General features: G+C 69.8%; 126 non-coding genes across 126 annotated transcripts; all 126 read left to right on the forward strand.

Moving 5' to 3' along the window:
- The first annotated feature begins 1,706 nt into the window (after positions 1-1,706).
- LOC132650363 (5S ribosomal RNA) lies at positions 1,707-1,825 on the forward strand. Its single transcript, XR_009588726.1, has one exon. It is a non-coding gene; the product is annotated as a 5S ribosomal RNA (ribosomal RNA).
- Positions 1,826-3,621: 1,796 nt separating this feature from the next.
- On the forward strand, positions 3,622-3,740 carry LOC132650432 (5S ribosomal RNA). Its single transcript, XR_009588795.1, has one exon. It is a non-coding gene; the product is annotated as a 5S ribosomal RNA (ribosomal RNA).
- A 1,779-nt stretch (positions 3,741-5,519) lies between these two features.
- Positions 5,520-5,638, forward strand: LOC132650451 (5S ribosomal RNA). The gene has a single exon (XR_009588813.1). It is a non-coding gene; the product is annotated as a 5S ribosomal RNA (ribosomal RNA).
- Positions 5,639-7,435: 1,797 nt separating this feature from the next.
- On the forward strand, positions 7,436-7,554 carry LOC132650462 (5S ribosomal RNA). The gene has a single exon (XR_009588824.1). It is a non-coding gene; the product is annotated as a 5S ribosomal RNA (ribosomal RNA).
- Positions 7,555-9,357: 1,803 nt separating this feature from the next.
- Positions 9,358-9,476, forward strand: LOC132650473 (5S ribosomal RNA). Its single transcript, XR_009588835.1, has one exon. It is a non-coding gene; the product is annotated as a 5S ribosomal RNA (ribosomal RNA).
- Positions 9,477-11,255: 1,779 nt separating this feature from the next.
- LOC132650484 (5S ribosomal RNA) lies at positions 11,256-11,374 on the forward strand. Its single transcript, XR_009588846.1, has one exon. It is a non-coding gene; the product is annotated as a 5S ribosomal RNA (ribosomal RNA).
- Positions 11,375-13,145: 1,771 nt separating this feature from the next.
- On the forward strand, positions 13,146-13,264 carry LOC132650369 (5S ribosomal RNA). The gene has a single exon (XR_009588732.1). It is a non-coding gene; the product is annotated as a 5S ribosomal RNA (ribosomal RNA).
- A 1,801-nt stretch (positions 13,265-15,065) lies between these two features.
- LOC132650380 (5S ribosomal RNA) lies at positions 15,066-15,184 on the forward strand. The gene has a single exon (XR_009588743.1). It is a non-coding gene; the product is annotated as a 5S ribosomal RNA (ribosomal RNA).
- Positions 15,185-16,989: 1,805 nt separating this feature from the next.
- On the forward strand, positions 16,990-17,108 carry LOC132650434 (5S ribosomal RNA). The gene has a single exon (XR_009588796.1). It is a non-coding gene; the product is annotated as a 5S ribosomal RNA (ribosomal RNA).
- A 1,779-nt stretch (positions 17,109-18,887) lies between these two features.
- On the forward strand, positions 18,888-19,006 carry LOC132650435 (5S ribosomal RNA). Its single transcript, XR_009588797.1, has one exon. It is a non-coding gene; the product is annotated as a 5S ribosomal RNA (ribosomal RNA).
- Positions 19,007-20,810: 1,804 nt separating this feature from the next.
- Positions 20,811-20,929, forward strand: LOC132650441 (5S ribosomal RNA). The gene has a single exon (XR_009588803.1). It is a non-coding gene; the product is annotated as a 5S ribosomal RNA (ribosomal RNA).
- Positions 20,930-22,732: 1,803 nt separating this feature from the next.
- LOC132650391 (5S ribosomal RNA) lies at positions 22,733-22,851 on the forward strand. The gene has a single exon (XR_009588754.1). It is a non-coding gene; the product is annotated as a 5S ribosomal RNA (ribosomal RNA).
- A 1,794-nt stretch (positions 22,852-24,645) lies between these two features.
- On the forward strand, positions 24,646-24,764 carry LOC132650402 (5S ribosomal RNA). Its single transcript, XR_009588765.1, has one exon. It is a non-coding gene; the product is annotated as a 5S ribosomal RNA (ribosomal RNA).
- Positions 24,765-26,548: 1,784 nt separating this feature from the next.
- On the forward strand, positions 26,549-26,667 carry LOC132650442 (5S ribosomal RNA). Its single transcript, XR_009588804.1, has one exon. It is a non-coding gene; the product is annotated as a 5S ribosomal RNA (ribosomal RNA).
- Positions 26,668-28,446: 1,779 nt separating this feature from the next.
- LOC132650413 (5S ribosomal RNA) lies at positions 28,447-28,565 on the forward strand. Its single transcript, XR_009588776.1, has one exon. It is a non-coding gene; the product is annotated as a 5S ribosomal RNA (ribosomal RNA).
- A 1,770-nt stretch (positions 28,566-30,335) lies between these two features.
- On the forward strand, positions 30,336-30,454 carry LOC132650424 (5S ribosomal RNA). Its single transcript, XR_009588787.1, has one exon. It is a non-coding gene; the product is annotated as a 5S ribosomal RNA (ribosomal RNA).
- A 1,772-nt stretch (positions 30,455-32,226) lies between these two features.
- On the forward strand, positions 32,227-32,345 carry LOC132650437 (5S ribosomal RNA). The gene has a single exon (XR_009588799.1). It is a non-coding gene; the product is annotated as a 5S ribosomal RNA (ribosomal RNA).
- A 1,789-nt stretch (positions 32,346-34,134) lies between these two features.
- On the forward strand, positions 34,135-34,253 carry LOC132650443 (5S ribosomal RNA). The gene has a single exon (XR_009588805.1). It is a non-coding gene; the product is annotated as a 5S ribosomal RNA (ribosomal RNA).
- Positions 34,254-36,031: 1,778 nt separating this feature from the next.
- On the forward strand, positions 36,032-36,150 carry LOC132650436 (5S ribosomal RNA). The gene has a single exon (XR_009588798.1). It is a non-coding gene; the product is annotated as a 5S ribosomal RNA (ribosomal RNA).
- Positions 36,151-37,914: 1,764 nt separating this feature from the next.
- Positions 37,915-38,033, forward strand: LOC132650447 (5S ribosomal RNA). Its single transcript, XR_009588809.1, has one exon. It is a non-coding gene; the product is annotated as a 5S ribosomal RNA (ribosomal RNA).
- Positions 38,034-39,823: 1,790 nt separating this feature from the next.
- Positions 39,824-39,942, forward strand: LOC132650449 (5S ribosomal RNA). The gene has a single exon (XR_009588811.1). It is a non-coding gene; the product is annotated as a 5S ribosomal RNA (ribosomal RNA).
- A 1,806-nt stretch (positions 39,943-41,748) lies between these two features.
- Positions 41,749-41,867, forward strand: LOC132650450 (5S ribosomal RNA). The gene has a single exon (XR_009588812.1). It is a non-coding gene; the product is annotated as a 5S ribosomal RNA (ribosomal RNA).
- A 1,794-nt stretch (positions 41,868-43,661) lies between these two features.
- LOC132650452 (5S ribosomal RNA) lies at positions 43,662-43,780 on the forward strand. The gene has a single exon (XR_009588814.1). It is a non-coding gene; the product is annotated as a 5S ribosomal RNA (ribosomal RNA).
- A 1,794-nt stretch (positions 43,781-45,574) lies between these two features.
- On the forward strand, positions 45,575-45,693 carry LOC132650453 (5S ribosomal RNA). Its single transcript, XR_009588815.1, has one exon. It is a non-coding gene; the product is annotated as a 5S ribosomal RNA (ribosomal RNA).
- Positions 45,694-47,468: 1,775 nt separating this feature from the next.
- Positions 47,469-47,587, forward strand: LOC132650454 (5S ribosomal RNA). Its single transcript, XR_009588816.1, has one exon. It is a non-coding gene; the product is annotated as a 5S ribosomal RNA (ribosomal RNA).
- A 1,775-nt stretch (positions 47,588-49,362) lies between these two features.
- On the forward strand, positions 49,363-49,481 carry LOC132650455 (5S ribosomal RNA). Its single transcript, XR_009588817.1, has one exon. It is a non-coding gene; the product is annotated as a 5S ribosomal RNA (ribosomal RNA).
- Positions 49,482-51,276: 1,795 nt separating this feature from the next.
- LOC132650427 (5S ribosomal RNA) lies at positions 51,277-51,395 on the forward strand. The gene has a single exon (XR_009588790.1). It is a non-coding gene; the product is annotated as a 5S ribosomal RNA (ribosomal RNA).
- Positions 51,396-53,187: 1,792 nt separating this feature from the next.
- Positions 53,188-53,306, forward strand: LOC132650456 (5S ribosomal RNA). Its single transcript, XR_009588818.1, has one exon. It is a non-coding gene; the product is annotated as a 5S ribosomal RNA (ribosomal RNA).
- A 1,787-nt stretch (positions 53,307-55,093) lies between these two features.
- LOC132650457 (5S ribosomal RNA) lies at positions 55,094-55,212 on the forward strand. Its single transcript, XR_009588819.1, has one exon. It is a non-coding gene; the product is annotated as a 5S ribosomal RNA (ribosomal RNA).
- Positions 55,213-56,974: 1,762 nt separating this feature from the next.
- Positions 56,975-57,093, forward strand: LOC132650458 (5S ribosomal RNA). Its single transcript, XR_009588820.1, has one exon. It is a non-coding gene; the product is annotated as a 5S ribosomal RNA (ribosomal RNA).
- A 1,792-nt stretch (positions 57,094-58,885) lies between these two features.
- Positions 58,886-59,004, forward strand: LOC132650459 (5S ribosomal RNA). Its single transcript, XR_009588821.1, has one exon. It is a non-coding gene; the product is annotated as a 5S ribosomal RNA (ribosomal RNA).
- Positions 59,005-60,789: 1,785 nt separating this feature from the next.
- On the forward strand, positions 60,790-60,908 carry LOC132650460 (5S ribosomal RNA). The gene has a single exon (XR_009588822.1). It is a non-coding gene; the product is annotated as a 5S ribosomal RNA (ribosomal RNA).
- A 1,795-nt stretch (positions 60,909-62,703) lies between these two features.
- Positions 62,704-62,822, forward strand: LOC132650438 (5S ribosomal RNA). The gene has a single exon (XR_009588800.1). It is a non-coding gene; the product is annotated as a 5S ribosomal RNA (ribosomal RNA).
- A 1,795-nt stretch (positions 62,823-64,617) lies between these two features.
- Positions 64,618-64,736, forward strand: LOC132650439 (5S ribosomal RNA). Its single transcript, XR_009588801.1, has one exon. It is a non-coding gene; the product is annotated as a 5S ribosomal RNA (ribosomal RNA).
- Positions 64,737-66,512: 1,776 nt separating this feature from the next.
- On the forward strand, positions 66,513-66,631 carry LOC132650440 (5S ribosomal RNA). The gene has a single exon (XR_009588802.1). It is a non-coding gene; the product is annotated as a 5S ribosomal RNA (ribosomal RNA).
- A 1,772-nt stretch (positions 66,632-68,403) lies between these two features.
- LOC132650461 (5S ribosomal RNA) lies at positions 68,404-68,522 on the forward strand. The gene has a single exon (XR_009588823.1). It is a non-coding gene; the product is annotated as a 5S ribosomal RNA (ribosomal RNA).
- A 1,777-nt stretch (positions 68,523-70,299) lies between these two features.
- On the forward strand, positions 70,300-70,418 carry LOC132650463 (5S ribosomal RNA). Its single transcript, XR_009588825.1, has one exon. It is a non-coding gene; the product is annotated as a 5S ribosomal RNA (ribosomal RNA).
- Positions 70,419-72,198: 1,780 nt separating this feature from the next.
- LOC132650444 (5S ribosomal RNA) lies at positions 72,199-72,317 on the forward strand. The gene has a single exon (XR_009588806.1). It is a non-coding gene; the product is annotated as a 5S ribosomal RNA (ribosomal RNA).
- Positions 72,318-74,106: 1,789 nt separating this feature from the next.
- LOC132650464 (5S ribosomal RNA) lies at positions 74,107-74,225 on the forward strand. The gene has a single exon (XR_009588826.1). It is a non-coding gene; the product is annotated as a 5S ribosomal RNA (ribosomal RNA).
- A 1,790-nt stretch (positions 74,226-76,015) lies between these two features.
- LOC132650445 (5S ribosomal RNA) lies at positions 76,016-76,134 on the forward strand. The gene has a single exon (XR_009588807.1). It is a non-coding gene; the product is annotated as a 5S ribosomal RNA (ribosomal RNA).
- Positions 76,135-77,941: 1,807 nt separating this feature from the next.
- Positions 77,942-78,060, forward strand: LOC132650446 (5S ribosomal RNA). Its single transcript, XR_009588808.1, has one exon. It is a non-coding gene; the product is annotated as a 5S ribosomal RNA (ribosomal RNA).
- Positions 78,061-79,841: 1,781 nt separating this feature from the next.
- Positions 79,842-79,960, forward strand: LOC132650465 (5S ribosomal RNA). The gene has a single exon (XR_009588827.1). It is a non-coding gene; the product is annotated as a 5S ribosomal RNA (ribosomal RNA).
- A 1,781-nt stretch (positions 79,961-81,741) lies between these two features.
- On the forward strand, positions 81,742-81,860 carry LOC132650466 (5S ribosomal RNA). Its single transcript, XR_009588828.1, has one exon. It is a non-coding gene; the product is annotated as a 5S ribosomal RNA (ribosomal RNA).
- Positions 81,861-83,637: 1,777 nt separating this feature from the next.
- On the forward strand, positions 83,638-83,756 carry LOC132650467 (5S ribosomal RNA). The gene has a single exon (XR_009588829.1). It is a non-coding gene; the product is annotated as a 5S ribosomal RNA (ribosomal RNA).
- A 1,776-nt stretch (positions 83,757-85,532) lies between these two features.
- Positions 85,533-85,651, forward strand: LOC132650468 (5S ribosomal RNA). The gene has a single exon (XR_009588830.1). It is a non-coding gene; the product is annotated as a 5S ribosomal RNA (ribosomal RNA).
- Positions 85,652-87,438: 1,787 nt separating this feature from the next.
- LOC132650469 (5S ribosomal RNA) lies at positions 87,439-87,557 on the forward strand. Its single transcript, XR_009588831.1, has one exon. It is a non-coding gene; the product is annotated as a 5S ribosomal RNA (ribosomal RNA).
- Positions 87,558-89,329: 1,772 nt separating this feature from the next.
- Positions 89,330-89,448, forward strand: LOC132650470 (5S ribosomal RNA). The gene has a single exon (XR_009588832.1). It is a non-coding gene; the product is annotated as a 5S ribosomal RNA (ribosomal RNA).
- A 1,799-nt stretch (positions 89,449-91,247) lies between these two features.
- LOC132650448 (5S ribosomal RNA) lies at positions 91,248-91,366 on the forward strand. Its single transcript, XR_009588810.1, has one exon. It is a non-coding gene; the product is annotated as a 5S ribosomal RNA (ribosomal RNA).
- Positions 91,367-93,143: 1,777 nt separating this feature from the next.
- Positions 93,144-93,262, forward strand: LOC132650471 (5S ribosomal RNA). The gene has a single exon (XR_009588833.1). It is a non-coding gene; the product is annotated as a 5S ribosomal RNA (ribosomal RNA).
- Positions 93,263-95,042: 1,780 nt separating this feature from the next.
- LOC132650472 (5S ribosomal RNA) lies at positions 95,043-95,161 on the forward strand. Its single transcript, XR_009588834.1, has one exon. It is a non-coding gene; the product is annotated as a 5S ribosomal RNA (ribosomal RNA).
- Positions 95,162-96,954: 1,793 nt separating this feature from the next.
- Positions 96,955-97,073, forward strand: LOC132650474 (5S ribosomal RNA). The gene has a single exon (XR_009588836.1). It is a non-coding gene; the product is annotated as a 5S ribosomal RNA (ribosomal RNA).
- A 1,804-nt stretch (positions 97,074-98,877) lies between these two features.
- Positions 98,878-98,996, forward strand: LOC132650475 (5S ribosomal RNA). The gene has a single exon (XR_009588837.1). It is a non-coding gene; the product is annotated as a 5S ribosomal RNA (ribosomal RNA).
- Positions 98,997-100,795: 1,799 nt separating this feature from the next.
- On the forward strand, positions 100,796-100,914 carry LOC132650476 (5S ribosomal RNA). The gene has a single exon (XR_009588838.1). It is a non-coding gene; the product is annotated as a 5S ribosomal RNA (ribosomal RNA).
- A 1,781-nt stretch (positions 100,915-102,695) lies between these two features.
- Positions 102,696-102,814, forward strand: LOC132650477 (5S ribosomal RNA). The gene has a single exon (XR_009588839.1). It is a non-coding gene; the product is annotated as a 5S ribosomal RNA (ribosomal RNA).
- A 1,789-nt stretch (positions 102,815-104,603) lies between these two features.
- LOC132650478 (5S ribosomal RNA) lies at positions 104,604-104,722 on the forward strand. Its single transcript, XR_009588840.1, has one exon. It is a non-coding gene; the product is annotated as a 5S ribosomal RNA (ribosomal RNA).
- Positions 104,723-106,531: 1,809 nt separating this feature from the next.
- Positions 106,532-106,650, forward strand: LOC132650479 (5S ribosomal RNA). Its single transcript, XR_009588841.1, has one exon. It is a non-coding gene; the product is annotated as a 5S ribosomal RNA (ribosomal RNA).
- A 1,779-nt stretch (positions 106,651-108,429) lies between these two features.
- LOC132650480 (5S ribosomal RNA) lies at positions 108,430-108,548 on the forward strand. Its single transcript, XR_009588842.1, has one exon. It is a non-coding gene; the product is annotated as a 5S ribosomal RNA (ribosomal RNA).
- Positions 108,549-110,321: 1,773 nt separating this feature from the next.
- LOC132650481 (5S ribosomal RNA) lies at positions 110,322-110,440 on the forward strand. The gene has a single exon (XR_009588843.1). It is a non-coding gene; the product is annotated as a 5S ribosomal RNA (ribosomal RNA).
- Positions 110,441-112,234: 1,794 nt separating this feature from the next.
- LOC132650482 (5S ribosomal RNA) lies at positions 112,235-112,353 on the forward strand. Its single transcript, XR_009588844.1, has one exon. It is a non-coding gene; the product is annotated as a 5S ribosomal RNA (ribosomal RNA).
- A 1,779-nt stretch (positions 112,354-114,132) lies between these two features.
- Positions 114,133-114,251, forward strand: LOC132650483 (5S ribosomal RNA). The gene has a single exon (XR_009588845.1). It is a non-coding gene; the product is annotated as a 5S ribosomal RNA (ribosomal RNA).
- A 1,811-nt stretch (positions 114,252-116,062) lies between these two features.
- Positions 116,063-116,181, forward strand: LOC132650485 (5S ribosomal RNA). Its single transcript, XR_009588847.1, has one exon. It is a non-coding gene; the product is annotated as a 5S ribosomal RNA (ribosomal RNA).
- Positions 116,182-117,990: 1,809 nt separating this feature from the next.
- Positions 117,991-118,109, forward strand: LOC132650486 (5S ribosomal RNA). Its single transcript, XR_009588848.1, has one exon. It is a non-coding gene; the product is annotated as a 5S ribosomal RNA (ribosomal RNA).
- Positions 118,110-119,909: 1,800 nt separating this feature from the next.
- On the forward strand, positions 119,910-120,028 carry LOC132650487 (5S ribosomal RNA). The gene has a single exon (XR_009588849.1). It is a non-coding gene; the product is annotated as a 5S ribosomal RNA (ribosomal RNA).
- A 1,772-nt stretch (positions 120,029-121,800) lies between these two features.
- On the forward strand, positions 121,801-121,919 carry LOC132650488 (5S ribosomal RNA). The gene has a single exon (XR_009588850.1). It is a non-coding gene; the product is annotated as a 5S ribosomal RNA (ribosomal RNA).
- A 1,809-nt stretch (positions 121,920-123,728) lies between these two features.
- LOC132650489 (5S ribosomal RNA) lies at positions 123,729-123,847 on the forward strand. Its single transcript, XR_009588851.1, has one exon. It is a non-coding gene; the product is annotated as a 5S ribosomal RNA (ribosomal RNA).
- A 1,784-nt stretch (positions 123,848-125,631) lies between these two features.
- LOC132650364 (5S ribosomal RNA) lies at positions 125,632-125,750 on the forward strand. The gene has a single exon (XR_009588727.1). It is a non-coding gene; the product is annotated as a 5S ribosomal RNA (ribosomal RNA).
- Positions 125,751-127,560: 1,810 nt separating this feature from the next.
- LOC132650365 (5S ribosomal RNA) lies at positions 127,561-127,679 on the forward strand. The gene has a single exon (XR_009588728.1). It is a non-coding gene; the product is annotated as a 5S ribosomal RNA (ribosomal RNA).
- A 1,784-nt stretch (positions 127,680-129,463) lies between these two features.
- Positions 129,464-129,582, forward strand: LOC132650366 (5S ribosomal RNA). The gene has a single exon (XR_009588729.1). It is a non-coding gene; the product is annotated as a 5S ribosomal RNA (ribosomal RNA).
- A 1,809-nt stretch (positions 129,583-131,391) lies between these two features.
- On the forward strand, positions 131,392-131,510 carry LOC132650367 (5S ribosomal RNA). The gene has a single exon (XR_009588730.1). It is a non-coding gene; the product is annotated as a 5S ribosomal RNA (ribosomal RNA).
- A 1,777-nt stretch (positions 131,511-133,287) lies between these two features.
- Positions 133,288-133,406, forward strand: LOC132650368 (5S ribosomal RNA). The gene has a single exon (XR_009588731.1). It is a non-coding gene; the product is annotated as a 5S ribosomal RNA (ribosomal RNA).
- Positions 133,407-135,196: 1,790 nt separating this feature from the next.
- Positions 135,197-135,315, forward strand: LOC132650370 (5S ribosomal RNA). The gene has a single exon (XR_009588733.1). It is a non-coding gene; the product is annotated as a 5S ribosomal RNA (ribosomal RNA).
- Positions 135,316-137,082: 1,767 nt separating this feature from the next.
- On the forward strand, positions 137,083-137,201 carry LOC132650371 (5S ribosomal RNA). Its single transcript, XR_009588734.1, has one exon. It is a non-coding gene; the product is annotated as a 5S ribosomal RNA (ribosomal RNA).
- A 1,787-nt stretch (positions 137,202-138,988) lies between these two features.
- Positions 138,989-139,107, forward strand: LOC132650372 (5S ribosomal RNA). Its single transcript, XR_009588735.1, has one exon. It is a non-coding gene; the product is annotated as a 5S ribosomal RNA (ribosomal RNA).
- A 1,759-nt stretch (positions 139,108-140,866) lies between these two features.
- LOC132650373 (5S ribosomal RNA) lies at positions 140,867-140,985 on the forward strand. The gene has a single exon (XR_009588736.1). It is a non-coding gene; the product is annotated as a 5S ribosomal RNA (ribosomal RNA).
- A 1,756-nt stretch (positions 140,986-142,741) lies between these two features.
- Positions 142,742-142,860, forward strand: LOC132650374 (5S ribosomal RNA). The gene has a single exon (XR_009588737.1). It is a non-coding gene; the product is annotated as a 5S ribosomal RNA (ribosomal RNA).
- Positions 142,861-144,616: 1,756 nt separating this feature from the next.
- On the forward strand, positions 144,617-144,735 carry LOC132650375 (5S ribosomal RNA). Its single transcript, XR_009588738.1, has one exon. It is a non-coding gene; the product is annotated as a 5S ribosomal RNA (ribosomal RNA).
- A 1,759-nt stretch (positions 144,736-146,494) lies between these two features.
- LOC132650376 (5S ribosomal RNA) lies at positions 146,495-146,613 on the forward strand. Its single transcript, XR_009588739.1, has one exon. It is a non-coding gene; the product is annotated as a 5S ribosomal RNA (ribosomal RNA).
- Positions 146,614-148,405: 1,792 nt separating this feature from the next.
- On the forward strand, positions 148,406-148,524 carry LOC132650377 (5S ribosomal RNA). The gene has a single exon (XR_009588740.1). It is a non-coding gene; the product is annotated as a 5S ribosomal RNA (ribosomal RNA).
- Positions 148,525-150,287: 1,763 nt separating this feature from the next.
- LOC132650378 (5S ribosomal RNA) lies at positions 150,288-150,406 on the forward strand. Its single transcript, XR_009588741.1, has one exon. It is a non-coding gene; the product is annotated as a 5S ribosomal RNA (ribosomal RNA).
- Positions 150,407-152,189: 1,783 nt separating this feature from the next.
- On the forward strand, positions 152,190-152,308 carry LOC132650379 (5S ribosomal RNA). The gene has a single exon (XR_009588742.1). It is a non-coding gene; the product is annotated as a 5S ribosomal RNA (ribosomal RNA).
- Positions 152,309-154,073: 1,765 nt separating this feature from the next.
- On the forward strand, positions 154,074-154,192 carry LOC132650381 (5S ribosomal RNA). The gene has a single exon (XR_009588744.1). It is a non-coding gene; the product is annotated as a 5S ribosomal RNA (ribosomal RNA).
- Positions 154,193-155,955: 1,763 nt separating this feature from the next.
- On the forward strand, positions 155,956-156,074 carry LOC132650429 (5S ribosomal RNA). The gene has a single exon (XR_009588792.1). It is a non-coding gene; the product is annotated as a 5S ribosomal RNA (ribosomal RNA).
- Positions 156,075-157,863: 1,789 nt separating this feature from the next.
- LOC132650382 (5S ribosomal RNA) lies at positions 157,864-157,982 on the forward strand. The gene has a single exon (XR_009588745.1). It is a non-coding gene; the product is annotated as a 5S ribosomal RNA (ribosomal RNA).
- A 1,783-nt stretch (positions 157,983-159,765) lies between these two features.
- Positions 159,766-159,884, forward strand: LOC132650383 (5S ribosomal RNA). The gene has a single exon (XR_009588746.1). It is a non-coding gene; the product is annotated as a 5S ribosomal RNA (ribosomal RNA).
- A 1,761-nt stretch (positions 159,885-161,645) lies between these two features.
- On the forward strand, positions 161,646-161,764 carry LOC132650384 (5S ribosomal RNA). Its single transcript, XR_009588747.1, has one exon. It is a non-coding gene; the product is annotated as a 5S ribosomal RNA (ribosomal RNA).
- Positions 161,765-163,535: 1,771 nt separating this feature from the next.
- Positions 163,536-163,654, forward strand: LOC132650430 (5S ribosomal RNA). Its single transcript, XR_009588793.1, has one exon. It is a non-coding gene; the product is annotated as a 5S ribosomal RNA (ribosomal RNA).
- A 1,774-nt stretch (positions 163,655-165,428) lies between these two features.
- On the forward strand, positions 165,429-165,547 carry LOC132650431 (5S ribosomal RNA). Its single transcript, XR_009588794.1, has one exon. It is a non-coding gene; the product is annotated as a 5S ribosomal RNA (ribosomal RNA).
- Positions 165,548-167,321: 1,774 nt separating this feature from the next.
- LOC132650385 (5S ribosomal RNA) lies at positions 167,322-167,440 on the forward strand. The gene has a single exon (XR_009588748.1). It is a non-coding gene; the product is annotated as a 5S ribosomal RNA (ribosomal RNA).
- A 1,764-nt stretch (positions 167,441-169,204) lies between these two features.
- LOC132650386 (5S ribosomal RNA) lies at positions 169,205-169,323 on the forward strand. Its single transcript, XR_009588749.1, has one exon. It is a non-coding gene; the product is annotated as a 5S ribosomal RNA (ribosomal RNA).
- A 1,770-nt stretch (positions 169,324-171,093) lies between these two features.
- LOC132650387 (5S ribosomal RNA) lies at positions 171,094-171,212 on the forward strand. The gene has a single exon (XR_009588750.1). It is a non-coding gene; the product is annotated as a 5S ribosomal RNA (ribosomal RNA).
- A 1,767-nt stretch (positions 171,213-172,979) lies between these two features.
- LOC132650388 (5S ribosomal RNA) lies at positions 172,980-173,098 on the forward strand. Its single transcript, XR_009588751.1, has one exon. It is a non-coding gene; the product is annotated as a 5S ribosomal RNA (ribosomal RNA).
- A 1,793-nt stretch (positions 173,099-174,891) lies between these two features.
- LOC132650389 (5S ribosomal RNA) lies at positions 174,892-175,010 on the forward strand. Its single transcript, XR_009588752.1, has one exon. It is a non-coding gene; the product is annotated as a 5S ribosomal RNA (ribosomal RNA).
- Positions 175,011-176,776: 1,766 nt separating this feature from the next.
- Positions 176,777-176,895, forward strand: LOC132650390 (5S ribosomal RNA). The gene has a single exon (XR_009588753.1). It is a non-coding gene; the product is annotated as a 5S ribosomal RNA (ribosomal RNA).
- A 1,798-nt stretch (positions 176,896-178,693) lies between these two features.
- On the forward strand, positions 178,694-178,812 carry LOC132650392 (5S ribosomal RNA). The gene has a single exon (XR_009588755.1). It is a non-coding gene; the product is annotated as a 5S ribosomal RNA (ribosomal RNA).
- Positions 178,813-180,579: 1,767 nt separating this feature from the next.
- LOC132650393 (5S ribosomal RNA) lies at positions 180,580-180,698 on the forward strand. Its single transcript, XR_009588756.1, has one exon. It is a non-coding gene; the product is annotated as a 5S ribosomal RNA (ribosomal RNA).
- Positions 180,699-182,500: 1,802 nt separating this feature from the next.
- On the forward strand, positions 182,501-182,619 carry LOC132650394 (5S ribosomal RNA). The gene has a single exon (XR_009588757.1). It is a non-coding gene; the product is annotated as a 5S ribosomal RNA (ribosomal RNA).
- A 1,764-nt stretch (positions 182,620-184,383) lies between these two features.
- Positions 184,384-184,502, forward strand: LOC132650395 (5S ribosomal RNA). Its single transcript, XR_009588758.1, has one exon. It is a non-coding gene; the product is annotated as a 5S ribosomal RNA (ribosomal RNA).
- A 1,798-nt stretch (positions 184,503-186,300) lies between these two features.
- Positions 186,301-186,419, forward strand: LOC132650396 (5S ribosomal RNA). The gene has a single exon (XR_009588759.1). It is a non-coding gene; the product is annotated as a 5S ribosomal RNA (ribosomal RNA).
- Positions 186,420-188,217: 1,798 nt separating this feature from the next.
- On the forward strand, positions 188,218-188,336 carry LOC132650397 (5S ribosomal RNA). Its single transcript, XR_009588760.1, has one exon. It is a non-coding gene; the product is annotated as a 5S ribosomal RNA (ribosomal RNA).
- A 1,767-nt stretch (positions 188,337-190,103) lies between these two features.
- Positions 190,104-190,222, forward strand: LOC132650398 (5S ribosomal RNA). The gene has a single exon (XR_009588761.1). It is a non-coding gene; the product is annotated as a 5S ribosomal RNA (ribosomal RNA).
- Positions 190,223-192,044: 1,822 nt separating this feature from the next.
- Positions 192,045-192,163, forward strand: LOC132650399 (5S ribosomal RNA). The gene has a single exon (XR_009588762.1). It is a non-coding gene; the product is annotated as a 5S ribosomal RNA (ribosomal RNA).
- Positions 192,164-193,922: 1,759 nt separating this feature from the next.
- LOC132650400 (5S ribosomal RNA) lies at positions 193,923-194,041 on the forward strand. Its single transcript, XR_009588763.1, has one exon. It is a non-coding gene; the product is annotated as a 5S ribosomal RNA (ribosomal RNA).
- Positions 194,042-195,799: 1,758 nt separating this feature from the next.
- Positions 195,800-195,918, forward strand: LOC132650401 (5S ribosomal RNA). The gene has a single exon (XR_009588764.1). It is a non-coding gene; the product is annotated as a 5S ribosomal RNA (ribosomal RNA).
- A 1,793-nt stretch (positions 195,919-197,711) lies between these two features.
- LOC132650403 (5S ribosomal RNA) lies at positions 197,712-197,830 on the forward strand. The gene has a single exon (XR_009588766.1). It is a non-coding gene; the product is annotated as a 5S ribosomal RNA (ribosomal RNA).
- Positions 197,831-199,607: 1,777 nt separating this feature from the next.
- Positions 199,608-199,726, forward strand: LOC132650404 (5S ribosomal RNA). Its single transcript, XR_009588767.1, has one exon. It is a non-coding gene; the product is annotated as a 5S ribosomal RNA (ribosomal RNA).
- A 1,794-nt stretch (positions 199,727-201,520) lies between these two features.
- On the forward strand, positions 201,521-201,639 carry LOC132650405 (5S ribosomal RNA). The gene has a single exon (XR_009588768.1). It is a non-coding gene; the product is annotated as a 5S ribosomal RNA (ribosomal RNA).
- A 1,800-nt stretch (positions 201,640-203,439) lies between these two features.
- LOC132650406 (5S ribosomal RNA) lies at positions 203,440-203,558 on the forward strand. The gene has a single exon (XR_009588769.1). It is a non-coding gene; the product is annotated as a 5S ribosomal RNA (ribosomal RNA).
- A 1,794-nt stretch (positions 203,559-205,352) lies between these two features.
- LOC132650407 (5S ribosomal RNA) lies at positions 205,353-205,471 on the forward strand. The gene has a single exon (XR_009588770.1). It is a non-coding gene; the product is annotated as a 5S ribosomal RNA (ribosomal RNA).
- A 1,755-nt stretch (positions 205,472-207,226) lies between these two features.
- On the forward strand, positions 207,227-207,345 carry LOC132650408 (5S ribosomal RNA). The gene has a single exon (XR_009588771.1). It is a non-coding gene; the product is annotated as a 5S ribosomal RNA (ribosomal RNA).
- A 1,759-nt stretch (positions 207,346-209,104) lies between these two features.
- Positions 209,105-209,223, forward strand: LOC132650409 (5S ribosomal RNA). Its single transcript, XR_009588772.1, has one exon. It is a non-coding gene; the product is annotated as a 5S ribosomal RNA (ribosomal RNA).
- A 1,790-nt stretch (positions 209,224-211,013) lies between these two features.
- Positions 211,014-211,132, forward strand: LOC132650410 (5S ribosomal RNA). The gene has a single exon (XR_009588773.1). It is a non-coding gene; the product is annotated as a 5S ribosomal RNA (ribosomal RNA).
- A 1,801-nt stretch (positions 211,133-212,933) lies between these two features.
- Positions 212,934-213,052, forward strand: LOC132650428 (5S ribosomal RNA). The gene has a single exon (XR_009588791.1). It is a non-coding gene; the product is annotated as a 5S ribosomal RNA (ribosomal RNA).
- Positions 213,053-214,853: 1,801 nt separating this feature from the next.
- On the forward strand, positions 214,854-214,972 carry LOC132650411 (5S ribosomal RNA). Its single transcript, XR_009588774.1, has one exon. It is a non-coding gene; the product is annotated as a 5S ribosomal RNA (ribosomal RNA).
- A 1,779-nt stretch (positions 214,973-216,751) lies between these two features.
- On the forward strand, positions 216,752-216,870 carry LOC132650412 (5S ribosomal RNA). The gene has a single exon (XR_009588775.1). It is a non-coding gene; the product is annotated as a 5S ribosomal RNA (ribosomal RNA).
- Positions 216,871-218,602: 1,732 nt separating this feature from the next.
- On the forward strand, positions 218,603-218,721 carry LOC132650414 (5S ribosomal RNA). The gene has a single exon (XR_009588777.1). It is a non-coding gene; the product is annotated as a 5S ribosomal RNA (ribosomal RNA).
- A 1,736-nt stretch (positions 218,722-220,457) lies between these two features.
- LOC132650415 (5S ribosomal RNA) lies at positions 220,458-220,576 on the forward strand. Its single transcript, XR_009588778.1, has one exon. It is a non-coding gene; the product is annotated as a 5S ribosomal RNA (ribosomal RNA).
- Positions 220,577-222,384: 1,808 nt separating this feature from the next.
- LOC132650416 (5S ribosomal RNA) lies at positions 222,385-222,503 on the forward strand. Its single transcript, XR_009588779.1, has one exon. It is a non-coding gene; the product is annotated as a 5S ribosomal RNA (ribosomal RNA).
- A 1,811-nt stretch (positions 222,504-224,314) lies between these two features.
- LOC132650417 (5S ribosomal RNA) lies at positions 224,315-224,433 on the forward strand. Its single transcript, XR_009588780.1, has one exon. It is a non-coding gene; the product is annotated as a 5S ribosomal RNA (ribosomal RNA).
- Positions 224,434-226,220: 1,787 nt separating this feature from the next.
- On the forward strand, positions 226,221-226,339 carry LOC132650418 (5S ribosomal RNA). The gene has a single exon (XR_009588781.1). It is a non-coding gene; the product is annotated as a 5S ribosomal RNA (ribosomal RNA).
- Positions 226,340-228,107: 1,768 nt separating this feature from the next.
- LOC132650419 (5S ribosomal RNA) lies at positions 228,108-228,226 on the forward strand. The gene has a single exon (XR_009588782.1). It is a non-coding gene; the product is annotated as a 5S ribosomal RNA (ribosomal RNA).
- Positions 228,227-229,989: 1,763 nt separating this feature from the next.
- LOC132650420 (5S ribosomal RNA) lies at positions 229,990-230,108 on the forward strand. Its single transcript, XR_009588783.1, has one exon. It is a non-coding gene; the product is annotated as a 5S ribosomal RNA (ribosomal RNA).
- A 1,797-nt stretch (positions 230,109-231,905) lies between these two features.
- LOC132650421 (5S ribosomal RNA) lies at positions 231,906-232,024 on the forward strand. Its single transcript, XR_009588784.1, has one exon. It is a non-coding gene; the product is annotated as a 5S ribosomal RNA (ribosomal RNA).
- A 1,797-nt stretch (positions 232,025-233,821) lies between these two features.
- On the forward strand, positions 233,822-233,940 carry LOC132650422 (5S ribosomal RNA). Its single transcript, XR_009588785.1, has one exon. It is a non-coding gene; the product is annotated as a 5S ribosomal RNA (ribosomal RNA).
- Positions 233,941-235,707: 1,767 nt separating this feature from the next.
- On the forward strand, positions 235,708-235,826 carry LOC132650423 (5S ribosomal RNA). The gene has a single exon (XR_009588786.1). It is a non-coding gene; the product is annotated as a 5S ribosomal RNA (ribosomal RNA).
- Positions 235,827-237,648: 1,822 nt separating this feature from the next.
- Positions 237,649-237,767, forward strand: LOC132650425 (5S ribosomal RNA). The gene has a single exon (XR_009588788.1). It is a non-coding gene; the product is annotated as a 5S ribosomal RNA (ribosomal RNA).
- A 1,759-nt stretch (positions 237,768-239,526) lies between these two features.
- Positions 239,527-239,645, forward strand: LOC132650426 (5S ribosomal RNA). The gene has a single exon (XR_009588789.1). It is a non-coding gene; the product is annotated as a 5S ribosomal RNA (ribosomal RNA).
- Positions 239,646-241,111: the final 1,466 nt, after the last annotated feature.

Here is a 241,111-nt window from a genome sequence, read left to right on the forward strand (position 1 = left end):
GGCGGGGCCACGCCCAGGGCCACCCCCACGCCACCCCACCCCACCCCCCGCCAAGCCAAGGGGCGCCCCCGTCCGCCCTGGCTGCGGGCTGGCCCGGCGGAGCCAGCCAGCCAGCCAGCCAGCCCTCGGGCTGGACCCCGCACCGGGGATAGGGGGTGGCCCCAGGGCGGGGATCCCAGGACCTCAGTGGAGGGGCCGCGGGGGAGGCCGTCTTGACTCGCGTGGAGCCTTCGAACCCCACATCCTGGGCTGGTGGCGGAGCTCTGCAGAGTCCGTCAGTCCGGGCGGCTGTGTCCACGCTGCCCAACCAGAGTCTCCTCCTCCTCGTCCTCCTCCTCCTGCCTGGTGGGTCGGTGGGTGTGGGTTTTGGTGTGTGTGGGTGTGGGTGTGGGTGTGGGTGGGTGGGTGGGTGGGTGGCTGGGTGGGTGGGGACCTCAGCGGTTCACGGAGGAGGCAGTGTCTGAACTAGAGGAGGGAGGAGTTGGATGGACGGCTGGCTGGATGGATGATAGATGAATGATGGATGAGTGGATGGTGGATGGATGGATGGATGGATGGATGGATGGATGGATGATGGAAGAATGGATGGATGGATGGGTGGATGGATGGATGGATAGATGATGATTTGTGGATGGGTTGATGGATGGAAGGATGGACTGATGATGGAAGAATGGCTGGATGGGTGGATGGATGATGGCTGGCTGGCTGGCTGGCGGCTGGCTGGCAGCACGCTTGTGGCAGTGGGCTGGGAGGGGAGGGACCACAGAGCCGGAAGAGCGGGCCCTCAAGTTCCCAAGAGAGAAGGAGCCTGAGCGGGGCCGCCAAGCACAGCCAGTGTCCCCTGCAACTGGACTCGAGCCTTGGGACGTCGGGCTGGACACGTCCTGAGGGGACGATTAGGAGGAGGAGGAGGAGGAGGAGGAGGAGTTGGAGACAGTTCCCCCGGGGTGAGGGAGGGATGCCGGGCGGGCACCCAAATCCGGCAAGGGCCCCGGGAGAGCACGGGCAGGGCGGCGTGTACCCGGGTTCGTCCGGGAGGATGACCCAGGCCAGCCAGCCTCCTCGCCCTCGCCCACCGTGGCACGTCCCCCGCCGGCCAGTGAGCGGTAGCCACTCGCTGAAGGCAGGGAAAGCGGCAGCAAGGGCGGGGCGGGGCGGGGCGGGGCGGGGCCTGTAACCCACGAGTGACCCCAGCGCCCCGATGGGCAGATGCCCAAGGCGACCCCCCCACGCCTTGTCCAGCGGGGATCCAGAGAGAGGCCCACGGCTCAGACCGAGGAGGGCTCTCTCGGGCTCCGAGGCAGGGAGGGGCCTGCCTGGCCCCCGACCCAGGTGGGGCGAGTCGGGGTCCAGTGCCAAGCCCTGCCCTGGACGGCGCGGCGGGCGGCCCCGAGGCGAGGCGTCGGCGAGAGCCAAGGAGCCCTGGAGGCCCCGGCCGGGGGGTGCGGGGTGGGGGGGTGGGGTGTGGCGGGGGCAAGGCTGGCCCCTGAGCAGAGCCGAGCAGGTTCTAGGTCGCGCGCCCTCCGGCCGCCCGGCCCGTGGGCCCTGGTCCGTGCTGCGGGAGCGGGGAGGGGCTCGGGGAGGGCCCAGGGGCGGCCGGGGGGTGGGCTGGGCTCGGCTGGGCTCGGCTGTCGTCGGGGGCGGGCCGGGGAGCGCGGCCGCAGGCGCGGAGCAGGCTCTTGGGCGGCGCGGAGACGGGCTCGTGCGTCTACGGCCATACCACCCTGAACGCGCCCGATCTCGTCTGATCTCGGAAGCTAAGCAGGGTCGGGCCTGGTTAGTACTTGGATGGGAGACCGCCTGGGAATACCGGGTGCTGTAGGCTTTTTTTTTTCTGGCAGGAAGGAGCCTGTTTTCCAAAGGGGCTTTGCGTCGGCTTCTGCAAAGCTCTGTGGCCCGGGCCGGGCGGGGCCACGCCCAGGGCCACCCCCACGCCACCCCACCCCACCCCCCGCCAAGCCAAGGGGCGCCCCCGTCCGCCCTGGCTGCGGGCTGGCCCGGCGGAGCCAGCCAGCCAGCCCTCGGGCTGGACCCCGCACCGGGGATAGGGGGTGGCCCCAGGGCGGGGATCCCAGGACCTCAGTGGAGGGGCCGCGGGGGAGGCCGTCTTGACTCGCGTGGAGCCTTCGAACCCCACATCCTGGGCTGGTGGCGGAGCTCTGCAGAGTCCGTCAGTCCGGGCGGCTGTGTCCACGCTGCCCAACCAGAGTCTCCTCCTCCTCGTCCTCCTCCTCCTGCCTGGTGGGTCGGTGGGTGTGGGTTTTGGTGTGTGTGGGTGTGGGTGTGGGTGGGTGGGTGGGTGGGTGGCTGGGTGGGTGGGGACCTCAGCGGTTCACGGAGGAGGCAGTGTCTGAACTAGAGGAGGGAGGAGTTGGATGGACGGCTGGCTGGATGGATGATAGATGAATGATGGATGAGTGGATGGTGGATGGATGGATGGATGGATGGATGGATGGATGGATGGATGATGGAAGAATGGATGGATGGGTGGATGGATGGATGGATAGATGATTTGTGGATGGGTTGATGGATGGAAGGATGGACTGATGATGGAAGAATGGCTGGATGGGTGGATGGATGATGGCTGGCTGGCTGGCTGGCGGCTGGCTGGCAGCACGCTTGTGGCAGTGGGCTGGGAGGGGAGGGACCACAGAGCCGGAAGAGCGGGCCCTCAAGTTCCCAAGAGAGAAGGAGCCTGAGCGGGGCCGCCAAGCACAGCCAGTGTCCCCTGCAACTGGACTCGAGCCTTGGGACGTCGGGCTGGACACGTCCTGAGGGGACGATTAGGAGGAGGAGGAGGAGGAGGAGGAGGAGGAGGAGGAGGAGGAGGAGGAGGAGGAGTTGGAGACAGTTCCCCCGGGGTGAGGGAGGGATGCCGGGCGGGCACCCAAATCCGGCAAGGGCCCCGGGAGAGCACGGGCAGGGCGGCGTGTACCCGGGTTCGTCCGGGAGGATGACCCAGGCCAGCCAGCCTCCTCGCCCTCGCCCACCGTGGCACGTCCCCCGCCGGCCAGTGAGCGGTAGCCACTCGCTGAAGGCAGGGAAAGCGGCAGCAAGGGCGGGGCGGGGCGGGGCGGGGCGGGGCCTGTAACCCACGAGTGACCCCAGCGCCCCGATGGGCAGATGCCCAAGGCGACCCCCCCACGCCTTGTCCAGCGGGGATCCAGAGAGAGGCCCACGGCTCAGACCGAGGAGGGCTCTCTCGGGCTCCGAGGCAGGGAGGGGCCTGCCTGGCCCCCGACCCAGGTGGGGCGAGTCGGGGTCCAGTGCCAAGCCCTGCCCTGGACGGCGCGGCGGGCGGCCCCGAGGCGAGGCGTCGGCGAGAGCCAAGGAGCCCTGGAGGCCCCGGCCGGGGGGGTGCGGGGTGGGGGAGTGGGGTGTGGCGGGGGCAAGGCTGGCCCCTGAGCAGAGCCGAGCAGGTTCTAGGTCGCGCGCCCTCCGGCCGCCCGGCCCGTGGGCCCTGGTCCGTGCTGCGGGAGCGGGGAGGGGCTCGGGGAGGGCCCAGGGGCGGCCGGGGGGTGGGCTGGGCTCGGCTGGGCTCGGCTGTCGTCGGGGGCGGGCCGGGGAGCGCGGCCGCAGGCGCGGAGCAGGCTCTTGGGCGGCGCGGAGACGGGCTCGTGCGTGTACGGCCATACCACCCTGAACGCGCCCGATCTCGTCTGATCTCGGAAGCTAAGCAGGGTCGGGCCTGGTTAGTACTTGGATGGGAGACCGCCTGGGAATACCGGGTGCTGTAGGCTTTTTTTTTTCTGGCAGGAAGGAGCCTGTTTTCCAAAGGGGCTTTGCGTCGGCTTCTGCAAAGCTCTGTGGCCCGGGCCGGGCGGGGCCACGCCCAGGGCCACCCCCACGCCACCCCACCCCACCCCCCGCCAAGCCAAGGGGCGCCCCCGTCCGCCCTGGCTGCGGGCTGGCCCGGCGGAGCCAGCCAGCCAGCCAGCCAGCCCTCGGGCTGGACCCCGCACCGGGGATAGGGGGTGGCCCCAGGGCGGGGATCCCAGGACCTCAGTGGAGGGGCCGCGGGGGAGGCCGTCTTGACTCGCGTGGAGCCTTCGAACCCCACATCCTGGGCTGGTGGCGGAGCTCTGCAGAGTCCGTCAGTCCGGGCGGCTGTGTCCACGCTGCCCAACCAGAGTCTCCTCCTCCTCGTCCTCCTCCTCCTGCCTGGTGGGTCGGTGGGTGTGGGTTTTGGTGTGTGTGGGTGTGGGTGTGGGTGTGGGTGGGTGGGTGGGTGGGTGGCTGGGTGGGTGGGGACCTCAGCGGTTCACGGAGGAGGCAGTGTCTGAACTAGAGGAGGGAGGAGTTGGATGGACGGCTGGCTGGATGGATGATAGATGAATGATGGATGAGTGGATGGTGGATGGATGGATGGATGGATGGATGGATGGATGGATGATGGAAGAATGGATGGATGGGTGGATGGATGGATGGATAGATGATTTGTGGATGGGTTGATGGATGGAAGGATGGACTGATGATGGAAGAATGGCTGGATGGGTGGATGGATGATGGCTGGCTGGCTGGCTGGCGGCTGGCTGGCAGCACGCTTGTGGCAGTGGGCTGGGAGGGGAGGGACCACAGAGCCGGAAGAGCGGGCCCTCAAGTTCCCAAGAGAGAAGGAGCCTGAGCGGGGCCGCCAAGCACAGCCAGTGTCCCCTGCAACTGGACTCGAGCCTTGGGACGTCGGGCTGGACACGTCCTGAGGGGACGATTAGGAGGAGGAGGAGGAGGAGGAGGAGGAGTTGGAGACAGTTCCCCCGGGGTGAGGGAGGGATGCCGGGCGGGCACCCAAATCCGGCAAGGGCCCCGGGAGAGCACGGGCAGGGCGGCGTGTACCCGGGTTCGTCCGGGAGGATGACCCAGGCCAGCCAGCCTCCTCGCCCTCGCCCACCGTGGCACGTCCCCCGCCGGCCAGTGAGCGGTAGCCACTCGCTGAAGGCAGGGAAAGCGGCAGCAAGGGCGGGGCGGGGCGGGGCGGGGCGGGGCCTGTAACCCACGAGTGACCCCAGCGCCCCGATGGGCAGATGCCCAAGGCGACCCCCCCACGCCTTGTCCAGCGGGGATCCAGAGAGAGGCCCACGGCTCAGACCGAGGAGGGCTCTCTCGGGCTCCGAGGCAGGGAGGGGCCTGCCTGGCCCCCGACCCAGGTGGGGCGAGTCGGGGTCCAGTGCCAAGCCCTGCCCTGGACGGCGCGGCGGGCGGCCCCGAGGCGAGGCGTCGGCGAGAGCCAAGGAGCCCTGGAGGCCCCGGCCGGGGGGTGCGGGGTGGGGGAGTGGGGTGTGGCGGGGGCAAGGCTGGCCCCTGAGCAGAGCCGAGCAGGTTCTAGGTCGCGCGCCCTCCGGCCGCCCGGCCCGTGGGCCCTGGTCCGTGCTGCGGGAGCGGGGAGGGGCTCGGGGAGGGCCCAGGGGCGGCCGGGGGGTGGGCTGGGCTCGGCTGGGCTCGGCTGTCGTCGGGGGGCGGGCCGGGGAGCGCGGCCGCAGGCGCGGAGCAGGCTCTTGGGCGGCGCGGAGACGGGCTCGTGCGTCTACGGCCATACCACCCTGAACGCGCCCGATCTCGTCTGATCTCGGAAGCTAAGCAGGGTCGGGCCTGGTTAGTACTTGGATGGGAGACCGCCTGGGAATACCGGGTGCTGTAGGCTTTTTTTTTCTGGCAGGAAGGAGCCTGTTTTCCAAAGGGGCTTTGCGTCGGCTTCTGCAAAGCTCTGTGGCCCGGGCCGGGCGGGGCCACGCCCAGGGCCACCCCCACGCCACCCCACCCCACCCCCCGCCAAGCCAAGGGGCGCCCCCGTCCGCCCTGGCTGCGGGCTGGCCCGGCGGAGCCAGCCAGCCAGCCCTCGGGCTGGACCCCGCACCGGGGATAGGGGGTGGCCCCAGGGCGGGGATCCCAGGACCTCAGTGGAGGGGCCGCGGGGGAGGCCGTCTTGACTCGCGTGGAGCCTTCGAACCCCACATCCTGGGCTGGTGGCGGAGCTCTGCAGAGTCCGTCAGTCCGGGCGGCTGTGTCCACGCTGCCCAACCAGAGTCTCCTCCTCCTCGTCCTCCTCCTCCTGCCTGGTGGGTCGGTGGGTGTGGGTTTTGGTGTGTGTGGGTGTGGGTGTGGGTGGGTGGGTGGGTGGGTGGCTGGGTGGGTGGGGACCTCAGCGGTTCACGGAGGAGGCAGTGTCTGAACTAGAGGAGGGAGGAGTTGGATGGACGGCTGGCTGGATGGATGATAGATGAATGATGGATGAGTGGATGGTGGATGGATGGATGGATGGATGGATGGATGGATGGATGGATGATGGAAGAATGGATGGATGGGTGGATGGATGGATGGATAGATGATTTGTGGATGGGTTGATGGATGGAAGGATGGACTGATGATGGAAGAATGGCTGGATGGGTGGATGGATGATGGCTGGCTGGCTGGCTGGCGGCTGGCTGGCAGCACGCTTGTGGCAGTGGGCTGGGAGGGGAGGGACCACAGAGCCGGAAGAGCGGGCCCTCAAGTTCCCAAGAGAGAAGGAGCCTGAGCGGGGCCGCCAAGCACAGCCAGTGTCCCCTGCAACTGGACTCGAGCCTTGGGACGTCGGGCTGGACACGTCCTGAGGGGACGATTAGGAGGAGGAGGAGGAGGAGGAGGAGGAGGAGGAGGAGGAGGAGGAGGAGGAGGAGTTGGAGACAGTTCCCCCGGGGTGAGGGAGGGATGCCGGGCGGGCACCCAAATCCGGCAAGGGCCCCGGGAGAGCACGGGCAGGGCGGCGTGTACCCGGGTTCGTCCGGGAGGATGACCCAGGCCAGCCAGCCTCCTCGCCCTCGCCCACCGTGGCACGTCCCCCGCCGGCCAGTGAGCGGTAGCCACTCGCTGAAGGCAGGGAAAGCGGCAGCAAGGGCGGGGCGGGGCGGGGCGGGGCGGGGCCTGTAACCCACGAGTGACCCCAGCGCCCCGATGGGCAGATGCCCAAGGCGACCCCCCCACGCCTTGTCCAGCGGGGATCCAGAGAGAGGCCCACGGCTCAGACCGAGGAGGGCTCTCTCGGGCTCCGAGGCAGGGAGGGGCCTGCCTGGCCCCCGACCCAGGTGGGGCGAGTCGGGGTCCAGTGCCAAGCCCTGCCCTGGACGGCGCGGCGGGCGGCCCCGAGGCGAGGCGTCGGCGAGAGCCAAGGAGCCCTGGAGGCCCCGGCCGGGGGGTGCGGGGTGGGGGAGTGGGGGTGTGGCGGGGGGCAAGGCTGGCCCCTGAGCAGAGCCGAGCAGGTTCTAGGTCGCGCGCCCTCCGGCCGCCCGGCCCGTGGGCCCTGGTCCGTGCTGCGGGAGCGGGGAGGGGCTCGGGGAGGGCCCAGGGGCGGCCGGGGGGTGGGCTGGGCTCGGCTGGGCTCGGCTGTCGTCGGGGGCGGGCCGGGGGAGCGCGGCCGCAGGCGCGGAGCAGGCTCTTGGGCGGCGCGGAGACGGGCTCGTGCGTCTACGGCCATACCACCCTGAACGCGCCCGATCTCGTCTGATCTCGGAAGCTAAGCAGGGTCGGGCCTGGTTAGTACTTGGATGGGAGACCGCCTGGGAATACCGGGTGCTGTAGGCTTTTTTTTTCTGGCAGGAAGGAGCCTGTTTTCCAAAGGGGCTTTGCGTCGGCTTCTGCAAAGCTCTGTGGCCCGGGCCGGGCGGGGCCACGCCCAGGGCCACCCCCACGCCACCCCACCCCACCCCCCGCCAAGCCAAGGGGCGCCCCCGTCCGCCCTGGCTGCGGGCTGGCCCGGCGGAGCCAGCCAGCCAGCCCTCGGGCTGGACCCCGCACCGGGGATAGGGGGGTGGCCCCAGGGCGGGGATCCCAGGACCTCAGTGGAGGGGCCGCGGGGGGAGGCCGTCTTGACTCGCGTGGAGCCTTCGAACCCCACATCCTGGGCTGGTGGCGGAGCTCTGCAGAGTCCGTCAGTCCGGGCGGCTGTGTCCACGCTGCCCAACCAGAGTCTCCTCCTCCTCGTCCTCCTCCTCCTGCCTGGTGGGTCGGTGGGTGTGGGTTTTGGTGTGTGTGGGTGTGGGTGTGGGTGGGTGGGTGGGTGGGTGGCTGGGTGGGTGGGGACCTCAGCGGTTCACGGAGGAGGCAGTGTCTGAACTAGAGGAGGGAGGAGTTGGATGGACGGCTGGCTGGATGGATGATAGATGAATGATGGATGAGTGGATGGTGGATGGATGGATGGATGGATGGATGGATGGATGGATGGATGATGGAAGAATGGATGGATGGGTGGATGGATGGATGGATAGATGATTTGTGGATGGGTTGATGGATGGAAGGATGGACTGATGATGGAAGAATGGCTGGATGGGTGGATGGATGATGGCTGGCTGGCTGGCTGGCGGCTGGCTGGCAGCACGCTTGTGGCAGTGGGCTGGGAGGGGAGGGACCACAGAGCCGGAAGAGCGGGCCCTCAAGTTCCCAAGAGAGAAGGAGCCTGAGCGGGGCCGCCAAGCACAGCCAGTGTCCCCTGCAACTGGACTCGAGCCTTGGGACGTCGGGCTGGACACGTCCTGAGGGGACGATTAGGAGGAGGAGGAGGAGGAGGAGGAGGAGGAGGAGGAGGAGGAGGAGGAGGAGGAGTTGGAGACAGTTCCCCCGGGGTGAGGGAGGGATGCCGGGCGGGCACCCAAATCCGGCAAGGGCCCCGGGAGAGCACGGGCAGGGCGGCGTGTACCCGGGTTCGTCCGGGAGGATGACCCAGGCCAGCCAGCCTCCTCGCCCTCGCCCACCGTGGCACGTCCCCCGCCGGCCAGTGAGCGGTAGCCACTCGCTGAAGGCAGGGAAAGCGGCAGCAAGGGCGGGGCGGGGCGGGGCGGGGCGGGGGCCTGTAACCCACGAGTGACCCCAGCGCCCCGATGGGCAGATGCCCAAGGCGACCCCCCCACGCCTTGTCCAGCGGGGATCCAGAGAGAGGCCCACGGCTCAGACCGAGGAGGGCTCTCTCGGGCTCCGAGGCAGGGGAGGGGCCTGCCTGGCCCCCGACCCAGGTGGGGCGAGTCGGGGTCCAGTGCCAAGCCCTGCCCTGGACGGCGCGGCGGGCGGCCCCGAGGCGAGGCGTCGGCGAGAGCCAAGGAGCCCTGGAGGCCCCGGCCGGGGGGTGCGGGGTGGGGGGAGTGGGGGTGTGGCGGGGGGCAAGGCTGGCCCCTGAGCAGAGCCGAGCAGGTTCTAGGTCGCGCGCCCTCCGGCCGCCCGGCCCGTGGGCCCTGGTCCGTGCTGCGGGAGCGGGGAGGGGCTCGGGGAGGGCCCAGGGGCGGCCGGGGGGTGGGCTGGGCTCGGCTGGGCTCGGCTGTCGTCGGGGGCGGGGCCGGGGGAGCGCGGCCGCAGGCGCGGAGCAGGCTCTTGGGCGGCGCGGAGACGGGCTCGTGCGTCTACGGCCATACCACCCTGAACGCGCCCGATCTCGTCTGATCTCGGAAGCTAAGCAGGGTCGGGCCTGGTTAGTACTTGGATGGGAGACCGCCTGGGAATACCGGGTGCTGTAGGCTTTTTTTTTCTGGCAGGAAGGAGCCTGTTTTCCAAAGGGGCTTTGCGTCGGCTTCTGCAAAGCTCTGTGGCCCGGGCCGGGCGGGGCCACGCCCAGGGCCACCCCCACGCCACCCCACCCCACCCCCCGCCAAGCCAAGGGGCGCCCCCGTCCGCCCTGGCTGCGGGCTGGCCCGGCGGAGCCAGCCAGCCAGCCCTCGGGCTGGACCCCGCACCGGGGATAGGGGGTGGCCCCAGGGCGGGGATCCCAGGACCTCAGTGGAGGGGCCGCGGGGGAGGCCGTCTTGACTCGCGTGGAGCCTTCGAACCCCACATCCTGGGCTGGTGGCGGAGCTCTGCAGAGTCCGTCAGTCCGGGCGGCTGTGTCCACGCTGCCCAACCAGAGTCTCCTCCTCCTCGTCCTCCTCCTCCTGCCTGGTGGGTCGGTGGGTGTGGGTTTTGGTGTGTGTGGGTGTGGGTGTGGGTGGGGTGGGTGGGTGGGTGGCTGGGTGGGTGGGGACCTCAGCGGTTCACGGAGGAGGCAGTGTCTGAACTAGAGGAGGGAGGAGTTGGATGGACGGCTGGCTGGATGGATGATAGATGAATGATGGATGAGTGGATGGTGGATGGATGGATGGATGGATGGATGGATGATGGAAGAATGGATGGATGGGTGGATGGATGGATGGATGGATGGATAGATGATTTGTGGATGGGTTGATGGATGGAAGGATGGACTGATGATGGAAGAATGGCTGGATGGGTGGATGGATGATGGCTGGCTGGCTGGCTGGCGGCTGGCTGGCAGCACGCTTGTGGCAGTGGGCTGGGAGGGGAGGGACCACAGAGCCGGAAGAGCGGGCCCTCAAGTTCCCAAGAGAGAAGGAGCCTGAGCGGGGCCGCCAAGCACAGCCAGTGTCCCCTGCAACTGGACTCGAGCCTTGGGACGTCGGGCTGGACACGTCCTGAGGGGACGATTAGGAGGAGGAGGAGGAGGAGGAGGAGGAGGAGGAGGAGGAGTTGGAGACAGTTCCCCCGGGGTGAGGGAGGGATGCCGGGCGGGCACCCAAATCCGGCAAGGGCCCCGGGAGAGCACGGGCAGGGCGGCGTGTACCCGGGTTCGTCCGGGAGGATGACCCAGGCCAGCCAGCCTCCTCGCCCTCGCCCACCGTGGCACGTCCCCCGCCGGCCAGTGAGCGGTAGCCACTCGCTGAAGGCAGGGAAAGCGGCAGCAAGGGCGGGGCGGGGCGGGGCGGGGCGGGGCCTGTAACCCACGAGTGACCCCAGCGCCCCGATGGGCAGATGCCCAAGGCGACCCCCCCACGCCTTGTCCAGCGGGGATCCAGAGAGAGGCCCACGGCTCAGACCGAGGAGGGCTCTCTCGGGCTCCGAGGCAGGGAGGGGCCTGCCTGGCCCCCGACCCAGGTGGGGCGAGTCGGGGTCCAGTGCCAAGCCCTGCCCTGGACGGCGCGGCGGGCGGCCCCGAGGCGAGGCGTCGGCGAGAGCCAAGGAGCCCTGGAGGCCCCGGCCGGGGGGGTGCGGGGTGGGGGAGTGGGGTGTGGCGGGGGCAAGGCTGGCCCCTGAGCAGAGCCGAGCAGGTTCTAGGTCGCGCGCCCTCCGGCCGCCCGGCCCGTGGGCCCTGGTCCGTGCTGCGGGAGCGGGGAGGGGCTCGGGGAGGGCCCAGGGGCGGCCGGGGGGGTGGGCTGGGCTCGGCTGGGCTCGGCTGTCGTCGGGGGGCGGGCCGGGGAGCGCGGCCGCAGGCGCGGAGCAGGCTCTTGGGCGGCGCGGAGACGGGCTCGTGCGTCTACGGCCATACCACCCTGAACGCGCCCGATCTCGTCTGATCTCGGAAGCTAAGCAGGGTCGGGCCTGGTTAGTACTTGGATGGGAGACCGCCTGGGAATACCGGGTGCTGTAGGCTTTTTTTTTCTGGCAGGAAGGAGCCTGTTTTCCAAAGGGGCTTTGCGTCGGCTTCTGCAAAGCTCTGTGGCCCGGGCCGGGCGGGGCCACGCCCAGGGCCACCCCCCACGCCACCCCACCCCACCCCCCGCCAAGCCAAGGGGCGCCCCCGTCCGCCCTGGCTGCGGGCTGGCCCGGCGGAGCCAGCCAGCCAGCCCTCGGGCTGGACCCCGCACCGGGGATAGGGGGTGGCCCCAGGGCGGGGATCCCAGGACCTCAGTGGAGGGGCCGCGGGGGAGGCCGTCTTGACTCGCGTGGAGCCTTCGAACCCCACATCCTGGGCTGGTGGCGGAGCTCTGCAGAGTCCGTCAGTCCGGGCGGCTGTGTCCACGCTGCCCAACCAGAGTCTCCTCCTCCTCGTCCTCCTCCTCCTGCCTGGTGGGTCGGTGGGTGTGGGTTTTGGTGTGTGTGGGTGTGGGTGTGGGTGGGTGGGTGGGTGGGTGGCTGGGTGGGTGGGGACCTCAGCGGTTCACGGAGGAGGCAGTGTCTGAACTAGAGGAGGGAGGAGTTGGATGGACGGCTGGCTGGATGGATGATAGATGAATGATGGATGAGTGGATGGTGGATGGATGGATGGATGGATGGATGGATGGATGGATGGATGATGGAAGAATGGATGGATGGGTGGATGGATGGATGGATAGATGATTTGTGGATGGGTTGATGGATGGAAGGATGGACTGATGATGGAAGAATGGCTGGATGGGTGGATGGATGATGGCTGGCTGGCTGGCTGGCGGCTGGCTGGCAGCACGCTTGTGGCAGTGGGCTGGGAGGGGAGGGACCACAGAGCCGGAAGAGCGGGCCCTCAAGTTCCCAAGAGAGAAGGAGCCTGAGCGGGGCCGCCAAGCACAGCCAGTGTCCCCTGCAACTGGACTCGAGCCTTGGGACGTCGGGCTGGACACGTCCTGAGGGGACGATTAGGAGGAGGAGGAGGAGGAGGAGGAGGAGTTGGAGACAGTTCCCCCGGGGTGAGGGAGGGATGCCGGGCGGGCACCCAAATCCGGCAAGGGCCCCGGGAGAGCACGGGCAGGGCGGCGTGTACCCGGGTTCGTCCGGGAGGATGACCCAGGCCAGCCAGCCCTCCTCGCCCTCGCCCACCGTGGCACGTCCCCCGCCGGCCAGTGAGCGGTAGCCACTCGCTGAAGGCAGGGAAAGCGGCAGCAAGGGCGGGGCGGGGCGGGGCGGGGCGGGGCCTGTAACCCACGAGTGACCCCAGCGCCCCGATGGGCAGATGCCCAAGGCGACCCCCCCACGCCTTGTCCAGCGGGGATCCAGAGAGAGGCCCACGGCTCAGACCGAGGAGGGCTCTCTCGGGCTCCGAGGCAGGGAGGGGCCTGCCTGGCCCCCGACCCAGGTGGGGCGAGTCGGGGTCCAGTGCCAAGCCCTGCCCTGGACGGCGCGGCGGGCGGCCCCGAGGCGAGGCGTCGGCGAGAGCCAAGGAGCCCTGGAGGCCCCGGCCGGGGGGGTGCGGGGTGGGGGAGTGGGGGTGTGGCGGGGGCAAGGCTGGCCCCTGAGCAGAGCCGAGCAGGTTCTAGGTCGCGCGCCCTCCGGCCGCCCGGCCCGTGGGCCCTGGTCCGTGCTGCGGGAGCGGGGAGGGGCTCGGGGAGGGCCCAGGGGCGGCCGGGGGGTGGGCTGGGCTCGGCTGGGCTCGGCTGTCGTCGGGGGCGGGCCGGGGAGCGCGGCCGCAGGCGCGGAGCAGGCTCTTGGGCGGCGCGGAGACGGGCTCGTGCGTCTACGGCCATACCACCCTGAACGCGCCCGATCTCGTCTGATCTCGGAAGCTAAGCAGGGTCGGGCCTGGTTAGTACTTGGATGGGAGACCGCCTGGGAATACCGGGTGCTGTAGGCTTTTTTTTTCTGGCAGGAAGGAGCCTGTTTTCCAAAGGGGCTTTGCGTCGGCTTCTGCAAAGCTCTGTGGCCCGGGCCGGGCGGGGCCACGCCCAGGGCCACCCCCACGCCACCCCACCCCACCCCCCGCCAAGCCAAGGGGCGCCCCCGTCCGCCCTGGCTGCGGGCTGGCCCGGCGGAGCCAGCCAGCCAGCCCTCGGGCTGGACCCCGCACCGGGGATAGGGGGGTGGCCCCAGGGCGGGGATCCCAGGACCTCAGTGGAGGGGCCGCGGGGGAGGCCGTCTTGACTCGCGTGGAGCCTTCGAACCCCACATCCTGGGCTGGTGGCGGAGCTCTGCAGAGTCCGTCAGTCCGGGCGGCTGTGTCCACGCTGCCCAACCAGAGTCTCCTCCTCCTCGTCCTCCTCCTCCTGCCTGGTGGGTCGGTGGGTGTGGGTTTTGGTGTGTGTGGGTGTGGGGTGTGGGTGGGTGGGTGGGTGGGTGGCTGGGTGGGTGGGGACCTCAGCGGTTCACGGAGGAGGCAGTGTCTGAACTAGAGGAGGGAGGAGTTGGATGGACGGCTGGCTGGATGGATGATAGATGAATGATGGATGAGTGGATGGTGGATGGATGGATGGATGGATGGATGGATGGATGGATGGATGATGGAAGAATGGATGGATGGGTGGATGGATGGATGGATAGATGATTTGTGGATGGGTTGATGGATGGAAGGATGGACTGATGATGGAAGAATGGCTGGATGGGTGGATGGATGATGGCTGGCTGGCTGGCTGGCGGCTGGCTGGCAGCACGCTTGTGGCAGTGGGCTGGGAGGGGAGGGACCACAGAGCCGGAAGAGCGGGCCCTCAAGTTCCCAAGAGAGAAGGAGCCTGAGCGGGGCCGCCAAGCACAGCCAGTGTCCCCTGCAACTGGACTCGAGCCTTGGGACGTCGGGCTGGACACGTCCTGAGGGGACGATTAGGAGGAGGAGGAGGAGGAGGAGGAGGAGGAGGAGGAGGAGGAGGAGGAGGAGGAGTTGGAGACAGTTCCCCCGGGGTGAGGGAGGGATGCCGGGCGGGCACCCAAATCCGGCAAGGGCCCCGGGAGAGCACGGGCAGGGCGGCGTGTACCCGGGTTCGTCCGGGGAGGATGACCCAGGCCAGCCAGCCTCCTCGCCCTCGCCCACCGTGGCACGTCCCCCGCCGGCCAGTGAGCGGTAGCCACTCGCTGAAGGCAGGGAAAGCGGCAGCAAGGGCGGGGCGGGGCGGGGCGGGGCGGGGCCTGTAACCCACGAGTGACCCCAGCGCCCCGATGGGCAGATGCCCAAGGCGACCCCCCCCACGCCTTGTCCAGCGGGGATCCAGAGAGAGGCCCACGGCTCAGACCGAGGAGGGCTCTCTCGGGCTCCGAGGCAGGGAGGGGCCTGCCTGGCCCCCGACCCAGGTGGGGCGAGTCGGGGTCCAGTGCCAAGCCCTGCCCTGGACGGCGCGGCGGGCGGCCCCGAGGCGAGGCGTCGGCGAGAGCCAAGGAGCCCTGGAGGCCCCGGCCGGGGGGTGCGGGGTGGGGGGAGTGGGGTGTGGCGGGGGCAAGGCTGGCCCCTGAGCAGAGCCGAGCAGGTTCTAGGTCGCGCGCCCCTCCGGCCGCCCGGCCCGTGGGCCCTGGTCCGTGCTGCGGGAGCGGGGAGGGGGCTCGGGGAGGGCCCAGGGGCGGCCGGGGGGTGGGCTGGGCTCGGCTGGGCTCGGCTGTCGTCGGGGGCGGGCCGGGGAGCGCGGCCGCAGGCGCGGAGCAGGCTCTTGGGCGGCGCGGAGACGGGCTCGTGCGTCTACGGCCATACCACCCTGAACGCGCCCGATCTCGTCTGATCTCGGAAGCTAAGCAGGGTCGGGCCTGGTTAGTACTTGGATGGGAGACCGCCTGGGAATACCGGGTGCTGTAGGCTTTTTTTTTCTGGCAGGAAGGAGCCTGTTTTCCAAAGGGGCTTTGCGTCGGCTTCTGCAAAGCTCTGTGGCCCGGGCCGGGCGGGGCCACGCCCAGGGCCACCCCCACGCCACCCCACCCCACCCCCCGCCAAGCCAAGGGGCGCCCCCGTCCGCCCTGGCTGCGGGCTGGCCCGGCGGAGCCAGCCAGCCAGCCCTCGGGCTGGACCCCGCACCGGGGATAGGGGGTGGCCCCAGGGCGGGGATCCCAGGACCTCAGTGGAGGGGCCGCGGGGGAGGCCGTCTTGACTCGCGTGGAGCCTTCGAACCCCACATCCTGGGCTGGTGGCGGAGCTCTGCAGAGTCCGTCAGTCCGGGCGGCTGTGTCCACGCTGCCCAACCAGAGTCTCCTCCTCCTCGTCCTCCTCCTCCTGCCTGGTGGGTCGGTGGGTGTGGGTTTTGGTGTGTGTGGGTGTGGGTGTGGGTGGGTGGGTGGGTGGGTGGCTGGGTGGGTGGGGACCTCAGCGGTTCACGGAGGAGGCAGTGTCTGAACTAGAGGAGGGAGGAGTTGGATGGACGGCTGGCTGGATGGATGATAGATGAATGATGGATGAGTGGATGGTGGATGGATGGATGGATGGATGGATGGATGGATGGATGGATGGATGATGGAAGAATGGATGGATGGGTGGATGGATGGATGGATAGATGATTTGTGGATGGGTTGATGGATGGAAGGATGGACTGATGATGGAAGAATGGCTGGATGGGTGGATGGATGATGGCTGGCTGGCTGGCTGGCGGCTGGCTGGCAGCACGCTTGTGGCAGTGGGCTGGGAGGGGAGGGACCACAGAGCCGGAAGAGCGGGCCCTCAAGTTCCCAAGAGAGAAGGAGCCTGAGCGGGGCCGCCAAGCACAGCCAGTGTCCCCTGCAACTGGACTCGAGCCTTGGGACGTCGGGCTGGACACGTCCTGAGGGGACGATTAGGAGGAGGAGGAGGAGGAGGAGGAGGAGGAGGAGGAGGAGGAGGAGGAGGAGGAGGAGTTGGAGACAGTTCCCCCGGGGTGAGGGAGGGATGCCGGGCGGGCACCCAAATCCGGCAAGGGCCCCGGGAGAGCACGGGCAGGGCGGCGTGTACCCGGGTTCGTCCGGGAGGATGACCCAGGCCAGCCAGCCTCCTCGCCCTCGCCCACCGTGGCACGTCCCCCGCCGGCCAGTGAGCGGTAGCCACTCGCTGAAGGCAGGGAAAGCGGCAGCAAGGGCGGGGCGGGGCGGGGCGGGGCGGGGCCTGTAACCCACGAGTGACCCCAGCGCCCCGATGGGCAGATGCCCAAGGCGACCCCCCCCACGCCTTGTCCAGCGGGGATCCAGAGAGAGGCCCACGGCTCAGACCGAGGAGGGCTCTCTCGGGCTCCGAGGCAGGGAGGGGCCTGCCTGGCCCCCGACCCAGGTGGGGCGAGTCGGGGTCCAGTGCCAAGCCCTGCCCTGGACGGCGCGGCGGGCGGCCCCGAGGCGAGGCGTCGGCGAGAGCCAAGGAGCCCTGGAGGCCCCGGCCGGGGGGGTGCGGGGGTGGGGGAGTGGGGTGTGGCGGGGGCAAGGCTGGCCCCTGAGCAGAGCCGAGCAGGTTCTAGGTCGCGCGCCCTCCGGCCGCCCGGCCCGTGGGCCCTGGTCCGTGCTGCGGGAGCGGGGAGGGGCTCGGGGAGGGCCCAGGGGCGGCCGGGGGGTGGGCTGGGCTCGGCTGGGCTCGGCTGTCGTCGGGGGGCGGGCCGGGGAGCGCGGCCGCAGGCGCGGAGCAGGCTCTTGGGCGGCGCGGAGACGGGCTCGTGCGTGTACGGCCATACCACCCTGAACGCGCCCGATCTCGTCTGATCTCGGAAGCTAAGCAGGGTCGGGCCTGGTTAGTACTTGGATGGGAGACCGCCTGGGAATACCGGGTGCTGTAGGCTTTTTTTTTCTGGCAGGAAGGAGCCTGTTTTCCAAAGGGGCTTTGCGTCGGCTTCTGCAAAGCTCTGTGGCCCGGGCCGGGCGGGGCCACGCCCAGGGCCACCCCCACGCCACCCCACCCCACCCCCCGCCAAGCCAAGGGGCGCCCCCGTCCGCCCTGGCTGCGGGCTGGCCCGGCGGAGCCAGCCAGCCAGCCCTCGGGCTGGACCCCGCACCGGGGATAGGGGGGTGGCCCCAGGGCGGGGATCCCAGGACCTCAGTGGAGGGGGCCGCGGGGGAGGCCGTCTTGACTCGCGTGGAGCCTTCGAACCCCACATCCTGGGCTGGTGGCGGAGCTCTGCAGAGTCCGTCAGTCCGGGCGGCTGTGTCCACGCTGCCCAACCAGAGTCTCCTCCTCCTCGTCCTCCTCCTCCTGCCTGGTGGGTCGGTGGGTGTGGGTTTTGGTGTGTGTGGGTGTGGGTGTGGGTGGGTGGGTGGGTGGGTGGCTGGGTGGGTGGGGACCTCAGCGGTTCACGGAGGAGGCAGTGTCTGAACTAGAGGAGGGAGGAGTTGGATGGACGGCTGGCTGGATGGATGATAGATGAATGATGGATGAGTGGATGGTGGATGGATGGATGGATGGATGGATGGATGATGGAAGAATGGATGGATGGGTGGATGGATGGATGGATGGATGGATAGATGATTTGTGGATGGGTTGATGGATGGAAGGATGGACTGATGATGGAAGAATGGCTGGATGGGTGGATGGATGATGGCTGGCTGGCTGGCTGGCGGCTGGCTGGCAGCACGCTTGTGGCAGTGGGCTGGGAGGGGAGGGACCACAGAGCCGGAAGAGCGGGCCCTCAAGTTCCCAAGAGAGAAGGAGCCTGAGCGGGGCCGCCAAGCACAGCCAGTGTCCCCTGCAACTGGACTCGAGCCTTGGGACGTCGGGCTGGACACGTCCTGAGGGGACGATTAGGAGGAGGAGGAGGAGGAGGAGGAGGAGGAGGAGGAGGAGTTGGAGACAGTTCCCCCGGGGTGAGGGAGGGATGCCGGGCGGGCACCCAAATCCGGCAAGGGCCCCGGGAGAGCACGGGCAGGGCGGCGTGTACCCGGGTTCGTCCGGGAGGATGACCCAGGCCAGCCAGCCTCCTCGCCCTCGCCCACCGTGGCACGTCCCCCGCCGGCCAGTGAGCGGTAGCCACTCGCTGAAGGCAGGGAAAGCGGCAGCAAGGGCGGGGCGGGGCGGGGCGGGGCGGGGCCTGTAACCCACGAGTGACCCCAGCGCCCCGATGGGCAGATGCCCAAGGCGACCCCCCCACGCCTTGTCCAGCGGGGATCCAGAGAGAGGCCCACGGCTCAGACCGAGGAGGGCTCTCTCGGGCTCCGAGGCAGGGAGGGGCCTGCCTGGCCCCCGACCCAGGTGGGGCGAGTCGGGGTCCAGTGCCAAGCCCTGCCCTGGACGGCGCGGCGGGCGGCCCCGAGGCGAGGCGTCGGCGAGAGCCAAGGAGCCCTGGAGGCCCCGGCCGGGGGGGTGCGGGGTGGGGGAGTGGGGGTGTGGCGGGGGCAAGGCTGGCCCCTGAGCAGAGCCGAGCAGGTTCTAGGTCGCGCGCCCTCCGGCCGCCCGGCCCGTGGGCCCTGGTCCGTGCTGCGGGAGCGGGGAGGGGCTCGGGGAGGGCCCAGGGGCGGCCGGGGGGTGGGCTGGGCTCGGCTGGGCTCGGCTGTCGTCGGGGGCGGGCCGGGGAGCGCGGCCGCAGGCGCGGAGCAGGCTCTTGGGCGGCGCGGAGACGGGCTCGTGCGTGTACGGCCATACCACCCTGAACGCGCCCGATCTCGTCTGATCTCGGAAGCTAAGCAGGGTCGGGCCTGGTTAGTACTTGGATGGGAGACCGCCTGGGAATACCGGGTGCTGTAGGCTTTTTTTTTCTGGCAGGAAGGAGCCTGTTTTCCAAAGGGGCTTTGCGTCGGCTTCTGCAAAGCTCTGTGGCCCGGGCCGGGCGGGGCCACGCCCAGGGCCACCCCCACGCCACCCCACCCCACCCCCCGCCAAGCCAAGGGGCGCCCCCGTCCGCCCTGGCTGCGGGCTGGCCCGGCGGAGCCAGCCAGCCAGCCCTCGGGCTGGACCCCGCACCGGGGATAGGGGGTGGCCCCAGGGCGGGGATCCCAGGACCTCAGTGGAGGGGCCGCGGGGGAGGCCGTCTTGACTCGCGTGGAGCCTTCGAACCCCACATCCTGGGCTGGTGGCGGAGCTCTGCAGAGTCCGTCAGTCCGGGCGGCTGTGTCCACGCTGCCCAACCAGAGTCTCCTCCTCCTCGTCCTCCTCCTCCTGCCTGGTGGGTCGGTGGGTGTGGGTTTTGGTGTGTGTGGGTGTGGGTGTGGGTGGGTGGGTGGGTGGGTGGCTGGGTGGGTGGGGACCTCAGCGGTTCACGGAGGAGGCAGTGTCTGAACTAGAGGAGGGAGGAGTTGGATGGACGGCTGGCTGGATGGATGATAGATGAATGATGGATGAGTGGATGGTGGATGGATGGATGGATGGATGGATGGATGGATGGATGGATGGATGGATGATGGAAGAATGGATGGATGGGTGGATGGATGGATGGATAGATGATTTGTGGATGGGTTGATGGATGGAAGGATGGACTGATGATGGAAGAATGGCTGGATGGGTGGATGGATGATGGCTGGCTGGCTGGCTGGCGGCTGGCTGGCAGCACGCTTGTGGCAGTGGGCTGGGAGGGGAGGGACCACAGAGCCGGAAGAGCGGGCCCTCAAGTTCCCAAGAGAGAAGGAGCCTGAGCGGGGCCGCCAAGCACAGCCAGTGTCCCCTGCAACTGGACTCGAGCCTTGGGACGTCGGGCTGGACACGTCCTGAGGGGACGATTAGGAGGAGGAGGAGGAGGAGGAGGAGGAGGAGGAGGAGGAGGAGGAGGAGGAGGAGTTGGAGACAGTTCCCCCGGGGTGAGGGAGGGATGCCGGGCGGGCACCCAAATCCGGCAAGGGCCCCGGGAGAGCACGGGCAGGGCGGCGTGTACCCGGGTTCGTCCGGGAGGATGACCCAGGCCAGCCAGCCTCCTCGCCCTCGCCCACCGTGGCACGTCCCCCGCCGGCCAGTGAGCGGTAGCCACTCGCTGAAGGCAGGGAAAGCGGCAGCAAGGGCGGGGCGGGGGCGGGGCGGGGCGGGGCCTGTAACCCACGAGTGACCCCAGCGCCCCGATGGGCAGATGCCCAAGGCGACCCCCCCACGCCTTGTCCAGCGGGGATCCAGAGAGAGGCCCACGGCTCAGACCGAGGAGGGCTCTCTCGGGCTCCGAGGCAGGGAGGGGCCTGCCTGGCCCCCGACCCAGGTGGGGCGAGTCGGGGTCCAGTGCCAAGCCCTGCCCTGGACGGCGCGGCGGGCGGCCCCGAGGCGAGGCGTCGGCGAGAGCCAAGGAGCCCTGGAGGCCCCGGCCGGGGGGTGCGGGGTGGGGGAGTGGGGGTGTGGCGGGGGCAAGGCTGGCCCCTGAGCAGAGCCGAGCAGGTTCTAGGTCGCGCGCCCTCCGGCCGCCCGGCCCGTGGGCCCTGGTCCGTGCTGCGGGAGCGGGGAGGGGCTCGGGGAGGGCCCAGGGGCGGCCGGGGGGTGGGCTGGGCTCGGCTGGGCTCGGCTGTCGTCGGGGGCGGGCCGGGGAGCGCGGCCGCAGGCGCGGAGCAGGCTCTTGGGCGGCGCGGAGACGGGCTCGTGCGTGTACGGCCATACCACCCTGAACGCGACCGATCTCGTCTGATCTCGGAAGCTAAGCAGGGTCGGGCCTGGTTAGTACTTGGATGGGAGACCGCCTGGGAATACCGGGTGCTGTAGGCTTTTTTTTTCTGGCAGGAAGGAGCCTGTTTTCCAAAGGGGCTTTGCGTCGGCTTCTGCAAAGCTCTGTGGCCCGGGCCGGGCGGGGCCACGCCCAGGGCCACCCCCACGCCACCCCACCCCACCCCCCGCCAAGCCAAGGGGCGCCCCCGTCCGCCCTGGCTGCGGGCTGGCCCGGCGGAGCCAGCCAGCCAGCCAGCCAGCCCTCGGGCTGGACCCCGCACCGGGGATAGGGGGTGGCCCCAGGGCGGGGATCCCAGGACCTCAGTGGAGGGGCCGCGGGGGAGGCCGTCTTGACTCGCGTGGAGCCTTCGAACCCCACATCCTGGGCTGGTGGCGGAGCTCTGCAGAGTCCGTCAGTCCGGGCGGCTGTGTCCACGCTGCCCAACCAGAGTCTCCTCCTCCTCGTCCTCCTCCTCCTGCCTGGTGGGTCGGTGGGTGTGGGTTTTGGTGTGTGTGGGTGTGGGTGTGGGTGTGGGTGGGTGGGTGGGTGGGTGGCTGGGTGGGTGGGGACCTCAGCGGTTCACGGAGGAGGCAGTGTCTGAACTAGAGGAGGGAGGAGTTGGATGGACGGCTGGCTGGATGGATGATAGATGAATGATGGATGAGTGGATGGTGGATGGATGGATGGATGGATGGATGGATGGATGATGGAAGAATGGATGGATGGGTGGATGGATGGATGGATAGATGATTTGTGGATGGGTTGATGGATGGAAGGATGGACTGATGATGGAAGAATGGCTGGATGGGTGGATGGATGATGGCTGGCTGGCTGGCTGGCGGCTGGCTGGCAGCACGCTTGTGGCAGTGGGCTGGGAGGGGAGGGACCACAGAGCCGGAAGAGCGGGCCCTCAAGTTCCCAAGAGAGAAGGAGCCTGAGCGGGGCCGCCAAGCACAGCCAGTGTCCCCTGCAACTGGACTCGAGCCTTGGGACGTCGGGCTGGACACGTCCTGAGGGGACGATTAGGAGGAGGAGGAGGAGGAGGAGGAGGAGGAGGAGGAGGAGGAGGAGGAGGAGGAGTTGTTGGAGACAGTTCCCCCGGGGTGAGGGAGGGATGCCGGGCGGGCACCCAAATCCGGCAAGGGCCCCGGGAGAGCACGGGCAGGGCGGCGTGTACCCGGGTTCGTCCGGGAGGATGACCCAGGCCAGCCAGCCTCCTCGCCCTCGCCCACCGTGGCACGTCCCCCGCCGGCCAGTGAGCGGTAGCCACTCGCTGAAGGCAGGGAAAGCGGCAGCAAGGGCGGGGCGGGGCGGGGCGGGGCGGGGCCTGTAACCCACGAGTGACCCCAGCGCCCCGATGGGCAGATGCCCAAGGCGACCCCCCCACGCCTTGTCCAGCGGGGATCCAGAGAGAGGCCCACGGCTCAGACCGAGGAGGGCTCTCTCGGGCTCCGAGGCAGGGAGGGGCCTGCCTGGCCCCCGACCCAGGTGGGGCGAGTCGGGGTCCAGTGCCAAGCCCTGCCCTGGACGGCGCGGCGGGCGGCCCCGAGGCGAGGCGTCGGCGAGAGCCAAGGAGCCCTGGAGGCCCCGGCCGGGGGGTGCGGGGTGGGGGAGTGGGGTGTGGCGGGGGCAAGGCTGGCCCCTGAGCAGAGCCGAGCAGGTTCTAGGTCGCGCGCCCTCCGGCCGCCCGGCCCGTGGGCCCTGGTCCGTGCTGCGGGAGCGGGGAGGGGCTCGGGGAGGGCCCAGGGGCGGCCGGGGGGTGGGCTGGGCTCGGCTGGGCTCGGCTGTCGTCGGGGGCGGGCCGGGGAGCGCGGCCGCAGGCGCGGAGCAGGCTCTTGGGCGGCGCGGAGACGGGCTCGTGCGTCTACGGCCATACCACCCTGAACGCGCCCGATCTCGTCTGATCTCGGAAGCTAAGCAGGGTCGGGCCTGGTTAGTACTTGGATGGGAGACCGCCTGGGAATACCGGGTGCTGTAGGCTTTTTTTTTCTGGCAGGAAGGAGCCTGTTTTCCAAAGGGGCTTTGCGTCGGCTTCTGCAAAGCTCTGTGGCCCGGGCCGGGCGGGGCCACGCCCAGGGCCACCCCCACGCCACCCCACCCCACCCCCCGCCAAGCCAAGGGGCGCCCCCGTCCGCCCTGGCTGCGGGCTGGCCCGGCGGAGCCAGCCAGCCAGCCCTCGGGCTGGACCCCGCACCGGGGATAGGGGGTGGCCCCAGGGCGGGGATCCCAGGACCTCAGTGGAGGGGCCGCGGGGGAGGCCGTCTTGACTCGCGTGGAGCCTTCGAACCCCACATCCTGGGCTGGTGGCGGAGCTCTGCAGAGTCCGTCAGTCCGGGCGGCTGTGTCCACGCTGCCCAACCAGAGTCTCCTCCTCCTCGTCCTCCTCCTCCTGCCTGGTGGGTCGGTGGGTGTGGGTTTTGGTGTGTGTGGGTGTGGGTGTGGGTGGGTGGGTGGGTGGGTGGCTGGGTGGGTGGGGACCTCAGCGGTTCACGGAGGAGGCAGTGTCTGAACTAGAGGAGGGAGGAGTTGGATGGACGGCTGGCTGGATGGATGATAGATGAATGATGGATGAGTGGATGGTGGATGGATGGATGGATGGATGGATGGATGGATGGATGATGGAAGAATGGATGGATGGGTGGATGGATGGATGGATAGATGATTTGTGGATGGGTTGATGGATGGAAGGATGGACTGATGATGGAAGAATGGCTGGATGGGTGGATGGATGATGGCTGGCTGGCTGGCTGGCGGCTGGCTGGCAGCACGCTTGTGGCAGTGGGCTGGGAGGGGAGGGACCACAGAGCCGGAAGAGCGGGCCCTCAAGTTCCCAAGAGAGAAGGAGCCTGAGCGGGGCCGCCAAGCACAGCCAGTGTCCCCTGCAACTGGACTCGAGCCTTGGGACGTCGGGCTGGACACGTCCTGAGGGGACGATTAGGAGGAGGAGGAGGAGGAGGAGGAGGAGGAGGAGGAGGAGGAGGAGGAGGAGGAGTTGTTGGAGACAGTTCCCCCGGGGTGAGGGAGGGATGCCGGGCGGGCACCCAAATCCGGCAAGGGCCCCGGGAGAGCACGGGCAGGGCGGCGTGTACCCGGGTTCGTCCGGGAGGATGACCCAGGCCAGCCAGCCTCCTCGCCCTCGCCCACCGTGGCACGTCCCCCGCCGGCCAGTGAGCGGTAGCCACTCGCTGAAGGCAGGGAAAGCGGCAGCAAGGGCGGGGCGGGGCGGGGCGGGGCGGGGCCTGTAACCCACGAGTGACCCCAGCGCCCCGATGGGCAGATGCCCAAGGCGACCCCCCCCACGCCTTGTCCAGCGGGGATCCAGAGAGAGGCCCACGGCTCAGACCGAGGAGGGCTCTCTCGGGCTCCGAGGCAGGGAGGGGCCTGCCTGGCCCCCGACCCAGGTGGGGCGAGTCGGGGTCCAGTGCCAAGCCCTGCCCTGGACGGCGCGGCGGGCGGCCCCGAGGCGAGGCGTCGGCGAGAGCCAAGGAGCCCTGGAGGCCCCGGCCGGGGGGTGCGGGGTGGGGGAGTGGGGTGTGGCGGGGGCAAGGCTGGCCCCTGAGCAGAGCCGAGCAGGTTCTAGGTCGCGCGCCCTCCGGCCGCCCGGCCCGTGGGCCCTGGTCCGTGCTGCGGGAGCGGGGAGGGGCTCGGGGAGGGCCCAGGGGCGGCCGGGGGGTGGGCTGGGCTCGGCTGGGCTCGGCTGTCGTCGGGGGCGGGCCGGGGAGCGCGGCCGCAGGCGCGGAGCAGGCTCTTGGGCGGCGCGGAGACGGGCTCGTGCGTCTACGGCCATACCACCCTGAACGCGCCCGATCTCGTCTGATCTCGGAAGCTAAGCAGGGTCGGGCCTGGTTAGTACTTGGATGGGAGACCGCCTGGGAATACCGGGTGCTGTAGGCTTTTTTTTTCTGGCAGGAAGGAGCCTGTTTTCCAAAGGGGCTTTGCGTCGGCTTCTGCAAAGCTCTGTGGCCCGGGCCGGGCGGGGCCACGCCCAGGGCCACCCCCACGCCACCCCACCCCACCCCCCGCCAAGCCAAGGGGCGCCCCCGTCCGCCCTGGCTGCGGGCTGGCCCGGCGGAGCCAGCCAGCCAGCCCTCGGGCTGGACCCCGCACCGGGGATAGGGGGTGGCCCCAGGGCGGGGATCCCAGGACCTCAGTGGAGGGGCCGCGGGGGAGGCCGTCTTGACTCGCGTGGAGCCTTCGAACCCCACATCCTGGGCTGGTGGCGGAGCTCTGCAGAGTCCGTCAGTCCGGGCGGCTGTGTCCACGCTGCCCAACCAGAGTCTCCTCCTCCTCGTCCTCCTCCTCCTGCCTGGTGGGTCGGTGGGTGTGGGTTTTGGTGTGTGTGGGTGTGGGTGTGGGTGGGTGGGTGGGTGGGTGGCTGGGTGGGTGGGGACCTCAGCGGTTCACGGAGGAGGCAGTGTCTGAACTAGAGGAGGGAGGAGTTGGATGGACGGCTGGCTGGATGGATGATAGATGAATGATGGATGAGTGGATGGTGGATGGATGGATGGATGGATGGATGGATGGATGGATGATGGAAGAATGGATGGATGGGTGGATGGATGGATGGATAGATGATTTGTGGATGGGTTGATGGATGGAAGGATGGACTGATGATGGAAGAATGGCTGGATGGGTGGATGGATGATGGCTGGCTGGCTGGCTGGCGGCTGGCTGGCAGCACGCTTGTGGCAGTGGGCTGGGAGGGGAGGGACCACAGAGCCGGAAGAGCGGGCCCTCAAGTTCCCAAGAGAGAAGGAGCCTGAGCGGGGCCGCCAAGCACAGCCAGTGTCCCCTGCAACTGGACTCGAGCCTTGGGACGTCGGGCTGGACACGTCCTGAGGGGACGATTAGGAGGAGGAGGAGGAGGAGGAGGAGGAGGAGGAGGAGGAGGAGGAGGAGTTGGAGACAGTTCCCCCGGGGTGAGGGAGGGATGCCGGGCGGGCACCCAAATCCGGCAAGGGCCCCGGGAGAGCACGGGCAGGGCGGCGTGTACCCGGGTTCGTCCGGGAGGATGACCCAGGCCAGCCAGCCTCCTCGCCCTCGCCCACCGTGGCACGTCCCCCGCCGGCCAGTGAGCGGTAGCCACTCGCTGAAGGCAGGGAAAGCGGCAGCAAGGGCGGGGCGGGGCGGGGCGGGGCGGGGCCTGTAACCCACGAGTGACCCCAGCGCCCCGATGGGCAGATGCCCAAGGCGACCCCCCCACGCCTTGTCCAGCGGGGATCCAGAGAGAGGCCCACGGCTCAGACCGAGGAGGGCTCTCTCGGGCTCCGAGGCAGGGAGGGGCCTGCCTGGCCCCCGACCCAGGTGGGGCGAGTCGGGGTCCAGTGCCAAGCCCTGCCCTGGACGGCGCGGCGGGCGGCCCCGAGGCGAGGCGTCGGCGAGAGCCAAGGAGCCCTGGAGGCCCCGGCCGGGGGGTGCGGGGTGGGGGAGTGGGGTGTGGCGGGGGCAAGGCTGGCCCCTGAGCAGAGCCGAGCAGGTTCTAGGTCGCGCGCCCTCCGGCCGCCCGGCCCGTGGGCCCTGGTCCGTGCTGCGGGAGCGGGGAGGGGCTCGGGGAGGGCCCAGGGGCGGCCGGGGGGTGGGCTGGGCTCGGCTGGGCTCGGCTGTCGTCGGGGGCGGGCCGGGGAGCGCGGCCGCAGGCGCGGAGCAGGCTCTTGGGCGGCGCGGAGACGGGCTCGTGCGTGTACGGCCATACCACCCTGAACGCGACCGATCTCGTCTGATCTCGGAAGCTAAGCAGGGTCGGGCCTGGTTAGTACTTGGATGGGAGACCGCCTGGGAATACCGGGTGCTGTAGGCTTTTTTTTTCTGGCAGGAAGGAGCCTGTTTTCCAAAGGGGCTTTGCGTCGGCTTCTGCAAAGCTCTGTGGCCCGGGCCGGGCGGGGCCACGCCCAGGGCCACCCCCACGCCACCCCACCCCACCCCCCGCCAAGCCAAGGGGCGCCCCCGTCCGCCCTGGCTGCGGGCTGGCCCGGCGGAGCCAGCCAGCCAGCCAGCCAGCCCTCGGGCTGGACCCCGCACCGGGGATAGGGGGTGGCCCCAGGGCGGGGATCCCAGGACCTCAGTGGAGGGGCCGCGGGGGAGGCCGTCTTGACTCGCGTGGAGCCTTCGAACCCCACATCCTGGGCTGGTGGCGGAGCTCTGCAGAGTCCGTCAGTCCGGGCGGCTGTGTCCACGCTGCCCAACCAGAGTCTCCTCCTCCTCGTCCTCCTCCTCCTGCCTGGTGGGTCGGTGGGTGTGGGTTTTGGTGTGTGTGGGTGTGGGTGTGGGTGTGGGTGGGTGGGTGGGTGGGTGGCTGGGTGGGTGGGGACCTCAGCGGTTCACGGAGGAGGCAGTGTCTGAACTAGAGGAGGGAGGAGTTGGATGGACGGCTGGCTGGATGGATGATAGATGAATGATGGATGAGTGGATGGTGGATGGATGGATGGATGGATGGATGGATGGATGGATGATGGAAGAATGGATGGATGGGTGGATGGATGGATGGATAGATGATTTGTGGATGGGTTGATGGATGGAAGGATGGACTGATGATGGAAGAATGGCTGGATGGGTGGATGGATGATGGCTGGCTGGCTGGCTGGCGGCTGGCTGGCAGCACGCTTGTGGCAGTGGGCTGGGAGGGGAGGGACCACAGAGCCGGAAGAGCGGGCCCTCAAGTTCCCAAGAGAGAAGGAGCCTGAGCGGGGCCGCCAAGCACAGCCAGTGTCCCCTGCAACTGGACTCGAGCCTTGGGACGTCGGGCTGGACACGTCCTGAGGGGACGATTAGGAGGAGGAGGAGGAGGAGGAGGAGGAGTTGGAGACAGTTCCCCCGGGGTGAGGGAGGGATGCCGGGCGGGCACCCAAATCCGGCAAGGGCCCCGGGAGAGCACGGGCAGGGCGGCGTGTACCCGGGTTCGTCCGGGAGGATGACCCAGGCCAGCCAGCCTCCTCGCCCTCGCCCACCGTGGCACGTCCCCCGCCGGCCAGTGAGCGGTAGCCACTCGCTGAAGGCAGGGAAAGCGGCAGCAAGGGCGGGGCGGGGCGGGGCGGGGCGGGGCCTGTAACCCACGAGTGACCCCAGCGCCCCGATGGGCAGATGCCCAAGGCGACCCCCCCACGCCTTGTCCAGCGGGGATCCAGAGAGAGGCCCACGGCTCAGACCGAGGAGGGCTCTCTCGGGCTCCGAGGCAGGGAGGGGCCTGCCTGGCCCCCGACCCAGGTGGGGCGAGTCGGGGTCCAGTGCCAAGCCCTGCCCTGGACGGCGCGGCGGGCGGCCCCGAGGCGAGGCGTCGGCGAGAGCCAAGGAGCCCTGGAGGCCCCGGCCGGGGGGTGCGGGGTGGGGGAGTGGGGGTGTGGCGGGGGCAAGGCTGGCCCCTGAGCAGAGCCGAGCAGGTTCTAGGTCGCGCGCCCTCCGGCCGCCCGGCCCGTGGGCCCTGGTCCGTGCTGCGGGAGCGGGGAGGGGCTCGGGGAGGGCCCAGGGGCGGCCGGGGGGGTGGGCTGGGCTCGGCTGGGCTCGGCTGTCGTCGGGGGCGGGCCGGGGAGCGCGGCCGCAGGCGCGGAGCAGGCTCTTGGGCGGCGCGGAGACGGGCTCGTGCGTCTACGGCCATACCACCCTGAACGCGCCCGATCTCGTCTGATCTCGGAAGCTAAGCAGGGTCGGGCCTGGTTAGTACTTGGATGGGAGACCGCCTGGGAATACCGGGTGCTGTAGGCTTTTTTTTTCTGGCAGGAAGGAGCCTGTTTTCCAAAGGGGCTTTGCGTCGGCTTCTGCAAAGCTCTGTGGCCCGGGCCGGGCGGGGCCACGCCCAGGGCCACCCCCACGCCACCCCACCCCACCCCCCGCCAAGCCAAGGGGCGCCCCCGTCCGCCCTGGCTGCGGGCTGGCCCGGCGGAGCCAGCCAGCCAGCCCTCGGGCTGGACCCCGCACCGGGGATAGGGGGTGGCCCCAGGGCGGGGATCCCAGGACCTCAGTGGAGGGGCCGCGGGGGAGGCCGTCTTGACTCGCGTGGAGCCTTCGAACCCCACATCCTGGGCTGGTGGCGGAGCTCTGCAGAGTCCGTCAGTCCGGGCGGCTGTGTCCACGCTGCCCAACCAGAGTCTCCTCCTCCTCGTCCTCCTCCTCCTGCCTGGTGGGTCGGTGGGTGTGGGTTTTGGTGTGTGTGGGTGTGGGTGTGGGTGTGGGTGGGTGGGTGGGTGGGTGGCTGGGTGGGTGGGGACCTCAGCGGTTCACGGAGGAGGCAGTGTCTGAACTAGAGGAGGGAGGAGTTGGATGGACGGCTGGCTGGATGGATGATAGATGAATGATGGATGAGTGGATGGTGGATGGATGGATGGATGGATGGATGGATGGATGGATGATGGAAGAATGGATGGATGGGTGGATGGATGGATGGATAGATGATTTGTGGATGGGTTGATGGATGGAAGGATGGACTGATGATGGAAGAATGGCTGGATGGGTGGATGGATGATGGCTGGCTGGCTGGCTGGCGGCTGGCTGGCAGCACGCTTGTGGCAGTGGGCTGGGAGGGGAGGGACCACAGAGCCGGAAGAGCGGGCCCTCAAGTTCCCAAGAGAGAAGGAGCCTGAGCGGGGCCGCCAAGCACAGCCAGTGTCCCCTGCAACTGGACTCGAGCCTTGGGACGTCGGGCTGGACACGTCCTGAGGGGACGATTAGGAGGAGGAGGAGGAGGAGGAGGAGGAGTTGGAGACAGTTCCCCCGGGGTGAGGGAGGGATGCCGGGCGGGCACCCAAATCCGGCAAGGGCCCCGGGAGAGCACGGGCAGGGCGGCGTGTACCCGGGTTCGTCCGGGAGGATGACCCAGGCCAGCCAGCCTCCTCGCCCTCGCCCACCGTGGCACGTCCCCCGCCGGCCAGTGAGCGGTAGCCACTCGCTGAAGGCAGGGAAAGCGGCAGCAAGGGCGGGGCGGGGCGGGGCGGGGCGGGGCCTGTAACCCACGAGTGACCCCAGCGCCCCGATGGGCAGATGCCCAAGGCGACCCCCCCACGCCTTGTCCAGCGGGGATCCAGAGAGAGGCCCACGGCTCAGACCGAGGAGGGCTCTCTCGGGCTCCGAGGCAGGGAGGGGCCTGCCTGGCCCCCGACCCAGGTGGGGCGAGTCGGGGTCCAGTGCCAAGCCCTGCCCTGGACGGCGCGGCGGGCGGCCCCGAGGCGAGGCGTCGGCGAGAGCCAAGGAGCCCTGGAGGCCCCGGCCGGGGGGTGCGGGGTGGGGGAGTGGGGGTGTGGCGGGGGCAAGGCTGGCCCCTGAGCAGAGCCGAGCAGGTTCTAGGTCGCGCGCCCTCCGGCCGCCCGGCCCGTGGGCCCTGGTCCGTGCTGCGGGAGCGGGGAGGGGCTCGGGGAGGGCCCAGGGGCGGCCGGGGGGTGGGCTGGGCTCGGCTGGGCTCGGCTGTCGTCGGGGGCGGGCCGGGGAGCGCGGCCGCAGGCGCGGAGCAGGCTCTTGGGCGGCGCGGAGACGGGCTCGTGCGTCTACGGCCATACCACCCTGAACGCGCCCGATCTCGTCTGATCTCGGAAGCTAAGCAGGGTCGGGCCTGGTTAGTACTTGGATGGGAGACCGCCTGGGAATACCGGGTGCTGTAGGCTTTTTTTTTCTGGCAGGAAGGAGCCTGTTTTCCAAAGGGGCTTTGCGTCGGCTTCTGCAAAGCTCTGTGGCCCGGGCCGGGCGGGGCCACGCCCAGGGCCACCCCCACGCCACCCCACCCCACCCCCCGCCAAGCCAAGGGGCGCCCCCGTCCGCCCTGGCTGCGGGCTGGCCCGGCGGAGCCAGCCAGCCAGCCAGCCAGCCCTCGGGCTGGACCCCGCACCGGGGATAGGGGGTGGCCCCAGGGCGGGGATCCCAGGACCTCAGTGGAGGGGCCGCGGGGGAGGCCGTCTTGACTCGCGTGGAGCCTTCGAACCCCACATCCTGGGCTGGTGGCGGAGCTCTGCAGAGTCCGTCAGTCCGGGCGGCTGTGTCCACGCTGCCCAACCAGAGTCTCCTCCTCCTCGTCCTCCTCCTCCTGCCTGGTGGGTCGGTGGGTGTGGGTTTTGGTGTGTGTGGGTGTGGGTGTGGGTGGGTGGGTGGGTGGGTGGCTGGGTGGGTGGGGACCTCAGCGGTTCACGGAGGAGGCAGTGTCTGAACTAGAGGAGGGAGGAGTTGGATGGACGGCTGGCTGGATGGATGATAGATGAATGATGGATGAGTGGATGGTGGATGGATGGATGGATGGATGGATGGATGGATGGATGATGGAAGAATGGATGGATGGGTGGATGGATGGATGGATAGATGATTTGTGGATGGGTTGATGGATGGAAGGATGGACTGATGATGGAAGAATGGCTGGATGGGTGGATGGATGATGGCTGGCTGGCTGGCTGGCGGCTGGCTGGCAGCACGCTTGTGGCAGTGGGCTGGGAGGGGAGGGACCACAGAGCCGGAAGAGCGGGCCCTCAAGTTCCCAAGAGAGAAGGAGCCTGAGCGGGGCCGCCAAGCACAGCCAGTGTCCCCTGCAACTGGACTCGAGCCTTGGGACGTCGGGCTGGACACGTCCTGAGGGGACGATTAGGAGGAGGAGGAGGAGGAGGAGGAGGAGTTGGAGACAGTTCCCCCGGGGTGAGGGAGGGATGCCGGGCGGGCACCCAAATCCGGCAAGGGCCCCGGGAGAGCACGGGCAGGGCGGCGTGTACCCGGGTTCGTCCGGGAGGATGACCCAGGCCAGCCAGCCTCCTCGCCCTCGCCCACCGTGGCACGTCCCCCGCCGGCCAGTGAGCGGTAGCCACTCGCTGAAGGCAGGGAAAGCGGCAGCAAGGGCGGGGCGGGGCGGGGCGGGGCGGGGCCTGTAACCCACGAGTGACCCCAGCGCCCCGATGGGCAGATGCCCAAGGCGACCCCCCCACGCCTTGTCCAGCGGGGATCCAGAGAGAGGCCCACGGCTCAGACCGAGGAGGGCTCTCTCGGGCTCCGAGGCAGGGAGGGGCCTGCCTGGCCCCCGACCCAGGTGGGGGCGAGTCGGGGTCCAGTGCCAAGCCCTGCCCTGGACGGCGCGGCGGGCGGCCCCGAGGCGAGGCGTCGGCGAGAGCCAAGGAGCCCTGGAGGCCCCGGCCGGGGGGTGCGGGGTGGGGGAGTGGGGTGTGGCGGGGGCAAGGCTGGCCCCTGAGCAGAGCCGAGCAGGTTCTAGGTCGCGCGCCCTCCGGCCGCCCGGCCCGTGGGCCCTGGTCCGTGCTGCGGGAGCGGGGAGGGGCTCGGGGAGGGCCCAGGGGCGGCCGGGGGGTGGGCTGGGCTCGGCTGGGCTCGGCTGTCGTCGGGGGCGGGCCGGGGAGCGCGGCCGCAGGCGCGGAGCAGGCTCTTGGGCGGCGCGGAGACGGGCTCGTGCGTGTACGGCCATACCACCCTGAACGCGCCCGATCTCGTCTGATCTCGGAAGCTAAGCAGGGTCGGGCCTGGTTAGTACTTGGATGGGAGACCGCCTGGGAATACCGGGTGCTGTAGGCTTTTTTTTTCTGGCAGGAAGGAGCCTGTTTTCCAAAGGGGCTTTGCGTCGGCTTCTGCAAAGCTCTGTGGCCCGGGCCGGGCGGGGCCACGCCCAGGGCCACCCCCACGCCACCCCACCCCACCCCCCGCCAAGCCAAGGGGCGCCCCCGTCCGCCCTGGCTGCGGGCTGGCCCGGCGGAGCCAGCCAGCCAGCCCTCGGGCTGGACCCCGCACCGGGGATAGGGGGTGGCCCCAGGGCGGGGATCCCAGGACCTCAGTGGAGGGGCCGCGGGGGAGGCCGTCTTGACTCGCGTGGAGCCTTCGAACCCCACATCCTGGGCTGGTGGCGGAGCTCTGCAGAGTCCGTCAGTCCGGGCGGCTGTGTCCACGCTGCCCAACCAGAGTCTCCTCCTCCTCGTCCTCCTCCTCCTGCCTGGTGGGTCGGTGGGTGTGGGTTTTGGTGTGTGTGGGTGTGGGTGTGGGTGGGTGGGTGGGTGGGTGGCTGGGTGGGTGGGGACCTCAGCGGTTCACGGAGGAGGCAGTGTCTGAACTAGAGGAGGGAGGAGTTGGATGGACGGCTGGCTGGATGGATGATAGATGAATGATGGATGAGTGGATGGTGGATGGATGGATGGATGGATGGATGGATGGATGGATGATGGAAGAATGGATGGATGGGTGGATGGATGGATGGATAGATGATTTGTGGATGGGTTGATGGATGGAAGGATGGACTGATGATGGAAGAATGGCTGGATGGGTGGATGGATGATGGCTGGCTGGCTGGCTGGCGGCTGGCTGGCAGCACGCTTGTGGCAGTGGGCTGGGAGGGGAGGGACCACAGAGCCGGAAGAGCGGGCCCTCAAGTTCCCAAGAGAGAAGGAGCCTGAGCGGGGCCGCCAAGCACAGCCAGTGTCCCCTGCAACTGGACTCGAGCCTTGGGACGTCGGGCTGGACACGTCCTGAGGGGACGATTAGGAGGAGGAGGAGGAGGAGGAGGAGGAGGAGGAGGAGGAGGAGGAGGAGGAGTTGGAGACAGTTCCCCCGGGGTGAGGGAGGGATGCCGGGCGGGCACCCAAATCCGGCAAGGGCCCCGGGAGAGCACGGGCAGGGCGGCGTGTACCCGGGTTCGTCCGGGAGGATGACCCAGGCCAGCCAGCCTCCTCGCCCTCGCCCACCGTGGCACGTCCCCCGCCGGCCAGTGAGCGGTAGCCACTCGCTGAAGGCAGGGAAAGCGGCAGCAAGGGCGGGGCGGGGCGGGGCGGGGCGGGGCCTGTAACCCACGAGTGACCCCAGCGCCCCGATGGGCAGATGCCCAAGGCGACCCCCCCACGCCTTGTCCAGCGGGGATCCAGAGAGAGGCCCACGGCTCAGACCGAGGAGGGCTCTCTCGGGCTCCGAGGCAGGGAGGGGCCTGCCTGGCCCCCGACCCAGGTGGGGCGAGTCGGGGTCCAGTGCCAAGCCCTGCCCTGGACGGCGCGGCGGGCGGCCCCGAGGCGAGGCGTCGGCGAGAGCCAAGGAGCCCTGGAGGCCCCGGCCGGGGGGTGCGGGGTGGGGGAGTGGGGTGTGGCGGGGGGCAAGGCTGGCCCCTGAGCAGAGCCGAGCAGGTTCTAGGTCGCGCGCCCTCCGGCCGCCCGGCCCGTGGGCCCTGGTCCGTGCTGCGGGAGCGGGGAGGGGCTCGGGGAGGGCCCAGGGGCGGCCGGGGGGTGGGCTGGGCTCGGCTGGGCTCGGCTGTCGTCGGGGGCGGGCCGGGGGAGCGCGGCCGCAGGCGCGGAGCAGGCTCTTGGGCGGCGCGGAGACGGGCTCGTGCGTGTACGGCCATACCACCCTGAACGCGACCGATCTCGTCTGATCTCGGAAGCTAAGCAGGGTCGGGCCTGGTTAGTACTTGGATGGGAGACCGCCTGGGAATACCGGGTGCTGTAGGCTTTTTTTTTCTGGCAGGAAGGAGCCTGTTTTCCAAAGGGGCTTTGCGTCGGCTTCTGCAAAGCTCTGTGGCCCGGGCCGGGCGGGGCCACGCCCAGGGCCACCCCCACGCCACCCCACCCCACCCCCCGCCAAGCCAAGGGGCGCCCCCGTCCGCCCTGGCTGCGGGCTGGCCCGGCGGAGCCAGCCAGCCAGCCAGCCAGCCCTCGGGCTGGACCCCGCACCGGGGATAGGGGGGTGGCCCCAGGGCGGGGATCCCAGGACCTCAGTGGAGGGGCCGCGGGGGAGGCCGTCTTGACTCGCGTGGAGCCTTCGAACCCCACATCCTGGGCTGGTGGCGGAGCTCTGCAGAGTCCGTCAGTCCGGGCGGCTGTGTCCACGCTGCCCAACCAGAGTCTCCTCCTCCTCGTCCTCCTCCTCCTGCCTGGTGGGTCGGTGGGTGTGGGTTTTGGTGTGTGTGGGTGTGGGTGTGGGTGTGGGTGGGTGGGTGGGTGGGTGGCTGGGTGGGTGGGGACCTCAGCGGTTCACGGAGGAGGCAGTGTCTGAACTAGAGGAGGGAGGAGTTGGATGGACGGCTGGCTGGATGGATGATAGATGAATGATGGATGAGTGGATGGTGGATGGATGGATGGATGGATGGATGGATGGATGGATGATGGAAGAATGGATGGATGGGTGGATGGATGGATGGATAGATGATTTGTGGATGGGTTGATGGATGGAAGGATGGACTGATGATGGAAGAATGGCTGGATGGGTGGATGGATGATGGCTGGCTGGCTGGCTGGCGGCTGGCTGGCAGCACGCTTGTGGCAGTGGGCTGGGAGGGGAGGGACCACAGAGCCGGAAGAGCGGGCCCTCAAGTTCCCAAGAGAGAAGGAGCCTGAGCGGGGCCGCCAAGCACAGCCAGTGTCCCCTGCAACTGGACTCGAGCCTTGGGACGTCGGGCTGGACACGTCCTGAGGGGACGATTAGGAGGAGGAGGAGGAGGAGGAGGAGGAGTTGGAGACAGTTCCCCCGGGGTGAGGGAGGGATGCCGGGCGGGCACCCAAATCCGGCAAGGGCCCCGGGAGAGCACGGGCAGGGCGGCGTGTACCCGGGTTCGTCCGGGAGGATGACCCAGGCCAGCCAGCCTCCTCGCCCTCGCCCACCGTGGCACGTCCCCCGCCGGCCAGTGAGCGGTAGCCACTCGCTGAAGGCAGGGAAAGCGGCAGCAAGGGCGGGGCGGGGCGGGGCGGGGCGGGGCCTGTAACCCACGAGTGACCCCAGCGCCCCGATGGGCAGATGCCCAAGGCGACCCCCCCACGCCTTGTCCAGCGGGGATCCAGAGAGAGGCCCACGGCTCAGACCGAGGAGGGCTCTCTCGGGCTCCGAGGCAGGGAGGGGCCTGCCTGGCCCCCGACCCAGGTGGGGCGAGTCGGGGTCCAGTGCCAAGCCCTGCCCTGGACGGCGCGGCGGGCGGCCCCGAGGCGAGGCGTCGGCGAGAGCCAAGGAGCCCTGGAGGCCCCGGCCGGGGGGTGCGGGGTGGGGGAGTGGGGTGTGGCGGGGGCAAGGCTGGCCCCTGAGCAGAGCCGAGCAGGTTCTAGGTCGCGCGCCCTCCGGCCGCCCGGCCCGTGGGCCCTGGTCCGTGCTGCGGGAGCGGGGAGGGGCTCGGGGAGGGCCCAGGGGCGGCCGGGGGGTGGGCTGGGCTCGGCTGGGCTCGGCTGTCGTCGGGGGCGGGCCGGGGAGCGCGGCCGCAGGCGCGGAGCAGGCTCTTGGGCGGCGCGGAGACGGGCTCGTGCGTCTACGGCCATACCACCCTGAACGCGCCCGATCTCGTCTGATCTCGGAAGCTAAGCAGGGTCGGGCCTGGTTAGTACTTGGATGGGAGACCGCCTGGGAATACCGGGTGCTGTAGGCTTTTTTTTTCTGGCAGGAAGGAGCCTGTTTTCCAAAGGGGCTTTGCGTCGGCTTCTGCAAAGCTCTGTGGCCCGGGCCGGGCGGGGCCACGCCCAGGGCCACCCCCACGCCACCCCACCCCACCCCCCGCCAAGCCAAGGGGCGCCCCCGTCCGCCCTGGCTGCGGGCTGGCCCGGCGGAGCCAGCCAGCCAGCCCTCGGGCTGGACCCCGCACCGGGGATAGGGGGTGGCCCCAGGGCGGGGATCCCAGGACCTCAGTGGAGGGGCCGCGGGGGAGGCCGTCTTGACTCGCGTGGAGCCTTCGAACCCCACATCCTGGGCTGGTGGCGGAGCTCTGCAGAGTCCGTCAGTCCGGGCGGCTGTGTCCACGCTGCCCAACCAGAGTCTCCTCCTCCTCGTCCTCCTCCTCCTGCCTGGTGGGTCGGTGGGTGTGGGTTTTGGTGTGTGTGGGTGTGGGTGTGGGTGGGTGGGTGGGTGGGTGGCTGGGTGGGTGGGGACCTCAGCGGTTCACGGAGGAGGCAGTGTCTGAACTAGAGGAGGGAGGAGTTGGATGGACGGCTGGCTGGATGGATGATAGATGAATGATGGATGAGTGGATGGTGGATGGATGGATGGATGGATGGATGGATGGATGGATGATGGAAGAATGGATGGATGGGTGGATGGATGGATGGATAGATGATTTGTGGATGGGTTGATGGATGGAAGGATGGACTGATGATGGAAGAATGGCTGGATGGGTGGATGGATGATGGCTGGCTGGCTGGCTGGCGGCTGGCTGGCAGCACGCTTGTGGCAGTGGGCTGGGAGGGGAGGGACCACAGAGCCGGAAGAGCGGGCCCTCAAGTTCCCAAGAGAGAAGGAGCCTGAGCGGGGCCGCCAAGCACAGCCAGTGTCCCCTGCAACTGGACTCGAGCCTTGGGACGTCGGGCTGGACACGTCCTGAGGGGACGATTAGGAGGAGGAGGAGGAGGAGGAGGAGGAGTTGGAGACAGTTCCCCCGGGGTGAGGGAGGGATGCCGGGCGGGCACCCAAATCCGGCAAGGGCCCCGGGAGAGCACGGGCAGGGCGGCGTGTACCCGGGTTCGTCCGGGAGGATGACCCAGGCCAGCCAGCCTCCTCGCCCTCGCCCACCGTGGCACGTCCCCCGCCGGCCAGTGAGCGGTAGCCACTCGCTGAAGGCAGGGAAAGCGGCAGCAAGGGCGGGGCGGGGCGGGGCGGGGCGGGGCCTGTAACCCACGAGTGACCCCAGCGCCCCGATGGGCAGATGCCCAAGGCGACCCCCCCCACGCCTTGTCCAGCGGGGATCCAGAGAGAGGCCCACGGCTCAGACCGAGGAGGGCTCTCTCGGGCTCCGAGGCAGGGAGGGGCCTGCCTGGCCCCCGACCCAGGTGGGGCGAGTCGGGGTCCAGTGCCAAGCCCTGCCCTGGACGGCGCGGCGGGCGGCCCCGAGGCGAGGCGTCGGCGAGAGCCAAGGAGCCCTGGAGGCCCCGGCCGGGGGGTGCGGGGTGGGGGAGTGGGGTGTGGCGGGGGCAAGGCTGGCCCCTGAGCAGAGCCGAGCAGGTTCTAGGTCGCGCGCCCTCCGGCCGCCCGGCCCGTGGGCCCTGGTCCGTGCTGCGGGAGCGGGGAGGGGCTCGGGGAGGGCCCAGGGGCGGCCGGGGGGTGGGCTGGGCTCGGCTGGGCTCGGCTGTCGTCGGGGGCGGGCCGGGGAGCGCGGCCGCAGGCGCGGAGCAGGCTCTTGGGCGGCGCGGAGACGGGCTCGTGCGTCTACGGCCATACCACCCTGAACGCGCCCGATCTCGTCTGATCTCGGAAGCTAAGCAGGGTCGGGCCTGGTTAGTACTTGGATGGGAGACCGCCTGGGAATACCGGGTGCTGTAGGCTTTTTTTTTCTGGCAGGAAGGAGCCTGTTTTCCAAAGGGGCTTTGCGTCGGCTTCTGCAAAGCTCTGTGGCCCGGGCCGGGCGGGGCCACGCCCAGGGCCACCCCCACGCCACCCCACCCCACCCCCCGCCAAGCCAAGGGGCGCCCCCGTCCGCCCTGGCTGCGGGCTGGCCCGGCGGAGCCAGCCAGCCAGCCCTCGGGCTGGACCCCGCACCGGGGATAGGGGGTGGCCCCAGGGCGGGGATCCCAGGACCTCAGTGGAGGGGCCGCGGGGGAGGCCGTCTTGACTCGCGTGGAGCCTTCGAACCCCACATCCTGGGCTGGTGGCGGAGCTCTGCAGAGTCCGTCAGTCCGGGCGGCTGTGTCCACGCTGCCCAACCAGAGTCTCCTCCTCCTCGTCCTCCTCCTCCTGCCTGGTGGGTCGGTGGGTGTGGGTTTTGGTGTGTGTGGGTGTGGGTGTGGGTGGGTGGGTGGGTGGGTGGCTGGGTGGGTGGGGACCTCAGCGGTTCACGGAGGAGGCAGTGTCTGAACTAGAGGAGGGAGGAGTTGGATGGACGGCTGGCTGGATGGATGATAGATGAATGATGGATGAGTGGATGGTGGATGGATGGATGGATGGATGGATGGATGGATGGATGATGGAAGAATGGATGGATGGGTGGATGGATGGATGGATAGATGATTTGTGGATGGGTTGATGGATGGAAGGATGGACTGATGATGGAAGAATGGCTGGATGGGTGGATGGATGATGGCTGGCTGGCTGGCTGGCGGCTGGCTGGCAGCACGCTTGTGGCAGTGGGCTGGGAGGGGAGGGACCACAGAGCCGGAAGAGCGGGCCCTCAAGTTCCCAAGAGAGAAGGAGCCTGAGCGGGGCCGCCAAGCACAGCCAGTGTCCCCTGCAACTGGACTCGAGCCTTGGGACGTCGGGCTGGACACGTCCTGAGGGGACGATTAGGAGGAGGAGGAGGAGGAGGAGGAGGAGGAGGAGGAGGAGGAGGAGGAGGAGGAGTTGGAGACAGTTCCCCCGGGGTGAGGGAGGGATGCCGGGCGGGCACCCAAATCCGGCAAGGGCCCCGGGAGAGCACGGGCAGGGCGGCGTGTACCCGGGTTCGTCCGGGAGGATGACCCAGGCCAGCCAGCCTCCTCGCCCTCGCCCACCGTGGCACGTCCCCCGCCGGCCAGTGAGCGGTAGCCACTCGCTGAAGGCAGGGAAAGCGGCAGCAAGGGCGGGGCGGGGCGGGGCGGGGCGGGGCCTGTAACCCACGAGTGACCCCAGCGCCCCGATGGGCAGATGCCCAAGGCGACCCCCCCACGCCTTGTCCAGCGGGGATCCAGAGAGAGGCCCACGGCTCAGACCGAGGAGGGCTCTCTCGGGCTCCGAGGCAGGGAGGGGCCTGCCTGGCCCCCGACCCAGGTGGGGCGAGTCGGGGTCCAGTGCCAAGCCCTGCCCTGGACGGCGCGGCGGGCGGCCCCGAGGCGAGGCGTCGGCGAGAGCCAAGGAGCCCTGGAGGCCCCGGCCGGGGGGTGCGGGGTGGGGGAGTGGGGTGTGGCGGGGGCAAGGCTGGCCCCTGAGCAGAGCCGAGCAGGTTCTAGGTCGCGCGCCCTCCGGCCGCCCGGCCCGTGGGCCCTGGTCCGTGCTGCGGGAGCGGGGAGGGGCTCGGGGAGGGCCCAGGGGCGGCCGGGGGGTGGGCTGGGCTCGGCTGGGCTCGGCTGTCGTCGGGGGCGGGCCGGGGAGCGCGGCCGCAGGCGCGGAGCAGGCTCTTGGGCGGCGCGGAGACGGGCTCGTGCGTCTACGGCCATACCACCCTGAACGCGCCCGATCTCGTCTGATCTCGGAAGCTAAGCAGGGTCGGGCCTGGTTAGTACTTGGATGGGAGACCGCCTGGGAATACCGGGTGCTGTAGGCTTTTTTTTTCTGGCAGGAAGGAGCCTGTTTTCCAAAGGGGCTTTGCGTCGGCTTCTGCAAAGCTCTGTGGCCCGGGCCGGGCGGGGCCACGCCCAGGGCCACCCCCACGCCACCCCACCCCACCCCCCGCCAAGCCAAGGGGCGCCCCCGTCCGCCCTGGCTGCGGGCTGGCCCGGCGGAGCCAGCCAGCCAGCCAGCCAGCCCTCGGGCTGGACCCCGCACCGGGGATAGGGGGTGGCCCCAGGGCGGGGATCCCAGGACCTCAGTGGAGGGGCCGCGGGGGAGGCCGTCTTGACTCGCGTGGAGCCTTCGAACCCCACATCCTGGGCTGGTGGCGGAGCTCTGCAGAGTCCGTCAGTCCGGGCGGCTGTGTCCACGCTGCCCAACCAGAGTCTCCTCCTCCTCGTCCTCCTCCTCCTGCCTGGTGGGTCGGTGGGTGTGGGTTTTGGTGTGTGTGGGTGTGGGTGTGGGTGTGGGTGGGTGGGTGGGTGGGTGGCTGGGTGGGTGGGGACCTCAGCGGTTCACGGAGGAGGCAGTGTCTGAACTAGAGGAGGGAGGAGTTGGATGGACGGCTGGCTGGATGGATGATAGATGAATGATGGATGAGTGGATGGTGGATGGATGGATGGATGGATGGATGGATGGATGGATGGATGATGGAAGAATGGATGGATGGGTGGATGGATGGATGGATAGATGATTTGTGGATGGGTTGATGGATGGAAGGATGGACTGATGATGGAAGAATGGCTGGATGGGTGGATGGATGATGGCTGGCTGGCTGGCTGGCGGCTGGCTGGCAGCACGCTTGTGGCAGTGGGCTGGGAGGGGAGGGACCACAGAGCCGGAAGAGCGGGCCCTCAAGTTCCCAAGAGAGAAGGAGCCTGAGCGGGGCCGCCAAGCACAGCCAGTGTCCCCTGCAACTGGACTCGAGCCTTGGGACGTCGGGCTGGACACGTCCTGAGGGGACGATTAGGAGGAGGAGGAGGAGGAGGAGGAGGAGGAGGAGGAGGAGGAGGAGGAGGAGTTGGAGACAGTTCCCCCGGGGTGAGGGAGGGATGCCGGGCGGGCACCCAAATCCGGCAAGGGCCCCGGGAGAGCACGGGCAGGGCGGCGTGTACCCGGGTTCGTCCGGGAGGATGACCCAGGCCAGCCAGCCTCCTCGCCCTCGCCCACCGTGGCACGTCCCCCGCCGGCCAGTGAGCGGTAGCCACTCGCTGAAGGCAGGGAAAGCGGCAGCAAGGGCGGGGCGGGGCGGGGCGGGGCGGGGCCTGTAACCCACGAGTGACCCCAGCGCCCCGATGGGCAGATGCCCAAGGCGACCCCCCCACGCCTTGTCCAGCGGGGATCCAGAGAGAGGCCCACGGCTCAGACCGAGGAGGGCTCTCTCGGGCTCCGAGGCAGGGAGGGGCCTGCCTGGCCCCCGACCCAGGTGGGGCGAGTCGGGGTCCAGTGCCAAGCCCTGCCCTGGACGGCGCGGCGGGCGGCCCCGAGGCGAGGCGTCGGCGAGAGCCAAGGAGCCCTGGAGGCCCCGGCCGGGGGGGTGCGGGGTGGGGGAGTGGGGTGTGGCGGGGGCAAGGCTGGCCCCTGAGCAGAGCCGAGCAGGTTCTAGGTCGCGCGCCCTCCGGCCGCCCGGCCCGTGGGCCCTGGTCCGTGCTGCGGGAGCGGGGAGGGGCTCGGGGAGGGCCCAGGGGCGGCCGGGGGGTGGGCTGGGCTCGGCTGGGCTCGGCTGTCGTCGGGGGCGGGCCGGGGAGCGCGGCCGCAGGCGCGGAGCAGGCTCTTGGGCGGCGCGGAGACGGGCTCGTGCGTCTACGGCCATACCACCCTGAACGCGCCCGATCTCGTCTGATCTCGGAAGCTAAGCAGGGTCGGGCCTGGTTAGTACTTGGATGGGAGACCGCCTGGGAATACCGGGTGCTGTAGGCTTTTTTTTTCTGGCAGGAAGGAGCCTGTTTTCCAAAGGGGCTTTGCGTCGGCTTCTGCAAAGCTCTGTGGCCCGGGCCGGGCGGGGCCACGCCCAGGGCCACCCCCACGCCACCCCACCCCACCCCCCGCCAAGCCAAGGGGCGCCCCCGTCCGCCCTGGCTGCGGGCTGGCCCGGCGGAGCCAGCCAGCCAGCCCTCGGGCTGGACCCCGCACCGGGGATAGGGGGTGGCCCCAGGGCGGGGATCCCAGGACCTCAGTGGAGGGGCCGCGGGGGAGGCCGTCTTGACTCGCGTGGAGCCTTCGAACCCCACATCCTGGGCTGGTGGCGGAGCTCTGCAGAGTCCGTCAGTCCGGGCGGCTGTGTCCACGCTGCCCAACCAGAGTCTCCTCCTCCTCGTCCTCCTCCTCCTGCCTGGTGGGTCGGTGGGTGTGGGTTTTGGTGTGTGTGGGTGTGGGTGTGGGTGGGTGGGTGGGTGGGTGGCTGGGTGGGTGGGGACCTCAGCGGTTCACGGAGGAGGCAGTGTCTGAACTAGAGGAGGGAGGAGTTGGATGGACGGCTGGCTGGATGGATGATAGATGAATGATGGATGAGTGGATGGTGGATGGATGGATGGATGGATGGATGGATGGATGGATGATGGAAGAATGGATGGATGGGTGGATGGATGGATGGATAGATGATTTGTGGATGGGTTGATGGATGGAAGGATGGACTGATGATGGAAGAATGGCTGGATGGGTGGATGGATGATGGCTGGCTGGCTGGCTGGCGGCTGGCTGGCAGCACGCTTGTGGCAGTGGGCTGGGAGGGGAGGGACCACAGAGCCGGAAGAGCGGGCCCTCAAGTTCCCAAGAGAGAAGGAGCCTGAGCGGGGCCGCCAAGCACAGCCAGTGTCCCCTGCAACTGGACTCGAGCCTTGGGACGTCGGGCTGGACACGTCCTGAGGGGACGATTAGGAGGAGGAGGAGGAGGAGGAGGAGGAGGAGGAGGAGGAGGAGGAGGAGGAGGAGGAGTTGGAGACAGTTCCCCCGGGGTGAGGGAGGGATGCCGGGCGGGCACCCAAATCCGGCAAGGGCCCCGGGAGAGCACGGGCAGGGCGGCGTGTACCCGGGTTCGTCCGGGAGGATGACCCAGGCCAGCCAGCCTCCTCGCCCTCGCCCACCGTGGCACGTCCCCCGCCGGCCAGTGAGCGGTAGCCACTCGCTGAAGGCAGGGAAAGCGGCAGCAAGGGCGGGGCGGGGCGGGGCGGGGCGGGGCCTGTAACCCACGAGTGACCCCAGCGCCCCGATGGGCAGATGCCCAAGGCGACCCCCCCACGCCTTGTCCAGCGGGGATCCAGAGAGAGGCCCACGGCTCAGACCGAGGAGGGCTCTCTCGGGCTCCGAGGCAGGGAGGGGCCTGCCTGGCCCCCGACCCAGGTGGGGCGAGTCGGGGTCCAGTGCCAAGCCCTGCCCTGGACGGCGCGGCGGGCGGCCCCGAGGCGAGGCGTCGGCGAGAGCCAAGGAGCCCTGGAGGCCCCGGCCGGGGGGTGCGGGGTGGGGGGAGTGGGGTGTGGCGGGGGCAAGGCTGGCCCCTGAGCAGAGCCGAGCAGGTTCTAGGTCGCGCGCCCTCCGGCCGCCCGGCCCGTGGGCCCTGGTCCGTGCTGCGGGAGCGGGGAGGGGCTCGGGGAGGGCCCAGGGGCGGCCGGGGGGTGGGCTGGGCTCGGCTGGGCTCGGCTGTCGTCGGGGGCGGGCCGGGGAGCGCGGCCGCAGGCGCGGAGCAGGCTCTTGGGCGGCGCGGAGACGGGCTCGTGCGTCTACGGCCATACCACCCTGAACGCGCCCGATCTCGTCTGATCTCGGAAGCTAAGCAGGGTCGGGCCTGGTTAGTACTTGGATGGGAGACCGCCTGGGAATACCGGGTGCTGTAGGCTTTTTTTTTCTGGCAGGAAGGAGCCTGTTTTCCAAAGGGGCTTTGCGTCGGCTTCTGCAAAGCTCTGTGGCCCGGGCCGGGCGGGGCCACGCCCAGGGCCACCCCCCACGCCACCCCACCCCACCCCCCGCCAAGCCAAGGGGCGCCCCCGTCCGCCCTGGCTGCGGGCTGGCCCGGCGGAGCCAGCCAGCCAGCCCTCGGGCTGGACCCCGCACCGGGGATAGGGGGTGGCCCCAGGGCGGGGATCCCAGGACCTCAGTGGAGGGGCCGCGGGGGAGGCCGTCTTGACTCGCGTGGAGCCTTCGAACCCCACATCCTGCGCTGGTGGCGGAGCTCTGCAGAGTCCGTCAGTCCGGGCGGCTGTGTCCACGCTGCCCAACCAGAGTCTCCTCCTCCTCGTCCTCCTCCTCCTGCCTGGTGGGTCGGTGGGTGTGGGTTTTGGTGTGTGTGGGTGTGGGTGTGGGTGGGTGGGTGGGTGGGTGGCTGGGTGGGTGGGGACCTCAGCGGTTCACGGAGGAGGCAGTGTCTGAACTAGAGGAGGGAGGAGTTGGATGGACGGCTGGCTGGATGGATGATAGATGAATGATGGATGAGTGGATGGTGGATGGATGGATGGATGGATGGATGGATGGATGGATGATGGAAGAATGGATGGATGGGTGGATGGATGGATGGATAGATGATTTGTGGATGGGTTGATGGATGGAAGGATGGACTGATGATGGAAGAATGGCTGGATGGGTGGATGGATGATGGCTGGCTGGCTGGCTGGCGGCTGGCTGGCAGCACGCTTGTGGCAGTGGGCTGGGAGGGGAGGGACCACAGAGCCGGAAGAGCGGGCCCTCAAGTTCCCAAGAGAGAAGGAGCCTGAGCGGGGCCGCCAAGCACAGCCAGTGTCCCCTGCAACTGGACTCGAGCCTTGGGACGTCGGGCTGGACACGTCCTGAGGGGACGATTAGGAGGAGGAGGAGGAGGAGGAGGAGGAGGAGGAGGAGGAGGAGGAGGAGGAGGAGTTGTTGGAGACAGTTCCCCCGGGGTGAGGGAGGGATGCCGGGCGGGCACCCAAATCCGGCAAGGGCCCCGGGAGAGCACGGGCAGGGCGGCGTGTACCCGGGTTCGTCCGGGAGGATGACCCAGGCCAGCCAGCCTCCTCGCCCTCGCCCACCGTGGCACGTCCCCCGCCGGCCAGTGAGCGGTAGCCACTCGCTGAAGGCAGGGAAAGCGGCAGCAAGGGCGGGGCGGGGCGGGGCGGGGCGGGGCCTGTAACCCACGAGTGACCCCAGCGCCCCGATGGGCAGATGCCCAAGGCGACCCCCCCACGCCTTGTCCAGCGGGGATCCAGAGAGAGGCCCACGGCTCAGACCGAGGAGGGCTCTCTCGGGCTCCGAGGCAGGGAGGGGCCTGCCTGGCCCCCGACCCAGGTGGGGCGAGTCGGGGTCCAGTGCCAAGCCCTGCCCTGGACGGCGCGGCGGGCGGCCCCGAGGCGAGGCGTCGGCGAGAGCCAAGGAGCCCTGGAGGCCCCGGCCGGGGGGTGCGGGGTGGGGGAGTGGGGTGTGGCGGGGGCAAGGCTGGCCCCTGAGCAGAGCCGAGCAGGTTCTAGGTCGCGCGCCCTCCGGCCGCCCGGCCCGTGGGCCCTGGTCCGTGCTGCGGGAGCGGGGAGGGGCTCGGGGAGGGCCCAGGGGCGGCCGGGGGGTGGGCTGGGCTCGGCTGGGCTCGGCTGTCGTCGGGGGCGGGCCGGGGAGCGCGGCCGCAGGCGCGGAGCAGGCTCTTGGGCGGCGCGGAGACGGGCTCGTGCGTCTACGGCCATACCACCCTGAACGCGCCCGATCTCGTCTGATCTCGGAAGCTAAGCAGGGTCGGGCCTGGTTAGTACTTGGATGGGAGACCGCCTGGGAATACCGGGTGCTGTAGGCTTTTTTTTTCTGGCAGGAAGGAGCCTGTTTTCCAAAGGGGCTTTGCGTCGGCTTCTGCAAAGCTCTGTGGCCCGGGCCGGGCGGGGCCACGCCCAGGGCCACCCCCACGCCACCCCACCCCACCCCCCGCCAAGCCAAGGGGCGCCCCCGTCCGCCCTGGCTGCGGGCTGGCCCGGCGGAGCCAGCCAGCCAGCCCTCGGGCTGGACCCCGCACCGGGGATAGGGGGTGGCCCCAGGGCGGGGATCCCAGGACCTCAGTGGAGGGGCCGCGGGGGAGGCCGTCTTGACTCGCGTGGAGCCTTCGAACCCCACATCCTGGGCTGGTGGCGGAGCTCTGCAGAGTCCGTCAGTCCGGGCGGCTGTGTCCACGCTGCCCAACCAGAGTCTCCTCCTCCTCGTCCTCCTCCTCCTGCCTGGTGGGTCGGTGGGTGTGGGTTTTGGTGTGTGTGGGTGTGGGTGTGGGTGGGTGGGTGGGTGGGTGGCTGGGTGGGTGGGGACCTCAGCGGTTCACGGAGGAGGCAGTGTCTGAACTAGAGGAGGGAGGAGTTGGATGGACGGCTGGCTGGATTGATGATAGATGAATGATGGATGAGTGGATGGTGGATGGATGGATGGATGGATGGATGGATGATGGAAGAATGGATGGATGGGTGGATGGATGGATGGATGGATGGATAGATGATTTGTGGATGGGTTGATGGATGGAAGGATGGACTGATGATGGAAGAATGGCTGGATGGGTGGATGGATGATGGCTGGCTGGCTGGCTGGCGGCTGGCTGGCAGCACGCTTGTGGCAGTGGGCTGGGAGGGGAGGGACCACAGAGCCGGAAGAGCGGGCCCTCAAGTTCCCAAGAGAGAAGGAGCCTGAGCGGGGCCGCCAAGCACAGCCAGTGTCCCCTGCAACTGGACTCGAGCCTTGGGACGTCGGGCTGGACACGTCCTGAGGGGACGATTAGGAGGAGGAGGAGGAGGAGGAGGAGGAGGAGGAGGAGGAGTTGGAGACAGTTCCCCCGGGGTGAGGGAGGGATGCCGGGCGGGCACCCAAATCCGGCAAGGGCCCCGGGAGAGCACGGGCAGGGCGGCGTGTACCCGGGTTCGTCCGGGAGGATGACCCAGGCCAGCCAGCCTCCTCGCCCTCGCCCACCGTGGCACGTCCCCCGCCGGCCAGTGAGCGGTAGCCACTCGCTGAAGGCAGGGAAAGCGGCAGCAAGGGCGGGGCGGGGCGGGGCGGGGCGGGGCCTGTAACCCACGAGTGACCCCAGCGCCCCGATGGGCAGATGCCCAAGGCGACCCCCCCACGCCTTGTCCAGCGGGGATCCAGAGAGAGGCCCACGGCTCAGACCGAGGAGGGCTCTCTCGGGCTCCGAGGCAGGGAGGGGCCTGCCTGGCCCCCGACCCAGGTGGGGCGAGTCGGGGTCCAGTGCCAAGCCCTGCCCTGGACGGCGCGGCGGGCGGCCCCGAGGCGAGGCGTCGGCGAGAGCCAAGGAGCCCTGGAGGCCCCGGCCGGGGGGTGCGGGGTGGGGGAGTGGGGTGTGGCGGGGGCAAGGCTGGCCCCTGAGCAGAGCCGAGCAGGTTCTAGGTCGCGCGCCCTCCGGCCGCCCGGCCCGTGGGCCCTGGTCCGTGCTGCGGGAGCGGGGAGGGGCTCGGGGAGGGCCCAGGGGCGGCCGGGGGGTGGGCTGGGCTCGGCTGGGCTCGGCTGTCGTCGGGGGCGGGCCGGGGAGCGCGGCCGCAGGCGCGGAGCAGGCTCTTGGGCGGCGCGGAGACGGGCTCGTGCGTCTACGGCCATACCACCCTGAACGCGCCCGATCTCGTCTGATCTCGGAAGCTAAGCAGGGTCGGGCCTGGTTAGTACTTGGATGGGAGACCGCCTGGGAATACCGGGTGCTGTAGGCTTTTTTTTTCTGGCAGGAAGGAGCCTGTTTTCCAAAGGGGCTTTGCGTCGGCTTCTGCAAAGCTCTGTGGCCCGGGCCGGGCGGGGCCACGCCCAGGGCCACCCCCACGCCACCCCACCCCACCCCCCGCCAAGCCAAGGGGCGCCCCCGTCCGCCCTGGCTGCGGGCTGGCCCGGCGGAGCCAGCCAGCCAGCCCTCGGGCTGGACCCCGCACCGGGGATAGGGGGTGGCCCCAGGGCGGGGATCCCAGGACCTCAGTGGAGGGGCCGCGGGGGAGGCCGTCTTGACTCGCGTGGAGCCTTCGAACCCCACATCCTGGGCTGGTGGCGGAGCTCTGCAGAGTCCGTCAGTCCGGGCGGCTGTGTCCACGCTGCCCAACCAGAGTCTCCTCCTCCTCGTCCTCCTCCTCCTGCCTGGTGGGTCGGTGGGTGTGGGTTTTGGTGTGTGTGGGTGTGGGTGTGGGTGGGTGGGTGGGTGGGTGGCTGGGTGGGTGGGGACCTCAGCGGTTCACGGAGGAGGCAGTGTCTGAACTAGAGGAGGGAGGAGTTGGATGGACGGCTGGCTGGATGGATGATAGATGAATGATGGATGAGTGGATGGTGGATGGATGGATGGATGGATGGATGGATGATGGAAGAATGGATGGATGGGTGGATGGATGGATGGATGGATGGATAGATGATTTGTGGATGGGTTGATGGATGGAAGGATGGACTGATGATGGAAGAATGGCTGGATGGGTGGATGGATGATGGCTGGCTGGCTGGCTGGCGGCTGGCTGGCAGCACGCTTGTGGCAGTGGGCTGGGAGGGGAGGGACCACAGAGCCGGAAGAGCGGGCCCTCAAGTTCCCAAGAGAGAAGGAGCCTGAGCGGGGCCGCCAAGCACAGCCAGTGTCCCCTGCAACTGGACTCGAGCCTTGGGACGTCGGGCTGGACACGTCCTGAGGGGACGATTAGGAGGAGGAGGAGGAGGAGGAGGAGGAGGAGGAGGAGGAGTTGGAGACAGTTCCCCCGGGGTGAGGGAGGGATGCCGGGCGGGCACCCAAATCCGGCAAGGGCCCCGGGAGAGCACGGGCAGGGCGGCGTGTACCCGGGTTCGTCCGGGAGGATGACCCAGGCCAGCCAGCCTCCTCGCCCTCGCCCACCGTGGCACGTCCCCCGCCGGCCAGTGAGCGGTAGCCACTCGCTGAAGGCAGGGAAAGCGGCAGCAAGGGCGGGGCGGGGCGGGGCGGGGCGGGGCCTGTAACCCACGAGTGACCCCAGCGCCCCGATGGGCAGATGCCCAAGGCGACCCCCCCACGCCTTGTCCAGCGGGGATCCAGAGAGAGGCCCACGGCTCAGACCCAGGAGGGCTCTCTCGGGCTCCGAGGCAGGGAGGGGCCTGCCTGGCCCCCGACCCAGGTGGGGCGAGTCGGGGTCCAGTGCCAAGCCCTGCCCTGGACGGCGCGGCGGGCGGCCCCGAGGCGAGGCGTCGGCGAGAGCCAAGGAGCCCTGGAGGCCCCGGCCGGGGGGTGCGGGGTGGGGGAGTGGGGTGTGGCGGGGGCAAGGCTGGCCCCTGAGCAGAGCCGAGCAGGTTCTAGGTCGCGCGCCCTCCGGCCGCCCGGCCCGTGGGCCCTGGTCCGTGCTGCGGGAGCGGGGAGGGGCTCGGGGAGGGCCCAGGGGCGGCCGGGGGGTGGGCTGGGCTCGGCTGGGCTCGGCTGTCGTCGGGGGCGGGCCGGGGAGCGCGGCCGCAGGCGCGGAGCAGGCTCTTGGGCGGCGCGGAGACGGGCTCGTGCGTCTACGGCCATACCACCCTGAACGCGCCCGATCTCGTCTGATCTCGGAAGCTAAGCAGGGTCGGGCCTGGTTAGTACTTGGATGGGAGACCGCCTGGGAATACCGGGTGCTGTAGGCTTTTTTTTTCTGGCAGGAAGGAGCCTGTTTTCCAAAGGGGCTTTGCGTCGGCTTCTGCAAAGCTCTGTGGCCCGGGCCGGGCGGGGCCACGCCCAGGGCCACCCCCACGCCACCCCACCCCACCCCCCGCCAAGCCAAGGGGCGCCCCCGTCCGCCCTGGCTGCGGGCTGGCCCGGCGGAGCCAGCCAGCCAGCCCTCGGGCTGGACCCCGCACCGGGGATAGGGGGTGGCCCCAGGGCGGGGATCCCAGGACCTCAGTGGAGGGGCCGCGGGGGAGGCCGTCTTGACTCGCGTGGAGCCTTCGAACCCCACATCCTGGGCTGGTGGCGGAGCTCTGCAGAGTCCGTCAGTCCGGGCGGCTGTGTCCACGCTGCCCAACCAGAGTCTCCTCCTCCTCGTCCTCCTCCTCCTGCCTGGTGGGTCGGTGGGTGTGGGTTTTGGTGTGTGTGGGTGTGGGTGTGGGTGGGTGGGTGGGTGGGTGGCTGGGTGGGTGGGGACCTCAGCGGTTCACGGAGGAGGCAGTGTCTGAACTAGAGGAGGGAGGAGTTGGATGGACGGCTGGCTGGATGGATGATAGATGAATGATGGATGAGTGGATGGTGGATGGATGGATGGATGGATGGATGGATGGATGGATGGATGGATGATGGAAGAATGGATGGATGGGTGGATGGATGGATGGATAGATGATTTGTGGATGGGTTGATGGATGGAAGGATGGACTGATGATGGAAGAATGGCTGGATGGGTGGATGGATGATGGCTGGCTGGCTGGCTGGCGGCTGGCTGGCAGCACGCTTGTGGCAGTGGGCTGGGAGGGGAGGGACCACAGAGCCGGAAGAGCGGGCCCTCAAGTTCCCAAGAGAGAAGGAGCCTGAGCGGGGCCGCCAAGCACAGCCAGTGTCCCCTGCAACTGGACTCGAGCCTTGGGACGTCGGGCTGGACACGTCCTGAGGGGACGATTAGGAGGAGGAGGAGGAGGAGGAGGAGGAGGAGGAGGAGGAGGAGGAGGAGGAGTTGGAGACAGTTCCCCCGGGGTGAGGGAGGGATGCCGGGCGGGCACCCAAATCCGGCAAGGGCCCCGGGAGAGCACGGGCAGGGCGGCGTGTACCCGGGTTCGTCCGGGAGGATGACCCAGGCCAGCCAGCCTCCTCGCCCTCGCCCACCGTGGCACGTCCCCCGCCGGCCAGTGAGCGGTAGCCACTCGCTGAAGGCAGGGAAAGCGGCAGCAAGGGCGGGGCGGGGCGGGGCGGGGCGGGGCCTGTAACCCACGAGTGACCCCAGCGCCCCGATGGGCAGATGCCCAAGGCGACCCCCCCACGCCTTGTCCAGCGGGGATCCAGAGAGAGGCCCACGGCTCAGACCGAGGAGGGCTCTCTCGGGCTCCGAGGCAGGGAGGGGCCTGCCTGGCCCCCGACCCAGGTGGGGCGAGTCGGGGTCCAGTGCCAAGCCCTGCCCTGGACGGCGCGGCGGGCGGCCCCGAGGCGAGGCGTCGGCGAGAGCCAAGGAGCCCTGGAGGCCCCGGCCGGGGGGTGCGGGGTGGGGGAGTGGGGTGTGGCGGGGGCAAGGCTGGCCCCTGAGCAGAGCCGAGCAGGTTCTAGGTCGCGCGCCCTCCGGCCGCCCGGCCCGTGGGCCCTGGTCCGTGCTGCGGGAGCGGGGAGGGGCTCGGGGAGGGCCCAGGGGCGGCCGGGGGGTGGGCTGGGCTCGGCTGGGCTCGGCTGTCGTCGGGGGCGGGCCGGGGAGCGCGGCCGCAGGCGCGGAGCAGGCTCTTGGGCGGCGCGGAGACGGGCTCGTGCGTCTACGGCCATACCACCCTGAACGCTCCCGATCTCGTCTGATCTCGGAAGCTAAGCAGGGTCGGGCCTGGTTAGTACTTGGATGGGAGACCGCCTGGGAATACCGGGTGCTGTAGGCTTTTTTTTTCTGGCAGGAAGGAGCCTGTTTTCCAAAGGGGCTTTGCGTCGGCTTCTGCAAAGCTCTGTGGCCCGGGCCGGGCGGGGCCACGCCCAGGGCCACCCCCACGCCACCCCACCCCACCCCCCGCCAAGCCAAGGGGCGCCCCCGTCCGCCCTGGCTGCGGGCTGGCCCGGCGGAGCCAGCCAGCCAGCCCTCGGGCTGGACCCCGCACCGGGGATAGGGGGTGGCCCCAGGGCGGGGATCCCAGGACCTCAGTGGAGGGGCCGCGGGGGAGGCCGTCTTGACTCGCGTGGAGCCTTCGAACCCCACATCCTGGGCTGGTGGCGGAGCTCTGCAGAGTCCGTCAGTCCGGGCGGCTGTGTCCACGCTGCCCAACCAGAGTCTCCTCCTCCTCGTCCTCCTCCTCCTGCCTGGTGGGTCGGTGGGTGTGGGTTTTGGTGTGTGTGGGTGTGGGTGTGGGTGGGTGGGTGGGTGGGTGGCTGGGTGGGTGGGGACCTCAGCGGTTCACGGAGGAGGCAGTGTCTGAACTAGAGGAGGGAGGAGTTGGATGGACGGCTGGCTGGATGGATGATAGATGAATGATGGATGAGTGGATGGTGGATGGATGGATGGATGGATGGATGGATGGATGGATGGATGATGGAAGAATGGATGGATGGGTGGATGGATGGATGGATAGATGATTTGTGGATGGGTTGATGGATGGAAGGATGGACTGATGATGGAAGAATGGCTGGATGGGTGGATGGATGATGGCTGGCTGGCTGGCTGGCGGCTGGCTGGCAGCACGCTTGTGGCAGTGGGCTGGGAGGGGAGGGACCACAGAGCCGGAAGAGCGGGCCCTCAAGTTCCCAAGAGAGAAGGAGCCTGAGCGGGGCCGCCAAGCACAGCCAGTGTCCCCTGCAACTGGACTCGAGCCTTGGGACGTCGGGCTGGACACGTCCTGAGGGGACGATTAGGAGGAGGAGGAGGAGGAGGAGGAGGAGGAGGAGGAGGAGGAGGAGGAGGAGTTGGAGACAGTTCCCCCGGGGTGAGGGAGGGATGCCGGGCGGGCACCCAAATCCGGCAAGGGCCCCGGGAGAGCACGGGCAGGGCGGCGTGTACCCGGGTTCGTCCGGGAGGATGACCCAGGCCAGCCAGCCTCCTCGCCCTCGCCCACCGTGGCACGTCCCCCGCCGGCCAGTGAGCGGTAGCCACTCGCTGAAGGCAGGGAAAGCGGCAGCAAGGGCGGGGCGGGGCGGGGCGGGGCGGGGCCTGTAACCCACGAGTGACCCCAGCGCCCCGATGGGCAGATGCCCAAGGCGACCCCCCCACGCCTTGTCCAGCGGGGATCCAGAGAGAGGCCCACGGCTCAGACCCAGGAGGGCTCTCTCGGGCTCCGAGGCAGGGAGGGGCCTGCCTGGCCCCCGACCCAGGTGGGGCGAGTCGGGGTCCAGTGCCAAGCCCTGCCCTGGACGGCGCGGCGGGCGGCCCCGAGGCGAGGCGTCGGCGAGAGCCAAGGAGCCCTGGAGGCCCCGGCCGGGGGGTGCGGGGTGGGGGAGTGGGGTGTGGCGGGGGCAAGGCTGGCCCCTGAGCAGAGCCGAGCAGGTTCTAGGTCGCGCGCCCTCCGGCCGCCCGGCCCGTGGGCCCTGGTCCGTGCTGCGGGAGCGGGGAGGGGCTCGGGGAGGGCCCAGGGGCGGCCGGGGGGGTGGGCTGGGCTCGGCTGGGCTCGGCTGTCGTCGGGGGCGGGCCGGGGAGCGCGGCCGCAGGCGCGGAGCAGGCTCTTGGGCGGCGCGGAGACGGGCTCGTGCGTCTACGGCCATACCACCCTGAACGCGCCCGATCTCGTCTGATCTCGGAAGCTAAGCAGGGTCGGGCCTGGTTAGTACTTGGATGGGAGACCGCCTGGGAATACCGGGTGCTGTAGGCTTTTTTTTTCTGGCAGGAAGGAGCCTGTTTTCCAAAGGGGCTTTGCGTCGGCTTCTGCAAAGCTCTGTGGCCCGGGCCGGGCGGGGCCACGCCCAGGGCCACCCCCACGCCACCCCACCCCACCCCCCGCCAAGCCAAGGGGCGCCCCCGTCCGCCCTGGCTGCGGGCTGGCCCGGCGGAGCCAGCCAGCCAGCCCTCGGGCTGGACCCCGCACCGGGGATAGGGGGTGGCCCCAGGGCGGGGATCCCAGGACCTCAGTGGAGGGGCCGCGGGGGAGGCCGTCTTGACTCGCGTGGAGCCTTCGAACCCCACATCCTGGGCTGGTGGCGGAGCTCTGCAGAGTCCGTCAGTCCGGGCGGCTGTGTCCACGCTGCCCAACCAGAGTCTCCTCCTCCTCGTCCTCCTCCTCCTGCCTGGTGGGTCGGTGGGTGTGGGTTTTGGTGTGTGTGGGTGTGGGTGTGGGTGGGTGGGTGGGTGGGTGGCTGGGTGGGTGGGGACCTCAGCGGTTCACGGAGGAGGCAGTGTCTGAACTAGAGGAGGGAGGAGTTGGATGGACGGCTGGCTGGATGGATGATAGATGAATGATGGATGAGTGGATGGTGGATGGATGGATGGATGGATGGATGGATGGATGGATGATGGAAGAATGGATGGATGGGTGGATGGATGGATGGATAGATGATTTGTGGATGGGTTGATGGATGGAAGGATGGACTGATGATGGAAGAATGGCTGGATGGGTGGATGGATGATGGCTGGCTGGCTGGCTGGCGGCTGGCTGGCAGCACGCTTGTGGCAGTGGGCTGGGAGGGGAGGGACCACAGAGCCGGAAGAGCGGGCCCTCAAGTTCCCAAGAGAGAAGGAGCCTGAGCGGGGCCGCCAAGCACAGCCAGTGTCCCCTGCAACTGGACTCGAGCCTTGGGACGTCGGGCTGGACACGTCCTGAGGGGACGATTAGGAGGAGGAGGAGGAGGAGGAGGAGGAGGAGGAGGAGGAGGAGGAGGAGGAGTTGGAGACAGTTCCCCCGGGGTGAGGGAGGGATGCCGGGCGGGCACCCAAATCCGGCAAGGGCCCCGGGAGAGCACGGGCAGGGCGGCGTGTACCCGGGTTCGTCCGGGAGGATGACCCAGGCCAGCCAGCCTCCTCGCCCTCGCCCACCGTGGCACGTCCCCCGCCGGCCAGTGAGCGGTAGCCACTCGCTGAAGGCAGGGAAAGCGGCAGCAAGGGCGGGGCGGGGCGGGGCGGGGCGGGGCCTGTAACCCACGAGTGACCCCAGCGCCCCGATGGGCAGATGCCCAAGGCGACCCCCCCACGCCTTGTCCAGCGGGGATCCAGAGAGAGGCCCACGGCTCAGACCGAGGAGGGCTCTCTCGGGCTCCGAGGCAGGGAGGGGCCTGCCTGGCCCCCGACCCAGGTGGGGCGAGTCGGGGTCCAGTGCCAAGCCCTGCCCTGGACGGCGCGGCGGGCGGCCCCGAGGCGAGGCGTCGGCGAGAGCCAAGGAGCCCTGGAGGCCCCGGCCGGGGGGTGCGGGGTGGGGGAGTGGGGTGTGGCGGGGGCAAGGCTGGCCCCTGAGCAGAGCCGAGCAGGTTCTAGGTCGCGCGCCCTCCGGCCGCCCGGCCCGTGGGCCCTGGTCCGTGCTGCGGGAGCGGGGAGGGGCTCGGGGAGGGCCCAGGGGCGGCCGGGGGGTGGGCTGGGCTCGGCTGGGCTCGGCTGTCGTCGGGGGCGGGCCGGGGAGCGCGGCCGCAGGCGCGGAGCAGGCTCTTGGGCGGCGCGGAGACGGGCTCGTGCGTCTACGGCCATACCACCCTGAACGCGCCCGATCTCGTCTGATCTCGGAAGCTAAGCAGGGTCGGGCCTGGTTAGTACTTGGATGGGAGACCGCCTGGGAATACCGGGTGCTGTAGGCTTTTTTTTTCTGGCAGGAAGGAGCCTGTTTTCCAAAGGGGCTTTGCGTCGGCTTCTGCAAAGCTCTGTGGCCCGGGCCGGGCGGGCCACGCCCAGGGCCACCCCCACGCCACCCCACCCCACCCCCCGCCAAGCCAAGGGGCGCCCCCGTCCGCCCTGGCTGCGGGCTGGCCCGGCGGAGCCAGCCAGCCAGCCCTCGGGCTGGACCCCGCACCGGGGATAGGGGGTGGCCCCAGGGCGGGGATCCCAGGACCTCAGTGGAGGGGCCGCGGGGGAGGCCGTCTTGACTCGCGTGGAGCCTTCGAACCCCACATCCTGGGCTGGTGGCGGAGCTCTGCAGAGTCCGTCAGTCCGGGCGGCTGTGTCCACGCTGCCCAACCAGAGTCTCCTCCTCCTCGTCCTCCTCCTCCTGCCTGGTGGGTCGGTGGGTGTGGGTTTTGGTGTGTGTGGGTGTGGGTGTGGGTGGGTGGGTGGGTGGGTGGCTGGGTGGGTGGGGACCTCAGCGGTTCACGGAGGAGGCAGTGTCTGAACTAGAGGAGGGAGGAGTTGGATGGACGGCTGGCTGGATGGATGATAGATGAATGATGGATGAGTGGATGGTGGATGGATGGATGGATGGATGGATGGATGGATGGATGATGGAAGAATGGATGGATGGGTGGATGGATGGATGGATAGATGATTTGTGGATGGGTTGATGGATGGAAGGATGGACTGATGATGGAAGAATGGCTGGATGGGTGGATGGATGATGGCTGGCTGGCTGGCTGGCGGCTGGCTGGCAGCACGCTTGTGGCAGTGGGCTGGGAGGGGAGGGACCACAGAGCCGGAAGAGCGGGCCCTCAAGTTCCCAAGAGAGAAGGAGCCTGAGCGGGGCCGCCAAGCACAGCCAGTGTCCCCTGCAACTGGACTCGAGCCTTGGGACGTCGGGCTGGACACGTCCTGAGGGGACGATTAGGAGGAGGAGGAGGAGGAGGAGGAGGAGTTGGAGACAGTTCCCCCGGGGTGAGGGAGGGATGCCGGGCGGGCACCCAAATCCGGCAAGGGCCCCGGGAGAGCACGGGCAGGGCGGCGTGTACCCGGGTTCGTCCGGGAGGATGACCCAGGCCAGCCAGCCTCCTCGCCCTCGCCCACCGTGGCACGTCCCCCGCCGGCCAGTGAGCGGTAGCCACTCGCTGAAGGCAGGGAAAGCGGCAGCAAGGGCGGGGCGGGGCGGGGCGGGGCGGGGCCTGTAACCCACGAGTGACCCCAGCGCCCCGATGGGCAGATGCCCAAGGCGACCCCCCCACGCCTTGTCCAGCGGGGATCCAGAGAGAGGCCCACGGCTCAGACCGAGGAGGGCTCTCTCGGGCTCCGAGGCAGGGAGGGGCCTGCCTGGCCCCCGACCCAGGTGGGGCGAGTCGGGGTCCAGTGCCAAGCCCTGCCCTGGACGGCGCGGCGGGCGGCCCCGAGGCGAGGCGTCGGCGAGAGCCAAGGAGCCCTGGAGGCCCCGGCCGGGGGGTGCGGGGTGGGGGAGTGGGGTGTGGCGGGGGCAAGGCTGGCCCCTGAGCAGAGCCGAGCAGGTTCTAGGTCGCGCGCCCTCCGGCCGCCCGGCCCGTGGGCCCTGGTCCGTGCTGCGGGAGCGGGGAGGGGCTCGGGGAGGGCCCAGGGGCGGCCGGGGGGTGGGCTGGGCTCGGCTGGGCTCGGCTGTCGTCGGGGGCGGGCCGGGGAGCGCGGCCGCAGGCGCGGAGCAGGCTCTTGGGCGGCGCGGAGACGGGCTCGTGCGTCTACGGCCATACCACCCTGAACGCGCCCGATCTCGTCTGATCTCGGAAGCTAAGCAGGGTCGGGCCTGGTTAGTACTTGGATGGGAGACCGCCTGGGAATACCGGGTGCTGTAGGCTTTTTTTTTCTGGCAGGAAGGAGCCTGTTTTCCAAAGGGGCTTTGCGTCGGCTTCTGCAAAGCTCTGTGGCCCGGGCCGGGCGGGGCCACGCCCAGGGCCACCCCCACGCCACCCCACCCCACCCCCCGCCAAGCCAAGGGGCGCCCCCGTCCGCCCTGGCTGCGGGCTGGCCCGGCGGAGCCAGCCAGCCAGCCCTCGGGCTGGACCCCGCACCGGGGATAGGGGGTGGCCCCAGGGCGGGGATCCCAGGACCTCAGTGGAGGGGCCGCGGGGGAGGCCGTCTTGACTCGCGTGGAGCCTTCGAACCCCACATCCTGGGCTGGTGGCGGAGCTCTGCAGAGTCCGTCAGTCCGGGCGGCTGTGTCCACGCTGCCCAACCAGAGTCTCCTCCTCCTCGTCCTCCTCCTCCTGCCTGGTGGGTCGGTGGGTGTGGGTTTTGGTGTGTGTGGGTGTGGGTGTGGGTGGGTGGGTGGGTGGGTGGCTGGGTGGGTGGGGACCTCAGCGGTTCACGGAGGAGGCAGTGTCTGAACTAGAGGAGGGAGGAGTTGGATGGACGGCTGGCTGGATGGATGATAGATGAATGATGGATGAGTGGATGGTGGATGGATGGATGGATGGATGGATGGATGGATGGATGGATGATGGAAGAATGGATGGATGGGTGGATGGATGGATGGATAGATGATTTGTGGATGGGTTGATGGATGGAAGGATGGACTGATGATGGAAGAATGGCTGGATGGGTGGATGGATGATGGCTGGCTGGCTGGCTGGCGGCTGGCTGGCAGCACGCTTGTGGCAGTGGGCTGGGAGGGGAGGGACCACAGAGCCGGAAGAGCGGGCCCTCAAGTTCCCAAGAGAGAAGGAGCCTGAGCGGGGCCGCCAAGCACAGCCAGTGTCCCCTGCAACTGGACTCGAGCCTTGGGACGTCGGGCTGGACACGTCCTGAGGGGACGATTAGGAGGAGGAGGAGGAGGAGGAGGAGGAGGAGGAGGAGGAGGAGGAGGAGGAGTTGGAGACAGTTCCCCCGGGGTGAGGGAGGGATGCCGGGCGGGCACCCAAATCCGGCAAGGGCCCCGGGAGAGCACGGGCAGGGCGGCGTGTACCCGGGTTCGTCCGGGAGGATGACCCAGGCCAGCCAGCCTCCTCGCCCTCGCCCACCGTGGCACGTCCCCCGCCGGCCAGTGAGCGGTAGCCACTCGCTGAAGGCAGGGAAAGCGGCAGCAAGGGCGGGGCGGGGCGGGGCGGGGCGGGGCCTGTAACCCACGAGTGACCCCAGCGCCCCGATGGGCAGATGCCCAAGGCGACCCCCCCCACGCCTTGTCCAGCGGGGATCCAGAGAGAGGCCCACGGCTCAGACCGAGGAGGGCTCTCTCGGGCTCCGAGGCAGGGAGGGGCCTGCCTGGCCCCCGACCCAGGTGGGGCGAGTCGGGGTCCAGTGCCAAGCCCTGCCCTGGACGGCGCGGCGGGCGGCCCCGAGGCGAGGCGTCGGCGAGAGCCAAGGAGCCCTGGAGGCCCCGGCCGGGGGGTGCGGGGTGGGGGAGTGGGGTGTGGCGGGGGCAAGGCTGGCCCCTGAGCAGAGCCGAGCAGGTTCTAGGTCGCGCGCCCTCCGGCCGCCCGGCCCGTGGGCCCTGGTCCGTGCTGCGGGAGCGGGGAGGGGCTCGGGGAGGGCCCAGGGGCGGCCGGGGGGTGGGCTGGGCTCGGCTGGGCTCGGCTGTCGTCGGGGGCGGGCCGGGGAGCGCGGCCGCAGGCGCGGAGCAGGCTCTTGGGCGGCGCGGAGACGGGCTCGTGCGTCTACGGCCATACCACCCTGAACGCGCCCGATCTCGTCTGATCTCGGAAGCTAAGCAGGGTCGGGCCTGGTTAGTACTTGGATGGGAGACCGCCTGGGAATACCGGGTGCTGTAGGCTTTTTTTTTCTGGCAGGAAGGAGCCTGTTTTCCAAAGGGGCTTTGCGTCGGCTTCTGCAAAGCTCTGTGGCCCGGGCCGGGCGGGGCCACGCCCAGGGCCACCCCCACGCCACCCCACCCCACCCCCCGCCAAGCCAAGGGGCGCCCCCGTCCGCCCTGGCTGCGGGCTGGCCCGGCGGAGCCAGCCAGCCAGCCAGCCAGCCCTCGGGCTGGACCCCGCACCGGGGATAGGGGGTGGCCCCAGGGCGGGGATCCCAGGACCTCAGTGGAGGGGCCGCGGGGGAGGCCGTCTTGACTCGCGTGGAGCCTTCGAACCCCACATCCTGGGCTGGTGGCGGAGCTCTGCAGAGTCCGTCAGTCCGGGCGGCTGTGTCCACGCTGCCCAACCAGAGTCTCCTCCTCCTCGTCCTCCTCCTCCTGCCTGGTGGGTCGGTGGGTGTGGGTTTTGGTGTGTGTGGGTGTGGGTGTGGGTGTGGGTGGGTGGGTGGGTGGGTGGCTGGGTGGGTGGGGACCTCAGCGGTTCACGGAGGAGGCAGTGTCTGAACTAGAGGAGGGAGGAGTTGGATGGACGGCTGGCTGGATGGATGATAGATGAATGATGGATGAGTGGATGGTGGATGGATGGATGGATGGATGGATGGATGGATGGATGGATGGATGATGGAAGAATGGATGGATGGGTGGATGGATGGATGGATAGATGATTTGTGGATGGGTTGATGGATGGAAGGATGGACTGATGATGGAAGAATGGCTGGATGGGTGGATGGATGATGGCTGGCTGGCTGGCTGGCGGCTGGCTGGCAGCACGCTTGTGGCAGTGGGCTGGGAGGGGAGGGACCACAGAGCCGGAAGAGCGGGCCCTCAAGTTCCCAAGAGAGAAGGAGCCTGAGCGGGGCCGCCAAGCACAGCCAGTGTCCCCTGCAACTGGACTCGAGCCTTGGGACGTCGGGCTGGACACGTCCTGAGGGGACGATTAGGAGGAGGAGGAGGAGGAGGAGGAGGAGTTGGAGACAGTTCCCCCGGGGTGAGGGAGGGATGCCGGGCGGGCACCCAAATCCGGCAAGGGCCCCGGGAGAGCACGGGCAGGGCGGCGTGTACCCGGGTTCGTCCGGGAGGATGACCCAGGCCAGCCAGCCTCCTCGCCCTCGCCCACCGTGGCACGTCCCCCGCCGGCCAGTGAGCGGTAGCCACTCGCTGAAGGCAGGGAAAGCGGCAGCAAGGGCGGGGCGGGGCGGGGCGGGGCGGGGCCTGTAACCCACGAGTGACCCCAGCGCCCCGATGGGCAGATGCCCAAGGCGACCCCCCCACGCCTTGTCCAGCGGGGATCCAGAGAGAGGCCCACGGCTCAGACCGAGGAGGGCTCTCTCGGGCTCCGAGGCAGGGAGGGGCCTGCCTGGCCCCCGACCCAGGTGGGGCGAGTCGGGGTCCAGTGCCAAGCCCTGCCCTGGACGGCGCGGCGGGCGGCCCCGAGGCGAGGCGTCGGCGAGAGCCAAGGAGCCCTGGAGGCCCCGGCCGGGGGGTGCGGGGTGGGGGAGTGGGGTGTGGCGGGGGCAAGGCTGGCCCCTGAGCAGAGCCGAGCAGGTTCTAGGTCGCGCGCCCTCCGGCCGCCCGGCCCGTGGGCCCTGGTCCGTGCTGCGGGAGCGGGGAGGGGCTCGGGGAGGGCCCAGGGGCGGCCGGGGGGTGGGCTGGGCTCGGCTGGGCTCGGCTGTCGTCGGGGGCGGGCCGGGGAGCGCGGCCGCAGGCGCGGAGCAGGCTCTTGGGCGGCGCGGAGACGGGCTCGTGCGTCTACGGCCATACCACCCTGAACGCGCCCGATCTCGTCTGATCTCGGAAGCTAAGCAGGGTCGGGCCTGGTTAGTACTTGGATGGGAGACCGCCTGGGAATACCGGGTGCTGTAGGCTTTTTTTTTCTGGCAGGAAGGAGCCTGTTTTCCAAAGGGGCTTTGCGTCGGCTTCTGCAAAGCTCTGTGGCCCGGGCCGGGCGGGGCCACGCCCAGGGCCACCCCCACGCCACCCCACCCCACCCCCCGCCAAGCCAAGGGGCGCCCCCGTCCGCCCTGGCTGCGGGCTGGCCCGGCGGAGCCAGCCAGCCAGCCCTCGGGCTGGACCCCGCACCGGGGATAGGGGGTGGCCCCAGGGCGGGGATCCCAGGACCTCAGTGGAGGGGCCGCGGGGGAGGCCGTCTTGACTCGCGTGGAGCCTTCGAACCCCACATCCTGGGCTGGTGGCGGAGCTCTGCAGAGTCCGTCAGTCCGGGCGGCTGTGTCCACGCTGCCCAACCAGAGTCTCCTCCTCCTCGTCCTCCTCCTCCTGCCTGGTGGGTCGGTGGGTGTGGGTTTTGGTGTGTGTGGGTGTGGGTGTGGGTGGGTGGGTGGGTGGGTGGCTGGGTGGGTGGGGACCTCAGCGGTTCACGGAGGAGGCAGTGTCTGAACTAGAGGAGGGAGGAGTTGGATGGACGGCTGGCTGGATGGATGATAGATGAATGATGGATGAGTGGATGGTGGATGGATGGATGGATGGATGGATGGATGGATGGATGGATGATGGAAGAATGGATGGATGGGTGGATGGATGGATGGATAGATGATTTGTGGATGGGTTGATGGATGGAAGGATGGACTGATGATGGAAGAATGGCTGGATGGGTGGATGGATGATGGCTGGCTGGCTGGCTGGCGGCTGGCTGGCAGCACGCTTGTGGCAGTGGGCTGGGAGGGGAGGGACCACAGAGCCGGAAGAGCGGGCCCTCAAGTTCCCAAGAGAGAAGGAGCCTGAGCGGGGCCGCCAAGCACAGCCAGTGTCCCCTGCAACTGGACTCGAGCCTTGGGACGTCGGGCTGGACACGTCCTGAGGGGACGATTAGGAGGAGGAGGAGGAGGAGGAGGAGGAGGAGGAGGAGGAGGAGGAGGAGGAGGAGTTGGAGACAGTTCCCCCGGGGTGAGGGAGGGATGCCGGGCGGGCACCCAAATCCGGCAAGGGCCCCGGGAGAGCACGGGCAGGGCGGCGTGTACCCGGGTTCGTCCGGGAGGATGACCCAGGCCAGCCAGCCTCCTCGCCCTCGCCCACCGTGGCACGTCCCCCGCCGGCCAGTGAGCGGTAGCCACTCGCTGAAGGCAGGGAAAGCGGCAGCAAGGGCGGGGCGGGGCGGGGCGGGGCGGGGCCTGTAACCCACGAGTGACCCCAGCGCCCCGATGGGCAGATGCCCAAGGCGACCCCCCCACGCCTTGTCCAGCGGGGATCCAGAGAGAGGCCCACGGCTCAGACCGAGGAGGGCTCTCTCGGGCTCCGAGGCAGGGAGGGGCCTGCCTGGCCCCCGACCCAGGTGGGGCGAGTCGGGGTCCAGTGCCAAGCCCTGCCCTGGACGGCGCGGCGGGCGGCCCCGAGGCGAGGCGTCGGCGAGAGCCAAGGAGCCCTGGAGGCCCCGGCCGGGGGGTGCGGGGTGGGGGAGTGGGGTGTGGCGGGGGGCAAGGCTGGCCCCTGAGCAGAGCCGAGCAGGTTCTAGGTCGCGCGCCCTCCGGCCGCCCGGCCCGTGGGCCCTGGTCCGTGCTGCGGGAGCGGGGAGGGGCTCGGGGAGGGCCCAGGGGCGGCCGGGGGGTGGGCTGGGCTCGGCTGGGCTCGGCTGTCGTCGGGGGCGGGCCGGGGAGCGCGGCCGCAGGCGCGGAGCAGGCTCTTGGGCGGCGCGGAGACGGGCTCGTGCGTGTACGGCCATACCACCCTGAACGCGCCCGATCTCGTCTGATCTCGGAAGCTAAGCAGGGTCGGGCCTGGTTAGTACTTGGATGGGAGACCGCCTGGGAATACCGGGTGCTGTAGGCTTTTTTTTTCTGGCAGGAAGGAGCCTGTTTTCCAAAGGGGCTTTGCGTCGGCTTCTGCAAAGCTCTGTGGCCCGGGCCGGGCGGGGCCACGCCCAGGGCCACCCCCACGCCACCCCACCCCACCCCCCGCCAAGCCAAGGGGCGCCCCCGTCCGCCCTGGCTGCGGGCTGGCCCGGCGGAGCCAGCCAGCCAGCCCTCGGGCTGGACCCCGCACCGGGGATAGGGGGTGGCCCCAGGGCGGGGATCCCAGGACCTCAGTGGAGGGGCCGCGGGGGAGGCCGTCTTGACTCGCGTGGAGCCTTCGAACCCCACATCCTGGGCTGGTGGCGGAGCTCTGCAGAGTCCGTCAGTCCGGGCGGCTGTGTCCACGCTGCCCAACCAGAGTCTCCTCCTCCTCGTCCTCCTCCTCCTGCCTGGTGGGTCGGTGGGTGTGGGTTTTGGTGTGTGTGGGTGTGGGTGTGGGTGGGTGGGTGGGTGGGTGGCTGGGTGGGTGGGGACCTCAGCGGTTCACGGAGGAGGCAGTGTCTGAACTAGAGGAGGGAGGAGTTGGATGGACGGCTGGCTGGATGGATGATAGATGAATGATGGATGAGTGGATGGTGGATGGATGGATGGATGGATGGATGGATGGATGGATGGATGATGGAAGAATGGATGGATGGGTGGATGGATGGATGGATAGATGATTTGTGGATGGGTTGATGGATGGAAGGATGGACTGATGATGGAAGAATGGCTGGATGGGTGGATGGATGATGGCTGGCTGGCTGGCTGGCGGCTGGCTGGCAGCACGCTTGTGGCAGTGGGCTGGGAGGGGAGGGACCACAGAGCCGGAAGAGCGGGCCCTCAAGTTCCCAAGAGAGAAGGAGCCTGAGCGGGGCCGCCAAGCACAGCCAGTGTCCCCTGCAACTGGACTCGAGCCTTGGGACGTCGGGCTGGACACGTCCTGAGGGGACGATTAGGAGGAGGAGGAGGAGGAGGAGGAGGAGGAGGAGGAGGAGGAGGAGGAGGAGGAGTTGGAGACAGTTCCCCCGGGGTGAGGGAGGGATGCCGGGCGGGCACCCAAATCCGGCAAGGGCCCCGGGAGAGCACGGGCAGGGCGGCGTGTACCCGGGTTCGTCCGGGAGGATGACCCAGGCCAGCCAGCCTCCTCGCCCTCGCCCACCGTGGCACGTCCCCCGCCGGCCAGTGAGCGGTAGCCACTCGCTGAAGGCAGGGAAAGCGGCAGCAAGGGCGGGGCGGGGCGGGGCGGGGCGGGGCCTGTAACCCACGAGTGACCCCAGCGCCCCGATGGGCAGATGCCCAAGGCGACCCCCCCCACGCCTTGTCCAGCGGGGATCCAGAGAGAGGCCCACGGCTCAGACCGAGGAGGGCTCTCTCGGGCTCCGAGGCAGGGAGGGGCCTGCCTGGCCCCCGACCCAGGTGGGGCGAGTCGGGGTCCAGTGCCAAGCCCTGCCCTGGACGGCGCGGCGGGCGGCCCCGAGGCGAGGCGTCGGCGAGAGCCAAGGAGCCCTGGAGGCCCCGGCCGGGGGGTGCGGGGTGGGGGAGTGGGGTGTGGCGGGGGCAAGGCTGGCCCCTGAGCAGAGCCGAGCAGGTTCTAGGTCGCGCGCCCTCCGGCCGCCCGGCCCGTGGGCCCTGGTCCGTGCTGCGGGAGCGGGGAGGGGCTCGGGGAGGGCCCAGGGGCGGCCGGGGGGTGGGCTGGGCTCGGCTGGGCTCGGCTGTCGTCGGGGGCGGGCCGGGGAGCGCGGCCGCAGGCGCGGAGCAGGCTCTTGGGCGGCGCGGAGACGGGCTCGTGCGTGTACGGCCATACCACCCTGAACGCGCCCGATCTCGTCTGATCTCGGAAGCTAAGCAGGGTCGGGCCTGGTTAGTACTTGGATGGGAGACCGCCTGGGAATACCGGGTGCTGTAGGCTTTTTTTTTCTGGCAGGAAGGAGCCTGTTTTCCAAAGGGGCTTTGCGTCGGCTTCTGCAAAGCTCTGTGGCCCGGGCCGGGCGGGGCCACGCCCAGGGCCACCCCCACGCCACCCCACCCCACCCCCCGCCAAGCCAAGGGGCGCCCCCGTCCGCCCTGGCTGCGGGCTGGCCCGGCGGAGCCAGCCAGCCAGCCCTCGGGCTGGACCCCGCACCGGGGATAGGGGGTGGCCCCAGGGCGGGGATCCCAGGACCTCAGTGGAGGGGCCGCGGGGGAGGCCGTCTTGACTCGCGTGGAGCCTTCGAACCCCACATCCTGGGCTGGTGGCGGAGCTCTGCAGAGTCCGTCAGTCCGGGCGGCTGTGTCCACGCTGCCCAACCAGAGTCTCCTCCTCCTCGTCCTCCTCCTCCTGCCTGGTGGGTCGGTGGGTGTGGGTTTTGGTGTGTGTGGGTGTGGGTGTGGGTGGGTGGGTGGGTGGGTGGCTGGGTGGGTGGGGACCTCAGCGGTTCACGGAGGAGGCAGTGTCTGAACTAGAGGAGGGAGGAGTTGGATGGACGGCTGGCTGGATGGATGATAGATGAATGATGGATGAGTGGATGGTGGATGGATGGATGGATGGATGGATGGATGATGGAAGAATGGATGGATGGGTGGATGGATGGATGGATGGATGGATAGATGATTTGTGGATGGGTTGATGGATGGAAGGATGGACTGATGATGGAAGAATGGCTGGATGGGTGGATGGATGATGGCTGGCTGGCTGGCTGGCGGCTGGCTGGCAGCACGCTTGTGGCAGTGGGCTGGGAGGGGAGGGACCACAGAGCCGGAAGAGCGGGCCCTCAAGTTCCCAAGAGAGAAGGAGCCTGAGCGGGGCCGCCAAGCACAGCCAGTGTCCCCTGCAACTGGACTCGAGCCTTGGGACGTCGGGCTGGACACGTCCTGAGGGGACGATTAGGAGGAGGAGGAGGAGGAGGAGGAGGAGGAGGAGGAGGAGTTGGAGACAGTTCCCCCGGGGTGAGGGAGGGATGCCGGGCGGGCACCCAAATCCGGCAAGGGCCCCGGGAGAGCACGGGCAGGGCGGCGTGTACCCGGGTTCGTCCGGGAGGATGACCCAGGCCAGCCAGCCTCCTCGCCCTCGCCCACCGTGGCACGTCCCCCGCCGGCCAGTGAGCGGTAGCCACTCGCTGAAGGCAGGGAAAGCGGCAGCAAGGGCGGGGCGGGGCGGGGCGGGGCGGGGCCTGTAACCCACGAGTGACCCCAGCGCCCCGATGGGCAGATGCCCAAGGCGACCCCCCCACGCCTTGTCCAGCGGGGATCCAGAGAGAGGCCCACGGCTCAGACCGAGGAGGGCTCTCTCGGGCTCCGAGGCAGGGAGGGGCCTGCCTGGCCCCCGACCCAGGTGGGGCGAGTCGGGGTCCAGTGCCAAGCCCTGCCCTGGACGGCGCGGCGGGCGGCCCCGAGGCGAGGCGTCGGCGAGAGCCAAGGAGCCCTGGAGGCCCCGGCCGGGGGGTGCGGGGTGGGGGAGTGGGGTGTGGCGGGGGCAAGGCTGGCCCCTGAGCAGAGCCGAGCAGGTTCTAGGTCGCGCGCCCTCCGGCCGCCCGGCCCGTGGGCCCTGGTCCGTGCTGCGGGAGCGGGGAGGGGCTCGGGGAGGGCCCAGGGGCGGCCGGGGGGGTGGGCTGGGCTCGGCTGGGCTCGGCTGTCGTCGGGGGCGGGCCGGGGAGCGCGGCCGCAGGCGCGGAGCAGGCTCTTGGGCGGCGCGGAGACGGGCTCGTGCGTGTACGGCCATACCACCCTGAACGCGCCCGATCTCGTCTGATCTCGGAAGCTAAGCAGGGTCGGGCCTGGTTAGTACTTGGATGGGAGACCGCCTGGGAATACCGGGTGCTGTAGGCTTTTTTTTTCTGGCAGGAAGGAGCCTGTTTTCCAAAGGGGCTTTGCGTCGGCTTCTGCAAAGCTCTGTGGCCCGGGCCGGGCGGGGCCACGCCCAGGGCCACCCCCACGCCACCCCACCCCACCCCCCGCCAAGCCAAGGGGCGCCCCCGTCCGCCCTGGCTGCGGGCTGGCCCGGCGGAGCCAGCCAGCCAGCCCTCGGGCTGGACCCCGCACCGGGGATAGGGGGTGGCCCCAGGGCGGGGATCCCAGGACCTCAGTGGAGGGGCCGCGGGGGAGGCCGTCTTGACTCGCGTGGAGCCTTCGAACCCCACATCCTGGGCTGGTGGCGGAGCTCTGCAGAGTCCGTCAGTCCGGGCGGCTGTGTCCACGCTGCCCAACCAGAGTCTCCTCCTCCTCGTCCTCCTCCTCCTGCCTGGTGGGTCGGTGGGTGTGGGTTTTGGTGTGTGTGGGTGTGGGTGTGGGTGGGTGGGTGGGTGGGTGGCTGGGTGGGTGGGGACCTCAGCGGTTCACGGAGGAGGCAGTGTCTGAACTAGAGGAGGGAGGAGTTGGATGGACGGCTGGCTGGATGGATGATAGATGAATGATGGATGAGTGGATGGTGGATGGATGGATGGATGGATGGATGGATGGATGGATGGATGGATGATGGAAGAATGGATGGATGGGTGGATGGATGGATGGATAGATGATTTGTGGATGGGTTGATGGATGGAAGGATGGACTGATGATGGAAGAATGGCTGGATGGGTGGATGGATGATGGCTGGCTGGCTGGCTGGCGGCTGGCTGGCAGCACGCTTGTGGCAGTGGGCTGGGAGGGGAGGGACCACAGAGCCGGAAGAGCGGGCCCTCAAGTTCCCAAGAGAGAAGGAGCCTGAGCGGGGCCGCCAAGCACAGCCAGTGTCCCCTGCAACTGGACTCGAGCCTTGGGACGTCGGGCTGGACACGTCCTGAGGGGACGATTAGGAGGAGGAGGAGGAGGAGGAGGAGGAGTTGGAGACAGTTCCCCCCGGGGTGAGGGAGGGATGCCGGGCGGGCACCCAAATCCGGCAAGGGCCCCGGGAGAGCACGGGCAGGGCGGCGTGTACCCGGGTTCGTCCGGGAGGATGACCCAGGCCAGCCAGCCTCCTCGCCCTCGCCCACCGTGGCACGTCCCCCGCCGGCCAGTGAGCGGTAGCCACTCGCTGAAGGCAGGGAAAGCGGCAGCAAGGGCGGGGCGGGGCGGGGCGGGGCGGGGCCTGTAACCCACGAGTGACCCCAGCGCCCCGATGGGCAGATGCCCAAGGCGACCCCCCCACGCCTTGTCCAGCGGGGATCCAGAGAGAGGCCCACGGCTCAGACCGAGGAGGGCTCTCTCGGGCTCCGAGGCAGGGAGGGGCCTGCCTGGCCCCCGACCCAGGTGGGGCGAGTCGGGGTCCAGTGCCAAGCCCTGCCCTGGACGGCGCGGCGGGCGGCCCCGAGGCGAGGCGTCGGCGAGAGCCAAGGAGCCCTGGAGGCCCCGGCCGGGGGGTGCGGGGTGGGGGAGTGGGGTGTGGCGGGGGCAAGGCTGGCCCCTGAGCAGAGCCGAGCAGGTTCTAGGTCGCGCGCCCTCCGGCCGCCCGGCCCGTGGGCCCTGGTCCGTGCTGCGGGAGCGGGGAGGGGCTCGGGGAGGGCCCAGGGGCGGCCGGGGGGTGGGCTGGGCTCGGCTGGGCTCGGCTGTCGTCGGGGGCGGGCCGGGGAGCGCGGCCGCAGGCGCGGAGCAGGCTCTTGGGCGGCGCGGAGACGGGCTCGTGCGTCTACGGCCATACCACCCTGAACGCGCCCGATCTCGTCTGATCTCGGAAGCTAAGCAGGGTCGGGCCTGGTTAGTACTTGGATGGGAGACCGCCTGGGAATACCGGGTGCTGTAGGCTTTTTTTTTCTGGCAGGAAGGAGCCTGTTTTCCAAAGGGGCTTTGCGTCGGCTTCTGCAAAGCTCTGTGGCCCGGGCCGGGCGGGGCCACGCCCAGGGCCACCCCCACGCCACCCCACCCCACCCCCCGCCAAGCCAAGGGGCGCCCCCGTCCGCCCTGGCTGCGGGCTGGCCCGGCGGAGCCAGCCAGCCAGCCCTCGGGCTGGACCCCGCACCGGGGATAGGGGGTGGCCCCAGGGCGGGGATCCCAGGACCTCAGTGGAGGGGCCGCGGGGGAGGCCGTCTTGACTCGCGTGGAGCCTTCGAACCCCACATCCTGGGCTGGTGGCGGAGCTCTGCAGAGTCCGTCAGTCCGGGCGGCTGTGTCCACGCTGCCCAACCAGAGTCTCCTCCTCCTCGTCCTCCTCCTCCTGCCTGGTGGGTCGGTGGGTGTGGGTTTTGGTGTGTGTGGGTGTGGGTGTGGGTGGGTGGGTGGGTGGGTGGCTGGGTGGGTGGGGACCTCAGCGGTTCACGGAGGAGGCAGTGTCTGAACTAGAGGAGGGAGGAGTTGGATGGACGGCTGGCTGGATGGATGATAGATGAATGATGGATGAGTGGATGGTGGATGGATGGATGGATGGATGGATGGATGATGGAAGAATGGATGGATGGGTGGATGGATGGATGGATGGATGGATAGATGATTTGTGGATGGGTTGATGGATGGAAGGATGGACTGATGATGGAAGAATGGCTGGATGGGTGGATGGATGATGGCTGGCTGGCTGGCTGGCGGCTGGCTGGCAGCACGCTTGTGGCAGTGGGCTGGGAGGGGAGGGACCACAGAGCCGGAAGAGCGGGCCCTCAAGTTCCCAAGAGAGAAGGAGCCTGAGCGGGGCCGCCAAGCACAGCCAGTGTCCCCTGCAACTGGACTCGAGCCTTGGGACGTCGGGCTGGACACGTCCTGAGGGGACGATTAGGAGGAGGAGGAGGAGGAGGAGGAGGAGGAGGAGGAGGAGTTGGAGACAGTTCCCCCGGGGTGAGGGAGGGATGCCGGGCGGGCACCCAAATCCGGCAAGGGCCCCGGGAGAGCACGGGCAGGGCGGCGTGTACCCGGGTTCGTCCGGGAGGATGACCCAGGCCAGCCAGCCTCCTCGCCCTCGCCCACCGTGGCACGTCCCCCGCCGGCCAGTGAGCGGTAGCCACTCGCTGAAGGCAGGGAAAGCGGCAGCAAGGGCGGGGCGGGGCGGGGCGGGGCGGGGCCTGTAACCCACGAGTGACCCCAGCGCCCCGATGGGCAGATGCCCAAGGCGACCCCCCCCACGCCTTGTCCAGCGGGGATCCAGAGAGAGGCCCACGGCTCAGACCGAGGAGGGCTCTCTCGGGCTCCGAGGCAGGGAGGGGCCTGCCTGGCCCCCGACCCAGGTGGGGCGAGTCGGGGTCCAGTGCCAAGCCCTGCCCTGGACGGCGCGGCGGGCGGCCCCGAGGCGAGGCGTCGGCGAGAGCCAAGGAGCCCTGGAGGCCCCGGCCGGGGGGTGCGGGGGTGGGGGAGTGGGGTGTGGCGGGGGCAAGGCTGGCCCCTGAGCAGAGCCGAGCAGGTTCTAGGTCGCGCGCCCTCCGGCCGCCCGGCCCGTGGGCCCTGGTCCGTGCTGCGGGAGCGGGGAGGGGCTCGGGGAGGGCCCAGGGGCGGCCGGGGGGTGGGCTGGGCTCGGCTGGGCTCGGCTGTCGTCGGGGGCGGGCCGGGGAGCGCGGCCGCAGGCGCGGAGCAGGCTCTTGGGCGGCGCGGAGACGGGCTCGTGCGTCTACGGCCATACCACCCTGAACGCGCCCGATCTCGTCTGATCTCGGAAGCTAAGCAGGGTCGGGCCTGGTTAGTACTTGGATGGGAGACCGCCTGGGAATACCGGGTGCTGTAGGCTTTTTTTTTCTGGCAGGAAGGAGCCTGTTTTCCAAAGGGGCTTTGCGTCGGCTTCTGCAAAGCTCTGTGGCCCGGGCCGGGCGGGGCCACGCCCAGGGCCACCCCCACGCCACCCCACCCCACCCCCCGCCAAGCCAAGGGGCGCCCCCGTCCGCCCTGGCTGCGGGCTGGCCCGGCGGAGCCAGCCAGCCAGCCCTCGGGCTGGACCCCGCACCGGGGATAGGGGGTGGCCCCAGGGCGGGGATCCCAGGACCTCAGTGGAGGGGCCGCGGGGGAGGCCGTCTTGACTCGCGTGGAGCCTTCGAACCCCACATCCTGGGCTGGTGGCGGAGCTCTGCAGAGTCCGTCAGTCCGGGCGGCTGTGTCCACGCTGCCCAACCAGAGTCTCCTCCTCCTCGTCCTCCTCCTCCTGCCTGGTGGGTCGGTGGGTGTGGGTTTTGGTGTGTGTGGGTGTGGGTGTGGGTGGGTGGGTGGGTGGGTGGCTGGGTGGGTGGGGACCTCAGCGGTTCACGGAGGAGGCAGTGTCTGAACTAGAGGAGGGAGGAGTTGGATGGACGGCTGGCTGGATGGATGATAGATGAATGATGGATGAGTGGATGGTGGATGGATGGATGGATGGATGGATGGATGGATGGATGGATGATGGAAGAATGGATGGATGGGTGGATGGATGGATGGATAGATGATTTGTGGATGGGTTGATGGATGGAAGGATGGACTGATGATGGAAGAATGGCTGGATGGGTGGATGGATGATGGCTGGCTGGCTGGCTGGCGGCTGGCTGGCAGCACGCTTGTGGCAGTGGGCTGGGAGGGGAGGGACCACAGAGCCGGAAGAGCGGGCCCTCAAGTTCCCAAGAGAGAAGGAGCCTGAGCGGGGCCGCCAAGCACAGCCAGTGTCCCCTGCAACTGGACTCGAGCCTTGGGACGTCGGGCTGGACACGTCCTGAGGGGACGATTAGGAGGAGGAGGAGGAGGAGGAGGAGGAGGAGGAGGAGGAGTTGGAGACAGTTCCCCCCGGGGTGAGGGAGGGATGCCGGGCGGGCACCCAAATCCGGCAAGGGCCCCGGGAGAGCACGGGCAGGGCGGCGTGTACCCGGGTTCGTCCGGGAGGATGACCCAGGCCAGCCAGCCTCCTCGCCCTCGCCCACCGTGGCACGTCCCCCGCCGGCCAGTGAGCGGTAGCCACTCGCTGAAGGCAGGGAAAGCGGCAGCAAGGGCGGGGCGGGGCGGGGCGGGGCGGGGCCTGTAACCCACGAGTGACCCCAGCGCCCCGATGGGCAGATGCCCAAGGCGACCCCCCCACGCCTTGTCCAGCGGGGATCCAGAGAGAGGCCCACGGCTCAGACCGAGGAGGGCTCTCTCGGGCTCCGAGGCAGGGAGGGGCCTGCCTGGCCCCCGACCCAGGTGGGGCGAGTCGGGGTCCAGTGCCAAGCCCTGCCCTGGACGGCGCGGCGGGCGGCCCCGAGGCGAGGCGTCGGCGAGAGCCAAGGAGCCCTGGAGGCCCCGGCCGGGGGGTGCGGGGTGGGGGAGTGGGGTGTGGCGGGGGCAAGGCTGGCCCCTGAGCAGAGCCGAGCAGGTTCTAGGTCGCGCGCCCTCCGGCCGCCCGGCCCGTGGGCCCTGGTCCGTGCTGCGGGAGCGGGGAGGGGCTCGGGGAGGGCCCAGGGGCGGCCGGGGGGTGGGCTGGGCTCGGCTGGGCTCGGCTGTCGTCGGGGGCGGGCCGGGGAGCGCGGCCGCAGGCGCGGAGCAGGCTCTTGGGCGGCGCGGAGACGGGCTCGTGCGTGTACGGCCATACCACCCTGAACGCGACCGATCTCGTCTGATCTCGGAAGCTAAGCAGGGTCGGGCCTGGTTAGTACTTGGATGGGAGACCGCCTGGGAATACCGGGTGCTGTAGGCTTTTTTTTTCTGGCAGGAAGGAGCCTGTTTTCCAAAGGGGCTTTGCGTCGGCTTCTGCAAAGCTCTGTGGCCCGGGCCGGGCGGGGCCACGCCCAGGGCCACCCCCACGCCACCCCACCCCACCCCCCGCCAAGCCAAGGGGCGCCCCCGTCCGCCCTGGCTGCGGGCTGGCCCGGCGGAGCCAGCCAGCCAGCCAGCCAGCCCTCGGGCTGGACCCCGCACCGGGGATAGGGGGTGGCCCCAGGGCGGGGATCCCAGGACCTCAGTGGAGGGGCCGCGGGGGAGGCCGTCTTGACTCGCGTGGAGCCTTCGAACCCCACATCCTGGGCTGGTGGCGGAGCTCTGCAGAGTCCGTCAGTCCGGGCGGCTGTGTCCACGCTGCCCAACCAGAGTCTCCTCCTCCTCGTCCTCCTCCTCCTGCCTGGTGGGTCGGTGGGTGTGGGTTTTGGTGTGTGTGGGTGTGGGTGTGGGTGTGGGTGGGTGGGTGGGTGGGTGGCTGGGTGGGTGGGGACCTCAGCGGTTCACGGAGGAGGCAGTGTCTGAACTAGAGGAGGGAGGAGTTGGATGGACGGCTGGCTGGATGGATGATAGATGAATGATGGATGAGTGGATGGTGGATGGATGGATGGATGGATGGATGGATGGATGGATGATGGAAGAATGGATGGATGGGTGGATGGATGGATGGATAGATGATTTGTGGATGGGTTGATGGATGGAAGGATGGACTGATGATGGAAGAATGGCTGGATGGGTGGATGGATGATGGCTGGCTGGCTGGCTGGCGGCTGGCTGGCAGCACGCTTGTGGCAGTGGGCTGGGAGGGGAGGGACCACAGAGCCGGAAGAGCGGGCCCTCAAGTTCCCAAGAGAGAAGGAGCCTGAGCGGGGCCGCCAAGCACAGCCAGTGTCCCCTGCAACTGGACTCGAGCCTTGGGACGTCGGGCTGGACACGTCCTGAGGGGACGATTAGGAGGAGGAGGAGGAGGAGGAGGAGGAGGAGGAGGAGGAGTTGGAGACAGTTCCCCCGGGGTGAGGGAGGGATGCCGGGCGGGCACCCAAATCCGGCAAGGGCCCCGGGAGAGCACGGGCAGGGCGGCGTGTACCCGGGTTCGTCCGGGAGGATGACCCAGGCCAGCCAGCCTCCTCGCCCTCGCCCACCGTGGCACGTCCCCCGCCGGCCAGTGAGCGGTAGCCACTCGCTGAAGGCAGGGAAAGCGGCAGCAAGGGCGGGGCGGGGCGGGGCGGGGCGGGGCCTGTAACCCACGAGTGACCCCAGCGCCCCGATGGGCAGATGCCCAAGGCGACCCCCCCACGCCTTGTCCAGCGGGGATCCAGAGAGAGGCCCACGGCTCAGACCGAGGAGGGCTCTCTCGGGCTCCGAGGCAGGGAGGGGCCTGCCTGGCCCCCGACCCAGGTGGGGCGAGTCGGGGTCCAGTGCCAAGCCCTGCCCTGGACGGCGCGGCGGGCGGCCCCGAGGCGAGGCGTCGGCGAGAGCCAAGGAGCCCTGGAGGCCCCGGCCGGGGGGTGCGGGGTGGGGGAGTGGGGTGTGGCGGGGGCAAGGCTGGCCCCTGAGCAGAGCCGAGCAGGTTCTAGGTCGCGCGCCCTCCGGCCGCCCGGCCCGTGGGCCCTGGTCCGTGCTGCGGGAGCGGGGAGGGGCTCGGGGAGGGCCCAGGGGCGGCCGGGGGGTGGGCTGGGCTCGGCTGGGCTCGGCTGTCGTCGGGGGCGGGCCGGGGAGCGCGGCCGCAGGCGCGGAGCAGGCTCTTGGGCGGCGCGGAGACGGGCTCGTGCGTCTACGGCCATACCACCCTGAACGCGCCCGATCTCGTCTGATCTCGGAAGCTAAGCAGGGTCGGGCCTGGTTAGTACTTGGATGGGAGACCGCCTGGGAATACCGGGTGCTGTAGGCTTTTTTTTTCTGGCAGGAAGGAGCCTGTTTTCCAAAGGGGCTTTGCGTCGGCTTCTGCAAAGCTCTGTGGCCCGGGCCGGGCGGGGCCACGCCCAGGGCCACCCCCACGCCACCCCACCCCACCCCCCGCCAAGCCAAGGGGCGCCCCCGTCCGCCCTGGCTGCGGGCTGGCCCGGCGGAGCCAGCCAGCCAGCCCTCGGGCTGGACCCCGCACCGGGGATAGGGGGTGGCCCCAGGGCGGGGATCCCAGGACCTCAGTGGAGGGGCCGCGGGGGAGGCCGTCTTGACTCGCGTGGAGCCTTCGAACCCCACATCCTGGGCTGGTGGCGGAGCTCTGCAGAGTCCGTCAGTCCGGGCGGCTGTGTCCACGCTGCCCAACCAGAGTCTCCTCCTCCTCGTCCTCCTCCTCCTGCCTGGTGGGTCGGTGGGTGTGGGTTTTGGTGTGTGTGGGTGTGGGTGTGGGTGGGTGGGTGGGTGGGTGGCTGGGTGGGTGGGGACCTCAGCGGTTCACGGAGGAGGCAGTGTCTGAACTAGAGGAGGGAGGAGTTGGATGGACGGCTGGCTGGATGGATGATAGATGAATGATGGATGAGTGGATGGTGGATGGATGGATGGATGGATGGATGGATGGATGGATGATGGAAGAATGGATGGATGGGTGGATGGATGGATGGATAGATGATTTGTGGATGGGTTGATGGATGGAAGGATGGACTGATGATGGAAGAATGGCTGGATGGGTGGATGGATGATGGCTGGCTGGCTGGCTGGCGGCTGGCTGGCAGCACGCTTGTGGCAGTGGGCTGGGAGGGGAGGGACCACAGAGCCGGAAGAGCGGGCCCTCAAGTTCCCAAGAGAGAAGGAGCCTGAGCGGGGCCGCCAAGCACAGCCAGTGTCCCCTGCAACTGGACTCGAGCCTTGGGACGTCGGGCTGGACACGTCCTGAGGGGACGATTAGGAGGAGGAGGAGGAGGAGGAGGAGGAGGAGGAGGAGGAGGAGGAGGAGGAGTTGGAGACAGTTCCCCCGGGGTGAGGGAGGGATGCCGGGCGGGCACCCAAATCCGGCAAGGGCCCCGGGGAGAGCACGGGCAGGGCGGCGTGTACCCGGGTTCGTCCGGGAGGATGACCCAGGCCAGCCAGCCTCCTCGCCCTCGCCCACCGTGGCACGTCCCCCCGCCGGCCAGTGAGCGGTAGCCACTCGCTGAAGGCAGGGAAAGCGGCAGCAAGGGCGGGGCGGGGCGGGGCGGGGCGGGGCCTGTAACCCACGAGTGACCCCAGCGCCCCGATGGGCAGATGCCCAAGGCGACCCCCCCACGCCTTGTCCAGCGGGGATCCAGAGAGAGGCCCACGGCTCAGACCGAGGAGGGCTCTCTCGGGCTCCGAGGCAGGGAGGGGCCTGCCTGGCCCCCGACCCAGGTGGGGCGAGTCGGGGTCCAGTGCCAAGCCCTGCCCTGGACGGCGCGGCGGGCGGCCCCGAGGCGAGGCGTCGGCGAGAGCCAAGGAGCCCTGGAGGCCCCGGCCGGGGGGTGCGGGGTGGGGGAGTGGGGTGTGGCGGGGGCAAGGCTGGCCCCTGAGCAGAGCCGAGCAGGTTCTAGGTCGCGCGCCCTCCGGCCGCCCGGCCCGTGGGCCCTGGTCCGTGCTGCGGGAGCGGGGAGGGGCTCGGGGAGGGCCCAGGGGCGGCCGGGGGGGTGGGCTGGGCTCGGCTGGGCTCGGCTGTCGTCGGGGGCGGGCCGGGGAGCGCGGCCGCAGGCGCGGAGCAGGCTCTTGGGCGGCGCGGAGACGGGCTCGTGCGTGTACGGCCATACCACCCTGAACGCGACCGATCTCGTCTGATCTCGGAAGCTAAGCAGGGTCGGGCCTGGTTAGTACTTGGATGGGAGACCGCCTGGGAATACCGGGTGCTGTAGGCTTTTTTTTTCTGGCAGGAAGGAGCCTGTTTTCCAAAGGGGCTTTGCGTCGGCTTCTGCAAAGCTCTGTGGCCCGGGCCGGGCGGGGCCACGCCCAGGGCCACCCCCACGCCACCCCACCCCACCCCCCGCCAAGCCAAGGGGCGCCCCCGTCCGCCCTGGCTGCGGGCTGGCCCGGCGGAGCCAGCCAGCCAGCCAGCCAGCCCTCGGGCTGGACCCCGCACCGGGGATAGGGGGTGGCCCCAGGGCGGGGATCCCAGGACCTCAGTGGAGGGGCCGCGGGGGAGGCCGTCTTGACTCGCGTGGAGCCTTCGAACCCCACATCCTGGGCTGGTGGCGGAGCTCTGCAGAGTCCGTCAGTCCGGGCGGCTGTGTCCACGCTGCCCAACCAGAGTCTCCTCCTCCTCGTCCTCCTCCTCCTGCCTGGTGGGTCGGTGGGTGTGGGTTTTGGTGTGTGTGGGTGTGGGTGTGGGTGTGGGTGGGTGGGTGGGTGGGTGGCTGGGTGGGTGGGGACCTCAGCGGTTCACGGAGGAGGCAGTGTCTGAACTAGAGGAGGGAGGAGTTGGATGGACGGCTGGCTGGATGGATGATAGATGAATGATGGATGAGTGGATGGTGGATGGATGGATGGATGGATGGATGGATGGATGGATGGATGATGGAAGAATGGATGGATGGGTGGATGGATGGATGGATAGATGATTTGTGGATGGGTTGATGGATGGAAGGATGGACTGATGATGGAAGAATGGCTGGATGGGTGGATGGATGATGGCTGGCTGGCTGGCTGGCGGCTGGCTGGCAGCACGCTTGTGGCAGTGGGCTGGGAGGGGAGGGACCACAGAGCCGGAAGAGCGGGCCCTCAAGTTCCCAAGAGAGAAGGAGCCTGAGCGGGGCCGCCAAGCACAGCCAGTGTCCCCTGCAACTGGACTCGAGCCTTGGGACGTCGGGCTGGACACGTCCTGAGGGGACGATTAGGAGGAGGAGGAGGAGGAGGAGGAGGAGGAGGAGGAGGAGGAGGAGGAGGAGTTGGAGACAGTTCCCCCGGGGTGAGGGAGGGATGCCGGGCGGGCACCCAAATCCGGCAAGGGCCCCGGGAGAGCACGGGCAGGGCGGCGTGTACCCGGGTTCGTCCGGGAGGATGACCCAGGCCAGCCAGCCTCCTCGCCCTCGCCCACCGTGGCACGTCCCCCGCCGGCCAGTGAGCGGTAGCCACTCGCTGAAGGCAGGGAAAGCGGCAGCAAGGGCGGGGCGGGGCGGGGCGGGGCGGGGCCTGTAACCCACGAGTGACCCCAGCGCCCCGATGGGCAGATGCCCAAGGCGACCCCCCCACGCCTTGTCCAGCGGGGATCCAGAGAGAGGCCCACGGCTCAGACCGAGGAGGGCTCTCTCGGGCTCCGAGGCAGGGAGGGGCCTGCCTGGCCCCCGACCCAGGTGGGGCGAGTCGGGGTCCAGTGCCAAGCCCTGCCCTGGACGGCGCGGCGGGCGGCCCCGAGGCGAGGCGTCGGCGAGAGCCAAGGAGCCCTGGAGGCCCCGGCCGGGGGGTGCGGGATGGGGGAGTGGGGTGTGGCGGGGGCAAGGCTGGCCCCTGAGCAGAGCCGAGCAGGTTCTAGGTCGCGCGCCCTCCGGCCGCCCGGCCCGTGGGCCCTGGTCCGTGCTGCGGGAGCGGGGAGGGGCTCGGGGAGGGCCCAGGGGCGGCCGGGGGGTGGGCTGGGCTCGGCTGGGCTCGGCTGTCGTCGGGGGGCGGGCCGGGGGAGCGCGGCCGCAGGCGCGGAGCAGGCTCTTGGGCGGCGCGGAGACGGGCTCGTGCGTGTACGGCCATACCACCCTGAACGCGACCGATCTCGTCTGATCTCGGAAGCTAAGCAGGGTCGGGCCTGGTTAGTACTTGGATGGGAGACCGCCTGGGAATACCGGGTGCTGTAGGCTTTTTTTTTCTGGCAGGAAGGAGCCTGTTTTCCAAAGGGGCTTTGCGTCGGCTTCTGCAAAGCTCTGTGGCCCGGGCCGGGCGGGGCCACGCCCAGGGCCACCCCCACGCCACCCCACCCCACCCCCCGCCAAGCCAAGGGGCGCCCCCGTCCGCCCTGGCTGCGGGCTGGCCCGGCGGAGCCAGCCAGCCAGCCAGCCAGCCCTCGGGCTGGACCCCGCACCGGGGATAGGGGGTGGCCCCAGGGCGGGGATCCCAGGACCTCAGTGGAGGGGCCGCGGGGGAGGCCGTCTTGACTCGCGTGGAGCCTTCGAACCCCACATCCTGGGCTGGTGGCGGAGCTCTGCAGAGTCCGTCAGTCCGGGCGGCTGTGTCCACGCTGCCCAACCAGAGTCTCCTCCTCCTCGTCCTCCTCCTCCTGCCTGGTGGGTCGGTGGGTGTGGGTTTTGGTGTGTGTGGGTGTGGGTGTGGGTGTGGGTGGGTGGGTGGGTGGGTGGCTGGGTGGGTGGGGACCTCAGCGGTTCACGGAGGAGGCAGTGTCTGAACTAGAGGAGGGAGGAGTTGGATGGAGGGCTGGCTGGATGGATGATAGATGAATGATGGATGAGTGGATGGTGGATGGATGGATGGATGGATGGATGGATGGATGGATGGATGATGGAAGAATGGATGGATGGGTGGATGGATGGATGGATAGATGATTTGTGGATGGGTTGATGGATGGAAGGATGGACTGATGATGGAAGAATGGCTGGATGGGTGGATGGATGATGGCTGGCTGGCTGGCTGGCGGCTGGCTGGCAGCACGCTTGTGGCAGTGGGCTGGGAGGGGAGGGACCACAGAGCCGGAAGAGCGGGCCCTCAAGTTCCCAAGAGAGAAGGAGCCTGAGCGGGGCCGCCAAGCACAGCCAGTGTCCCCTGCAACTGGACTCGAGCCTTGGGACGTCGGGCTGGACACGTCCTGAGGGGACGATTAGGAGGAGGAGGAGGAGGAGGAGGAGGAGTTGGAGACAGTTCCCCCGGGGTGAGGGAGGGATGCCGGGCGGGCACCCAAATCCGGCAAGGGCCCCGGGAGAGCACGGGCAGGGCGGCGTGTACCCGGGTTCGTCCGGGAGGATGACCCAGGCCAGCCAGCCTCCTCGCCCTCGCCCACCGTGGCACGTCCCCCGCCGGCCAGTGAGCGGTAGCCACTCGCTGAAGGCAGGGAAAGCGGCAGCAAGGGCGGGGCGGGGCGGGGCGGGGCGGGGCCTGTAACCCACGAGTGACCCCAGCGCCCCGATGGGCAGATGCCCAAGGCGACCCCCCCACGCCTTGTCCAGCGGGGATCCAGAGAGAGGCCCACGGCTCAGACCGAGGAGGGCTCTCTCGGGCTCCGAGGCAGGGAGGGGCCTGCCTGGCCCCCGACCCAGGTGGGGCGAGTCGGGGTCCAGTGCCAAGCCCTGCCCTGGACGGCGCGGCGGGCGGCCCCGAGGCGAGGCGTCGGCGAGAGCCAAGGAGCCCTGGAGGCCCCGGCCGGGGGGTGCGGGGTGGGGGAGTGGGGTGTGGCGGGGGCAAGGCTGGCCCCTGAGCAGAGCCGAGCAGGTTCTAGGTCGCGCGCCCTCCGGCCGCCCGGCCCGTGGGCCCTGGTCCGTGCTGCGGGAGCGGGGAGGGGCTCGGGGAGGGCCCAGGGGCGGCCGGGGGGTGGGCTGGGCTCGGCTGGGCTCGGCTGTCGTCGGGGGCGGGCCGGGGAGCGCGGCCGCAGGCGCGGAGCAGGCTCTTGGGCGGCGCGGAGACGGGCTCGTGCGTCTACGGCCATACCACCCTGAACGCGCCCGATCTCGTCTGATCTCGGAAGCTAAGCAGGGTCGGGCCTGGTTAGTACTTGGATGGGAGACCGCCTGGGAATACCGGGTGCTGTAGGCTTTTTTTTTCTGGCAGGAAGGAGCCTGTTTTCCAAAGGGGCTTTGCGTCGGCTTCTGCAAAGCTCTGTGGCCCGGGCCGGGCGGGGCCACGCCCAGGGCCACCCCCACGCCACCCCACCCCACCCCCCGCCAAGCCAAGGGGCGCCCCCGTCCGCCCTGGCTGCGGGCTGGCCCGGCGGAGCCAGCCAGCCAGCCAGCCAGCCCTCGGGCTGGACCCCGCACCGGGGATAGGGGGTGGCCCCAGGGCGGGGATCCCAGGACCTCAGTGGAGGGGCCGCGGGGGAGGCCGTCTTGACTCGCGTGGAGCCTTCGAACCCCACATCCTGGGCTGGTGGCGGAGCTCTGCAGAGTCCGTCAGTCCGGGCGGCTGTGTCCACGCTGCCCAACCAGAGTCTCCTCCTCCTCGTCCTCCTCCTCCTGCCTGGTGGGTCGGTGGGTGTGGGTTTTGGTGTGTGTGGGTGTGGGTGTGGGTGTGGGTGGGTGGGTGGGTGGGTGGCTGGGTGGGTGGGGACCTCAGCGGTTCACGGAGGAGGCAGTGTCTGAACTAGAGGAGGGAGGAGTTGGATGGACGGCTGGCTGGATGGATGATAGATGAATGATGGATGAGTGGATGGTGGATGGATGGATGGATGGATGGATGGATGGATGGATGGATGATGGAAGAATGGATGGATGGGTGGATGGATGGATGGATAGATGATTTGTGGATGGGTTGATGGATGGAAGGATGGACTGATGATGGAAGAATGGCTGGATGGGTGGATGGATGATGGCTGGCTGGCTGGCTGGCGGCTGGCTGGCAGCACGCTTGTGGCAGTGGGCTGGGAGGGGAGGGACCACAGAGCCGGAAGAGCGGGCCCTCAAGTTCCCAAGAGAGAAGGAGCCTGAGCGGGGCCGCCAAGCACAGCCAGTGTCCCCTGCAACTGGACTCGAGCCTTGGGACGTCGGGCTGGACACGTCCTGAGGGGACGATTAGGAGGAGGAGGAGGAGGAGGAGGAGGAGTTGGAGACAGTTCCCCCGGGGTGAGGGAGGGATGCCGGGCGGGCACCCAAATCCGGCAAGGGCCCCGGGAGAGCACGGGCAGGGCGGCGTGTACCCGGGTTCGTCCGGGAGGATGACCCAGGCCAGCCAGCCTCCTCGCCCTCGCCCACCGTGGCACGTCCCCCGCCGGCCAGTGAGCGGTAGCCACTCGCTGAAGGCAGGGAAAGCGGCAGCAAGGGCGGGGCGGGGCGGGGCGGGGCGGGGCCTGTAACCCACGAGTGACCCCAGCGCCCCGATGGGCAGATGCCCAAGGCGACCCCCCCACGCCTTGTCCAGCGGGGATCCAGAGAGAGGCCCACGGCTCAGACCGAGGAGGGCTCTCTCGGGCTCCGAGGCAGGGAGGGGCCTGCCTGGCCCCCGACCCAGGTGGGGCGAGTCGGGGTCCAGTGCCAAGCCCTGCCCTGGACGGCGCGGCGGGCGGCCCCGAGGCGAGGCGTCGGCGAGAGCCAAGGAGCCCTGGAGGCCCCGGCCGGGGGGTGCGGGGTGGGGGAGTGGGGTGTGGCGGGGGCAAGGCTGGCCCCTGAGCAGAGCCGAGCAGGTTCTAGGTCGCGCGCCCTCCGGCCGCCCGGCCCGTGGGCCCTGGTCCGTGCTGCGGGAGCGGGGAGGGGCTCGGGGAGGGCCCAGGGGCGGCCGGGGGGTGGGCTGGGCTCGGCTGGGCTCGGCTGTCGTCGGGGGCGGGCCGGGGAGCGCGGCCGCAGGCGCGGAGCAGGCTCTTGGGCGGCGCGGAGACGGGCTCGTGCGTCTACGGCCATACCACCCTGAACGCGCCCGATCTCGTCTGATCTCGGAAGCTAAGCAGGGTCGGGCCTGGTTAGTACTTGGATGGGAGACCGCCTGGGAATACCGGGTGCTGTAGGCTTTTTTTTTCTGGCAGGAAGGAGCCTGTTTTCCAAAGGGGCTTTGCGTCGGCTTCTGCAAAGCTCTGTGGCCCGGGCCGGGCGGGGCCACGCCCAGGGCCACCCCCACGCCACCCCACCCCACCCCCCGCCAAGCCAAGGGGCGCCCCCGTCCGCCCTGGCTGCGGGCTGGCCCGGCGGAGCCAGCCAGCCAGCCCTCGGGCTGGACCCCGCACCGGGGATAGGGGGTGGCCCCAGGGCGGGGATCCCAGGACCTCAGTGGAGGGGCCGCGGGGGAGGCCGTCTTGACTCGCGTGGAGCCTTCGAACCCCACATCCTGGGCTGGTGGCGGAGCTCTGCAGAGTCCGTCAGTCCGGGCGGCTGTGTCCACGCTGCCCAACCAGAGTCTCCTCCTCCTCGTCCTCCTCCTCCTGCCTGGTGGGTCGGTGGGTGTGGGTTTTGGTGTGTGTGGGTGTGGGTGTGGGTGGGTGGGTGGGTGGGTGGCTGGGTGGGTGGGGACCTCAGCGGTTCACGGAGGAGGCAGTGTCTGAACTAGAGGAGGGAGGAGTTGGATGGACGGCTGGCTGGATGGATGATAGATGAATGATGGATGAGTGGATGGTGGATGGATGGATGGATGGATGGATGGATGGATGGATGGATGATGGAAGAATGGATGGATGGGTGGATGGATGGATGGATAGATGATTTGTGGATGGGTTGATGGATGGAAGGATGGACTGATGATGGAAGAATGGCTGGATGGGTGGATGGATGATGGCTGGCTGGCTGGCTGGCGGCTGGCTGGCAGCACGCTTGTGGCAGTGGGCTGGGAGGGGAGGGACCACAGAGCCGGAAGAGCGGGCCCTCAAGTTCCCAAGAGAGAAGGAGCCTGAGCGGGGCCGCCAAGCACAGCCAGTGTCCCCTGCAACTGGACTCGAGCCTTGGGACGTCGGGCTGGACACGTCCTGAGGGGACGATTAGGAGGAGGAGGAGGAGGAGGAGGAGGAGTTGGAGACAGTTCCCCCGGGGTGAGGGAGGGATGCCGGGCGGGCACCCAAATCCGGCAAGGGCCCCGGGAGAGCACGGGCAGGGCGGCGTGTACCCGGGTTCGTCCGGGAGGATGACCCAGGCCAGCCAGCCTCCTCGCCCTCGCCCACCGTGGCACGTCCCCCGCCGGCCAGTGAGCGGTAGCCACTCGCTGAAGGCAGGGAAAGCGGCAGCAAGGGCGGGGCGGGGCGGGGCGGGGCGGGGCGGGGCGGGGCCTGTAACCCACGAGTGACCCCAGCGCCCCGATGGGCAGATGCCCAAGGCGACCCCCCCACGCCTTGTCCAGCGGGGATCCAGAGAGAGGCCCACGGCTCAGACCGAGGAGGGCTCTCTCGGGCTCCGAGGCAGGGAGGGGCCTGCCTGGCCCCCGACCCAGGTGGGGCGAGTCGGGGTCCAGTGCCAAGCCCTGCCCTGGACGGCGCGGCGGGCGGCCCCGAGGCGAGGCGTCGGCGAGAGCCAAGGAGCCCTGGAGGCCCCGGCCGGGGGGTGCGGGGTGGGGGAGTGGGGTGTGGCGGGGGCAAGGCTGGCCCCTGAGCAGAGCCGAGCAGGTTCTAGGTCGCGCGCCCTCCGGCCGCCCGGCCCGTGGGCCCTGGTCCGTGCTGCGGGAGCGGGGAGGGGCTCGGGGAGGGCCCAGGGGCGGCCGGGGGGTGGGCTGGGCTCGGCTGGGCTCGGCTGTCGTCGGGGGCGGGCCGGGGAGCGCGGCCGCAGGCGCGGAGCAGGCTCTTGGGCGGCGCGGAGACGGGCTCGTGCGTCTACGGCCATACCACCCTGAACGCGCCCGATCTCGTCTGATCTCGGAAGCTAAGCAGGGTCGGGCCTGGTTAGTACTTGGATGGGAGACCGCCTGGGAATACCGGGTGCTGTAGGCTTTTTTTTTCTGGCAGGAAGGAGCCTGTTTTCCAAAGGGGCTTTGCGTCGGCTTCTGCAAAGCTCTGTGGCCCGGGCCGGGCGGGGCCACGCCCAGGGCCACCCCCACGCCACCCCACCCCACCCCCCGCCAAGCCAAGGGGCGCCCCCGTCCGCCCTGGCTGCGGGCTGGCCCGGCGGAGCCAGCCAGCCAGCCCTCGGGCTGGACCCCGCACCGGGGATAGGGGGTGGCCCCAGGGCGGGGATCCCAGGACCTCAGTGGAGGGGCCGCGGGGGAGGCCGTCTTGACTCGCGTGGAGCCTTCGAACCCCACATCCTGGGCTGGTGGCGGAGCTCTGCAGAGTCCGTCAGTCCGGGCGGCTGTGTCCACGCTGCCCAACCAGAGTCTCCTCCTCCTCGTCCTCCTCCTCCTGCCTGGTGGGTCGGTGGGTGTGGGTTTTGGTGTGTGTGGGTGTGGGTGTGGGTGGGTGGGTGGGTGGGTGGCTGGGTGGGTGGGGACCTCAGCGGTTCACGGAGGAGGCAGTGTCTGAACTAGAGGAGGGAGGAGTTGGATGGACGGCTGGCTGGCTGGATGATAGATGAATGATGGATGAGTGGATGGTGGATGGATGGATGGATGGATGGATGGATGATGGAAGAATGGATGGATGGGTGGATGGATGGATGGATGGATGGATAGATGATTTGTGGATGGGTTGATGGATGGAAGGATGGACTGATGATGGAAGAATGGCTGGATGGGTGGATGGATGATGGCTGGCTGGCTGGCTGGCGGCTGGCTGGCAGCACGCTTGTGGCAGTGGGCTGGGAGGGGAGGGACCACAGAGCCGGAAGAGCGGGCCCTCAAGTTCCCAAGAGAGAAGGAGCCTGAGCGGGGCCGCCAAGCACAGCCAGTGTCCCCTGCAACTGGACTCGAGCCTTGGGACGTCGGGCTGGACACGTCCTGAGGGGACGATTAGGAGGAGGAGGAGGAGGAGGAGGAGGAGGAGGAGGAGGAGTTGGAGACAGTTCCCCCGGGGTGAGGGAGGGATGCCGGGCGGGCACCCAAATCCGGCAAGGGCCCCGGGAGAGCACGGGCAGGGCGGCGTGTACCCGGGTTCGTCCGGGAGGATGACCCAGGCCAGCCAGCCTCCTCGCCCTCGCCCACCGTGGCACGTCCCCCGCCGGCCAGTGAGCGGTAGCCACTCGCTGAAGGCAGGGAAAGCGGCAGCAAGGGCGGGGCGGGGCGGGGCGGGGCGGGGCCTGTAACCCACGAGTGACCCCAGCGCCCCGATGGGCAGATGCCCAAGGCGACCCCCCCCACGCCTTGTCCAGCGGGGATCCAGAGAGAGGCCCACGGCTCAGACCGAGGAGGGCTCTCTCGGGCTCCGAGGCAGGGAGGGGCCTGCCTGGCCCCCGACCCAGGTGGGGCGAGTCGGGGTCCAGTGCCAAGCCCTGCCCTGGACGGCGCGGCGGGCGGCCCCGAGGCGAGGCGTCGGCGAGAGCCAAGGAGCCCTGGAGGCCCCGGCCGGGGGGTGCGGGGTGGGGGAGTGGGGTGTGGCGGGGGCAAGGCTGGCCCCTGAGCAGAGCCGAGCAGGTTCTAGGTCGCGCGCCCTCCGGCCGCCCGGCCCGTGGGCCCTGGTCCGTGCTGCGGGAGCGGGGAGGGGCTCGGGGAGGGCCCAGGGGCGGCCGGGGGGTGGGCTGGGCTCGGCTGGGCTCGGCTGTCGTCGGGGGCGGGCCGGGGAGCGCGGCCGCAGGCGCGGAGCAGGCTCTTGGGCGGCGCGGAGACGGGCTCGTGCGTCTACGGCCATACCACCCTGAACGCGCCCGATCTCGTCTGATCTCGGAAGCTAAGCAGGGTCGGGCCTGGTTAGTACTTGGATGGGAGACCGCCTGGGAATACCGGGTGCTGTAGGCTTTTTTTTTCTGGCAGGAAGGAGCCTGTTTTCCAAAGGGGCTTTGCGTCGGCTTCTGCAAAGCTCTGTGGCCCGGGCCGGGCGGGGCCACGCCCAGGGCCACCCCCACGCCACCCCACCCCACCCCCCGCCAAGCCAAGGGGCGCCCCCGTCCGCCCTGGCTGCGGGCTGGCCCGGCGGAGCCAGCCAGCCAGCCCTCGGGCTGGACCCCGCACCGGGGATAGGGGGTGGCCCCAGGGCGGGGATCCCAGGACCTCAGTGGAGGGGCCGCGGGGGAGGCCGTCTTGACTCGCGTGGAGCCTTCGAACCCCACATCCTGGGCTGGTGGCGGAGCTCTGCAGAGTCCGTCAGTCCGGGCGGCTGTGTCCACGCTGCCCAACCAGAGTCTCCTCCTCCTCGTCCTCCTCCTCCTGCCTGGTGGGTCGGTGGGTGTGGGTTTTGGTGTGTGTGGGTGTGGGTGTGGGTGGGTGGGTGGGTGGGTGGCTGGGTGGGTGGGGACCTCAGCGGTTCACGGAGGAGGCAGTGTCTGAACTAGAGGAGGGAGGAGTTGGATGGACGGCTGGCTGGATGGATGATAGATGAATGATGGATGAGTGGATGGTGGATGGATGGATGGATGGATGGATGGATGGATGGATGATGGAAGAATGGATGGATGGGTGGATGGATGGATGGATAGATGATTTGTGGATGGGTTGATGGATGGAAGGATGGACTGATGATGGAAGAATGGCTGGATGGGTGGATGGATGATGGCTGGCTGGCTGGCTGGCGGCTGGCTGGCAGCACGCTTGTGGCAGTGGGCTGGGAGGGGAGGGACCACAGAGCCGGAAGAGCGGGCCCTCAAGTTCCCAAGAGAGAAGGAGCCTGAGCGGGGCCGCCAAGCACAGCCAGTGTCCCCTGCAACTGGACTCGAGCCTTGGGACGTCGGGCTGGACACGTCCTGAGGGGACGATTAGGAGGAGGAGGAGGAGGAGGAGGAGGAGGAGGAGGAGGAGGAGGAGGAGGAGTTGGAGACAGTTCCCCCGGGGTGAGGGAGGGATGCCGGGCGGGCACCCAAATCCGGCAAGGGCCCCGGGAGAGCACGGGCAGGGCGGCGTGTACCCGGGTTCGTCCGGGAGGATGACCCAGGCCAGCCAGCCTCCTCGCCCTCGCCCACCGTGGCACGTCCCCCGCCGGCCAGTGAGCGGTAGCCACTCGCTGAAGGCAGGGAAAGCGGCAGCAAGGGCGGGGCGGGGCGGGGCGGGGCGGGGCCTGTAACCCACGAGTGACCCCAGCGCCCCGATGGGCAGATGCCCAAGGCGACCCCCCCACGCCTTGTCCAGCGGGGATCCAGAGAGAGGCCCACGGCTCAGACCGAGGAGGGCTCTCTCGGGCTCCGAGGCAGGGAGGGGCCTGCCTGGCCCCCGACCCAGGTGGGGCGAGTCGGGGTCCAGTGCCAAGCCCTGCCCTGGACGGCGCGGCGGGCGGCCCCGAGGCGAGGCGTCGGCGAGAGCCAAGGAGCCCTGGAGGCCCCGGCCGGGGGGTGCGGGGTGGGGGAGTGGGGTGTGGCGGGGGCAAGGCTGGCCCCTGAGCAGAGCCGAGCAGGTTCTAGGTCGCGCGCCCTCCGGCCGTCCGGCCCGTGGGCCCTGGTCCGTGCTGCGGGAGCGGGGAGGGGCTCGGGGAGGGCCCAGGGGCGGCCGGGGGGTGGGCTGGGCTCGGCTGGGCTCGGCTGTCGTCGGGGGCGGGCCGGGGAGCGCGGCCGCAGGCGCGGAGCAGGCTCTTGGGCGGCGCGGAGACGGGCTCGTGCGTCTACGGCCATACCACCCTGAACGCGCCCGATCTCGTCTGATCTCGGAAGCTAAGCAGGGTCGGGCCTGGTTAGTACTTGGATGGGAGACCGCCTGGGAATACCGGGTGCTGTAGGCTTTTTTTTTCTGGCAGGAAGGAGCCTGTTTTCCAAAGGGGCTTTGCGTCGGCTTCTGCAAAGCTCTGTGGCCCGGGCCGGGCGGGGCCACGCCCAGGGCCACCCCCACGCCACCCCACCCCACCCCCCGCCAAGCCAAGGGGCGCCCCCGTCCGCCCTGGCTGCGGGCTGGCCCGGCGGAGCCAGCCAGCCAGCCCTCGGGCTGGACCCCGCACCGGGGATAGGGGGTGGCCCCAGGGCGGGGATCCCAGGACCTCAGTGGAGGGGCCGCGGGGGAGGCCGTCTTGACTCGCGTGGAGCCTTCGAACCCCACATCCTGGGCTGGTGGCGGAGCTCTGCAGAGTCCGTCAGTCCGGGCGGCTGTGTCCACGCTGCCCAACCAGAGTCTCCTCCTCCTCGTCCTCCTCCTCCTGCCTGGTGGGTCGGTGGGTGTGGGTTTTGGTGTGTGTGGGTGTGGGTGTGGGTGGGTGGGTGGGTGGGTGGCTGGGTGGGTGGGGACCTCAGCGGTTCACGGAGGAGGCAGTGTCTGAACTAGAGGAGGGAGGAGTTGGATGGACGGCTGGCTGGATGGATGATAGATGAATGATGGATGAGTGGATGGTGGATGGATGGATGGATGGATGGATGATGGAAGAATGGATGGATGGGTGGATGGATGGATGGATGGATGGATAGATGATTTGTGGATGGGTTGATGGATGGAAGGATGGACTGATGATGGAAGAATGGCTGGATGGGTGGATGGATGATGGCTGGCTGGCTGGCTGGCGGCTGGCTGGCAGCACGCTTGTGGCAGTGGGCTGGGAGGGGAGGGACCACAGAGCCGGAAGAGCGGGCCCTCAAGTTCCCAAGAGAGAAGGAGCCTGAGCGGGGCCGCCAAGCACAGCCAGTGTCCCCTGCAACTGGACTCGAGCCTTGGGACGTCGGGCTGGACACGTCCTGAGGGGACGATTAGGAGGAGGAGGAGGAGGAGGAGGAGGAGGAGGAGGAGGAGTTGGAGACAGTTCCCCCGGGGTGAGGGAGGGATGCCGGGCGGGCACCCAAATCCGGCAAGGGCCCCGGGAGAGCACGGGCAGGGCGGCGTGTACCCGGGTTCGTCCGGGAGGATGACCCAGGCCAGCCAGCCTCCTCGCCCTCGCCCACCGTGGCACGTCCCCCGCCGGCCAGTGAGCGGTAGCCACTCGCTGAAGGCAGGGAAAGCGGCAGCAAGGGCGGGGCGGGGCGGGGCGGGGCGGGGCCTGTAACCCACGAGTGACCCCAGCGCCCCGATGGGCAGATGCCCAAGGCGACCCCCCCCACGCCTTGTCCAGCGGGGATCCAGAGAGAGGCCCACGGCTCAGACCGAGGAGGGCTCTCTCGGGCTCCGAGGCAGGGAGGGGCCTGCCTGGCCCCCGACCCAGGTGGGGCGAGTCGGGGTCCAGTGCCAAGCCCTGCCCTGGACGGCGCGGCGGGCGGCCCCGAGGCGAGGCGTCGGCGAGAGCCAAGGAGCCCTGGAGGCCCCGGCCGGGGGGTGCGGGGTGGGGGAGTGGGGTGTGGCGGGGGCAAGGCTGGCCCCTGAGCAGAGCCGAGCAGGTTCTAGGTCGCGCGCCCTCCGGCCGCCCGGCCCGTGGGCCCTGGTCCGTGCTGCGGGAGCGGGGAGGGGCTCGGGGAGGGCCCAGGGGCGGCCGGGGGGTGGGCTGGGCTCGGCTGGGCTCGGCTGTCGTCGGGGGCGGGCCGGGGAGCGCGGCCGCAGGCGCGGAGCAGGCTCTTGGGCGGCGCGGAGACGGGCTCGTGCGTCTACGGCCATACCACCCTGAACGCGCCCGATCTCGTCTGATCTCGGAAGCTAAGCAGGGTCGGGCCTGGTTAGTACTTGGATGGGAGACCGCCTGGGAATACCGGGTGCTGTAGGCTTTTTTTTTCTGGCAGGAAGGAGCCTGTTTTCCAAAGGGGCTTTGCGTCGGCTTCTGCAAAGCTCTGTGGCCCGGGCCGGGCGGGGCCACGCCCAGGGCCACCCCCACGCCACCCCACCCCACCCCCCGCCAAGCCAAGGGGCGCCCCCGTCCGCCCTGGCTGCGGGCTGGCCCGGCGGAGCCAGCCAGCCAGCCCTCGGGCTGGACCCCGCACCGGGGATAGGGGGTGGCCCCAGGGCGGGGATCCCAGGACCTCAGTGGAGGGGCCGCGGGGGAGGCCGTCTTGACTCGCGTGGAGCCTTCGAACCCCACATCCTGGGCTGGTGGCGGAGCTCTGCAGAGTCCGTCAGTCCGGGCGGCTGTGTCCACGCTGCCCAACCAGAGTCTCCTCCTCCTCGTCCTCCTCCTCCTGCCTGGTGGGTCGGTGGGTGTGGGTTTTGGTGTGTGTGGGTGTGGGTGTGGGTGGGTGGGTGGGTGGGTGGCTGGGTGGGTGGGGACCTCAGCGGTTCACGGAGGAGGCAGTGTCTGAACTAGAGGAGGGAGGAGTTGGATGGACGGCTGGCTGGATGGATGATAGATGAATGATGGATGAGTGGATGGTGGATGGATGGATGGATGGATGGATGGATGGATGGATGGATGGATGATGGAAGAATGGATGGATGGGTGGATGGATGGATGGATAGATGATTTGTGGATGGGTTGATGGATGGAAGGATGGACTGATGATGGAAGAATGGCTGGATGGGTGGATGGATGATGGCTGGCTGGCTGGCTGGCGGCTGGCTGGCAGCACGCTTGTGGCAGTGGGCTGGGAGGGGAGGGACCACAGAGCCGGAAGAGCGGGCCCTCAAGTTCCCAAGAGAGAAGGAGCCTGAGCGGGGCCGCCAAGCACAGCCAGTGTCCCCTGCAACTGGACTCGAGCCTTGGGACGTCGGGCTGGACACGTCCTGAGGGGACGATTAGGAGGAGGAGGAGGAGGAGGAGGAGGAGGAGGAGGAGGAGGAGGAGGAGGAGGAGTTGGAGACAGTTCCCCCGGGGTGAGGGAGGGATGCCGGGCGGGCACCCAAATCCGGCAAGGGCCCCGGGAGAGCACGGGCAGGGCGGCGTGTACCCGGGTTCGTCCGGGAGGATGACCCAGGCCAGCCAGCCTCCTCGCCCTCGCCCACCGTGGCACGTCCCCCGCCGGCCAGTGAGCGGTAGCCACTCGCTGAAGGCAGGGAAAGCGGCAGCAAGGGCGGGGCGGGGCGGGGCGGGGCGGGGCCTGTAACCCACGAGTGACCCCAGCGCCCCGATGGGCAGATGCCCAAGGCGACCCCCCCCACGCCTTGTCCAGCGGGGATCCAGAGAGAGGCCCACGGCTCAGACCGAGGAGGGCTCTCTCGGGCTCCGAGGCAGGGAGGGGCCTGCCTGGCCCCCGACCCAGGTGGGGCGAGTCGGGGTCCAGTGCCAAGCCCTGCCCTGGACGGCGCGGCGGGCGGCCCCGAGGCGAGGCGTCGGCGAGAGCCAAGGAGCCCTGGAGGCCCCGGCCGGGGGGTGCGGGGTGGGGGAGTGGGGTGTGGCGGGGGCAAGGCTGGCCCCTGAGCAGAGCCGAGCAGGTTCTAGGTCGCGCGCCCTCCGGCCGCCCGGCCCGTGGGCCCTGGTCCGTGCTGCGGGAGCGGGGAGGGGCTCGGGGAGGGCCCAGGGGCGGCCGGGGGGTGGGCTGGGCTCGGCTGGGCTCGGCTGTCGTCGGGGGCGGGCCGGGGAGCGCGGCCGCAGGCGCGGAGCAGGCTCTTGGGCGGCGCGGAGACGGGCTCGTGCGTGTACGGCCATACCACCCTGAACGCGACCGATCTCGTCTGATCTCGGAAGCTAAGCAGGGTCGGGCCTGGTTAGTACTTGGATGGGAGACCGCCTGGGAATACCGGGTGCTGTAGGCTTTTTTTTTCTGGCAGGAAGGAGCCTGTTTTCCAAAGGGGCTTTGCGTCGGCTTCTGCAAAGCTCTGTGGCCCGGGCCGGGCGGGGCCACGCCCAGGGCCACCCCCACGCCACCCCACCCCACCCCCCGCCAAGCCAAGGGGCGCCCCCGTCCGCCCTGGCTGCGGGCTGGCCCGGCGGAGCCAGCCAGCCAGCCAGCCAGCCCTCGGGCTGGACCCCGCACCGGGGATAGGGGGTGGCCCCAGGGCGGGGATCCCAGGACCTCAGTGGAGGGGCCGCGGGGGAGGCCGTCTTGACTCGCGTGGAGCCTTCGAACCCCACATCCTGGGCTGGTGGCGGAGCTCTGCAGAGTCCGTCAGTCCGGGCGGCTGTGTCCACGCTGCCCAACCAGAGTCTCCTCCTCCTCGTCCTCCTCCTCCTGCCTGGTGGGTCGGTGGGTGTGGGTTTTGGTGTGTGTGGGTGTGGGTGTGGGTGTGGGTGGGTGGGTGGGTGGGTGGCTGGGTGGGTGGGGACCTCAGCGGTTCACGGAGGAGGCAGTGTCTGAACTAGAGGAGGGAGGAGTTGGATGGACGGCTGGCTGGATGGATGATAGATGAATGATGGATGAGTGGATGGTGGATGGATGGATGGATGGATGGATGGATGGATGGATGATGGAAGAATGGATGGATGGGTGGATGGATGGATGGATAGATGATTTGTGGATGGGTTGATGGATGGAAGGATGGACTGATGATGGAAGAATGGCTGGATGGGTGGATGGATGATGGCTGGCTGGCTGGCTGGCGGCTGGCTGGCAGCACGCTTGTGGCAGTGGGCTGGGAGGGGAGGGACCACAGAGCCGGAAGAGCGGGCCCTCAAGTTCCCAAGAGAGAAGGAGCCTGAGCGGGGCCGCCAAGCACAGCCAGTGTCCCCTGCAACTGGACTCGAGCCTTGGGACGTCGGGCTGGACACGTCCTGAGGGGACGATTAGGAGGAGGAGGAGGAGGAGGAGGAGGAGTTGGAGACAGTTCCCCCGGGGTGAGGGAGGGATGCCGGGCGGGCACCCAAATCCGGCAAGGGCCCCGGGAGAGCACGGGCAGGGCGGCGTGTACCCGGGTTCGTCCGGGAGGATGACCCAGGCCAGCCAGCCTCCTCGCCCTCGCCCACCGTGGCACGTCCCCCGCCGGCCAGTGAGCGGTAGCCACTCGCTGAAGGCAGGGAAAGCGGCAGCAAGGGCGGGGCGGGGCGGGGCGGGGCGGGGCCTGTAACCCACGAGTGACCCCAGCGCCCCGATGGGCAGATGCCCAAGGCGACCCCCCCACGCCTTGTCCAGCGGGGATCCAGAGAGAGGCCCACGGCTCAGACCGAGGAGGGCTCTCTCGGGCTCCGAGGCAGGGAGGGGCCTGCCTGGCCCCCGACCCAGGTGGGGCGAGTCGGGGTCCAGTGCCAAGCCCTGCCCTGGACGGCGCGGCGGGCGGCCCCGAGGCGAGGCGTCGGCGAGAGCCAAGGAGCCCTGGAGGCCCCGGCCGGGGGGTGCGGGGTGGGGGAGTGGGGTGTGGCGGGGGCAAGGCTGGCCCCTGAGCAGAGCCGAGCAGGTTCTAGGTCGCGCGCCCTCCGGCCGCCCGGCCCGTGGGCCCTGGTCCGTGCTGCGGGAGCGGGGAGGGGCTCGGGGAGGGCCCAGGGGCGGCCGGGGGGTGGGCTGGGCTCGGCTGGGCTCGGCTGTCGTCGGGGGCGGGCCGGGGAGCGCGGCCGCAGGCGCGGAGCAGGCTCTTGGGCGGCGCGGAGACGGGCTCGTGCGTCTACGGCCATACCACCCTGAACGCGCCCGATCTCGTCTGATCTCGGAAGCTAAGCAGGGTCGGGCCTGGTTAGTACTTGGATGGGAGACCGCCTGGGAATACCGGGTGCTGTAGGCTTTTTTTTTCTGGCAGGAAGGAGCCTGTTTTCCAAAGGGGCTTTGCGTCGGCTTCTGCAAAGCTCTGTGGCCCGGGCCGGGCGGGGCCACGCCCAGGGCCACCCCCACGCCACCCCACCCCACCCCCCCGCCAAGCCAAGGGGCGCCCCCGTCCGCCCTGGCTGCGGGCTGGCCCGGCGGAGCCAGCCAGCCAGCCCTCGGGCTGGACCCCGCACCGGGGATAGGGGGTGGCCCCAGGGCGGGGATCCCAGGACCTCAGTGGAGGGGCCGCGGGGGAGGCCGTCTTGACTCGCGTGGAGTCTTCGAACCCCACATCCTGGGCTGGTGGCGGAGCTCTGCAGAGTCCGTCAGTCCGGGCGGCTGTGTCCACGCTGCCCAACCAGAGTCTCCTCCTCCTCGTCCTCCTCCTCCTGCCTGGTGGGTCGGTGGGTGTGGGTTTTGGTGTGTGTGGGTGTGGGTGTGGGTGTGGGTGGGTGGGTGGGTGGCTGGGTGGGTGGGGACCTCAGCGGTTCACGGAGGAGGCAGTGTCTGAACTAGAGGAGGGAGGAGTTGGATGGACGGCTGGCTGGATGGATGATAGATGAATGATGGATGAGTGGATGGTGGATGGATGGATGGATGGATGGATGGATGATGGAAGAATGGATGGATGGGTGGATGGATGGATGGATGGATGGATAGATGATTTGTGGATGGGTTGATGGATGGAAGGATGGACTGATGATGGAAGAATGGCTGGATGGGTGGATGGATGATGGCTGGCTGGCTGGCTGGCGGCTGGCTGGCAGCACGCTTGTGGCAGTGGGCTGGGAGGGGAGGGACCACAGAGCCGGAAGAGCGGGCCCTCAAGTTCCCAAGAGAGAAGGAGCCTGAGCGGGGCCGCCAAGCACAGCCAGTGTCCCCTGCAACTGGACTCGAGCCTTGGGACGTCGGGCTGGACACGTCCTGAGGGGACGATTAGGAGGAGGAGGAGGAGGAGGAGGAGGAGGAGGAGGAGGAGTTGGAGACAGTTCCCCCGGGGTGAGGGAGGGATGCCGGGCGGGCACCCAAATCCGGCAAGGGCCCCGGGAGAGCACGGGCAGGGCGGCGTGTACCCGGGTTCGTCCGGGAGGATGACCCAGGCCAGCCAGCCTCCTCGCCCTCGCCCACCGTGGCACGTCCCCCGCCGGCCAGTGAGCGGTAGCCACTCGCTGAAGGCAGGGAAAGCGGCAGCAAGGGCGGGGCGGGGCGGGGCGGGGCGGGGCCTGTAACCCACGAGTGACCCCAGCGCCCCGATGGGCAGATGCCCAAGGCGACCCCCCCACGCCTTGTCCAGCGGGGATCCAGAGAGAGGCCCACGGCTCAGACCGAGGAGGGCTCTCTCGGGCTCCGAGGCAGGGAGGGGCCTGCCTGGCCCCCGACCCAGGTGGGGCGAGTCGGGGTCCAGTGCCAAGCCCTGCCCTGGACGGCGCGGCGGGCGGCCCCGAGGCGAGGCGTCGGCGAGAGCCAAGGAGCCCTGGAGGCCCCGGCCGGGGGGGTGCGGGGTGGGGGAGTGGGGTGTGGCGGGGGCAAGGCTGGCCCCTGAGCAGAGCCGAGCAGGTTCTAGGTCGCGCGCCCCTCCGGCCGCCCGGCCCGTGGGCCCTGGTCCGTGCTGCGGGAGCGGGGAGGGGCTCGGGGAGGGCCCAGGGGCGGCCGGGGGGTGGGCTGGGCTCGGCTGGGCTCGGCTGTCGTCGGGGGCGGGCCGGGGAGCGCGGCCGCAGGCGCGGAGCAGGCTCTTGGGCGGCGCGGAGACGGGCTCGTGCGTCTACGGCCATACCACCCTGAACGCGCCCGATCTCGTCTGATCTCGGAAGCTAAGCAGGGTCGGGCCTGGTTAGTACTTGGATGGGAGACCGCCTGGGAATACCGGGTGCTGTAGGCTTTTTTTTTCTGGCAGGAAGGAGCCTGTTTTCCAAAGGGGCTTTGCGTCGGCTTCTGCAAAGCTCTGTGGCCCGGGCCGGGCGGGGCCACGCCCAGGGCCACCCCCACGCCACCCCACCCCACCCCCCGCCAAGCCAAGGGGCGCCCCCGTCCGCCCTGGCTGCGGGCTGGCCCGGCGGAGCCAGCCAGCCAGCCCTCGGGCTGGACCCCGCACCGGGGATAGGGGGTGGCCCCAGGGCGGGGATCCCAGGACCTCAGTGGAGGGGCCGCGGGGGAGGCCGTCTTGACTCGCGTGGAGCCTTCGAACCCCACATCCTGGGCTGGTGGCGGAGCTCTGCAGAGTCCGTCAGTCCGGGCGGCTGTGTCCACGCTGCCCAACCAGAGTCTCCTCCTCCTCGTCCTCCTCCTCCTGCCTGGTGGGTCGGTGGGTGTGGGTTTTGGTGTGTGTGGGTGTGGGTGTGGGTGGGTGGGTGGGTGGGTGGCTGGGTGGGTGGGGACCTCAGCGGTTCACGGAGGAGGCAGTGTCTGAACTAGAGGAGGGAGGAGTTGGATGGACGGCTGGCTGGATGGATGATAGATGAATGATGGATGAGTGGATGGTGGATGGATGGATGGATGGATGGATGGATGGATGGATGGATGGATGATGGAAGAATGGATGGATGGGTGGATGGATGGATGGATAGATGATTTGTGGATGGGTTGATGGATGGAAGGATGGACTGATGATGGAAGAATGGCTGGATGGGTGGATGGATGATGGCTGGCTGGCTGGCTGGCAGCACGCTTGTGGCAGTGGGCTGGGAGGGGAGGGACCACAGAGCCGGAAGAGCGGGCCCTCAAGTTCCCAAGAGAGAAGGAGCCTGAGCGGGGCCGCCAAGCACAGCCAGTGTCCCCTGCAACTGGACTCGAGCCTTGGGACGTCGGGCTGGACACGTCCTGAGGGGACGATTAGGAGGAGGAGGAGGAGGAGGAGGAGGAGGAGGAGGAGGAGGAGGAGGAGGAGGAGGAGGAGTTGGAGACAGTTCCCCCGGGGTGAGGGAGGGATGCCGGGCGGGCACCCAAATCCGGCAAGGGCCCCGGGAGAGCACGGGCAGGGCGGCGTGTACCCGGGTTCGTCCGGGAGGATGACCCAGGCCAGCCAGCCTCCTCGCCCTCGCCCACCGTGGCACGTCCCCCGCCGGCCAGTGAGCGGTAGCCACTCGCTGAAGGCAGGGAAAGCGGCAGCAAGGGCGGGGCGGGGCGGGGCGGGGCGGGGCCTGTAACCCACGAGTGACCCCAGCGCCCCGATGGGCAGATGCCCAAGGCGACCCCCCCACGCCTTGTCCAGCGGGGATCCAGAGAGAGGCCCACGGCTCAGACCGAGGAGGGCTCTCTCGGGCTCCGAGGCAGGGAGGGGCCTGCCTGGCCCCCGACCCAGGTGGGGCGAGTCGGGGTCCAGAGCCAAGCCCTGCCCTGGACGGCGCGGCGGGCGGCCCCGAGGCGAGGCGTCGGCGAGAGCCAAGGAGCCCTGGAGGCCCCGGCCGGGGGGTGCGGGGTGGGGGAGTGGGGTGTGGCGGGGGCAAGGCTGGCCCCTGAGCAGAGCCGAGCAGGTTCTAGGTCGCGCGCCCTCCGGCCGCCCGGCCCGTGGGCCCTGGTCCGTGCTGCGGGAGCGGGGAGGGGCTCGGGGAGGGCCCAGGGGCGGCCGGGGGGTGGGCTGGGCTCGGCTGGGCTCGGCTGTCGTCGGGGGCGGGCCGGGGAGCGCGGCCGCAGGCGCGGAGCAGGCTCTTGGGCGGCGCGGAGACGGGCTCGTGCGTCTACGGCCATACCACCCTGAACGCGCCCGATCTCGTCTGATCTCGGAAGCTAAGCAGGGTCGGGCCTGGTTAGTACTTGGATGGGAGACCGCCTGGGAATACCGGGTGCTGTAGGCTTTTTTTTTCTGGCAGGAAGGAGCCTGTTTTCCAAAGGGGCTTTGCGTCGGCTTCTGCAAAGCTCTGTGGCCCGGGCCGGGCGGGGGCCACGCCCAGGGCCACCCCCACGCCACCCCACCCCACCCCCCGCCAAGCCAAGGGGCGCCCCCGTCCGCCCTGGCTGCGGGCTGGCCCGGCGGAGCCAGCCAGCCAGCCAGCCAGCCCTCGGGCTGGACCCCGCACCGGGGATAGGGGGTGGCCCCAGGGCGGGGATCCCAGGACCTCAGTGGAGGGGCCGCGGGGGAGGCCGTCTTGACTCGCGTGGAGCCTTCGAACCCCACATCCTGGGCTGGTGGCGGAGCTCTGCAGAGTCCGTCAGTCCGGGCGGCTGTGTCCACGCTGCCCAACCAGAGTCTCCTCCTCCTCGTCCTCCTCCTCCTGCCTGGTGGGTCGGTGGGTGTGGGTTTTGGTGTGTGTGGGTGTGGGTGTGGGTGTGGGTGGGTGGGTGGGTGGGTGGCTGGGTGGGTGGGGACCTCAGCGGTTCACGGAGGAGGCAGTGTCTGAACTAGAGGAGGGAGGAGTTGGATGGACGGCTGGCTGGATGGATGATAGATGAATGATGGATGAGTGGATGGTGGATGGATGGATGGATGGATGGATGGATGATGGAAGAATGGATGGATGGATGGGTGGATGGATGGATGGATGGATGGATAGATGATTTGTGGATGGGTTGATGGATGGAAGGATGGACTGATGATGGAAGAATGGCTGGATGGGTGGATGGATGATGGCTGGCTGGCTGGCTGGCGGCTGGCTGGCAGCACGCTTGTGGCAGTGGGCTGGGAGGGGAGGGACCACAGAGCCGGAAGAGCGGGCCCTCAAGTTCCCAAGAGAGAAGGAGCCTGAGCGGGGCCGCCAAGCACAGCCAGTGTCCCCTGCAACTGGACTCGAGCCTTGGGACGTCGGGCTGGACACGTCCTGAGGGGACGATTAGGAGGAGGAGGAGGAGGAGGAGGAGGAGGAGGAGGAGGAGGAGGAGGAGGAGGAGTTGGAGACAGTTCCCCCGGGGTGAGGGAGGGATGCCGGGCGGGCACCCAAATCCGGCAAGGGCCCCGGGAGAGCACGGGCAGGGCGGCGTGTACCCGGGTTCGTCCGGGAGGATGACCCAGGCCAGCCAGCCTCCTCGCCCTCGCCCACCGTGGCACGTCCCCCGCCGGCCAGTGAGCGGTAGCCACTCGCTGAAGGCAGGGAAAGCGGCAGCAAGGGCGGGGCGGGGCGGGGCGGGGCCTGTAACCCACGAGTGACCCCAGCGCCCCGATGGGCAGATGCCCAAGGCGACCCCCCCACGCCTTGTCCAGCGGGGATCCAGAGAGAGGCCCACGGCTCAGACCGAGGAGGGCTCTCTCGGGCTCCGAGGCAGGGAGGGGCCTGCCTGGCCCCCGACCCAGGTGGGGCGAGTCGGGGTCCAGTGCCAAGCCCTGCCCTGGACGGCGCGGCGGGCGGCCCCGAGGCGAGGCGTCGGCGAGAGCCAAGGAGCCCTGGAGGCCCCGGCCGGGGGGTGCGGGGTGGGGGAGTGGGGTGTGGCGGGGGCAAGGCTGGCCCCTGAGCAGAGCCGAGCAGGTTCTAGGTCGCGCGCCCTCCGGCCGCCCGGCCCGTGGGCCCTGGTCCGTGCTGCGGGAGCGGGGAGGGGCTCGGGGAGGGCCCAGGGGCGGCCGGGGGGTGGGCTGGGCTCGGCTGGGCTCGGCTGTCGTCGGGGGCGGGCCGGGGAGCGCGGCCGCAGGCGCGGAGCAGGCTCTTGGGCGGCGCGGAGACGGGCTCGTGCGTCTACGGCCATACCACCCTGAACGCGCCCGATCTCGTCTGATCTCGGAAGCTAAGCAGGGTCGGGCCTGGTTAGTACTTGGATGGGAGACCGCCTGGGAATACCGGGTGCTGTAGGCTTTTTTTTTCTGGCAGGAAGGAGCCTGTTTTCCAAAGGGGCTTTGCGTCGGCTTCTGCAAAGCTCTGTGGCCCGGGCCGGGCGGGGCCACGCCCAGGGCCACCCCCACGCCACCCCACCCCACCCCCCGCCAAGCCAAGGGGCGCCCCCGTCCGCCCTGGCTGCGGGCTGGCCCGGCGGAGCCAGCCAGCCAGCCCTCGGGCTGGACCCCGCACCGGGGATAGGGGGTGGCCCCAGGGCGGGGATCCCAGGACCTCAGTGGAGGGGCCGCGGGGGAGGCCGTCTTGACTCGCGTGGAGCCTTCGAACCCCACATCCTGGGCTGGTGGCGGAGCTCTGCAGAGTCCGTCAGTCCGGGCGGCTGTGTCCACGCTGCCCAACCAGAGTCTCCTCCTCCTCGTCCTCCTCCTCCTGCCTGGTGGGTCGGTGGGTGTGGGTTTTGGTGTGTGTGGGTGTGGGTGTGGGTGGGTGGGTGGGTGGGTGGGTGGCTGGGTGGGTGGGGACCTCAGCGGTTCACGGAGGAGGCAGTGTCTGAACTAGAGGAGGGAGGAGTTGGATGGACGGCTGGCTGGATGGATGATAGATGAATGATGGATGAGTGGATGGTGGATGGATGGATGGATGGATGGATGGATGGATGGATGGATGATGGAAGAATGGATGGATGGGTGGATGGATGGATGGATAGATGATTTGTGGATGGGTTGATGGATGGAAGGATGGACTGATGATGGAAGAATGGCTGGATGGGTGGATGGATGATGGCTGGCTGGCTGGCTGGCGGCTGGCTGGCAGCACGCTTGTGGCAGTGGGCTGGGAGGGGAGGGACCACAGAGCCGGAAGAGCGGGCCCTCAAGTTCCCAAGAGAGAAGGAGCCTGAGCGGGGCCGCCAAGCACAGCCAGTGTCCCCTGCAACTGGACTCGAGCCTTGGGACGTCGGGCTGGACACGTCCTGAGGGGACGATTAGGAGGAGGAGGAGGAGGAGGAGGAGGAGGAGGAGGAGGAGGAGGAGGAGGAGGAGTTGGAGACAGTTCCCCCGGGGTGAGGGAGGGATGCCGGGCGGGCACCCAAATCCGGCAAGGGCCCCGGGAGAGCACGGGCAGGGCGGCGTGTACCCGGGTTCGTCCGGGAGGATGACCCAGGCCAGCCAGCCTCCTCGCCCTCGCCCACCGTGGCACGTCCCCCGCCGGCCAGTGAGCGGTAGCCACTCGCTGAAGGCAGGGAAAGCGGCAGCAAGGGCGGGGCGGGGCGGGGCGGGGCGGGGCCTGTAACCCACGAGTGACCCCAGCGCCCCGATGGGCAGATGCCCAAGGCGACCCCCCCACGCCTTGTCCAGCGGGGATCCAGAGAGAGGCCCACGGCTCAGACCGAGGAGGGCTCTCTCGGGCTCCGAGGCAGGGAGGGGCCTGCCTGGCCCCCGACCCAGGTGGGGCGAGTCGGGGTCCAGTGCCAAGCCCTGCCCTGGACGGCGCGGCGGGCGGCCCCGAGGCGAGGCGTCGGCGAGAGCCAAGGAGCCCTGGAGGCCCCGGCCGGGGGGTGCGGGGTGGGGGAGTGGGGTGTGGCGGGGGCAAGGCTGGCCCCTGAGCAGAGCCGAGCAGGTTCTAGGTCGCGCGCCCCTCCGGCCGCCCGGCCCGTGGGCCCTGGTCCGTGCTGCGGGAGCGGGGAGGGGCTCGGGGAGGGCCCAGGGGCGGCCGGGGGGTGGGCTGGGCTCGGCTGGGCTCGGCTGTCGTCGGGGGCGGGCCGGGGAGCGCGGCCGCAGGCGCGGAGCAGGCTCTTGGGCGGCGCGGAGACGGGCTCGTGCGTCTACGGCCATACCACCCTGAACGCGCCCGATCTCGTCTGATCTCGGAAGCTAAGCAGGGTCGGGCCTGGTTAGTACTTGGATGGGAGACCGCCTGGGAATACCGGGTGCTGTAGGCTTTTTTTTTCTGGCAGGAAGGAGCCTGTTTTCCAAAGGGGCTTTGCGTCGGCTTCTGCAAAGCTCTGTGGCCCGGGCCGGGCGGGGCCACGCCCAGGGCCACCCCCACGCCACCCCACCCCACCCCCCGCCAAGCCAAGGGGCGCCCCCGTCCGCCCTGGCTGCGGGCTGGCCCGGCGGAGCCAGCCAGCCAGCCCTCGGGCTGGACCCCGCACCGGGGATAGGGGGTGGCCCCAGGGCGGGGATCCCAGGACCTCAGTGGAGGGGCCGCGGGGGAGGCCGTCTTGACTCGCGTGGAGTCTTCGAACCCCACATCCTGGGCTGGTGGCGGAGCTCTGCAGAGTCCGTCAGTCCGGGCGGCTGTGTCCACGCTGCCCAACCAGAGTCTCCTCCTCCTCGTCCTCCTCCTCCTGCCTGGTGGGTCGGTGGGTGTGGGTTTTGGTGTGTGTGGGTGTGGGTGTGGGTGTGGGTGGGTGGGTGGGTGGCTGGGTGGGTGGGGACCTCAGCGGTTCACGGAGGAGGCAGTGTCTGAACTAGAGGAGGGAGGAGTTGGATGGACGGCTGGCTGGATGGATGATAGATGAATGATGGATGAGTGGATGGTGGATGGATGGATGGATGGATGGATGGATGATGGAAGAATGGATGGATGGGTGGATGGATGGATGGATGGATGGATGGATAGATGATTTGTGGATGGGTTGATGGATGGAAGGATGGACTGATGATGGAAGAATGGCTGGATGGGTGGATGGATGATGGCTGGCTGGCTGGCTGGCGGCTGGCTGGCAGCACGCTTGTGGCAGTGGGCTGGGAGGGGAGGGACCACAGAGCCGGAAGAGCGGGCCCTCAAGTTCCCAAGAGAGAAGGAGCCTGAGCGGGGCCGCCAAGCACAGCCAGTGTCCCCTGCAACTGGACTCGAGCCTTGGGACGTCGGGCTGGACACGTCCTGAGGGGACGATTAGGAGGAGGAGGAGGAGGAGGAGGAGGAGGAGGAGGAGGAGTTGGAGACAGTTCCCCCGGGGTGAGGGAGGGATGCCGGGCGGGCACCCAAATCCGGCAAGGGCCCCGGGAGAGCACGGGCAGGGCGGCGTGTACCCGGGTTCGTCCGGGAGGATGACCCAGGCCAGCCAGCCTCCTCGCCCTCGCCCACCGTGGCACGTCCCCCGCCGGCCAGTGAGCGGTAGCCACTCGCTGAAGGCAGGGAAAGCGGCAGCAAGGGCGGGGCGGGGCGGGGCGGGGCGGGGCCTGTAACCCACGAGTGACCCCAGCGCCCCGATGGGCAGATGCCCAAGGCGACCCCCCCACGCCTTGTCCAGCGGGGATCCAGAGAGAGGCCCACGGCTCAGACCGAGGAGGGCTCTCTCGGGCTCCGAGGCAGGGAGGGGCCTGCCTGGCCCCCGACCCAGGTGGGGCGAGTCGGGGTCCAGTGCCAAGCCCTGCCCTGGACGGCGCGGCGGGCGGCCCCGAGGCGAGGCGTCGGCGAGAGCCAAGGAGCCCTGGAGGCCCCGGCCGGGGGGTGCGGGGTGGGGGAGTGGGGTGTGGCGGGGGCAAGGCTGGCCCCTGAGCAGAGCCGAGCAGGTTCTAGGTCGCGCGCCCTCCGGCCGCCCGGCCCGTGGGCCCTGGTCCGTGCTGCGGGAGCGGGGAGGGGCTCGGGGAGGGCCCAGGGGCGGCCGGGGGGTGGGCTGGGCTCGGCTGGGCTCGGCTGTCGTCGGGGGCGGGCCGGGGAGCGCGGCCGCAGGCGCGGAGCAGGCTCTTGGGCGGCGCGGAGACGGGCTCGTGCGTCTACGGCCATACCACCCTGAACGCGCCCGATCTCGTCTGATCTCGGAAGCTAAGCAGGGTCGGGCCTGGTTAGTACTTGGATGGGAGACCGCCTGGGAATACCGGGTGCTGTAGGCTTTTTTTTTCTGGCAGGAAGGAGCCTGTTTTCCAAAGGGGCTTTGCGTCGGCTTCTGCAAAGCTCTGTGGCCCGGGCCGGGCGGGGCCACGCCCAGGGCCACCCCCACGCCACCCCACCCCACCCCCCGCCAAGCCAAGGGGCGCCCCCGTCCGCCCTGGCTGCGGGCTGGCCCGGCGGAGCCAGCCAGCCAGCCCTCGGGCTGGACCCCGCACCGGGGATAGGGGGTGGCCCCAGGGCGGGGATCCCAGGACCTCAGTGGAGGGGCCGCGGGGGAGGCCGTCTTGACTCGCGTGGAGCCTTCGAACCCCACATCCTGGGCTGGTGGCGGAGCTCTGCAGAGTCCGTCAGTCCGGGCGGCTGTGTCCACGCTGCCCAACCAGAGTCTCCTCCTCCTCGTCCTCCTCCTCCTGCCTGGTGGGTCGGTGGGTGTGGGTTTTGGTGTGTGTGGGTGTGGGTGTGGGTGGGTGGGTGGGTGGGTGGCTGGGTGGGTGGGGACCTCAGCGGTTCACGGAGGAGGCAGTGTCTGAACTAGAGGAGGGAGGAGTTGGATGGACGGCTGGCTGGATGGATGATAGATGAATGATGGATGAGTGGATGGTGGATGGATGGATGGATGGATGGATGGATGGATGGATGGATGATGGAAGAATGGATGGATGGGTGGATGGATGGATGGATAGATGATTTGTGGATGGGTTGATGGATGGAAGGATGGACTGATGATGGAAGAATGGCTGGATGGGTGGATGGATGATGGCTGGCTGGCTGGCTGGCAGCACGCTTGTGGCAGTGGGCTGGGAGGGGAGGGACCACAGAGCCGGAAGAGCGGGCCCTCAAGTTCCCAAGAGAGAAGGAGCCTGAGCGGGGCCGCCAAGCACAGCCAGTGTCCCCTGCAACTGGACTCGAGCCTTGGGACGTCGGGCTGGACACGTCCTGAGGGGACGATTAGGAGGAGGAGGAGGAGGAGGAGGAGGAGGAGGAGGAGGAGGAGGAGGAGGAGGAGGAGGAGTTGGAGACAGTTCCCCCGGGGTGAGGGAGGGATGCCGGGCGGGCACCCAAATCCGGCAAGGGCCCCGGGAGAGCACGGGCAGGGCGGCGTGTACCCGGGTTCGTCCGGGAGGATGACCCAGGCCAGCCAGCCTCCTCGCCCTCGCCCACCGTGGCACGTCCCCCGCCGGCCAGTGAGCGGTAGCCACTCGCTGAAGGCAGGGAAAGCGGCAGCAAGGGCGGGGCGGGGCGGGGCGGGGCGGGGCCTGTAACCCACGAGTGACCCCAGCGCCCCGATGGGCAGATGCCCAAGGCGACCCCCCCACGCCTTGTCCAGCGGGGATCCAGAGAGAGGCCCACGGCTCAGACCGAGGAGGGCTCTCTCGGGCTCCGAGGCAGGGAGGGGCCTGCCTGGCCCCCGACCCAGGTGGGGCGAGTCGGGGTCCAGAGCCAAGCCCTGCCCTGGACGGCGCGGCGGGCGGCCCCGAGGCGAGGCGTCGGCGAGAGCCAAGGAGCCCTGGAGGCCCCGGCCGGGGGGTGCGGGGTGGGGGAGTGGGGTGTGGCGGGGGCAAGGCTGGCCCCTGAGCAGAGCCGAGCAGGTTCTAGGTCGCGCGCCCTCCGGCCGCCCGGCCCGTGGGCCCTGGTCCGTGCTGCGGGAGCGGGGAGGGGCTCGGGGAGGGCCCAGGGGCGGCCGGGGGGTGGGCTGGGCTCGGCTGGGCTCGGCTGTCGTCGGGGGCGGGCCGGGGAGCGCGGCCGCAGGCGCGGAGCAGGCTCTTGGGCGGCGCGGAGACGGGCTCGTGCGTCTACGGCCATACCACCCTGAACGCGCCCGATCTCGTCTGATCTCGGAAGCTAAGCAGGGTCGGGCCTGGTTAGTACTTGGATGGGAGACCGCCTGGGAATACCGGGTGCTGTAGGCTTTTTTTTTCTGGCAGGAAGGAGCCTGTTTTCCAAAGGGGCTTTGCGTCGGCTTCTGCAAAGCTCTGTGGCCCGGGCCGGGCGGGGCCACGCCCAGGGCCACCCCCACGCCACCCCACCCCACCCCCCGCCAAGCCAAGGGGCGCCCCCGTCCGCCCTGGCTGCGGGCTGGCCCGGCGGAGCCAGCCAGCCAGCCAGCCAGCCCTCGGGCTGGACCCCGCACCGGGGATAGGGGGTGGCCCCAGGGCGGGGATCCCAGGACCTCAGTGGAGGGGCCGCGGGGGAGGCCGTCTTGACTCGCGTGGAGCCTTCGAACCCCACATCCTGGGCTGGTGGCGGAGCTCTGCAGAGTCCGTCAGTCCGGGCGGCTGTGTCCACGCTGCCCAACCAGAGTCTCCTCCTCCTCGTCCTCCTCCTCCTGCCTGGTGGGTCGGTGGGTGTGGGTTTTGGTGTGTGTGGGTGTGGGTGTGGGTGTGGGTGGGTGGGTGGGTGGGTGGCTGGGTGGGTGGGGACCTCAGCGGTTCACGGAGGAGGCAGTGTCTGAACTAGAGGAGGGAGGAGTTGGATGGACGGCTGGCTGGATGGATGATAGATGAATGATGGATGAGTGGATGGTGGATGGATGGATGGATGGATGGATGGATGATGGAAGAATGGATGGATGGATGGGTGGATGGATGGATGGATGGATGGATAGATGATTTGTGGATGGGTTGATGGATGGAAGGATGGACTGATGATGGAAGAATGGCTGGATGGGTGGATGGATGATGGCTGGCTGGCTGGCTGGCGGCTGGCTGGCAGCACGCTTGTGGCAGTGGGCTGGGAGGGGAGGGACCACAGAGCCGGAAGAGCGGGCCCTCAAGTTCCCAAGAGAGAAGGAGCCTGAGCGGGGCCGCCAAGCACAGCCAGTGTCCCCTGCAACTGGACTCGAGCCTTGGGACGTCGGGCTGGACACGTCCTGAGGGGACGATTAGGAGGAGGAGGAGGAGGAGGAGGAGGAGGAGGAGGAGGAGGAGGAGGAGGAGGAGTTGGAGACAGTTCCCCCGGGGTGAGGGAGGGATGCCGGGCGGGCACCCAAATCCGGCAAGGGCCCCGGGAGAGCACGGGCAGGGCGGCGTGTACCCGGGTTCGTCCGGGAGGATGACCCAGGCCAGCCAGCCTCCTCGCCCTCGCCCACCGTGGCACGTCCCCCGCCGGCCAGTGAGCGGTAGCCACTCGCTGAAGGCAGGGAAAGCGGCAGCAAGGGCGGGGCGGGGCGGGGCGGGGCGGGGCCTGTAACCCACGAGTGACCCCAGCGCCCCGATGGGCAGATGCCCAAGGCGACCCCCCCCACGCCTTGTCCAGCGGGGATCCAGAGAGAGGCCCACGGCTCAGACCGAGGAGGGCTCTCTCGGGCTCCGAGGCAGGGAGGGGCCTGCCTGGCCCCCGACCCAGGTGGGGCGAGTCGGGGTCCAGTGCCAAGCCCTGCCCTGGACGGCGCGGCGGGCGGCCCCGAGGCGAGGCGTCGGCGAGAGCCAAGGAGCCCTGGAGGCCCCGGCCGGGGGGTGCGGGGTGGGGGAGTGGGGTGTGGCGGGGGCAAGGCTGGCCCCTGAGCAGAGCCGAGCAGGTTCTAGGTCGCGCGCCCTCCGGCCGCCCGGCCCGTGGGCCCTGGTCCGTGCTGCGGGAGCGGGGAGGGGCTCGGGGAGGGCCCAGGGGCGGCCGGGGGGTGGGCTGGGCTCGGCTGGGCTCGGCTGTCGTCGGGGGCGGGCCGGGGAGCGCGGCCGCAGGCGCGGAGCAGGCTCTTGGGCGGCGCGGAGACGGGCTCGTGCGTCTACGGCCATACCACCCTGAACGCGCCCGATCTCGTCTGATCTCGGAAGCTAAGCAGGGTCGGGCCTGGTTAGTACTTGGATGGGAGACCGCCTGGGAATACCGGGTGCTGTAGGCTTTTTTTTTCTGGCAGGAAGGAGCCTGTTTTCCAAAGGGGCTTTGCGTCGGCTTCTGCAAAGCTCTGTGGCCCGGGCCGGGCGGGGCCACGCCCAGGGCCACCCCCACGCCACCCCACCCCACCCCCCGCCAAGCCAAGGGGCGCCCCCGTCCGCCCTGGCTGCGGGCTGGCCCGGCGGAGCCAGCCAGCCAGCCAGCCAGCCCTCGGGCTGGACCCCGCACCGGGGATAGGGGGTGGCCCCAGGGCGGGGATCCCAGGACCTCAGTGGAGGGGCCGCGGGGGAGGCCGTCTTGACTCGCGTGGAGCCTTCGAACCCCACATCCTGGGCTGGTGGCGGAGCTCTGCAGAGTCCGTCAGTCCGGGCGGCTGTGTCCACGCTGCCCAACCAGAGTCTCCTCCTCCTCGTCCTCCTCCTCCTGCCTGGTGGGTCGGTGGGTGTGGGTTTTGGTGTGTGTGGGTGTGGGTGTGGGTGTGGGTGGGTGGGTGGGTGGGTGGCTGGGTGGGTGGGGACCTCAGCGGTTCACGGAGGAGGCAGTGTCTGAACTAGAGGAGGGAGGAGTTGGATGGACGGCTGGCTGGATGGATGATAGATGAATGATGGATGAGTGGATGGTGGATGGATGGATGGATGGATGGATGGATGGATGATGGAAGAATGGATGGATGGGTGGATGGATGGATGGATAGATGATTTGTGGATGGGTTGATGGATGGAAGGATGGACTGATGATGGAAGAATGGCTGGATGGGTGGATGGATGATGGCTGGCTGGCTGGCTGGCGGCTGGCTGGCAGCACGCTTGTGGCAGTGGGCTGGGAGGGGAGGGACCACAGAGCCGGAAGAGCGGGCCCTCAAGTTCCCAAGAGAGAAGGAGCCTGAGCGGGGCCGCCAAGCACAGCCAGTGTCCCCTGCAACTGGACTCGAGCCTTGGGACGTCGGGCTGGACACGTCCTGAGGGGACGATTAGGAGGAGGAGGAGGAGGAGGAGGAGGAGGAGGAGTTGGAGACAGTTCCCCCGGGGTGAGGGAGGGATGCCGGGCGGGCACCCAAATCCGGCAAGGGCCCCGGGAGAGCACGGGCAGGGCGGCGTGTACCCGGGTTCGTCCGGGAGGATGACCCAGGCCAGCCAGCCTCCTCGCCCTCGCCCACCGTGGCACGTCCCCCGCCGGCCAGTGAGCGGTAGCCACTCGCTGAAGGCAGGGAAAGCGGCAGCAAGGGCGGGGCGGGGCGGGGCGGGGCGGGGCCTGTAACCCACGAGTGACCCCAGCGCCCCGATGGGCAGATGCCCAAGGCGACCCCCCCACGCCTTGTCCAGCGGGGATCCAGAGAGAGGCCCACGGCTCAGACCGAGGAGGGCTCTCTCGGGCTCCGAGGCAGGGAGGGGCCTGCCTGGCCCCCGACCCAGGTGGGGCGAGTCGGGGTCCAGTGCCAAGCCCTGCCCTGGACGGCGCGGCGGGCGGCCCCGAGGCGAGGCGTCGGCGAGAGCCAAGGAGCCCTGGAGGCCCCGGCCGGGGGGTGCGGGGTGGGGGAGTGGGGTGTGGCGGGGGCAAGGCTGGCCCCTGAGCAGAGCCGAGCAGGTTCTAGGTCGCGCGCCCTCCGGCCGCCCGGCCCGTGGGCCCTGGTCCGTGCTGCGGGAGCGGGGAGGGGCTCGGGGAGGGCCCAGGGGCGGCCGGGGGGTGGGCTGGGCTCGGCTGGGCTCGGCTGTCGTCGGGGGCGGGCCGGGGAGCGCGGCCGCAGGCGCGGAGCAGGCTCTTGGGCGGCGCGGAGACGGGCTCGTGCGTCTACGGCCATACCACCCTGAACGCGCCCGATCTCGTCTGATCTCGGAAGCTAAGCAGGGTCGGGCCTGGTTAGTACTTGGATGGGAGACCGCCTGGGAATACCGGGTGCTGTAGGCTTTTTTTTTCTGGCAGGAAGGAGCCTGTTTTCCAAAGGGGCTTTGCGTCGGCTTCTGCAAAGCTCTGTGGCCCGGGCCGGGCGGGGCCACGCCCAGGGCCACCCCCACGCCACCCCACCCCACCCCCCGCCAAGCCAAGGGGCGCCCCCGTCCGCCCTGGCTGCGGGCTGGCCCGGCGGAGCCAGCCAGCCAGCCCTCGGGCTGGACCCCGCACCGGGGATAGGGGGTGGCCCCAGGGCGGGGATCCCAGGACCTCAGTGGAGGGGCCGCGGGGGAGGCCGTCTTGACTCGCGTGGAGCCTTCGAACCCCACATCCTGGGCTGGTGGCGGAGCTCTGCAGAGTCCGTCAGTCCGGGCGGCTGTGTCCACGCTGCCCAACCAGAGTCTCCTCCTCCTCGTCCTCCTCCTCCTGCCTGGTGGGTCGGTGGGTGTGGGTTTTGGTGTGTGTGGGTGTGGGTGTGGGTGGGTGGGTGGGTGGGTGGGTGGCTGGGTGGGTGGGGACCTCAGCGGTTCACGGAGGAGGCAGTGTCTGAACTAGAGGAGGGAGGAGTTGGATGGACGGCTGGCTGGATGGATGATAGATGAATGATGGATGAGTGGATGGTGGATGGATGGATGGATGGATGGATGGATGGATGGATGATGGAAGAATGGATGGATGGGTGGATGGATGGATGGATAGATGATTTGTGGATGGGTTGATGGATGGAAGGATGGACTGATGATGGAAGAATGGCTGGATGGGTGGATGGATGATGGCTGGCTGGCTGGCTGGCGGCTGGCTGGCAGCACGCTTGTGGCAGTGGGCTGGGAGGGGAGGGACCACAGAGCCGGAAGAGCGGGCCCTCAAGTTCCCAAGAGAGAAGGAGCCTGAGCGGGGCCGCCAAGCACAGCCAGTGTCCCCTGCAACTGGACTCGAGCCTTGGGACGTCGGGCTGGACACGTCCTGAGGGGACGATTAGGAGGAGGAGGAGGAGGAGGAGGAGGAGGAGGAGTTGGAGACAGTTCCCCCGGGGTGAGGGAGGGATGCCGGGCGGGCACCCAAATCCGGCAAGGGCCCCGGGAGAGCACGGGCAGGGCGGCGTGTACCCGGGTTCGTCCGGGAGGATGACCCAGGCCAGCCAGCCTCCTCGCCCTCGCCCACCGTGGCACGTCCCCCGCCGGCCAGTGAGCGGTAGCCACTCGCTGAAGGCAGGGAAAGCGGCAGCAAGGGCGGGGCGGGGCGGGGCGGGGCGGGGCCTGTAACCCACGAGTGACCCCAGCGCCCCGATGGGCAGATGCCCAAGGCGACCCCCCCACGCCTTGTCCAGCGGGGATCCAGAGAGAGGCCCACGGCTCAGACCGAGGAGGGCTCTCTCGGGCTCCGAGGCAGGGAGGGGCCTGCCTGGCCCCCGACCCAGGTGGGGCGAGTCGGGGTCCAGTGCCAAGCCCTGCCCTGGACGGCGCGGCGGGCGGCCCCGAGGCGAGGCGTCGGCGAGAGCCAAGGAGCCCTGGAGGCCCCGGCCGGGGGGTGCGGGGTGGGGGAGTGGGGTGTGGCGGGGGCAAGGCTGGCCCCTGAGCAGAGCCGAGCAGGTTCTAGGTCGCGCGCCCTCCGGCCGCCCGGCCCGTGGGCCCTGGTCCGTGCTGCGGGAGCGGGGAGGGGCTCGGGGAGGGCCCAGGGGCGGCCGGGGGGTGGGCTGGGCTCGGCTGGGCTCGGCTGTCGTCGGGGGCGGGCCGGGGAGCGCGGCCGCAGGCGCGGAGCAGGCTCTTGGGCGGCGCGGAGACGGGCTCGTGCGTCTACGGCCATACCACCCTGAACGCGCCCGATCTCGTCTGATCTCGGAAGCTAAGCAGGGTCGGGCCTGGTTAGTACTTGGATGGGAGACCGCCTGGGAATACCGGGTGCTGTAGGCTTTTTTTTTCTGGCAGGAAGGAGCCTGTTTTCCAAAGGGGCTTTGCGTCGGCTTCTGCAAAGCTCTGTGGCCCGGGCCGGGCGGGGCCACGCCCAGGGCCACCCCCACGCCACCCCACCCCACCCCCCGCCAAGCCAAGGGGCGCCCCCGTCCGCCCTGGCTGCGGGCTGGCCCGGCGGAGCCAGCCAGCCAGCCCTCGGGCTGGACCCCGCACCGGGGATAGGGGGTGGCCCCAGGGCGGGGATCCCAGGACCTCAGTGGAGGGGCCGCGGGGGAGGCCGTCTTGACTCGCGTGGAGCCTTCGAACCCCACATCCTGGGCTGGTGGCGGAGCTCTGCAGAGTCCGTCAGTCCGGGCGGCTGTGTCCACGCTGCCCAACCAGAGTCTCCTCCTCCTCGTCCTCCTCCTCCTGCCTGGTGGGTCGGTGGGTGTGGGTTTTGGTGTGTGTGGGTGTGGGTGTGGGTGGGTGGGTGGGTGGGTGGGTGGCTGGGTGGGTGGGGACCTCAGCGGTTCACGGAGGAGGCAGTGTCTGAACTAGAGGAGGGAGGAGTTGGATGGACGGCTGGCTGGATGGATGATAGATGAATGATGGATGAGTGGATGGTGGATGGATGGATGGATGGATGGATGGATGGATGGATGATGGAAGAATGGATGGATGGGTGGATGGATGGATGGATAGATGATTTGTGGATGGGTTGATGGATGGAAGGATGGACTGATGATGGAAGAATGGCTGGATGGGTGGATGGATGATGGCTGGCTGGCTGGCTGGCGGCTGGCTGGCAGCACGCTTGTGGCAGTGGGCTGGGAGGGGAGGGACCACAGAGCCGGAAGAGCGGGCCCTCAAGTTCCCAAGAGAGAAGGAGCCTGAGCGGGGCCGCCAAGCACAGCCAGTGTCCCCTGCAACTGGACTCGAGCCTTGGGACGTCGGGCTGGACACGTCCTGAGGGGACGATTAGGAGGAGGAGGAGGAGGAGGAGGAGGAGGAGGAGGAGGAGGAGGAGGAGGAGGAGTTGGAGACAGTTCCCCCGGGGTGAGGGAGGGATGCCGGGCGGGCACCCAAATCCGGCAAGGGCCCCGGGAGAGCACGGGCAGGGCGGCGTGTACCCGGGTTCGTCCGGGAGGATGACCCAGGCCAGCCAGCCTCCTCGCCCTCGCCCACCGTGGCACGTCCCCCGCCGGCCAGTGAGCGGTAGCCACTCGCTGAAGGCAGGGAAAGCGGCAGCAAGGGCGGGGCGGGGCGGGGCGGGGCGGGGCCTGTAACCCACGAGTGACCCCAGCGCCCCGATGGGCAGATGCCCAAGGCGACCCCCCCACGCCTTGTCCAGCGGGGATCCAGAGAGAGGCCCACGGCTCAGACCGAGGAGGGCTCTCTCGGGCTCCGAGGCAGGGAGGGGCCTGCCTGGCCCCCGACCCAGGTGGGGCGAGTCGGGGTCCAGTGCCAAGCCCTGCCCTGGACGGCGCGGCGGGCGGCCCCGAGGCGAGGCGTCGGCGAGAGCCAAGGAGCCCTGGAGGCCCCGGCCGGGGGGTGCGGGGTGGGGGAGTGGGGTGTGGCGGGGGCAAGGCTGGCCCCTGAGCAGAGCCGAGCAGGTTCTAGGTCGCGCGCCCTCCGGCCGCCCGGCCCGTGGGCCCTGGTCCGTGCTGCGGGAGCGGGGAGGGGCTCGGGGAGGGCCCAGGGGCGGCCGGGGGGTGGGCTGGGCTCGGCTGGGCTCGGCTGTCGTCGGGGGCGGGCCGGGGAGCGCGGCCGCAGGCGCGGAGCAGGCTCTTGGGCGGCGCGGAGACGGGCTCGTGCGTCTACGGCCATACCACCCTGAACGCGCCCGATCTCGTCTGATCTCGGAAGCTAAGCAGGGTCGGGCCTGGTTAGTACTTGGATGGGAGACCGCCTGGGAATACCGGGTGCTGTAGGCTTTTTTTTTCTGGCAGGAAGGAGCCTGTTTTCCAAAGGGGCTTTGCGTCGGCTTCTGCAAAGCTCTGTGGCCCGGGCCGGGCGGGGCCACGCCCAGGGCCACCCCCACGCCACCCCACCCCACCCCCCGCCAAGCCAAGGGGCGCCCCCGTCCGCCCTGGCTGCGGGCTGGCCCGGCGGAGCCAGCCAGCCAGCCAGCCAGCCCTCGGGCTGGACCCCGCACCGGGGATAGGGGGTGGCCCCAGGGCGGGGATCCCAGGACCTCAGTGGAGGGGCCGCGGGGGAGGCCGTCTTGACTCGCGTGGAGCCTTCGAACCCCACATCCTGGGCTGGTGGCGGAGCTCTGCAGAGTCCGTCAGTCCGGGCGGCTGTGTCCACGCTGCCCAACCAGAGTCTCCTCCTCCTCGTCCTCCTCCTCCTGCCTGGTGGGTCGGTGGGTGTGGGTTTTGGTGTGTGTGGGTGTGGGTGTGGGTGTGGGTGGGTGGGTGGGTGGGTGGCTGGGTGGGTGGGGACCTCAGCGGTTCACGGAGGAGGCAGTGTCTGAACTAGAGGAGGGAGGAGTTGGATGGACGGCTGGCTGGATGGATGATAGATGAATGATGGATGAGTGGATGGTGGATGGATGGATGGATGGATGGATGGATGGATGATGGAAGAATGGATGGATGGGTGGATGGATGGATGGATAGATGATTTGTGGATGGGTTGATGGATGGAAGGATGGACTGATGATGGAAGAATGGCTGGATGGGTGGATGGATGATGGCTGGCTGGCTGGCTGGCGGCTGGCTGGCAGCACGCTTGTGGCAGTGGGCTGGGAGGGGAGGGACCACAGAGCCGGAAGAGCGGGCCCTCAAGTTCCCAAGAGAGAAGGAGCCTGAGCGGGGCCGCCAAGCACAGCCAGTGTCCCCTGCAACTGGACTCGAGCCTTGGGACGTCGGGCTGGACACGTCCTGAGGGGACGATTAGGAGGAGGAGGAGGAGGAGGAGGAGGAGGAGGAGTTGGAGACAGTTCCCCCGGGGTGAGGGAGGGATGCCGGGCGGGCACCCAAATCCGGCAAGGGCCCCGGGAGAGCACGGGCAGGGCGGCGTGTACCCGGGTTCGTCCGGGAGGATGACCCAGGCCAGCCAGCCTCCTCGCCCTCGCCCACCGTGGCACGTCCCCCGCCGGCCAGTGAGCGGTAGCCACTCGCTGAAGGCAGGGAAAGCGGCAGCAAGGGCGGGGCGGGGCGGGGCGGGGCGGGGCCTGTAACCCACGAGTGACCCCAGCGCCCCGATGGGCAGATGCCCAAGGCGACCCCCCCACGCCTTGTCCAGCGGGGATCCAGAGAGAGGCCCACGGCTCAGACCGAGGAGGGCTCTCTCGGGCTCCGAGGCAGGGAGGGGCCTGCCTGGCCCCCGACCCAGGTGGGGCGAGTCGGGGTCCAGTGCCAAGCCCTGCCCTGGACGGCGCGGCGGGCGGCCCCGAGGCGAGGCGTCGGCGAGAGCCAAGGAGCCCTGGAGGCCCCGGCCGGGGGGTGCGGGGTGGGGGAGTGGGGTGTGGCGGGGGCAAGGCTGGCCCCTGAGCAGAGCCGAGCAGGTTCTAGGTCGCGCGCCCTCCGGCCGCCCGGCCCGTGGGCCCTGGTCCGTGCTGCGGGAGCGGGGAGGGGCTCGGGGAGGGCCCAGGGGCGGCCGGGGGGTGGGCTGGGCTCGGCTGGGCTCGGCTGTCGTCGGGGGCGGGCCGGGGAGCGCGGCCGCAGGCGCGGAGCAGGCTCTTGGGCGGCGCGGAGACGGGCTCGTGCGTCTACGGCCATACCACCCTGAACGCGCCCGATCTCGTCTGATCTCGGAAGCTAAGCAGGGTCGGGCCTGGTTAGTACTTGGATGGGAGACCGCCTGGGAATACCGGGTGCTGTAGGCTTTTTTTTTCTGGCAGGAAGGAGCCTGTTTTCCAAAGGGGCTTTGCGTCGGCTTCTGCAAAGCTCTGTGGCCCGGGCCGGGCGGGGCCACGCCCAGGGCCACCCCCACGCCACCCCACCCCACCCCCCGCCAAGCCAAGGGGCGCCCCCGTCCGCCCTGGCTGCGGGCTGGCCCGGCGGAGCCAGCCAGCCAGCCAGCCAGCCCTCGGGCTGGACCCCGCACCGGGGATAGGGGGTGGCCCCAGGGCGGGGATCCCAGGACCTCAGTGGAGGGGCCGCGGGGGAGGCCGTCTTGACTCGCGTGGAGCCTTCGAACCCCACATCCTGGGCTGGTGGCGGAGCTCTGCAGAGTCCGTCAGTCCGGGCGGCTGTGTCCACGCTGCCCAACCAGAGTCTCCTCCTCCTCGTCCTCCTCCTCCTGCCTGGTGGGTCGGTGGGTGTGGGTTTTGGTGTGTGTGGGTGTGGGTGTGGGTGGGTGGGTGGGTGGGTGGGTGGGTGGCTGGGTGGGTGGGGACCTCAGCGGTTCACGGAGGAGGCAGTGTCTGAACTAGAGGAGGGAGGAGTTGGATGGACGGCTGGCTGGATGGATGATAGATGAATGATGGATGAGTGGATGGTGGATGGATGGATGGATGGATGGATGGATGGATGGATGGATGGATGATGGAAGAATGGATGGATGGGTGGATGGATGGATGGATAGATGATTTGTGGATGGGTTGATGGATGGAAGGATGGACTGATGATGGAAGAATGGCTGGATGGGTGGATGGATGATGGCTGGCTGGCTGGCTGGCGGCTGGCTGGCAGCACGCTTGTGGCAGTGGGCTGGGAGGGGAGGGACCACAGAGCCGGAAGAGCGGGCCCTCAAGTTCCCAAGAGAGAAGGAGCCTGAGCGGGGCCGCCAAGCACAGCCAGTGTCCCCTGCAACTGGACTCGAGCCTTGGGACGTCGGGCTGGACACGTCCTGAGGGGACGATTAGGAGGAGGAGGAGGAGGAGGAGGAGGAGGAGGAGGAGGAGGAGGAGGAGGAGTTGGAGACAGTTCCCCCGGGGTGAGGGAGGGATGCCGGGCGGGCACCCAAATCCGGCAAGGGCCCCGGGAGAGCACGGGCAGGGCGGCGTGTACCCGGGTTCGTCCGGGAGGATGACCCAGGCCAGCCAGCCTCCTCGCCCTCGCCCACCGTGGCACGTCCCCCGCCGGCCAGTGAGCGGTAGCCACTCGCTGAAGGCAGGGAAAGCGGCAGCAAGGGCGGGGCGGGGCGGGGCGGGGCGGGGCCTGTAACCCACGAGTGACCCCAGCGCCCCGATGGGCAGATGCCCAAGGCGACCCCCCCACGCCTTGTCCAGCGGGGATCCAGAGAGAGGCCCACGGCTCAGACCGAGGAGGGCTCTCTCGGGCTCCGAGGCAGGGAGGGGCCTGCCTGGCCCCCGACCCAGGTGGGGCGAGTCGGGGTCCAGTGCCAAGCCCTGCCCTGGACGGCGCGGCGGGCGGCCCCGAGGCGAGGCGTCGGCGAGAGCCAAGGAGCCCTGGAGGCCCCGGCCGGGGGGTGCGGGGTGGGGGAGTGGGGTGTGGCGGGGGCAAGGCTGGCCCCTGAGCAGAGCCGAGCAGGTTCTAGGTCGCGCGCCCTCCGGCCGCCCGGCCCGTGGGCCCTGGTCCGTGCTGCGGGAGCGGGGAGGGGCTCGGGGAGGGCCCAGGGGCGGCCGGGGGGTGGGCTGGGCTCGGCTGGGCTCGGCTGTCGTCGGGGGCGGGCCGGGGAGCGCGGCCGCAGGCGCGGAGCAGGCTCTTGGGCGGCGCGGAGACGGGCTCGTGCGTCTACGGCCATACCACCCTGAACGCGCCCGATCTCGTCTGATCTCGGAAGCTAAGCAGGGTCGGGCCTGGTTAGTACTTGGATGGGAGACCGCCTGGGAATACCGGGTGCTGTAGGCTTTTTTTTTCTGGCAGGAAGGAGCCTGTTTTCCAAAGGGGCTTTGCGTCGGCTTCTGCAAAGCTCTGTGGCCCGGGCCGGGCGGGGCCACGCCCAGGGCCACCCCCACGCCACCCCACCCCACCCCCCGCCAAGCCAAGGGGCGCCCCCGTCCGCCCTGGCTGCGGGCTGGCCCGGCGGAGCCAGCCAGCCAGCCAGCCAGCCCTCGGGCTGGACCCCGCACCGGGGATAGGGGGTGGCCCCAGGGCGGGGATCCCAGGACCTCAGTGGAGGGGCCGCGGGGGAGGCCGTCTTGACTCGCGTGGAGCCTTCGAACCCCACATCCTGGGCTGGTGGCGGAGCTCTGCAGAGTCCGTCAGTCCGGGCGGCTGTGTCCACGCTGCCCAACCAGAGTCTCCTCCTCCTCGTCCTCCTCCTCCTGCCTGGTGGGTCGGTGGGTGTGGGTTTTGGTGTGTGTGGGTGTGGGTGTGGGTGGGTGGGTGGGTGGGTGGCTGGGTGGGTGGGGACCTCAGCGGTTCACGGAGGAGGCAGTGTCTGAACTAGAGGAGGGAGGAGTTGGATGGACGGCTGGCTGGATGGATGATAGATGAATGATGGATGAGTGGATGGTGGATGGATGGATGGATGGATGGATGGATGGATGATGGAAGAATGGATGGATGGGTGGATGGATGGATGGATGGATGGATAGATGATTTGTGGATGGGTTGATGGATGGAAGGATGGACTGATGATGGAAGAATGGCTGGATGGGTGGATGGATGATGGCTGGCTGGCTGGCTGGCGGCTGGCTGGCAGCACGCTTGTGGCAGTGGGCTGGGAGGGGAGGGACCACAGAGCCGGAAGAGCGGGCCCTCAAGTTCCCAAGAGAGAAGGAGCCTGAGCGGGGCCGCCAAGCACAGCCAGTGTCCCCTGCAACTGGACTCGAGCCTTGGGACGTCGGGCTGGACACGTCCTGAGGGGACGATTAGGAGGAGGAGGAGGAGGAGGAGGAGGAGGAGGAGGAGGAGGAGGAGGAGGAGGAGGAGTTGGAGACAGTTCCCCCGGGGTGAGGGAGGGATGCCGGGCGGGCACCCAAATCCGGCAAGGGCCCCGGGAGAGCACGGGCAGGGCGGCGTGTACCCGGGTTCGTCCGGGAGGATGACCCAGGCCAGCCAGCCTCCTCGCCCTCGCCCACCGTGGCACGTCCCCCGCCGGCCAGTGAGCGGTAGCCACTCGCTGAAGGCAGGGAAAGCGGCAGCAAGGGCGGGGCGGGGCGGGGCGGGGCGGGGCCTGTAACCCACGAGTGACCCCAGCGCCCCGATGGGCAGATGCCCAAGGCGACCCCCCCACGCCTTGTCCAGCGGGGATCCAGAGAGAGGCCCACGGCTCAGACCGAGGAGGGCTCTCTCGGGCTCCGAGGCAGGGAGGGGCCTGCCTGGCCCCCGACCCAGGTGGGGCGAGTCGGGGTCCAGTGCCAAGCCCTGCCCTGGACGGCGCGGCGGGCGGCCCCGAGGCGAGGCGTCGGCGAGAGCCAAGGAGCCCTGGAGGCCCCGGCCGGGGGGTGCGGGGTGGGGGGAGTGGGGTGTGGCGGGGGCAAGGCTGGCCCCTGAGCAGAGCCGAGCAGGTTCTAGGTCGCGCGCCCTCCGGCCGCCCGGCGGCCCGTGGGCCCTGGTCCGTGCTGCGGGAGCGGGGAGGGGCTCGGGGAGGGCCCAGGGGCGGCCGGGGGGTGGGCTGGGCTCGGCTGGGCTCGGCTGTCGTCGGGGGCGGGCCGGGGAGCGCGGCCGCAGGCGCGGAGCAGGCTCTTGGGCGGCGCGGAGACGGGCTCGTGCGTCTACGGCCATACCACCCTGAACGCGCCCGATCTCGTCTGATCTCGGAAGCTAAGCAGGGTCGGGCCTGGTTAGTACTTGGATGGGAGACCGCCTGGGAATACCGGGTGCTGTAGGCTTTTTTTTTCTGGCAGGAAGGAGCCTGTTTTCCAAAGGGGCTTTGCGTCGGCTTCTGCAAAGCTCTGTGGCCCGGGCCGGGCGGGGCCACGCCCAGGGCCACCCCCACGCCACCCCACCCCACCCCCCGCCAAGCCAAGGGGCGCCCCCGTCCGCCCTGGCTGCGGGCTGGCCCGGCGGAGCCAGCCAGCCAGCCAGCCAGCCCTCGGGCTGGACCCCGCACCGGGGATAGGGGGTGGCCCCAGGGCGGGGATCCCAGGACCTCAGTGGAGGGGCCGCGGGGGAGGCCGTCTTGACTCGCGTGGAGCCTTCGAACCCCACATCCTGGGCTGGTGGCGGAGCTCTGCAGAGTCCGTCAGTCCGGGCGGCTGTGTCCACGCTGCCCAACCAGAGTCTCCTCCTCCTCGTCCTCCTCCTCCTGCCTGGTGGGTCGGTGGGTGTGGGTTTTGGTGTGTGTGGGTGTGGGTGTGGGTGGGTGGGTGGGTGGGTGGCTGGGTGGGTGGGGACCTCAGCGGTTCACGGAGGAGGCAGTTGAACTAGAGGAGGGAGGAGTTGGATGGACGGCTGGCTGGATGGATGATAGATGAATGATGGATGAGTGGATGGTGGATGGATGGATGGATGGATGGATGGATGGATGGATGGATGATGGAAGAATGGATGGATGGGTGGATGGATGGATGGATGGATGGATAGATGATTTGTGGATGGGTTGATGGATGGAAGGATGGACTGATGATGGAAGAATGGCTGGATGGGTGGATGGATGATGGCTGGCTGGCTGGCTGGCGGCTGGCTGGCAGCACGCTTGTGGCAGTGGGCTGGGAGGGGAGGGACCACAGAGCCGGAAGAGCGGGCCCTCAAGTTCCCAAGAGAGAAGGAGCCTGAGCGGGGCCGCCAAGCACAGCCAGTGTCCCCTGCAACTGGACTCGAGCCTTGGGACGTCGGGCTGGACACGTCCTGAGGGGACGATTAGGAGGAGGAGGAGGAGGAGGAGGAGGAGGAGGAGGAGGAGGAGGAGGAGGAGGAGGAGTTGGAGACAGTTCCCCCGGGGTGAGGGAGGGATGCCGGGCGGGCACCCAAATCCGGCAAGGGCCCCGGGAGAGCACGGGCAGGGCGGCGTGTACCCGGGTTCGTCCGGGAGGATGACCCAGGCCAGCCAGCCTCCTCGCCCTCGCCCACCGTGGCACGTCCCCCGCCGGCCAGTGAGCGGTAGCCACTCGCTGAAGGCAGGGAAAGCGGCAGCAAGGGCGGGGCGGGGCGGGGCCTGTAACCCACGAGTGACCCCAGCGCCCCGATGGGCAGATGCCCAAGGCGACCCCCCCACGCCTTGTCCAGCGGGGATCCAGAGAGAGGCCCACGGCTCAGACCGAGGAGGGCTCTCTCGGGCTCCGAGGCAGGGAGGGGCCTGCCTGGCCCCCGACCCAGGTGGGGCGAGTCGGGGTCCAGTGCCAAGCCCTGCCCTGGACGGCGCGGCGGGCGGCCCCGAGGCGAGGCGTCGGCGAGAGCCAAGGAGCCCTGGAGGCCCCGGCCGGGGGGTGCGGGGTGGGGGAGTGGGGTGTGGCGGGGGCAAGGCTGGCCCCTGAGCAGAGCCGAGCAGGTTCTAGGTCGCGCGCCCTCCGGCCGCCCGGCCCGTGGGCCCTGGTCCGTGCTGCGGGAGCGGGGAGGGGCTCGGGGAGGGCCCAGGGGCGGCCGGGGGGTGGGCTGGGCTCGGCTGGGCTCGGCTGTCGTCGGGGGCGGGCCGGGGAGCGCGGCCGCAGGCGCGGAGCAGGCTCTTGGGCGGCGCGGAGACGGGCTCGTGCGTCTACGGCCATACCACCCTGAACGCGCCCGATCTCGTCTGATCTCGGAAGCTAAGCAGGGTCGGGCCTGGTTAGTACTTGGATGGGAGACCGCCTGGGAATACCGGGTGCTGTAGGCTTTTTTTTTCTGGCAGGAAGGAGCCTGTTTTCCAAAGGGGCTTTGCGTCGGCTTCTGCAAAGCTCTGTGGCCCGGGCCGGGCGGGGCCACGCCCAGGGCCACCCCCACGCCACCCCACCCCACCCCCCGCCAAGCCAAGGGGCGCCCCCGTCCGCCCTGGCTGCGGGCTGGCCCGGCGGAGCCAGCCAGCCAGCCCTCGGGCTGGACCCCGCACCGGGGATAGGGGGTGGCCCCAGGGCGGGGATCCCAGGACCTCAGTGGAGGGGCCGCGGGGGAGGCCGTCTTGACTCGCGTGGAGCCTTCGAACCCCACATCCTGGGCTGGTGGCGGAGCTCTGCAGAGTCCGTCAGTCCGGGCGGCTGTGTCCACGCTGCCCAACCAGAGTCTCCTCCTCCTCGTCCTCCTCCTCCTGCCTGGTGGGTCGGTGGGTGTGGGTTTTGGTGTGTGTGGGTGTGGGTGTGGGTGGGTGGGTGGGTGGGTGGGTGGCTGGGTGGGTGGGGACCTCAGCGGTTCACGGAGGAGGCAGTGTCTGAACTAGAGGAGGGAGGAGTTGGATGGACGGCTGGCTGGATGGATGATAGATGAATGATGGATGAGTGGATGGTGGATGGATGGATGGATGGATGGATGGATGGATGATGGAAGAATGGATGGATGGGTGGATGGATGGATGGATAGATGATTTGTGGATGGGTTGATGGATGGAAGGATGGACTGATGATGGAAGAATGGCTGGATGGGTGGATGGATGATGGCTGGCTGGCTGGCTGGCGGCTGGCTGGCAGCACGCTTGTGGCAGTGGGCTGGGAGGGGAGGGACCACAGAGCCGGAAGAGCGGGCCCTCAAGTTCCCAAGAGAGAAGGAGCCTGAGCGGGGCCGCCAAGCACAGCCAGTGTCCCCTGCAACTGGACTCGAGCCTTGGGACGTCGGGCTGGACACGTCCTGAGGGGACGATTAGGAGGAGGAGGAGGAGGAGGAGGAGGAGGAGGAAGAGTTGGAGACAGTTCCCCCGGGGTGAGGGAGGGATGCCGGGCGGGCACCCAAATCCGGCAAGGGCCCCGGGAGAGCACGGGCAGGGCGGCGTGTACCCGGGTTCGTCCGGGAGGATGACCCAGGCCAGCCAGCCTCCTCGCCCTCGCCCACCGTGGCACGTCCCCCGCCGGCCAGTGAGCGGTAGCCACTCGCTGAAGGCAGGGAAAGCGGCAGCAAGGGCGGGGCGGGGCGGGGCGGGGCGGGGCCTGTAACCCACGAGTGACCCCAGCGCCCCGATGGGCAGATGCCCAAGGCGACCCCCCCACGCCTTGTCCAGCGGGGATCCAGAGAGAGGCCCACGGCTCAGACCGAGGAGGGCTCTCTCGGGCTCCGAGGCAGGGAGGGGCCTGCCTGGCCCCCGACCCAGGTGGGGCGAGTCGGGGTCCAGTGCCAAGCCCTGCCCTGGACGGCGCGGCGGGCGGCCCCGAGGCGAGGCGTCGGCGAGAGCCAAGGAGCCCTGGAGGCCCCGGCCGGGGGGTGCGGGGTGGGGGAGTGGGGTGTGGCGGGGGCAAGGCTGGCCCCTGAGCAGAGCCGAGCAGGTTCTAGGTCGCGCGCCCTCCGGCCGCCCGGCCCGTGGGCCCTGGTCCGTGCTGCGGGAGCGGGGAGGGGCTCGGGGAGGGCCCAGGGGCGGCCGGGGGGTGGGCTGGGCTCGGCTGGGCTCGGCTGTCGTCGGGGGCGGGCCGGGGAGCGCGGCCGCAGGCGCGGAGCAGGCTCTTGGGCGGCGCGGAGACGGGCTCGTGCGTCTACGGCCATACCACCCTGAACGCGCCCGATCTCGTCTGATCTCGGAAGCTAAGCAGGGTCGGGCCTGGTTAGTACTTGGATGGGAGACCGCCTGGGAATACCGGGTGCTGTAGGCTTTTTTTTTCTGGCAGGAAGGAGCCTGTTTTCCAAAGGGGCTTTGCGTCGGCTTCTGCAAAGCTCTGTGGCCCGGGCCGGGCGGGGCCACGCCCAGGGCCACCCCCACGCCACCCCACCCCACCCCCCGCCAAGCCAAGGGGCGCCCCCGTCCGCCCTGGCTGCGGGCTGGCCCGGCGGAGCCAGCCAGCCAGCCAGCCAGCCCTCGGGCTGGACCCCGCACCGGGGATAGGGGGTGGCCCCAGGGCGGGGATCCCAGGACCTCAGTGGAGGGGCCGCGGGGGAGGCCGTCTTGACTCGCGTGGAGCCTTCGAACCCCACATCCTGGGCTGGTGGCGGAGCTCTGCAGAGTCCGTCAGTCCGGGCGGCTGTGTCCACGCTGCCCAACCAGAGTCTCCTCCTCCTCGTCCTCCTCCTCCTGCCTGGTGGGTCGGTGGGTGTGGGTTTTGGTGTGTGTGGGTGTGGGTGTGGGTGGGTGGGTGGGTGGGTGGGTGGCTGGGTGGGTGGGGACCTCAGCGGTTCACGGAGGAGGCAGTGTCTGAACTAGAGGAGGGAGGAGTTGGATGGACGGCTGGCTGGATGGATGATAGATGAATGATGGATGAGTGGATGGTGGATGGATGGATGGATGGATGGATGGATGGATGGATGGATGATGGAAGAATGGATGGATGGGTGGATGGATGGATGGATAGATGATTTGTGGATGGGTTGATGGATGGAAGGATGGACTGATGATGGAAGAATGGCTGGATGGGTGGATGGATGATGGCTGGCTGGCTGGCTGGCGGCTGGCTGGCAGCACGCTTGTGGCAGTGGGCTGGGAGGGGAGGGACCACAGAGCCGGAAGAGCGGGCCCTCAAGTTCCCAAGAGAGAAGGAGCCTGAGCGGGGCCGCCAAGCACAGCCAGTGTCCCCTGCAACTGGACTCGAGCCTTGGGACGTCGGGCTGGACACGTCCTGAGGGGACGATTAGGAGGAGGAGGAGGAGGAGGAGGAGGAGGAGGAGGAGGAGGAGGAGGAGGAGGAGGAGTTGGAGACAGTTCCCCCGGGGTGAGGGAGGGATGCCGGGCGGGCACCCAAATCCGGCAAGGGCCCCGGGAGAGCACGGGCAGGGCGGCGTGTACCCGGGTTCGTCCGGGAGGATGACCCAGGCCAGCCAGCCTCCTCGCCCTCGCCCACCGTGGCACGTCCCCCGCCGGCCAGTGAGCGGTAGCCACTCGCTGAAGGCAGGGAAAGCGGCAGCAAGGGCGGGGCGGGGCGGGGCGGGGCGGGGCCTGTAACCCACGAGTGACCCCAGCGCCCCGATGGGCAGATGCCCAAGGCGACCCCCCCACGCCTTGTCCAGCGGGGATCCAGAGAGAGGCCCACGGCTCAGACCGAGGAGGGCTCTCTCGGGCTCCGAGGCAGGGAGGGGCCTGCCTGGCCCCCGACCCAGGTGGGGCGAGTCGGGGTCCAGTGCCAAGCCCTGCCCTGGACGGCGCGGCGGGCGGCCCCGAGGCGAGGCGTCGGCGAGAGCCAAGGAGCCCTGGAGGCCCCGGCCGGGGGGTGCGGGGTGGGGGAGTGGGGTGTGGCGGGGGCAAGGCTGGCCCCTGAGCAGAGCCGAGCAGGTTCTAGGTCGCGCGCCCTCCGGCCGCCCGGCCCGTGGGCCCTGGTCCGTGCTGCGGGAGCGGGGAGGGGCTCGGGGAGGGCCCAGGGGCGGCCGGGGGGTGGGCTGGGCTCGGCTGGGCTCGGCTGTCGTCGGGGGCGGGCCGGGGAGCGCGGCCGCAGGCGCGGAGCAGGCTCTTGGGCGGCGCGGAGACGGGCTCGTGCGTCTACGGCCATACCACCCTGAACGCGCCCGATCTCGTCTGATCTCGGAAGCTAAGCAGGGTCGGGCCTGGTTAGTACTTGGATGGGAGACCGCCTGGGAATACCGGGTGCTGTAGGCTTTTTTTTTCTGGCAGGAAGGAGCCTGTTTTCCAAAGGGGCTTTGCGTCGGCTTCTGCAAAGCTCTGTGGCCCGGGCCGGGCGGGGCCACGCCCAGGGCCACCCCCACGCCACCCCACCCCACCCCCCGCCAAGCCAAGGGGCGCCCCCGTCCGCCCTGGCTGCGGGCTGGCCCGGCGGAGCCAGCCAGCCAGCCAGCCAGCCCTCGGGCTGGACCCCGCACCGGGGATAGGGGGTGGCCCCAGGGCGGGGATCCCAGGACCTCAGTGGAGGGGCCGCGGGGGAGGCCGTCTTGACTCGCGTGGAGCCTTCGAACCCCACATCCTGGGCTGGTGGCGGAGCTCTGCAGAGTCCGTCAGTCCGGGCGGCTGTGTCCACGCTGCCCAACCAGAGTCTCCTCCTCCTCGTCCTCCTCCTCCTGCCTGGTGGGTCGGTGGGTGTGGGTTTTGGTGTGTGTGGGTGTGGGTGTGGGTGTGGGTGGGTGGGTGGGTGGGTGGCTGGGTGGGTGGGGACCTCAGCGGTTCACGGAGGAGGCAGTGTCTGAACTAGAGGAGGGAGGAGTTGGATGGACGGCTGGCTGGATGGATGATAGATGAATGATGGATGAGTGGATGGTGGATGGATGGATGGATGGATGGATGGATGGATGGATGATGGAAGAATGGATGGATGGGTGGATGGATGGATGGATAGATGATTTGTGGATGGGTTGATGGATGGAAGGATGGACTGATGATGGAAGAATGGCTGGATGGGTGGATGGATGATGGCTGGCTGGCTGGCTGGCGGCTGGCTGGCAGCACGCTTGTGGCAGTGGGCTGGGAGGGGAGGGACCACAGAGCCGGAAGAGCGGGCCCTCAAGTTCCCAAGAGAGAAGGAGCCTGAGCGGGGCCGCCAAGCACAGCCAGTGTCCCCTGCAACTGGACTCGAGCCTTGGGACGTCGGGCTGGACACGTCCTGAGGGGACGATTAGGAGGAGGAGGAGGAGGAGGAGGAGGAGGAGGAGTTGGAGACAGTTCCCCCGGGGTGAGGGAGGGATGCCGGGCGGGCACCCAAATCCGGCAAGGGCCCCGGGAGAGCACGGGCAGGGCGGCGTGTACCCGGGTTCGTCCGGGAGGATGACCCAGGCCAGCCAGCCTCCTCGCCCTCGCCCACCGTGGCACGTCCCCCGCCGGCCAGTGAGCGGTAGCCACTCGCTGAAGGCAGGGAAAGCGGCAGCAAGGGCGGGGCGGGGCGGGGCGGGGCGGGGCCTGTAACCCACGAGTGACCCCAGCGCCCCGATGGGCAGATGCCCAAGGCGACCCCCCCCACGCCTTGTCCAGCGGGGATCCAGAGAGAGGCCCACGGCTCAGACCGAGGAGGGCTCTCTCGGGCTCCGAGGCAGGGAGGGGCCTGCCTGGCCCCCGACCCAGGTGGGGCGAGTCGGGGTCCAGTGCCAAGCCCTGCCCTGGACGGCGCGGCGGGCGGCCCCGAGGCGAGGCGTCGGCGAGAGCCAAGGAGCCCTGGAGGCCCCGGCCGGGGGGTGCGGGGTGGGGGAGTGGGGTGTGGCGGGGGCAAGGCTGGCCCCTGAGCAGAGCCGAGCAGGTTCTAGGTCGCGCGCCCTCCGGCCGCCCGGCCCGTGGGCCCTGGTCCGTGCTGCGGGAGCGGGGAGGGGCTCGGGGAGGGCCCAGGGGCGGCCGGGGGGTGGGCTGGGCTCGGCTGGGCTCGGCTGTCGTCGGGGGCGGGCCGGGGAGCGCGGCCGCAGGCGCGGAGCAGGCTCTTGGGCGGCGCGGAGACGGGCTCGTGCGTCTACGGCCATACCACCCTGAACGCGCCCGATCTCGTCTGATCTCGGAAGCTAAGCAGGGTCGGGCCTGGTTAGTACTTGGATGGGAGACCGCCTGGGAATACCGGGTGCTGTAGGCTTTTTTTTTCTGGCAGGAAGGAGCCTGTTTTCCAAAGGGGCTTTGCGTCGGCTTCTGCAAAGCTCTGTGGCCCGGGCCGGGCGGGGCCACGCCCAGGGCCACCCCCACGCCACCCCACCCCACCCCCCGCCAAGCCAAGGGGCGCCCCCGTCCGCCCTGGCTGCGGGCTGGCCCGGCGGAGCCAGCCAGCCAGCCAGCCAGCCCTCGGGCTGGACCCCGCACCGGGGATAGGGGGTGGCCCCAGGGCGGGGATCCCAGGACCTCAGTGGAGGGGCCGCGGGGGAGGCCGTCTTGACTCGCGTGGAGCCTTCGAACCCCACATCCTGGGCTGGTGGCGGAGCTCTGCAGAGTCCGTCAGTCCGGGCGGCTGTGTCCACGCTGCCCAACCAGAGTCTCCTCCTCCTCGTCCTCCTCCTCCTGCCTGGTGGGTCGGTGGGTGTGGGTTTTGGTGTGTGTGGGTGTGGGTGTGGGTGGGTGGGTGGGTGGGTGGGTGGCTGGGTGGGTGGGGACCTCAGCGGTTCACGGAGGAGGCAGTGTCTGAACTAGAGGAGGGAGGAGTTGGATGGACGGCTGGCTGGATGGATGATAGATGAATGATGGATGAGTGGATGGTGGATGGATGGATGGATGGATGGATGGATGGATGGATGGATGATGGAAGAATGGATGGATGGGTGGATGGATGGATGGATAGATGATTTGTGGATGGGTTGATGGATGGAAGGATGGACTGATGATGGAAGAATGGCTGGATGGGTGGATGGATGATGGCTGGCTGGCTGGCTGGCGGCTGGCTGGCAGCACGCTTGTGGCAGTGGGCTGGGAGGGGAGGGACCACAGAGCCGGAAGAGCGGGCCCTCAAGTTCCCAAGAGAGAAGGAGCCTGAGCGGGGCCGCCAAGCACAGCCAGTGTCCCCTGCAACTGGACTCGAGCCTTGGGACGTCGGGCTGGACACGTCCTGAGGGGACGATTAGGAGGAGGAGGAGGAGGAGGAGGAGGAGGAGGAGGAGGAGGAGGAGGAGGAGGAGGAGTTGGAGACAGTTCCCCCGGGGTGAGGGAGGGATGCCGGGCGGGCACCCAAATCCGGCAAGGGCCCCGGGAGAGCACGGGCAGGGCGGCGTGTACCCGGGTTCGTCCGGGAGGATGACCCAGGCCAGCCAGCCTCCTCGCCCTCGCCCACCGTGGCACGTCCCCCGCCGGCCAGTGAGCGGTAGCCACTCGCTGAAGGCAGGGAAAGCGGCAGCAAGGGCGGGGCGGGGCGGGGCGGGGCGGGGCCTGTAACCCACGAGTGACCCCAGCGCCCCGATGGGCAGATGCCCAAGGCGACCCCCCCCACGCCTTGTCCAGCGGGGATCCAGAGAGAGGCCCACGGCTCAGACCGAGGAGGGCTCTCTCGGGCTCCGAGGCAGGGAGGGGCCTGCCTGGCCCCCGACCCAGGTGGGGCGAGTCGGGGTCCAGTGCCAAGCCCTGCCCTGGACGGCGCGGCGGGCGGCCCCGAGGCGAGGCGTCGGCGAGAGCCAAGGAGCCCTGGAGGCCCCGGCCGGGGGGTGCGGGGTGGGGGAGTGGGGTGTGGCGGGGGCAAGGCTGGCCCCTGAGCAGAGCCGAGCAGGTTCTAGGTCGCGCGCCCTCCGGCCGCCCGGCCCGTGGGCCCTGGTCCGTGCTGCGGGAGCGGGGAGGGGCTCGGGGAGGGCCCAGGGGCGGCCGGGGGGTGGGCTGGGCTCGGCTGGGCTCGGCTGTCGTCGGGGGCGGGCCGGGGAGCGCGGCCGCAGGCGCGGAGCAGGCTCTTGGGCGGCGCGGAGACGGGCTCGTGCGTCTACGGCCATACCACCCTGAACGCGCCCGATCTCGTCTGATCTCGGAAGCTAAGCAGGGTCGGGCCTGGTTAGTACTTGGATGGGAGACCGCCTGGGAATACCGGGTGCTGTAGGCTTTTTTTTTCTGGCAGGAAGGAGCCTGTTTTCCAAAGGGGCTTTGCGTCGGCTTCTGCAAAGCTCTGTGGCCCGGGCCGGGCGGGGCCACGCCCAGGGCCACCCCCACGCCACCCCACCCCACCCCCCGCCAAGCCAAGGGGCGCCCCCGTCCGCCCTGGCTGCGGGCTGGCCCGGCGGAGCCAGCCAGCCAGCCAGCCAGCCCTCGGGCTGGACCCCGCACCGGGGATAGGGGGTGGCCCCAGGGCGGGGATCCCAGGACCTCAGTGGAGGGGCCGCGGGGGAGGCCGTCTTGACTCGCGTGGAGCCTTCGAACCCCACATCCTGGGCTGGTGGCGGAGCTCTGCAGAGTCCGTCAGTCCGGGCGGCTGTGTCCACGCTGCCCAACCAGAGTCTCCTCCTCCTCGTCCTCCTCCTCCTGCCTGGTGGGTCGGTGGGTGTGGGTTTTGGTGTGTGTGGGTGTGGGTGTGGGTGTGGGTGGGTGGGTGGGTGGGTGGCTGGGTGGGTGGGGACCTCAGCGGTTCACGGAGGAGGCAGTGTCTGAACTAGAGGAGGGAGGAGTTGGATGGACGGCTGGCTGGATGGATGATAGATGAATGATGGATGAGTGGATGGTGGATGGATGGATGGATGGATGGATGGATGGATGGATGATGGAAGAATGGATGGATGGGTGGATGGATGGATGGATAGATGATTTGTGGATGGGTTGATGGATGGAAGGATGGACTGATGATGGAAGAATGGCTGGATGGGTGGATGGATGATGGCTGGCTGGCTGGCTGGCGGCTGGCTGGCAGCACGCTTGTGGCAGTGGGCTGGGAGGGGAGGGACCACAGAGCCGGAAGAGCGGGCCCTCAAGTTCCCAAGAGAGAAGGAGCCTGAGCGGGGCCGCCAAGCACAGCCAGTGTCCCCTGCAACTGGACTCGAGCCTTGGGACGTCGGGCTGGACACGTCCTGAGGGGACGATTAGGAGGAGGAGGAGGAGGAGGAGGAGGAGGAGGAGTTGGAGACAGTTCCCCCGGGGTGAGGGAGGGATGCCGGGCGGGCACCCAAATCCGGCAAGGGCCCCGGGAGAGCACGGGCAGGGCGGCGTGTACCCGGGTTCGTCCGGGAGGATGACCCAGGCCAGCCAGCCTCCTCGCCCTCGCCCACCGTGGCACGTCCCCCGCCGGCCAGTGAGCGGTAGCCACTCGCTGAAGGCAGGGAAAGCGGCAGCAAGGGCGGGGCGGGGCGGGGCGGGGCGGGGCCTGTAACCCACGAGTGACCCCAGCGCCCCGATGGGCAGATGCCCAAGGCGACCCCCCCCACGCCTTGTCCAGCGGGGATCCAGAGAGAGGCCCACGGCTCAGACCGAGGAGGGCTCTCTCGGGCTCCGAGGCAGGGAGGGGCCTGCCTGGCCCCCGACCCAGGTGGGGCGAGTCGGGGTCCAGTGCCAAGCCCTGCCCTGGACGGCGCGGCGGGCGGCCCCGAGGCGAGGCGTCGGCGAGAGCCAAGGAGCCCTGGAGGCCCCGGCCGGGGGGTGCGGGGTGGGGGAGTGGGGTGTGGCGGGGGCAAGGCTGGCCCCTGAGCAGAGCCGAGCAGGTTCTAGGTCGCGCGCCCTCCGGCCGCCCGGCCCGTGGGCCCTGGTCCGTGCTGCGGGAGCGGGGAGGGGCTCGGGGAGGGCCCAGGGGCGGCCGGGGGGTGGGCTGGGCTCGGCTGGGCTCGGCTGTCGTCGGGGGCGGGCCGGGGAGCGCGGCCGCAGGCGCGGAGCAGGCTCTTGGGCGGCGCGGAGACGGGCTCGTGCGTCTACGGCCATACCACCCTGAACGCGCCCGATCTCGTCTGATCTCGGAAGCTAAGCAGGGTCGGGCCTGGTTAGTACTTGGATGGGAGACCGCCTGGGAATACCGGGTGCTGTAGGCTTTTTTTTTCTGGCAGGAAGGAGCCTGTTTTCCAAAGGGGCTTTGCGTCGGCTTCTGCAAAGCTCTGTGGCCCGGGCCGGGCGGGGCCACGCCCAGGGCCACCCCCACGCCACCCCACCCCACCCCCCGCCAAGCCAAGGGGCGCCCCCGTCCGCCCTGGCTGCGGGCTGGCCCGGCGGAGCCAGCCAGCCAGCCAGCCAGCCCTCGGGCTGGACCCCGCACCGGGGATAGGGGGTGGCCCCAGGGCGGGGATCCCAGGACCTCAGTGGAGGGGCCGCGGGGGAGGCCGTCTTGACTCGCGTGGAGCCTTCGAACCCCACATCCTGGGCTGGTGGCGGAGCTCTGCAGAGTCCGTCAGTCCGGGCGGCTGTGTCCACGCTGCCCAACCAGAGTCTCCTCCTCCTCGTCCTCCTCCTCCTGCCTGGTGGGTCGGTGGGTGTGGGTTTTGGTGTGTGTGGGTGTGGGTGTGGGTGGGTGGGTGGGTGGGTGGGTGGCTGGGTGGGTGGGGACCTCAGCGGTTCACGGAGGAGGCAGTGTCTGAACTAGAGGAGGGAGGAGTTGGATGGACGGCTGGCTGGATGGATGATAGATGAATGATGGATGAGTGGATGGTGGATGGATGGATGGATGGATGGATGGATGGATGGATGGATGATGGAAGAATGGATGGATGGGTGGATGGATGGATGGATAGATGATTTGTGGATGGGTTGATGGATGGAAGGATGGACTGATGATGGAAGAATGGCTGGATGGGTGGATGGATGATGGCTGGCTGGCTGGCTGGCGGCTGGCTGGCAGCACGCTTGTGGCAGTGGGCTGGGAGGGGAGGGACCACAGAGCCGGAAGAGCGGGCCCTCAAGTTCCCAAGAGAGAAGGAGCCTGAGCGGGGCCGCCAAGCACAGCCAGTGTCCCCTGCAACTGGACTCGAGCCTTGGGACGTCGGGCTGGACACGTCCTGAGGGGACGATTAGGAGGAGGAGGAGGAGGAGGAGGAGGAGGAGGAGGAGGAGGAGGAGGAGGAGTTGGAGACAGTTCCCCCGGGGTGAGGGAGGGATGCCGGGCGGGCACCCAAATCCGGCAAGGGCCCCGGGAGAGCACGGGCAGGGCGGCGTGTACCCGGGTTCGTCCGGGAGGATGACCCAGGCCAGCCAGCCTCCTCGCCCTCGCCCACCGTGGCACGTCCCCCGCCGGCCAGTGAGCGGTAGCCACTCGCTGAAGGCAGGGAAAGCGGCAGCAAGGGCGGGGCGGGGCGGGGCGGGGCGGGGCCTGTAACCCACGAGTGACCCCAGCGCCCCGATGGGCAGATGCCCAAGGCGACCCCCCCACGCCTTGTCCAGCGGGGATCCAGAGAGAGGCCCACGGCTCAGACCGAGGAGGGCTCTCTCGGGCTCCGAGGCAGGGAGGGGCCTGCCTGGCCCCCGACCCAGGTGGGGCGAGTCGGGGTCCAGTGCCAAGCCCTGCCCTGGACGGCGCGGCGGGCGGCCCCGAGGCGAGGCGTCGGCGAGAGCCAAGGAGCCCTGGAGGCCCCGGCCGGGGGGTGCGGGGTGGGGGAGTGGGGTGTGGCGGGGGCAAGGCTGGCCCCTGAGCAGAGCCGGAGCCGAGCAGGTTCTAGGTCGCGCGCCCTCCGGCCGCCCGGCCCGTGGGCCCTGGTCCGTGCTGCGGGAGCGGGGAGGGGCTCGGGGAGGGCCCAGGGGCGGCCGGGGGGTGGGCTGGGCTCGGCTGGGCTCGGCTGTCGTCGGGGGCGGGCCGGGGAGCGCGGCCGCAGGCGCGGAGCAGGCTCTTGGGCGGCGCGGAGACGGGCTCGTGCGTCTACGGCCATACCACCCTGAACGCGCCCGATCTCGTCTGATCTCGGAAGCTAAGCAGGGTCGGGCCTGGTTAGTACTTGGATGGGAGACCGCCTGGGAATACCGGGTGCTGTAGGCTTTTTTTTTCTGGCAGGAAGGAGCCTGTTTTCCAAAGGGGCTTTGCGTCGGCTTCTGCAAAGCTCTGTGGCCCGGGCCGGGCGGGGCCACGCCCAGGGCCACCCCCACGCCACCCCACCCCACCCCCCGCCAAGCCAAGGGGCGCCCCCGTCCGCCCTGGCTGCGGGCTGGCCCGGCGGAGCCAGCCAGCCAGCCCTCGGGCTGGACCCCGCACCGGGGATAGGGGGTGGCCCCAGGGCGGGGATCCCAGGACCTCAGTGGAGGGGCCGCGGGGGAGGCCGTCTTGACTCGCGTGGAGCCTTCGAACCCCACATCCTGGGCTGGTGGCGGAGCTCTGCAGAGTCCGTCAGTCCGGGCGGCTGTGTCCACGCTGCCCAACCAGAGTCTCCTCCTCCTCGTCCTCCTCCTCCTGCCTGGTGGGTCGGTGGGTGTGGGTTTTGGTGTGTGTGGGTGTGGGTGTGGGTGGGTGGGTGGGTGGGTGGCTGGGTGGGTGGGGACCTCAGCGGTTCACGGAGGAGGCAGTGTCTGAACTAGAGGAGGGAGGAGTTGGATGGACGGCTGGCTGGATGGATGATAGATGAATGATGGATGAGTGGATGGTGGATGGATGGATGGATGGATGGATGGATGGATGGATGGATGATGGAAGAATGGATGGATGGGTGGATGGATGGATGGATAGATGATTTGTGGATGGGTTGATGGATGGAAGGATGGACTGATGATGGAAGAATGGCTGGATGGGTGGATGGATGATGGCTGGCTGGCTGGCTGGCGGCTGGCTGGCAGCACGCTTGTGGCAGTGGGCTGGGAGGGGAGGGACCACAGAGCCGGAAGAGCGGGCCCTCAAGTTCCCAAGAGAGAAGGAGCCTGAGCGGGGCCGCCAAGCACAGCCAGTGTCCCCTGCAACTGGACTCGAGCCTTGGGACGTCGGGCTGGACACGTCCTGAGGGGACGATTAGGAGGAGGAGGAGGAGGAGGAGGAGGAGTTGGAGACAGTTCCCCCGGGGTGAGGGAGGGATGCCGGGCGGGCACCCAAATCCGGCAAGGGCCCCGGGAGAGCACGGGCAGGGCGGCGTGTACCCGGGTTCGTCCGGGAGGATGACCCAGGCCAGCCAGCCTCCTCGCCCTCGCCCACCGTGGCACGTCCCCCGCCGGCCAGTGAGCGGTAGCCACTCGCTGAAGGCAGGGAAAGCGGCAGCAAGGGCGGGGCGGGGCGGGGCGGGGCGGGGCGGGGCGGGGCCTGTAACCCACGAGTGACCCCAGCGCCCCGATGGGCAGATGCCCAAGGCGACCCCCCCACGCCTTGTCCAGCGGGGATCCAGAGAGAGGCCCACGGCTCAGACCGAGGAGGGCTCTCTCGGGCTCCGAGGCAGGGAGGGGCCTGCCTGGCCCCCGACCCAGGTGGGGCGAGTCGGGGTCCAGTGCCAAGCCCTGCCCTGGACGGCGCGGCGGGCGGCCCCGAGGCGAGGCGTCGGCGAGAGCCAAGGAGCCCTGGAGGCCCCGGCCGGGGGGTGCGGGGTGGGGGAGTGGGGTGTGGCGGGGGCAAGGCTGGCCCCTGAGCAGAGCCGAGCAGGTTCTAGGTCGCGCGCCCTCCGGCCGCCCGGCCCGTGGGCCCTGGTCCGTGCTGCGGGAGCGGGGAGGGGCTCGGGGAGGGCCCAGGGGCGGCCGGGGGGTGGGCTGGGCTCGGCTGGGCTCGGCTGTCGTCGGGGGCGGGCCGGGGAGCGCGGCCGCAGGCGCGGAGCAGGCTCTTGGGCGGCGCGGAGACGGGCTCGTGCGTCTACGGCCATACCACCCTGAACGCGCCCGATCTCGTCTGATCTCGGAAGCTAAGCAGGGTCGGGCCTGGTTAGTACTTGGATGGGAGACCGCCTGGGAATACCGGGTGCTGTAGGCTTTTTTTTTCTGGCAGGAAGGAGCCTGTTTTCCAAAGGGGCTTTGCGTCGGCTTCTGCAAAGCTCTGTGGCCCGGGCCGGGCGGGGCCACGCCCAGGGCCACCCCCACGCCACCCCACCCCACCCCCCGCCAAGCCAAGGGGCGCCCCCGTCCGCCCTGGCTGCGGGCTGGCCCGGCGGAGCCAGCCAGCCAGCCCTCGGGCTGGACCCCGCACCGGGGATAGGGGGTGGCCCCAGGGCGGGGATCCCAGGACCTCAGTGGAGGGGCCGCGGGGGAGGCCGTCTTGACTCGCGTGGAGCCTTCGAACCCCACATCCTGGGCTGGTGGCGGAGCTCTGCAGAGTCCGTCAGTCCGGGCGGCTGTGTCCACGCTGCCCAACCAGAGTCTCCTCCTCCTCGTCCTCCTCCTCCTGCCTGGTGGGTCGGTGGGTGTGGGTTTTGGTGTGTGTGGGTGTGGGTGTGGGTGGGTGGGTGGGTGGGTGGCTGGGTGGGTGGGGACCTCAGCGGTTCACGGAGGAGGCAGTGTCTGAACTAGAGGAGGGAGGAGTTGGATGGACGGCTGGCTGGATGGATGATAGATGAATGATGGATGAGTGGATGGTGGATGGATGGATGGATGGATGGATGGATGGATGGATGATGGAAGAATGGATGGATGGGTGGATGGATGGATGGATAGATGATTTGTGGATGGGTTGATGGATGGAAGGATGGACTGATGATGGAAGAATGGCTGGATGGGTGGATGGATGATGGCTGGCTGGCTGGCTGGCGGCTGGCTGGCAGCACGCTTGTGGCAGTGGGCTGGGAGGGGAGGGACCACAGAGCCGGAAGAGCGGGCCCTCAAGTTCCCAAGAGAGAAGGAGCCTGAGCGGGGCCGCCAAGCACAGCCAGTGTCCCCTGCAACTGGACTCGAGCCTTGGGACGTCGGGCTGGACACGTCCTGAGGGGACGATTAGGAGGAGGAGGAGGAGGAGGAGGAGGAGGAGGAGGAGGAGGAGGAGGAGGAGGAGTTGGAGACAGTTCCCCCGGGGTGAGGGAGGGATGCCGGGCGGGCACCCAAATCCGGCAAGGGCCCCGGGAGAGCACGGGCAGGGCGGCGTGTACCCGGGTTCGTCCGGGAGGATGACCCAGGCCAGCCAGCCTCCTCGCCCTCGCCCACCGTGGCACGTCCCCCGCCGGCCAGTGAGCGGTAGCCACTCGCTGAAGGCAGGGAAAGCGGCAGCAAGGGCGGGGCGGGGCGGGGCGGGGCGGGGCCTGTAACCCACGAGTGACCCCAGCGCCCCGATGGGCAGATGCCCAAGGCGACCCCCCCACGCCTTGTCCAGCGGGGATCCAGAGAGAGGCCCACGGCTCAGACCGAGGAGGGCTCTCTCGGGCTCCGAGGCAGGGAGGGGCCTGCCTGGCCCCCGACCCAGGTGGGGCGAGTCGGGGTCCAGTGCCAAGCCCTGCCCTGGACGGCGCGGCGGGCGGCCCCGAGGCGAGGCGTCGGCGAGAGCCAAGGAGCCCTGGAGGCCCCGGCCGGGGGGTGCGGGGTGGGGGAGTGGGGTGTGGCGGGGGCAAGGCTGGCCCCTGAGCAGAGCCGAGCAGGTTCTAGGTCGCGCGCCCTCCGGCCGCCCGGCCCGTGGGCCCTGGTCCGTGCTGCGGGAGCGGGGAGGGGCTCGGGGAGGGCCCAGGGGCGGCCGGGGGGTGGGCTGGGCTCGGCTGGGCTCGGCTGTCGTCGGGGGCGGGCCGGGGAGCGCGGCCGCAGGCGCGGAGCAGGCTCTTGGGCGGCGCGGAGACGGGCTCGTGCGTCTACGGCCATACCACCCTGAACGCGCCCGATCTCGTCTGATCTCGGAAGCTAAGCAGGGTCGGGCCTGGTTAGTACTTGGATGGGAGACCGCCTGGGAATACCGGGTGCTGTAGGCTTTTTTTTTCTGGCAGGAAGGAGCCTGTTTTCCAAAGGGGCTTTGCGTCGGCTTCTGCAAAGCTCTGTGGCCCGGGCCGGGCGGGGCCACGCCCAGGGCCACCCCCACGCCACCCCACCCCACCCCCCGCCAAGCCAAGGGGCGCCCCCGTCCGCCCTGGCTGCGGGCTGGCCCGGCGGAGCCAGCCAGCCAGCCCTCGGGCTGGACCCCGCACCGGGGATAGGGGGTGGCCCCAGGGCGGGGATCCCAGGACCTCAGTGGAGGGGCCGCGGGGGAGGCCGTCTTGACTCGCGTGGAGCCTTCGAACCCCACATCCTGGGCTGGTGGCGGAGCTCTGCAGAGTCCGTCAGTCCGGGCGGCTGTGTCCACGCTGCCCAACCAGAGTCTCCTCCTCCTCGTCCTCCTCCTCCTGCCTGGTGGGTCGGTGGGTGTGGGTTTTGGTGTGTGTGGGTGTGGGTGTGGGTGGGTGGGTGGGTGGGTGGCTGGGTGGGTGGGGACCTCAGCGGTTCACGGAGGAGGCAGTGTCTGAACTAGAGGAGGGAGGAGTTGGATGGACGGCTGGCTGGATGGATGATAGATGAATGATGGATGAGTGGATGGTGGATGGATGGATGGATGGATGGATGGATGGATGGATGGATGATGGAAGAATGGATGGATGGGTGGATGGATGGATGGATAGATGATTTGTGGATGGGTTGATGGATGGAAGGATGGACTGATGATGGAAGAATGGCTGGATGGGTGGATGGATGATGGCTGGCTGGCTGGCTGGCGGCTGGCTGGCAGCACGCTTGTGGCAGTGGGCTGGGAGGGGAGGGACCACAGAGCCGGAAGAGCGGGCCCTCAAGTTCCCAAGAGAGAAGGAGCCTGAGCGGGGCCGCCAAGCACAGCCAGTGTCCCCTGCAACTGGACTCGAGCCTTGGGACGTCGGGCTGGACACGTCCTGAGGGGACGATTAGGAGGAGGAGGAGGAGGAGGAGGAGGAGTTGGAGACAGTTCCCCCGGGGTGAGGGAGGGATGCCGGGCGGGCACCCAAATCCGGCAAGGGCCCCGGGAGAGCACGGGCAGGGCGGCGTGTACCCGGGTTCGTCCGGGAGGATGACCCAGGCCAGCCAGCCTCCTCGCCCTCGCCCACCGTGGCACGTCCCCCGCCGGCCAGTGAGCGGTAGCCACTCGCTGAAGGCAGGGAAAGCGGCAGCAAGGGCGGGGCGGGGCGGGGCGGGGCGGGGCCTGTAACCCACGAGTGACCCCAGCGCCCCGATGGGCAGATGCCCAAGGCGACCCCCCCACGCCTTGTCCAGCGGGGATCCAGAGAGAGGCCCACGGCTCAGACCGAGGAGGGCTCTCTCGGGCTCCGAGGCAGGGAGGGGCCTGCCTGGCCCCCGACCCAGGTGGGGCGAGTCGGGGTCCAGTGCCAAGCCCTGCCCTGGACGGCGCGGCGGGCGGCCCCGAGGCGAGGCGTCGGCGAGAGCCAAGGAGCCCTGGAGGCCCCGGCCGGGGGGTGCGGGGTGGGGGAGTGGGGTGTGGCGGGGGCAAGGCTGGCCCCTGAGCAGAGCCGAGCAGGTTCTAGGTCGCGCGCCCTCCGGCCGCCCGGCCCGTGGGCCCTGGTCCGTGCTGCGGGAGCGGGGAGGGGCTCGGGGAGGGCCCAGGGGCGGCCGGGGGGTGGGCTGGGCTCGGCTGGGCTCGGCTGTCGTCGGGGGCGGGCCGGGGAGCGCGGCCGCAGGCGCGGAGCAGGCTCTTGGGCGGCGCGGAGACGGGCTCGTGCGTCTACGGCCATACCACCCTGAACGCGCCCGATCTCGTCTGATCTCGGAAGCTAAGCAGGGTCGGGCCTGGTTAGTACTTGGATGGGAGACCGCCTGGGAATACCGGGTGCTGTAGGCTTTTTTTTTCTGGCAGGAAGGAGCCTGTTTTCCAAAGGGGCTTTGCGTCGGCTTCTGCAAAGCTCTGTGGCCCGGGCCGGGCGGGGCCACGCCCAGGGCCACCCCCACGCCACCCCACCCCACCCCCCGCCAAGCCAAGGGGCGCCCCCGTCCGCCCTGGCTGCGGGCTGGCCCGGCGGAGCCAGCCAGCCAGCCCTCGGGCTGGACCCCGCACCGGGGATAGGGGGTGGCCCCAGGGCGGGGATCCCAGGACCTCAGTGGAGGGGCCGCGGGGGAGGCCGTCTTGACTCGCGTGGAGCCTTCGAACCCCACATCCTGGGCTGGTGGCGGAGCTCTGCAGAGTCCGTCAGTCCGGGCGGCTGTGTCCACGCTGCCCAACCAGAGTCTCCTCCTCCTCGTCCTCCTCCTCCTGCCTGGTGGGTCGGTGGGTGTGGGTTTTGGTGTGTGTGGGTGTGGGTGTGGGTGGGTGGGTGGGTGGGTGGCTGGGTGGGTGGGGACCTCAGCGGTTCACGGAGGAGGCAGTGTCTGAACTAGAGGAGGGAGGAGTTGGATGGACGGCTGGCTGGATGGATGATAGATGAATGATGGATGAGTGGATGGTGGATGGATGGATGGATGGATGGATGGATGGATGGATGATGGAAGAATGGATGGATGGGTGGATGGATGGATGGATAGATGATTTGTGGATGGGTTGATGGATGGAAGGATGGACTGATGATGGAAGAATGGCTGGATGGGTGGATGGATGATGGCTGGCTGGCTGGCTGGCGGCTGGCTGGCAGCACGCTTGTGGCAGTGGGCTGGGAGGGGAGGGACCACAGAGCCGGAAGAGCGGGCCCTCAAGTTCCCAAGAGAGAAGGAGCCTGAGCGGGGCCGCCAAGCACAGCCAGTGTCCCCTGCAACTGGACTCGAGCCTTGGGACGTCGGGCTGGACACGTCCTGAGGGGACGATTAGGAGGAGGAGGAGGAGGAGGAGGAGGAGGAGGAGGAGGAGGAGGAGGAGGAGTTGGAGACAGTTCCCCCGGGGTGAGGGAGGGATGCCGGGCGGGCACCCAAATCCGGCAAGGGCCCCGGGAGAGCACGGGCAGGGCGGCGTGTACCCGGGTTCGTCCGGGAGGATGACCCAGGCCAGCCAGCCTCCTCGCCCTCGCCCACCGTGGCACGTCCCCCGCCGGCCAGTGAGCGGTAGCCACTCGCTGAAGGCAGGGAAAGCGGCAGCAAGGGCGGGGCGGGGCGGGGCGGGGCGGGGCCTGTAACCCACGAGTGACCCCAGCGCCCCGATGGGCAGATGCCCAAGGCGACCCCCCCACGCCTTGTCCAGCGGGGATCCAGAGAGAGGCCCACGGCTCAGACCGAGGAGGGCTCTCTCGGGCTCCGAGGCAGGGAGGGGCCTGCCTGGCCCCCGACCCAGGTGGGGCGAGTCGGGGTCCAGTGCCAAGCCCTGCCCTGGACGGCGCGGCGGGCGGCCCCGAGGCGAGGCGTCGGCGAGAGCCAAGGAGCCCTGGAGGCCCCGGCCGGGGGGTGCGGGGTGGGGGAGTGGGGTGTGGCGGGGGCAAGGCTGGCCCCTGAGCAGAGCCGAGCAGGTTCTAGGTCGCGCGCCCTCCGGCCGCCCGGCCCGTGGGCCCTGGTCCGTGCTGCGGGAGCGGGGAGGGGCTCGGGGAGGGCCCAGGGGCGGCCGGGGGGTGGGCTGGGCTCGGCTGGGCTCGGCTGTCGTCGGGGGCGGGCCGGGGAGCGCGGCCGCAGGCGCGGAGCAGGCTCTTGGGCGGCGCGGAGACGGGCTCGTGCGTCTACGGCCATACCACCCTGAACGCGCCCGATCTCGTCTGATCTCGGAAGCTAAGCAGGGTCGGGCCTGGTTAGTACTTGGATGGGAGACCGCCTGGGAATACCGGGTGCTGTAGGCTTTTTTTTTCTGGCAGGAAGGAGCCTGTTTTCCAAAGGGGCTTTGCGTCGGCTTCTGCAAAGCTCTGTGGCCCGGGCCGGGCGGGGCCACGCCCAGGGCCACCCCCACGCCACCCCACCCCACCCCCCGCCAAGCCAAGGGGCGCCCCCGTCCGCCCTGGCTGCGGGCTGGCCCGGCGGAGCCAGCCAGCCAGCCCTCGGGCTGGACCCCGCACCGGGGATAGGGGGTGGCCCCAGGGCGGGGATCCCAGGACCTCAGTGGAGGGGCCGCGGGGGAGGCCGTCTTGACTCGCGTGGAGCCTTCGAACCCCACATCCTGGGCTGGTGGCGGAGCTCTGCAGAGTCCGTCAGTCCGGGCGGCTGTGTCCACGCTGCCCAACCAGAGTCTCCTCCTCCTCGTCCTCCTCCTCCTGCCTGGTGGGTCGGTGGGTGTGGGTTTTGGTGTGTGTGGGTGTGGGTGTGGGTGGGTGGGTGGGTGGGTGGCTGGGTGGGTGGGGACCTCAGCGGTTCACGGAGGAGGCAGTGTCTGAACTAGAGGAGGGAGGAGTTGGATGGACGGCTGGCTGGATGGATGATAGATGAATGATGGATGAGTGGATGGTGGATGGATGGATGGATGGATGGATGGATGGATGATGGAAGAATGGATGGATGGGTGGATGGATGGATGGATAGATGATTTGTGGATGGGTTGATGGATGGAAGGATGGACTGATGATGGAAGAATGGCTGGATGGGTGGATGGATGATGGCTGGCTGGCTGGCTGGCGGCTGGCTGGCAGCACGCTTGTGGCAGTGGGCTGGGAGGGGAGGGACCACAGAGCCGGAAGAGCGGGCCCTCAAGTTCCCAAGAGAGAAGGAGCCTGAGCGGGGCCGCCAAGCACAGCCAGTGTCCCCTGCAACTGGACTCGAGCCTTGGGACGTCGGGCTGGACACGTCCTGAGGGGACGATTAGGAGGAGGAGGAGGAGGAGGAGGAGGAGTTGGAGACAGTTCCCCCGGGGTGAGGGAGGGATGCCGGGCGGGCACCCAAATCCGGCAAGGGCCCCGGGAGAGCACGGGCAGGGCGGCGTGTACCCGGGTTCGTCCGGGAGGATGACCCAGGCCAGCCAGCCTCCTCGCCCTCGCCCACCGTGGCACGTCCCCCGCCGGCCAGTGAGCGGTAGCCACTCGCTGAAGGCAGGGAAAGCGGCAGCAAGGGCGGGGCGGGGCGGGGCGGGGCGGGGCCTGTAACCCACGAGTGACCCCAGCGCCCCGATGGGCAGATGCCCAAGGCGACCCCCCCACGCCTTGTCCAGCGGGGATCCAGAGAGAGGCCCACGGCTCAGACCGAGGAGGGCTCTCTCGGGCTCCGAGGCAGGGAGGGGCCTGCCTGGCCCCCGACCCAGGTGGGGCGAGTCGGGGTCCAGTGCCAAGCCCTGCCCTGGACGGCGCGGCGGGCGGCCCCGAGGCGAGGCGTCGGCGAGAGCCAAGGAGCCCTGGAGGCCCCGGCCGGGGGGTGCGGGGTGGGGGAGTGGGGTGTGGCGGGGGCAAGGCTGGCCCCTGAGCAGAGCCGAGCAGGTTCTAGGTCGCGCGCCCTCCGGCCGCCCGGCCCGTGGGCCCTGGTCCGTGCTGCGGGAGCGGGGAGGGGCTCGGGGAGGGCCCAGGGGCGGCCGGGGGGTGGGCTGGGCTCGGCTGGGCTCGGCTGTCGTCGGGGGCGGGCCGGGGAGCGCGGCCGCAGGCGCGGAGCAGGCTCTTGGGCGGCGCGGAGACGGGCTCGTGCGTCTACGGCCATACCACCCTGAACGCGCCCGATCTCGTCTGATCTCGGAAGCTAAGCAGGGTCGGGCCTGGTTAGTACTTGGATGGGAGACCGCCTGGGAATACCGGGTGCTGTAGGCTTTTTTTTTCTGGCAGGAAGGAGCCTGTTTTCCAAAGGGGCTTTGCGTCGGCTTCTGCAAAGCTCTGTGGCCCGGGCCGGGCGGGGCCACGCCCAGGGCCACCCCCACGCCACCCCACCCCACCCCCCGCCAAGCCAAGGGGCGCCCCCGTCCGCCCTGGCTGCGGGCTGGCCCGGCGGAGCCAGCCAGCCAGCCCTCGGGCTGGACCCCGCACCGGGGATAGGGGGTGGCCCCAGGGCGGGGATCCCAGGACCTCAGTGGAGGGGCCGCGGGGGAGGCCGTCTTGACTCGCGTGGAGCCTTCGAACCCCACATCCTGGGCTGGTGGCGGAGCTCTGCAGAGTCCGTCAGTCCGGGCGGCTGTGTCCACGCTGCCCAACCAGAGTCTCCTCCTCCTCGTCCTCCTCCTCCTGCCTGGTGGGTCGGTGGGTGTGGGTTTTGGTGTGTGTGGGTGTGGGTGTGGGTGGGTGGGTGGGTGGGTGGCTGGGTGGGTGGGGACCTCAGCGGTTCACGGAGGAGGCAGTGTCTGAACTAGAGGAGGGAGGAGTTGGATGGACGGCTGGCTGGATGGATGATAGATGAATGATGGATGAGTGGATGGTGGATGGATGGATGGATGGATGGATGGATGATGGAAGAATGGATGGATGGGTGGATGGATGGATGGATAGATGATTTGTGGATGGGTTGATGGATGGAAGGATGGACTGATGATGGAAGAATGGCTGGATGGGTGGATGGATGATGGCTGGCTGGCTGGCTGGCGGCTGGCTGGCAGCACGCTTGTGGCAGTGGGCTGGGAGGGGAGGGACCACAGAGCCGGAAGAGCGGGCCCTCAAGTTCCCAAGAGAGAAGGAGCCTGAGCGGGGCCGCCAAGCACAGCCAGTGTCCCCTGCAACTGGACTCGAGCCTTGGGACGTCGGGCTGGACACGTCCTGAGGGGACGATTAGGAGGAGGAGGAGGAGGAGGAGGAGGAGTTGGAGACAGTTCCCCCGGGGTGAGGGAGGGATGCCGGGCGGGCACCCAAATCCGGCAAGGGCCCCGGGAGAGCACGGGCAGGGCGGCGTGTACCCGGGTTCGTCCGGGAGGATGACCCAGGCCAGCCAGCCTCCTCGCCCTCGCCCACCGTGGCACGTCCCCCGCCGGCCAGTGAGCGGTAGCCACTCGCTGAAGGCAGGGAAAGCGGCAGCAAGGGCGGGGCGGGGCGGGGCGGGGCGGGGCCTGTAACCCACGAGTGACCCCAGCGCCCCGATGGGCAGATGCCCAAGGCGACCCCCCCCACGCCTTGTCCAGCGGGGATCCAGAGAGAGGCCCACGGCTCAGACCGAGGAGGGCTCTCTCGGGCTCCGAGGCAGGGAGGGGCCTGCCTGGCCCCCGACCCAGGTGGGGCGAGTCGGGGTCCAGTGCCAAGCCCTGCCCTGGACGGCGCGGCGGGCGGCCCCGAGGCGAGGCGTCGGCGAGAGCCAAGGAGCCCTGGAGGCCCCGGCCGGGGGGTGCGGGGTGGGGGAGTGGGGTGTGGCGGGGGCAAGGCTGGCCCCTGAGCAGAGCCGAGCAGGTTCTAGGTCGCGCGCCCTCCGGCCGCCCGGCCCGTGGGCCCTGGTCCGTGCTGCGGGAGCGGGGAGGGGCTCGGGGAGGGCCCAGGGGCGGCCGGGGGGTGGGCTGGGCTCGGCTGGGCTCGGCTGTCGTCGGGGGCGGGCCGGGGAGCGCGGCCGCAGGCGCGGAGCAGGCTCTTGGGCGGCGCGGAGACGGGCTCGTGCGTCTACGGCCATACCACCCTGAACGCGCCCGATCTCGTCTGATCTCGGAAGCTAAGCAGGGTCGGGCCTGGTTAGTACTTGGATGGGAGACCGCCTGGGAATACCGGGTGCTGTAGGCTTTTTTTTTCTGGCAGGAAGGAGCCTGTTTTCCAAAGGGGCTTTGCGTCGGCTTCTGCAAAGCTCTGTGGCCCGGGCCGGGCGGGGCCACGCCCAGGGCCACCCCCACGCCACCCCACCCCACCCCCCGCCAAGCCAAGGGGCGCCCCCGTCCGCCCTGGCTGCGGGCTGGCCCGGCGGAGCCAGCCAGCCAGCCCTCGGGCTGGACCCCGCACCGGGGATAGGGGGTGGCCCCAGGGCGGGGATCCCAGGACCTCAGTGGAGGGGCCGCGGGGGAGGCCGTCTTGACTCGCGTGGAGCCTTCGAACCCCACATCCTGGGCTGGTGGCGGAGCTCTGCAGAGTCCGTCAGTCCGGGCGGCTGTGTCCACGCTGCCCAACCAGAGTCTCCTCCTCCTCGTCCTCCTCCTCCTGCCTGGTGGGTCGGTGGGTGTGGGTTTTGGTGTGTGTGGGTGTGGGTGTGGGTGGGTGGGTGGGTGGGTGGCTGGGTGGGTGGGGACCTCAGCGGTTCACGGAGGAGGCAGTGTCTGAACTAGAGGAGGGAGGAGTTGGATGGACGGCTGGCTGGATGGATGATAGATGAATGATGGATGAGTGGATGGTGGATGGATGGATGGATGGATGGATGGATGATGGAAGAATGGATGGATGGGTGGATGGATGGATGGATAGATGATTTGTGGATGGGTTGATGGATGGAAGGATGGACTGATGATGGAAGAATGGCTGGATGGGTGGATGGATGATGGCTGGCTGGCTGGCTGGCGGCTGGCTGGCAGCACGCTTGTGGCAGTGGGCTGGGAGGGGAGGGACCACAGAGCCGGAAGAGCGGGCCCTCAAGTTCCCAAGAGAGAAGGAGCCTGAGCGGGGCCGCCAAGCACAGCCAGTGTCCCCTGCAACTGGACTCGAGCCTTGGGACGTCGGGCTGGACACGTCCTGAGGGGACGATTAGGAGGAGGAGGAGGAGGAGGAGGAGGAGTTGGAGACAGTTCCCCCGGGGTGAGGGAGGGATGCCGGGCGGGCACCCAAATCCGGCAAGGGCCCCGGGAGAGCACGGGCAGGGCGGCGTGTACCCGGGTTCGTCCGGGAGGATGACCCAGGCCAGCCAGCCTCCTCGCCCTCGCCCACCGTGGCACGTCCCCCGCCGGCCAGTGAGCGGTAGCCACTCGCTGAAGGCAGGGAAAGCGGCAGCAAGGGCGGGGCGGGGCGGGGCGGGGCGGGGCCTGTAACCCACGAGTGACCCCAGCGCCCCGATGGGCAGATGCCCAAGGCGACCCCCCCACGCCTTGTCCAGCGGGGATCCAGAGAGAGGCCCACGGCTCAGACCGAGGAGGGCTCTCTCGGGCTCCGAGGCAGGGAGGGGCCTGCCTGGCCCCCGACCCAGGTGGGGCGAGTCGGGGTCCAGTGCCAAGCCCTGCCCTGGACGGCGCGGCGGGCGGCCCCGAGGCGAGGCGTCGGCGAGAGCCAAGGAGCCCTGGAGGCCCCGGCCGGGGGGTGCGGGGTGGGGGGAGTGGGGTGTGGCGGGGGCAAGGCTGGCCCCTGAGCAGAGCCGAGCAGGTTCTAGGTCGCGCGCCCTCCGGCCGCCCGGCCCGTGGGCCCTGGTCCGTGCTGCGGGAGCGGGGAGGGGCTCGGGGAGGGCCCAGGGGCGGCCGGGGGGTGGGCTGGGCTCGGCTGGGCTCGGCTGTCGTCGGGGGCGGGCCGGGGAGCGCGGCCGCAGGCGCGGAGCAGGCTCTTGGGCGGCGCGGAGACGGGCTCGTGCGTCTACGGCCATACCACCCTGAACGCGCCCGATCTCGTCTGATCTCGGAAGCTAAGCAGGGTCGGGCCTGGTTAGTACTTGGATGGGAGACCGCCTGGGAATACCGGGTGCTGTAGGCTTTTTTTTTCTGGCAGGAAGGAGCCTGTTTTCCAAAGGGGCTTTGCGTCGGCTTCTGCAAAGCTCTGTGGCCCGGGCCGGGCGGGGCCACGCCCAGGGCCACCCCCACGCCACCCCACCCCACCCCCCGCCAAGCCAAGGGGCGCCCCCGTCCGCCCTGGCTGCGGGCTGGCCCGGCGGAGCCAGCCAGCCAGCCCTCGGGCTGGACCCCGCACCGGGGATAGGGGGTGGCCCCAGGGCGGGGATCCCAGGACCTCAGTGGAGGGGCCGCGGGGGAGGCCGTCTTGACTCGCGTGGAGCCTTCGAACCCCACATCCTGGGCTGGTGGCGGAGCTCTGCAGAGTCCGTCAGTCCGGGCGGCTGTGTCCACGCTGCCCAACCAGAGTCTCCTCCTCCTCGTCCTCCTCCTCCTGCCTGGTGGGTCGGTGGGTGTGGGTTTTGGTGTGTGTGGGTGTGGGTGTGGGTGGGTGGGTGGGTGGGTGGCTGGGTGGGTGGGGACCTCAGCGGTTCACGGAGGAGGCAGTGTCTGAACTAGAGGAGGGAGGAGTTGGATGGACGGCTGGCTGGATGGATGATAGATGAATGATGGATGAGTGGATGGTGGATGGATGGATGGATGGATGGATGGATGGATGATGGAAGAATGGATGGATGGGTGGATGGATGGATGGATAGATGATTTGTGGATGGGTTGATGGATGGAAGGATGGACTGATGATGGAAGAATGGCTGGATGGGTGGATGGATGATGGCTGGCTGGCTGGCTGGCGGCTGGCTGGCAGCACGCTTGTGGCAGTGGGCTGGGAGGGGAGGGACCACAGAGCCGGAAGAGCGGGCCCTCAAGTTCCCAAGAGAGAAGGAGCCTGAGCGGGGCCGCCAAGCACAGCCAGTGTCCCCTGCAACTGGACTCGAGCCTTGGGACGTCGGGCTGGACACGTCCTGAGGGGACGATTAGGAGGAGGAGGAGGAGGAGGAGGAGGAGTTGGAGACAGTTCCCCCGGGGTGAGGGAGGGATGCCGGGCGGGCACCCAAATCCGGCAAGGGCCCCGGGAGAGCACGGGCAGGGCGGCGTGTACCCGGGTTCGTCCGGGAGGATGACCCAGGCCAGCCAGCCTCCTCGCCCTCGCCCACCGTGGCACGTCCCCCGCCGGCCAGTGAGCGGTAGCCACTCGCTGAAGGCAGGGAAAGCGGCAGCAAGGGCGGGGCGGGGCGGGGCGGGGCGGGGCCTGTAACCCACGAGTGACCCCAGCGCCCCGATGGGCAGATGCCCAAGGCGACCCCCCCACGCCTTGTCCAGCGGGGATCCAGAGAGAGGCCCACGGCTCAGACCGAGGAGGGCTCTCTCGGGCTCCGAGGCAGGGAGGGGCCTGCCTGGCCCCCGACCCAGGTGGGGCGAGTCGGGGTCCAGTGCCAAGCCCTGCCCTGGACGGCGCGGCGGGCGGCCCCGAGGCGAGGCGTCGGCGAGAGCCAAGGAGCCCTGGAGGCCCCGGCCGGGGGGTGCGGGGTGGGGGAGTGGGGTGTGGCGGGGGCAAGGCTGGCCCCTGAGCAGAGCCGAGCAGGTTCTAGGTCGCGCGCCCTCCGGCCGCCCGGCCCGTGGGCCCTGGTCCGTGCTGCGGGAGCGGGGAGGGGCTCGGGGAGGGCCCAGGGGCGGCCGGGGGGTGGGCTGGGCTCGGCTGGGCTCGGCTGTCGTCGGGGGCGGGCCGGGGAGCGCGGCCGCAGGCGCGGAGCAGGCTCTTGGGCGGCGCGGAGACGGGCTCGTGCGTCTACGGCCATACCACCCTGAACGCGCCCGATCTCGTCTGATCTCGGAAGCTAAGCAGGGTCGGGCCTGGTTAGTACTTGGATGGGAGACCGCCTGGGAATACCGGGTGCTGTAGGCTTTTTTTTTCTGGCAGGAAGGAGCCTGTTTTCCAAAGGGGCTTTGCGTCGGCTTCTGCAAAGCTCTGTGGCCCGGGCCGGGCGGGGCCACGCCCAGGGCCACCCCCACGCCACCCCACCCCACCCCCCGCCAAGCCAAGGGGCGCCCCCGTCCGCCCTGGCTGCGGGCTGGCCCGGCGGAGCCAGCCAGCCAGCCCTCGGGCTGGACCCCGCACTGGGAAAGGGGGTGGCCCCAGGGCGGGGATCCCAGGACCTCAGTGGAGGGGCCGCGGGGGAGGCCGTCTTGACTCGCGTGGAGCCTTCGAACCCCACATCCTGGGCTGGTGGCGGAGCTCTGCAGAGTCCGTCAGTCCGGGCGGCTGTGTCCACGCTGCCCAACCAGAGTCTCCTCCTCCTCGTCCTCCTCCTCCTGCCTGGTGGGTCGGTGGGTGTGGGTTTTGGTGGGTGTGGGTGTGGGTGTGGGTGGGTGGGTGGGTGGGTGGCTGGGTGGGTGGGGACCTCAGCGGTTCACGGAGGAGGCAGTGTCTGAACTAGAGGAGGGAGGAGTTGGATGGACGGCTGGCTGGATGGATGAGAGATGAATGATGGATGAGTGGATGGTGGATGGATGGATGGATGGATGGATGATGGAAGAATGGATGGATGGATGGGTGGATGGATGGATGGATGGATGGATAGATGATTTGTGGATGGGTTGATGGATGGAAGGATGGACTGATGATGGAAGAATGGCTGGATGGGTGGATGGATGATGGCTGGCTGGCTGGCTGGCGGCTGGCTGGCAGCACGCTTGTGGCAGTGGGCTGGGAGGGGAGGGACCACAGAGCCGGAAGAGCGGGCCCTCAAGTTCCCAAGAGAGAAGGAGCCTGAGCGGGGCCGCCAAGCACAGCCAGTGTCCCCTGCAACTGGACTCGAGCCTTGGGACGTCGGGCTGGACACGTCCTGAGGGGACGATTAGGAGGAGGAGGAGGAGGAGGAGGAGGAGGAGGAGGAGGAGGAGGAGGAGGAGGAGGAGTTGGAGACAGTTCCCCCGGGGTGAGGGAGGGATGCCGGGCGGGCACCCAAATCCGGCAAGGGCCCCGGGAGAGCACGGGCAGGGCGGCGTGTACCCGGGTTCGTCCGGGAGGATGACCCAGGCCAGCCAGCCTCCTCGCCCTCGCCCACCGTGGCACGTCCCCCGCCGGCCAGTGAGCGGTAGCCACTCGCTGAAGGCAGGGAAAGCGGCAGCAAGGGCGGGGCGGGGCGGGGCGGGGCGGGGCCTGTAACCCACGAGTGACCCCAGCGCCCCGATGGGCAGATGCCCAAGGCGACCCCCCCACGCCTTGTCCAGCGGGGATCCAGAGAGAGGCCCACGGCTCAGACCGAGGAGGGCTCTCTCGGGCTCCGAGGCAGGGAGGGGCCTGCCTGGCCCCAGACCCAGGTGGGGCGAGTCGGGGTCCAGAGCCAAGCCCTGCCCTGGACGGCGCGGCGGGCGGCCCCGAGGCGAGGCGTCGGCGAGAGCCAAGGAGCCCTGGAGGCCCCGGCCGGGGGGTGCGGGGTGGGGGAGTGGGGTGTGGCGGGGGCAAGGCTGGCCCCTGAGCAGAGCCGAGCAGGTTCTAGGTCGCGCGCCCTCCGGCCGCCCGGCCCGTGGGCCCTGGTCCGTGCTGCGGGAGCGGGGAGGGGCTCGGGGAGGGCCCAGGGGCGGCCGGGGGGTGGGCTGGGCTCGGCTGGGCTCGGCTGTCGTCGGGGGCGGGCCGGGGAGCGCGGCCGCAGGCGCGGAGCAGGCTCTTGGGCGGCGCGGAGACGGGCTCGTGCGTCTACGGCCATACCACCCTGAACGCGCCCGATCTCGTCTGATCTCGGAAGCTAAGCAGGGTCGGGCCTGGTTAGTACTTGGATGGGAGACCGCCTGGGAATACCGGGTGCTGTAGGCTTTTTTTTTCTGGCAGGAAGGAGCCTGTTTTCCAAAGGGGCTTTGCGTCGGCTTCTGCAAAGCTCTGTGGCCCGGGCCGGGCGGGGCCACGCCCAGGGCCACCCCCACGCCACCCCACCCCACCCCCCGCCAAGCCAAGGGGCGCCCCCGTCCGCCCTGGCTGCGGGCTGGCCCGGCGGAGCCAGCCAGCCAGCCCTCGGGCTGGACCCCGCACCGGGGATAGGGGGTGGCCCCAGGGCGGGGATCCCAGGACCTCAGTGGAGGGGCCGCGGGGGAGGCCGTCTTGACTCGCGTGGAGCCTTCGAACCCCACATCCTGGGCTGGTGGCGGAGCTCTGCAGAGTCCGTCAGTCCGGGCGGCTGTGTCCACGCTGCCCAACCAGAGTCTCCTCCTCCTCGTCCTCCTCCTCCTGCCTGGTGGGTCGGTGGGTGTGGGTTTTGGTGGGTGTGGGTGTGGGTGTGGGTGGGTGGGTGGGTGGGTGGCTGGGTGGGTGGGGACCTCAGCGGTTCACGGAGGAGGCAGTGTCTGAACTAGAGGAGGGAGGAGTTGGATGGACGGCTGGCTGGATGGATGAGAGATGAATGATGGATGAGTGGATGGTGGATGGATGGATGGATGGATGGATGATGGAAGAATGGATGGATGGATGGGTGGATGGATGGATGGATGGATGGATAGATGATTTGTGGATGGGTTGATGGATGGAAGGATGGACTGATGATGGAAGAATGGCTGGATGGGTGGATGGATGATGGCTGGCTGGCTGGCTGGCGGCTGGCTGGCAGCACGCTTGTGGCAGTGGGCTGGGAGGGGAGGGACCACAGAGCCGGAAGAGCGGGCCCTCAAGTTCCCAAGAGAGAAGGAGCCTGAGCGGGGCCGCCAAGCACAGCCAGTGTCCCCTGCAACTGGACTCGAGCCTTGGGACGTCGGGCTGGACACGTCCTGAGGGGACGATTAGGAGGAGGAGGAGGAGGAGGAGGAGGAGTTGGAGACAGTTCCCCCGGGGTGAGGGAGGGATGCCGGGCGGGCACCCAAATCCGGCAAGGGCCCCGGGAGAGCACGGGCAGGGCGGCGTGTACCCGGGTTCGTCCGGGAGGATGACCCAGGCCAGCCAGCCTCCTCGCCCTCGCCCACCGTGGCACGTCCCCCGCCGGCCAGTGAGCGGTAGCCACTCGCTGAAGGCAGGGAAAGCGGCAGCAAGGGCGGGGCGGGGCGGGGCGGGGCGGGGCCTGTAACCCACGAGTGACCCCAGCGCCCCGATGGGCAGATGCCCAAGGCGACCCCCCCACGCCTTGTCCAGCGGGGATCCAGAGAGAGGCCCACGGCTCAGACCGAGGAGGGCTCTCTCGGGCTCCGAGGCAGGGAGGGGCCTGCCTGGCCCCCGACCCAGGTGGGGCGAGTCGGGGTCCAGTGCCAAGCCCTGCCCTGGACGGCGCGGCGGGCGGCCCCGAGGCGAGGCGTCGGCGAGAGCCAAGGAGCCCTGGAGGCCCCGGCCGGGGGGTGCGGGGTGGGGGAGTGGGGTGTGGCGGGGGCAAGGCTGGCCCCTGAGCAGAGCCGAGCAGGTTCTAGGTCGCGCGCCCTCCGGCCGCCCGGCCCGTGGGCCCTGGTCCGTGCTGCGGGAGCGGGGAGGGGCTCGGGGAGGGCCCAGGGGCGGCCGGGGGGTGGGCTGGGCTCGGCTGGGCTCGGCTGTCGTCGGGGGCGGGCCGGGGAGCGCGGCCGCAGGCGCGGAGCAGGCTCTTGGGCGGCGCGGAGACGGGCTCGTGCGTCTACGGCCATACCACCCTGAACGCGCCCGATCTCGTCTGATCTCGGAAGCTAAGCAGGGTCGGGCCTGGTTAGTACTTGGATGGGAGACCGCCTGGGAATACCGGGTGCTGTAGGCTTTTTTTTTCTGGCAGGAAGGAGCCTGTTTTCCAAAGGGGCTTTGCGTCGGCTTCTGCAAAGCTCTGTGGCCCGGGCCGGGCGGGGCCACGCCCAGGGCCACCCCCACGCCACCCCACCCCACCCCCCGCCAAGCCAAGGGGCGCCCCCGTCCGCCCTGGCTGCGGGCTGGCCCGGCGGAGCCAGCCAGCCAGCCCTCGGGCTGGACCCCGCACCGGGGATAGGGGGTGGCCCCAGGGCGGGGATCCCAGGACCTCAGTGGAGGGGCCGCGGGGGAGGCCGTCTTGACTCGCGTGGAGCCTTCGAACCCCACATCCTGGGCTGGTGGCGGAGCTCTGCAGAGTCCGTCAGTCCGGGCGGCTGTGTCCACGCTGCCCAACCAGAGTCTCCTCCTCCTCGTCCTCCTCCTCCTGCCTGGTGGGTCGGTGGGTGTGGGTTTTGGTGGGTGTGGGTGTGGGTGTGGGTGGGTGGGTGGGTGGGTGGCTGGGTGGGTGGGGACCTCAGCGGTTCACGGAGGAGGCAGTGTCTGAACTAGAGGAGGGAGGAGTTGGATGGACGGCTGGCTGGATGGATGAGAGATGAATGATGGATGAGTGGATGGTGGATGGATGGATGGATGGATGGATGATGGAAGAATGGATGGATGGATGGGTGGATGGATGGATGGATGGATAGATGATTTGTGGATGGGTTGATGGATGGAAGGATGGACTGATGATGGAAGAATGGCTGGATGGGTGGATGGATGATGGCTGGCTGGCTGGCTGGCGGCTGGCTGGCAGCACGCTTGTGGCAGTGGGCTGGGAGGGGAGGGACCACAGAGCCGGAAGAGCGGGCCCTCAAGTTCCCAAGAGAGAAGGAGCCTGAGCGGGGCCGCCAAGCACAGCCAGTGTCCCCTGCAACTGGACTCGAGCCTTGGGACGTCGGGCTGGACACGTACTGAGGGGACGATTAGGAGGAGGAGGAGGAGGAGGAGGAGGAGGAGGAGGAGGAGGAGGAGGAGGAGTTGGAGACAGTTCCCCCGGGGTGAGGGAGGGATGCCGGGCGGGCACCCAAATCCGGCAAGGGCCCCGGGAGAGCACGGGCAGGGCGGCGTGTACCCGGGTTCGTCCGGGAGGATGACCCAGGCCAGCCAGCCTCCTCGCCCTCGCCCACCGTGGCACGTCCCCCGCCGGCCAGTGAGCGGTAGCCACTCGCTGAAGGCAGGGAAAGCGGCAGCAAGGGCGGGGCGGGGCGGGGCGGGGCGGGGCCTGTAACCCACGAGTGACCCCAGCGCCCCGATGGGCAGATGCCCAAGGCGACCCCCCCACGCCTTGTCCAGCGGGGATCCAGAGAGAGGCCCACGGCTCAGACCGAGGAGGGCTCTCTCGGGCTCCGAGGCAGGGAGGGGCCTGCCTGGCCCCAGACCCAGGTGGGGCGAGTCGGGGTCCAGAGCCAAGCCCTGCCCTGGACGGCGCGGCGGGCGGCCCCGAGGCGAGGCGTCGGCGAGAGCCAAGGAGCCCTGGAGGCCCCGGCCGGGGGGTGCGGGGTGGGGGAGTGGGGTGTGGCGGGGGCAAGGCTGGCCCCTGAGCAGAGCCGAGCAGGTTCTAGGTCGCGCGCCCTCCGGCCGCCCGGCCCGTGGGCCCTGGTCCGTGCTGCGGGAGCGGGGAGGGGATCGGGGAGGGCCCAGGGGCGGCCGGGGGGTGGGCTGGGCTCGGCTGGGCTCGGCTGTCGTCGGGGGCGGGCCGGGGAGCGCGGCCGCAGGCGCGGAGCAGGCTCTTGGGCGGCGCGGAGACGGGCTCGTGCGTCTACGGCCATACCACCCTGAACGCGCCCGATCTCGTCTGATCTCGGAAGCTAAGCAGGGTCGGGCCTGGTTAGTACTTGGATGGGAGACCGCCTGGGAATACCGGGTGCTGTAGGCTTTTTTTTTCTGGCAGGAAGGAGCCTGTTTTCCAAAGGGGCTTTGCGTCGGCTTCTGCAAAGCTCTGTGGCCCGGGCCGGGCGGGGCCACGCCCAGGGCCACCCCCACGCCACCCCACCCCACCCCCCGCCAAGCCAAGGGGCGCCCCCGTCCGCCCTGGCTGCGGGCTGGCCCGGCGGAGCCAGCCAGCCAGCCAGCCAGCCCTCGGGCTGGACCCCGCACCGGGGATAGGGGGTGGCCCCAGGGCGGGGATCCCAGGACCTCAGTGGAGGGGCCGCGGGGGAGGCCGTCTTGACTCGCGTGGAGCCTTCGAACCCCACATCCTGGGCTGGTGGCGGAGCTCTGCAGAGTCCGTCAGTCCGGGCGGCTGTGTCCACGCTGCCCAACCAGAGTCTCCTCCTCCTCGTCCTCCTCCTCCTGCCTGGTGGGTCGGTGGGTGTGGGTTTTGGTGTGTGTGGGTGTGGGTGTGGGTGGGTGGGTGGGTGGGTGGCTGGGTGGGTGGGGACCTCAGCGGTTCACGGAGGAGGCAGTGTCTGAACTAGAGGAGGGAGGAGTTGGATGGACGGCTGGCTGGATGGATGATAGATGAATGATGGATGAGTGGATGGTGGATGGATGGATGGATGGATGGATGGATGATGGAAGAATGGATGGATGGGTGGATGGATGGATGGATAGATGATTTGTGGATGGGTTGATGGATGGAAGGATGGACTGATGATGGAAGAATGGCTGGATGGGTGGATGGATGATGGCTGGCTGGCTGGCTGGCGGCTGGCTGGCAGCACGCTTGTGGCAGTGGGCTGGGAGGGGAGGGACCACAGAGCCGGAAGAGCGGGCCCTCAAGTTCCCAAGAGAGAAGGAGCCTGAGCGGGGCCGCCAAGCACAGCCAGTGTCCCCTGCAACTGGACTCGAGCCTTGGGACGTCGGGCTGGACACGTCCTGAGGGGACGATTAGGAGGAGGAGGAGGAGGAGGAGGAGGAGTTGGAGACAGTTCCCCCGGGGTGAGGGAGGGATGCCGGGCGGGCACCCAAATCCGGCAAGGGCCCCGGGAGAGCACGGGCAGGGCGGCGTGTACCCGGGTTCGTCCGGGAGGATGACCCAGGCCAGCCAGCCTCCTCGCCCTCGCCCACCGTGGCACGTCCCCCGCCGGCCAGTGAGCGGTAGCCACTCGCTGAAGGCAGGGAAAGCGGCAGCAAGGGCGGGGCGGGGCGGGGCGGGGCGGGGCCTGTAACCCACGAGTGACCCCAGCGCCCCGATGGGCAGATGCCCAAGGCGACCCCCCCCCACGCCTTGTCCAGCGGGGATCCAGAGAGAGGCCCACGGCTCAGACCGAGGAGGGCTCTCTCGGGCTCCGAGGCAGGGAGGGGCCTGCCTGGCCCCCGACCCAGGTGGGGCGAGTCGGGGTCCAGTGCCAAGCCCTGCCCTGGACGGCGCGGCGGGCGGCCCCGAGGCGAGGCGTCGGCGAGAGCCAAGGAGCCCTGGAGGCCCCGGCCGGGGGGTGCGGGGTGGGGGAGTGGGGTGTGGCGGGGGCAAGGCTGGCCCCTGAGCAGAGCCGAGCAGGTTCTAGGTCGCGCGCCCTCCGGCCGCCCGGCCCGTGGGCCCTGGTCCGTGCTGCGGGAGCGGGGAGGGGATCGGGGAGGGCCCAGGGGCGGCCGGGGGGTGGGCTGGGCTCGGCTGGGCTCGGCTGTCGTCGGGGGCGGGCCGGGGAGCGCGGCCGCAGGCGCGGAGCAGACTCTTGGGCGGCGCGGAGACGGGCTCGTGCGTCTACGGCCATACCACCCTGAACGCGCCCGATCTCGTCTGATCTCGGAAGCTAAGCAGGGTCGGGCCTGGTTAGTACTTGGATGGGAGACCGCCTGGGAATACCGGGTGCTGTAGGCTTTTTTTTTCTGGCAGGAAGGAGCCTGTTTTCCAAAGGGGCTTTGCGTCGGCTTCTGCAAAGCTCTGTGGCCCGGGCCGGGCGGGGCCACGCCCAGGGCCACCCCCACGCCACCCCACCCCACCCCCCGCCAAGCCAAGGGGCGCCCCCGTCCGCCCTGGCTGCGGGCTGGCCCGGCGGAGCCAGCCAGCCAGCCCTCGGGCTGGACCCCGCACCGGGGATAGGGGGTGGCCCCAGGGCGGGGATCCCAGGACCTCAGTGGAGGGGCCGCGGGGGAGGCCGTCTTGACTCGCGTGGAGCCTTCGAACCCCACATCCTGGGCTGGTGGCGGAGCTCTGCAGAGTCCGTCAGTCCGGGCGGCTGTGTCCACGCTGCCCAACCAGAGTCTCCTCCTCCTCGTCCTCCTCCTCCTGCCTGGTGGGTCGGTGGGTGTGGGTTTTGGTGGGTGTGGGTGTGGGTGTGGGTGGGTGGGTGGGTGGGTGGCTGGGTGGGTGGGGACCTCAGCGGTTCACGGAGGAGGCAGTGTCTGAACTAGAGGAGGGAGGAGTTGGATGGACGGCTGGCTGGATGGATGAGAGATGAATGATGGATGAGTGGATGGTGGATGGATGGATGGATGGATGGATGATGGAAGAATGGATGGATGGATGGGTGGATGGATGGATGGATGGATGGATAGATGATTTGTGGATGGGTTGATGGATGGAAGGATGGACTGATGATGGAAGAATGGCTGGATGGGTGGATGGATGATGGCTGGCTGGCTGGCTGGCGGCTGGCTGGCAGCACGCTTGTGGCAGTGGGCTGGGAGGGGAGGGACCACAGAGCCGGAAGAGCGGGCCCTCAAGTTCCCAAGAGAGAAGGAGCCTGAGCGGGGCCGCCAAGCACAGCCAGTGTCCCCTGCAACTGGACTCGAGCCTTGGGACGTCGGGCTGGACACGTCCTGAGGGGACGATTAGGAGGAGGAGGAGGAGGAGGAGGAGGAGTTGGAGACAGTTCCCCCGGGGTGAGGGAGGGATGCCGGGCGGGCACCCAAATCCGGCAAGGGCCCCGGGAGAGCACGGGCAGGGCGGCGTGTACCCGGGTTCGTCCGGGAGGATGACCCAGGCCAGCCAGCCTCCTCGCCCTCGCCCACCGTGGCACGTCCCCCGCCGGCCAGTGAGCGGTAGCCACTCGCTGAAGGCAGGGAAAGCGGCAGCAAGGGCGGGGCGGGGCGGGGCGGGGCGGGGCCTGTAACCCACGAGTGACCCCAGCGCCCCGATGGGCAGATGCCCAAGGCGACCCCCCCACGCCTTGTCCAGCGGGGATCCAGAGAGAGGCCCACGGCTCAGACCGAGGAGGGCTCTCTCGGGCTCCGAGGCAGGGAGGGGCCTGCCTGGCCCCCGACCCAGGTGGGGCGAGTCGGGGTCCAGTGCCAAGCCCTGCCCTGGACGGCGCGGCGGGCGGCCCCGAGGCGAGGCGTCGGCGAGAGCCAAGGAGCCCTGGAGGCCCCGGCCGGGGGATGCGGGGTGGGGGAGTGGGGTGTGGCGGGGGCAAGGCTGGCCCCTGAGCAGAGCCGAGCAGGTTCTAGGTCGCGCGCCCTCCGGCCGCCCGGCCCGTGGGCCCTGGTCCGTGCTGCGGGAGCGGGGAGGGGCTCGGGGAGGGCCCAGGGGCGGCCGGGGGGTGGGCTGGGCTCGGCTGGGCTCGGCTGTCGTCGGGGGCGGGTCGGGGAGCGCGGCCGCAGGCGCGGAGCAGGCTCTTGGGCGGCGCGGAGACGGGCTCGTGCGTCTATGGCCATACCACCCTGAACGCGCCCGATCTCGTCTGATCTCGGAAGCTAAGCAGGGTCGGGCCTGGTTAGTACTTGGATGGGAGACCGCCTGGGAATACCGGGTGCTGTAGGCTTTTTTTTTCTGGCAGGAAGGAGCCTGTTTTCCAAAGGGGCTTTGCGTCGGCTTCTGCAAAGCTCTGTGGCCCGGGCCGGGCGGGGCCACGCCCAGGGCCACCCCCACGCCACCCCACCCCACCCCCCGCCAAGCCAAGGGGCGCCCCCGTCCGCCCTGGCTGCGGGCTGGCCCGGCGGAGCCAGCCAGCCAGCCAGCCAGCCCTCGGGCTGGACCCCGCACCGGGGATAGGGGGTGGCCCCAGGGCGGGGATCCCAGGACCTCAGTGGAGGGGCCGCGGGGGAGGCCGTCTTGACTCGCGTGGAGCCTTCGAACCCCACATCCTGGGCTGGTGGCGGAGCTCTGCAGAGTCCGTCAGTCCGGGCGGCTGTGTCCACGCTGCCCAACCAGAGTCTCCTCCTCCTCGTCCTCCTCCTCCTGCCTGGTGGGTCGGTGGGTGTGGGTTTTGGTGTGTGTGGGTGTGGGTGTGGGTGTGGGTGGGTGGGTGGGTGGGTGGCTGGGTGGGTGGGGACCTCAGCGGTTCACGGAGGAGGCAGTGTCTGAACTAGAGGAGGGAGGAGTTGGATGGACGGCTGGCTGGATGGATGATAGATGAATGATGGATGAGTGGATGGTGGATGGATGGATGGATGGATGGATGGATGGATGGATGATGGAAGAATGGATGGATGGATGGGTGGATGGATGGATGGATGGATGGATAGATGATTTGTGGATGGGTTGATGGATGGAAGGATGGACTGATGATGGAAGAATGGCTGGATGGGTGGATGGATGATGGCTGGCTGGCTGGCTGGCGGCTGGCTGGCAGCACGCTTGTGGCAGTGGGCTGGGAGGGGAGGGACCACAGAGCCGGAAGAGCGGGCCCTCAAGTTCCCAAGAGAGAAGGAGCCTGAGCGGGGCCGCCAAGCACAGCCAGTGTCCCCTGCAACTGGACTCGAGCCTTGGGACGTCGGGCTGGACACGTCCTGAGGGGACGATTAGGAGGAGGAGGAGGAGGAGGAGGAGGAGTTGGAGACAGTTCCCCCGGGGTGAGGGAGGGATGCCGGGCGGGCACCCAAATCCGGCAAGGGCCCCGGGAGAGCACGGGCAGGGCGGCGTGTACCCGGGTTCGTCCGGGAGGATGACCCAGGCCAGCCAGCCTCCTCGCCCTCGCCCACCGTGGCACGTCCCCCGCCGGCCAGTGAGCGGTAGCCACTCGCTGAAGGCAGGGAAAGCGGCAGCAAGGGCGGGGCGGGGCGGGGCGGGGCGGGGCCTGTAACCCACGAGTGACCCCAGCGCCCCGATGGGCAGATGCCCAAGGCGACCCCCCCCACGCCTTGTCCAGCGGGGATCCAGAGAGAGGCCCACGGCTCAGACCGAGGAGGGCTCTCTCGGGCTCCGAGGCAGGGAGGGGCCTGCCTGGCCCCCGACCCAGGTGGGGCGAGTCGGGGTCCAGTGCCAAGCCCTGCCCTGGACGGCGCGGCGGGCGGCCCCGAGGCGAGGCGTCGGCGAGAGCCAAGGAGCCCTGGAGGCCCCGGCCGGGGGTGCGGGGTGGGGGAGTGGGGTGTGGCGGGGGCAAGGCTGGCCCCTGAGCAGAGCCGAGCAGGTTCTAGGTCGCGCGCCCTCCGGCCGCCCGGCCCGTGGGCCCTGGTCCGTGCTGCGGGAGCGGGGAGGGGCTCGGGGAGGGCCCAGGGGCGGCCGGGGGGTGGGCTGGGCTCGGCTGGGCTCGGCTGTCGTCGGGGGCGGGCCGGGGAGCGCGGCCGCAGGCGCGGAGCAGGCTCTTGGGCGGCGCGGAGACGGGCTCGTGCGTCTACGGCCATACCACCCTGAACGCGCCCGATCTCGTCTGATCTCGGAAGCTAAGCAGGGTCGGGCCTGGTTAGTACTTGGATGGGAGACCGCCTGGGAATACCGGGTGCTGTAGGCTTTTTTTTTCTGGCAGGAAGGAGCCTGTTTTCCAAAGGGGCTTTGCGTCGGCTTCTGCAAAGCTCTGTGGCCCGGGCCGGGCGGGGCCACGCCCAGGGCCACCCCCACGCCACCCCACCCCACCCCCCGCCAAGCCAAGGGGCGCCCCCGTCCGCCCTGGCTGCGGGCTGGCCCGGCGGAGCCAGCCAGCCAGCCAGCCAGCCCTCGGGCTGGACCCCGCACCGGGGATAGGGGGTGGCCCCAGGGCGGGGATCCCAGGACCTCAGTGGAGGGGCCGCGGGGGAGGCCGTCTTGACTCGCGTGGAGCCTTCGAACCCCACATCCTGGGCTGGTGGCGGAGCTCTGCAGAGTCCGTCAGTCCGGGCGGCTGTGTCCACGCTGCCCAACCAGAGTCTCCTCCTCCTCGTCCTCCTCCTCCTGCCTGGTGGGTCGGTGGGTGTGGGTTTTGGTGTGTGTGGGTGTGGGTGTGGGTGTGGGTGGGTGGGTGGGTGGGTGGCTGGGTGGGTGGGGACCTCAGCGGTTCACGGAGGAGGCAGTGTCTGAACTAGAGGAGGGAGGAGTTGGATGGACGGCTGGCTGGATGGATGATAGATGAATGATGGATGAGTGGATGGTGGATGGATGGATGGATGGATGGATGGATGGATGGATGATGGAAGAATGGATGGATGGATGGGTGGATGGATGGATGGATGGATGGATAGATGATTTGTGGATGGGTTGATGGATGGAAGGATGGACTGATGATGGAAGAATGGCTGGATGGGTGGATGGATGATGGCTGGCTGGCTGGCTGGCGGCTGGCTGGCAGCACGCTTGTGGCAGTGGGCTGGGAGGGGAGGGACCACAGAGCCGGAAGAGCGGGCCCTCAAGTTCCCAAGAGAGAAGGAGCCTGAGCGGGGCCGCCAAGCACAGCCAGTGTCCCCTGCAACTGGACTCGAGCCTTGGGACGTCGGGCTGGACACGTCCTGAGGGGACGATTAGGAGGAGGAGGAGGAGGAGGAGGAGGAGTTGGAGACAGTTCCCCCGGGGTGAGGGAGGGATGCCGGGCGGGCACCCAAATCCGGCAAGGGCCCCGGGAGAGCACGGGCAGGGCGGCGTGTACCCGGGTTCGTCCGGGAGGATGACCCAGGCCAGCCAGCCTCCTCGCCCTCGCCCACCGTGGCACGTCCCCCGCCGGCCAGTGAGCGGTAGCCACTCGCTGAAGGCAGGGAAAGCGGCAGCAAGGGCGGGGCGGGGCGGGGCGGGGCCTGTAACCCACGAGTGACCCCAGCGCCCCGATGGGCAGATGCCCAAGGCGACCCCCCCACGCCTTGTCCAGCGGGGATCCAGAGAGAGGCCCACGGCTCAGACCGAGGAGGGCTCTCTCGGGCTCCGAGGCAGGGAGGGGCCTGCCTGGCCCCCGACCCAGGTGGGGCGAGTCGGGGTCCAGTGCCAAGCCCTGCCCTGGACGGCGCGGCGGGCGGCCCCGAGGCGAGGCGTCGGCGAGAGCCAAGGAGCCCTGGAGGCCCCGGCCGGGGGTGCGGGGTGGGGGAGTGGGGTGTGGCGGGGGCAAGGCTGGCCCCTGAGCAGAGCCGAGCAGGTTCTAGGTCGCGCGCCCTCCGGCCGCCCGGCCCGTGGGCCCTGGTCCGTGCTGCGGGAGCGGGGAGGGGCTCGGGGAGGGCCCAGGGGCGGCCGGGGGGTGGGCTGGGCTCGGCTGGGCTCGGCTGTCGTCGGGGGCGGGCCGGGGAGCGCGGCCGCAGGCGCGGAGCAGGCTCTTGGGCGGCGCGGAGACGGGCTCGTGCGTCTACGGCCATACCACCCTGAACGCGCCCGATCTCGTCTGATCTCGGAAGCTAAGCAGGGTCGGGCCTGGTTAGTACTTGGATGGGAGACCGCCTGGGAATACCGGGTGCTGTAGGCTTTTTTTTTCTGGCAGGAAGGAGCCTGTTTTCCAAAGGGGCTTTGCGTCGGCTTCTGCAAAGCTCTGTGGCCCGGGCCGGGCGGGGCCACGCCCAGGGCCACCCCCACGCCACCCCACCCCACCCCCCGCCAAGCCAAGGGGCGCCCCCGTCCGCCCTGGCTGCGGGCTGGCCCGGCGGAGCCAGCCAGCCAGCCAGCCAGCCCTCGGGCTGGACCCCGCACCGGGGATAGGGGGTGGCCCCAGGGCGGGGATCCCAGGACCTCAGTGGAGGGGCCGCGGGGGAGGCCGTCTTGACTCGCGTGGAGCCTTCGAACCCCACATCCTGGGCTGGTGGCGGAGCTCTGCAGAGTCCGTCAGTCCGGGCGGCTGTGTCCACGCTGCCCAACCAGAGTCTCCTCCTCCTCGTCCTCCTCCTCCTGCCTGGTGGGTCGGTGGGTGTGGGTTTTGGTGGGTGTGGGTGTGGGTGTGGGTGGGTGGGTGGGTGGGTGGCTGGGTGGGTGGGGACCTCAGCGGTTCACGGAGGAGGCAGTGTCTGAACTAGAGGAGGGAGGAGTTGGATGGACGGCTGGCTGGATGGATGAGAGATGAATGATGGATGAGTGGATGGTGGATGGATGGATGGATGGATGGATGATGGAAGAATGGATGGATGGATGGGTGGATGGATGGATGGATGGATGGATAGATGATTTGTGGATGGGTTGGTGGATGGAAGGATGGACTGATGATGGAAGAATGGCTGGATGGGTGGATGGATGATGGCTGGCTGGCTGGCTGGCGGCTGGCTGGCAGCACGCTTGTGGCAGTGGGCTGGGAGGGGAGGGACCACAGAGCCGGAAGAGCGGGCCCTCAAGTTCCCAAGAGAGAAGGAGCCTGAGCGGGGCCGCCAAGCACAGCCAGTGTCCCCTGCAACTGGACTCGAGCCTTGGGACGTCGGGCTGGACACGTCCTGAGGGGACGATTAGGAGGAGGAGGAGGAGGAGGAGGAGGAGTTGGAGACAGTTCCCCCGGGGTGAGGGAGGGATGCCGGGCGGGCACCCAAATCCGGCAAGGGCCCCGGGAGAGCACGGGCAGGGCGGCGTGTACCCGGGTTCGTCCGGGAGGATGACCCAGGCCAGCCAGCCTCCTCGCCCTCGCCCACCGTGGCACGTCCCCCGCCGGCCAGTGAGCGGTAGCCACTCGCTGAAGGCAGGGAAAGCGGCAGCAAGGGCGGGGCGGGGCGGGGCCTGTAACCCACGAGTGACCCCAGCGCCCCGATGGGCAGATGCCCAAGGCGACCCCCCCACGCCTTGTCCAGCGGGGATCCAGAGAGAGGCCCACGGCTCAGACCGAGGAGGGCTCTCTCGGGCTCCGAGGCAGGGAGGGGCCTGCCTGGCCCCCGACCCAGGTGGGGCGAGTCGGGGTCCAGTGCCAAGCCCTGCCCTGGACGGCGCGGCGGGCGGCCCCGAGGCGAGGCGTCGGCGAGAGCCAAGGAGCCCTGGAGGCCCCGGCCGGGGGGTGCGGGGTGGGGGAGTGGGGTGTGGCGGGGGCAAGGCTGGCCCCTGAGCAGAGCCGAGCAGGTTCTAGGTCGCGCGCCCTCCGGCCGCCCGGCCCGTGGGCCCTGGTCCGTGCTGCGGGAGCGGGGAGGGGCTCGGGGAGGGCCCAGGGGCGGCCGGGGGGTGGGCTGGGCTCGGCTGGGCTCGGCTGTCGTCGGGGGCGGGCCGGGGAGCGCGGCCGCAGGCGCGGAGCAGGCTCTTGGGCGGCGCGGAGACGGGCTCGTGCGTCTACGGCCATACCACCCTGAACGCGCCCGATCTCGTCTGATCTCGGAAGCTAAGCAGGGTCGGGCCTGGTTAGTACTTGGATGGGAGACCGCCTGGGAATACCGGGTGCTGTAGGCTTTTTTTTTCTGGCAGGAAGGAGCCTGTTTTCCAAAGGGGCTTTGCGTCGGCTTCTGCAAAGCTCTGTGGCCCGGGCCGGGCGGGGCCACGCCCAGGGCCACCCCCACGCCACCCCACCCCACCCCCCGCCAAGCCAAGGGGCGCCCCCGTCCGCCCTGGCTGCGGGCTGGCCCGGCGGAGCCAGCCAGCCAGCCAGCCAGCCCTCGGGCTGGACCCCGCACCGGGGATAGGGGGTGGCCCCAGGGCGGGGATCCCAGGACCTCAGTGGAGGGGCCGCGGGGGAGGCCGTCTTGACTCGCGTGGAGCCTTCGAACCCCACATCCTGGGCTGGTGGCGGAGCTCTGCAGAGTCCGTCAGTCCGGGCGGCTGTGTCCACGCTGCCCAACCAGAGTCTCCTCCTCCTCGTCCTCCTCCTCCTGCCTGGTGGGTCGGTGGGTGTGGGTTTTGGTGGGTGTGGGTGTGGGTGTGGGTGGGTGGGTGGGTGGGTGGCTGGGTGGGTGGGGACCTCAGCGGTTCACGGAGGAGGCAGTGTCTGAACTAGAGGAGGGAGGAGTTGGATGGACGGCTGGCTGGATGGATGAGAGATGAATGATGGATGAGTGGATGGTGGATGGATGGATGGATGGATGGATGATGGAAGAATGGATGGATGGATGGGTGGATGGATGGATGGATGGATGGATAGATGATTTGTGGATGGGTTGATGGATGGAAGGATGGACTGATGATGGAAGAATGGCTGGATGGGTGGATGGATGATGGCTGGCTGGCTGGCTGGCGGCTGGCTGGCAGCACGCTTGTGGCAGTGGGCTGGGAGGGGAGGGACCACAGAGCCGGAAGAGCGGGCCCTCAAGTTCCCAAGAGAGAAGGAGCCTGAGCGGGGCCGCCAAGCACAGCCAGTGTCCCCTGCAACTGGACTCGAGCCTTGGGACGTCGGGCTGGACACGTCCTGAGGGGACGATTAGGAGGAGGAGGAGGAGGAGGAGGAGGAGTTGGAGACAGTTCCCCCGGGGTGAGGGAGGGATGCCGGGCGGGCACCCAAATCCGGCAAGGGCCCCGGGAGAGCACGGGCAGGGCGGCGTGTACCCGGGTTCGTCCGGGAGGATGACCCAGGCCAGCCAGCCTCCTCGCCCTCGCCCACCGTGGCACGTCCCCCGCCGGCCAGTGAGCGGTAGCCACTCGCTGAAGGCAGGGAAAGCGGCAGCAAGGGCGGGGCGGGGCGGGGCGGGGCGGGGCCTGTAACCCACGAGTGACCCCAGCGCCCCGATGGGCAGATGCCCAAGGCGACCCCCCCACGCCTTGTCCAGCGGGGATCCAGAGAGAGGCCCACGGCTCAGACCGAGGAGGGCTCTCTCGGGCTCCGAGGCAGGGAGGGGCCTGCCTGGCCCCCGACCCAGGTGGGGCGAGTCGGGGTCCAGTGCCAAGCCCTGCCCTGGACGGCGCGGCGGGCGGCCCCGAGGCGAGGCGTCGGCGAGAGCCAAGGAGCCCTGGAGGCCCCGGCCGGGGGATGCGGGGTGGGGGAGTGGGGTGTGGCGGGGGCAAGGCTGGCCCCTGAGCAGAGCCGAGCAGGTTCTAGGTCGCGCGCCCTCCGGCCGCCCGGCCCGTGGGCCCTGGTCCGTGCTGCGGGAGCGGGGAGGGGCTCGGGGAGGGCCCAGGGGCGGCCGGGGGGTGGGCTGGGCTCGGCTGGGCTCGGCTGTCGTCGGGGGCGGGTCGGGGAGCGCGGCCGCAGGCGCGGAGCAGGCTCTTGGGCGGCGCGGAGACGGGCTCGTGCGTCTATGGCCATACCACCCTGAACGCGCCCGATCTCGTCTGATCTCGGAAGCTAAGCAGGGTCGGGCCTGGTTAGTACTTGGATGGGAGACCGCCTGGGAATACCGGGTGCTGTAGGCTTTTTTTTTCTGGCAGGAAGGAGCCTGTTTTCCAAAGGGGCTTTGCGTCGGCTTCTGCAAAGCTCTGTGGCCCGGGCCGGGCGGGGCCACGCCCAGGGCCACCCCCACGCCACCCCACCCCACCCCCCGCCAAGCCAAGGGGCGCCCCCCGTCCGCCCTGGCTGCGGGCTGGCCCGGCGGAGCCAGCCAGCCAGCCAGCCAGCCCTCGGGCTGGACCCCGCACCGGGGATAGGGGGTGGCCCCAGGGCGGGGATCCCAGGACCTCAGTGGAGGGGCCGCGGGGGAGGCCGTCTTGACTCGCGTGGAGCCTTCGAACCCCACATCCTGGGCTGGTGGCGGAGCTCTGCAGAGTCCGTCAGTCCGGGCGGCTGTGTCCACGCTGCCCAACCAGAGTCTCCTCCTCCTCGTCCTCCTCCTCCTGCCTGGTGGGTCGGTGGGTGTGGGTTTTGGTGTGTGTGGGTGTGGGTGTGGGTGGGTGGGTGGGTGGGTGGCTGGGTGGGTGGGGACCTCAGCGGTTCACGGAGGAGGCAGTGTCTGAACTAGAGGAGGGAGGAGTTGGATGGACGGCTGGCTGGATGGATGATAGATGAATGATGGATGAGTGGATGGTGGATGGATGGATGGATGGATGGATGGATGGATGGATGATGGAAGAATGGATGGATGGGTGGATGGATGGATGGATAGATGATTTGTGGATGGGTTGATGGATGGAAGGATGGACTGATGATGGAAGAATGGCTGGATGGGTGGATGGATGATGGCTGGCTGGCTGGCTGGCGGCTGGCTGGCAGCACGCTTGTGGCAGTGGGCTGGGAGGGGAGGGACCACAGAGCCGGAAGAGCGGGCCCTCAAGTTCCCAAGAGAGAAGGAGCCTGAGCGGGGCCGCCAAGCACAGCCAGTGTCCCCTGCAACTGGACTCGAGCCTTGGGACGTCGGGCTGGACACGTCCTGAGGGGACGATTAGGAGGAGGAGGAGGAGGAGGAGGAGGAGTTGGAGACAGTTCCCCCGGGGTGAGGGAGGGATGCCGGGCGGGCACCCAAATCCGGCAAGGGCCCCGGGAGAGCACGGGCAGGGCGGCGTGTACCCGGGTTCGTCCGGGAGGATGACCCAGGCCAGCCAGCCTCCTCGCCCTCGCCCACCGTGGCACGTCCCCCGCCGGCCAGTGAGCGGTAGCCACTCGCTGAAGGCAGGGAAAGCGGCAGCAAGGGCGGGGCGGGGCGGGGCGGGGCGGGGCCTGTAACCCACGAGTGACCCCAGCGCCCCGATGGGCAGATGCCCAAGGCGACCCCCCCCACGCCTTGTCCAGCGGGGATCCAGAGAGAGGCCCACGGCTCAGACCGAGGAGGGCTCTCTCGGGCTCCGAGGCAGGGAGGGGCCTGCCTGGCCCCCGACCCAGGTGGGGCGAGTCGGGGTCCAGTGCCAAGCCCTGCCCTGGACGGCGCGGCGGGCGGCCCCGAGGCGAGGCGTCGGCGAGAGCCAAGGAGCCCTGGAGGCCCCGGCCGGGGGGTGCGGGGGTGGGGGAGTGGGGTGTGGCGGGGGCAAGGCTGGCCCCTGAGCAGAGCCGAGCAGGTTCTAGGTCGCGCGCCCTCCGGCCGCCCGGCCCGTGGGCCCTGGTCCGTGCTGCGGGAGCGGGGAGGGGCTCGGGGAGGGCCCAGGGGCGGCCGGGGGGTGGGCTGGGCTCGGCTGGGCTCGGCTGTCGTCGGGGGCGGGCCGGGGAGCGCGGCCGCAGGCGCGGAGCAGGCTCTTGGGCGGCGCGGAGACGGGCTCGTGCGTCTATGGCCATACCACCCTGAACGCGCCCGATCTCGTCTGATCTCGGAAGCTAAGCAGGGTCGGGCCTGGTTAGTACTTGGATGGGAGACCGCCTGGGAATACCGGGTGCTGTAGGCTTTTTTTTTCTGGCAGGAAGGAGCCTGTTTTCCAAAGGGGCTTTGCGTCGGCTTCTGCAAAGCTCTGTGGCCCGGGCCGGGCGGGGCCACGCCCAGGGCCACCCCCACGCCACCCCACCCCACCCCCCGCCAAGCCAAGGGGCGCCCCCGTCCGCCCTGGCTGCGGGCTGGCCCGGCGGAGCCAGCCAGCCAGCCAGCCAGCCCTCGGGCTGGACCCCGCACCGGGGATAGGGGGTGGCCCCAGGGCGGGGATCCCAGGACCTCAGTGGAGGGGCCGCGGGGGAGGCCGTCTTGACTCGCGTGGAGCCTTCGAACCCCACATCCTGGGCTGGTGGCGGAGCTCTGCAGAGTCCGTCAGTCCGGGCGGCTGTGTCCACGCTGCCCAACCAGAGTCTCCTCCTCCTCGTCCTCCTCCTCCTGCCTGGTGGGTCGGTGGGTGTGGGTTTTGGTGGGTGTGGGTGTGGGTGTGGGTGGGTGGGTGGGTGGGTGGCTGGGTGGGTGGGGACCTCAGCGGTTCACGGAGGAGGCAGTGTCTGAACTAGAGGAGGGAGGAGTTGGATGGACGGCTGGCTGGATGGATGAGAGATGAATGATGGATGAGTGGATGGTGGATGGATGGATGGATGGATGGATGATGGAAGAATGGATGGATGGATGGGTGGATGGATGGATGGATGGATGGATAGATGATTTGTGGATGGGTTGATGGATGGAAGGATGGACTGATGATGGAAGAATGGCTGGATGGGTGGATGGATGATGGCTGGCTGGCTGGCTGGCGGCTGGCTGGCAGCACGCTTGTGGCAGTGGGCTGGGAGGGGAGGGACCACAGAGCCGGAAGAGCGGGCCCTCAAGTTCCCAAGAGAGAAGGAGCCTGAGCGGGGCCGCCAAGCACAGCCAGTGTCCCCTGCAACTGGACTCGAGCCTTGGGACGTCGGGCTGGACACGTCCTGAGGGGACGATTAGGAGGAGGAGGAGGAGGAGGAGGAGGAGTTGGAGACAGTTCCCCCGGGGTGAGGGAGGGATGCCGGGCGGGCACCCAAATCCGGCAAGGGCCCCGGGAGAGCACGGGCAGGGCGGCGTGTACCCGGGTTCGTCCGGGAGGATGACCCAGGCCAGCCAGCCTCCTCGCCCTCGCCCACCGTGGCACGTCCCCCGCCGGCCAGTGAGCGGTAGCCACTCGCTGAAGGCAGGGAAAGCGGCAGCAAGGGCGGGGCGGGGCGGGGCGGGGCGGGGCCTGTAACCCACGAGTGACCCCAGCGCCCCGATGGGCAGATGCCCAAGGCGACCCCCCCCACGCCTTGTCCAGCGGGGATCCAGAGAGAGGCCCACGGCTCAGACCGAGGAGGGCTCTCTCGGGCTCCGAGGCAGGGAGGGGCCTGCCTGGCCCCCGACCCAGGTGGGGCGAGTCGGGGTCCAGTGCCAAGCCCTGCCCTGGACGGCGCGGCGGGCGGCCCCGAGGCGAGGCGTCGGCGAGAGCCAAGGAGCCCTGGAGGCCCCGGCCGGGGGATGCGGGGTGGGGGAGTGGGGGTGTGGCGGGGGCAAGGCTGGCCCCTGAGCAGAGCCGAGCAGGTTCTAGGTCGCGCGCCCTCCGGCCGCCCGGCCCGTGGGCCCTGGTCCGTGCTGCGGGAGCGGGGAGGGGCTCGGGGAGGGCCCAGGGGCGGCCGGGGGGTGGGCTGGGCTCGGCTGGGCTCGGCTGTCGTCGGGGGCGGGCCGGGGGAGCGCGGCCGCAGGCGCGGAGCAGGCTCTTGGGCGGCGCGGAGACGGGCTCGTGCGTCTACGGCCATACCACCCTGAACGCGCCCGATCTCGTCTGATCTCGGAAGCTAAGCAGGGTCGGGCCTGGTTAGTACTTGGATGGGAGACCGCCTGGGAATACCGGGTGCTGTAGGCTTTTTTTTTCTGGCAGGAAGGAGCCTGTTTTCCAAAGGGGCTTTGCGTCGGCTTCTGCAAAGCTCTGTGGCCCGGGCCGGGCGGGGCCACGCCCAGGGCCACCCCCACGCCACCCCACCCCACCCCCCGCCAAGCCAAGGGGCGCCCCCGTCCGCCCTGGCTGCGGGCTGGCCCGGCGGAGCCAGCCAGCCAGCCAGCCAGCCCTCGGGCTGGACCCCGCACCGGGGATAGGGGGTGGCCCCAGGGCGGGGATCCCAGGACCTCAGTGGAGGGGCCGCGGGGGAGGCCGTCTTGACTCGCGTGGAGCCTTCGAACCCCACATCCTGGGCTGGTGGCGGAGCTCTGCAGAGTCCGTCAGTCCGGGCGGCTGTGTCCACGCTGCCCAACCAGAGTCTCCTCCTCCTCGTCCTCCTCCTCCTGCCTGGTGGGTCGGTGGGTGTGGGTTTTGGTGTGTGTGGGTGTGGGTGTGGGTGGGTGGGTGGGTGGGTGGCTGGGTGGGTGGGGACCTCAGCGGTTCACGGAGGAGGCAGTGTCTGAACTAGAGGAGGGAGGAGTTGGATGGACGGCTGGCTGGATGGATGATAGATGAATGATGGATGAGTGGATGGTGGATGGATGGATGGATGGATGGATGGATGATGGAAGAATGGATGGATGGGTGGATGGATGGATGGATAGATGATTTGTGGATGGGTTGATGGATGGAAGGATGGACTGATGATGGAAGAATGGCTGGATGGGTGGATGGATGATGGCTGGCTGGCTGGCTGGCGGCTGGCTGGCAGCACGCTTGTGGCAGTGGGCTGGGAGGGGAGGGACCACAGAGCCGGAAGAGCGGGCCCTCAAGTTCCCAAGAGAGAAGGAGCCTGAGCGGGGCCGCCAAGCACAGCCAGTGTCCCCTGCAACTGGACTCGAGCCTTGGGACGTCGGGCTGGACACGTCCTGAGGGGACGATTAGGAGGAGGAGGAGGAGGAGGAGGAGGAGTTGGAGACAGTTCCCCCGGGGTGAGGGAGGGATGCCGGGCGGGCACCCAAATCCGGCAAGGGCCCCGGGAGAGCACGGGCAGGGCGGCGTGTACCCGGGTTCGTCCGGGAGGATGACCCAGGCCAGCCAGCCTCCTCGCCCTCGCCCACCGTGGCACGTCCCCCGCCGGCCAGTGAGCGGTAGCCACTCGCTGAAGGCAGGGAAAGCGGCAGCAAGGGCGGGGCGGGGCGGGGCGGGGCGGGGCCTGTAACCCACGAGTGACCCCAGCGCCCCGATGGGCAGATGCCCAAGGCGACCCCCCCCACGCCTTGTCCAGCGGGGATCCAGAGAGAGGCCCACGGCTCAGACCGAGGAGGGCTCTCTCGGGCTCCGAGGCAGGGAGGGGCCTGCCTGGCCCCCGACCCAGGTGGGGCGAGTCGGGGTCCAGTGCCAAGCCCTGCCCTGGACGGCGCGGCGGGCGGCCCCGAGGCGAGGCGTCGGCGAGAGCCAAGGAGCCCTGGAGGCCCCGGCCGGGGGGTGCGGGGTGGGGGAGTGGGGTGTGGCGGGGGCAAGGCTGGCCCCTGAGCAGAGCCGAGCAGGTTCTAGGTCGCGCGCCCTCCGGCCGCCCGGCCCGTGGGCCCTGGTCCGTGCTGCGGGAGCGGGGAGGGGCTCGGGGAGGGCCCAGGGGCGGCCGGGGGGTGGGCTGGGCTCGGCTGGGCTCGGCTGTCGTCGGGGGCGGGCCGGGGAGCGCGGCCGCAGGCGCGGAGCAGGCTCTTGGGCGGCGCGGAGACGGGCTCGTGCGTCTACGGCCATACCACCCTGAACGCGCCCGATCTCGTCTGATCTCGGAAGCTAAGCAGGGTCGGGCCTGGTTAGTACTTGGATGGGAGACCGCCTGGGAATACCGGGTGCTGTAGGCTTTTTTTTTCTGGCAGGAAGGAGCCTGTTTTCCAAAGGGGCTTTGCGTCGGCTTCTGCAAAGCTCTGTGGCCCGGGCCGGGCGGGGCCACGCCCAGGGCCACCCCCCACGCCACCCCACCCCACCCCCCGCCAAGCCAAGGGGCGCCCCCGTCCGCCCTGGCTGCGGGCTGGCCCGGCGGAGCCAGCCAGCCAGCCCTCGGGCTGGACCCCGCACCGGGGATAGGGGGTGGCCCCAGGGCGGGGATCCCAGGACCTCAGTGGAGGGGCCGCGGGGGAGGCCGTCTTGACTCGCGTGGAGCCTTCGAACCCCACATCCTGGGCTGGTGGCGGAGCTCTGCAGAGTCCGTCAGTCCGGGCGGCTGTGTCCACGCTGCCCAACCAGAGTCTCCTCCTCCTCGTCCTCCTCCTCCTGCCTGGTGGGTCGGTGGGTGTGGGTTTTGGTGGGTGTGGGTGTGGGTGTGGGTGGGTGGGTGGGTGGGTGGCTGGGTGGGTGGGGACCTCAGCGGTTCACGGAGGAGGCAGTGTCTGAACTAGAGGAGGGAGGAGTTGGATGGACGGCTGGCTGGATGGATGAGAGATGAATGATGGATGAGTGGATGGTGGATGGATGGATGGATGGATGGATGATGGAAGAATGGATGGATGGATGGGTGGATGGATGGATGGATGGATGGATAGATGATTTGTGGATGGGTTGATGGATGGAAGGATGGACTGATGATGGAAGAATGGCTGGATGGGTGGATGGATGATGGCTGGCTGGCTGGCTGGCGGCTGGCTGGCAGCACGCTTGTGGCAGTGGGCTGGGAGGGGAGGGACCACAGAGCCGGAAGAGCGGGCCCTCAAGTTCCCAAGAGAGAAGGAGCCTGAGCGGGGCCGCCAAGCACAGCCAGTGTCCCCTGCAACTGGACTCGAGCCTTGGGACGTCGGGCTGGACACGTCCTGAGGGGACGATTAGGAGGAGGAGGAGGAGGAGGAGGAGGAGTTGGAGACAGTTCCCCCGGGGTGAGGGAGGGATGCCGGGCGGGCACCCAAATCCGGCAAGGGCCCCGGGAGAGCACGGGCAGGGCGGCGTGTACCCGGGTTCGTCCGGGAGGATGACCCAGGCCAGCCAGCCTCCTCGCCCTCGCCCACCGTGGCACGTCCCCCGCCGGCCAGTGAGCGGTAGCCACTCGCTGAAGGCAGGGGAAAGCGGCAGCAAGGGCGGGGCGGGGCGGGGCGGGGCGGGGCCTGTAACCCACGAGTGACCCCAGCGCCCCGATGGGCAGATGCCCAAGGCGACCCCCCCCCCACGCCTTGTCCAGCGGGGATCCAGAGAGAGGCCCACGGCTCAGACCGAGGAGGGCTCTCTCGGGCTCCGAGGCAGGGAGGGGCCTGCCTGGCCCCCGACCCAGGTGGGGCGAGTCGGGGTCCAGTGCCAAGCCCTGCCCTGGACGGCGCGGCGGGCGGCCCCGAGGCGAGGCGTCGGCGAGAGCCAAGGAGCCCTGGAGGCCCCGGCCGGGGGGGTGCGGGGTGGGGGAGTGGGGGTGTGGCGGGGGCAAGGCTGGCCCCTGAGCAGAGCCGAGCAGGTTCTAGGTCGCGCGCCCTCCGGCCGCCCGGCCCGTGGGCCCTGGTCCGTGCTGCGGGAGCGGGGAGGGGCTCGGGGAGGGCCCAGGGGCGGCCGGGGGGTGGGCTGGGCTCGGCTGGGCTCGGCTGTCGTCGGGGGCGGGCCGGGGAGCGCGGCCGCAGGCGCGGAGCAGGCTCTTGGGCGGCGCGGAGACGGGCTCGTGCGTCTACGGCCATACCACCCTGAACGCGCCCGATCTCGTCTGATCTCGGAAGCTAAGCAGGGTCGGGCCTGGTTAGTACTTGGATGGGAGACCGCCTGGGAATACCGGGTGCTGTAGGCTTTTTTTTTTCTGGCAGGAAGGAGCCTGTTTTCCAAAGGGGCTTTGCGTCGGCTTCTGCAAAGCTCTGTGGCCCGGGCCGGGCGGGGCCACGCCCAGGGCCACCCCCACGCCACCCCACCCCACCCCCCGCCAAGCCAAGGGGCGCCCCCGTCCGCCCTGGCTGCGGGCTGGCCCGGCGGAGCCAGCCAGCCAGCCCTCGGGCTGGACCCCGCACCGGGGATAGGGGGTGGCCCCAGGGCGGGGATCCCAGGACCTCAGTGGAGGGGCCGCGGGGGAGGCCGTCTTGACTCGCGTGGAGCCTTCGAACCCCACATCCTGGGCTGGTGGCGGAGCTCTGCAGAGTCCGTCAGTCCGGGCGGCTGTGTCCACGCTGCCCAACCAGAGTCTCCTCCTCCTCGTCCTCCTCCTCCTGCCTGGTGGGTCGGTGGGTGTGGGTTTTGGTGGGTGTGGGTGTGGGTGTGGGTGGGTGGGTGGGTGGGTGGCTGGGTGGGTGGGGACCTCAGCGGTTCACGGAGGAGGCAGTGTCTGAACTAGAGGAGGGAGGAGTTGGATGGACGGCTGGCTGGATGGATGAGAGATGAATGATGGATGAGTGGATGGTGGATGGATGGATGGATGGATGGATGATGGAAGAATGGATGGATGGATGGGTGGATGGATGGATGGATGGATGGATAGATGATTTGTGGATGGGTTGATGGATGGAAGGATGGACTGATGATGGAAGAATGGCTGGATGGGTGGATGGATGATGGCTGGCTGGCTGGCTGGCGGCTGGCTGGCAGCACGCTTGTGGCAGTGGGCTGGGAGGGGAGGGACCACAGAGCCGGAAGAGCGGGCCCTCAAGTTCCCAAGAGAGAAGGAGCCTGAGCGGGGCCGCCAAGCACAGCCAGTGTCCCCTGCAACTGGACTCGAGCCTTGGGACGTCGGGCTGGACACGTCCTGAGGGGAGATTAGGAGGAGGAGGAGGAGGAGGAGGAGGAGTTGGAGACAGTTCCCCCGGGGTGAGGGAGGGATGCCGGGCGGGCACCCAAATCCGGCAAGGGCCCCGGGAGAGCACGGGCAGGGCGGCGTGTACCCGGGTTCGTCCGGGAGGATGACCCAGGCCAGCCAGCCTCCTCGCCCTCGCCCACCGTGGCACGTCCCCCGCCGGCCAGTGAGCGGTAGCCACTCGCTGAAGGCAGGGAAAGCGGCAGCAAGGGCGGGGCGGGGCGGGGCGGGGCGGGGCCTGTAACCCACGAGTGACCCCAGCGCCCCGATGGGCAGATGCCCAAGGCGACCCCCCCCACGCCTTGTCCAGCGGGGATCCAGAGAGAGGCCCACGGCTCAGACCGAGGAGGGCTCTCTCGGGCTCCGAGGCAGGGAGGGGCCTGCCTGGCCCCCGACCCAGGTGGGGCGAGTCGGGGTCCAGTGCCAAGCCCTGCCCTGGACGGCGCGGCGGGCGGCCCCGAGGCGAGGCGTCGGCGAGAGCCAAGGAGCCCTGGAGGCCCCGGCCGGGGGATGCGGGGGTGGGGGGGAGTGGGGTGTGGCGGGGGCAAGGCTGGCCCCTGAGCAGAGCCGAGCAGGTTCTAGGTCGCGCGCCCTCCGGCCGCCCGGCCCGTGGGCCCTGGTCCGTGCTGCGGGAGCGGGGAGGGGCTCGGGGAGGGCCCAGGGGCGGCCGGGGGGTGGGCTGGGCTCGGCTGGGCTCGGCTGTCGTCGGGGGCGGGCCGGGGAGCGCGGCCGCAGGCGCGGAGCAGGCTCTTGGGCGGCGCGGAGACGGGCTCGTGCGTCTACGGCCATACCACCCTGAACGCGCCCGATCTCGTCTGATCTCGGAAGCTAAGCAGGGTCGGGCCTGGTTAGTACTTGGATGGGAGACCGCCTGGGAATACCGGGTGCTGTAGGCTTTTTTTTTCTGGCAGGAAGGAGCCTGTTTTCCAAAGGGGCTTTGCGTCGGCTTCTGCAAAGCTCTGTGGCCCGGGCCGGGCGGGGCCACGCCCAGGGCCACCCCCACGCCACCCCACCCCACCCCCCCGCCAAGCCAAGGGGCGCCCCCGTCCGCCCTGGCTGCGGGCTGGCCCGGCGGAGCCAGCCAGCCAGCCAGCCAGCCCTCGGGCTGGACCCCGCACCGGGGATAGGGGGTGGCCCCAGGGCGGGGATCCCAGGACCTCAGTGGAGGGGCCGCGGGGGAGGCCGTCTTGACTCGCGTGGAGCCTTCGAACCCCACATCCTGGGCTGGTGGCGGAGCTCTGCAGAGTCCGTCAGTCCGGGCGGCTGTGTCCACGCTGCCCAACCAGAGTCTCCTCCTCCTCGTCCTCCTCCTCCTGCCTGGTGGGTCGGTGGGTGTGGGTTTTGGTGTGTGTGGGTGTGGGTGTGGGTGTGGGTGGGTGGGTGGGTGGGTGGCTGGGTGGGTGGGGACCTCAGCGGTTCACGGAGGAGGCAGTGTCTGAACTAGAGGAGGGAGGAGTTGGATGGACGGCTGGCTGGATGGATGATAGATGAATGATGGATGAGTGGATGGTGGATGGATGGATGGATGGATGGATGGATGGATGGATGATGGAAGAATGGATGGATGGATGGGTGGATGGATGGATGGATGGATGGATAGATGATTTGTGGATGGGTTGATGGATGGAAGGATGGACTGATGATGGAAGAATGGCTGGATGGGTGGATGGATGATGGCTGGCTGGCTGGCTGGCGGCTGGCTGGCAGCACGCTTGTGGCAGTGGGCTGGGAGGGGAGGGACCACAGAGCCGGAAGAGCGGGCCCTCAAGTTCCCAAGAGAGAAGGAGCCTGAGCGGGGCCGCCAAGCACAGCCAGTGTCCCCTGCAACTGGACTCGAGCCTTGGGACGTCGGGCTGGACACGTCCTGAGGGGACGATTAGGAGGAGGAGGAGGAGGAGGAGGAGGAGTTGGAGACAGTTCCCCCGGGGTGAGGGAGGGATGCCGGGCGGGCACCCAAATCCGGCAAGGGCCCCGGGAGAGCACGGGCAGGGCGGCGTGTACCCGGGTTCGTCCGGGAGGATGACCCAGGCCAGCCAGCCTCCTCGCCCTCGCCCACCGTGGCACGTCCCCCGCCGGCCAGTGAGCGGTAGCCACTCGCTGAAGGCAGGGAAAGCGGCAGCAAGGGCGGGGCGGGGCGGGGCGGGGCGGGGCCTGTAACCCACGAGTGACCCCAGCGCCCCGATGGGCAGATGCCCAAGGCGACCCCCCCCACGCCTTGTCCAGCGGGGATCCAGAGAGAGGCCCACGGCTCAGACCGAGGAGGGCTCTCTCGGGCTCCGAGGCAGGGAGGGGCCTGCCTGGCCCCCGACCCAGGTGGGGCGAGTCGGGGTCCAGTGCCAAGCCCTGCCCTGGACGGCGCGGCGGGCGGCCCCGAGGCGAGGCGTCGGCGAGAGCCAAGGAGCCCTGGAGGCCCCGGCCGGGGGGTGCGGGGTGGGGGGAGTGGGTGTGTGGCGGGGGCAAGGCTGGCCCCTGAGCAGAGCCGAGCAGGTTCTAGGTCGCGCGCCCTCCGGCCGCCCGGCCCGTGGGCCCTGGTCCGTGCTGCGGGAGCGGGGAGGGGCTCGGGGAGGGCCCAGGGGCGGCCGGGGGGTGGGCTGGGCTCGGCTGGGCTCGGCTGTCGTCGGGGGCGGGCCGGGGAGCGCGGCCGCAGGCGCGGAGCAGGCTCTTGGGCGGCGCGGAGACGGGCTCGTGCGTCTACGGCCATACCACCCTGAACGCGCCCGATCTCGTCTGATCTCGGAAGCTAAGCAGGGTCGGGCCTGGTTAGTACTTGGATGGGAGACCGCCTGGGAATACCGGGTGCTGTAGGCTTTTTTTTTCTGGCAGGAAGGAGCCTGTTTTCCAAAGGGGCTTTGCGTCGGCTTCTGCAAAGCTCTGTGGCCCGGGCCGGGCGGGGGCCACGCCCAGGGCCACCCCCACGCCACCCCACCCCACCCCCCGCCAAGCCAAGGGGCGCCCCCGTCCGCCCTGGCTGCGGGCTGGCCCGGCGGAGCCAGCCAGCCAGCCCTCGGGCTGGACCCCGCACCGGGGATAGGGGGTGGCCCCAGGGCGGGGATCCCAGGACCTCAGTGGAGGGGCCGCGGGGGGAGGCCGTCTTGACTCGCGTGGAGCCTTCGAACCCCACATCCTGGGCTGGTGGCGGAGCTCTGCAGAGTCCGTCAGTCCGGGCGGCTGTGTCCACGCTGCCCAACCAGAGTCTCCTCCTCCTCGTCCTCCTCCTCCTGCCTGGTGGGTCGGTGGGTGTGGGTTTTGGTGGGTGTGGGTGTGGGTGTGGGTGGGTGGGTGGGTGGGTGGCTGGGTGGGTGGGGACCTCAGCGGTTCACGGAGGAGGCAGTGTCTGAACTAGAGGAGGGAGGAGTTGGATGGACGGCTGGCTGGATGGATGAGAGATGAATGATGGATGAGTGGATGGTGGATGGATGGATGGATGGATGGATGATGGAAGAATGGATGGATGGATGGGTGGATGGATGGATGGATGGATGGATAGATGATTTGTGGATGGGTTGATGGATGGAAGGATGGACTGATGATGGAAGAATGGCTGGATGGGTGGATGGATGATGGCTGGCTGGCTGGCTGGCGGCTGGCTGGCAGCACGCTTGTGGCAGTGGGCTGGGAGGGGAGGGACCACAGAGCCGGAAGAGCGGGCCCTCAAGTTCCCAAGAGAGAAGGAGCCTGAGCGGGGCCGCCAAGCACAGCCAGTGTCCCCTGCAACTGGACTCGAGCCTTGGGACGTCGGGCTGGACACGTCCTGAGGGGACGATTAGGAGGAGGAGGAGGAGGAGGAGGAGGAGTTGGAGACAGTTCCCCCGGGGTGAGGGAGGGATGCCGGGCGGGCACCCAAATCCGGCAAGGGCCCCGGGAGAGCACGGGCAGGGCGGCGTGTACCCGGGTTCGTCCGGGAGGATGACCCAGGCCAGCCAGCCTCCTCGCCCTCGCCCACCGTGGCACGTCCCCCGCCGGCCAGTGAGCGGTAGCCACTCGCTGAAGGCAGGGAAAGCGGCAGCAAGGGCGGGGCGGGGCGGGGCGGGGCGGGGCCTGTAACCCACGAGTGACCCCAGCGCCCCGATGGGCAGATGCCCAAGGCGACCCCCCCACGCCTTGTCCAGCGGGGATCCAGAGAGAGGCCCACGGCTCAGACCGAGGAGGGCTCTCTCGGGCTCCGAGGCAGGGAGGGGCCTGCCTGGCCCCCGACCCAGGTGGGGCGAGTCGGGGTCCAGTGCCAAGCCCTGCCCTGGACGGCGCGGCGGGCGGCCCCGAGGCGAGGCGTCGGCGAGAGCCAAGGAGCCCTGGAGGCCCCGGCCGGGGGGTGCGGGGTGGGGGAGTGGGGTGTGGCGGGGGCAAGGCTGGCCCCTGAGCAGAGCCGAGCAGGTTCTAGGTCGCGCGCCCTCCGGCCGCCCGGCCCGTGGGCCCTGGTCCGTGCTGCGGGAGCGGGGAGGGGCTCGGGGAGGGCCCAGGGGCGGCCGGGGGGGTGGGCTGGGCTCGGCTGGGCTCGGCTGTCGTCGGGGGCGGGCCGGGGAGCGCGGCCGCAGGCGCGGAGCAGGCTCTTGGGCGGCGCGGAGACGGGCTCGTGCGTCTACGGCCATACCACCCTGAACGCGCCCGATCTCGTCTGATCTCGGAAGCTAAGCAGGGTCGGGCCTGGTTAGTACTTGGATGGGAGACCGCCTGGGAATACCGGGTGCTGTAGGCTTTTTTTTTCTGGCAGGAAGGAGCCTGTTTTCCAAAGGGGCTTTGCGTCGGCTTCTGCAAAGCTCTGTGGCCCGGGCCGGGCGGGGCCACGCCCAGGGCCACCCCCACGCCACCCCACCCCACCCCCCGCCAAGCCAAGGGGCGCCCCCGTCCGCCCTGGCTGCGGGCTGGCCCGGCGGAGCCAGCCAGCCAGCCAGCCAGCCCTCGGGCTGGACCCCGCACCGGGGATAGGGGGTGGCCCCAGGGCGGGGATCCCAGGACCTCAGTGGAGGGGCCGCGGGGGAGGCCGTCTTGACTCGCGTGGAGCCTTCGAACCCCACATCCTGGGCTGGTGGCGGAGCTCTGCAGAGTCCGTCAGTCCGGGCGGCTGTGTCCACGCTGCCCAACCAGAGTCTCCTCCTCCTCGTCCTCCTCCTCCTGCCTGGTGGGTCGGTGGGTGTGGGTTTTGGTGTGTGTGGGTGTGGGTGTGGGTGTGGGTGGGTGGGTGGGTGGGTGGGTGGCTGGGTGGGTGGGGACCTCAGCGGTTCACGGAGGAGGCAGTGTCTGAACTAGAGGAGGGAGGAGTTGGATGGACGGCTGGCTGGATGGATGATAGATGAATGATGGATGAGTGGATGGTGGATGGATGGATGGATGGATGGATGGATGGATGGATGGATGATGGAAGAATGGATGGATGGATGGGTGGATGGATGGATGGATGGATGGATAGATGATTTGTGGATGGGTTGATGGATGGAAGGATGGACTGATGATGGAAGAATGGCTGGATGGGTGGATGGATGATGGCTGGCTGGCTGGCTGGCGGCTGGCTGGCAGCACGCTTGTGGCAGTGGGCTGGGAGGGGAGGGACCACAGAGCCGGAAGAGCGGGCCCTCAAGTTCCCAAGAGAGAAGGAGCCTGAGCGGGGCCGCCAAGCACAGCCAGTGTCCCCTGCAACTGGACTCGAGCCTTGGGACGTCGGGCTGGACACGTCCTGAGGGGACGATTAGGAGGAGGAGGAGGAGGAGGAGGAGGAGTTGGAGACAGTTCCCCCGGGGTGAGGGAGGGATGCCGGGCGGGCACCCAAATCCGGCAAGGGCCCCGGGAGAGCACGGGCAGGGCGGCGTGTACCCGGGTTCGTCCGGGAGGATGACCCAGGCCAGCCAGCCTCCTCGCCCTCGCCCACCGTGGCACGTCCCCCGCCGGCCAGTGAGCGGTAGCCACTCGCTGAAGGCAGGGAAAGCGGCAGCAAGGGCGGGGCGGGGCGGGGCGGGGCGGGGCCTGTAACCCACGAGTGACCCCAGCGCCCCGATGGGCAGATGCCCAAGGCGACCCCCCCACGCCTTGTCCAGCGGGGATCCAGAGAGAGGCCCACGGCTCAGACCGAGGAGGGCTCTCTCGGGCTCCGAGGCAGGGAGGGGCCTGCCTGGCCCCCGACCCAGGTGGGGCGAGTCGGGGTCCAGTGCCAAGCCCTGCCCTGGACGGCGCGGCGGGCGGCCCCGAGGCGAGGCGTCGGCGAGAGCCAAGGAGCCCTGGAGGCCCCGGCCGGGGGGGTGCGGGGTGGGGGAGTGGGGTGTGGCGGGGGCAAGGCTGGCCCCTGAGCAGAGCCGAGCAGGTTCTAGGTCGCGCGCCCTCCGGCCGCCCGGCCCGTGGGCCCTGGTCCGTGCTGCGGGAGCGGGGAGGGGCTCGGGGAGGGCCCAGGGGCGGCCGGGGGGTGGGCTGGGCTCGGCTGGGCTCGGCTGTCGTCGGGGGCGGGCCGGGGAGCGCGGCCGCAGGCGCGGAGCAGGCTCTTGGGCGGCGCGGAGACGGGCTCGTGCGTCTACGGCCATACCACCCTGAACGCGCCCGATCTCGTCTGATCTCGGAAGCTAAGCAGGGTCGGGCCTGGTTAGTACTTGGATGGGAGACCGCCTGGGAATACCGGGTGCTGTAGGCTTTTTTTTTTCTGGCAGGAAGGAGCCTGTTTTCCAAAGGGGCTTTGCGTCGGCTTCTGCAAAGCTCTGTGGCCCGGGCCGGGCGGGGCCACGCCCAGGGCCACCCCCACGCCACCCCACCCCACCCCCCGCCAAGCCAAGGGGCGCCCCCGTCCGCCCTGGCTGCGGGCTGGCCCGGCGGAGCCAGCCAGCCAGCCCTCGGGCTGGACCCCGCACCGGGGATAGGGGGTGGCCCCAGGGCGGGGATCCCAGGACCTCAGTGGAGGGGCCGCGGGGGAGGCCGTCTTGACTCGCGTGGAGCCTTCGAACCCCACATCCTGGGCTGGTGGCGGAGCTCTGCAGAGTCCGTCAGTCCGGGCGGCTGTGTCCACGCTGCCCAACCAGAGTCTCCTCCTCCTCGTCCTCCTCCTCCTGCCTGGTGGGTCGGTGGGTGTGGGTTTTGGTGGGTGTGGGTGTGGGTGTGGGTGGGTGGGTGGGTGGGTGGCTGGGTGGGTGGGGACCTCAGCGGTTCACGGAGGAGGCAGTGTCTGAACTAGAGGAGGGAGGAGTTGGATGGACGGCTGGCTGGATGGATGAGAGATGAATGATGGATGAGTGGATGGTGGATGGATGGATGGATGGATGGATGATGGAAGAATGGATGGATGGATGGGTGGATGGATGGATGGATGGATGGATAGATGATTTGTGGATGGGTTGATGGATGGAAGGATGGACTGATGATGGAAGAATGGCTGGATGGGTGGATGGATGATGGCTGGCTGGCTGGCTGGCGGCTGGCTGGCAGCACGCTTGTGGCAGTGGGCTGGGAGGGGAGGGACCACAGAGCCGGAAGAGCGGGCCCTCAAGTTCCCAAGAGAGAAGGAGCCTGAGCGGGGCCGCCAAGCACAGCCAGTGTCCCCTGCAACTGGACTCGAGCCTTGGGACGTCGGGCTGGACACGTCCTGAGGGGACGATTAGGAGGAGGAGGAGGAGGAGGAGGAGGAGTTGGAGACAGTTCCCCCGGGGTGAGGGAGGGATGCCGGGCGGGCACCCAAATCCGGCAAGGGCCCCGGGAGAGCACGGGCAGGGCGGCGTGTACCCGGGTTCGTCCGGGAGGATGACCCAGGCCAGCCAGCCTCCTCGCCCTCGCCCACCGTGGCACGTCCCCCGCCGGCCAGTGAGCGGTAGCCACTCGCTGAAGGCAGGGAAAGCGGCAGCAAGGGCGGGGCGGGGCGGGGCGGGGCGGGGGCCTGTAACCCACGAGTGACCCCAGCGCCCCGATGGGCAGATGCCCAAGGCGACCCCCCCACGCCTTGTCCAGCGGGGATCCAGAGAGAGGCCCACGGCTCAGACCGAGGAGGGCTCTCTCGGGCTCCGAGGCAGGGAGGGGCCTGCCTGGCCCCCGACCCAGGTGGGGCGAGTCGGGGTCCAGTGCCAAGCCCTGCCCTGGACGGCGCGGCGGGCGGCCCCGAGGCGAGGCGTCGGCGAGAGCCAAGGAGCCCTGGAGGCCCCGGCCGGGGGGATGCGGGGTGGGGGGAGTGGGGTGTGGCGGGGGCAAGGCTGGCCCCTGAGCAGAGCCGAGCAGGTTCTAGGTCGCGCGCCCTCCGGCCGCCCGGCCCGTGGGCCCTGGTCCGTGCTGCGGGAGCGGGGAGGGGCTCGGGGAGGGCCCAGGGGCGGCCGGGGGGTGGGCTGGGCTCGGCTGGGCTCGGCTGTCGTCGGGGGCGGGCCGGGGAGCGCGGCCGCAGGCGCGGAGCAGGCTCTTGGGCGGCGCGGAGACGGGCTCGTGCGTCTACGGCCATACCACCCTGAACGCGCCCGATCTCGTCTGATCTCGGAAGCTAAGCAGGGTCGGGCCTGGTTAGTACTTGGATGGGAGACCGCCTGGGAATACCGGGTGCTGTAGGCTTTTTTTTTCTGGCAGGAAGGAGCCTGTTTTCCAAAGGGGCTTTGCGTCGGCTTCTGCAAAGCTCTGTGGCCCGAGCCGGGCGGGGCCACGCCCAGGGCCACCCCCACGCCACCCCACCCCACCCCCCGCCAAGCCAAGGGGCGCCCCCGTCCGCCCTGGCTGCGGGCTGGCCCGGCGGAGCCAGCCAGCCAGCCAGCCAGCCCTCGGGCTGGACCCCGCACCGGGGATAGGGGGTGGCCCCAGGGCGGGGATCCCAGGACCTCAGTGGAGGGGCCGCGGGGGAGGCCGTCTTGACTCGCGTGGAGCCTTCGAACCCCACATCCTGGGCTGGTGGCGGAGCTCTGCAGAGTCCGTCAGTCCGGGCGGCTGTGTCCACGCTGCCCAACCAGAGTCTCCTCCTCCTCGTCCTCCTCCTCCTGCCTGGTGGGTCGGTGGGTGTGGGTTTTGGTGTGTGTGGGTGTGGGTGTGGGTGTGGGTGGGTGGGTGGGTGGGTGGGTGGCTGGGTGGGTGGGGACCTCAGCGGTTCACGGAGGAGGCAGTGTCTGAACTAGAGGAGGGAGGAGTTGGATGGACGGCTGGCTGGATGGATGATAGATGAATGATGGATGAGTGGATGGTGGATGGATGGATGGATGGATGGATGGATGGATGGATGGATGGATGATGGAAGAATGGATGGATGGATGGGTGGATGGATGGATGGATGGATGGATAGATGATTTGTGGATGGGTTGATGGATGGAAGGATGGACTGATGATGGAAGAATGGCTGGATGGGTGGATGGATGATGGCTGGCTGGCTGGCTGGCGGCTGGCTGGCAGCACGCTTGTGGCAGTGGGCTGGGAGGGGAGGGACCACAGAGCCGGAAGAGCGGGCCCTCAAGTTCCCAAGAGAGAAGGAGCCTGAGCGGGGCCGCCAAGCACAGCCAGTGTCCCCTGCAACTGGACTCGAGCCTTGGGACGTCGGGCTGGACACGTCCTGAGGGGACGATTAGGAGGAGGAGGAGGAGGAGGAGGAGGAGTTGGAGACAGTTCCCCCGGGGTGAGGGAGGGATGCCGGGCGGGCACCCAAATCCGGCAAGGGCCCCGGGAGAGCACGGGCAGGGCGGCGTGTACCCGGGTTCGTCCGGGAGGATGACCCAGGCCAGCCAGCCTCCTCGCCCTCGCCCACCGTGGCACGTCCCCCGCCGGCCAGTGAGCGGTAGCCACTCGCTGAAGGCAGGGAAAGCGGCAGCAAGGGCGGGGCGGGGCGGGGCGGGGCGGGGCCTGTAACCCACGAGTGACCCCAGCGCCCCGATGGGCAGATGCCCAAGGCGACCCCCCCCACGCCTTGTCCAGCGGGGATCCAGAGAGAGGCCCACGGCTCAGACCGAGGAGGGCTCTCTCGGGCTCCGAGGCAGGGAGGGGCCTGCCTGGCCCCCGACCCAGGTGGGGCGAGTCGGGGTCCAGTGCCAAGCCCTGCCCTGGACGGCGCGGCGGGCGGCCCCGAGGCGAGGCGTCGGCGAGAGCCAAGGAGCCCTGGAGGCCCCGGCCGGGGGGTGCGGGGTGGGGGAGTGGGGTGTGGCGGGGGCAAGGCTGGCCCCTGAGCAGAGCCGAGCAGGTTCTAGGTCGCGCGCCCTCCGGCCGCCCGGCCCGTGGGCCCTGGTCCGTGCTGCGGGAGCGGGGAGGGGCTCGGGGAGGGCCCAGGGGCGGCCGGGGGGTGGGCTGGGCTCGGCTGGGCTCGGCTGTCGTCGGGGGCGGGCCGGGGAGCGCGGCCGCAGGCGCGGAGCAGGCTCTTGGGCGGCGCGGAGACGGGCTCGTGCGTCTACGGCCATACCACCCTGAACGCGCCCGATCTCGTCTGATCTCGGAAGCTAAGCAGGGTCGGGCCTGGTTAGTACTTGGATGGGAGACCGCCTGGGAATACCGGGTGCTGTAGGCTTTTTTTTTCTGGCAGGAAGGAGCCTGTTTTCCAAAGGGGCTTTGCGTCGGCTTCTGCAAAGCTCTGTGGCCCGGGCCGGGCGGGGCCACGCCCAGGGCCACCCCCACGCCACCCCACCCCACCCCCCGCCAAGCCAAGGGGCGCCCCCGTCCGCCCTGGCTGCGGGCTGGCCCGGCGGAGCCAGCCAGCCAGCCCTCGGGCTGGACCCCGCACCGGGGATAGGGGGTGGCCCCAGGGCGGGGATCCCAGGACCTCAGTGGAGGGGCCGCGGGGGAGGCCGTCTTGACTCGCGTGGAGCCTTCGAACCCCACATCCTGGGCTGGTGGCGGAGCTCTGCAGAGTCCGTCAGTCCGGGCGGCTGTGTCCACGCTGCCCAACCAGAGTCTCCTCCTCCTCGTCCTCCTCCTCCTGCCTGGTGGGTCGGTGGGTGTGGGTTTTGGTGGGTGTGGGTGTGGGTGTGGGTGGGTGGGTGGGTGGGTGGCTGGGTGGGTGGGGACCTCAGCGGTTCACGGAGGAGGCAGTGTCTGAACTAGAGGAGGGAGGAGTTGGATGGACGGCTGGCTGGATGGATGAGAGATGAATGATGGATGAGTGGATGGTGGATGGATGGATGGATGGATGGATGATGGAAGAATGGATGGATGGATGGGTGGATGGATGGATGGATGGATGGATAGATGATTTGTGGATGGGTTGATGGATGGAAGGATGGACTGATGATGGAAGAATGGCTGGATGGGTGGATGGATGATGGCTGGCTGGCTGGCTGGCGGCTGGCTGGCAGCACGCTTGTGGCAGTGGGCTGGGAGGGGAGGGACCACAGAGCCGGAAGAGCGGGCCCTCAAGTTCCCAAGAGAGAAGGAGCCTGAGCGGGGCCGCCAAGCACAGCCAGTGTCCCCTGCAACTGGACTCGAGCCTTGGGACGTCGGGCTGGACACGTCCTGAGGGGACGATTAGGAGGAGGAGGAGGAGGAGGAGGAGGAGTTGGAGACAGTTCCCCCGGGGTGAGGGAGGGATGCCGGGCGGGCACCCAAATCCGGCAAGGGCCCCGGGAGAGCACGGGCAGGGCGGCGTGTACCCGGGTTCGTCCGGGAGGATGACCCAGGCCAGCCAGCCTCCTCGCCCTCGCCCACCGTGGCACGTCCCCCGCCGGCCAGTGAGCGGTAGCCACTCGCTGAAGGCAGGGAAAGCGGCAGCAAGGGCGGGGCGGGGCGGGGCGGGGCGGGGCCTGTAACCCACGAGTGACCCCAGCGCCCCGATGGGCAGATGCCCAAGGCGACCCCCCCACGCCTTGTCCAGCGGGGATCCAGAGAGAGGCCCACGGCTCAGACCGAGGAGGGCTCTCTCGGGCTCCGAGGCAGGGAGGGGCCTGCCTGGCCCCCGACCCAGGTGGGGCGAGTCGGGGTCCAGTGCCAAGCCCTGCCCTGGACGGCGCGGCGGGCGGCCCCGAGGCGAGGCGTCGGCGAGAGCCAAGGAGCCCTGGAGGCCCCGGCCGGGGGATGCGGGGTGGGGGAGTGGGGTGTGGCGGGGGCAAGGCTGGCCCCTGAGCAGAGCCGAGCAGGTTCTAGGTCGCGCGCCCTCCGGCCGCCCGGCCCGTGGGCCCTGGTCCGTGCTGCGGGAGCGGGGAGGGGCTCGGGGAGGGCCCAGGGGCGGCCGGGGGGTGGGCTGGGCTCGGCTGGGCTCGGCTGTCGTCGGGGGCGGGCCGGGGGAGCGCGGCCGCAGGCGCGGAGCAGGCTCTTGGGCGGCGCGGAGACGGGCTCGTGCGTCTACGGCCATACCACCCTGAACGCGCCCGATCTCGTCTGATCTCGGAAGCTAAGCAGGGTCGGGCCTGGTTAGTACTTGGATGGGAGACCGCCTGGGAATACCGGGTGCTGTAGGCTTTTTTTTTCTGGCAGGAAGGAGCCTGTTTTCCAAAGGGGCTTTGCGTCGGCTTCTGCAAAGCTCTGTGGCCCGGGCCGGGCGGGGCCACGCCCAGGGCCACCCCCACGCCACCCCACCCCACCCCCCCGCCAAGCCAAGGGGCGCCCCCGTCCGCCCTGGCTGCGGGCTGGCCCGGCGGAGCCAGCCAGCCAGCCAGCCAGCCCTCGGGCTGGACCCCGCACCGGGGATAGGGGGTGGCCCCAGGGCGGGGATCCCAGGACCTCAGTGGAGGGGCCGCGGGGGAGGCCGTCTTGACTCGCGTGGAGCCTTCGAACCCCACATCCTGGGCTGGTGGCGGAGCTCTGCAGAGTCCGTCAGTCCGGGCGGCTGTGTCCACGCTGCCCAACCAGAGTCTCCTCCTCCTCGTCCTCCTCCTCCTGCCTGGTGGGTCGGTGGGTGTGGGTTTTGGTGTGTGTGGGTGTGGGTGTGGGTGTGGGTGGGTGGGTGGGTGGGTGGGTGGCTGGGTGGGTGGGGACCTCAGCGGTTCACGGAGGAGGCAGTGTCTGAACTAGAGGAGGGAGGAGTTGGATGGACGGCTGGCTGGATGGATGATAGATGAATGATGGATGAGTGGATGGTGGATGGATGGATGGATGGATGGATGGATGGATGGATGGATGATGGAAGAATGGATGGATGGATGGGTGGATGGATGGATGGATGGATGGATAGATGATTTGTGGATGGGTTGATGGATGGAAGGATGGACTGATGATGGAAGAATGGCTGGATGGGTGGATGGATGATGGCTGGCTGGCTGGCTGGCGGCTGGCTGGCAGCACGCTTGTGGCAGTGGGCTGGGAGGGGAGGGACCACAGAGCCGGAAGAGCGGGCCCTCAAGTTCCCAAGAGAGAAGGAGCCTGAGCGGGGCCGCCAAGCACAGCCAGTGTCCCCTGCAACTGGACTCGAGCCTTGGGACGTCGGGCTGGACACGTCCTGAGGGGACGATTAGGAGGAGGAGGAGGAGGAGGAGGAGGAGTTGGAGACAGTTCCCCCGGGGTGAGGGAGGGATGCCGGGCGGGCACCCAAATCCGGCAAGGGCCCCGGGAGAGCACGGGCAGGGCGGCGTGTACCCGGGTTCGTCCGGGAGGATGACCCAGGCCAGCCAGCCTCCTCGCCCTCGCCCACCGTGGCACGTCCCCCGCCGGCCAGTGAGCGGTAGCCACTCGCTGAAGGCAGGGAAAGCGGCAGCAAGGGCGGGGCGGGGCGGGGCGGGGCGGGGCCTGTAACCCACGAGTGACCCCAGCGCCCCGATGGGCAGATGCCCAAGGCGACCCCCCCACGCCTTGTCCAGCGGGGATCCAGAGAGAGGCCCACGGCTCAGACCGAGGAGGGCTCTCTCGGGCTCCGAGGCAGGGAGGGGCCTGCCTGGCCCCCGACCCAGGTGGGGCGAGTCGGGGTCCAGTGCCAAGCCCTGCCCTGGACGGCGCGGCGGGCGGCCCCGAGGCGAGGCGTCGGCGAGAGCCAAGGAGCCCTGGAGGCCCCGGCCGGGGGGTGCGGGGTGGGGGAGTGGGGTGTGGCGGGGGCAAGGCTGGCCCCTGAGCAGAGCCGAGCAGGTTCTAGGTCGCGCGCCCTCCGGCCGCCCGGCCCGTGGGCCCTGGTCCGTGCTGCGGGAGCGGGGAGGGGCTCGGGGAGGGCCCAGGGGCGGCCGGGGGGTGGGCTGGGCTCGGCTGGGCTCGGCTGTCGTCGGGGGCGGGCCGGGGAGCGCGGCCGCAGGCGCGGAGCAGGCTCTTGGGCGGCGCGGAGACGGGCTCGTGCGTCTACGGCCATACCACCCTGAACGCGCCCGATCTCGTCTGATCTCGGAAGCTAAGCAGGGTCGGGCCTGGTTAGTACTTGGATGGGAGACCGCCTGGGAATACCGGGTGCTGTAGGCTTTTTTTTTCTGGCAGGAAGGAGCCTGTTTTCCAAAGGGGCTTTGCGTCGGCTTCTGCAAAGCTCTGTGGCCCGGGCCGGGCGGGGCCACGCCCAGGGCCACCCCCACGCCACCCCACCCCACCCCCCGCCAAGCCAAGGGGCGCCCCCGTCCGCCCTGGCTGCGGGCTGGCCCGGCGGAGCCAGCCAGCCAGCCAGCCAGCCCTCGGGCTGGACCCCGCACCGGGGATAGGGGGTGGCCCCAGGGCGGGGATCCCAGGACCTCAGTGGAGGGGCCGCGGGGGAGGCCGTCTTGACTCGCGTGGAGCCTTCGAACCCCACATCCTGGGCTGGTGGCGGAGCTCTGCAGAGTCCGTCAGTCCGGGCGGCTGTGTCCACGCTGCCCAACCAGAGTCTCCTCCTCCTCGTCCTCCTCCTCCTGCCTGGTGGGTCGGTGGGTGTGGGTTTTGGTGTGTGTGGGTGTGGGTGTGGGTGTGGGTGGGTGGGTGGGTGGGTGGGTGGCTGGGTGGGTGGGGACCTCAGCGGTTCACGGAGGAGGCAGTGTCTGAACTAGAGGAGGGAGGAGTTGGATGGACGGCTGGCTGGATGGATGATAGATGAATGATGGATGAGTGGATGGTGGATGGATGGATGGATGGATGGATGGATGGATGGATGGATGATGGAAGAATGGATGGATGGATGGGTGGATGGATGGATGGATGGATGGATAGATGATTTGTGGATGGGTTGATGGATGGAAGGATGGACTGATGATGGAAGAATGGCTGGATGGGTGGATGGATGATGGCTGGCTGGCTGGCTGGCGGCTGGCTGGCAGCACGCTTGTGGCAGTGGGCTGGGAGGGGAGGGACCACAGAGCCGGAAGAGCGGGCCCTCAAGTTCCCAAGAGAGAAGGAGCCTGAGCGGGGCCGCCAAGCACAGCCAGTGTCCCCTGCAACTGGACTCGAGCCTTGGGACGTCGGGCTGGACACGTCCTGAGGGGACGATTAGGAGGAGGAGGAGGAGGAGGAGGAGGAGTTGGAGACAGTTCCCCCGGGGTGAGGGAGGGATGCCGGGCGGGCACCCAAATCCGGCAAGGGCCCCGGGAGAGCACGGGCAGGGCGGCGTGTACCCGGGTTCGTCCGGGAGGATGACCCAGGCCAGCCAGCCTCCTCGCCCTCGCCCACCGTGGCACGTCCCCCGCCGGCCAGTGAGCGGTAGCCACTCGCTGAAGGCAGGGAAAGCGGCAGCAAGGGCGGGGCGGGGCGGGGCGGGGCGGGGCCTGTAACCCACGAGTGACCCCAGCGCCCCGATGGGCAGATGCCCAAGGCGACCCCCCCACGCCTTGTCCAGCGGGGATCCAGAGAGAGGCCCACGGCTCAGACCGAGGAGGGCTCTCTCGGGCTCCGAGGCAGGGAGGGGCCTGCCTGGCCCCCGACCCAGGTGGGGCGAGTCGGGGTCCAGTGCCAAGCCCTGCCCTGGACGGCGCGGCGGGCGGCCCCGAGGCGAGGCGTCGGCGAGAGCCAAGGAGCCCTGGAGGCCCCGGCCGGGGGGGTGCGGGGTGGGGGAGTGGGGTGTGGCGGGGGCAAGGCTGGCCCCTGAGCAGAGCCGAGCAGGTTCTAGGTCGCGCGCCCTCCGGCCGCCCGGCCCGTGGGCCCTGGTCCGTGCTGCGGGAGCGGGGAGGGGCTCGGGGAGGGCCCAGGGGCGGCCGGGGGGTGGGCTGGGCTCGGCTGGGCTCGGCTGTCGTCGGGGGCGGGCCGGGGAGCGCGGCCGCAGGCGCGGAGCAGGCTCTTGGGCGGCGCGGAGACGGGCTCGTGCGTCTACGGCCATACCACCCTGAACGCGCCCGATCTCGTCTGATCTCGGAAGCTAAGCAGGGTCGGGCCTGGTTAGTACTTGGATGGGAGACCGCCTGGGAATACCGGGTGCTGTAGGCTTTTTTTTTCTGGCAGGAAGGAGCCTGTTTTCCAAAGGGGCTTTGCGTCGGCTTCTGCAAAGCTCTGTGGCCCGGGCCGGGCGGGGCCACGCCCAGGGCCACCCCCACGCCACCCCACCCCACCCCCCGCCAAGCCAAGGGGCGCCCCCGTCCGCCCTGGCTGCGGGCTGGCCCGGCGGAGCCAGCCAGCCAGCCCTCGGGCTGGACCCCGCACCGGGGATAGGGGGTGGCCCCAGGGCGGGGATCCCAGGACCTCAGTGGAGGGGCCGCGGGGGAGGCCGTCTTGACTCGCGTGGAGCCTTCGAACCCCACATCCTGGGCTGGTGGCGGAGCTCTGCAGAGTCCGTCAGTCCGGGCGGCTGTGTCCACGCTGCCCAACCAGAGTCTCCTCCTCCTCGTCCTCCTCCTCCTGCCTGGTGGGTCGGTGGGTGTGGGTTTTGGTGGGTGTGGGTGTGGGTGTGGGTGGGTGGGTGGGTGGGTGGCTGGGTGGGTGGGGACCTCAGCGGTTCACGGAGGAGGCAGTGTCTGAACTAGAGGAGGGAGGAGTTGGATGGACGGCTGGCTGGATGGATGAGAGATGAATGATGGATGAGTGGATGGTGGATGGATGGATGGATGGATGGATGGATGGATGGATGGATGATGGAAGAATGGATGGATGGGTGGATGGATGGATGGATAGATGATTTGTGGATGGGTTGATGGATGGAAGGATGGACTGATGATGGAAGAATGGCTGGATGGGTGGATGGATGATGGCTGGCTGGCTGGCTGGCGGCTGGCTGGCAGCACGCTTGTGGCAGTGGGCTGGGAGGGGAGGGACCACAGAGCCGGAAGAGCGGGCCCTCAAGTTCCCAAGAGAGAAGGAGCCTGAGCGGGGCCGCCAAGCACAGCCAGTGTCCCCTGCAACTGGACTCGAGCCTTGGGACGTCGGGCTGGACACGTCCTGAGGGGACGATTAGGAGGAGGAGGAGGAGGAGGAGGAGGAGTTGGAGACAGTTCCCCCGGGGTGAGGGAGGGATGCCGGGCGGGCACCCAAATCCGGCAAGGGCCCCGGGAGAGCACGGGCAGGGCGGCGTGTACCCGGGTTCGTCCGGGAGGATGACCCAGGCCAGCCAGCCTCCTCGCCCTCGCCCACCGTGGCACGTCCCCCGCCGGCCAGTGAGCGGTAGCCACTCGCTGAAGGCAGGGAAAGCGGCAGCAAGGGCGGGGCGGGGCGGGGCGGGGCGGGGCCTGTAACCCACGAGTGACCCCAGCGCCCCGATGGGCAGATGCCCAAGGCGACCCCCCCACGCCTTGTCCAGCGGGGATCCAGAGAGAGGCCCACGGCTCAGACCGAGGAGGGCTCTCTCGGGCTCCGAGGCAGGGAGGGGCCTGCCTGGCCCCCGACCCAGGTGGGGCGAGTCGGGGTCCAGTGCCAAGCCCTGCCCTGGACGGCGCGGCGGGCGGCCCCGAGGCGAGGCGTCGGCGAGAGCCAAGGAGCCCTGGAGGCCCCGGCCGGGGGGTGCGGGGTGGGGGAGTGGGGTGTGGCGGGGGCAAGGCTGGCCCCTGAGCAGAGCCGAGCAGGTTCTAGGTCGCGCGCCCTCCGGCCGCCCGGCCCGTGGGCCCTGGTCCGTGCTGCGGGAGCGGGGAGGGGCTCGGGGAGGGCCCAGGGGCGGCCGGGGGGTGGGCTGGGCTCGGCTGGGCTCGGCTGTCGTCGGGGGCGGGCCGGGGAGCGCGGCCGCAGGCGCGGAGCAGGCTCTTGGGCGGCGCGGAGACGGGCTCGTGCGTCTACGGCCATACCACCCTGAACGCGCCCGATCTCGTCTGATCTCGGAAGCTAAGCAGGGTCGGGCCTGGTTAGTACTTGGATGGGAGACCGCCTGGGAATACCGGGTGCTGTAGGCTTTTTTTTTCTGGCAGGAAGGAGCCTGTTTTCCAAAGGGGCTTTGCGTCGGCTTCTGCAAAGCTCTGTGGCCCGGGCCGGGCGGGGCCACGCCCAGGGCCACCCCCACGCCACCCCACCCCACCCCCCGTCAAGCCAAGGGGCGCCCCCGTCCGCCCTGGCTGCGGGCTGGCCCGGCGGAGCCAGCCAGCCAGCCAGCCAGCCCTCGGGCTGGACCCCGCACCGGGGATAGGGGGTGGCCCCAGGGCGGGGATCCCAGGACCTCAGTGGAGGGGCCGCGGGGGAGGCCGTCTTGACTCGCGTGGAGCCTTCGAACCCCACATCCTGGGCTGGTGGCGGAGCTCTGCAGAGTCCGTCAGTCCGGGCGGCTGTGTCCACGCTGCCCAACCAGAGTCTCCTCCTCCTCGTCCTCCTCCTCCTGCCTGGTGGGTCGGTGGGTGTGGGTTTTGGTGTGTGTGGGTGTGGGTGTGGGTGTGGGTGGGTGGGTGGGTGGGTGGCTGGGTGGGTGGGGACCTCAGCGGTTCACGGAGGAGGCAGTGTCTGAACTAGAGGAGGGAGGAGTTGGATGGACGGCTGGCTGGATGGATGATAGATGAATGATGGATGAGTGGATGGTGGATGGATGGATGGATGGATGGATGGATGGATGGATGATGGAAGAATGGATGGATGGATGGGTGGATGGATGGATGGATGGATGGATAGATGATTTGTGGATGGGTTGATGGATGGAAGGATGGACTGATGATGGAAGAATGGCTGGATGGGTGGATGGATGATGGCTGGCTGGCTGGCTGGCGGCTGGCTGGCAGCACGCTTGTGGCAGTGGGCTGGGAGGGGAGGGACCACAGAGCCGGAAGAGCGGGCCCTCAAGTTCCCAAGAGAGAAGGAGCCTGAGCGGGGCCGCCAAGCACAGCCAGTGTCCCCTGCAACTGGACTCGAGCCTTGGGACGTCGGGCTGGACACGTCCTGAGGGGACGATTAGGAGGAGGAGGAGGAGGAGGAGGAGGAGGAGGAGGAGGAGGAGGAGGAGGAGGAGGAGGAGTTGGAGACAGTTCCCCCGGGGTGAGGGAGGGATGCCGGGCGGGCACCCAAATCCGGCAAGGGCCCCGGGAGAGCACGGGCAGGGCGGCGTGTACCCGGGTTCGTCCGGGAGGATGACCCAGGCCAGCCAGCCTCCTCGCCCTCGCCCACCGTGGCACGTCCCCCGCCGGCCAGTGAGCGGTAGCCACTCGCTGAAGGCAGGGAAAGCGGCAGCAAGGGCGGGGCGGGGCAGGGCGGGGCGGGGCCTGTAACCCACGAGTGACCCCAGCGCCCCGATGGGCAGATGCCCAAGGCGACCCCCCCACGCCTTGTCCAGCGGGGATCCAGAGAGAGGCCCACGGCTCAGACCGAGGAGGGCTCTCTCGGGCTCCGAGGCAGGGAGGGGCCTGCCTGGCCCCAGACCCAGGTGGGGCGAGTCGGGGTCCAGAGCCAAGCCCTGCCCTGGACGGCGCGGCGGGCGGCCCCGAGGCGAGGCGTCGGCGAGAGCCAAGGAGCCCTGGAGGCCCCGGCCGGGGGGTGCGGGGTGGGGGAGTGGGGTGTGGCGGGGGCAAGGCTGGCCCCTGAGCAGAGCCGAGCAGGTTCTAGGTCGCGCGCCCTCCGGCCGCCCGGCCCGTGGGCCCTGGTCCGTGCTGCGGGAGCGGGGAGGGGATCGGGGAGGGCCCAGGGGCGGCCGGGGGGTGGGCTGGGCTCGGCTGGGCTCGGCTGTCGTCGGGGGCGGGCCGGGGAGCGCGGCCGCAGGCGCGGAGCAGGCTCTTGGGCGGCGCGGAGACGGGCTCGTGCGTCTACGGCCATACCACCCTGAACGCGCCCGATCTCGTCTGATCTCGGAAGCTAAGCAGGGTCGGGCCTGGTTAGTACTTGGATGGGAGACCGCCTGGGAATACCGGGTGCTGTAGGCTTTTTTTTTCTGGCAGGAAGGAGCCTGTTTTCCAAAGGGGCTTTGCGTCGGCTTCTGCAAAGCTCTGTGGCCCGGGCCGGGCGGGGCCACGCCCAGGGCCACCCCCACGCCACCCCACCCCACCCCCCGCCAAGCCAAGGGGCGCCCCCGTCCGCCCTGGCTGCGGGCTGGCCCGGCGGAGCCAGCCAGCCAGCCCTCGGGCTGGACCCCGCACCGGGGATAGGGGGTGGCCCCAGGGCGGGGATCCCAGGACCTCAGTGGAGGGGCCGCGGGGGAGGCCGTCTTGACTCGCGTGGAGCCTTCGAACCCCACATCCTGGGCTGGTGGCGGAGCTCTGCAGAGTCCGTCAGTCCGGGCGGCTGTGTCCACGCTGCCCAACCAGAGTCTCCTCCTCCTCGTCCTCCTCCTCCTGCCTGGTGGGTCGGTGGGTGTGGGTTTTGGTGTGTGTGGGTGTGGGTGTGGGTGGGTGGGTGGGTGGGTGGCTGGGTGGGTGGGGACCTCAGCGGTTCACGGAGGAGGCAGTGTCTGAACTAGAGGAGGGAGGAGTTGGATGGACGGCTGGCTGGATGGATGATAGATGAATGATGGATGAGTGGATGGTGGATGGATGGATGGATGGATGGATGGATGGATGATGGAAGAATGGATGGATGGGTGGATGGATGGATGGATAGATGATTTGTGGATGGGTTGATGGATGGAAGGATGGACTGATGATGGAAGAATGGCTGGATGGGTGGATGGATGATGGCTGGCTGGCTGGCTGGCGGCTGGCTGGCAGCACGCTTGTGGCAGTGGGCTGGGAGGGGAGGGACCACAGAGCCGGAAGAGCGGGCCCTCAAGTTCCCAAGAGAGAAGGAGCCTGAGCGGGGCCGCCAAGCACAGCCAGTGTCCCCTGCAACTGGACTCGAGCCTTGGGACGTCGGGCTGGACACGTCCTGAGGGGACGATTAGGAGGAGGAGGAGGAGGAGGAGGAGGAGTTGGAGACAGTTCCCCCGGGGTGAGGGAGGGATGCCGGGCGGGCACCCAAATCCGGCAAGGGCCCCGGGAGAGCACGGGCAGGGCGGCGTGTACCCGGGTTCGTCCGGGAGGATGACCCAGGCCAGCCAGCCTCCTCGCCCTCGCCCACCGTGGCACGTCCCCCGCCGGCCAGTGAGCGGTAGCCACTCGCTGAAGGCAGGGAAAGCGGCAGCAAGGGCGGGGCGGGGCGGGGCGGGGCGGGGCCTGTAACCCACGAGTGACCCCAGCGCCCCGATGGGCAGATGCCCAAGGCGACCCCCCCACGCCTTGTCCAGCGGGGATCCAGAGAGAGGCCCACGGCTCAGACCGAGGAGGGCTCTCTCGGGCTCCGAGGCAGGGAGGGGCCTGCCTGGCCCCCGACCCAGGTGGGGCGAGTCGGGGTCCAGTGCCAAGCCCTGCCCTGGACGGCGCGGCGGGCGGCCCCGAGGCGAGGCGTCGGCGAGAGCCAAGGAGCCCTGGAGGCCCCGGCCGGGGGGTGCGGGGTGGGGGAGTGGGGTGTGGCGGGGGCAAGGCTGGCCCCTGAGCAGAGCCGAGCAGGTTCTAGGTCGCGCGCCCTCCGGCCGCCCGGCCCGTGGGCCCTGGTCCGTGCTGCGGGAGCGGGGAGGGGCTCGGGGAGGGCCCAGGGGCGGCCGGGGGGTGGGCTGGGCTCGGCTGGGCTCGGCTGTCGTCGGGGGCGGGCCGGGGAGCGCGGCCGCAGGCGCGGAGCAGGCTCTTGGGCGGCGCGGAGACGGGCTCGTGCGTCTACGGCCATACCACCCTGAACGCGCCCGATCTCGTCTGATCTCGGAAGCTAAGCAGGGTCGGGCCTGGTTAGTACTTGGATGGGAGACCGCCTGGGAATACCGGGTGCTGTAGGCTTTTTTTTTCTGGCAGGAAGGAGCCTGTTTTCCAAAGGGGCTTTGCGTCGGCTTCTGCAAAGCTCTGTGGCCCGGGCCGGGCGGGGCCACGCCCAGGGCCACCCCCACGCCACCCCACCCCACCCCCCGCCAAGCCAAGGGGCGCCCCCGTCCGCCCTGGCTGCGGGCTGGCCCGGCGGAGCCAGCCAGCCAGCCCTCGGGCTGGACCCCACACCGGGGATAGGGGGTGGCCCCAGGGCGGGGATCCCAGGACCTCAGTGGAGGGGCCGCGGGGGAGGCCGTCTTGACTCGCGTGGAGCCTTCGAACCCCACATCCTGGGCTGGTGGCGGAGCTCTGCAGAGTCCGTCAGTCCGGGCGGCTGTGTCCACGCTGCCCAACCAGAGTCTCCTCCTCCTCGTCCTCCTCCTCCTGCCTGGTGGGTCGGTGGGTGTGGGTTTTGGTGGGTGTGGGTGTGGGTGTGGGTGGGTGGGTGGGTGGGTGGCTGGGTGGGTGGGGACCTCAGCGGTTCACGGAGGAGGCAGTGTCTGAACTAGAGGAGGGAGGAGTTGGATGGACGGCTGGCTGGATGGATGATAGATGAATGATGGATGAGTGGATGGTGGATGGATGGATGGATGGATGGATGGATGATGGAAGAATGGATGGATGGGTGGATGGATGGATGGATAGATGATTTGTGGATGGGTTGATGGATGGAAGGATGGACTGATGATGGAAGAATGGCTGGATGGGTGGATGGATGATGGCTGGCTGGCTGGCTGGCGGCTGGCTGGCAGCACGCTTGTGGCAGTGGGCTGGGAGGGGAGGGACCACAGAGCCGGAAGAGCGGGCCCTCAAGTTCCCAAGAGAGAAGGAGCCTGAGCGGGGCCGCCAAGCACAGCCAGTGTCCCCTGCAACTGGACTCGAGCCTTGGGACGTCGGGCTGGACACGTCCTGAGGGGACGATTAGGAGGAGGAGGAGGAGGAGGAGGAGGAGTTGGAGACAGTTCCCCCGGGGTGAGGGAGGGATGCCGGGCGGGCACCCAAATCCGGCAAGGGCCCCGGGAGAGCACGGGCAGGGCGGCGTGTACCCGGGTTCGTCCGGGAGGATGACCCAGGCCAGCCAGCCTCCTCGCCCTCGCCCACCGTGGCACGTCCCCCGCCGGCCAGTGAGCGGTAGCCACTCGCTGAAGGCAGGGAAAGCGGCAGCAAGGGCGGGGCGGGGCGGGGCGGGGCGGGGCCTGTAACCCACGAGTGACCCCAGCGCCCCGATGGGCAGATGCCCAAGGCGACCCCCCCACGCCTTGTCCAGCGGGGATCCAGAGAGAGGCCCACGGCTCAGACCGAGGAGGGCTCTCTCGGGCTCCGAGGCAGGGAGGGGCCTGCCTGGCCCCCGACCCAGGTGGGGCGAGTCGGGGTCCAGTGCCAAGCCCTGCCCTGGACGGCGCGGCGGGCGGCCCCGAGGCGAGGCGTCGGCGAGAGCCAAGGAGCCCTGGAGGCCCCGGCCGGGGGGTGCGGGGGTGGGGGAGTGGGGTGTGGCGGGGGCAAGGCTGGCCCCTGAGCAGAGCCGAGCAGGTTCTAGGTCGCGCGCCCTCCGGCCGCCCGGCCCGTGGGCCCTGGTCCGTGCTGCGGGAGCGGGGAGGGGCTCGGGGGAGGGCCCAGGGGCGGCCGGGGGGTGGGCTGGGCTCGGCTGGGCTCGGCTGTCGTCGGGGGCGGGCCGGGGGAGCGCGGCCGCAGGCGCGGAGCAGGCTCTTGGGCGGCGCGGAGACGGGCTCGTGCGTCTACGGCCATACCACCCTGAACGCGCCCGATCTCGTCTGATCTCGGAAGCTAAGCAGGGTCGGGCCTGGTTAGTACTTGGATGGGAGACCGCCTGGGAATACCGGGTGCTGTAGGCTTTTTTTTTCTGGCAGGAAGGAGCCTGTTTTCCAAAGGGGCTTTGCGTCGGCTTCTGCAAAGCTCTGTGGCCCGGGCCGGGCGGGGCCACGCCCAGGGCCACCCCCACGCCACCCCACCCCACCCCCCGCCAAGCCAAGGGGCGCCCCCGTCCGCCCTGGCTGCGGGCTGGCCCGGCGGAGCCAGCCAGCCAGCCCTCGGGCTGGACCCCGCACCGGGGATAGGGGGTGGCCCCAGGGCGGGGATCCCAGGACCTCAGTGGAGGGGCCGCGGGGGAGGCCGTCTTGACTCGCGTGGAGCCTTCGAACCCCACATCCTGGGCTGGTGGCGGAGCTCTGCAGAGTCCGTCAGTCCGGGCGGCTGTGTCCACGCTGCCCAACCAGAGTCTCCTCCTCCTCGTCCTCCTCCTCCTGCCTGGTGGGTCGGTGGGTGTGGGTTTTGGTGGGTGTGGGTGTGGGTGTGGGTGGGTGGGTGGGTGGGTGGCTGGGTGGGTGGGGACCTCAGCGGTTCACGGAGGAGGCAGTGTCTGAACTAGAGGAGGGAGGAGTTGGATGGACGGCTGGCTGGATGGATGATAGATGAATGATGGATGAGTGGATGGTGGATGGATGGATGGATGGATGGATGATGGAAGAATGGATGGATGGATGGGTGGATGGATGGATGGATGGATGGATAGATGATTTGTGGATGGGTTGATGGATGGAAGGATGGACTGATGATGGAAGAATGGCTGGATGGGTGGATGGATGATGGCTGGCTGGCTGGCTGGCGGCTGGCTGGCAGCACGCTTGTGGCAGTGGGCTGGGAGGGAGGGACCACAGAGCCGGAAGAGCGGGCCCTCAAGTTCCCAAGAGAGAAGGAGCCTGAGCGGGGCCGCCAAGCACAGCCAGTGTCCCCTGCAACTGGACTCGAGCCTTGGGACGTCGGGCTGGACACGTCCTGAGGGGACGATTAGGAGGAGGAGGAGGAGGAGGAGGAGGAGGAGGAGGAGGAGGAGGAGGAGGAGGAGGAGTTGGAGACAGTTCCCCCGGGGTGAGGGAGGGATGCCGGGCGGGCACCCAAATCCGGCAAGGGCCCCGGGAGAGCACGGGCAGGGCGGCGTGTACCCGGGTTCGTCCGGGAGGATGACCCAGGCCAGCCAGCCTCCTCGCCCTCGCCCACCGTGGCACGTCCCCCGCCGGCCAGTGAGCGGTAGCCACTCGCTGAAGGCAGGGAAAGCGGCAGCAAGGGCGGGGCGGGGCAGGGCGGGGCGGGGCCTGTAACCCACGAGTGACCCCAGCGCCCCGATGGGCAGATGCCCAAGGCGACCCCCCCCACGCCTTGTCCAGCGGGGATCCAGAGAGAGGCCCACGGCTCAGACCGAGGAGGGCTCTCTCGGGCTCCGAGGCAGGGAGGGGCCTGCCTGGCCCCAGACCCAGGTGGGGCGAGTCGGGGTCCAGAGCCAAGCCCTGCCCTGGACGGCGCGGCGGGCGGCCCCGAGGCGAGGCGTCGGCGAGAGCCAAGGAGCCCTGGAGGCCCCGGCCGGGGGGTGCGGGGTGGGGGAGTGGGGTGTGGCGGGGGCAAGGCTGGCCCCTGAGCAGAGCCGAGCAGGTTCTAGGTCGCGCGCCCTCCGGCCGCCCGGCCCGTGGGCCCTGGTCCGTGCTGCGGGAGCGGGGAGGGGATCGGGGAGGGCCCAGGGGCGGCCGGGGGGTGGGCTGGGCTCGGCTGGGCTCGGCTGTCGTCGGGGGCGGGCCGGGGAGCGCGGCCGCAGGCGCGGAGCAGGCTCTTGGGCGGCGCGGAGACGGGCTCGTGCGTCTACGGCCATACCACCCTGAACGCGCCCGATCTCGTCTGATCTCGGAAGCTAAGCAGGGTCGGGCCTGGTTAGTACTTGGATGGGAGACCGCCTGGGAATACCGGGTGCTGTAGGCTTTTTTTTTTCTGGCAGGAAGGAGCCTGTTTTCCAAAGGGGCTTTGCGTCGGCTTCTGCAAAGCTCTGTGGCCCGGGCCGGGCGGGGCCACGCCCAGGGCCACCCCCACGCCACCCCACCCCACCCCCCGTCAAGCCAAGGGGCGCCCCCGTCCGCCCTGGCTGCGGGCTGGCCCGGCGGAGCCAGCCAGCCAGCCAGCCAGCCCTCGGGCTGGACCCCGCACCGGGGATAGGGGGTGGCCCCAGGGCGGGGATCCCAGGACCTCAGTGGAGGGGCCGCGGGGGAGGCCGTCTTGACTCGCGTGGAGCCTTCGAACCCCACATCCTGGGCTGGTGGCGGAGCTCTGCAGAGTCCGTCAGTCCGGGCGGCTGTGTCCACGCTGCCCAACCAGAGTCTCCTCCTCCTCGTCCTCCTCCTCCTGCCTGGTGGGTCGGTGGGTGTGGGTTTTGGTGGGTGTGGGTGTGGGTGTGGGTGGGTGGGTGGGTGGGTGGCTGGGTGGGTGGGGACCTCAGCGGTTCACGGAGGAGGCAGTGTCTGAACTAGAGGAGGGAGGAGTTGGATGGACGGCTGGCTGGATGGATGATAGATGAATGATGGATGAGTGGATGGTGGATGGATGGATGGATGGATGGATGGATGGATGGATGGATGATGGAAGAATGGATGGATGGGTGGATGGATGGATGGATAGATGATTTGTGGATGGGTTGATGGATGGAAGGATGGACTGATGATGGAAGAATGGCTGGATGGGTGGATGGATGATGGCTGGCTGGCTGGCTGGCGGCTGGCTGGCAGCACGCTTGTGGCAGTGGGCTGGGAGGGGAGGGACCACAGAGCCGGAAGAGCGGGCCCTCAAGTTCCCAAGAGAGAAGGAGCCTGAGCGGGGCCGCCAAGCACAGCCAGTGTCCCCTGCAACTGGACTCGAGCCTTGGGACGTCGGGCTGGACACGTCCTGAGGGGACGATTAGGAGGAGGAGGAGGAGGAGGAGGAGGAGTTGGAGACAGTTCCCCCGGGGTGAGGGAGGGATGCCGGGCGGGCACCCAAATCGGCAAGGGCCCCGGGAGAGCACGGGCAGGGCGGCGTGTACCCGGGTTCGTCCGGGAGGATGACCCAGGCCAGCCAGCCTCCTCGCCCTCGCCCACCGTGGCACGTCCCCCGCCGGCCAGTGAGCGGTAGCCACTCGCTGAAGGCAGGGAAAGCGGCAGCAAGGGCGGGGCGGGGCGGGGCGGGGCGGGGCCTGTAACCCACGAGTGACCCCAGCGCCCCGATGGGCAGATGCCCAAGGCGACCCCCCCACGCCTTGTCCAGCGGGGATCCAGAGAGAGGCCCACGGCTCAGACCGAGGAGGGCTCTCTCGGGCTCCGAGGCAGGGAGGGGCCTGCCTGGCCCCCGACCCAGGTGGGGCGAGTCGGGGTCCAGTGCCAAGCCCTGCCCTGGACGGCGCGGCGGGCGGCCCCGAGGCGAGGCGTCGGCGAGAGCCAAGGAGCCCTGGAGGCCCCGGCCGGGGGGTGCGGGGTGGGGGAGTGGGGTGTGGCGGGGGCAAGGCTGGCCCCCTGAGCAGAGCCGAGCAGGTTCTAGGTCGCGCGCCCTCCGGCCGCCCGGCCCGTGGGCCCTGGTCCGTGCTGCGGGAGCGGGGGAGGGGCTCGGGGAGGGCCCAGGGGCGGCCGGGGGGTGGGCTGGGCTCGGCTGGGCTCGGCTGTCGTCGGGGGCGGGCCGGGGAGCGCGGCCGCAGGCGCGGAGCAGGCTCTTGGGCGGCGCGGAGACGGGCTCGTGCGTCTACGGCCATACCACCCTGAACGCGCCCGATCTCGTCTGATCTCGGAAGCTAAGCAGGGTCGGGCCTGGTTAGTACTTGGATGGGAGACCGCCTGGGAATACCGGGTGCTGTAGGCTTTTTTTTTCTGGCAGGAAGGAGCCTGTTTTCCAAAGGGGCTTTGCGTCGGCTTCTGCAAAGCTCTGTGGCCCGGGCCGGGCGGGGCCACGCCCAGGGCCACCCCCACGCCACCCCACCCCACCCCCCGTCAAGCCAAGGGGCGCCCCCGTCCGCCCTGGCTGCGGGCTGGCCCGGCGGAGCCAGCCAGCCAGCCAGCCAGCCCTCGGGCTGGACCCCGCACCGGGGATAGGGGGTGGCCCCAGGGCGGGGATCCCAGGACCTCAGTGGAGGGGCCGCGGGGGAGGCCGTCTTGACTCGCGTGGAGCCTTCGAACCCCACATCCTGGGCTGGTGGCGGAGCTCTGCAGAGTCCGTCAGTCCGGGCGGCTGTGTCCACGCTGCCCAACCAGAGTCTCCTCCTCCTCGTCCTCCTCCTCCTGCCTGGTGGGTCGGTGGGTGTGGGTTTTGGTGTGTGTGGGTGTGGGTGTGGGTGTGGGTGGGTGGGTGGGTGGGTGGCTGGGTGGGTGGGGACCTCAGCGGTTCACGGAGGAGGCAGTGTCTGAACTAGAGGAGGGAGGAGTTGGATGGACGGCTGGCTGGATGGATGATAGATGAATGATGGATGAGTGGATGGTGGATGGATGGATGGATGGATGGATGGATGGATGGATGGATGATGGAAGAATGGATGGATGGATGGGTGGATGGATGGATGGATGGATGGATAGATGATTTGTGGATGGGTTGATGGATGGAAGGATGGACTGATGATGGAAGAATGGCTGGATGGGTGGATGGATGATGGCTGGCTGGCTGGCTGGCGGCTGGCTGGCAGCACGCTTGTGGCAGTGGGCTGGGAGGGGAGGGACCACAGAGCCGGAAGAGCGGGCCCTCAAGTTCCCAAGAGAGAAGGAGCCTGAGCGGGGCCGCCAAGCACAGCCAGTGTCCCCTGCAACTGGACTCGAGCCTTGGGACGTCGGGCTGGACACGTCCTGAGGGGACGATTAGGAGGAGGAGGAGGAGGAGGAGGAGGAGTTGGAGACAGTTCCCCCGGGGTGAGGGAGGGATGCCGGGCGGGCACCCAAATCCGGCAAGGGCCCCGGGAGAGCACGGGCAGGGCGGCGTGTACCCGGGTTCGTCCGGGAGGATGACCCAGGCCAGCCAGCCTCCTCGCCCTCGCCCACCGTGGCACGTCCCCCGCCGGCCAGTGAGCGGTAGCCACTCGCTGAAGGCAGGGAAAGCGGCAGCAAGGGCGGGGCGGGGCGGGGCGGGGCGGGGCCTGTAACCCACGAGTGACCCCAGCGCCCCGATGGGCAGATGCCCAAGGCGACCCCCCCCACGCCTTGTCCAGCGGGGATCCAGAGAGAGGCCCACGGCTCAGACCGAGGAGGGCTCTCTCGGGCTCCGAGGCAGGGAGGGGCCTGCCTGGCCCCCGACCCAGGTGGGGCGAGTCGGGGTCCAGTGCCAAGCCCTGCCCTGGACGGCGCGGCGGGCGGCCCCGAGGCGAGGCGTCGGCGAGAGCCAAGGAGCCCTGGAGGCCCCGGCCGGGGGGTGCGGGGTGGGGGAGTGGGGTGTGGCGGGGGCAAGGCTGGCCCCTGAGCAGAGCCGAGCAGGTTCTAGGTCGCGCGCCCTCCGGCCGCCCGGCCCGTGGGCCCTGGTCCGTGCTGCGGGAGCGGGGAGGGGCTCGGGGAGGGCCCAGGGGCGGCCGGGGGGTGGGCTGGGCTCGGCTGGGCTCGGCTGTCGTCGGGGGCGGGCCGGGGAGCGCGGCCGCAGGCGCGGAGCAGGCTCTTGGGCGGCGCGGAGACGGGCTCGTGCGTCTACGGCCATACCACCCTGAACGCGCCCGATCTCGTCTGATCTCGGAAGCTAAGCAGGGTCGGGCCTGGTTAGTACTTGGATGGGAGACCGCCTGGGAATACCGGGTGCTGTAGGCTTTTTTTTTCTGGCAGGAAGGAGCCTGTTTTCCAAAGGGGCTTTGCGTCGGCTTCTGCAAAGCTCTGTGGCCCGGGCCGGGCGGGGCCACGCCCAGGGCCACCCCCACGCCACCCCACCCCACCCCCCGCCAAGCCAAGGGGCGCCCCCGTCCGCCCTGGCTGCGGGCTGGCCCGGCGGAGCCAGCCAGCCAGCCCTCGGGCTGGACCCCGCACCGGGGATAGGGGGTGGCCCCAGGGCGGGGATCCCAGGACCTCAGTGGAGGCGCCGCGGGGGAGGCCGTCTTGACTCGCGTGGAGCCTTCGAACCCCACATCCTGGGCTGGTGGCGGAGCTCTGCAGAGTCCGTCAGTCCGGGCGGCTGTGTCCACGCTGCCCAACCAGAGTCTCCTCCTCCTCGTCCTCCTCCTCCTGCCTGGTGGGTCGGTGGGTGTGGGTTTTGGTGTGTGTGGGTGTGGGTGTGGGTGGGTGGGTGGGTGGGTGGCTGGGTGGGTGGGGACCTCAGCGGTTCACGGAGGAGGCAGTGTCTGAACTAGAGGAGGGAGGAGTTGGATGGACGGCTGGCTGGATGGATGATAGATGAATGATGGATGAGTGGATGGTGGATGGATGGATGGATGGATGGATGGATGGATGGATGATGGAAGAATGGATGGATGGGTGGATGGATGGATGGATAGATGATTTGTGGATGGGTTGATGGATGGAAGGATGGACTGATGATGGAAGAATGGCTGGATGGGTGGATGGATGATGGCTGGCTGGCTGGCTGGCGGCTGGCTGGCAGCACGCTTGTGGCAGTGGGCTGGGAGGGGAGGGACCACAGAGCCGGAAGAGCGGGCCCTCAAGTTCCCAAGAGAGAAGGAGCCTGAGCGGGGCCGCCAAGCACAGCCAGTGTCCCCTGCAACTGGACTCGAGCCTTGGGACGTCGGGCTGGACACGTCCTGAGGGGACGATTAGGAGGAGGAGGAGGAGGAGGAGGAGGAGGAGGAGGAGGAGGAGGAGGAGGAGGAGGAGGAGGAGTTGGAGACAGTTCCCCCGGGGTGAGGGAGGGATGCCGGGCGGGCACCCAAATCCGGCAAGGGCCCCGGGAGAGCACGGGCAGGGCGGCGTGTACCCGGGTTCGTCCGGGAGGATGACCCAGGCCAGCCAGCCTCCTCGCCCTCGCCCACCGTGGCACGTCCCCCGCCGGCCAGTGAGCGGTAGCCACTCGCTGAAGGCAGGGAAAGCGGCAGCAAGGGCGGGGCGGGGCGGGGCGGGGCGGGGCCTGTAACCCACGAGTGACCCCAGCGCCCCGATGGGCAGATGCCCAAGGCGACCCCCCCACGCCTTGTCCAGCGGGGATCCAGAGAGAGGCCCACGGCTCAGACCGAGGAGGGCTCTCTCGGGCTCCGAGGCAGGGAGGGGCCTGCCTGGCCCCCGACCCAGGTGGGGCGAGTCGGGGTCCAGTGCCAAGCCCTGCCCTGGACGGCGCGGCGGGCGGCCCCGAGGCGAGGCGTCGGCGAGAGCCAAGGAGCCCTGGAGGCCCCGGCCGGGGGGTGCGGGGTGGGGGGAGTGGGGTGTGGCGGGGGCAAGGCTGGCCCCTGAGCAGAGCCGAGCAGGTTCTAGGTCGCGCGCCCTCCGGCCGCCCGGCCCGTGGGCCCTGGTCCGTGCTGCGGGAGCGGGGAGGGGCTCGGGGAGGGCCCAGGGGCGGCCGGGGGGTGGGCTGGGCTCGGCTGGGCTCGGCTGTCGTCGGGGGCGGGCCGGGGAGCGCGGCCGCAGGCGCGGAGCAGGCTCTTGGGCGGCGCGGAGACGGGCTCGTGCGTCTACGGCCATACCACCCTGAACGCGCCCGATCTCGTCTGATCTCGGAAGCTAAGCAGGGTCGGGCCTGGTTAGTACTTGGATGGGAGACCGCCTGGGAATACCGGGTGCTGTAGGCTTTTTTTTTCTGGCAGGAAGGAGCCTGTTTTCCAAAGGGGCTTTGCGTCGGCTTCTGCAAAGCTCTGTGGCCCGGGCCGGGCGGGGCCACGCCCAGGGCCACCCCCACGCCACCCCACCCCACCCCCCGCCAAGCCAAGGGGCGCCCCCGTCCGCCCTGGCTGCGGGCTGGCCCGGCGGAGCCAGCCAGCCAGCCCTCGGGCTGGACCCCGCACCGGGGATAGGGGGTGGCCCCAGGGCGGGGATCCCAGGACCTCAGTGGAGGGGCCGCGGGGGAGGCCGTCTTGACTCGCGTGGAGCCTTCGAACCCCACATCCTGGGCTGGTGGCGGAGCTCTGCAGAGTCCGTCAGTCCGGGCGGCTGTGTCCACGCTGCCCAACCAGAGTCTCCTCCTCCTCGTCCTCCTCCTCCTGCCTGGTGGGTCGGTGGGTGTGGGTTTTGGTGGGTGTGGGTGTGGGTGTGGGTGGGTGGGTGGGTGGGTGGCTGGGTGGGTGGGGACCTCAGCGGTTCACGGAGGAGGCAGTGTCTGAACTAGAGGAGGGAGGAGTTGGATGGACGGCTGGCTGGATGGATGATAGATGAATGATGGATGAGTGGATGGTGGATGGATGGATGGATGGATGGATGATGGAAGAATGGATGGATGGATGGGTGGATGGATGGATGGATGGATGGATAGATGATTTGTGGATGGGTTGATGGATGGAAGGATGGACTGATGATGGAAGAATGGCTGGATGGGTGGATGGATGATGGCTGGCTGGCTGGCTGGCGGCTGGCTGGCAGCACGCTTGTGGCAGTGGGCTGGGAGGGGAGGGACCACAGAGCCGGAAGAGCGGGCCCTCAAGTTCCCAAGAGAGAAGGAGCCTGAGCGGGGCCGCCAAGCACAGCCAGTGTCCCCTGCAACTGGACTCGAGCCTTGGGACGTCGGGCTGGACACGTCCTGAGGGGACGATTAGGAGGAGGAGGAGGAGGAGGAGGAGGAGGAGGAGGAGGAGGAGGAGGAGGAGGAGGAGTTGGAGACAGTTCCCCCGGGGTGAGGGAGGGATGCCGGGCGGGCACCCAAATCCGGCAAGGGCCCCGGGAGAGCACGGGCAGGGCGGCGTGTACCCGGGTTCGTCCGGGAGGATGACCCAGGCCAGCCAGCCTCCTCGCCCTCGCCCACCGTGGCACGTCCCCCGCCGGCCAGTGAGCGGTAGCCACTCGCTGAAGGCAGGGAAAGCGGCAGCAAGGGCGGGGCGGGGCAGGGCGGGGCGGGGCCTGTAACCCACGAGTGACCCCAGCGCCCCGATGGGCAGATGCCCAAGGCGACCCCCCCACGCCTTGTCCAGCGGGGATCCAGAGAGAGGCCCACGGCTCAGACCGAGGAGGGCTCTCTCGGGCTCCGAGGCAGGGAGGGGCCTGCCTGGCCCCAGACCCAGGTGGGGCGAGTCGGGGTCCAGAGCCAAGCCCTGCCCTGGACGGCGCGGCGGGCGGCCCCGAGGCGAGGCGTCGGCGAGAGCCAAGGAGCCCTGGAGGCCCCGGCCGGGGGGGTGCGGGGTGGGGGAGTGGGGTGTGGCGGGGGCAAGGCTGGCCCCTGAGCAGAGCCGAGCAGGTTCTAGGTCGCGCGCCCTCCGGCCGCCCGGCCCGTGGGCCCTGGTCCGTGCTGCGGGAGCGGGGAGGGGATCGGGGAGGGCCCAGGGGCGGCCGGGGGGTGGGCTGGGCTCGGCTGGGCTCGGCTGTCGTCGGGGGCGGGCCGGGGAGCGCGGCCGCAGGCGCGGAGCAGGCTCTTGGGCGGCGCGGAGACGGGCTCGTGCGTCTACGGCCATACCACCCTGAACGCGCCCGATCTCGTCTGATCTCGGAAGCTAAGCAGGGTCGGGCCTGGTTAGTACTTGGATGGGAGACCGCCTGGGAATACCGGGTGCTGTAGGCTTTTTTTTTCTGGCAGGAAGGAGCCTGTTTTCCAAAGGGGCTTTGCGTCGGCTTCTGCAAAGCTCTGTGGCCCGGGCCGGGCGGGGCCACGCCCAGGGCCACCCCCACGCCACCCCACCCCACCCCCCGCCAAGCCAAGGGGCGCCCCCGTCCGCCCTGGCTGCGGGCTGGCCCGGCGGAGCCAGCCAGCCAGCCCTCGGGCTGGACCCCGCACCGGGGATAGGGGGTGGCCCCAGGGCGGGGATCCCAGGACCTCAGTGGAGGGGCCGCGGGGGAGGCCGTCTTGACTCGCGTGGAGCCTTCGAACCCCACATCCTGGGCTGGTGGCGGAGCTCTGCAGAGTCCGTCAGTCCGGGCGGCTGTGTCCACGCTGCCCAACCAGAGTCTCCTCCTCCTCGTCCTCCTCCTCCTGCCTGGTGGGTCGGTGGGTGTGGGTTTTGGTGTGTGTGGGTGTGGGTGTGGGTGGGTGGGTGGGTGGGTGGCTGGGTGGGTGGGGACCTCAGCGGTTCACGGAGGAGGCAGTGTCTGAACTAGAGGAGGGAGGAGTTGGATGGACGGCTGGCTGGATGGATGATAGATGAATGATGGATGAGTGGATGGTGGATGGATGGATGGATGGATGGATGGATGATGGAAGAATGGATGGATGGGTGGATGGATGGATGGATAGATGATTTGTGGATGGGTTGATGGATGGAAGGATGGACTGATGATGGAAGAATGGCTGGATGGGTGGATGGATGATGGCTGGCTGGCTGGCTGGCGGCTGGCTGGCAGCACGCTTGTGGCAGTGGGCTGGGAGGGGAGGGACCACAGAGCCGGAAGAGCGGGCCCTCAAGTTCCCAAGAGAGAAGGAGCCTGAGCGGGGCCGCCAAGCACAGCCAGTGTCCCCTGCAACTGGACTCGAGCCTTGGGACGTCGGGCTGGACACGTCCTGAGGGGACGATTAGGAGGAGGAGGAGGAGGAGGAGGAGGAGTTGGAGACAGTTCCCCCGGGGTGAGGGAGGGATGCCGGGCGGGCACCCAAATCCGGCAAGGGCCCCGGGAGAGCACGGGCAGGGCGGCGTGTACCCGGGTTCGTCCGGGAGGATGACCCAGGCCAGCCAGCCTCCTCGCCCTCGCCCACCGTGGCACGTCCCCCGCCGGCCAGTGAGCGGTAGCCACTCGCTGAAGGCAGGGAAAGCGGCAGCAAGGGCGGGGCGGGGCGGGGCGGGGCGGGGCCTGTAACCCACGAGTGACCCCAGCGCCCCGATGGGCAGATGCCCAAGGCGACCCCCCCACGCCTTGTCCAGCGGGGATCCAGAGAGAGGCCCACGGCTCAGACCGAGGAGGGCTCTCTCGGGCTCCGAGGCAGGGAGGGGCCTGCCTGGCCCCCGACCCAGGTGGGGCGAGTCGGGGTCCAGTGCCAAGCCCTGCCCTGGACGGCGCGGCGGGCGGCCCCGAGGCGAGGCGTCGGCGAGAGCCAAGGAGCCCTGGAGGCCCCGGCCGGGGGGTGCGGGGTGGGGGAGTGGGGTGTGGCGGGGGCAAGGCTGGCCCCTGAGCAGAGCCGAGCAGGTTCTAGGTCGCGCGCCCTCCGGCCGCCCGGCCCGTGGGCCCTGGTCCGTGCTGCGGGAGCGGGGAGGGGCTCGGGGAGGGCCCAGGGGCGGCCGGGGGGTGGGCTGGGCTCGGCTGGGCTCGGCTGTCGTCGGGGGCGGGCCGGGGAGCGCGGCCGCAGGCGCGGAGCAGGCTCTTGGGCGGCGCGGAGACGGGCTCGTGCGTCTACGGCCATACCACCCTGAACGCGCCCGATCTCGTCTGATCTCGGAAGCTAAGCAGGGTCGGGCCTGGTTAGTACTTGGATGGGAGACCGCCTGGGAATACCGGGTGCTGTAGGCTTTTTTTTTTCTGGCAGGAAGGAGCCTGTTTTCCAAAGGGGCTTTGCGTCGGCTTCTGCAAAGCTCTGTGGCCCGGGCCGGGCGGGGCCACGCCCAGGGCCACCCCCACGCCACCCCACCCCACCCCCCGCCAAGCCAAGGGGCGCCCCCGTCCGCCCTGGCTGCGGGCTGGCCCGGCGGAGCCAGCCAGCCAGCCCTCGGGCTGGACCCCGCACCGGGGATAGGGGGTGGCCCCAGGGCGGGGATCCCAGGACCTCAGTGGAGGGGCCGCGGGGGAGGCCGTCTTGACTCGCGTGGAGCCTTCGAACCCCACATCCTGGGCTGGTGGCGGAGCTCTGCAGAGTCCGTCAGTCCGGGCGGCTGTGTCCACGCTGCCCAACCAGAGTCTCCTCCTCCTCGTCCTCCTCCTCCTGCCTGGTGGGTCGGTGGGTGTGGGTTTTGGTGGGTGTGGGTGTGGGTGTGGGTGGGTGGGTGGGTGGGTGGCTGGGTGGGTGGGGACCTCAGCGGTTCACGGAGGAGGCAGTGTCTGAACTAGAGGAGGGAGGAGTTGGATGGACGGCTGGCTGGATGGATGATAGATGAATGATGGATGAGTGGATGGTGGATGGATGGATGGATGGATGGATGGATGATGGAAGAATGGATGGATGGGTGGATGGATGGATGGATAGATGATTTGTGGATGGGTTGATGGATGGAAGGATGGACTGATGATGGAAGAATGGCTGGATGGGTGGATGGATGATGGCTGGCTGGCTGGCTGGCGGCTGGCTGGCAGCACGCTTGTGGCAGTGGGCTGGGAGGGGAGGGACCACAGAGCCGGAAGAGCGGGCCCTCAAGTTCCCAAGAGAGAAGGAGCCTGAGCGGGGCCGCCAAGCACAGCCAGTGTCCCCTGCAACTGGACTCGAGCCTTGGGACGTCGGGCTGGACACGTCCTGAGGGGACGATTAGGAGGAGGAGGAGGAGGAGGAGGAGGAGTTGGAGACAGTTCCCCCGGGGTGAGGGAGGGATGCCGGGCGGGCACCCAAATCCGGCAAGGGCCCCGGGAGAGCACGGGCAGGGCGGCGTGTACCCGGGTTCGTCCGGGAGGATGACCCAGGCCAGCCAGCCTCCTCGCCCTCGCCCACCGTGGCACGTCCCCCGCCGGCCAGTGAGCGGTAGCCACTCGCTGAAGGCAGGGAAAGCGGCAGCAAGGGCGGGGCGGGGCGGGGCGGGGCGGGGCCTGTAACCCACGAGTGACCCCAGCGCCCCGATGGGCAGATGCCCAAGGCGACCCCCCCCCACGCCTTGTCCAGCGGGGATCCAGAGAGAGGCCCACGGCTCAGACCGAGGAGGGCTCTCTCGGGCTCCGAGGCAGGGAGGGGCCTGCCTGGCCCCCGACCCAGGTGGGGCGAGTCGGGGTCCAGTGCCAAGCCCTGCCCTGGACGGCGCGGCGGGCGGCCCCGAGGCGAGGCGTCGGCGAGAGCCAAGGAGCCCTGGAGGCCCCGGCCGGGGGGTGCGGGGTGGGGGAGTGGGGGTGTGGCGGGGGCAAGGCTGGCCCCTGAGCAGAGCCGAGCAGGTTCTAGGTCGCGCGCCCTCCGGCCGCCCGGCCCGTGGGCCCTGGTCCGTGCTGCGGGAGCGGGGAGGGGCTCGGGGAGGGCCCAGGGGCGGCCGGGGGGTGGGCTGGGCTCGGCTGGGCTCGGCTGTCGTCGGGGGCGGGCCGGGGAGCGCGGCCGCAGGCGCGGAGCAGGCTCTTGGGCGGCGCGGAGACGGGCTCGTGCGTCTACGGCCATACCACCCTGAACGCGCCCGATCTCGTCTGATCTCGGAAGCTAAGCAGGGTCGGGCCTGGTTAGTACTTGGATGGGAGACCGCCTGGGAATACCGGGTGCTGTAGGCTTTTTTTTTCTGGCAGGAAGGAGCCTGTTTTCCAAAGGGGCTTTGCGTCGGCTTCTGCAAAGCTCTGTGGCCCGGGCCGGGCGGGGCCACGCCCAGGGCCACCCCCACGCCACCCCACCCCACCCCCCGCCAAGCCAAGGGGCGCCCCCGTCCGCCCTGGCTGCGGGCTGGCCCGGCGGAGCCAGCCAGCCAGCCCTCGGGCTGGACCCCGCACCGGGGATAGGGGGTGGCCCCAGGGCGGGGATCCCAGGACCTCAGTGGAGGGGCCGCGGGGGAGGCCGTCTTGACTCGCGTGGAGCCTTCGAACCCCACATCCTGGGCTGGTGGCGGAGCTCTGCAGAGTCCGTCAGTCCGGGCGGCTGTGTCCACGCTGCCCAACCAGAGTCTCCTCCTCCTCGTCCTCCTCCTCCTGCCTGGTGGGTCGGTGGGTGTGGGTTTTGGTGTGTGTGGGTGTGGGTGTGGGTGGGTGGGTGGGTGGGTGGCTGGGTGGGTGGGGACCTCAGCGGTTCACGGAGGAGGCAGTGTCTGAACTAGAGGAGGGAGGAGTTGGATGGACGGCTGGCTGGATGGATGATAGATGAATGATGGATGAGTGGATGGTGGATGGATGGATGGATGGATGGATGGATGGATGATGGAAGAATGGATGGATGGGTGGATGGATGGATGGATAGATGATTTGTGGATGGGTTGATGGATGGAAGGATGGACTGATGATGGAAGAATGGCTGGATGGGTGGATGGATGATGGCTGGCTGGCTGGCTGGCGGCTGGCTGGCAGCACGCTTGTGGCAGTGGGCTGGGAGGGGAGGGACCACAGAGCCGGAAGAGCGGGCCCTCAAGTTCCCAAGAGAGAAGGAGCCTGAGCGGGGCCGCCAAGCACAGCCAGTGTCCCCTGCAACTGGACTCGAGCCTTGGGACGTCGGGCTGGACACGTCCTGAGGGGACGATTAGGAGGAGGAGGAGGAGGAGGAGGAGGAGGAGGAGGAGGAGGAGGAGGAGGAGGAGGAGTTGGAGACAGTTCCCCCGGGGTGAGGGAGGGATGCCGGGCGGGCACCCAAATCCGGCAAGGGCCCCGGGAGAGCACGGGCAGGGCGGCGTGTACCCGGGTTCGTCCGGGGAGGATGACCCAGGCCAGCCAGCCTCCTCGCCCTCGCCCACCGTGGCACGTCCCCCGCCGGCCAGTGAGCGGTAGCCACTCGCTGAAGGCAGGGAAAGCGGCAGCAAGGGCGGGGCGGGGCGGGGCGGGGCGGGGCCTGTAACCCACGAGTGACCCCAGCGCCCCGATGGGCAGATGCCCAAGGCGACCCCCCCACGCCTTGTCCAGCGGGGATCCAGAGAGAGGCCCACGGCTCAGACCGAGGAGGGCTCTCTCGGGCTCCGAGGCAGGGAGGGGCCTGCCTGGCCCCCGACCCAGGTGGGGCGAGTCGGGGTCCAGTGCCAAGCCCTGCCCTGGACGGCGCGGCGGGCGGCCCCGAGGCGAGGCGTCGGCGAGAGCCAAGGAGCCCTGGAGGCCCCGGCCGGGGGGTGCGGGGTGGGGGAGTGGGGTGTGGCGGGGGCAAGGCTGGCCCCTGAGCAGAGCCGAGCAGGTTCTAGGTCGCGCGCCCTCCGGCCGCCCGGCCCGTGGGCCCTGGTCCGTGCTGCGGGAGCGGGGAGGGGCTCGGGGAGGGCCCAGGGGCGGCCGGGGGGTGGGCTGGGCTCGGCTGGGCTCGGCTGTCGTCGGGGGCGGGCCGGGGAGCGCGGCCGCAGGCGCGGAGCAGGCTCTTGGGCGGCGCGGAGACGGGCTCGTGCGTCTACGGCCATACCACCCTGAACGCGCCCGATCTCGTCTGATCTCGGAAGCTAAGCAGGGTCGGGCCTGGTTAGTACTTGGATGGGAGACCGCCTGGGAATACCGGGTGCTGTAGGCTTTTTTTTTCTGGCAGGAAGGAGCCTGTTTTCCAAAGGGGCTTTGCGTCGGCTTCTGCAAAGCTCTGTGGCCCGGGCCGGGCGGGGCCACGCCCAGGGCCACCCCCACGCCACCCCACCCCACCCCCCGCCAAGCCAAGGGGCGCCCCCGTCCGCCCTGGCTGCGGGCTGGCCCGGCGGAGCCAGCCAGCCAGCCCTCGGGCTGGACCCCGCACCGGGGATAGGGGGTGGCCCCAGGGCGGGGATCCCAGGACCTCAGTGGAGGGGCCGCGGGGGAGGCCGTCTTGACTCGCGTGGAGCCTTCGAACCCCACATCCTGGGCTGGTGGCGGAGCTCTGCAGAGTCCGTCAGTCCGGGCGGCTGTGTCCACGCTGCCCAACCAGAGTCTCCTCCTCCTCGTCCTCCTCCTCCTGCCTGGTGGGTCGGTGGGTGTGGGTTTTGGTGGGTGTGGGTGTGGGTGTGGGTGGGTGGGTGGGTGGGTGGCTGGGTGGGTGGGGACCTCAGCGGTTCACGGAGGAGGCAGTGTCTGAACTAGAGGAGGGAGGAGTTGGATGGACGGCTGGCTGGATGGATGATAGATGAATAATGGATGAGTGGATGGTGGATGGATGGATGGATGGATGGATGGATGGATGGATGGATGGATGATGGAAGAATGGATGGATGGGTGGATGGATGGATGGATAGATGATTTGTGGATGGGTTGATGGATGGAAGGATGGACTGATGATGGAAGAATGGCTGGATGGGTGGATGGATGATGGCTGGCTGGCTGGCTGGCGGCTGGCTGGCAGCACGCTTGTGGCAGTGGGCTGGGAGGGGAGGGACCACAGAGCCGGAAGAGCGGGCCCTCAAGTTCCCAAGAGAGAAGGAGCCTGAGCGGGGCCGCCAAGCACAGCCAGTGTCCCCTGCAACTGGACTCGAGCCTTGGGACGTCGGGCTGGACACGTCCTGAGGGGACGATTAGGAGGAGGAGGAGGAGGAGGAGGAGGAGGAGGAGGAGGAGGAGGAGGAGGAGGAGGAGTTGGAGACAGTTCCCCCGGGGTGAGGGAGGGATGCCGGGCGGGCACCCAAATCCGGCAAGGGCCCCGGGAGAGCACGGGCAGGGCGGCGTGTACCCGGGTTCGTCCGGGAGGATGACCCAGGCCAGCCAGCCTCCTCGCCCTCGCCCACCGTGGCACGTCCCCCGCCGGCCAGTGAGCGGTAGCCACTCGCTGAAGGCAGGGAAAGCGGCAGCAAGGGCGGGGCGGGGCGGGGCGGGGCGGGGCCTGTAACCCACGAGTGACCCCAGCGCCCCGATGGGCAGATGCCCAAGGCGACCCCCCCACGCCTTGTCCAGCGGGGATCCAGAGAGAGGCCCACGGCTCAGACCGAGGAGGGCTCTCTCGGGCTCCGAGGCAGGGAGGGGCCTGCCTGGCCCCCGACCCAGGTGGGGCGAGTCGGGGTCCAGTGCCAAGCCCTGCCCTGGACGGCGCGGCGGGCGGCCCCGAGGCGAGGCGTCGGCGAGAGCCAAGGAGCCCTGGAGGCCCCGGCCGGGGGGTGCGGGGTGGGGGAGTGGGGTGTGGCGGGGGCAAGGCTGGCCCCTGAGCAGAGCCGAGCAGGTTCTAGGTCGCGCGCCCTCCGGCCGCCCGGCCCGTGGGCCCTGGTCCGTGCTGCGGGAGCGGGGAGGGGCTCGGGGAGGGCCCAGGGGCGGCCGGGGGGTGGGCTGGGCTCGGCTGGGCTCGGCTGTCGTCGGGGGCGGGCCGGGGAGCGCGGCCGCAGGCGCGGAGCAGGCTCTTGGGCGGCGCGGAGACGGGCTCGTGCGTCTACGGCCATACCACCCTGAACACGCCCGATCTCGTCTGATCTCGGAAGCTAAGCAGGGTCGGGCCTGGTTAGTACTTGGATGGGAGACCGCCTGGGAATACCGGGTGCTGTAGGCTTTTTTTTTCTGGCAGGAAGGAGCCTGTTTTCCAAAGGGGCTTTGCGTCGGCTTCTGCAAAGCTCTGTGGCCCGGGCCGGGCGGGGCCACGCCCAGGGCCACCCCCACGCCACCCCACCCCACCCCCCGCCAAGCCAAGGGGCGCCCCCGTCCGCCCTGGCTGCGGGCTGGCCCGGCGGAGCCAGCCAGCCAGCCCTCGGGCTGGACCCCGCACCGGGGATAGGGGGTGGCCCCAGGGCGGGGATCCCAGGACCTCAGTGGAGGGGCCGCGGGGGAGGCCGTCTTGACTCGCGTGGAGCCTTCGAACCCCACATCCTGGGCTGGTGGCGGAGCTCTGCAGAGTCCGTCAGTCCGGGCGGCTGTGTCCACGCTGCCCAACCAGAGTCTCCTCCTCCTCGTCCTCCTCCTCCTGCCTGGTGGGTCGGTGGGTGTGGGTTTTGGTGTGTGTGGGTGTGGGTGTGGGTGGGTGGGTGGGTGGGTGGCTGGGTGGGTGGGGACCTCAGCGGTTCACGGAGGAGGCAGTGTCTGAACTAGAGGAGGGAGGAGTTGGATGGACGGCTGGCTGGATGGATGATAGATGAATGATGGATGAGTGGATGGTGGATGGATGGATGGATGGATGGATGGATGGATGGATGGATGATGGAAGAATGGATGGATGGGTGGATGGATGGATGGATAGATGATTTGTGGATGGGTTGATGGATGGAAGGATGGACTGATGATGGAAGAATGGCTGGATGGGTGGATGGATGATGGCTGGCTGGCTGGCTGGCGGCTGGCTGGCAGCACGCTTGTGGCAGTGGGCTGGGAGGGGAGGGACCACAGAGCCGGAAGAGCGGGCCCTCAAGTTCCCAAGAGAGAAGGAGCCTGAGCGGGGCCGCCAAGCACAGCCAGTGTCCCCTGCAACTGGACTCGAGCCTTGGGACGTCGGGCTGGACACGTCCTGAGGGGACGATTAGGAGGAGGAGGAGGAGGAGGAGGAGGAGGAGGAGGAGGAGGAGGAGGAGGAGGAGGAGGAGTTGGAGACAGTTCCCCCGGGGTGAGGGAGGGATGCCGGGCGGGCACCCAAATCCGGCAAGGGCCCCGGGAGAGCACGGGCAGGGCGGCGTGTACCCGGGTTCGTCCGGGAGGATGACCCAGGCCAGCCAGCCTCCTCGCCCTCGCCCACCGTGGCACGTCCCCCGCCGGCCAGTGAGCGGTAGCCACTCGCTGAAGGCAGGGAAAGCGGCAGCAAGGGCGGGGCGGGGCGGGGCGGGGCGGGGCCTGTAACCCACGAGTGACCCCAGCGCCCCGATGGGCAGATGCCCAAGGCGACCCCCCCCACGCCTTGTCCAGCGGGGATCCAGAGAGAGGCCCACGGCTCAGACCGAGGAGGGCTCTCTCGGGCTCCGAGGCAGGGAGGGGCCTGCCTGGCCCCCGACCCAGGTGGGGCGAGTCGGGGTCCAGTGCCAAGCCCTGCCCTGGACGGCGCGGCGGGCGGCCCCGAGGCGAGGCGTCGGCGAGAGCCAAGGAGCCCTGGAGGCCCCGGCCGGGGGGTGCGGGGTGGGGGAGTGGGGTGTGGCGGGGGCAAGGCTGGCCCCTGAGCAGAGCCGAGCAGGTTCTAGGTCGCGCGCCCTCCGGCCGCCCGGCCCGTGGGCCCTGGTCCGTGCTGCGGGAGCGGGGAGGGGCTCGGGGAGGGCCCAGGGGCGGCCGGGGGGTGGGCTGGGCTCGGCTGGGCTCGGCTGTCGTCGGGGGCGGGCCGGGGAGCGCGGCCGCAGGCGCGGAGCAGGCTCTTGGGCGGCGCGGAGACGGGCTCGTGCGTCTACGGCCATACCACCCTGAACGCGCCCGATCTCGTCTGATCTCGGAAGCTAAGCAGGGTCGGGCCTGGTTAGTACTTGGATGGGAGACCGCCTGGGAATACCGGGTGCTGTAGGCTTTTTTTTTCTGGCAGGAAGGAGCCTGTTTTCCAAAGGGGCTTTGCGTCGGCTTCTGCAAAGCTCTGTGGCCCGGGCCGGGCGGGGCCACGCCCAGGGCCACCCCCACGCCACCCCACCCCACCCCCCGCCAAGCCAAGGGGCGCCCCCGTCCGCCCTGGCTGCGGGCTGGCCCGGCGGAGCCAGCCAGCCAGCCCTCGGGCTGGACCCCGCACCGGGGATAGGGGGTGGCCCCAGGGCGGGGATCCCAGGACCTCAGTGGAGGGGCCGCGGGGGAGGCCGTCTTGACTCGCGTGGAGCCTTCGAACCCCACATCCTGGGCTGGTGGCGGAGCTCTGCAGAGTCCGTCAGTCCGGGCGGCTGTGTCCACGCTGCCCAACCAGAGTCTCCTCCTCCTCGTCCTCCTCCTCCTGCCTGGTGGGTCGGTGGGTGTGGGTTTTGGTGGGTGTGGGTGTGGGTGTGGGTGGGTGGGTGGGTGGGTGGGTGGGTGGCTGGGTGGGTGGGGACCTCAGCGGTTCACGGAGGAGGCAGTGTCTGAACTAGAGGAGGGAGGAGTTGGATGGACGGCTGGCTGGATGGATGATAGATGAATAATGGATGAGTGGATGGTGGATGGATGGATGGATGGATGGATGGATGGATGGATGGATGGATGGATGATGGAAGAATGGATGGATGGGTGGATGGATGGATGGATAGATGATTTGTGGATGGGTTGATGGATGGAAGGATGGACTGATGATGGAAGAATGGCTGGATGGGTGGATGGATGATGGCTGGCTGGCTGGCTGGCGGCTGGCTGGCAGCACGCTTGTGGCAGTGGGCTGGGAGGGGAGGGACCACAGAGCCGGAAGAGCGGGCCCTCAAGTTCCCAAGAGAGAAGGAGCCTGAGCGGGGCCGCCAAGCACAGCCAGTGTCCCCTGCAACTGGACTCGAGCCTTGGGACGTCGGGCTGGACACGTCCTGAGGGGACGATTAGGAGGAGGAGGAGGAGGAGGAGGAGGAGTTGGAGACAGTTCCCCCGGGGTGAGGGAGGGATGCCGGGCGGGCACCCAAATCCGGCAAGGGCCCCGGGAGAGCACGGGCAGGGCGGCGTGTACCCGGGTTCGTCCGGGAGGATGACCCAGGCCAGCCAGCCTCCTCGCCCTCGCCCACCGTGGCACGTCCCCCGCCGGCCAGTGAGCGGTAGCCACTCGCTGAAGGCAGGGAAAGCGGCAGCAAGGGCGGGGCGGGGCGGGGCGGGGCCTGTAACCCACGAGTGACCCCAGCGCCCCGATGGGCAGATGCCCAAGGCGACCCCCCCCACGCCTTGTCCAGCGGGGATCCAGAGAGAGGCCCACGGCTCAGACCGAGGAGGGCTCTCTCGGGCTCCGAGGCAGGGAGGGGCCTGCCTGGCCCCCGACCCAGGTGGGGCGAGTCGGGGTCCAGTGCCAAGCCCTGCCCTGGACGGCGCGGCGGGCGGCCCCGAGGCGAGGCGTCGGCGAGAGCCAAGGAGCCCTGGAGGCCCCGGCCGGGGGGTGCGGGGTGGGGGAGTGGGGTGTGGCGGGGGCAAGGCTGGCCCCTGAGCAGAGCCGAGCAGGTTCTAGGTCGCGCGCCCTCCGGCCGCCCGGCCCGTGGGCCCTGGTCCGTGCTGCGGGAGCGGGGAGGGGCTCGGGGAGGGCCCAGGGGCGGCCGGGGGGTGGGCTGGGCTCGGCTGGGCTCGGCTGTCGTCGGGGGCGGGCCGGGGAGCGCGGCCGCAGGCGCGGAGCAGGCTCTTGGGCGGCGCGGAGACGGGCTCGTGCGTCTACGGCCATACCACCCTGAACGCGCCCGATCTCGTCTGATCTCGGAAGCTAAGCAGGGTCGGGCCTGGTTAGTACTTGGATGGGAGACCGCCTGGGAATACCGGGTGCTGTAGGCTTTTTTTTTCTGGCAGGAAGGAGCCTGTTTTCCAAAGGGGCTTTGCGTCGGCTTCTGCAAAGCTCTGTGGCCCGGGCCGGGCGGGGCCACGCCCAGGGCCACCCCCACGCCACCCCACCCCACCCCCCGCCAAGCCAAGGGGCGCCCCCGTCCGCCCTGGCTGCGGGCTGGCCCGGCGGAGCCAGCCAGCCAGCCCTCGGGCTGGACCCCGCACCGGGGATAGGGGGTGGCCCCAGGGCGGGGATCCCAGGACCTCAGTGGAGGGGCCGCGGGGGAGGCCGTCTTGACTCGCGTGGAGCCTTCGAACCCCACATCCTGGGCTGGTGGCGGAGCTCTGCAGAGTCCGTCAGTCCGGGCGGCTGTGTCCACGCTGCCCAACCAGAGTCTCCTCCTCCTCGTCCTCCTCCTCCTGCCTGGTGGGTCGGTGGGTGTGGGTTTTGGTGGGTGTGGGTGTGGGTGTGGGTGGGTGGGTGGGTGGGTGGCTGGGTGGGTGGGGACCTCAGCGGTTCACGGAGGAGGCAGTGTCTGAACTAGAGGAGGGAGGAGTTGGATGGACGGCTGGCTGGATGGATGATAGATGAATGATGGATGAGTGGATGGTGGATGGATGGATGGATGGATGGATGGATGGATGGATGATGGAAGAATGGATGGATGGGTGGATGGATGGATGGAAGGATGGACTGATGATGGAAGAATGGCTGGATGGGTGGATGGATGATGGCTGGCTGGCTGGCTGGCGGCTGGCTGGCAGCACGCTTGTGGCAGTGGGCTGGGAGGGGAGGGACCACAGAGCCGGAAGAGCGGGCCCTCAAGTTCCCAAGAGAGAAGGAGCCTGAGCGGGGCCGCCAAGCACAGCCAGTGTCCCCTGCAACTGGACTCGAGCCTTGGGACGTCGGGCTGGACACGTCCTGAGGGGACGATTAGGAGGAGGAGGAGGAGGAGGAGGAGGAGTTGGAGACAGTTCCCCCGGGGTGAGGGAGGGATGCCGGGCGGGCACCCAAATCCGGCAAGGGCCCCGGGAGAGCACGGGCAGGGCGGCGTGTACCCGGGTTCGTCCGGGAGGATGACCCAGGCCAGCCAGCCTCCTCGCCCTCGCCCACCGTGGCACGTCCCCCGCCGGCCAGTGAGCGGTAGCCACTCGCTGAAGGCAGGGAAAGCGGCAGCAAGGGCGGGGCGGGGCGGGGCGGGGCGGGGCCTGTAACCCACGAGTGACCCCAGCGCCCCGATGGGCAGATGCCCAAGGCGACCCCCCCACGCCTTGTCCAGCGGGGATCCAGAGAGAGGCCCACGGCTCAGACCGAGGAGGGCTCTCTCGGGCTCCGAGGCAGGGAGGGGCCTGCCTGGCCCCCGACCCAGGTGGGGCGAGTCGGGGTCCAGTGCCAAGCCCTGCCCTGGACGGCGCGGCGGGCGGCCCCGAGGCGAGGCGTCGGCGAGAGCCAAGGAGCCCTGGAGGCCCCGGCCGGGGGGTGCGGGGTGGGGGAGTGGGGTGTGGCGGGGGCAAGGCTGGCCCCTGAGCAGAGCCGAGCAGGTTCTAGGTCGCGCGCCCTCCGGCCGCCCGGCCCGTGGGCCCTGGTCCGTGCTGCGGGAGCGGGGAGGGGCTCGGGGAGGGCCCAGGGGCGGCCGGGGGGTGGGCTGGGCTCGGCTGGGCTCGGCTGTCGTCGGGGGCGGGCCGGGGAGCGCGGCCGCAGGCGCGGAGCAGGCTCTTGGGCGGCGCGGAGACGGGCTCGTGCGTCTACGGCCATACCACCCTGAACGCGCCCGATCTCGTCTGATCTCGGAAGCTAAGCAGGGTCGGGCCTGGTTAGTACTTGGATGGGAGACCGCCTGGGAATACCGGGTGCTGTAGGCTTTTTTTTTCTGGCAGGAAGGAGCCTGTTTTCCAAAGGGGCTTTGCGTCGGCTTCTGCAAAGCTCTGTGGCCCGGGCCGGGCGGGGCCACGCCCAGGGCCACCCCCACGCCACCCCACCCCACCCCCCGCCAAGCCAAGGGGCGCCCCCGTCCGCCCTGGCTGCGGGCTGGCCCGGCGGAGCCAGCCAGCCAGCCCTCGGGCTGGACCCCGCACCGGGGATAGGGGGTGGCCCCAGGGCGGGGATCCCAGGACCTCAGTGGAGGGGCCGCGGGGGAGGCCGTCTTGACTCGCGTGGAGCCTTCGAACCCCACATCCTGGGCTGGTGGCGGAGCTCTGCAGAGTCCGTCAGTCCGGGCGGCTGTGTCCACGCTGCCCAACCAGAGTCTCCTCCTCCTCGTCCTCCTCCTCCTGCCTGGTGGGTCGGTGGGTGTGGGTTTTGGTGTGTGTGGGTGTGGGTGTGGGTGGGTGGGTGGGTGGGTGGCTGGGTGGGTGGGGACCTCAGCGGTTCACGGAGGAGGCAGTGTCTGAACTAGAGGAGGGAGGAGTTGGATGGACGGCTGGCTGGATGGATGATAGATGAATGATGGATGAGTGGATGGTGGATGGATGGATGGATGGATGGATGGATGGATGGATGGATGATGGAAGAATGGATGGATGGGTGGATGGATGGATGGAAGGATGGACTGATGATGGAAGAATGGCTGGATGGGTGGATGGATGATGGCTGGCTGGCTGGCTGGCGGCTGGCTGGCAGCACGCTTGTGGCAGTGGGCTGGGAGGGGAGGGACCACAGAGCCGGAAGAGCGGGCCCTCAAGTTCCCAAGAGAGAAGGAGCCTGAGCGGGGCCGCCAAGCACAGCCAGTGTCCCCTGCAACTGGACTCGAGCCTTGGGACGTCGGGCTGGACACGTCCTGAGGGGACGATTAGGAGGAGGAGGAGGAGGAGGAGGAGGAGTTGGAGACAGTTCCCCCGGGGTGAGGGAGGGATGCCGGGCGGGCACCCAAATCCGGCAAGGGCCCCGGGAGAGCACGGGCAGGGCGGCGTGTACCCGGGTTCGTCCGGGAGGATGACCCAGGCCAGCCAGCCTCCTCGCCCTCGCCCACCGTGGCACGTCCCCCGCCGGCCAGTGAGCGGTAGCCACTCGCTGAAGGCAGGGAAAGCGGCAGCAAGGGCGGGGCGGGGCGGGGCGGGGCGGGGCCTGTAACCCACGAGTGACCCCAGCGCCCCGATGGGCAGATGCCCAAGGCGACCCCCCCACGCCTTGTCCAGCGGGGATCCAGAGAGAGGCCCACGGCTCAGACCGAGGAGGGCTCTCTCGGGCTCCGAGGCAGGGAGGGGCCTGCCTGGCCCCCGACCCAGGTGGGGCGAGTCGGGGTCCAGTGCCAAGCCCTGCCCTGGACGGCGCGGCGGGCGGCCCCGAGGCGAGGCGTCGGCGAGAGCCAAGGAGCCCTGGAGGCCCCGGCCGGGGGGTGCGGGGTGGGGGAGTGGGGTGTGGCGGGGGCAAGGCTGGCCCCTGAGCAGAGCCGAGCAGGTTCTAGGTCGCGCGCCCTCCGGCCGCCCGGCCCGTGGGCCCTGGTCCGTGCTGCGGGAGCGGGGAGGGGCTCGGGGAGGGCCCAGGGGCGGCCGGGGGGTGGGCTGGGCTCGGCTGGGCTCGGCTGTCGTCGGGGGCGGGCCGGGGAGCGCGGCCGCAGGCGCGGAGCAGGCTCTTGGGCGGCGCGGAGACGGGCTCGTGCGTCTACGGCCATACCACCCTGAACGCGCCCGATCTCGTCTGATCTCGGAAGCTAAGCAGGGTCGGGCCTGGTTAGTACTTGGATGGGAGACCGCCTGGGAATACCGGGTGCTGTAGGCTTTTTTTTTCTGGCAGGAAGGAGCCTGTTTTCCAAAGGGGCTTTGCGTCGGCTTCTGCAAAGCTCTGTGGCCCGGGCCGGGCGGGGCCACGCCCAGGGCCACCCCCACGCCACCCCACCCCACCCCCCGCCAAGCCAAGGGGCGCCCCCGTCCGCCCTGGCTGCGGGCTGGCCCGGCGGAGCCAGCCAGCCAGCCAGCCAGCCCTCGGGCTGGACCCCGCACCGGGGATAGGGGGTGGCCCCAGGGCGGGGATCCCAGGACCTCAGTGGAGGGGCCGCGGGGGAGGCCGTCTTGACTCGCGTGGAGCCTTCGAACCCCACATCCTGGGCTGGTGGCGGAGCTCTGCAGAGTCCGTCAGTCCGGGCGGCTGTGTCCACGCTGCCCAACCAGAGTCTCCTCCTCCTCGTCCTCCTCCTCCTGCCTGGTGGGTCGGTGGGTGTGGGTTTTGGTGTGTGTGGGTGTGGGTGTGGGTGGGTGGGTGGGTGGGTGGCTGGGTGGGTGGGGACCTCAGCGGTTCACGGAGGAGGCAGTGTCTGAACTAGAGGAGGGAGGAGTTGGATGGACGGCTGGCTGGATGGATGATAGATGAATGATGGATGAGTGGATGGTGGATGGATGGATGGATGGATGGATGGATGGATGGATGGATGATGGAAGAATGGATGGATGGGTGGATGGATGGATGGATAGATGATTTGTGGATGGGTTGATGGATGGAAGGATGGACTGATGATGGAAGAATGGCTGGATGGGTGGATGGATGATGGCTGGCTGGCTGGCTGGCGGCTGGCTGGCAGCACGCTTGTGGCAGTGGGCTGGGAGGGGAGGGACCACAGAGCCGGAAGAGCGGGCCCTCAAGTTCCCAAGAGAGAAGGAGCCTGAGCGGGGCCGCCAAGCACAGCCAGTGTCCCCTGCAACTGGACTCGAGCCTTGGGACGTCGGGCTGGACACGTCCTGAGGGGACGATTAGGAGGAGGAGGAGGAGGAGGAGGAGGAGGAGGAGGAGGAGGAGGAGGAGGAGGAGGAGGAGTTGGAGACAGTTCCCCCGGGGTGAGGGAGGGATGCCGGGCGGGCACCCAAATCCGGCAAGGGCCCCGGGAGAGCACGGGCAGGGCGGCGTGTACCCGGGTTCGTCCGGGAGGATGACCCAGGCCAGCCAGCCTCCTCGCCCTCGCCCACCGTGGCACGTCCCCCGCCGGCCAGTGAGCGGTAGCCACTCGCTGAAGGCAGGGAAAGCGGCAGCAAGGGCGGGGCGGGGCGGGGCGGGGCGGGGCCTGTAACCCACGAGTGACCCCAGCGCCCCGATGGGCAGATGCCCAAGGCGACCCCCCCACGCCTTGTCCAGCGGGGATCCAGAGAGAGGCCCACGGCTCAGACCGAGGAGGGCTCTCTCGGGCTCCGAGGCAGGGAGGGGCCTGCCTGGCCCCCGACCCAGGTGGGGCGAGTCGGGGTCCAGTGCCAAGCCCTGCCCTGGACGGCGCGGCGGGCGGCCCCGAGGCGAGGCGTCGGCGAGAGCCAAGGAGCCCTGGAGGCCCCGGCCGGGGGGTGCGGGGTGGGGGAGTGGGGTGTGGCGGGGGCAAGGCTGGCCCCTGAGCAGAGCCGAGCAGGTTCTAGGTCGCGCGCCCTCCGGCCGCCCGGCCCGTGGGCCCTGGTCCGTGCTGCGGGAGCGGGGAGGGGCTCGGGGAGGGCCCAGGGGCGGCCGGGGGGTGGGCTGGGCTCGGCTGGGCTCGGCTGTCGTCGGGGGCGGGCCGGGGAGCGCGGCCGCAGGCGCGGAGCAGGCTCTTGGGCGGCGCGGAGACGGGCTCGTGCGTCTACGGCCATACCACCCTGAACGCGCCCGATCTCGTCTGATCTCGGAAGCTAAGCAGGGTCGGGCCTGGTTAGTACTTGGATGGGAGACCGCCTGGGAATACCGGGTGCTGTAGGCTTTTTTTTTCTGGCAGGAAGGAGCCTGTTTTCCAAAGGGGCTTTGCGTCGGCTTCTGCAAAGCTCTGTGGCCCGGGCCGGGCGGGGCCACGCCCAGGGCCACCCCCACGCCACCCCACCCCACCCCCCGCCAAGCCAAGGGGCGCCCCCGTCCGCCCTGGCTGCGGGCTGGCCCGGCGGAGCCAGCCAGCCAGCCAGCCAGCCCTCGGGCTGGACCCCGCACCGGGGATAGGGGGTGGCCCCAGGGCGGGGATCCCAGGACCTCAGTGGAGGGGCCGCGGGGGAGGCCGTCTTGACTCGCGTGGAGCCTTCGAACCCCACATCCTGGGCTGGTGGCGGAGCTCTGCAGAGTCCGTCAGTCCGGGCGGCTGTGTCCACGCTGCCCAACCAGAGTCTCCTCCTCCTCGTCCTCCTCCTCCTGCCTGGTGGGTCGGTGGGTGTGGGTTTTGGTGGGTGTGGGTGTGGGTGTGGGTGGGTGGGTGGGTGGGTGGCTGGGTGGGTGGGGACCTCAGCGGTTCACGGAGGAGGCAGTGTCTGAACTAGAGGAGGGAGGAGTTGGATGGACGGCTGGCTGGATGGATGATAGATGAATGATGGATGAGTGGATGGTGGATGGATGGATGGATGGATGGATGGATGGATGGATGGATGATGGAAGAATGGATGGATGGGTGGATGGATGGATGGATAGATGATTTGTGGATGGGTTGATGGATGGAAGGATGGACTGATGATGGAAGAATGGCTGGATGGGTGGATGGATGATGGCTGGCTGGCTGGCTGGCGGCTGGCTGGCAGCACGCTTGTGGCAGTGGGCTGGGAGGGGAGGGACCACAGAGCCGGAAGAGCGGGCCCTCAAGTTCCCAAGAGAGAAGGAGCCTGAGCGGGGCCGCCAAGCACAGCCAGTGTCCCCTGCAACTGGACTCGAGCCTTGGGACGTCGGGCTGGACACGTCCTGAGGGGACGATTAGGAGGAGGAGGAGGAGGAGGAGGAGGAGGAGGAGGAGGAGGAGGAGGAGGAGGAGGAGGAGGAGTTGGAGACAGTTCCCCCGGGGTGAGGGAGGGATGCCGGGCGGGCACCCAAATCCGGCAAGGGCCCCGGGAGAGCACGGGCAGGGCGGCGTGTACCCGGGTTCGTCCGGGAGGATGACCCAGGCCAGCCAGCCTCCTCGCCCTCGCCCACCGTGGCACGTCCCCCGCCGGCCAGTGAGCGGTAGCCACTCGCTGAAGGCAGGGAAAGCGGCAGCAAGGGCGGGGCGGGGCGGGGCGGGGCGGGGCCTGTAACCCACGAGTGACCCCAGCGCCCCGATGGGCAGATGCCCAAGGCGACCCCCCCACGCCTTGTCCAGCGGGGATCCAGAGAGAGGCCCACGGCTCAGACCGAGGAGGGCTCTCTCGGGCTCCGAGGCAGGGAGGGGCCTGCCTGGCCCCCGACCCAGGTGGGGCGAGTCGGGGTCCAGTGCCAAGCCCTGCCCTGGACGGCGCGGCGGGCGGCCCCGAGGCGAGGCGTCGGCGAGAGCCAAGGAGCCCTGGAGGCCCCGGCCGGGGGGTGCGGGGTGGGGGAGTGGGGTGTGGCGGGGGCAAGGCTGGCCCCTGAGCAGAGCCGAGCAGGTTCTAGGTCGCGCGCCCTCCGGCCGCCCGGCCCGTGGGCCCTGGTCCGTGCTGCGGGAGCGGGGAGGGGCTCGGGGAGGGCCCAGGGGCGGCCGGGGGGTGGGCTGGGCTCGGCTGGGCTCGGCTGTCGTCGGGGGCGGGCCGGGGAGCGCGGCCGCAGGCGCGGAGCAGGCTCTTGGGCGGCGCGGAGACGGGCTCGTGCGTCTACGGCCATACCACCCTGAACGCGCCCGATCTCGTCTGATCTCGGAAGCTAAGCAGGGTCGGGCCTGGTTAGTACTTGGATGGGAGACCGCCTGGGAATACCGGGTGCTGTAGGCTTTTTTTTTCTGGCAGGAAGGAGCCTGTTTTCCAAAGGGGCTTTGCGTCGGCTTCTGCAAAGCTCTGTGGCCCGGGCCGGGCGGGGCCACGCCCAGGGCCACCCCCACGCCACCCCACCCCACCCCCCGCCAAGCCAAGGGGCGCCCCCGTCCGCCCTGGCTGCGGGCTGGCCCGGCGGAGCCAGCCAGCCAGCCCTCGGGCTGGACCCCGCACCGGGGATAGGGGGTGGCCCCAGGGCGGGGATCCCAGGACCTCAGTGGAGGGGCCGCGGGGGAGGCCGTCTTGACTCGCGTGGAGCCTTCGAACCCCACATCCTGGGCTGGTGGCGGAGCTCTGCAGAGTCCGTCAGTCCGGGCGGCTGTGTCCACGCTGCCCAACCAGAGTCTCCTCCTCCTCGTCCTCCTCCTCCTGCCTGGTGGGTCGGTGGGTGTGGGTTTTGGTGTGTGTGGGTGTGGGTGTGGGTGGGTGGGTGGGTGGGTGGCTGGGTGGGTGGGGACCTCAGCGGTTCACGGAGGAGGCAGTGTCTGAACTAGAGGAGGGAGGAGTTGGATGGACGGCTGGCTGGATGGATGATAGATGAATGATGGATGAGTGGATGGTGGATGGATGGATGGATGGATGGATGGATGGATGGATGATGGAAGAATGGATGGATGGGTGGATGGATGGATGGATAGATGATTTGTGGATGGGTTGATGGATGGAAGGATGGACTGATGATGGAAGAATGGCTGGATGGGTGGATGGATGATGGCTGGCTGGCTGGCTGGCGGCTGGCTGGCAGCACGCTTGTGGCAGTGGGCTGGGAGGGGAGGGACCACAGAGCCGGAAGAGCGGGCCCTCAAGTTCCCAAGAGAGAAGGAGCCTGAGCGGGGCCGCCAAGCACAGCCAGTGTCCCCTGCAACTGGACTCGAGCCTTGGGACGTCGGGCTGGACACGTCCTGAGGGGACGATTAGGAGGAGGAGGAGGAGGAGGAGGAGGAGGAGGAGGAGGAGGAGGAGGAGGAGTTGGAGACAGTTCCCCCGGGGTGAGGGAGGGATGCCGGGCGGGCACCCAAATCCGGCAAGGGCCCCGGGAGAGCACGGGCAGGGCGGCGTGTACCCGGGTTCGTCCGGGAGGATGACCCAGGCCAGCCAGCCTCCTCGCCCTCGCCCACCGTGGCACGTCCCCCGCCGGCCAGTGAGCGGTAGCCACTCGCTGAAGGCAGGGAAAGCGGCAGCAAGGGCGGGGCGGGGCGGGGCGGGGCGGGGCCTGTAACCCACGAGTGACCCCAGCGCCCCGATGGGCAGATGCCCAAGGCGACCCCCCCACGCCTTGTCCAGCGGGGATCCAGAGAGAGGCCCACGGCTCAGACCGAGGAGGGCTCTCTCGGGCTCCGAGGCAGGGAGGGGCCTGCCTGGCCCCCGACCCAGGTGGGGCGAGTCGGGGTCCAGTGCCAAGCCCTGCCCTGGACGGCGCGGCGGGCGGCCCCGAGGCGAGGCGTCGGCGAGAGCCAAGGAGCCCTGGAGGCCCCGGCCGGGGGGTGCGGGGTGGGGGAGTGGGGTGTGGCGGGGGCAAGGCTGGCCCCTGAGCAGAGCCGAGCAGGTTCTAGGTCGCGCGCCCTCCGGCCGCCCGGCCCGTGGGCCCTGGTCCGTGCTGCGGGAGCGGGGAGGGGCTCGGGGAGGGCCCAGGGGCGGCCGGGGGGTGGGCTGGGCTCGGCTGGGCTCGGCTGTCGTCGGGGGCGGGCCGGGGAGCGCGGCCGCAGGCGCGGAGCAGGCTCTTGGGCGGCGCGGAGACGGGCTCGTGCGTCTACGGCCATACCACCCTGAACGCGCCCGATCTCGTCTGATCTCGGAAGCTAAGCAGGGTCGGGCCTGGTTAGTACTTGGATGGGAGACCGCCTGGGAATACCGGGTGCTGTAGGCTTTTTTTTTCTGGCAGGAAGGAGCCTGTTTTCCAAAGGGGCTTTGCGTCGGCTTCTGCAAAGCTCTGTGGCCCGGGCCGGGCGGGGCCACGCCCAGGGCCACCCCCACGCCACCCCACCCCACCCCCCGCCAAGCCAAGGGGCGCCCCCGTCCGCCCTGGCTGCGGGCTGGCCCGGCGGAGCCAGCCAGCCAGCCCTCGGGCTGGACCCCGCACCGGGGATAGGGGGTGGCCCCAGGGCGGGGATCCCAGGACCTCAGTGGAGGGGCCGCGGGGGAGGCCGTCTTGACTCGCGTGGAGCCTTCGAACCCCACATCCTGGGCTGGTGGCGGAGCTCTGCAGAGTCCGTCAGTCCGGGCGGCTGTGTCCACGCTGCCCAACCAGAGTCTCCTCCTCCTCGTCCTCCTCCTCCTGCCTGGTGGGTCGGTGGGTGTGGGTTTTGGTGTGTGTGGGTGTGGGTGTGGGTGGGTGGGTGGGTGGGTGGCTGGGTGGGTGGGGACCTCAGCGGTTCACGGAGGAGGCAGTGTCTGAACTAGAGGAGGGAGGAGTTGGATGGACGGCTGGCTGGATGGATGATAGATGAATGATGGATGAGTGGATGGTGGATGGATGGATGGATGGATGGATGGATGGATGGATGATGGAAGAATGGATGGATGGGTGGATGGATGGATGGATAGATGATTTGTGGATGGGTTGATGGATGGAAGGATGGACTGATGATGGAAGAATGGCTGGATGGGTGGATGGATGATGGCTGGCTGGCTGGCTGGCGGCTGGCTGGCAGCACGCTTGTGGCAGTGGGCTGGGAGGGGAGGGACCACAGAGCCGGAAGAGCGGGCCCTCAAGTTCCCAAGAGAGAAGGAGCCTGAGCGGGGCCGCCAAGCACAGCCAGTGTCCCCTGCAACTGGACTCGAGCCTTGGGACGTCGGGCTGGACACGTCCTGAGGGGACGATTAGGAGGAGGAGGAGGAGGAGGAGGAGGAGTTGGAGACAGTTCCCCCGGGGTGAGGGAGGGATGCCGGGCGGGCACCCAAATCCGGCAAGGGCCCCGGGAGAGCACGGGCAGGGCGGCGTGTACCCGGGTTCGTCCGGGAGGATGACCCAGGCCAGCCAGCCTCCTCGCCCTCGCCCACCGTGGCACGTCCCCCGCCGGCCAGTGAGCGGTAGCCACTCGCTGAAGGCAGGGAAAGCGGCAGCAAGGGCGGGGCGGGGCGGGGCGGGGCGGGGCGGGGCCTGTAACCCACGAGTGACCCCAGCGCCCCGATGGGCAGATGCCCAAGGCGACCCCCCCACGCCTTGTCCAGCGGGGATCCAGAGAGAGGCCCACGGCTCAGACCGAGGAGGGCTCTCTCGGGCTCCGAGGCAGGGAGGGGCCTGCCTGGCCCCCGACCCAGGTGGGGCGAGTCGGGGTCCAGTGCCAAGCCCTGCCCTGGACGGCGCGGCGGGCGGCCCCGAGGCGAGGCGTCGGCGAGAGCCAAGGAGCCCTGGAGGCCCCGGCCGGGGGGTGCGGGGTGGGGGAGTGGGGTGTGGCGGGGGCAAGGCTGGCCCCTGAGCAGAGCCGAGCAGGTTCTAGGTCGCGCGCCCTCCGGCCGCCCGGCCCGTGGGCCCTGGTCCGTGCTGCGGGAGCGGGGAGGGGCTCGGGGAGGGCCCAGGGGCGGCCGGGGGGTGGGCTGGGCTCGGCTGGGCTCGGCTGTCGTCGGGGGCGGGCCGGGGAGCGCGGCCGCAGGCGCGGAGCAGGCTCTTGGGCGGCGCGGAGACGGGCTCGTGCGTCTACGGCCATACCACCCTGAACGCGCCCGATCTCGTCTGATCTCGGAAGCTAAGCAGGGTCGGGCCTGGTTAGTACTTGGATGGGAGACCGCCTGGGAATACCGGGTGCTGTAGGCTTTTTTTTTCTGGCAGGAAGGAGCCTGTTTTCCAAAGGGGCTTTGCGTCGGCTTCTGCAAAGCTCTGTGGCCCGGGCCGGGCGGGGCCACGCCCAGGGCCACCCCCACGCCACCCCACCCCACCCCCCGCCAAGCCAAGGGGCGCCCCCGTCCGCCCTGGCTGCGGGCTGGCCCGGCGGAGCCAGCCAGCCAGCCCTCGGGCTGGACCCCGCACCGGGGATAGGGGGTGGCCCCAGGGCGGGGATCCCAGGACCTCAGTGGAGGGGCCGCGGGGGAGGCCGTCTTGACTCGCGTGGAGCCTTCGAACCCCACATCCTGGGCTGGTGGCGGAGCTCTGCAGAGTCCGTCAGTCCGGGCGGCTGTGTCCACGCTGCCCAACCAGAGTCTCCTCCTCCTCGTCCTCCTCCTCCTGCCTGGTGGGTCGGTGGGTGTGGGTTTTGGTGGGTGTGGGTGTGGGTGTGGGTGGGTGGGTGGGTGGGTGGCTGGGTGGGTGGGGACCTCAGCGGTTCACGGAGGAGGCAGTGTCTGAACTAGAGGAGGGAGGAGTTGGATGGACGGCTGGCTGGATGGATGAGAGATGAATGATGGATGAGTGGATGGTGGATGGATGGATGGATGGATGGATGATGGAAGAATGGATGGATGGATGGGTGGATGGATGGATGGATGGATGGATAGATGATTTGTGGATGGGTTGATGGATGGAAGGATGGACTGATGATGGAAGAATGGCTGGATGGGTGGATGGATGATGGCTGGCTGGCTGGCTGGCGGCTGGCTGGCAGCACGCTTGTGGCAGTGGGCTGGGAGGGGAGGGACCACAGAGCCGGAAGAGCGGGCCCTCAAGTTCCCAAGAGAGAAGGAGCCTGAGCGGGGCCGCCAAGCACAGCCAGTGTCCCCTGCAACTGGACTCGAGCCTTGGGACGTCGGGCTGGACACGTCCTGAGGGGACGATTAGGAGGAGGAGGAGGAGGAGGAGGAGGAGTTGGAGACAGTTCCCCCGGGGTGAGGGAGGGATGCCGGGCGGGCACCCAAATCCGGCAAGGGCCCCGGGAGAGCACGGGCAGGGCGGCGTGTACCCGGGTTCGTCCGGGAGGATGACCCAGGCCAGCCAGCCTCCTCGCCCTCGCCCACCGTGGCACGTCCCCCGCCGGCCAGTGAGCGGTAGCCACTCGCTGAAGGCAGGGAAAGCGGCAGCAAGGGCGGGGCGGGGCGGGGCGGGGCGGGGCCTGTAACCCACGAGTGACCCCAGCGCCCCGATGGGCAGATGCCCAAGGCGACCCCCCCACGCCTTGTCCAGCGGGGATCCAGAGAGAGGCCCACGGCTCAGACCGAGGAGGGCTCTCTCGGGCTCCGAGGCAGGGAGGGGCCTGCCTGGCCCCCGACCCAGGTGGGGCGAGTCGGGGTCCAGTGCCAAGCCCTGCCCTGGACGGCGCGGCGGGCGGCCCCGAGGCGAGGCGTCGGCGAGAGCCAAGGAGCCCTGGAGGCCCCGGCCGGGGGATGCGGGGTGGGGGAGTGGGGTGTGGCGGGGGCAAGGCTGGCCCCTGAGCAGAGCCGAGCAGGTTCTAGGTCGCGCGCCCTCCGGCCGCCCGGCCCGTGGGCCCTGGTCCGTGCTGCGGGAGCGGGGAGGGGCTCGGGGAGGGCCCAGGGGCGGCCGGGGGGTGGGCTGGGCTCGGCTGGGCTCGGCTGTCGTCGGGGGCGGGCCGGGGAGCGCGGCCGCAGGCGCGGAGCAGGCTCTTGGGCGGCGCGGAGACGGGCTCGTGCGTCTACGGCCATACCACCCTGAACGCGCCCGATCTCGTCTGATCTCGGAAGCTAAGCAGGGTCGGGCCTGGTTAGTACTTGGATGGGAGACCGCCTGGGAATACCGGGTGCTGTAGGCTTTTTTTTTCTGGCAGGAAGGAGCCTGTTTTCCAAAGGGGCTTTGCGTCGGCTTCTGCAAAGCTCTGTGGCCCGGGCCGGGCGGGGCCACGCCCAGGGCCACCCCCACGCCACCCCACCCCACCCCCCGCCAAGCCAAGGGGCGCCCCCGTCCGCCCTGGCTGCGGGCTGGCCCGGCGGAGCCAGCCAGCCAGCCAGCCAGCCCTCGGGCTGGACCCCGCACCGGGGATAGGGGGTGGCCCCAGGGCGGGGATCCCAGGACCTCAGTGGAGGGGCCGCGGGGGAGGCCGTCTTGACTCGCGTGGAGCCTTCGAACCCCACATCCTGGGCTGGTGGCGGAGCTCTGCAGAGTCCGTCAGTCCGGGCGGCTGTGTCCACGCTGCCCAACCAGAGTCTCCTCCTCCTCGTCCTCCTCCTCCTGCCTGGTGGGTCGGTGGGTGTGGGTTTTGGTGTGTGTGGGTGTGGGTGTGGGTGTGGGTGGGTGGGTGGGTGGGTGGGTGGCTGGGTGGGTGGGGACCTCAGCGGTTCACGGAGGAGGCAGTGTCTGAACTAGAGGAGGGAGGAGTTGGATGGACGGCTGGCTGGATGGATGATAGATGAATGATGGATGAGTGGATGGTGGATGGATGGATGGATGGATGGATGGATGGATGGATGGATGATGGAAGAATGGATGGATGGATGGGTGGATGGATGGATGGATGGATGGATAGATGATTTGTGGATGGGTTGATGGATGGAAGGATGGACTGATGATGGAAGAATGGCTGGATGGGTGGATGGATGATGGCTGGCTGGCTGGCTGGCGGCTGGCTGGCAGCACGCTTGTGGCAGTGGGCTGGGAGGGGAGGGACCACAGAGCCGGAAGAGCGGGCCCTCAAGTTCCCAAGAGAGAAGGAGCCTGAGCGGGGCCGCCAAGCACAGCCAGTGTCCCCTGCAACTGGACTCGAGCCTTGGGACGTCGGGCTGGACACGTCCTGAGGGGACGATTAGGAGGAGGAGGAGGAGGAGGAGGAGGAGTTGGAGACAGTTCCCCCGGGGTGAGGGAGGGATGCCGGGCGGGCACCCAAATCCGGCAAGGGCCCCGGGAGAGCACGGGCAGGGCGGCGTGTACCCGGGTTCGTCCGGGAGGATGACCCAGGCCAGCCAGCCTCCTCGCCCTCGCCCACCGTGGCACGTCCCCCGCCGGCCAGTGAGCGGTAGCCACTCGCTGAAGGCAGGGAAAGCGGCAGCAAGGGCGGGGCGGGGCGGGGCGGGGCGGGGCCTGTAACCCACGAGTGACCCCAGCGCCCCGATGGGCAGATGCCCAAGGCGACCCCCCCACGCCTTGTCCAGCGGGGATCCAGAGAGAGGCCCACGGCTCAGACCGAGGAGGGCTCTCTCGGGCTCCGAGGCAGGGAGGGGCCTGCCTGGCCCCCGACCCAGGTGGGGCGAGTCGGGGTCCAGTGCCAAGCCCTGCCCTGGACGGCGCGGCGGGCGGCCCCGAGGCGAGGCGTCGGCGAGAGCCAAGGAGCCCTGGAGGCCCCGGCCGGGGGGTGCGGGGTGGGGGAGTGGGGTGTGGCGGGGGCAAGGCTGGCCCCTGAGCAGAGCCGAGCAGGTTCTAGGTCGCGCGCCCTCCGGCCGCCCGGCCCGTGGGCCCTGGTCCGTGCTGCGGGAGCGGGGAGGGGCTCGGGGAGGGCCCAGGGGCGGCCGGGGGGTGGGCTGGGCTCGGCTGGGCTCGGCTGTCGTCGGGGGCGGGCCGGGGAGCGCGGCCGCAGGCGCGGAGCAGGCTCTTGGGCGGCGCGGAGACGGGCTCGTGCGTCTACGGCCATACCACCCTGAACGCGCCCGATCTCGTCTGATCTCGGAAGCTAAGCAGGGTCGGGCCTGGTTAGTACTTGGATGGGAGACCGCCTGGGAATACCGGGTGCTGTAGGCTTTTTTTTTCTGGCAGGAAGGAGCCTGTTTTCCAAAGGGGCTTTGCGTCGGCTTCTGCAAAGCTCTGTGGCCCGGGCCGGGCGGGGCCACGCCCAGGGCCACCCCCACGCCACCCCACCCCACCCCCCGCCAAGCCAAGGGGCGCCCCCGTCCGCCCTGGCTGCGGGCTGGCCCGGCGGAGCCAGCCAGCCAGCCAGCCAGCCCTCGGGCTGGACCCCGCACCGGGGATAGGGGGTGGCCCCAGGGCGGGGATCCCAGGACCTCAGTGGAGGGGCCGCGGGGGAGGCCGTCTTGACTCGCGTGGAGCCTTCGAACCCCACATCCTGGGCTGGTGGCGGAGCTCTGCAGAGTCCGTCAGTCCGGGCGGCTGTGTCCACGCTGCCCAACCAGAGTCTCCTCCTCCTCGTCCTCCTCCTCCTGCCTGGTGGGTCGGTGGGTGTGGGTTTTGGTGTGTGTGGGTGTGGGTGTGGGTGTGGGTGGGTGGGTGGGTGGGTGGGTGGCTGGGTGGGTGGGGACCTCAGCGGTTCACGGAGGAGGCAGTGTCTGAACTAGAGGAGGGAGGAGTTGGATGGACGGCTGGCTGGATGGATGATAGATGAATGATGGATGAGTGGATGGTGGATGGATGGATGGATGGATGGATGGATGGATGGATGGATGATGGAAGAATGGATGGATGGATGGGTGGATGGATGGATGGATGGATGGATAGATGATTTGTGGATGGGTTGATGGATGGAAGGATGGACTGATGATGGAAGAATGGCTGGATGGGTGGATGGATGATGGCTGGCTGGCTGGCTGGCGGCTGGCTGGCAGCACGCTTGTGGCAGTGGGCTGGGAGGGGAGGGACCACAGAGCCGGAAGAGCGGGCCCTCAAGTTCCCAAGAGAGAAGGAGCCTGAGCGGGGCCGCCAAGCACAGCCAGTGTCCCCTGCAACTGGACTCGAGCCTTGGGACGTCGGGCTGGACACGTCCTGAGGGGACGATTAGGAGGAGGAGGAGGAGGAGGAGGAGGAGTTGGAGACAGTTCCCCCGGGGTGAGGGAGGGATGCCGGGCGGGCACCCAAATCCGGCAAGGGCCCCGGGAGAGCACGGGCAGGGCGGCGTGTACCCGGGTTCGTCCGGGAGGATGACCCAGGCCAGCCAGCCTCCTCGCCCTCGCCCACCGTGGCACGTCCCCCGCCGGCCAGTGAGCGGTAGCCACTCGCTGAAGGCAGGGAAAGCGGCAGCAAGGGCGGGGCGGGGCGGGGCGGGGCGGGGCCTGTAACCCACGAGTGACCCCAGCGCCCCGATGGGCAGATGCCCAAGGCGACCCCCCCACGCCTTGTCCAGCGGGGATCCAGAGAGAGGCCCACGGCTCAGACCGAGGAGGGCTCTCTCGGGCTCCGAGGCAGGGAGGGGCCTGCCTGGCCCCCGACCCAGGTGGGGCGAGTCGGGGTCCAGTGCCAAGCCCTGCCCTGGACGGCGCGGCGGGCGGCCCCGAGGCGAGGCGTCGGCGAGAGCCAAGGAGCCCTGGAGGCCCCGGCCGGGGGGTGCGGGGTGGGGGAGTGGGGTGTGGCGGGGGCAAGGCTGGCCCCTGAGCAGAGCCGAGCAGGTTCTAGGTCGCGCGCCCTCCGGCCGCCCGGCCCGTGGGCCCTGGTCCGTGCTGCGGGAGCGGGGAGGGGCTCGGGGAGGGCCCAGGGGCGGCCGGGGGGTGGGCTGGGCTCGGCTGGGCTCGGCTGTCGTCGGGGGCGGGCCGGGGAGCGCGGCCGCAGGCGCGGAGCAGGCTCTTGGGCGGCGCGGAGACGGGCTCGTGCGTCTACGGCCATACCACCCTGAACGCGCCCGATCTCGTCTGATCTCGGAAGCTAAGCAGGGTCGGGCCTGGTTAGTACTTGGATGGGAGACCGCCTGGGAATACCGGGTGCTGTAGGCTTTTTTTTTCTGGCAGGAAGGAGCCTGTTTTCCAAAGGGGCTTTGCGTCGGCTTCTGCAAAGCTCTGTGGCCCGGGCCGGGCGGGGCCACGCCCAGGGCCACCCCCACGCCACCCCACCCCACCCCCCGCCAAGCCAAGGGGCGCCCCCGTCCGCCCTGGCTGCGGGCTGGCCCGGCGGAGCCAGCCAGCCAGCCCTCGGGCTGGACCCCGCACCGGGGATAGGGGGTGGCCCCAGGGCGGGGATCCCAGGACCTCAGTGGAGGGGCCGCGGGGGAGGCCGTCTTGACTCGCGTGGAGCCTTCGAACCCCACATCCTGGGCTGGTGGCGGAGCTCTGCAGAGTCCGTCAGTCCGGGCGGCTGTGTCCACGCTGCCCAACCAGAGTCTCCTCCTCCTCGTCCTCCTCCTCCTGCCTGGTGGGTCGGTGGGTGTGGGTTTTGGTGGGTGTGGGTGTGGGTGTGGGTGGGTGGGTGGGTGGGTGGCTGGGTGGGTGGGGACCTCAGCGGTTCACGGAGGAGGCAGTGTCTGAACTAGAGGAGGGAGGAGTTGGATGGACGGCTGGCTGGATGGATGAGAGATGAATGATGGATGAGTGGATGGTGGATGGATGGATGGATGGATGGATGGATGGATGGATGGATGATGGAAGAATGGATGGATGGGTGGATGGATGGATGGATAGATGATTTGTGGATGGGTTGATGGATGGAAGGATGGACTGATGATGGAAGAATGGCTGGATGGGTGGATGGATGATGGCTGGCTGGCTGGCTGGCGGCTGGCTGGCAGCACGCTTGTGGCAGTGGGCTGGGAGGGGAGGGACCACAGAGCCGGAAGAGCGGGCCCTCAAGTTCCCAAGAGAGAAGGAGCCTGAGCGGGGCCGCCAAGCACAGCCAGTGTCCCCTGCAACTGGACTCGAGCCTTGGGACGTCGGGCTGGACACGTCCTGAGGGGACGATTAGGAGGAGGAGGAGGAGGAGGAGGAGGAGTTGGAGACAGTTCCCCCGGGGTGAGGGAGGGATGCCGGGCGGGCACCCAAATCCGGCAAGGGCCCCGGGAGAGCACGGGCAGGGCGGCGTGTACCCGGGTTCGTCCGGGAGGATGACCCAGGCCAGCCAGCCTCCTCGCCCTCGCCCACCGTGGCACGTCCCCCGCCGGCCAGTGAGCGGTAGCCACTCGCTGAAGGCAGGGAAAGCGGCAGCAAGGGCGGGGCGGGGCGGGGCGGGGCGGGGCCTGTAACCCACGAGTGACCCCAGCGCCCCGATGGGCAGATGCCCAAGGCGACCCCCCCACGCCTTGTCCAGCGGGGATCCAGAGAGAGGCCCACGGCTCAGACCGAGGAGGGCTCTCTCGGGCTCCGAGGCAGGGAGGGGCCTGCCTGGCCCCCGACCCAGGTGGGGCGAGTCGGGGTCCAGTGCCAAGCCCTGCCCTGGACGGCGCGGCGGGCGGCCCCGAGGCGAGGCGTCGGCGAGAGCCAAGGAGCCCTGGAGGCCCCGGCCGGGGGGTGCGGGGTGGGGGAGTGGGGTGTGGCGGGGGCAAGGCTGGCCCCTGAGCAGAGCCGAGCAGGTTCTAGGTCGCGCGCCCTCCGGCCGCCCGGCCCGTGGGCCCTGGTCCGTGCTGCGGGAGCGGGGAGGGGCTCGGGGAGGGCCCAGGGGCGGCCGGGGGGTGGGCTGGGCTCGGCTGGGCTCGGCTGTCGTCGGGGGCGGGCCGGGGAGCGCGGCCGCAGGCGCGGAGCAGGCTCTTGGGCGGCGCGGAGACGGGCTCGTGCGTCTACGGCCATACCACCCTGAACGCGCCCGATCTCGTCTGATCTCGGAAGCTAAGCAGGGTCGGGCCTGGTTAGTACTTGGATGGGAGACCGCCTGGGAATACCGGGTGCTGTAGGCTTTTTTTTTCTGGCAGGAAGGAGCCTGTTTTCCAAAGGGGCTTTGCGTCGGCTTCTGCAAAGCTCTGTGGCCCGGGCCGGGCGGGGCCACGCCCAGGGCCACCCCCACGCCACCCCACCCCACCCCCCGTCAAGCCAAGGGGCGCCCCCGTCCGCCCTGGCTGCGGGCTGGCCCGGCGGAGCCAGCCAGCCAGCCAGCCAGCCCTCGGGCTGGACCCCGCACCGGGGATAGGGGGTGGCCCCAGGGCGGGGATCCCAGGACCTCAGTGGAGGGGCCGCGGGGGAGGCCGTCTTGACTCGCGTGGAGCCTTCGAACCCCACATCCTGGGCTGGTGGCGGAGCTCTGCAGAGTCCGTCAGTCCGGGCGGCTGTGTCCACGCTGCCCAACCAGAGTCTCCTCCTCCTCGTCCTCCTCCTCCTGCCTGGTGGGTCGGTGGGTGTGGGTTTTGGTGTGTGTGGGTGTGGGTGTGGGTGTGGGTGGGTGGGTGGGTGGGTGGCTGGGTGGGTGGGGACCTCAGCGGTTCACGGAGGAGGCAGTGTCTGAACTAGAGGAGGGAGGAGTTGGATGGACGGCTGGCTGGATGGATGATAGATGAATGATGGATGAGTGGATGGTGGATGGATGGATGGATGGATGGATGGATGGATGGATGATGGAAGAATGGATGGATGGATGGGTGGATGGATGGATGGATGGATGGATAGATGATTTGTGGATGGGTTGATGGATGGAAGGATGGACTGATGATGGAAGAATGGCTGGATGGGTGGATGGATGATGGCTGGCTGGCTGGCTGGCGGCTGGCTGGCAGCACGCTTGTGGCAGTGGGCTGGGAGGGGAGGGACCACAGAGCCGGAAGAGCGGGCCCTCAAGTTCCCAAGAGAGAAGGAGCCTGAGCGGGGCCGCCAAGCACAGCCAGTGTCCCCTGCAACTGGACTCGAGCCTTGGGACGTCGGGCTGGACACGTCCTGAGGGGACGATTAGGAGGAGGAGGAGGAGGAGGAGGAGGAGGAGGAGGAGGAGGAGGAGGAGGAGGAGGAGGAGTTGGAGACAGTTCCCCCGGGGTGAGGGAGGGATGCCGGGCGGGCACCCAAATCCGGCAAGGGCCCCGGGAGAGCACGGGCAGGGCGGCGTGTACCCGGGTTCGTCCGGGAGGATGACCCAGGCCAGCCAGCCTCCTCGCCCTCGCCCACCGTGGCACGTCCCCCGCCGGCCAGTGAGCGGTAGCCACTCGCTGAAGGCAGGGAAAGCGGCAGCAAGGGCGGGGCGGGGCAGGGCGGGGCGGGGCCTGTAACCCACGAGTGACCCCAGCGCCCCGATGGGCAGATGCCCAAGGCGACCCCCCCACGCCTTGTCCAGCGGGGATCCAGAGAGAGGCCCACGGCTCAGACCGAGGAGGGCTCTCTCGGGCTCCGAGGCAGGGAGGGGCCTGCCTGGCCCCAGACCCAGGTGGGGCGAGTCGGGGTCCAGAGCCAAGCCCTGCCCTGGACGGCGCGGCGGGCGGCCCCGAGGCGAGGCGTCGGCGAGAGCCAAGGAGCCCTGGAGGCCCCGGCCGGGGGGTGCGGGGTGGGGGAGTGGGGTGTGGCGGGGGCAAGGCTGGCCCCTGAGCAGAGCCGAGCAGGTTCTAGGTCGCGCGCCCTCCGGCCGCCCGGCCCGTGGGCCCTGGTCCGTGCTGCGGGAGCGGGGAGGGGATCGGGGAGGGCCCAGGGGCGGCCGGGGGGTGGGCTGGGCTCGGCTGGGCTCGGCTGTCGTCGGGGGCGGGCCGGGGAGCGCGGCCGCAGGCGCGGAGCAGGCTCTTGGGCGGCGCGGAGACGGGCTCGTGCGTCTACGGCCATACCACCCTGAACGCGCCCGATCTCGTCTGATCTCGGAAGCTAAGCAGGGTCGGGCCTGGTTAGTACTTGGATGGGAGACCGCCTGGGAATACCGGGTGCTGTAGGCTTTTTTTTTCTGGCAGGAAGGAGCCTGTTTTCCAAAGGGGCTTTGCGTCGGCTTCTGCAAAGCTCTGTGGCCCGGGCCGGGCGGGGCCACGCCCAGGGCCACCCCCACGCCACCCCACCCCACCCCCCGCCAAGCCAAGGGGCGCCCCCGTCCGCCCTGGCTGCGGGCTGGCCCGGCGGAGCCAGCCAGCCAGCCCTCGGGCTGGACCCCGCACCGGGGATAGGGGGTGGCCCCAGGGCGGGGATCCCAGGACCTCAGTGGAGGGGCCGCGGGGGAGGCCGTCTTGACTCGCGTGGAGCCTTCGAACCCCACATCCTGGGCTGGTGGCGGAGCTCTGCAGAGTCCGTCAGTCCGGGCGGCTGTGTCCACGCTGCCCAACCAGAGTCTCCTCCTCCTCGTCCTCCTCCTCCTGCCTGGTGGGTCGGTGGGTGTGGGTTTTGGTGTGTGTGGGTGTGGGTGTGGGTGGGTGGGTGGGTGGGTGGCTGGGTGGGTGGGGACCTCAGCGGTTCACGGAGGAGGCAGTGTCTGAACTAGAGGAGGGAGGAGTTGGATGGACGGCTGGCTGGATGGATGATAGATGAATGATGGATGAGTGGATGGTGGATGGATGGATGGATGGATGGATGGATGGATGATGGAAGAATGGATGGATGGGTGGATGGATGGATGGATAGATGATTTGTGGATGGGTTGATGGATGGAAGGATGGACTGATGATGGAAGAATGGCTGGATGGGTGGATGGATGATGGCTGGCTGGCTGGCTGGCGGCTGGCTGGCAGCACGCTTGTGGCAGTGGGCTGGGAGGGGAGGGACCACAGAGCCGGAAGAGCGGGCCCTCAAGTTCCCAAGAGAGAAGGAGCCTGAGCGGGGCCGCCAAGCACAGCCAGTGTCCCCTGCAACTGGACTCGAGCCTTGGGACGTCGGGCTGGACACGTCCTGAGGGGACGATTAGGAGGAGGAGGAGGAGGAGGAGGAGGAGTTGGAGACAGTTCCCCCGGGGTGAGGGAGGGATGCCGGGCGGGCACCCAAATCCGGCAAGGGCCCCGGGAGAGCACGGGCAGGGCGGCGTGTACCCGGGTTCGTCCGGGAGGATGACCCAGGCCAGCCAGCCTCCTCGCCCTCGCCCACCGTGGCACGTCCCCCGCCGGCCAGTGAGCGGTAGCCACTCGCTGAAGGCAGGGAAAGCGGCAGCAAGGGCGGGGCGGGGCGGGGCGGGGCGGGGCCTGTAACCCACGAGTGACCCCAGCGCCCCGATGGGCAGATGCCCAAGGCGACCCCCCCACGCCTTGTCCAGCGGGGATCCAGAGAGAGGCCCACGGCTCAGACCGAGGAGGGCTCTCTCGGGCTCCGAGGCAGGGAGGGGCCTGCCTGGCCCCCGACCCAGGTGGGGCGAGTCGGGGTCCAGTGCCAAGCCCTGCCCTGGACGGCGCGGCGGGCGGCCCCGAGGCGAGGCGTCGGCGAGAGCCAAGGAGCCCTGGAGGCCCCGGCCGGGGGGTGCGGGGTGGGGGAGTGGGGTGTGGCGGGGGCAAGGCTGGCCCCTGAGCAGAGCCGAGCAGGTTCTAGGTCGCGCGCCCTCCGGCCGCCCGGCCCGTGGGCCCTGGTCCGTGCTGCGGGAGCGGGGAGGGGCTCGGGGAGGGCCCAGGGGCGGCCGGGGGGTGGGCTGGGCTCGGCTGGGCTCGGCTGTCGTCGGGGGCGGGCCGGGGAGCGCGGCCGCAGGCGCGGAGCAGGCTCTTGGGCGGCGCGGAGACGGGCTCGTGCGTCTACGGCCATACCACCCTGAACGCGCCCGATCTCGTCTGATCTCGGAAGCTAAGCAGGGTCGGGCCTGGTTAGTACTTGGATGGGAGACCGCCTGGGAATACCGGGTGCTGTAGGCTTTTTTTTTCTGGCAGGAAGGAGCCTGTTTTCCAAAGGGGCTTTGCGTCGGCTTCTGCAAAGCTCTGTGGCCCGGGCCGGGCGGGGCCACGCCCAGGGCCACCCCCACGCCACCCCACCCCACCCCCCGCCAAGCCAAGGGGCGCCCCCGTCCGCCCTGGCTGCGGGCTGGCCCGGCGGAGCCAGCCAGCCAGCCCTCGGGCTGGACCCCACACCGGGGATAGGGGGTGGCCCCAGGGCGGGGATCCCAGGACCTCAGTGGAGGGGCCGCGGGGGAGGCCGTCTTGACTCGCGTGGAGCCTTCGAACCCCACATCCTGGGCTGGTGGCGGAGCTCTGCAGAGTCCGTCAGTCCGGGCGGCTGTGTCCACGCTGCCCAACCAGAGTCTCCTCCTCCTCGTCCTCCTCCTCCTGCCTGGTGGGTCGGTGGGTGTGGGTTTTGGTGGGTGTGGGTGTGGGTGTGGGTGGGTGGGTGGGTGGGTGGCTGGGTGGGTGGGGACCTCAGCGGTTCACGGAGGAGGCAGTGTCTGAACTAGAGGAGGGAGGAGTTGGATGGACGGCTGGCTGGATGGATGATAGATGAATGATGGATGAGTGGATGGTGGATGGATGGATGGATGGATGGATGGATGATGGAAGAATGGATGGATGGGTGGATGGATGGATGGATAGATGATTTGTGGATGGGTTGATGGATGGAAGGATGGACTGATGATGGAAGAATGGCTGGATGGGTGGATGGATGATGGCTGGCTGGCTGGCTGGCGGCTGGCTGGCAGCACGCTTGTGGCAGTGGGCTGGGAGGGGAGGGACCACAGAGCCGGAAGAGCGGGCCCTCAAGTTCCCAAGAGAGAAGGAGCCTGAGCGGGGCCGCCAAGCACAGCCAGTGTCCCCTGCAACTGGACTCGAGCCTTGGGACGTCGGGCTGGACACGTCCTGAGGGGACGATTAGGAGGAGGAGGAGGAGGAGGAGGAGGAGTTGGAGACAGTTCCCCCGGGGTGAGGGAGGGATGCCGGGCGGGCACCCAAATCCGGCAAGGGCCCCGGGAGAGCACGGGCAGGGCGGCGTGTACCCGGGTTCGTCCGGGAGGATGACCCAGGCCAGCCAGCCTCCTCGCCCTCGCCCACCGTGGCACGTCCCCCGCCGGCCAGTGAGCGGTAGCCACTCGCTGAAGGCAGGGAAAGCGGCAGCAAGGGCGGGGCGGGGCGGGGCGGGGCGGGGCCTGTAACCCACGAGTGACCCCAGCGCCCCGATGGGCAGATGCCCAAGGCGACCCCCCCACGCCTTGTCCAGCGGGGATCCAGAGAGAGGCCCACGGCTCAGACCGAGGAGGGCTCTCTCGGGCTCCGAGGCAGGGAGGGGCCTGCCTGGCCCCCGACCCAGGTGGGGCGAGTCGGGGTCCAGTGCCAAGCCCTGCCCTGGACGGCGCGGCGGGCGGCCCCGAGGCGAGGCGTCGGCGAGAGCCAAG

Source organism: Meriones unguiculatus, assembly GCF_030254825.1.
Source record: "Meriones unguiculatus strain TT.TT164.6M chromosome 10 unlocalized genomic scaffold, Bangor_MerUng_6.1 Chr10_unordered_Scaffold_79, whole genome shotgun sequence".
Taxonomy (NCBI): domain Eukaryota; kingdom Metazoa; phylum Chordata; class Mammalia; order Rodentia; family Muridae; genus Meriones; species Meriones unguiculatus.